Source organism: Epinephelus lanceolatus, chromosome 1 (genome assembly GCF_041903045.1).
Source record: "Epinephelus lanceolatus isolate andai-2023 chromosome 1, ASM4190304v1, whole genome shotgun sequence".
NCBI lineage: Eukaryota > Metazoa > Chordata > Actinopteri > Perciformes > Serranidae > Epinephelus > Epinephelus lanceolatus.
The window spans coordinates 40,478,458-40,737,127 of NC_135734.1; the positions used below are offsets into that span (position 1 = coordinate 40,478,458).

Consider the following 258,670-nt stretch of genomic DNA (forward strand, 5'->3'; position numbering starts at 1 on the left):
ACTATAAAAACAGACGATGGAGGAAACTTTGACCCATGCTTACGAACATTTTGGAGATGGGAAACTGGCGATGAAGATGGCGAGGTTGAATAATATTTTTTGGTGCACGCCATTTTTGGCTTTGTCTGTATGTACACTTTTAATGGATCCTACGCATCGTTTTAGAAATGAGACCCCAGAAATGTACTTCAACTAAGGTGATAAAACCTCCATTAAAATACTCAAAATTATCTTAATTTCGAGGCTAGCTAGCAAACCAAAGTTGTTGTTTTTTCTTTCAATGTTCTAAAAGCTCAAATGTGATACTAAGGTTTTATGTCCATATTTTAACTTGATCTCCTCTATAGATCAATACAATCTGAGTACCTCATTATTTTAACCAAGATAAATCAACTATGGAATTTACACATTCAAAAACTACAACTATGATAATGTTATAATGATAATGAAAATGTGTCTATTGCAAAGTCTCATGGGAGCTGTAGTTTGCTAATGCTAACAAGGTTAACAATATTAAAAGCACATAAAGCGTAAAAACACCAGAAACACACTTCCTCCAGTGTGATAGTTACCATCCATGAAAATACACAGAAAATTATCACTTCTCCAAACCTCTGTGACCTCCATTTGATCGTGTTGTTTAAATTTGAGGGCTAGCCCGCAAACCAAAGTTTTTTCTTTAAATGCTAAACCTAAAGTAACCTATTATCCTCTACTACCATACAGATCAATACAATCTGAGCACCTCATTATTTTAACCAAGATAAATCAATTATTGTACAGGCAATAAAAAAACTACAGCTCTGATAACGTTTTGAGGAGGTGTCTGTGGCAAAGACTCATGGGAGCTGTAGTTGTCTAATGCTAATAAAGTTAAAATGACAAGAAATCAGGACAGTATACACACTTCGCTTAAAATATAGACAGAAAACATCAGAAACATACTTTAGCTAGAGCGATAAAGTAAACTCTCCATGAAAATACACAGAAAATGATCATGTAGCAAACATTTTGTGGTCCTTATCACAACCCTGCTGTGTCATCATGTGTGTTTATATTTGAAGATAGCTCGCAAACCAAAGTTTTTTTTCTCTCAATGGTCTTTCTGAAAAGCTCAAACATAATACGGAGATTTTAGGTACAGATCAATACAATCTTAGCACCTCATTATCTTAATAATGTTTCTGGTAATTTTTTTGAAAAAGTGTCTGTGGGTAAGACGAACGGGAGCTGTGGTTGTTTTATGCTAACAAAGTTAAAATGATGCAACTTTTCTTATTCAAAACACCATGAGACACACATTAAGTGTAAAATTTAAACAGAAAAAAACCCAAACATATTTCAGCAACCTGGAAAGAGTGATACAAAAAACCCTGTGGAAAAACAGCCAGAAAATAATCAGTCATCCAACACTTTGTACTCTGTATCACACCCCTGCTGTATCATTGTGTGGTTTAAATTTGGACTTTTTCACCACTAATTGGGCTCCATTATTAACAATTATGTTAATGTTTCTGTCACTTATTTGGTCTATAGTGACAATTTTCAAATTTGACTTCTTCAAATTGCTTATGTTGTCGAAATAATCCAGTGGGATGTACAATAGAAAAGCTGCAACTCTTCAAAATTAAGAAACTGGAATTTTCTGTCCATCATCTAATTAATTGTGTTGGCTCAGGTGCTTTAAATGCTTTATGACTGATCCAAAAACAAGTGAACAGCTGTAAAGACAAGTCAAAGCATCACACTGGTTAGGTAAGCCACATTTAGTGATCTGATAAGCATGCAACCACACTGACACTGTAATATGAATTCATGCCTGACCACAATGAAACTGGATCTATACACAATCAGACATATGTATATGTGTGGTCAGATAAAATCAACAGATTAAATGCTGCAACATTTTCAAAGCCGAGGCACAAACTGTGAGTTCATTCACACGATTGTTGCTTTAATGGCTCAGCAGACCAAATCAGTGGCTCCCAGTGAGTGAAGCTGCTCCTGACCACATCATGCAGCTGTTTCTCTAAGGATGCTAAGGCGTTGTCCAAAATGGGTTTAACACACACACACACACACACACAGACGCACAAAAATCTGGCAACCCACACCTCCACACAGCACCCATCAAAAGAACAGATCATGACAATCGGCATTTTTTAAATACCTTTTTTGTCTTTAATGTATTTACAAGCTTTAATCTGCTCTGTAGGTCTGAAGTATTACAAGCATTTCATGTTCAGCGACCCGGGCCATTTGCTTTTTAATGTTGCATTTTTTGCTCGTTTCGTTTAAATGTTTCCGTTTTTGTTCGTCTGCGTTTGTTTTGACAGTTCTGTGGACTGACTTGCATCGCTTCTTGACTGCATACCTCTGCCTCTCATGAGGCATATGTACATATCAACGTAGAGCAAGCCGAGGCTGAGGGAAACACTTCCTGGTTATTGGGACATAACCTTTGACCTCAAAACGTCATACACGGACAACGTTAATAGTTTCTGTGCATTCACTCCTTTTTATCTCTGCTTCCCCTTCATCCCAAAATAAATTTTGTTTGACCCTGTTTTAAACCAAACAGCGTGGAATCCAGGGAGGCTATTTATTTCACAATTATTATTTTTGTTATTATAATTAATTATATTGTTATTTCTGTCGTCATGTTCTCATTTGTGAGCATCTGCAAATGTTAAATAACTTTCATATTTGCAGTCCTTAAAAAAATAATAAATTAAAGAGTCCAGAACCTATGTATCTTTTAAGTCTCTTCTTAAAAAGTAACAAAACAAAAGTAAGTTAAAATTTAAAACAAAAATATTTTCTATGTATGATACAGGTATTTAGTGCTTCCGCCGTTGGAATCCAAACTCAAAATGGCGGCATGTTTCAGAACCGTACCGCAGAAAAAAATTCCAGCCGTAAAACATGTCGTCCTGCCCATTCACCCATTTTGAACGTTTGTTTGTTCTGCTGTAAGGATGCAGTTCTACTACGTCGTGTCCCCCGGGTGTCTCCCTCGTCAATTATCTTCCGACTCCTCCTCCGCCTCCCGCAGCCAGGTGAAGAAGGCCGTGACAGACTTGAGGGCCACACCCTTACCCTGCTGCTCGGCAGGGTCTTTGCTCGTCTCCCACTTGTAGAAAGCGTCCTCCGAGATGACGTCCTCGTCATACAGACAGTCAAAGAACATCCGGAGAAGGTCTGGAAGAGAAAGACACGTCAGCCATCTTGTGGATTAAGGATTTTAAAAACACAACTTTCTGTCCTGCTGCAGTAACCCCCAACCCCACCCCCCGCCAGCCATCTGTATTCCAGTTAATTCAAAAGTTGACAGACCCCTGGAAACATTCACAACACAGACTTTGTAGTGGATCTCTTTGTAGTTATTATGCATCTTTTTGTGGTTTTCTGTCTCTTGGTGGTAACTTTGTGTCTTTCTTGGTCATTTTGAGTCTCTTTTTGGTTCCTTTGCATCTCTCTGAGGTAATTTTGTGCGTCTATATCATTATTTTTCCTTTTTATTTGACTTATATTTGTGTCTTTTTGTGTGTCTTTGTAGTTCCTTTGTGTCTCTTTGAAGTCATTTTTTGTCTTTATTTGAGGTATATTTGTGTCTTTTTGGGTCATTTTTTGTTTCTTTAAAGGTCCTTTGCATCTCTTTGTGGTTGCTTTGCCTCTCTTTAATATATTTTTGTCTCTTTGAGGTAAATTTGTGTCTTTTTTAGTAATTTTGCATCTCTTTGTAGTTCTTTTGCGTCTCTCTGGCTGTTTGTGTCTCTCAATGGTCATTTTGTGCCTCTTTAAGGTAAGTTTTTCTCTTAATTTGAGGTATATTTATGTCTTTTTTCTCTTTTGTATCTCTTTGTGGTTGTTTTGCTTCTCTTCCTGATCAGTGTGCGTTAATTTAAGTGACATTTTGCAGGTGAAGGCAAGGAGTGCCCTGGGCCTGGTTGGACTATTAAGTAATCCATCCAGTGAAGATGCTCCCCTCTTTGAGGAAATGCCCTCTGGGAGGAGGTGTGGACAACTGTTTTACATCTGAGAGCATCAAAAGAAGAACATTTCCTGAAGCTATTCAACTAATAACCCTCCTTCAGGTATGTTTTGGTTTTGGTTTGTTGTCCTCTCTGTAATTATTTATGGTATTTTAATATGTTATATGACTGCTAAGTTGCCACCCTGTCAGGTTAAGGCTTGATTGTCTGTCTGCAGTGTGTTTGTGCAGGCACTGTGATGTTTACAAAAACAAACCAACACCAGACGATGAGAGCGACATTAAATATTAAACACTACACTGTACATTTGCGACCACTTTACAGCCTAAATGCTAATTTTTTTCTCCGATCGCTAACAGCTGTCTGCTCTGAGCTCTGGCCACCATTTTTTGTCTTTCTCTCCTAACCACACACACCCCCACACCCACACCCAATGTGGTCAAACAGGTTAAGGTGTTATCCTGGCTTCTGAAAATGTGATATGGTGCATTTACGTGTTCAAACACATTAACAGGATACTCCACAAATCATGAAGTGGTTATACTTGTCCATGTCAACACACACCATGATCAGTATGACCCTCCCTATGAAAAACTGTCGTGTAATGTATTCTGCAGAGTCAGAGAAAATCACTCAAGTGACATCAGTTGGGCTTGGAAGCTACAGATATGGAACAAAAACTCTGCAGTACAAACTTTGAACATTAAGTTTTAAAGACATGGGCGTGTGCTGCTGAAGAACAGCTTGAGTCAATACTGACGTTGACACTTTTTTTCTAGATTCTTTTATGCCGTGTTTACAAAACACAAACATTCCCTGGCTGTCCAAGCCATCATCTCTTAATGTCATAACAATGTTAGTTCAGATTGCTTCACCTATAATCTTGGTCACAGACAATCATTTGCTGGTTGATGCACTCAAGTCCACAAAGTCTGTCACTGAGAAAAGACTTCGTATGGAAACAAGCAGCGTCCAAGAACTTGTTCAAACAGACTTAGAAACTGCTTATAACCACAATTTAATTATGTCTGGTAAGAAATTAAGAAAAGAAAATCTCACAGTTTACTCCTCCTAATGAAACGTAGATGCAGCACTTACTTGGAGGCTGATCGAGGGCGACGATCAGCGCCTGAAGTGCATAAAGTGCTTGCAGCTGTCGCTCAGTGTCTGAGTTAAGGTACTTGAGTAATACAGGCAATCTCCTCTGGATGATGGCCGTGTCCACTCGACAGTTGGTGTTATCATCTGTTCAGTGAAGCAGGAGGCAGAGTGAGTGCACGCTGAGCTGCTGTGCTTAGACTTTGGCAGAGAGTAAATATTGCAATCAGCCGTGTGAGTTTAGCACAATAGGCCGGCTTCTCCTCCAGGTGGTGGAGCGCTTACCTTTCACTGCTGCCTTACACACAGCTGTCATCAAAGCCCTCAGGAAGGGAGACGAGCTCATCTGAGATTCATCTAGGTTTGCCTGAGAACGATGACGAGACACACTATTTGTCAATTTCACATCTCAGAAGCAAAGAACCAAAAAACAATAACTTTAATATTTCTGCTCGTTACAGGCCGGTGTGAAACTGAGTCTGTGCCACAGTTCTAAAAGTCATAAATAACAGACTGTCACTCTGAATTTTAGCCACTAGCCAGCAGAGTCTGATGTGCATACACGCTTCACTTCTCGTACCTCTACCCAGTCAAAAATCTGCTCGTCGCTGGCCATGTCCTCCAGGAGGAGTCTCTCCAGCTGCTGGCTCAGCTCCTCAGGAGACAAGATCCTTTTGGACAGAGCCACCTCAGGACTGGAGCCGTCCGACAGAACAAACTGGAGTTTCTGTGAGGACATCGATGTGATGAGAGAGTGAAGAATCAGGGAAAGGTGATGAAACAGAAGACGCAAAACAATGAAGGAGGGGGCGGGGTTAAAATGTGCTCTTTGTCGTTATGTGATACGGCATAAAAATAACACAAAATTTGCAATTTAAGTAATTTTTCTCCTTTTAAATTGGCAAAAGATAAGTTTCTTTGCTGTAATGTATCATGAGGTAAATGTTGATTGCATAATGTAATGGCAGTGTTACAGTTCTTTTTTTAACGACAGGAGAACTACAGGAGCTCAGGGGAGCAGCGAGGGTTTCATACCATAATAACTAAAGTTAAAGTGAAAATCAATTTCCAGTTTTAAACGTCATCCTAAACCATAAATTTGAGTTAACTGATAAAACAGATTTATCACCCAGCTCTACTTCTTGTGTATCAGTATTAAGAAAGCCGACCCATCACCAACCTGTTGTGAGATAAAAGCCTGGACGTCCTCTCCTTCTGTCAGGAAGTCGGTCCAGTTGAGGCCAGAGTCCCTCCACAAAGAACCCACAGTCCTATGGCTCTGTGGAGACAAGACGAGACAACATCGCACCTCTCTTCTCTCAAATATCTTATTTTGTCTGTCTGGTTTCCAGGAAAAAGGATTTTAACGAGCCCAAACTTGCTACAAATCAAAAGGGCAACATGATAATGTCAATCAAACAATCAAATCCATTGAAGTGCGACAATGAAAGTGCATTTTTATCCTCACTCTGGGCTTCAACATACAAAAGACATTTGACCAAAATGTCACCAAAATAATTTATCCTTAACTCTGATAGACAAATTAAAGCTGGGGTAGGCAGTTTAATTTTGGCATTATTGGGCAACAGTCTCACAATAAAGTTTGAGCATATTGTGATTGAGGTGAACTGAAAGAACACCAGACTTCTGCACTTCCTCTTGTCTCTGTTTTCAGTCTTTAGAAAATCTAGTCTGTGACAGGAGACACAATCACAGGTCATTGCAGAGAGAGGGCGTTCCTATTGGCTGGATGTGCGTGCACGTCCAATTGGTGAATGCCTGATTCAATAGCGGAAAATCCTGTAGAGAAAGTTTCTATTCGAGCATCAGGAACAACTACCTACACTGCAAAGCAACCCTAAAGAGGAAGACGGACTTCTCAAAAAAGAGCCTGACAATGAACAAACAAAATGGCGAAGGGTTTCAGAGATGGTGAGAAAAGGTTGCTAATACTTTAGCCTTCTACTTACGGCTGCGCCTTCAAGTTCACGTCTATATGGCTAAAATTAAAGCCTCAAATCACAGTGTGTGCTCCGCCTCACACCCCACCGCTACAGAAGACCTCATTGGGAAAAGAACGGGTGGCAGCTTTGGAGACAGACCCGCAGTCAGTGGCTGCAGCTAAACAAGTAACAGCCAGCGTAAACCCCAGTTCCAGGGGACCAGACACCTGGATCCCCGCTGGATCAACAAACTTTCTGTTGCTGCCATTACACAGGTTAGACCTGGTGCTGCCACGGTGACACCTGGCACTGGGGAGTTTACACTGGCTGTGGCACGCTCTCCTCTTTAGGAAGCAGTCCACAGTGGTGGGGAACAAGGTGGAGGGACAGTGGGTGGCTAACATTAGCAAGCTAATTCTTGTCTCATTTGTGGTCTGATAAATAGAGACAGAGAGAGTGGGGCAAGGAGGAGCTGAGTGAATGTGCTGCAGGCAAATCTACAATACAATATGATTAAATAAATCAATGTGTGGGAAACACTGTGTTACTGAAAGAAGCGTGTACATATACTCGTGGTCGTCCGGTGGAAGGTTTAGGACAGAGAGGGTTTGCCTTTTCCAGATTTCTGCCGACCCAAGCTTTAAGTGAAGGAATGTTTGATCATCCATTAACCGTGTACACCCCTAACTTCAACAGATCTACTGATTAAACTCCACAGGTTTCATCATGAGAGCGGGTACCATAATTACACAGCTGAAGATTAAAGTGCTGCTTACCATGTGTTTGCATAGTATGTGCAGTATTTCAGAAATTAAGATCCCAGCTCTTCCCACAGGAAGCAAAGGTTTGCTTAATTCACTGTGAACAAACAGAGACGACAGAAATTAACATGAAAGTTGATCCAACAGTTTTCCTTCATACAGGAGAACGGAGAAGTTAAATAACACAATAAGACACTTAAGACAGTTTCCTGTGTCATCACGGCCTGTACGCTCTTTAAATTTCTCAAAGTATAGCCTGAGATTAATCTTGAAAATAAGTACAGAGAAGAACATGAACTAGAAGAACGTGCTTGTGTAACTTTGCTCAAGGAAAATATTGATCAACATGCTGTATAATGGTGGTAAACATAGCAGAGTGACAATTTCAGCTACTTCTGCAACCTTCGCACACTTAGGTGAATCACAGGGCAGCAATTTTTCTCAGCAAACAAACCCAAATTTTACTTAATCTTTAGTGTATTTTCTCCTCGAGTATCAAGTCAATGACTCTGTTGTAGCCTCCTCGTCCGTACCTAAAGAGCTCTCTCATAGAGAAGCCCCCTTCCCTCAGCACAGGGGTGAGCAGCTCGGCCAGGTACAGCCAGATGTGGGGAATGTCGATGGCCATGTCGTCCGCTTGCTCTAGCGTGTCTGCAAACCTGAGGAAACGTAAAGACACAGTGGTGTTTAGGACACAAAGCTGCTCAAATACAGACGCCACTACATTTAAGGACCAATAAAATATTATTTACACCCAATTTCATTTTAATTGATGTCAATCATGAACCAGAAAATGTCCCAAATATGAGGAAATCCATTTCCTCTTGTATTGTTTTTGTCCAGTTTAATTGTTTTCCTGAATTTTGATTAACTGGCCGTCCTGTCCAAGACCCTGGAAATGTGATGAGGTCTAAACCAGGGATGTGCGCAATTAGTCGACTGGATGATTAAATGATGCTACCTTTGCTATTCAGTTAAACTTATTAAGATATCCAGAGTTAAGGCCTTTGCTCACTGAGTAGTCATTGTCACACGTCTAAAAATAAAAATATGACCTCACACTGTGTCGATGACATTTGCACACTGAGTACGAAACTTTCGTCCATCATTAAAATTTTTGTTCTATTTTGTGTTTTTCACATCTGCCGGAGGCCTTTAGAGACGTTTGACCAAGAATCAGTGAAAAAAATATGACAACAGGACACATCCATGACAAGACAGAGGAACAGGACGCACAGAATCATTTCGCAACTCGAAGAGGAGGAGGAAGTGCAGCGCACACAGAATGTTGAGGACAGCTCCGGCCCGTCAAGCAGCTGCGGTACCAAATAGACAGGGAGGGAGTGATGACAGGCAGCCAAGAAAGGCAAAGGGGGAAATGTGTCTTTTCATTTTGTCACGTATTCGAATAGAATACAAATAGAACAATAAAACACATCAGCATCAGTCAACGATTCTTTTCGGATGATAAATTAAAAAGTGCATCTGAAAAAACAAACAAACAAAAAAAAAAACTCAGTGTGCAACGGCCTTAAAATGAGAAAAGTTTCAATCAGCGCCAAAGACGAACCAGCGGCTCTGATAATCTCCGTCTCTTTTACAAACACACACGTGCACTCAATGGATGGACCCGTACACACGAGCCTAGTACATGACTGCAGCTGTCTGCGAAACTTCAACAAGGAAAGAACATCCGAGCCTCACACACAATCTCAACAGCTGTATGTGTTCTCACTAGGCTTAACTAGAACTAGAGAGGTGCTTTTGTGCTCAGGGGAGATCCTGACAAGTCTGGACATGTGTGTGTGAATTTGCGTGCACACCCATGCGCGAGAGAGTTAACACAGGGAGGTGTGTTTCTGAACTGAGATGAGTCGGGACGTTAAATACTCAGTAATAAATGTTATTTGTTAACGTTAATTTAGTGAGTTGTCATGTTTTGTAGGATAATGTGCAGCGTTCATAATGCATGGTGCAAAGTGGTGCATATTTCAGCAGCATTTAAAATACGATTTGGTTACTGAAAAATGTGATTAACGATTTTAATGTCTCTTGCTGCAATATGTTTTACAGACGATGTTTGACCTCACAGGTGTGTGTGTCAAATTACAGTTTTTAAAAATGTGTTTATGAAGATCAACTTGGCCAAATTAACACATTTGATTGTTCTTTATAGTGACAAATCCATCAGTCCAACAAGATGGATGAACTGCTGCTTCTCGACAGAAGTGACACAGACTTCTGCTGATCTGGCGCTCTGTGTTTCACTGTAACCTGGATTAATGAGCACGTCTCTGACAGTACGCTACAGTACATCTACCAGGCTTCCAACTCCTCTGAGTGGACTGCATCATGGAGCTATTGGGGAAAACAACGGAGGTGAAATCTGCTTCTGAATAAATTAAAGTTGGTAAACAGAAGCCACAGTTTTAATGAATTCATGCAGTCCTCGGTTAGAGATTATTTTCATAGTCTGTAAACCCTTTTATTCACCACAGGAGTCTTCCTCGTTTATTCTGCTCAGTGTTTACGTCCCGCCTCAGGCCTGTGTTGTTGAGGCTGACCAGATAACAAACACAGAGCAAAAACAGACTCCCTGCTCATTGTTGTTGGGAACTTCACCAGAGCAAACCTCAGCCACAAACTTCCAAGATTCAGACAGCATATCATAAAAGACACTGGACCACTGCTGTACAGTACTATCGCTCTGTCCCTGTGCAGCTTTGGGACTCTTTTGCCAAAATCTGCTCAGCCTTTAGAAAAGCTGGAGTCCCAGTCCTGCTTTGACTAAAACTCTCTGCACGTACATCAACAATAAACCCTGGATTACAGCAAAACTGAGGCGGCTTCATCAGGCCACTGCCAACACACCTTCAGTAAGATCATTTTAAAAGTTAAGTTATTACGTGCTGGATCGAATTATGGCAAGTCACATGAGCAACAACAGTACGAACCAGATAAGGAGTTTGTAACAATGGATACATTAAGAGTGATGTTTGAACAGAGTGGTGGCTGATAAGCCTGTATTCACTAGAACATATACAGTGAAAGAAATGAAGGTTATTGGCCAGATGAACAGCGAGTTGTTAATGTTAATTCTAATTCTGTTCTGATTTTGTTTCATTTTTTTCTCTTAAAAAACCCCAGAGGAACCCCTAAGAATACTGTTAAAGTACTGGATCGATAAGCAGTATCGGTAAGAGTAGTAGTATTGTTAAAATCCTAATGATACCTTCCCCTGGCCGTGAGTCATTGATATACATGTTATATCAATAGTGTGCATGGTCATTTTGCAGGTGAAGAATTCTTTAGAACAGGATGAAATTAAGTTTGACAGTAAGAAACCCCAGAGAACTATAAATGATGTGTAGGTAGATCTGTGGATAACAACAACAACTAATGAGGATCCTAATAAACAGTAAACCACAAAATCAACAACAAAAATGTGCTTAAATCAATATTCCCATTTTATGGAAACACAGAAGTCACAATATCAAAAAGACTGACTTTCCAAAATATCCATTATTGCCTCAGGTCCTTATAAACTGCCTGAATTATTAGACTGACTGCATTAAACATTAGGCGGACTGACCCTTTGTAGAACTGGGGTCTGGGCAGGACGCCCTGCTGCACCAGCTGGAAGAAGAGCTGGCCCATGTGGTCCCGTGTTATCTGACTGCGCTCCAGAGTCGACTCCACCCCGACACGCACAAAGATGTGCAGCTGAGAGCCCAAGTCCAGCTCGTCCACACACTGAAGTGCCTCCTGCAGGAAACAGAAATATGATCAAGAAAAGTAGGAAGATTAAAGCGGTTTTTCTGATAAAATCAACCATGTATTCAAAAAGAAATACACAAATCTTCATTAAGTGTATTTAAAAGAACAAATACGTGATGAAGACACAAAGCAAAGCATATAAACTACGTGAAGTCAAATAAATTATTCGAATCAGAAATTAATCCGTCTGAGCTCCTGCTTGTTGATGTACGTTCAAACATTTGTATTTCAACACCTAAACAGATTTCTACGTTTGATCTTTTGTTGAATCTCGGTACCTTGTAGTCATTTATGTGCAGGAACTCGTCGATGATGGACTTGGACTTCCTCTCTGCCTCCTCTTCAGACAGAGCAGGTCTGTCCGGGGTCTGGACCACTGGCTCAGGTTTCACTGTGGACATACAACACAACAATGACGACATCGTCTGTCTGTGGTATGAGCAAGATGGAGATCCATGTCTGGTTGTCTCTAATTGAATCCTCACATGAGCACCGACTTACTCTGTTTTGATTTTAGGGACGCCATTTTTAAGAGTCTAATATTCACTGTCTAGACTAAATAATAAAAAGTATACCCATTATCTATATAAATACCAGTGTATTATCAGTGTGACGCCACTGGAGTCCGTTTATATTCAGATATTATTTTCATGTATGCCCCGTGTCGTGCAGCTCCGAGCGTCTCACCAGGCTCCCTGACTCTGCTGCGCTCCGGCTCTGTTTTCTCCTCGGTGACACTCGGTCTCCGGGGCTCGGCTCCCTCTCGCTCCCGGTCTCTCCGCGGCTCCTCGGGGGTTTGACTCTCCAGCAGCTCCTTTGAACTGCTTCCCCTGATGAAGGATCCGGGCCGTGACGACGGAGGGACAGAGATCAGTGGCTTGTCACTGCGTTCTCTCCCTGCACTGCTACGACTGCTGGGATGAAAGAAAACAAGTCGATCAGGACGATGCTGAATCTGAGAGATAAACTATTAAAGGCACACAGATCTTTAGGAGGGCAGAGAGAACAAGTGAACAGGAGCTTTATGTGACCCTGATGCTGTGCTTTACCTTCCCAGAGTTCTCCTGGAGTCGAAGTCTGGGTTCTGTGGAGGAGCGGTGGAGGCTTGAGGTGAAGGCGTCGACTGCAGGGCAGAGTAACGATTGAGGCCAGCTGTCCGTGACAGTTCTGTTATGAAGGGGAAAGAAACATGAATGTCACCAGAAAATCAAGGAAATGATAGAGGCTTAGCGTTAAGGTGCATTAACTTATTTTATTTAGAAACTAGGGTTGCAAAATGACCCTTCTGTTTTAATTACTTTAAGGGTCATTCTCACTGATAGCATCAGTTCTGTAATACTGTGATACGTGACACCACAATACTTTGAGATAGATATCGTACTGTGAAAATCTCATACCGTTGCAACCCTAAAAACTGTGTGCAAGATGCGAGTTTAGAAAATGGTCAAACTGTTGGTTCTCTTCCTTAATGTCTTAGCACTATAATTAAGGTGGCTAAAAGGCACCAGGTTATTTTGCTGTTGCAAGAGGAGATTTAGTTCAAGCAAAAAAAGGACCAGGCTGTATAAAACTTGTCCTGAGATCCTCGTACTGAATGTCTAACTTATTCTATTTGAGGGTGGTCATCATCTCTCTGGTCCACTGCATAAATAAATAAATAAGGCTTTGTTGATGTCAAGTTGAGCAGAATGATACGGTTGGTTGAGAGAGATGCAAATGCTATGGCATTTTTCTGATGAGCTGATAACAAAAGGGAGGGGGAGAAGAGTCATTCGTCTCTTTTTTCAGCCTTTCCACAACTTTGTCACTTTGATGTGTACAGTCAAAGGCTATACGATGTCCAAAAGTGTGCGCCGTTGTTCTCATATGAGCAATTATTGAGCCTGTGTTACAGCTATCTACATTTTTGTCTTCAGACGCGGTCGGACGAAAGGTCACTCTTTGTTTCAGGCGTGCTGACACCTTAACTGTGTGACAGTTTGGTCAGTTGCAGCCACACTCTGACCACAGAGTTTGGGCTGATCACAGAGCACAGATGATGTAGTGTGTCAGTGTCAAGTAATTTCCCCTCTTGCCATCTAATTTAATTGTTACAACTCAAATTTTGATGGGGAACGTCAGCCAGTGAAATCTGCGCAGAGACAGAGGAGCAGCCAGAGGGATGCAGAATAGTGCTTCACATCTGAGTCACTTTTAGGCCCTGATCAGACAGAGTGCGTTTCAGCAGCCCAGTGGCTTTTTTTGTAATCGTTTTCAATGAGAGCAAAGCGTTTTGATCGCTGCTTTTGTGTTACTCCTTTTTTACCCTTGCCCTGAACGCCTCAAGTTGAAACTCAACTCAGAGCGGTATCTGAACAAACAGTAGCCTCAACTACTTTTTAGTGTTTCTACCAACCGTAATTGGCCTTATATTTATCAGCAGGTTGTCAAACTGTCCCTGACTAATCCTAAAATAAGCCTTGCACCGACCATCATCGAGGGTACTCCCTGTGATTTATCCTCTTTCAGACTCTCATGTACCCACACAGACTCTCTGTGACCAGCGTTCTATTTGGAAACAGCCTCTCACCCACAATTAGAGCCGGAGCAAGTGCCCCTCGCCTGTCCACTTTTTAATGTAGATTTTATGGTATCTGTGAGTTTAGCGGTTAAGCAAAAGACATGATTCGGTGGTTGCCTAGCAACAATAAAAAAAGGAAAAATTATAAAAAGAAGGTTGCCGCAAGTTGCAAAAAGCGCTCTGTCTGATCGGGGCAGGCTTCAACAAAAAAGGGAATGTGGTGCACCTGTTCTGTCTGATGCGGGCCTCAGGTGGTTTCACATCTAACCTGCATGATTTGGTTAAAACACCTCAGGTGCGTGTGTCCAGTTAGTACGCGTCATTTGGACTGGGATGAAAGGTGTCGATCGAACCCTGGTGCAGACCCAACAACCAAACCGAGGTAGATCTTATAATTGATCTGTACCACTGTAACCACTTGTTACCATGGTAACACATATGCATTTCAGCATTGGCACCATTTACTCTGATTAACAGGTCAAAAGCTCTTAAAACTGCTGCACTTAAATCCATCTCTCTGTACTTTGCCAGTTCATTTAGTCCATTATAAAATGTGCTCCCACAGTAAAAAGCCGCTAATCATTACTATACAGGACGCCTCCTTTTCATCCTGCCTCTTACTGTTACTCCTAACATCTGCCGTCTAATAATACTAGTAACGTTTACCATCAGTTATTTCTGTGTGAGCTCTTGATGACATCAAAAAACAAATATTAAATACTGAATCATGTTCTGTCTGTCACCAGAATTTGATTCTCCCACCTGAGTCCTGATGATGCAGGATTACAACTGCCGAAACTGTCCAATCAATAATCACATGTAAGTCTGTATAACTTAATGTTTACTCCTCTTGGTTCATTTGTAAAAAAGTCAGTATTAACAGGAACCAAACCAGAACTGATACACAACATGAATAATTTTTTCCCCCTCGGTCTGGACCAAATAAACTGAGCTACAGGCCTGAGAGCACTCTCAGTGTTTTGCTACGATGAACAGGCCTCTGAGACACAAGATGAAATATGTTTTGCTGTGTGACGGACAGTTATTTCACCGTGTTCTCAGGTTTGTACAATATTGCCAAACTCCCGCTCATGTAATGTTTTGACCCGCTGTGGTCTTGGTTCAGTTAACACATGTTTTCTTACCTGAGTCACTGGCCTTGGCTCCTCCGCTGCTGCCCTTCACCCACGTGACTTGAGCCCGAGGGCCCAGCTGGATCTTCTCATCCATTTGAGGCTGCAGAAAGAGAATAATTTAAGAACAAGCTGCAAGCGCTCACAGAATACTGACAGTAAAAGGCAAATGAGGACATCATTTGAGACGAGATACATGACCCAGACTTAAACCTACAGGTACGTGATTGTTATTTTAATGATCTAATACACATTAATCAGTGTAGATGCTAATACACGTGTGTTTCCTCACCCTAACAATACGCAGACAAACAACTCCCTGATATATTTGCTTTCCTCTGCACAGTATCTATCCATCTTTTACACCAGTTTATTTGCATTCAAGGTCTCAAAGACACACTGGTTATAACACTTTGATTCAAGATATTAATTAAGGATGAGTAACACACAAAACACAATGTATAAGATGTAATAAATTGCATAAATTGTCATAAAGGATCAGTAAAATGAGTGTTCTCCTTGTACAACTAACACTGAGAACATTGCAAAATTCCTCCAGCAGGTGGAGCTCTGAATAGACAGAGCAGTACCTGGTGGATCCAGCAGGGGGCCTGTGCCCCACTGAACATAAACCACAATAATGTGGATCAGATGAGGGCAGGGACAGTGTATGAGTACACATGATGAGCCGCAGGACTCCTCTTGGTACTGTATAAACACTTATCTGCTGTGTACAGAAACTGTCTACTGAAAGAACAACAACCTGCTGTGCAGCTTGTGACTGACGTGGAAAAACACTTCATGAACGTGGGACGAATTTGTCTCGACATGACGGACCACCTAACTGATTTATCTAAGTCAACCTGCACACCTGACGATGTTCAGCCGAGACTGAGTGAACAGAGCAGCCTGTACACTCATCACAGAGTATCAGAAAATATGAAACGCTGCAACAAAGACTTTGAGGCTGTCTTTGGTGAAGTTTGGATCCTTGATTAGTTTCTAATCAGTTGTCAGTGTCTGGTGTCACCACAACACTGAGTTCATCTTCTGTGAGTTTAATGTTTTATCAAAGTCCTCTGTCTTTTTATCTGTCATCTGTAAGGCACTTTGAACTGCACTTACTTGTATGAAAGGTGTTAATACTACAACTATTTCTACTAAACTTTATTCATAGAACAGCTTTAATTGAAATCTCATTTAGTATTTCGTGTTATGCGAAAGTTTGATGACTGAGGTAAATTTGTGATGAAACTGAGTTGTAAAATAAAACTGAAAGTAAGCAGCCTTTCAATTTTGCAGTAGGGTTGGGCGATATGTTAAAAATTTCCAAACAGCCACCGTCAGCCCATCAACCGGCGGTTGCCGATATATTGGGCAGCTGTGTGTGTGGCGGAGAAAAAAAAAAGGGGGGGGTGTTGCATTCATGTGATGTCGGAAAGAATCGAAAAATGACTTTCAGAATGGGATAATTCACATGAACGCCACCTCATGTCAGAAAAATAACTCGGCAACTCGGATCTCCCGACACCACATGAACGCAGCAAAAAAAATGCAGCGTGCTTTGCGAGCCCACTCATGTCCAACATGGCACGGAAATAACTGTGCATACCGGCAACAAGCACGCCATCATAGAGGGTGTTTAGCACGGCTGGTAACATTGTTAACCATATGCGCACTTTGCTTAAGCCAGATAAGGTTAACATGCTCGTTTTCCTCTCCAAAAACATGTAAAACACTGTGTTTTTGAGTTAAAGACAGCAGTTATCTACAAGTTTACTGTACTGTTTGTCATCTACTCGCTTTCAAATGTCCGCCACGGACATTTACACAATGTCACGGATAAACATGGGTAAATGCATGAAACAAAATCATCACATATCACCTCTGATAATGGTTTATTCATTTAAAAACACATTGTGCTCGTTTAGCACACTATTTCATGTAGTTTTTATCTGCTGGAGGGTCGCGTAGGGGAGCGTAGCGCGACAAAAATAGAAGAGCATCCTAAAATAGAGAGTTGTCGCGCGGCAGACGGGGGTTGTCGCGCCGCTCCCGTGTGACAGTGTGAAGCTGCCAGTTCCAATACGCACACACTTTGAATTGTGCTCTACATAGTAATTATGGACTAATATATGTACCGAGTTGAATTCTGTGGAGACAGACCATTAATTTAGCAAAATAAAATGACAAAAATCGCCAAAAAAATCGCCAAAAATTAAACCAACTGTGATGGACTCAGCCGATGGGCGATTGGCGATATATTCGTCCAATCGCCCAAGCCTATTTTGCAGCATACGACATCCTCTATCCTCTAGGCTTTGGGTAAACCACGAGAGTCTTGAATCACAGTATGAAACCTCAGAGGGTTTCAGGGGTACGGACCATCAGTCAGCAGCTGTAGCAACTTGAATTCAGCCAGCGGACCACTCTGACTTCCTGCCGGATCAAGAAACTTTCTGTTGCTGCTGTTACACAGGTTAGTCTCTGGCTGTTATGACTCTCAGCGCTGGGGTTTGTCCTGGCTGAATCTGAGTTGCTACAGTTGCTGACCAAGAGGCCGTACACATGCCGTGTTTTTTGCGCCCTCAAATTCATTGTTTTCAATGAAGACGCGTGGCAGGCGGGCTCAAACGCCAAACCAACAAGAAGTGGATCATTTTGATGCAGGACTCCCAGAGCTTTATGTCTGTCCCACGGATGACAGGCCCATACAAAAACAGCACCTGGAAGAAGATCAGCTCTGCACTCAGGATTTCAGGCAAATAGGCTATGATACGGTGCTTGTTAAGATTGCTTAGCAACCTCAGACGCAACCTGCCGCCGCACTCTTGAAAGTGGTTGCAAAAAAGGCACAAAAATTAGCACCCAGTGCCTGACCTTGCGGTGTCCAGGCGGTTTAAGACGTGGCATGTGTACAGCCCCTCAAAGTACGTCTCTGAATCTGCTGCCCACTCTTCTTGGAGTGATGTAGTCCACGGCAGTGGGGAGTGAGACAGAGCGACCATGGGGTGGCTAGGTAGCTATTTTTTCTCATTTCTGGTCTGATGATCAGAGAAAGAGCTCTACAGTGAAATAAGATCAAATAAGTAAATGTATAGGAAACACTGAGTTACTGTATGAAGTGCGTACATATGCCCATGATTGTCTGGTGGGAGGGGCTTAGGACAGAGAGGAGGGTAGAGCTGCAGGAGGAGGGTGTATTTTAAAATCCTGCCCTTTCTTTTGCTTTTTCCAGAAAACACCCTACTCCAGCTTTATCTTAGTATGAAATCTATCCAGTGAGTATGAACCATTAAGGAAGTGATCTTACAAGCAATCTGTGTGAGTGATGTATGCAACTTATTTGGCAACCATGGTAACACATAGGCGCATCAGCATGTGGGTGCTGGGAATTTCTCTCATATATCAAAGTGAAAAGAGTTAAGTTGTAAGTTGTAAGTAAGTTGTAAAAAGACTTAGCGTGTCTCACCTTAGAGATCTTTGGGATCTTGGTGGGGTCGATGGTTCTGCTGTTCTTTGTCATGGGCACAGTGTTCCAGGTCTCTTCTCTCTGCACGCGTTGATCTCTCTGATCTCTCTGATCTCTTTGATCTGCGAGGCCAAGGAGACACACACACACACACAAAATACAGTTTCAAATTGAGTTCTGTGGAAATGTAATGGAGTTTTCATTCATTGAATCGACAGTGAAAGCTGTCAAGAGTTGTCAGAGTGATGTTTTTGACCATTTCATGCTATTCATGATGAAATATTATAGGTCAGCTGGCAGATTGGAGGGAGTGGGGGGCTTCCTGTCTGCTGTTGGGCACAATAGCATCTCTGCAGGCTATAGGGACAGGAAGTCTGTCTCTATGCTCGCAGGCTTCCTGAGTCACTGTAGCTGTGCTGATGTGAGTCTAAGCCTTAAAGAGGATTTAGACTGCGGGCCTGACCTGGCCGTCTCTTGCTGTCCTTGGAGAGCAGTTGCTGGTGCACTTTTCTCTGCTCCTCCTGCTCTTCAATCTTGGCCTCCTTGTGGATCTGCTCGATGGTTTTTGGGCCCTGGTCGGCTCTCCTGGACACCCAGTTGTGCTGAAAGAACAATGAGAACCACAATGACCTCAGAGCTGAATCATGCAGGAGTGTCAGATTCAGTAATTTCAAACAGATTTCTTTTCCTTGATGGGAGCTGTTTCAAAAGTCGGCCCAGATCGTTTCCTTAAACATCTTAAGAGCACTGGTTGGTTTTATCACAGCAGATACATCAGTTCAGATACGAGAAGCTGCCAAGCACAGAGGAACATCCTTAATTCAAAGGCTGATAATAACTTAATGATCATAATTGACAGATGCATGCGTTAACTCAGTTTCAACTTGCATTTCAACCCTTCATCTTGTTTCATTCCACGATGCCGAACATTTTTGTTTTTAAACAAATTGGATCCACCACACCGACTGAGTAGCCTCGCTGATTTTAATTTTAAATTTGACAAGAGCGCAGCACAGCAGGGCTCGAATCTGTGTTTCTAGCGTCTTGCAGGAGACAGTGACACTGATTCAAGCAGCTCGTTAAGTAAGAGTTACTGTGGGAGACAATCACAGTGCAGCAGAGACACATGAAGACATTTGCTCCTCGTTTGTTTCTCTTCCTTTAAGTCCTCGTGTTTGTTTCTGTTGTTACATAAAGAGATGTAATGTATACAGGACGTCTAGCTGAAGGTAAAATTCAGAGCTCTGTCTCTGGTTAGGCTTTTAGATTCAGGCTGAACGAACTAAACAAACTGCAGCAACAAATTAAAGGTGTAAACAACAGAACAGATACGTTGTGTGGATGCATCTAATGTACAGGAAAATATTTTAATCTGTCTGAACTTATGCTGGGTGATAAATCAAATTCATTTACATATTTTGCTTTTGCAGCATTTATAAAGATGTCGACAATGTGGAAATTGATTACAACATAAACTGAAACACTTATTTTAAAGCACAAGGCTTACATAAGAGGAGAGGAGTGTAAAACAACTGTACACACTGATCTGAGCTTGCTGTGTTTGTTTGAAATTGAGTAGACTCTCAAGAGGTGAAGCCATGAGAGACGACCGATTGGCGTGTTCATTCTACCTTTTTGTTTGGTCCCAAACCACAGTCTGGTAGCAAAAGTTAGCTCACTGACTAAAACTGATGTTAAGAAGCAAAGACAGCTTTCTTCTTCTAGCGTGTGTCCTTAGGCCTTCAGCTCTGTTGAGGCAAGCCATTCGGTGGGCGGTGTTTGGGGCAGCTGGTTATTGTGTGTTCCAGAGTTTGTGGTAAGGCTGTGCAATTAATCGTCTGGTGATCGCGATTACGATTTTGACGTCAAATGATTTCAAAATTAATGAAATCCAGGGTAAACGATTTTTGGTCATGGATGCCTGGAGATGTTATTTTGTCTTCTATGAAAGCCGTGCATGTGCAATACCGCCCCCTCCCCTCCTCTATTCAGTAGGTAGTAGGTGAACTACGAATAATGCGAGGCACAGGCGATCGCAGAAGATTTCAAAAACAGCGTGCGGAAAATGGCAGAGGGAGAGCGAGAGAGGTTGGTATGTGTGTGTGTGCGGGCACGTGTCTGTATGTGCGCATCGGGGCCGACCTCCCCCGTGCCCGATACAGAGAGCAGGAGAATTGTAAACGTGCGACCATGTGGAGATAGAAAGGACATGCCGTCGTGTAAACAATATAAGTCATCATGTGCGCCGCATAATCGTTTGCATAATGGTGATTTCAATTTTAACCAAAATAATCATGATTATGATTTTTTCCATGATTGAGCAGCCCTAGTTTGTAGTGGACCCTGCATTTGCAGTGGGCACTGTCCACGAGACCCCATTTTTGCATTGCTGCCCCAAAGCGTCCTACAGGGGAGCTGAAGTAAGGGTTCAGACTTGCAGGTATGCACTCTACCTGGTGAGCTAATGGGTACCTGAACGCAACACAACCTTATATGGTAGAATAAATGGCAGCTTATAATGTTTTAGGTGCACTGACTTGTTGATTTTAACACTATAAGAGAAACCTAATCAGTGTCTGAAGACACAAACCTGTCAGTGTGTTTTTGTCTATTAATACACCATTAATATGTTAATAAACATTCTGATGATTTACACAGAATATTCATTCTTGTTTACAAAGGTGTACACTGAAGGTAGAATTAATATTATAGAAGACCAATATAGCAAAGTTGTATTCTTCTAACGCAAAGCAATCTGCTGTTAACATATCTTAATTGCCTTGGCTACAGCTTTTCCTAAAAAGACTTATCATGTGCTATCAGCAGTATGAAGTTCCACGGTGTATTTTCCAGCGTTTTTTTCCCCCATCACTCTTTCTGAAAGGTGTTAAAATTCAATAACAAGAGCCGTAGTAGATCCATTTAGCAGAATATGACCAGAATACCTGATATCATGTTCCAGGAGGTCGGAGAGATCAATGAAACAAACCTCTGTGGGAAAATTCATCGTGAACCAGAGCTGGTCTGAACATGAGGCGTGCCTCTGGACAAAACAAACATCAAACCCTCCCCCCCCACACACACACACACACACACACACACACACACACACACACACACACTCACCAATCTCAGGTCTATAACGTCCTGTAACATAAACCGTATCCGAGATGACGTCTTCCTCTCCTTGACAATTTTTTCCATCTGATTGAAATACTGATCCATGCGAGGCTGAGGAACGAGACACAGAGAGAGAGAGAGACAGAGGAGGTTAATACGAGACATGAAGGTTATAGTCTATATTACTCTCCAATTTACTAGACAGCAGATTTCAGGGATTTCCACATAATTACACTGAACTGACAGATTGGTCAGAGTGTGACTCGGAGCAGAGGCTGTCCTGACCGCTCAGAGCTACATCGGAACAATTTGGTAGACGGCAGAGCTAAAACTGTAATTGGCCAGAAAGCACAGCTCCAATTCACTGTAATGGCCCGACATTAAAACGGCCATGTTCAGAAAATTACCACATTAAACGTGATGAAACTCAACTGAAGGACAAGATGATTTATGAATGCACTCTGTGGGGATTTATGTCCAAAAATTATGCTTCTATGAGTAAAAATTTGAGTGTAAAAATCCTGAAAAAAAAAAAGAGAGAAAACAGCAGAGTTATAATGCCGAGTTCATAGCAGGCTCCCTGCTGGTCAGAGGGCTTTCCTTTCACAGGGTGACTGGTAGAAGACGAGGATCAAATCACACATCACAGTACAGCAGAGACAGAGCAGAAAGGCTCTGGGGTCAGCTGTGTATCTCAGAGCATCTGAGGACTCTCGCTGGTGTTAACAGGAGAGCCGGTCAGACAGAACAAAGCAGAGCATCCACTGTGGGGACACGGAGGGGATATTCCTGTTTCCTCATAACCTACATAAACAGTTTCTCCTCTGCTTCTGGAACTGAATGTAGCCCAGCTGGTGTGGGATTGAATCCCACCAGAACTTTCTCTTTTATGTCTCACAAAACTGTGTTGCTGGGATCAGAATCACCTCCACAGTCACCTCATTTTCCAAGTAACCAACAGAGTACAGAGGGATTTATCCTGGTGGCGTGTTGGCAGAGGCATACTGACACACTGCGCTGATGTGAAAGGGCTGCTGATAAACTGCTCACCTTATGGGAAGCCCTGTTCAAGGTCTGACCCTGGTGCCAGTGAGCCTCGAAATATGTCACGCATCCACACTTACTTTTAATAGACGACTTCTACTACTGTGATGAGGAATCTATCATATGATTAGTCGTCCATATTTAAATCAATCACCAGCGCGGAGTTTGCATGTTCTCCCTGTGTCAGTGTGGGTTTTCTCCAGGTACTCCAGTTTCCTCCCACAGTCCAAAGACATGCAGGTTAACTGGTGACTCTAAATTGTCCGTAGGTGTGAATGTGAGCGCGAATGGTTGTCTGTCTCTATGTGTCAGCCCTGTGATAGTCTGGTGACCTGTCCAGGGTGTACCCTGCCCTTCGCCCAATGTCAGCTGGGATAGACTCCAGCCCCCCGTGACCCCTAACAGGGTAAGCGGTTACGGAAATGAATGAATGAATGAATGAATGAATGAATGAATGGGTTTGAGTAATTTTTAAAAGAAATCTTTGGATTGTGGACAAAACAGGACATATGAGGACGTCCTCTGACATTTTAAGGCAGGGTTTTTCTGCATAGAGAATTTTGAGGCGACCACCTCTGTCAATTTTTGTCCTGCCTCCAGGTCTCGACAAAACTTTGACAGGTGTCTTTAATGGAAACACTCTTCTAACAAGCATTGCACTTGGTAGATTTTTTGTCATTTGTAACTGCAATTGCAGCATTACGTCAATGTGGTGGTGCTGTATCATAATCAGTACAGGGTACCGGTAGAGGCGCAGCCAAAACTGCCGAAGAGGAAGAAAAGAGCTGTCTGTTTTTTGCCAGACCACAGGAAAGCGGATACCAGACCTATGAGCGCAAAAGAAAGCCGACAAGCTCATCACAATTAGTCTCCTTTTTCCTGCTGTTAAATGTTTTAATATAGTTTCATATCGCCAGTGCACAAACGGTGTCACAAATGGTCGTCTGCATTTGTGAACACAGCTCTGTGGAGTCTGGTAAAGTTGCAAAGATATTCACAGATTCAAACTTCCCGAATTACTAACCCAAACAAAAAGTTGTTTATACGACACCTCCTCCTACCAGTAGTAAGGTGGACAATGAGCTACAACTTCGAGCTGGACAAGTAACGTTGCTCCCTATTTGCAGCCTGCTGTTAGACGAGTGTGCAGGCAGGGACCGTCTACAAAGTGCAACACTGAAAAGAAATAGTCTACTACAAAAATCACACATATATAATTATGAGAACTCCTGAAATATGTTGTTGATGTTCCTTGAGCCAGGTGAAACCACAGTGCACATGCACGTGTCTCTATATGATGAGGATGGTACCACTTATACGTCATTCTGAGCTAGAAAAAAGCCTGTGCAGACCAAATAACTAATCAGTTAATTGAGAAAATAATCACGAGTTACAACCCTGTTTAATACCACTACTACTACTTATGACAGTAGGACAGAGCCAGACCAGCTGTTTGCCCTGTTTCCAGTCTTTATGCTAAGCTAACTGTCTGGAGCTTAAATTTAACTGTAAAGACATGACAGTGGTTTCAATCTTCTCATCTAACTCTCTGCTTGAAAACAAATAAGTGGATTTCCCAAAATAATGAGCTAGTATTAACCAGACTGGCTCACTTTATGAAACCAAATTCCTTCTCCGTCTCACCTTGGCCTTCTCGAAGTCGAGGTCCTTGCCGATGGTGGTGAGCAGCCTGCACAGGCACTCTAAAGACTCCTCATCGTGGTTCTTGAGCAGCTTCACCACACAGTCATGCATGATGGCCTCCGTCAACATCTTGAGCTTGAAGAGCTCGCCGATGAACCTGATGTTGCCGATGGAACGCCGCCGAGCTTTGTCCTTGGCTTCCTCCAGCTCTTCCTGAAGCCGCTCGCGCTCCGTCGTCTGAGGGAACCAAGGGAATATTTAACAAATATGTACACCTTTGTCAGAGTTTCAAATCACGTGTCAAACTTGAGTGATGCATACCGATGCAGCAGAGTCCAGCTCTTTCTGCTTCCTCTCGAACACCACGTCGTCCACCTTGTCTTTCTCAAACTCCTTCTGGCAGCGGTTTAGCAGCAGCTTGCGAAAGTTCACTGTGGTGTTGGGTTTGTCTGTCATGGGCACTTTGAGCTGAGCAGGAACAGTAGATACAGGTGAAAAACAGAAGTGTTAAGACAACGTAAACCTTTAAAAACGTTTAACAGTGACTCTAGTGTTGGGCAGACAAGGCAGTTAGACCCATTTAAAATGATCATTAAGACTTATTTCATATTTTACTACCAACAAATTCAATCCAATCAATGCAGCAGCAGCATCTTTTCCCCTCCTACTACTGTGGACAGTGGGTGTAACACATTGTACGGTTTCTTCTCTCGAGTCATCAAAAAGTGATAATGTTCACACTACATCATCACATTGTATCAAACTGAGTTGTATTGCACGGCATTATGTTGCACGGAAGCAGAGATGAATTTAAATCCATCGATCTGTTTGCAGCTGAAACATTTAGCGAGTTGTTGACTGAACATTGGGATGCAAATTGGTTTTGTTTCATTTGGGACACACACACTTACAGTAAACTGCACCGTCTGTGGAATTCACAAAAGTTTATTTGTTGTACTAGAATCCCCCGTGAACGAACCACAGTTTGAGGTAATATTTATTCATAAAGTCCAAATATTGACCGATTTAACTGTGGAAAAGAAAAGCGGACATAATCAAAAATAAATAAATGACTGACTCAAAAAATAAATCAGTGTGCTATTAAATGCACCAAAAATAATATTAAAAAAATAAATGAAGGAATAATTATTTGATTAAAAAATTGGTATTTCTTAATTTGCCTCTTTATTTTCTTACCTTTGTACTAACTCTCCAAATTATTTAATTTTCTATTAAATTCTGACTTTAATTTGTTTATAATCATTTTTAAGATATGTATTTTGCATTTATTTATTTAACATTATTTTTTAATTAATGAATTTATTTTATTTTTTATTTATTGATCTTAAATTCAATTTTTAATTAATTAATCTATTTTACTTTTTTTATTTATATTCAATTTATTAATGTGTATATATTTTTTATTTTTTTGTGTCTGTATGTATTTGTGTGTTTTTTAAAAATTTGTATCTTATTCACTTTATCTCATTGCCTTTTATCTATATTTTCTCATTTTATTAATGTAAAGCACGGGGTACACTTGCTATATGAACTGTGCTTTATAAATAAAGTTATTATTATTACCATTATTATTTTCCCTTTGCAATTTTCCCCCTATTTATTTCTACAAAAAAAAATTCTGTGTATGTGACATGTATTAATTTATGTCACATGTTATCAATTAATTCATTTATTTTCATTATGATTTTTGGTTAATTTGATGGAAAATTAATTAATGAGCCATTTATGCTGTGTTCACATGGAATCAGGCAGACGGTAAACAACAGGCTGAAACACCTGAACAGCACGGGAAAACCAAACAGACAGGCAGGACAGTAAAATAAAACACACATGAAGAATGGAATAAAATACATTCAATTATAATTATCTTGTGTTTATAATTTTTCATATAATCAATATAATTTTTATTATTATAACTTTTCTAGTCATGTCCAGTAATTGTCTGATCGCCCATGTTTTCGCCTGTTGTGTAGGAGCGACGTAACATTCGGTTGTAAAGTCCGTCGCGGAGGATAGCACAAAGTCTGAATGGAAATACTGTCTCCTTACCATTACTCTCTGTAAGATCCTCTTAATTTTACTGTCCTGCTCTCGTCTACTGAAATGCTGTCTACCCTCTCCATGATTCCATGTGAACACAGCAATTTCTATTTAATTTTGGCAGCTTGTGTTCTCCACACTTACCGTGGCAAGGCAGCGACACATGTTTCCATAGGCCACGGAGAAGCTGGGCTCGTCGATGGCCTTCTCAAATACCAGGTCGATGACGCCTTTGAGCCTCTCTTCTGTGTCAATGGTCAGGTCCGCCACCTGCTTCATCAGCTGGTTGAACTTCTGAGGCGTCAGCTTGTTCAGGATGCTGCGTACCTTCTTGAAAAGCTCCTGAGGGGAATCAGTCACGATAAAAAACACCAATCAATCATTTTATATGACGATTATTGTGTAAAGTTGTTTCAGTCTGTAGTAATACGACTCAACTCTTTTCTTTTTCCATTTTTGCCCCCAGAATTAAACCAAACAGCTGATTCTGTAATAAGTTTTAATAAGTCAAAGCTCTTCAACCAAGTAGATTTTATGTTTAATAAATATAACAAACAGCTGACATCTGCAAAGACCCTCTTCTGTGTTTTGTTTCTGCGTTCGTGTTACATGCATGTGTGTATATTCAGCCCTACCTGTGTGTTTTGCGCCTCAGGATCATCTGCAGCAACGTCGGCCCTCTTCATGCCAGGTTTCCAGGCGTTCTCTGATTTTTTTAGCTGAACGTCGTCATTAACCGACACGTTCATGATGATCTTCCTGGGTGGAGGCCGACGTGTCCCGATGTTCATAAGCTGTAAATGCAGACAAAGAGAACACCAGGTCAATATTTCTCGTCGCAACAAGTTGATGAACTGAAACATGATTTGTCTTTTAACCAGTCACAATAACACATCGTCTGTCAACATAACATGAAACCAAGCATCGTGACTTTAAAAGGTAGCTGACAGTGCCTTGTGCGGACAACAATCCTCTGCCAAAAAGAGTCTCCTCATTATCTTGTGAAATATAAAATCTGCTCTACTTGAACTGGCCCTGCATCGTCCAGAAGACCAGATACTCTCTAACGTGCTGAAGCACTCGAGCAGGTTTATTCTAATCAGACAAATCTTGACTCTCACGCTGGTGAAACAGTGTTTGGAGTGATATAATGGAGGTTTTCTGTGTTGAATCAGCCACTAGACATTAATGAATGTCGGCTGAAACCAACTGGAGCTGAAATTGTATCCCATTATCCGCCAACTATCAGGAAAAAGTTTGAAAGATGTGTTGTATCTGTTCCATTCTTTCCTCCACTTAAAATCAGCAAAGTTATCTATTAAACATGAGGACAAACTGTGGAGAGAGGAGACGGAAAGCAGGAATTGGCGCGTGTGCGTGTGACTTTATGAATGACTGTGTCAGCTTCTGTGTGTGTGTGTGTGTGTGTGTGTGTTTGTGACTCACCGCTGCGCCTCGTCCTCCGGTCATCTGCCTGCCAAAATCGGCAAAGGCAGGTGTGAAATCAGGTCCTCTGGAAATCACCCTGGAGTCCACCACTCGAGATGGCAACTTGTTTTGGTTCATCTGTGTGACACATAACATACACAATACATCATCACACACAGACACACAAACACACACAAGCATATAATGAGCTGAACAGCAGGGGGAGCAGTGATCCCCTAATAATAGTGGTAACAGGGTGAAGGGAGTCAGCCTAGTGTGTGTGTGTGTGTGTGTGTGTGTGTGTGTGTATGTGTGTGTGTGTATGTGTGTGCATGTCTAACCCTGTGGTCCTTTAAAGGTGACCTGTTGTAAATGACAGAGATTCTACATTGGCACTTTTTAATTTTATGTATTGCACCGGTGATAAATTGTGCTCGACAGGATCAGCGGACCGTACAGTGAGAAAAGTCAGAACCAGATGTGGAGGGGAAGGAGGGGAGGAAGGAACGCAGGACAGAGAGAGGGAGAGCGAAAGAGAGAGACAGTTGTGGGGGAGGAGAGAAGAACAAATCCAGCTCTTTGTCTTTCAGCTGTCCTTGACTTCCTCTCCACTCTTTCCCAGCGAGATTTCACTTTCTCCCTCAGAGAAAATGAGACTTTGGGATCGTACATTGCCGGGCTGCTTGTTCTTTTTGGAGAACTGGAGGGGGGGAGGGGCTGGTGCTCTTAACACTGCCAAGTGTGACATAATAGCAATGTGATTTTAATCAAAACAGCATTTTCAGCAGGGCCATATGTTCCACCCATACGTACGTGTGTGTGGATCAGAGGAAAGAACCGAACTCTGTGTGCTGTAGCTTTGATTCAGAGCACATATTTTAACAAAATAACGTCTCAAACGCCGCCTGTTGCTTTCAGCTAATGGAGAGGGACTTTTATGAAGAGCTTTATTCAACTAGGGCTTCAACTAATGACTGTTTTCATTATTGATTAATATAATCTATCATTTAACAGCTTAATGGCTTAGTCTTTAAAACCTCACAAAATTATGAATTCTTTCCCAGAGCCTGAGGTGAGATTTTCCAAACTGCTTGTTTTGTCCGACTAACAAACAAACCTAACGACTTTTAATTTGCATTGTTATAAACAGAAGAAACGCAACAAATCTTTAATTAATTAATCTGGTTGGGGCCGGGCAATTTTAGGCAATTCTGAGCAACAAGAGGCAGAATACGAAGACAACAAAAACGTCTGCATTAAAATGTACATTTTACATCAGTTGAGGCTTGAACTCATGACCTTTGACATCAAGGAGCATCTTCTATCTCTCTGAATTGCAGCCCCCAACCTGTAGCCATTTCTCTCTCTCTCTCTCTCTCTCTCTCTCTCTCTCTCTTTCTGTGTGTGTGTGTGTGTGTGTGTTTTCATCTCTCTCGTGTCTAGACCAAACTGAACAAATATTTATAGACGGACAAGCAACATCATAATTAAACAGGCTTTTATTTTTAAAATTTATTTTATTTTGAAAATTGGCCAGATTCTCTCATCTTTTCTGTGTCTGACTTCCTGTTTGGTACGATCCACTCTATCCAGTTTAACAGAAGCACTCGCAGCTCGCGTGAAAAATAGACCAGACGCCGAACTGAAGCACTGCAGTACGCGAGCCTCCCTGGGCGCTCCGCTTTGCTCAGCGGCCTGTGTGGACAGTCAGTCAGATAGGTTAACATGGGCGCCGACTGAAAACTGCCTCCGCTGCTGGGCGCTGCGCTTCAAATATTCCTGCGCCGGAAATCCAGCACCGTGCCAGAGAACTTCAAGCCCTGTGCGCCTGACATCATGGCCATAACGGTAAAAAGACATCTTTACTGCCGATATTCCATTTTTTAAAACTACATTTAGATAAAGACCTCCTGAAGAAGACAGACTGTACAGATACACATCTGTGTTTTCTATTTTGTGTTCTTATTTGTGTGTATGTATCTTTGTGGATGGGTTTGTGCTATTTGTGGATGTTCTCTCTAGGCTGCTGCCAGTCCAATTAGATTTGGCTGTTCAACACAAATACTCAACCATTTATTCCTTTTTTTCCATAATGAGTTTTAGAGTTGGGCAGGATGTTCAGGGTCACGGCAACATTAAGAATTATAGTAAACAAGCTAAGTTAGTTCTCTGAGCTACTGCGTACTAACTGCGCAAACAACGATTTTGTGAAGACACCAGACATTAAATAAAAGTTAGACTGTCTGAAATTAAGCTGTTGTGAGATGTAAATTAACCACTTCTACGGAGAAGATAACGTTATCTAGTAGCCTGACTCCCAAGCAGCTGCCTCCGTCTCACTCACACCAACCCTGGGTCTGGGTCTGCAGCTGCCTGTACAGGAGAGCAGCTTGAAAGTAGCTCTCACTCTACAGCTAAATCTGGGAACTGAAATGTATCATATTAAGCCCAGTTCAGACCAAAGATCTGCAACGAGACTAAACCGTTACAGAATGTTGCAGAGCAAAGTTGCAGCGGTGTGCACTGGCTGGTCTGAGCTCGACTCAAGCCACTCAAGCGACTGGTTTTAGAACATGAGACACGTCACCTGTTTCTACAGCCAATCGACTTGTAGCAGGTAGCTGCCTCTGTGTGTGCAGCTGCCTGTTCAGGAGAGCAACTTGACAGTGGAGAGCACTCACTCTGCAGCTAAATTTTGGGAATGAAGCTGAGCCGATACGTTTCAGTTCTAGTCAATGTGTGTGCTTCCACCGGCTGCGGCTGTGCTGTGTTCCGTCTCAGCTGCGGCACTACGGAGCCCTCCACAACAGATACGCAGGACTTCTATTTTTGCCAGACGCTGGAGCACAATGCAGCAATTCCGCACAGAGCACAGAAACAAAATAAAACATCCGGTTAATTTCCAAAATAAAATACACAGTGTTCACGGCGGATCATATTTCCCTGCACTACACCTTGAAAACATCATAATGGGCGGAGGCAGGCCTGAAGTCAACAGGTCAGAGGTTTTCAGATGTCATTTCACCCCGTTGACACCATGGACGAGGCGATGTTAATCATGGAGGTGCACTGAGATGTCTTCCTACTACTCCTCTGGTTTTGTGGTTCTGTTTATAGAAACTACATCTTGTTATATCGCACCATTATGCGTGAATTTGCGAGATCTCATGGGTCCTCGTGACTCCCGCTGTCCGGTGGAGCTGCAGCGCTCCTCCGGACACGCATCCAGTGGAATTCCGGCCTAAGAATCCCAGTCAACTAAGGGATCTCTGACTGATGTTTCAAATCTTTGACTTTCAGGAGGCGGCCCTAGTACTTTAATTTTTCCTATTTAAATTTAAAAAACAATTCTAATACAATATATTACATTTCTAATTCTACTGTAATGTCCCTAACGAATAAAAAAACAAGCCAACATTTTGTTTTAAATGTTACATGTTTGTTATCAAGCAGTTTCAGGTGTTCACAAAGAGCTGATCATTTGATCAGCTGTGTTTGAACATGGAGAGATCTAAGACGTGGAAGAGATGGAAAATTTACTGGTGGCTTCTCATTTTTAAAGCTACATTAAGACAAGGACCTCCTGAAGGAAACAGACTGCACAGATAACTTCTACACAAACAACATTTGGCACTCAGATGATAAATTAATCTGGGGTTAAAGTATTTTTGCTGGGTTATCTGCAACAACTGGCCTACTCACCTTGTCAAGCACCACATCACTGATGGGTGGGAGACCCTCAGGCTTCTGTATGCAGGCAGGCATGAACTGGAAGCCCAACAGGAAGTCCCTGTCATACTGACGCTTCCCACTGGGATCAGCCAGGTCTGGACCACCAAGCAGAGTTTGAGAGGAAAGGAAAGAGGAAAAGAGCGAATAAATATAAAACTAACACTGGAAATACTTAGAAACTTTATAAACTGGGAGCTTCTAAAGGCAGAATTATTGCAGCTATCAATAAAACTGCTGCATTTTTAGATAAAAGTTTTGCCCATAGTGGCTTTAAGCATTTGCCCAAAGGGCCCATCTCACCTTCCATGTCCTGTGTGGCCCCTGTCGAGTTCTCCTTGTCTCCGGGCGTGGCTCCACTATCGCTGCTCTCCGTCTCTGAAGTGTGACCTGCCCCGTTCCTTATGGGCTCCATCTCTGCCTCACCGTTCTCCTCAGGAGCGACAGGTTTTCCATCAGCCTCGGGGCTGCTGGCGGGCGCCGGGGCAGGTGAGGTGGAGGTGAATACTGACGTTAGGGGCACCGGGCTGCTGCTCAGAGGAGCTGACTGCAGGGCCTGGTCTGCAGTAGGCTGATCTGCTGGCCTGGGCTCGTCCTGAGTGGAGGCAAGGTTCAGTTTTTAGATCCCCATTTATTGTCCGGTAAGAATTATGTCATGCTTAATTATCACTTAGCAGGGTAATAAATTCCTAACAGCTTTAATGGCTGCTGTCGTCTTGTCGGGCACTTTGACACAAAATATTACGTGACAGTGAATCACATTTAAAAACTAGTGGCATCACCATTTCTCCACATTACATTGCCTATAATTATCAGTTACAGAGCTGTAATGAGGTCATCTGCAGACAGGGTGAAATGATTGGACACGTAAAGACAGGGTAAAAATGCAGGAGTGAAGAATGAGGGATGAATAAATAAAAACAGAGTGAGGGGCAGGGGATGAATGAGAGACAATGAAATGCAGAGAGGTCAGGATGGGTCTGGTACAAGCAATATATATAAAGGCAAAAATAGGAGCACAATAGGCTTGTTGCAGTCAGCAGTGGTGACTGGTGACAAAGACTGGACGTGCCTATGCTTGTGTGATTTTCCATCTGTCATATCTGAAATATTCAGCCCCTTCAGGATGTTGTGATGGCAACAATTAACGCCAATTAAACCAATCCCTGTGAGTTCTGTGCAATAGCCAATCTTAACAGCCGACTGCATACACTCACGTTCTTGTGGTTGAGAAGATGCCGGCATGTGCGACACAAACATCTCAAATTTACCAAGAAAAAATACTGTGCGAGGCAATTCCCTGATGTTCTGCATGAAAGCGAGGGTAAACTGTTTTGCCCTGTGTTAGAGCAAAATGACATCAACTGACAAAGACTTTTTAACTGCAAAACACAGCCCCAATAATGGCTGAAACACAATGTCAATAAAATAATTAGAATTAAATATGCATGGTTAGTGGTACCTGCAGTGTATTATAAATCACAGACACGGAGCAGTGTGGTTTTATTCTCACTGAAACAAGTTGCCTTCAATTCTTAACTCTTAGGGCTGCTGTAAAACTGCACCGTTTTAGGGCAACAAAAATGTTTATCTTGGGTGGGTCGGTACAATGGACAACCAAGAAAGGACGGCAGAGGAGATACCCGCACACCAATACAACTGGGCTGAACAGCCACCAAAAAAAAGTTCACAGGCTGAGATCAATGCAAAAAAGGTCAGTTTATTTGGAACATCAGTGCACAAAAAGAAAGGCACTCAAAGTGCAAAAAAAAAAAAAAAGAAAAACAGCGGCAAACGTTTCAGTCCTTAACTATCATCAGTGCTCTGAAACATTTGTCGCTGCTGTTAATCACTTTTTATTATTTTTTGCACTTTGAGCACTTTTCTTTTTGTGCACGGATGTTCCTAATAAATTGACATTTGAACCTTTTTTTGTGACTGTCCAGCCCAGTTGTATTGGTGTGCGGGCATCTCCTCTGCCATCCCCTCAATTTTTAATAAATTAAACATATATCAAAAATCAGCAACTATCTTTTTTTGAATTTTCACTTGATCCTGCAATTTAATTGCAAAAAAACACCTAAAAGCATGGCAACATGCATTGCAATTTTTTTTTAGAAAAGGATTGCATTGTAGGCTGCAACAAATCCCCCAAAAAAGCCTGTAAAATCCTGGAGGGACTGAATATTTATCTGTATATGCAACACAATTTATGCACAGCAAAAAATACTTTATATTCTATGTTAAATGTTCTGTACTATCCTGACCAGGACACTCCTGTAAGTGATTTTCAATCTCAGTGAGACACTTTACATCTTTTATCCTCAAAAATAAATAGCAGCTTCCAGTGGGGGCGCTGAAGTTGGTCTCCAAGTGAAACAACTGAGGTAACACTCAGTCCAGTGTTGAGCCAGCTTCATCAAACAGCCAAAATTTGTTCATTATAAAGTAAAATTGTGAGACATATTAACTTTTTAGACACACTGAGTCTGAATTCAGAAGATAGAGTGAAGTAAACTTCTTTATGCTCCAAGATGACTAAATGTGGGCGGCAATGTTTATCTTCTGTGATTTGTGTGTTTCTGTACAGACTAACATTTCTCCTTCGCTCATCGTGTTTGTTCATTATAGCCTAAAAGAAGCCATTTAAAAGTCTGTGACACCAGTTTATGTGCTGGTGTGAAAACTCTCCCACAGCGACAGGCCTGGAACAAAACAATAAAGGAGAGGAAACGAGAGCGGGAAAGAGCTGATTTTACATACAGTGGGCTGGCTGAGCAATGAAGATGATGGATAACTACTCGCTGTCGCTCTCGAACGATAACAACACCCCAAAGTCATTTATGTCTGCTTCCCCTACCACACATGTGGAAACATTTTCCACATGAACTATTGCCCACATTGTGCCTTTCCTTTTCTCTCTCGCCCGCTCTGTCCCGACCCTCAGATTCTTCGAAGGCATTTTAAAAAAAGCGAGAACATTTCACAAAATCGTTGAAAAGGAGGTAAATTATTTGTCAGCATTTGAGGGGGAAAATATGTTTACTTTAAGATCATTTAAACTCCACTAATGTATAGCACTTTGAATACGTGCCACAGTTTGATCTGTTTGGGCCTCTTTTCTTACCTCATCCTCCTTTTGAGGTGCTTCTCCAGCAGAGATCCCTTCATTTGGTTTCCTCCAGGTCTTTGGTATAGCAGAAGCAGTCTGATTTACTGCAGGGAAATACAAAATGCAGGAACATGCAATCAGCCACAGCCAGTCATCAAACTACACAATAGATTTAAAGGGGAAATTTGTGTTTGAATGCAATGATATGCAACAGAAACATCTTTTGGCCTGTAAAACAACAAAATTACATAAAGTGCTATAAATTACGTGAATATACTTAACTGTGATGTCTACATAGTCCTACAATGTTAAACCTGACCCATCTCTGGCCAAACTAAAGCAATCAGTATATGCAAATACTATTTGACAGAGCAGGAAAAAGGGGTAAACTGAAAAAAGTATGTTTCCCAAGACCATGAAGTCATATTTTAAGGCGATACAATTTTTAATTTTTGGGCTATTTTGCTTCCATAACATGTCTTCTTTCAGACTAGTGGAAAGAAAACATCCAAAAACACATTTAGTTGTTTATTTAGTCCAGATTTCTGTTCTGGAAATGTATGCCTAACAGCATGTATCTAATTAGATAATGGCTAATTTGCATTTTTAAACATATAATTTCAGAAAACCTGTTATGCAAAAAATAACTGTCTTAATGTAAGTAATCAATTAGGGAAGTTTCATGGCAGTATCTATATGGTTAGAATTTTACCCTATTTAACTCTGAGAGATTTCCAGGACATCTAAACAGCATAAAGACACACCGCTCACCCTCGACTCCTTCCATTCAAAAGTCCACTGTAACGTACGTGCTATTCCTGTTTCTTAAGTTAAGATTTTAAAGGGCGAGAAGAAGTGGCATTTCTCATGTTTTTGACCAACAGGTGAAAGGGTTATGACATCGCTCTCTCATTATGTAAAGAGCTTGACCACATTAGCTAAAAGCTGAATCTGACACTGAGTGGAGAAGGAAACTGCCTCAATAAAGTTGAACACTCTTTAAGTCAATAAGGACACATCCATTTTGTCCCACTTTCATTATATAGTGCAGAGACCTGTTTGTCTGGTGTTGCTCTGCAGCAGACTCTATTTAACTACTCACTGTGACACGCATGTGACCAGAGTGTGTTCAGTCACTCACAACTTAGTGGAGCACTTATACAAAACAAACAAATGTTGTCCAATGAAAAACTCCCACTGTTCAGCCTGTATGTGCTTCTGTCTCAAAATTTCCAGGTTTAACTGAAAGCATGACAACTAACCTAAAGGCCATTAGAGTCATTAAGTCTTTGATACAGAACCAAATGATCAAGGCGACAACACATTTCACAGTAGCTGAGGTGCACCAGATACCGACCTGTAGTGGGACTCTTCCTGGTGAGTGCTTGATGCTGGGACTCTGTTTTGCTCTCAGTAATGCCTCCATGTGCCTCCGTCCTGACTCTGGGGACGAGGTCTTTAGTGTCTAAGGACTTGCTCGGCTCGTCAGCCTCTGTTGTGGCCTGCACTAGAGGCGGAAGGCCAAGGGGGAGCGGCACTGGCAAAGCCGGGGCGGGGCTTGAGGTCAGGGTCACTGGCACCACAGCCACAGGTGCCATAGGGGCGAGTGCAGCAGCAACGGGCAACTCTGGCCTCACGTCAGAGGGCAAAGTTTCAGAGGATGAGACCTCTCTGTAAGCAGGAGCAGAGGCCTGGGGCTGGAGTGCAGCTGAAGACAGAGGAGAAGGCTCGTGAACCGGGGTGTCCAGCTCAGTCCCAGAGTCCGCAAGGCCGTTCAAAGCCTTGGGAGCTGGTGCCGGAGAAGCAGCCAGAGTCCGTGGGGCGTCTGAGAGGGGCTTGTCTGTGTTGGGAGTCTGGGGCGGGGCCAAAGAGGGCTTATGCTCCCCGGCTGAAGAGGAGGGAGGAGAAGCTGAAGCAGTGGATTCCCTGGCTGAGGGACGTTCACTGTTGTTGGCCACTGAAAATGGAAGAGTGATGGGAGCGGTCATCGAGGCGGGGAAGGGAAGCTCAGGTTCGACAGTAGAAGAGGGCTCAGTTACAGGAGCTTTGGCCTCAAGTCTCTCTACGGGGGCTTCAGGCTGCACAAGCCCAGGTGAGGAAGACTTCTGGACTACTGGCTCCAGTTTTGGCGTATTATCTGGGGGAAGATGAGTTCAGATAAACACATATTAAATCATCATGTACTGTAACACGTTCTTTAAATACTGTAGGTAATAACGGTGCTCTGATCGGGATTTTTGGGGCCAACCACCAATTGCTGAAAGCCATAACGGCCAATACCGATCATGTGGTCTATTTAAAGCCTTCCATTTATCATATAGCTCGCTAGGAGAAAATCAAATATCACGATATTTTTACCTAGATATCAATCAAGATTTTTGATGAGTAATCATCAGTAATGGGATATAATGACTAGGTAGAAAAAAGGCAAATATTAGAGCAGCTACGACAGCCTGTTAAGTTCAGAAAAATGACATCACTTACTGTAATGTAGTCTTTAAAACCAGGAAAGGACAACACGTATGACATGATATCCAAAATCTAAGACTATACCTGGCATCATATCATGACGTCCATATAAAATCGATACATTGCCAGGCCTATGTGTAGCATTCTTAATTCATTTAACTATTCCTAGAAGAATTGTACATTAAAGGAAACTTCAGTGTTTTTAAACTTGGACCTTATTTCCCCATGTTTCTGTGTCTTTGTGACTGATGGAGACAATTTTTGAAAATTATTGGTCCAGTTTTGAGAGAGATCGCTGCGGCCGAAACAGGCTGCAGTGTAACCAGTTGGTGCATTTGAGCATGATTAATTTACGTCCATTAAAGGTGCTTGTTTTAGCCACTGACAGGCTCAGATTGTTATTAGAAGTGTCTGACAACAAGGACTGTACAGAGAAATGACTTTTTCTTTCTTAGGGCTGTACCTGACTCAGAATTATGTCTGTCAAATCAGATTTGGCTGTCCAATACGAATATTCAACTATTCCATCCTTTGTTTCCATATAGAGTTTGAGAGTTTAAACAGAGATCAGCAGGACGTTCAGTGTGACAGCAACATTCACAAAATATAGTTAACAAGCTAACTACACTAACAACGGATCGAAATGCGTAACATTTTTTTGGTGCCACTAGATATCAAACAAAAGCCAAAGACTGTGTTGTATTCAGCTGCTGTGACCACTTACATGCAGAAGACAGAAAATAACTGCCTTTTGCAAAGAAGATGATAGCTGCCTGTACCAGAGAGCAGCATGAAAGTGAGGAGCACTCACTCTGCAGCTAAATCTAGGGATCAAAATGTCCCCAGAAGTACACTGTACACTGACAAGACACGACCACTCGACTTGATGGAATCTCAGACAACTGAGCAGTCTCTGACTCATGATCAGAATCTGAGACTTTCAGGGGGAAGCTGTAGTTCTTCCCTTAAGTTACTGAACTTTACCTTTCCTTGCTTACCTATTATTCATTACTTAGGTCTGACATTCGAGAGGTGAAGGAACCACTGAAGGCACTGGTGTGGCTGGAAGTTATGTCTATGAGAATAGGTGGGAGTGAGCTGGAGTGGAGTTGCAAATGTTAACACTACTGCAAACTGTGTATGTTATTCATTTCTGTGCAAAAACCAACAGAGATATGGGGGAAAATGCTAAGATTTAACATTAAATTCATGACGCAACAGCTCCAGGCTCAATAAACCAGACAGACAAAATTTTTCCAAGGGTCGTAGTTTAAGCTGCAGTCTGCAAACTTCTACACAAACACAGAGCTGGTTCAAAAACTTATGTGAAGAAATGCTGGTTAATATGTTCCAGCTAATTACTGGAAAACCACGGAGCCCTGCTGACGCGACACTTTGCTTTGTGAGTGAAATGAAAGTGAAAGAATTTGATGTGCAGCATGTTCTGGGAAAAACAAAACAAAACATACGAGAGTTAGAGAGAGGAGAGTTACTGAGGCTGCAGCTGCACAAGTGGGATGATAAAAAAAAAAAATGTGACATTGCCTGACATAGGAGGCAATGACACAGCAGACAGACACCTTTTTGTTGAGGGTCGAGGTTATATTTTCACAATTTTAAAATAAAAATCTGGTTATAACAGCTCTGGTTAGACTTGTTAGGAGTTGTGGATGTATTTAAAAGAACAAGGGGGGATGCTGGTGCAGACCTGGCCCTGGTTTGGTGTCTGAGGCCCCAGTGGTCGCTGGCTGCTGTAGCTGTTGGGGCTGCGGTGGCTGTGGGGGCTCCAGCGTGTAGCCTCCAGGATGGGCCTGCTGTGGCTGAGGAGGCTGCGACTGCTGCTGCTGCTGCTGCTGCTGCTGCTGCTGTTGCTGCTGCTGCTGTGGCGGCGGCTGCTGCTCTGGAGTCTGGCTGCTGCTCAGCTGCTGCTGCGATTTGAGGTAGAAAATGTGAGGATAATGAGGGTGCGGCCATAAAAACTAGCAACACAGAAAACCAGAGAGACAGGCACAGAGATGTAGGCAAGCACGCACATAAACAAATAAACAAACAAGCCCAAATGCAGAATTAAGCAAGAAAATAAGGAGTCCGATGGGGTGTGGTTAGATTGAGAGAACGGCAATGGAGGACAAGACAGAAAATGGAGATCAATGTGGGAGGAATGGCAGGAGGAGGGGATCGGCTCGGAACAATGCAGAGGAAAAGGACAGAGGAAAAGATACAGAGAGAAATAAATCAAAAGGGGCACAAAGAGACAGAGAAAGAGAGGAAAGACTGTTAACATCCACAGAAGGACACAGGGAGGAAGAAATCACAATGTCCTTCTTCAGAATCCAGGAAAGCTGTTTTATTTGGGCTTCATTTATTAAAATGAATACTTTAACATGCCAGTGACGTTAGCTCAATGTTTTTCTGACCCAGAGCCCTGCTGGTTTTCATGCTACACATAATTAGGGGCTGCTATGCAAATTCTTAAAAGAGCAGGATGGACAGATAAAAGGATCTGAGTGGATTCTGTAGAAGGAGCGGGAGAATACACAGTACATGTGCAATCTACTGTAAAAGATAGTGAGTGGAAATAGAAACAGTGATAGAGAAGAACCAAGTGTAAGATTAAAACAGCTGTTAACAAGATTACAGTGAATTCATTTGGAGAAAAATATTGTGTGAAGTGGTTTTAATAAGTCACGGCCCCACCTGCATGTCTGAACACAAGTTGTATGTGATATAAGGCTCCACGATACATTGTTTAAGCATTAACATTGTGATGTGTGCGTGTACAACAGTCACATCGCAGGACGTGCAGTGTCAAGTAAGGGAAATTAACTCAAACACGTCATGCTACAACTTTTTTTGCTGCTTGATACAAAAGAAAACTCTCAGTTCCCATTTTCCATGACTAATGATACCAGCCAAGCATTTCCCTTTAATACCGGTTACGTGTGTATGTGACGTAGTCTGATGACGTTTGTCATGAGATGTAAGACTCTCCTGTGTGTGTGTGTGTGTGTGTGTGTGTGTGTGTGTGTGTGTGTGTGAATAAGCACCGTAACCGGGCTGGTGTTATATCTAAATGTGTTCCCCCATTGAATGGTGCCTTCCTCCTGTTAATTCGTAGTGTTTCCCTCGGTGGTTAGGGCTAGGGTTAACAGTTGGGTTCAGGTTTATGTGAGGGAAAACATGTAATGACAGAGAAAATGTCTTTGACATAACACCAGCAAGTGCTTTTCTAAAGCATCAATAGTCAGCACAGTATCTAGTTAAGCTCAGGTTCCAGTATAGCGACTGTAAAAAGGGCTGTGTTTGTGTTTGCTGCACAGAAGAAATAAAGCACCTGTTTAATGCAATGTTATCACAATGTCTTGTGACCCTTCCTCACCACAGAGTTGCTGGACTGTAAAAGCCAGTGACCAGCTACTAGCCAGTACCTTGAGAATTTCGCAGGCTCCTTTTGGGATTGTTGAGGCCTGAACGCCTGATTTCATGGCAGCTTTTCAAAATACTGCGATGCATGTTGCAATGTTTTAAGGCGTTGTTTTTGTCATGGACTTGTAGCCTATTATTATGAGCATTCAGTGTCTCCCACACAACTTGAATATATTTGTGATGGTGGGGGACTGGGGGTATTACCAGCTGATTGGCTGCAATGCCTTTTGACGCAGCGCTGTAGGATCATCCTCCAGCTGCTCTCCTCCTGCTCTCTCTGCCTGGTTAGGACAAACTAACAGAGCAAAACCTGATCTCATCCTCAACGTTACTCATTATATTTAGTTGCTTAGAAAGAAGTCTTGCAGAAGAAGCGGTTGACATCTGTCACCAAACTGATAATCTCCCACCGACACTGAAACAGCGAGATGGCTCATGTCATTAAACCAATTACGAAGAATTGGGTAACATTTGCCTTGGATGCTAATGTTAGCCCTGTCACTGTGTGTGTTTGAGTCTGTCACTGGCACAGAGCTCTGGTCCTGCAGCAGCAGTCTCGTGTTAAACACAGAGAAAGAGAGAGGGGCTGAGCGAACCAATACACCGCACACAGCTCTACAATTAAATAGGATTTTACCCGTTTTACAAAGCCAAATATGTGGTGGTTGTACAAAATTGCAAGGTCTTGCAGAATTCATGGGGATTGGCTGAATTTATGTTAATTGTTGCGACAACAACATCCTAATGGAGTTAGCGTACAATTACTGTTCGGAACTGTGAGGCTAGAAAGGCGTTAATCTATGAGAAGTTTGTCTGATAGTGATAGTGGTAGACAGTGGTTCCCAACTAGTGGGTCTCAGGTCCACTCTGAGTGTCAAGTTTGTAAAAACATACTTTATGTTACTTTAAGTGCGATGAATTTCTGGCACATAGCTTTTATTTTGACGTGCTGTTTCCTGCTGAGGAGTGAATGACTAATGGACAACTACTTGACAGAGACAGCAAAGTAGCTTGACGACATGGCCACACGCAAGTATGATGCTGATTATATTAAACTGTGTTGACCTTGAACTAATGACTGAGGAGAAATCTGGACCCTGCGGCTGGACCAGTTGGGAACCACTGTGATAAACAACCAAAGCATTTCCGCTAGTAGCCGACCACAAGTTGTAAATGAGCGAGGAACAGGAGGGGAGCAAAGTAAGGGAGCCCCCTTATTTTAGGGTCAGCAACATTAATTATTAATATGACATGTTGGATCACTGACTTAAGCCTGGATTGATAGAAGAGTATTATATGAACGCAAAGGTGTCATGGTAACTCATCCAGTGTATTTAACAACCTAATTTCCCCCTCTTCAGGGTAAAAGGTCATTTCTCAGCATCAACATTATTTCCAAAAAGCTACTTAAGTCATCTGGTGAAAATTCCTGTGTATTTCCATATCTTGATATCTATCACTATGTCAGTTTTTCCAGTATCATGCAGCCCTGTTCTGGCATGAATAAAATGACTCTTTTTCATTGTTATTCTTTAGACCTTGTGACATGAATAGTCCCAGGACTATATGACTGGGAAAACCCAGGACTGCTTGTGTAGCTGAAAACATGGACGTTCTACCACATGTGTAAGGTTAATAACAAAAATGCTTTTTTGATGCTGTGTCCTGAGGCATGTTCTGGACAGAAAGCCCTCATAAATTACTTATAAGAGGACAAGATGGCCAAATAAATTACCAAAGACACAGAGGCCGCATCCTGTCCGTCGCACACATGGCGAGGAGCAGACAATATTAGAGCGCGGAGCTTACGCTGCAACATGAGACGTCTCTCCTCTCCTCAGCCTAAGCTCCGCTGTATAATCAGCTGCTCTTAATGCCACCAAAACTGTAACTACTGTAGGTGAGTGTGTCAGAGAGGCTTACCTGTGGGGGTGTAGGGGTAGAGGAGGGGCGGCCGACAGGAGGCGTTGAATTCCTGCTCCCTGAACCCCCTGCCATGATCTCCTCTGTGATATCCCTGCCACCCTGATTGGGGTCACGGATACGGATCTGGGAGGACAATGGCACAAAAAAACAGACCTCACTAAAGCGCACCGGTCTCAGAGCAACCCTCAGTGATAATTCATTCATGTATTGTTTTCATCAGCAGCGTTATGTGGGTCTAAATTAAGAAAAGATAGTCAGTACACAAAATGTCACATCCTTTTACACCAAGAGGGGAAACAAAGCATTTCCCACCATGCTGAAGAGTTGTGCGGCTTCATTAAAGTCAAATAAACTTAAAAATCTAGAGTTAAAGGGTTTTTTTTCTAACCTGGGTTCTTTTTCCTATGTTTTTGTGTCTAAAAGACTAATGGGGAAAAACTTGTTGAAACTGGCCCAGTATTTAGCGAGAGCGCTGCAGCCGTCAGTGGCTTAATAGGGCTACAATGTCAACTCTCAGTGCACGGTCACATCGTCAATCTACGTCCACTTTAAGGGCTTGTTTTTCCACTGACAGACTCAGATTATTATCATAAGTGTCTGACAGCTTATGCAAAGGATCCCTACAGAGATAAACTTTTTCGTTATGAAGAGCAATATCCTTTTTGTTTAACCAGAAACAGCCCCAAAATCACCATCACCAAACCCACCAGAGTCCATTTAAATAAACAGTAATTTTAATATAGTAAAACACTTCATTTTAAAGTCGAAAGAAACTAAATATAAATCACAGAAACCATCTTGGTTTGTCTTTCCACTGTTCCAACAATCACTAACTCTGATTTGGTTGACATAAAACCTTAATTCACCCAGTTAGATGTTAAAATATGGTGGCTTTGTGCACGCTAAAATTACTGTTATTTACATGGGGTCTGGTGGGTTTGGTGATGGCGATTTCAGGGCTGTTTCTGGTAAACCAATAAGGATCTAGTGCTTTATCCAAACAGTTGTTTAGCCACTGGTAAGAAAGTTGTGAGTCATCAAGGACCTGCAATTCTTGAGGTTACAAAATCTTGCTTAATAACGCTAATGGCATTGAGTAACATTAATGCTGCTATACTGTCTCAAAACATGCATGGAATTCACTAAAATGTGTTAGTCTATTACATCATAGCATTTACAGCTGTAGGATACTGATTTTATTTTAAGTATAATTAATCGTACCTATTGTAAATGTAATAGTATTTCTTATGTAAGTTTAAAAACCGAGCTTTCCCAGCAGTTACAGGCTGGGAGAAAGGACTACTTTCCACGCCGACTCCGCCCTCACCACGTCCCCTAACTACAACTAGACACTGACTGTATCGATAAAACATATTTTGTGATAGAGAGGAGTGTCCTGAAGTGAGCATCATACTGCAAATGATATTACAAGCAAAATGAAAGCACCACATCAAGCTGCAAATGAAGTGTCAGCGCAAAGAGGTCTCCCAACTACTGTATTTTTCAGTTGTGCATTTTTGCTTACTTCAGCTTTTACGAAAGGTTTGAGTCATGTTCTGTCTTCTCTCATGAATCTTATATTCACATGCCAAATTCAATTTAGTCTGGAGTATAATGTCAGTCTTAAATTTTTGTGCTAAGGGGAAAAAATTACTCTCAAATCAAGTATCTCACCAGAGATCACAGTGACAGCAGATTACAATATCTCCACCATTTCTAATTGAACACAAACAGAATACTTCTAGATACACTCACAGGGTCTGTACATTTTATCAAGCAACAACAACGAGCCTGTTTACACCTGGTATGAACACTTCCTGGGGGATCCCATCACATGCTAATAGTACTACACGAGTACTAAGGGCAAACCACCACCAAGACGCACCGTTATTTGATCACTCAAACCACTTTCTGACATTTTCTAAGATGCATTTGACCACATGTCTTTTGTAGTGTTAGCACAAATGCGTCCTGATGTGTCCCCAACAAGAACTAGTATATCATAAAATCAGGATGTGGTGGTTGTTTTGGTGACAGCGTGCTAAGGCTTAATAACATGCCCATTTTTTTTGTTTTGCTCTAAGGGAGGAGGTGTGTTGAATTCTGTAGACACGGGACATACAGCTGTACTGACACAACCGCTTGTGGATATTCTAACTGTGCACCAGGCCCGTCGACCTTCTAGCATAAGGGACATATATAGTAACGAAATCTAAACAAGAGCGGTCAGCTGGAGACACATGATAGATAAAGGTGTGGACAGCGACGTGTCTTGTCTGTCCAGCTGCGTTCAGATCACTGAATCACACGTTAATACAATGTGTAAACAGGCTCATGACATGTACATCTTTTCAAATGTTATCTTCATTGACTTTATTAGAAGATTTGAAATTATACTCTGATAGTGGCAGCCTGTTATTTCACAAGCTCAATATAGCCTCCTTGTAAGTTACAGAAACAAGACAGATTGTACATAAGTGAAGTCACAGCGAGATGTCAAAGTCTTGAAATGACGTGCCATATTTTTATTAGTGGTAGAAAATAGATCTTGTGCAAGATTCAAAAACATCTGAAGGCTGTAAATGATCAAGTGTATTCTCCATGTCTTTCAGGGCTGTGTGAAAATATGTGTGAATGATTATATTCATTATACACTCATTCAGGTAGCTTAAATTCTTACCTTTCTATCAAATTTGCAAAATAATTTCACATTTAATGCTTATTTCCAAAAAGGGGAAACAGAATCTGTAACTGGAATAACTTAATTTGCTGATGAAGATTAGACTGTATGATCTGATCAAAAGCTCTAGAACTGCGACCAAATGGGCGCTGAGGTGAGACTGTTTTATCAACAAAATCTTAAATATTATTTTTCAGGCTTCTGTGAAAGCAAAAGATTCCAAATTTGGAAAACATTTGGAAAAAGGCTACATTTTCTGGAGGAGAATCGAGACAAAGGAACTACTAAGATACTCACTGTTTTCTTCTCACGCTTGGCTGGTGGAGGTTGCTGTGGTGTAGGCACTATGATGGGGGGTGAGGGGGGATACACAGTCTGTCCTGGGTAGTAGGGTGGACCAGCTGTGGGGACGGGAGCCGGAACAGAGGGTGAGACAGGCGGATGGTACCTGAGGGGATCTGAATGCATTTGACAGAAAAGGAGAAAAACAAAAGAGAAGAAAACAGATATCAGCACAACATCGCTGTGGGGCACATAGGGCCGACAGGCTGTGTGTATTTGTGGTGAATTCAGATTGTAAATGTGATACAAGAGCAGTGCTTGATGTGTGTCTGTGTTGGATTAATGACTCACGATATGGGGCAGGGTACTCCCCTGGCCCTGGACCAGGATAGAAGGTGCCAGACCCTGGAGGCTGTACTGAATACTGCTGAGGAGGTCCCACGTAGGGTGTACTGTGGCGATACTGCGAGTAAAGAGGAAAGTGAGAGACGGCTTAACACATTATCACATACTGCAGCAACTTCATTTTAAAAACTGCACAATGAAGTCTTTTTTTGAACCTTCAGATTTCAGTCACATCTTTTAAATTTTGCCTCAACTAGCATTATAAACAGTTTTATCTAACCAGCACCAGCTGCAATCAGCGAGTATTTTCTGTAATCATTCGGCACAAAAACAAAATAACTGCAGGTGATCTACGGGAGCAAATGTGAAATGTGTTTCTGATGTGCAGACATAAAGCGATAACTGAGGTACAGACAGGTGTGGAGCCACTGTTAAAGGGACACTTCAACCCAAAAGCAAAAACACATTTGCCTGCTTACCTGTAGTGCTATTTATCAGTCTGGATTGTTTTGGTGTGGGTTGCTAGGTGTTGGACATATCTGCCACAGAGGTGTCTGCCTTCTTCTGAATATAATGGAACTAGATGGCACTCAGCTTGTGCGCCAAAATAATACATTTAAAAAACTTAACAGCAAAGTCTCTGTCACAACAGGAGATGTCATGGATGTCAATCCAATTTGAAGAGTGTTTTATATTTCAATATTGACACATCTGTATGCATTTAGTTCTTTTTAAACAGACCTTTGTTCTATAGACACATCTAATAATCGTTTTGTGACTCTGCCTGAAACTTAATAAATTAATCTTGATCGCCATCATGTCCCTTTAGTCTTCCTCTGTCTAGGTGGACATCATTGACCCAACATTTAGAAATCTATACATGTATAGATCTGGATCACAATACCTGGTGATTCAATCAAATATGTAGATTTGATTAAATCACCAGGTATTGTTAGTCTAAGTGTTCTCTATAAATAACCAACCTGTTAAAAGCCACCTCTTTGATCAAGGCTGATGTTTACTTGGAGACCTTCTGATGCTGCTTTACTGTATGCCTGTACTGCAGCAGCCTCCCACTCACGCTAACGTTAGCTATCCATTTGTAGCAACTGTCACCAGCATCATTTAGCGATTTATCACACTGACAGTTTCTTTCCCCCAAAAGGTGGTGCTGCCCTTGGCCATGACGTGATGCCTTCATGGTCTATGTTTACCACATGATACTAGTGATGTGTTAATGGTCACATTACCAATGGTAACATTAGACATGTTTTGGGAATTTTAGGAACGTAAACTAAAGCCTAAACAATGTGTATTCAAAACTTTTCCAAAGCACTCTTAATTTCAAACCATTTCCCAGCCTGGAAAACAGATAATTTCAGTTTATCTAATTTTATAACTTTTCCAGGAATTTCATGACTGTGGGAACCTGAACCAGGTCATGATTTGTGGTAAGAGACACTGCAGTGAGTTTTTCAAGTTTTTTTTTTTTTTTTTTTTGGCACTTTGAGCACCAAAAGCAGAGTTCCATCTACTTTCATTATACTGGCCGTAAGTCGGACATCTCTACGGCTGATATCTCCATCACTTTGCAACTCACACCAAAACAATCTAGATAAACAGCACTAAGGGTAAGAGGAAAAATATATTCGTTATTATTAATTAGCAGGTGAACTGTCCCTTTCAAATTATTGAAAATGTGACATCTTGGGAAATCTGCAGATGCTTTATACTTTGTTCTTTTCTACTGATGTTTTCTGTTTGCACTGTCCCTTTGCTGCTGTGATGGTGCAAATGTCCCCACTGTGGGACAAATAAAGGATTATCTCATTTTAAGTTGACCAGCGAAGTTGCAGCTTCATATTAATCAACAGACAGAGTGCTACCAATCTTCTCATCTAACTCTCAAAAAAAGAAATAAGTGCATTTCCCAAAATGTTGAACTATAGCTTTAAATAGTTAAATCTAACCAGTGCCAGCTGCAGCCAAAGAACATTTTCTCAGTGTTCATTCACACAAGAAACATGATCACAACTGCTGAATATTTTCTTAAAGTTGAATCTGAATGTTCAGAATCTGTGTTTGTTATAATAAATCAAAATAAGAAAAATGCTTCTAGAGATCTTATGTGCAGACCTAACTATAGTTGGAACTGAGGTACAGCCCAAATGTCATGTAAAGACTCATTTTAGTGCATCTGTGTCACCTGTGGGATGTAGTACTGTGCAGCCTGTGGGGAGGGGAAAGGCATGGGTGCCATGGTCATCATGATTGGTTGGTTAGTAGGGTAGACAGCCGCTGTGGGAGTCTGTGAGCCAGGCCGTATGGAGGGTGTGTTCGTAGGGATGTTGGGCCTCGCAGTCTGCATCTGAGTCCTCTGGAAAAACTGCAGGCAACATGTGAGAGAGACACAGAGAAACAATAAAACACATCAAGTACCATCCCAGAGAGAGCAGTCTCATCTCCACAAGCTGCCATGCTTCATCTAAAATAGTACAGTAATAAGCACGGTTCTTCAAGACGTCTCCACCATTTGGCCTACACATTTCTCTCAGTGAGATAGTCCTGGTTTTTATCAACAGCTTTAAAAAAAGACGAAAAAAAGAGGCCCAGCACCACGACTTTCTATGAACTCTCATTCAGACTGAGGAATGAAAGGCAGACATGCACTTTTATACTCCTATTTGATGCCTCTATAATCAACCCCTAATCACCTACATGAATTAATTCATTAAATATCTCTAAAGTTTGAATTTTATATCGTAACTGACAACCAATATTACCAATCAGATTAATGACATCTGCAAAGTCGGGAGCACCACTCTCTGTTTAGACACTTTGGTCCTAAATAGTTCCTCTTACAATCATCTAATCAGCTAAACAGAAGCCTTAAAAGCACAGTTTATTCATACTGAGATAAAAATTTAGCTAAAGGAAGCCAGAGTACATAACTGTAATCAGTGCACTGCAGAGTGAACTGGCTTAATTCCTCTAGACGTTCACAAAAGGCCCTGTGTTCATCATGACGGTTTTTTTAATGTTTGGTGATGAAGGTGGGAGGATGGAGACAGACGTACAAATGACTGAAGTATTGGATTGTTTATGTTTGGAAAAGTTTTACTAACTGAACAGAGTCTGGCTGCAGAACTTCTGTTTTGCCATCAAGGGTCCTTTATGATATCTTAACCCAATTATTTTCTTAAAGACTGAGATGTGTCTTTTAATCCTGTGTCTCAGTGTTAACTCATCATTTATCTCATTATTTGCCAAATATCTGTAAACAAAAATCTGTATCAGAGTCTTTTCTCTTTCCGTAAAACCAGGTAAAACGGTTTAAATATTTGATGACTCATCCTTCACTCATTTACAAAAGGTTATCCAATCAACTGAGACTTGGGGCGACTAGCTAGCCACACCAATAATATTAAACCAGGCTTCACAATTTGTGGGTTTTCGTAGCTAAGAAGGCAATATGGAGAGAGAAAAGTTTTGGGATTTGTTTTCATTTCCAAAATAATGCAGCTGAGTTCTAACGCTGTGTTCACATGACACCGGGCAGATGGTGGATGGCGGACAGAAAACATCTTCTGGGAGGCACAGGAGGAACAAATAGTCTGTCCGAGTACAGTGCCCCAAGGAATGAGTCCTTAACCCAGAAATGAGTGTTCCCACGTCTTGGCGACAATGGGTTTTTTGTCATGCCCGAAAATATTTTCTGGTTAATACTAGCTTAAGAGACTTTCGTGTTTTGTTCTTCAGTGTTAAATATGTCAGGAAATAACCCACTTGTAAATTCTGAAGCTTTTATGAGTTTTAAAAAATGCAGTTGCTAACAAGTGGCTTTAAAGCAAGGGGATTTACAGCCTCGTTGTGGCGGGGATGTTAAGTCATGCGACCGTGGTGTAGTTGGTTTATGACCTAACCTTAGCTTTTTGCTTCCAGTGATTGCATTGAGGCTTCAAAAATCATGGAAGTGGTGCTCACATGTGAAGATTATCTTACTGAACAAAACGATTAAGTATCATAAACTCATGTTTGCCACACAATTTATTTCCTGCAATAATCCAAAATCCAACTGAAAAAATCCCACAGGTGTTTTTTGATGAGTGAACCAGGAGCACTCTGTGGTCAGACGGACAAACGAAACATGCATGATGACATGTTGCTACGGTCATGCCATAATGTTTACAAAGAAAGGAAAAATATACTTCATAAAATTATTTGTGTTTATAATTTTATGTAATTTTTCCAGTGACTGTCCTGATCAACATTTGTTTTCACCTTATGTGATGGAGCTACGCATCATCCAGGTATAAATTTCATTGCAGAGGACAGCAATAAGCTAAAATACTGGTTGCGAATCATTTCCTTTTACTTACATTTGCTACAAATATACCTGAATGGAGATAAAGTAAAACAATTTAAAGGTCTAGCGTGAAGGATTTAGTGGCATCTAGTGGTGAGGCTGCAGAGTGCAACCAACTGAAACTCCTCTCATGCCCCAAGTATGTAGGACAACTACGGTGACCAATGTGAAAACAAGAATGGCCCTATCTAGAGCCAGTGTTTGGTCTGTCCGTTCTGGGCTACTGTAGAACCAACATGGCGGACTCCATAAAAGAGGACAGGTGCCGTATGTAGATATAAACAGCTGATTTTAAGGTAATAAAAAACAGGATTCTCAGTTTCAGGTGATTATAAATATTAGATGACATGCCCTAAATCCTACACACTGGGCCTTTAAAGTTTCTCCCCAGGATATCCCACAGCCATACACACACACATACTGGTGGTTTAGTGTTTTGGGGTCACTGGGTTCTTAAATGTCTGTCTTCCTATAGCTGGCTAAGAAACAAAGGACTTTGGAACATTTTTTCAAAGCCAAGCAGTCCAGAGCTTACTGGCAGAGACAAGCCTGATTACTGTTTCCTGAGGAAAACTTAAAGACGAATAGCCAAAGTGTAAATTTCATTGGTTCTTGTTTTTAATATTTTCCTATTTTTAAACTCTCTTTGGCCGGTCCGTCTGCACTGTGTACAAGCTGCACCAGACTTCACAGCTGTAGAAAATAAAAACTCTTAGACGGCTGAATGGCTTCAAATACCTCTTTTTGTGCCTGAGCAGCTTGGCCAACCTTGCAGTTGTACTAAATGTGTGACACACGGCATGGCTCTCTTCATCAGGTAACAATATGGCCCTTTTTTTTGTGCGTCACACGGCACAGAAAACTATCCTCGTAGTGACTGCGGCTACAATGACTTCTATACAGCACATGTCACGATCAGTTCAAGATTTAATATTGGATGGGCTTTTGTGTTTGGATGGGTCTGAAGAAAGACCACTACCAACAGCTGTGACTGACTTCCAAACAACGGGGGCTCATGCTGGGAATACCCGACCACAGTCACACTGTGCTCCAGTGAAGGAGAGCAGAATAAACAATGCTGTAAAACCGTCTAAAAATACACAGGAGGGAAATCACCTTTAACATAATAAATCAGGTTCGATGGCTTTATTGTAAATAGCCCTGTGGAAATCTGGGAAAGGACCAGGAAACTGTTCATTAGCAGCTACCCGAAGACAGTCTCAGTAAAATCGCTAGCAAAGCAAGAAATATGAGTCGACAGACAAAACAACTTTTCAACACTGTCAACAAAAAAAGTGCTTTGCAAGGCTTAAAGCAATCACTGAAACAATAAGTGTGCTCTCTAGTAATGCTGAGACCAAAACGTCCAATGGGCATCTGCAAAGTAATATCAAACATGACATATTTCCAACAGGTTTCTCATGGATATAAAAGGAAATACACTATAAAAGGACACACACGTATCTTAGGGAGCAATATACACAGTCTTTTTCATTCCGCATGCTGTTTGTTAAATTGTGCAAGCTAATCAAAGACGAGTAATGAATGGAAAAAAAACTACAAAATGGGGATAAAATGGAGCTCTCTACTGAGCATACACTGTGGTGAAGATGAGGGGGTACACATGGGTTAAAAGTTAGGGGGGGATGGGATCATTTGAGGATGATCCTCATCATGCCATGCAGGTCTGCAGAGAGACTTAACAGAGGTTAATGTTACCTGGATGGGCCTGAATCCTCCCTTGAGTATTGAAAGCAGGAAAGAGAGAAAAGCCAATGGGAGACTGTACTGGTGAGACTCAATACAAAAACAAGCAGGCAATCATTCACCCACACCCATCAAGGCAGGGAAGTGCCCAATTATTTCCATCTACCTGACACAGTAACTGGTCCTGAGCTGCTCTGATTGGAAAAAAACAAACTTAAAAGTCACAGGGAAAATGTCACGTCAGCGTTTGACTTGTGTGCCACCCTGACACGGCTGCACAGATATGCACAAAAGCCTCTCTCACCCAAACACACACTTAACTTCCAAGGGGTATTTCCTTTCTCAAACAGTGCGGCCTGAGTCTGTGTGCCAGTCTCCTGCAGTCTACTTTGCCAATTTGGCGGTTTCAGCCCCCGACGGACCTGGCTGTCACCTGCGACAGTGACTTGGCAACTTGGAGTGATGTTGAGGGCTGCACCAGGGGCGGGTTGCAGACACCCTTCTATCTAATGGAGCTGAAAGGTGTCACTTTACTGCTCTGGTGTTCCAGCTGCCTCAATAACTCTTGGTTTTTGGTGAAAACCTTTAGTGTCCTTGGGAGATGTGGGCTGATGATTTCACTTTATTGCAGAAAGGTTATTCAGTAACACGCTGAACTCTGAAGCTCTGACCCTGACGTGAACCATTTCACCCTGTTGGAACACGTCTTCATCTTTTATTTCTAGCATCACAGTTCAAAATACTGTCAGAATAAAGGATTGTTTTGAAGTAGTCAGAGTTCGACGCCAAATTTACTATGCTCTACCCACTTAAAACAATGCCCCCTTGTCGGTATTCCTTAAGGTGGAATACCGACAAGAATGTACAGAATGTTGAGGTCCAGTGTTTACTGGGTTAGTGTACAGGGAACCGAGCCAAAAAAAAAAAAAATCTTTTCAATGCCAAAAATAACCCAAAAAAATCCATTCCATTGTTTACCCTATATTCATTCTGCAGCAGTGCACCACAGTGAGCCCATGAACGAGGCAAATGTCTGTGGTTAGTTCACGTCTGTTATAACAGCAGGACAGTCAAGTGTCTGTTACCTAAACTGCTTAAATCAATTTGCCAGTTAGAAACTGTTTTGGTGGTGAACTCCACGCTAATGTGCTGACAGATTCTGTGTTTTTGTGTTTTTAGCCGAGTTAGACCAGAGAATATTAAGTTAAAATCAGATTAGTGATGCTGTTATGACCTCATTGTTAATGAAAACTTAACTCCTGGTATTTGCTCCTGGTGTTCTTCACCACTGTTTTGGAAGATGGAAAGAACCGAGGTAACAGATAAACCAGCTTTAAGTGACAGATGTTCTTTTTATAAATAAGTGCTGTGCAGTGTTCCAATTTATGCCGACGTGAGAAATGGTTCATGTGGATTTCAAAAAGTAAAATTGGTGTTAAATTTGAAAACTTGACAAGCAAGGAGGTGGCAAGCTACTGCCACAACCTCTATGTTCATCTTTTTACTTTTCTTTTAATGGGAGTGCCACATATTTACACTCTGCTACAAACGCCAGCTTGACAAGACGCTGACCACCTATTACCATCTTCAACTTTGGGTAAAATGCTGCAGTCGCTCGTCACTGTCATTTTTATACCCAGTGCTCCAGTCAAAGTGGAGGTAGGGTAAGACAAATACCACAAAGACCAAACGTCACATCACTGAACAACAATAATAGGGGAGAAATTAATACTGAACCCACACAGACTTATGGGTCCGTCCTCTCTTCGTACGTGCTTCAGCCTTCCCTTCACCTAAAACTGCTGACAGTTTAGCTCCCGCAGATATTCTGTATCTGTATCATAAAAAAACACTACACCCCCTAGTGCAACTCATTGTCTTTTTGTGTTCTGCATTTAGCAAACAAAAAGTATTTAATTTGTTTTAAAACTGTTATCTTTGTCATTTAAAAAGCACCAATATACCAAATAATAGCCTAAAGCTTATTAACAAAGCACTAAAATCAGGATAAATTAATAAAATTGCAAAAACAGCAAAAAATGGCGGTAATACATCATATCGTGCTGCTGAGCCACCCTAAATCACCAAAAGGGAAATTCCTTCACTGTGACGGCCTTAGTGGCAGTACTGAGGTCTCACCATTATGTGATGCTTCCACTACTTGAGGACACACTGAAGGGAAAATCCCAGATTAATAGAGTTATTTACACTCTGAACAGCTTGACTGCAACAACAGTTGTTTGTTTTAGTGTAATTTCCACTTGCTTTGAATTATTTTCTTATTCACACACACACAAAAGCTGTGTTTGAAATCCACAGAAGCCAGTTACACCGATAAGTAGAGGGAAAAAAAATAAAATAATGACGATCTTTGTTTGAAGACAGACTTATGTTTTGGCCAAATGATTTAATTTTCTGATCTCTATGTAGCCTTTACTGTGCATTGAGTGTGTTTCAGAGGGGACAATGGCTGTTTTCTCCATTGGTATAAAAGGCCACTGTTCGGCTTCATCTGCTTTCCGACTCCACTTCCGTGGTGGCACAAGAGATCCCAGCGCCAGTTTGTGACAGCCAGAGCATGCACTTGTGTGTGTGTGTGTGTGTGTGTGTGTGTGTGTGTATGTTTGTAGAGTAACGCAGGCAAACACACACCCGACACACTTTGACACCATACTATTAATAGTCTGTTAAAAATTTGTCCACACAGAAGGATCCAGAAGGTGAAGATGTTAGACAACAAGTCACACAGGGTGCATCTTGGGGTGTGAATAACACATCAATCTTACAGCCAGGCAGCTGCATTAATCATTACAGCATGAATCAACAAACACAAAAGATAACAGGAAGTCACATGGACTCAATGTCAGCACTCAGACATGTCTAAGACCCTTAGTATCCACAAGGTAATACACAAACAGCGCCATAAATACTACACTGCCAGACATGAACACATTAACATGCCCTTCATAATCTAATGACATTGGTTCATGAAGTGTCAACTGCCTCACAGGAGCCAGAGTATAATTCACACAAAGTGTCAGACGTGAACACAGACGAAGCCTCCAGGAACAGTGCCAGGCTTTAAAGCTAATTTGACATAGTGGCCAAACCGTGGAATTACAACTTCTGGATCTGTCAAGACTTTCACCACAGACTTATATTGTAAAAGACGCATCTTAAAATCAGCGTATATATATATATTTTTTAAGATACATTAGCTTCCCAGTATGAGCACATAATACCTCATTATTAAATCATTTTGTCCTTAAAGTCATAAAATAACCAGCCAAATAAATAAATAGCCAAATCCCCGAGTTGTGAATAAGTCCAAGACTGAGCAGTTGGGAGGTGTGGTAAAAGATAACAGCGGTGCACTAGCTCTATGGGCTCACGGATCTGGAAGATACCGGTAACTTTATATCCGGAAATCCAACTTCTTTGACTTTGTGCACCACTTAGCAACTTTCACAGAAGTGAAACAAGTGGCAACCTCCGGGGCTGAAAAATGAAGCCAACACCCAAGTGCCAAAAACTGCAGTTCCTCAAATGGCCACTTGAGGCTGGCTCCAAAAGCAAGTCAATCCCCACAAACACAAATGTCAACTTGCTAACTTTACAGCAGAAATGAAATGTTTAGGGTCTTGTAAATCACCTGTCTACCCTCCTCATTCTTCCACAGCTCCACCATCTTGTGCAAGTTTGGTCACCAAAAATCCAAGATGGAGACGGCCAAAATGGCAAACTTGAGGCTTCTTAACATCAGTCTATGAATAAACGGGTGACTTCATGGTAGGGCTGCCACGATTAGTCAACTAATCGATGACTAATCGACTATTAATATAATCGGTGACTATTTTAGTAGTCGACTAATCGGTTTGAGTCATTTTTCATAGAAAAGTACTATAAAAGTACCCCAAAATACTCTTATTGCAGCTTCTTACGTTCAGATATTGGCAGCTTTACTCCCGAGACAGTGAACTAAAACCTTTTGGCCTGAGTATGAAACAAGACATTAGTTGACGTAATTTTGGGGTTTGGGCGGGACAGAGCGACATTTTTAAACATTTCAACACATTTTTCGATGAAATGATTAGTCGACTAATCGAAGAAATAATCGACAAATTAGTCGACAATGAAAATAATCGTTAGTGGCAGCCCTACTTCACGGTGGCTATGTCCATTATTTTCATACAGTCTATGAAATGGACAGTGCCCTGCCTCCAACACTGTATCCAGTTTTCTTTATACATCCATGTAACAGACACACAAACACACTGGGACGGGTCCACACAGCTGCTCCTGACTCTTTCCTTGACTACAGTCGAGCTGACCACTGGATACAATCCTTCATTACTTTGTCTTGTTTCACCCCTTGATTATGTATGACGTGAAATAATCAGCATCTTAAGAACAATTCTTGTAGACAATTGCGTCCATCTGGAATTTGGCTTGTAGATGTGAAGAAATCAAGACCACAAAATCATCACCTGAACAATAAAACAGCCGATTTAATCGCAGTACCTTGGTGTAATTACTACAAAAAAAATGAGACAATGGTGCTATGAGGCTGTTATCACTGAAAAAGTCTGACAGGTTCAGCTACACAAGCGCAGTAATAACAATGTCTCTGTTTTTGTCATCTGGCATAAAGCAATCTGTGCTACAGCCAAATATCCATAAACACTAGTCTGATTGCAAATAATGTCTCTACTACATTTTCCACAATCAAAATGGTTATCATTTATGACAACTTGATGTCAGCCACTCAGGAGGAACAAATATTTGCCCCCATCATCCTGTTTGATGAGCAAACATCCAAATAAACAAGTAAACTGTGTTCACGTCATTTCACTGGACAGTGAAGATTCTACATCACTTTAAAGGGCCACTATGCCCAAAAATCATGCATGTTATTCCTATGGTCTGAGACAGTCCAAATATGTAAGTTAACATGAACAACTCTCTCCCAAATCCAAAAGCCAGAGTGCTAAAACTCAAATTTGTGATGTTATTATAAAGTCTGGAGCTGCTCCATAGACAATGAATTGGGGAAGATGCTCTAGATCAGTAGTTCCAACTGGTGGGTCGCAGTCTAAAAGTGGATTACAGGTCCATTCTGAATGGACCACAAATGGCTCGTGAACATTTCAAGTTTGTGAAAAACACACTTTATTTTGAAGTACAGTAAACTTCCTGCAGACAGCTTTTGTTTTGACGTGTCATTTCCTGCTGTAAAATGAGTGACTCACATGCAGCTATTAGACAGAGAAAACAAACTGGCTTGACGACATAGCCAAATGCAAGTATGACGCTCAATGTAATAGACTGTGTGGACACTGAACTAACTACTAAGGAGAAATCTGGACTCCATGGATGAACCAGTTGTGAACTACTGTTCTAGATGACACTAAGAACACCCGGGGGAATGTTCTGAGAATATGGGTATATTTTTGGTTTCAGTACTGAGAACGCTACAACAGAATAAAGCTCATTAGTTGCCTGGGTCCAGACCTTGGAATCTGCCCTCTACATCTGAATTGGGACGTGAAACAGCGGTTTCTCAGTTGAAATAAAAACATGACCATTGAGCACCACGGAGGGGACTAAGGACTGGCCAATCAACGCCATGAGCGCGACTAACGCCACTGTCAAGCAGTGTGCTGAGACACACACTTGCAAGATAAATGCGACACTTTCTAATGTCACAGTGGAGGGACAACTGCGCAGGTTGATTTTAGCGCTGCTCATCGTGGACTATATTGCTGTCATTGTTCGTTTTAGTCAAACCATACAGTTTGAAAACGAGCCGCGGCTCCAACTAGAAAACAATGTTTTGATGCATTGGATGTGCTGAATGTGCATATTAAGGCAGTACAGGAGGAGGTGCACATTAATAATCCTCCAGGACTGTAACATGCTCATGTTTAACCCAAACAATGTGTCATGTGACTGCAGTTGGTTCAGATCCAGGTCGGAACACATTTTCAGCACAAAGTTCGTTTCTTCCACCTCTTCAAGAAGGTCTTGGTCCGGTTGTTTTGGTGCACACCCAAGTGCGATTGCTGTGTTCACACATGCCCAAATGAGTCGCACTTAGGGGGCAAACAAACTTGAGTTTGATTGAACCAAACAGGGCAGGTGTGAAAGCACCCTTACTTCTATGGTTTCTAGCTTTGAGAGAGAGAAGCTCCTGTTCACTAACACTAATTTGACTTTCCTTGACCAGTGAAATAACATATTGCAATTCTTAGTTTAGGTGGCATTCTCCTTTAATGAAAACTGCATACAGTATTACTGATGCATGGCAGTGCCCTGTAGTGTGTCCAGCGCCACTGACACATGCTAGCCATTATCGACGGCTCATTGAATTGTGATAGATGCAACTGAAAGCACTCTCTGACTGGCTGTTAATCCTGGTAAATGACTTATTTCATCCTGTAATGTGGCATCCCCATATTTTTCACCTTCTCTTTTTCTAAGCAAAACACCACAGACTCACATCACCAGTGCAAAGTTCAAACACATTATCAGAGACTGATGAGTCATTTCCTTTTTAGTTAAATGTAATGGATATCAAGATTCTATCATGTCAATGCCTTTTAATTACTGATCAGAAAAATATTAAAATTGTAAGGAAGTGTGGGTGATTCATAACATCCTGTGCAAAAAAAGGGTTACTTGTTCCATTCAGAGCTCAAGGACACCCACAAGCTTCATTACATCTAAACCTGATAAAGACTATTAAATACCAATTGAATTCTTGGAATGAACTCACCATAAAAATAAACATGAATGATGCAAGAACACACCCATCAGGAAACTGCTCTGTGCACCTGGCTGGATATGTTGATTAAATAGCAGTGCGCTCGAGAAAAATCCCATGATAATTAAAACCCCTTTAACTGTATCCAAGAAACGTGAAGGCGTTCAAATCTTAGACTTTTTTTTTTTTTTTTTTTTTTAAGGAACAGCAGACGCCCCACAAACAGCCCTTTGCCAGCAGGTACCAGCAAATACTGCTTTGATGATGATGATGCAAGAGAGGGAGCAGGAGGGGCGTTCAGCGGGGGTAAATTACCTGATGGTGGGTTGGTCGAGGGCCCGTAGCAAACTGGTGGGGGAGGGAGGAGAGGTCCAGCAAGGAGATTGAAGCAGTGATGGCAAAGCGGGGAGAAGAAAGAGCATAAGAGAGACACAGAGATAAGATGAGCGATGGGGGCAGATGCTTGAAAATACAGTACAAAACCACAGAGCAACAAAGCTTTAAAGACACATGGCACGAGATGCAGCTCTCAGACCCAAGTCAAGATGTGTACTTGCAAATAATAGCCTGATTTAAATGCCAGATATGTTAAATGTTACGATGCCAAATTGTTAAACACAGACACGTGTATCATTTATATGTGGCAAACCTTAAACTGTAACCACACAGTTTAAGACACGACCTACATATGTGTATACATACTGACCAAGGTCTGGTTAGCCTTGCTCTACTGATGGGGGCTGGGCAGGAGCCAGGCAGGATTAATAAATAATGCTTACTAGGTGTGTGTGTGTGTGTGTGTGTGTGTGTGTGTACAGAGAATGCTGGCAGAGTAAATATAATATTTGGAAATTCTTCACTAGGCTTGTTGTGGTGGGAGGTTTTTCTCCAAAGGTGGTCTCCATCTTTACATGGTTGTTCTTAGGTTACACGTTACAACATCGAGCAGCTTCACTTTACACAGATATAGATATTTTAAACTAACATCGACAAAGGGATCAATCTTTTAACTTTTATGTTGCCCTACTATCCGTCTGGATGGGGGCGTAACAAAAGGAAAAAATGACACCAGTGTTGAGTTGTGTCCCCTACGCCACCCGTGATAAAGAACCACCGACCACAACAAGCTTATAAAGGGCCTTTAAGGAGACAATGAAGAAGACCTCATTAAAAAAAATACAGCCTATGTTAAAGTGTCTCGCTACTATGAGTGGTCTGAGGTCGGTCTACATTTCTGGCGTTCTTTGTGGCTTCTACACACCAGGACCCTCCATCACTGACTCCATGAAACTCCAACTTTCAATAACAGTGGCAGTAAACCACAAACTGTTTGTACTTGGAGGCAGGCGTGCCGTAAATCTAAGACCGGAGGGACACTCACCGGGCGACTTTGTGGCTGTGCATTCATTGGCTGCGTCTGGGGAGAATACACTAGAGGGGCGGAGCCAGCATTTTGTCCAGGGTTGTATGGAGACTGTCGAAAGAAGAAAAGGACAGACAGACAGAGAAGGAGAGGGTTCATTATATCAGGGCTCTGAATGAAGTGTGTCCCGCCGTCCTTGGGGGGGGGGGGGCCTGTATTTTCTCATTTCTTTTGTATTTTCTGTTTTTGGGACGTTTATGAGTATGTAACCTCACAGCGCATGGGTGAGGTTGGGGTTTTATAAAGGTAGCAACCAGTTTCCAGGCCGTAAGCTGGAGGCATCCAAGAGATACAGCATTGGGGAAAACCCCCCGCAAATGTAGAGGCGTATTGCTAAATTAGAGTGAATCCAAGGTTTTCTTTCACTTTCCCTGGCGAGCAGTAACCGACAATTCTGCACAGTATACCTTTGATCACTTGCAAAGTTGTCAATGTAGAATTGCATGACAGTACACAATTCAGGAGTGTACAAGCACTCGTCACACACCTTGACACTCATATACAGCGAGAAGATTAACGGCATGTTTACACTAGATGCAGAAGTGCCGTTATATCAACTGTCGCGCGAACAGTTGTCTGGACACTAGAAGCGCATTTCTTTGCGACAGTCAGGAAGCGATTCTGCTTCTCTGTGCTTTCGAATCACACGTAGAGCTCTGTCTGCTTATATGTGTCTGTTTGTCTCTCTTGATCCCCATTTAGACACAACTGAGGTGTGAGGTATGTAAGCATAGGATGCATATTCTATATTTTCTAAGAATCCTTTATATCGTTCATAATAGATTATCAGTGTGTTTTCTTGCCAAATTTGTTCGCAAAGATCAGACACTATCGCTGCAGAGCTTGGTGTCGTGGCACCCGCTGCGGCGCATTCAGTGTGAAAAGCCCAACTGGTTAACAAGGGTGTTGAAAGGAAGCAGGCAGGGCTTCACAGAAAATCGGCGCACTATGCGTTGCTTCTGCATCGAGTGAGAACCCAGCAAAAGCCGTCAGGAAGTTACAATGGCACACCAATGTGGTGGTACGATTTTACGCTTTCAGGTGTCACCGGCGGCCTAAACAGCAAAACATACTAAAGAAGAAACAAAAATACAGATAGGGACAAACTGCAACCACAGTCTTCGTCTCTCTATGAGGACACCAGAGAGGCGGCCCTCTCATGTGTGCACACATGCGCATGCCCAGTGTTTACAGATACAAGAAAAAAAAAAAAAAAAAAAAAAGGAATCACAAAGTTTACAGATATTACAATTTAAAACAACTGTTCATTTATAAATTGAACGCGTGTGACATGAATAAATTAATGAATATGTAACAAATGGTTTAATAAAACATGAGCTAATCTATAATTTAATCATTCCCAGGGATTTTTTTTATTATGCCACACATCACTTTAATTATGTTAATAATTTCATTGTAGAAAAACACTCATTTAATAATTAGAAGGGCGAGCATTTACTTTGGGATGGTTTAAAATGTATATCGTGGCGGCGGTGAAAATAGTTAAAGCCCTGTTTACATGCACAGACCTGGAGCTGTGCAGCAATCACTGAATTCATTAGGACATTTCAACCTTAACAAATACACCAGCAACACTACCGTTGATGATGCTGGGGGAAAATGTTTTCGATTGGGGTTTATGTGCTGCGCAAAGATAATTGGTGCCCTCAAGAACTGCAAATCCTGTGTTGCTTTATTCCTCATCTAGTGTGCAGTGGAGCCAGGTGGAGGTAGGTTTAAGCAGATCTGCTTACTGGTCTCCGAGCTGCTGCTGCCGGTATGGCGGTGATAATTTAAGTTTGTGCTGGCTGACAGGACTATCTATAGAAGGCTGGTGAGAGCTTTAGGGTGAGGCAGTGGGCCATTAGGCTATAACGGTAAAGTGGAACAACTAGATTCCTCGCGAGCATTGTCACATACTTGCAGAGACGCTGAGTTACCGAGTCGACATGCTTGTGAGCGAGAGCAGCGAGGCAGTCAGAGATGCAAGCATCACGGCAGCAGCGTTGCTAACTGACAGAGTAATTAAACTTTCACATAGAGTGACCTGTTTGACTGTATTTATTGAATTTTCTTCCCAACTAAAAGTGTAAACAGATGATGTGATGCTGCTTTCTTTCTTCCCATCATGTTCAGCCCTGACTTACGTCATTGCCCTATCCTATCTCCTATCCTATCCTATGTCAAAGTAGCTATAGACAGAGAAATAAACTAACTTCCCACCATATATTTAACCCTCACCAAACCTCAACCATCTCCGCTCCTAATTAATTAAATAATCTTACCTAAATCCGAGCTAATCACTGTGCATCTGCCCTTATCCCTGGTAGTATACGAGATTTAACACCCACATCCCCTTTTAACATTCTCTCAATCCTGATTAATTATTCCCCACTTTGACTTCTGACAGAGCTTCTACCCAAAGAGCCGAGGTCTTAACACGACTGGCTCCAAAATATTTAACTGATAAGGACCTCTTTCAGCCTCAGGGGCATAGCTCTGGAAACAGACCTACACATTTTGAAGTTAGGTTGAGCCAATGATAATATATCATAAAATCATGGGGAAATAGCCGACGTGACTGACAGGGAGTTCCTGTGGTTTGGAAACAATGTACTATTCTTCCCACAGTGACAAAACCTTTTGCAACTGACAAACCCGTCGACGATTACTGACAGTTCGTTAAAACGTTACTTAATCCTGGTGCTGGGTTCAAAGCCACATCCTCTAATTGTTCATGTGGGCTCCATCCAGATGTAATTTTGCTACATGTATGCTGAGCTCGCCCCCTCCAGACCCTTAATAGGGTTTAACAGGCACTGTATAGACAATACAGTCGATGCATGTTTGTCTACAGGCACAGTGGTGTCATTATCTATCTGTCAATATATTGATTCAATGATCAACGATCTAATATCATCTATGCCAAGTGTTAACATCAATCCACATCATCATCTTAAAGATTCGCCTTCATTTTGAAGTTCCCATGGCACGTCTCTGTCACCATCAAACAGCGCTACGCAGATAATGGCAAGCGGAGGCAAGATGATGAGGATATTTACAGCCCTCTCAGGAATAAATTAGCTGGGCATGTCACTCCGCTGTCTTGCTGCTCTCTCTACGACAACATTGGTTGCTCTGTTTCAACTATATTGGGCTGAAAAAACATGCATGCAGGAATACATTAAGCCATGCTGACAGGAAACGCCTGCTAACCACTAAGCTACTTTATGCTTTTGTCAAATGTTCTTGTTAAGTTGTGTTTTATGTTTGTTAGTAGAGTCAATTCAAAGTAAACTTTACTGCAGTTATTTACAATTATTTATGTGTTCTCTTAGGGCCAAAAGCAAAAAGAAAGGTGTGGCAGCCTCTTCTGTAACTGACTGTGTTAATGTGCATATGATATCACTTCATGTCGATCGCAGGCACCTGAATTGAATCAAATCAAAATCATATTGAGGCAGATTTTGTGATATCAGCAAATATCGTATCATGATGAAACATCTGAACTTAACTGAAGCAATACAATCATGCAAACATGGCTTACTGCTGTATTAGGAAAGTAGTGGAAAAGAAAAGGGACAAACAGGAAAATAAAACGTGTAAAAAGCTGATGTAAGAAAAGACAAAACAGGTCAGGGGTCGACGTCGTGGGCAGAATTATCTGCATATTGCATATATTTTTACAGCAAATGAACTGATTTTTTTGTATTTTTCTCAAACAAAGGTCTAAAAATTGTGTTTGCAATCTTACAATGTGACAAATTTCATTCATTGAGACAACAAAACATCTTGTCATAGCATAATCATATCAGTTCTAGTGCTGAATTGTCGCCCAGCCCAAAAACAAGTCATAAAAAGCAAGCAGACAAATGGACAGATCAAACATGAAAATGCAGAGAGGATGACGGCGGACACAGTGACAAACTCACCCCTCCGCCTGCCTCCCAGCCCTTAGGGTAGCGATATGGGGAAGCTGTGGGTACTGATACCTGAGAGAGCGCCGGGGAGTGGGCATGACCGGGCGGGGTGCCCGCCAAGTTAGGGTGTCCCTTTGTGATGTCGTGAGCAGTGTAAGGAGGGCCAGCATGCCTGGGTACCTGTATCACATGAAACAGAAAGATTAGGCACATACACAAAAGGAGATATTATGTCAGATTGATGCACACACACACACACACACACAAAAAGGGATGTAGAGGAGGAACAGTGGAGGCAGGACTCCACAGGTCATTAGTCCTCCCTTCTGCGGAGGATTGTAAATTAAGCTAAAGCCCTAGGATTAGCCCCTGTATGTGTGCAGAGGTGAAGACCTGTGCTGTGGGATGGGTGTTGAAGCTTGCAGGGGTTGGCCGAGACTGGCTTGGCCTCTTCTGCAGCCTGCTGTGCCCAACTATGCTGTGCAAAGATGTCTGGGGCCTCACATGGCAAAACTGGGTCAAGTAATCATATTACAATCCCACTCATCTGCGCTAAATAGAGTGCACCTGATACAATAGATACAACTGAGTCATGCTAAACAAGCTCCGTTGATACGGGCCGACGATGGGCTCGGGTTAGTCGCACCAGCCGAGCGAGCAGTATCGGCAAGAGAGGAGCTTTGACTCAGCTCTCAGGCTGTGGTGTGGCAGGATGGGCCTTGGCTGCTGCAGCTGTGGGCGCCTGGCACCACTGCAGGTGCTGCTTGTTGCTGCAGCAAGCCTGACACACCAGGGAATGAGACAGGATACTGCAGGAAGAAAACAGGAGGCACTGAGACTGAGACAGACTGGAGAGCTGGGCAACCCACCTTTCACTCCAGGGCCTTTATTTTTTAATCTTTACACACTGTAGCTGTTAAAGCTTTTACAGCAAAACTAACATTTGAAAACCAACATCTCAAAATTATATCATATTTAAATCTCAGGCATTTTTCGGCACAGCTTCTATAGTACCAATCCCCTCTGCATCTCTCCATCTTCTATGTGTGGCCCACTTCCCTCAGATGACCTGGGATAAAGCAACTAATCTAGCCGCTGTTGCCAGGGGAGGAGCCTGCTCTGCTCCAGGCGAGTGACTGATTCTGAGGACATACAGAGTGATGGTATGGGGGAGGGGAGGCAAGCGACTGTATAGGCGCTGTACATGAGGGTAGGGGAAAAAGAGTGCACAAGCCCCGCATCCACTGCAGAGAACAACTGCTTCATGCCATGGGCACGGTTTATTTCCACCAGTGTCATCATTGCTGCAGCCTCGCAGCTTAAAGCGAACTTTCAACAAGCTACAACATCTCATAAAACCTGTGGTGTATCCAGTGCCGTTGTGCCGTAGTGGATAAATAATCTCATAGCTGAATAACTATCTGCGTTTCTTTCACAAACTGCAGCTGCCTACTGTACATCACCACTGACAACATCCTCTTTGTGGTGTCAAATAATCAAAGTGGCATTTCTATGGTGAACCACAATGCTCGTAAAAGCCAGTCAGAGATTACAAAATGGGCTAACAAACACACACAAGCTAATATTTTCCCACAAAATATCACTATAATGTTAAAGGAAGTCTCAGCGAGCGCTACAACTGTTTTCATTATGTCAGCTCAGTTCATTTTGAGTGAGGAAAAAAATCAATAAAATGTGAAGCAAAAAGGGAAATCAATACTCCTATCCTCTAATTTCTGCAGTATACATTTATTTACAAGATGTCCAACAGTGAACATGGAAGTATCTGTACCTTTAATGGTAGGGCTGCCACTAATCTGTATCTCATAAAGCCCTCCAACAAATCACTGCCCTCCAGGTAAATGCACATTTGGCTTATCAGAGGAGAAACCCAGAGTGGCGCAGCAGAGCACTGAGGGTCTGCGAACGGCCGCGCTCAACACTGCTGTACAGCATGATGCCCGCTTGCAGATGGTGCCTGTCATGTCCTCAGAGGAAGGGAGGATGCCATTTCGGGTTTGTTTGTATTTAGGGAGCTACAGTAGGTGTGGCCAGTCACAGACGAGACAACAAATGGCTCCCAAAGTTCAGCCAGGGACAACATATTAAAGTGCATTTTTTTCCTGTGACCAAATCTAATAGTTTTCCTAAAGCCCCTGGCTCTTTCACACAGACGCCCGAAGTAGGTTCAAATAAATACAAGAGTTATGTGAATATTATGACGACAAAGATCAGATACGGCAAATGTTAATTAACTCCTAAAGGAGACAATGAATGGCAAAGGTCCCCTGAGGTGACACATTTCCACAGCAGTCACATCACAGCATTACATCTTTACAAGCACACCTTCCTCTCTGCATAATAAAATAAACACAAATGCAATGCAAATGTTTACAGCGCCTTTAAAAGCTATTTAACCCCTTGTCATTTGTTTACACTTTAAAAATACAGTATTTGACACAATGTTAGAAAAAAAAACCCTCTAAAGGAGGGGTGAGTGATCTGAGGCACTGCCATGTTGCGTGGTACCAAACCGCTCTAACATATTTAAACTCCACACACATTCAATTGCCAGTTTATTAGGTACACATGAAGGGGATTTACACCTGAAAACGAATGCAATGAATCCCATCTTCATAGACGTTACAGTTTTCTTTAGCAGGATTTATACTTGTGCGGCAGACCCTACGCCATAGCCTAGGCTGTTGTGAGCATTTAAACTTGTGCGGTGGTGAGTCTGTGTCGCTCTGCAGTTACACCTCCAAAACACTAGTCACCAGCGGAGGTTTCTGTGAAGTTAAGTTGATTCATAACACACATTAAACATTGCTTAATAGAGACAGTTTCAAACACAAGTACACAAATCAGCTTCACTTTAACTCACAGAATTCACAGACAAACACTTGTCTTTATCTGGACACATTTTCCCCACAAATACAACATGCTAACATTATTAGCAAAAGCCTGTGGCAATTATCCTAGAAGAAATTATCCTAGCTGCTAGCAGACTTCTCTCTACCCATATGAAGCCAGGGACAACAGCAACGTTTAAAAAAATGTAATGTCACAAAATTCGACTCCATTACAACTCACAAGGTTCACTGACAAAACAACTGTCTTACACTGGACGCATTTTCCAAACACATACAACATGCTAATGTTATTAGCACAAGCCTTTGGCATTTTACATTGTCTAAATTAGCCTAGCGACTAGCGGAGATTTCCTCTGCTCATATGAAGCCAGGATAAATCACACACAAGACTTAAAAGGCCAATTCTGAGGGGGCTGTATTGCCGTTATGATTTATTTTTTCTTATCTGAAAAATAAAAGTAAATAAAAGCCTTGTTTCCACTGAGGGAAATGGTTTCAGCTTACAGAAATAGACAGGTCTGTGTTACTGTCTGCTGTCAGATACATTTCTGGGGAGGTGCACGTCAGGCTACGGAGTATGTACGGCATTGATTCGACGCAGAAGTATACATTCCGCCTTAGGAGGAAACAGGTGCGTTTCACCTGCACTGAACTTCAGTTTGGCGCTCTGCCTCAAAAATACGGCCATGTCTGTGTCACTCTGCCGTCAGGTCAGAAACAGCAAAAGAATCTTATGTTGTTTTTGATGTGGTGTGAAGCCAACATCAGAGCATGATTACAATGGTTGTAATGTTCAGTGGGAGGAGATTCTCATATTTTGTCCACGCAACTTACATCAGTGAAGGTAGACTAAACATTGGACACACCTCTCTGTAAGATGCAATGTGGCTTAACAGCTCCAAAATAAATAACAGCCTACAAAAAGCACCATAAAGTTAAATCAACACCTCTATTAAAAATTTTAAAGAAAAACACTCCAACCTTTCTGAAGGTAGTGTTGCATAAGACTGCAACAGTTTTAGACAGGTGTACCTAATAATGTGGCAACCATGTTTTGGCACAGTTTTTGTCACAGTGGCTGCAACTACATAAACCGTACTTTAGTTATGAGTCGTAAGTGTGTATTTCCAGTACATACCCTGCAGAATACAGGTGGATGTGTGTGTGTGCGTGTGCGTGCGTGTGTGTGAGAGAGAGAGAGAGGGGCAAATGACTCACGCTGTAGACTGCAGCGACTCCAGGCTGTGTGGGGAAGATTCGGTCGTCCAGTGATGGCTGAACCCGTGGGATTCTGGAGAGAGGTGCTTAAGGACAAACTCTACTGGAGACCAAGAACCAGTTTGATGCTAGATAAAAGTTGGGCCGCTCATCAGGTAAGATTCCTGTCATATTTTATGTATTCATGTCAGAGATGAGGTTAAGTATTGCTGACTAAACCACATGAGGAGACTTGATTTAATGCGTGTGGAAGTTTCCCGTTTAGCAGACACTCCTCTGTGACTGCTTCCTTCAACACTTCTGTGTTTTTATGCAACACATTCAGCTGATTCAGATCCAAAGGGCTTTCCTCGAGCCCCAATGGCTCTGTAGATTGATTTCAAGGATCCCCCCCAACCGCCCCCACCCCGCCCAAAATGCCCCATCTCTGAGAGAACACAGTGTACCTTCACCGTTTTGCAAGTGTTAAAGGGAAAATCTGAAATGGATTCCTGGACCACTTCAGGCGAGGGGGGACACACAGAGCAGGAGATTAGATAACTGCAGAGGAGCAGCAAAACTTTAGTCAGTATCAATTCTCTTTGTCTTAAGCTAAAAGTAAAATAATAGGTCAAAGAAAAACCTCATGTTACGACACTTGTAAAAGCGTGTAACACTCTAGGCTTTATCAGCACTGTGGGCTCTGTTTGAACAGAAGATAGCTTCCAAAACATGTAATAATGAGACTCGCTCTGGAGACATCACTCAGATGTTGGAGGAGACAAAAGAGGGAATGTGTAACAGACACATAGAAGAGGGAAGCCCTGTGGTTAGTAACCTGCTCAGGCAGTTGTCTGTGACAGTAAGTCTCTGTCTCTCTCACACACACACACACACACACACACACACGGTCACATGGTTTAGGGGAAACCGAATGTCTAGGTTTCTTCCCTTCACGCAAATCACGCCTTCCTCTCCCCTCAGGGCCAGGTAATGCTGGAAAAGAAGTATGACATGTCCAGCCACTACGTACATCAAAAGTGTTTGGAGTCGTTCAAATACCAGCTATCACGAAGAAAGGGGGTGAATGCAGTATCGTTTAAAAGTTGGGATATCAGCGCAGATGTTCTGACAGTCACTCCAGCATGAAACTCATTGTGTTGCACTCGGCTGTACGCATGAAAAGAGGCACAAACAGTTGTGTAACTAATGAGAAGTTCAAACCGGGCATACTCTCTAACCTCTGCACAGCTGGCCAATCAGGCCACTAAGTGGGCGTCAATGTCAGATTGTAAACTTTGGAAAGTTACAGGAATGGCCGCCCGCTAATCCGACGTCGGAAAAGGTGCGTGTGGGGAGGGGCGGGAAAGCTTTCCCAAAGCTATCATACCATCCGACAAGCTGTTCTGACGGAATAAACTGGCCCCTTTAAGCCAGTTTACTCTGCTCTTGCCTGCAGGGGCCGTCATCTCTCTTGGCCCCCTGCCAGCACAGCTACTCGCACCCGAAAACACAAGAGGGGGAGAGGGAGATAAGGAGAGGGAAGAATCGTTTTAAAAAGAGGGCTGAGATTCAAAAAGCAGAAGCACAGCAGGAAGCATTATCTGTTTCATTGCCGGGGAATTTGGAAAAACAACACACCCACCCTCCAACACACACAGTCAGTACACACACACACACACACACACACACACACACACACACACACACACAGAAATTAGGAGTAATTAGAGGCTCAGTCTCTTCACACTGACATGACAGTTTAGGTGAGGAGGAGCACAAAATAATACTGAGCTGTGGGCAACACAGTGTTTGGATTTTTTATCTTTTGTTTTGATGTGCCAAAAGCATCAGACACAAGACATCTTAGCAAACAGTGCAATTACCAGAAAGACTGAAAAAAAAAAAAAAAAGGACAGATCACCTGTCATGATCTGAAAATGCGGTACATCTCTTGTCACAAAGCAAGTGAGAAATGAAAAGTCTTAATCTCAAATGCTTCTTGACCCAGGTCTGGTGGGGGACAGAAACAGCACGACACAGGAAGCAGGGAGCTCTCAACAGTGAGGCAACCTGATCGGTCTGAGCTCCATGACCGCTGTTTGGCAACTGTGTCGGGGACTGTAAACAGAGGGAAGGCAGCGAGATGATGTGCGCCGGTGAAGCCAGGGTTCAACCTGCTAAAGCAACAGGAACAAACCCACCTGGAGGTCAGGGGGCTGTTGTCAACAGCGGCAAGGGCGGGAAAAGCAAAAAAGATCGAGTAAGATGAGAATTCTTGCAGGGATTCTGGCAGACCTCATCGTCTTATAACTGCAGCCAAATAGCTCAAAGAAGAGAATATTTAAATGGCTCAAAGCCAGTATGCAGATTTCTGTTATCTCAGGAGGTAAACACCTGTAGTCACTGCAGAATGTTGTCACGCCACAAAGTAGGAGAGAAAATGGTGATTGTTGTTAGTTGCCATGGTGACAACACACACTCTATAAGAGCTGTGCGACAAATAATTTCATCCCATTCAAGTAAGCAGAGGCAGGGTTTCGACAGCTAAAGGTAAGTTAAATTTAAGACTTTTTTAATGCCAACTGGAAGGAAACTTCGGACCAAATTCACGATAATCAAAACTGAAGAAAAAAAATGAACAGACTCCAATTACTTAGGGTTTCGGACAATTTGCCCAAATGCTGTAACATACAACACAACTCGCCTTTTGGCAGAAGTGAGGGTTGAACTGAACTGGGAAATACCTGACGTTTGTTGGCGGGATTTCTTGAGGATTTTATGTTTCTAAATCTCCATGTGAGAATTCACTGCCTTGATTCCCATCGTGCTGACTTTGAAAACTTGCAACATAAAGTTACAATGAGCCTTTAACGTACTGCCTTGTAATGGTTTCAGCAATGCTATAAAGTCAATCAAACAACTGTCTACAAAATGGCTGAATGACATGGTTTCTTGTCTACATCTTGAGGAAATTTGGTACACTCTGTCTTACTCATCAAGTTTTCTAAAATTTGGGGACCTTTTATTGAACACATAAAAAGGATGAGGAGTCAAGCCGACAAACCACATTGGACTACTCCCTTACATTGGGCTGTACACTGTGCTTCAATCTACCAGAACACTATGTCTCCATTAGACCTTTCCTGACCACTTATTGTCTTTATCCAATGGATGCCATCTCTCTGCCTCAACCTTCCTATGGACACATTAGGAACTGGAGTGTAATTGTACCGTTTTTTCTTTAGCTGGCAGTGTGTGTTTTTGTTTTTTTGTTTTGTTTTTGTATTATCAGGGTTAAAAACTGAAACATCAATTCCCTGTTGTCCAGGGTACAGTGATAGCTAGCTAGCAGACAGTAGATCCTCTGCTCTGAGCATCTAACCCAGAAACAAAACATGAGTGTGATAATAATGTAAGAGGTATCCAGTAAATAATTTTTAAAAAATATGTTGCCATTTATTTTGAGATTTTGCCATGCGAAGTAAAAAAAGAGGCAGAAAATCTTACTTCATGTCATTGCATTTTTTAAGACTTTTGACAGATTGATTTAAGACATTTCATATTATTTAGAGATAAATGAATTTACTTCCTTTAAAGACATTTTAAGGATCTGCAGGAACCCTGGGAGGGCCAAACTGGAAGTAGCTGGCTTGGCCGTCAGGTCTTTTCTTCATTTTTTTTAACCCAATGATGCAGAAATCCAGGTAATTCAACACCTACCAAGACGAACTGTTTTGGCTCCATGGACCACTGAGCAACTTTCATAGGAATGAAGAGACCTTGTCTCTAACACTGTATCCATTTCTCTCTAAACATCCATGTTTAGTGACTTGCCGTGCGTTGGTTTATACAGAAGTTATCCTGCTATAAAAGGTCACGGTTCTTTGCAATGGCAATGATACCAACAAAAATGGCCACCGCTCTGATGATCCTGCTATTAGAGTTGAGTGGAAGTGTCCATTCTACTCTCATTCCACTGTATCTCTACGATGGTGCCTTCAGCTCAAACAATCTTTCATATCATGTTTTGAGTGAAATTTAAAAAGCAATAATGAGCATAAAATCTATTCCAAAGCAAAATGACGTTTAAGCAACACAGCAAGAAATGTGTTTAATTGAACAACTGATCCAGTTTTGTTTTCCCTCTGGACATCTTCGGTTTCTGTGCCTCAATGCTTGTTTGTTTCACAATCTGTAACAACATTCCACTTTGATAGTAAAAGCATTTCCAGTTTGTTGGCTACTAATCCCCATATGGGTTCATCACTAAATCTAGGTTTCTGTATATATTCTTGCAGAGTAAAGATCGACTGCTGGAGCTGAAGATATTCCAGTGTTCTGATATTCATGCTCAGTCACATCCAGGCGATCCCGCTGAGAAAAACAAAATGTCCCGAGGTAAAACATCACTTATGTCAAGCCCTCCATGTGGGTGGCCAGGTAACCAGATGGAAGCAGACTCTTCTCAGTCAAGCTCTTCTGCATGTATCAGGCACGAGCATGAAAGTGGCTGTCCGCACTAATTAGATATTAGTCATTAGTTCGATCTCCATTAATTTTCTGCTTGAGGAGAGAGGGTGAGCACAATGTCAACTTACAGACTTGCAACAGTGATACTGCCCCGGGGAACGAGAGTGGCTGAAAAATTACCTGCAACATCCGAAACTACACCAATGGTGAGATTCACATTTGACTCTCGCTGGAATGAGAAGAAATGCAGCGTTCAGATGACGGAGGATTGAGAGTACGTCAGACCAAGACCAAAGATTTCTTTTGACACTGACTGTACGCACATATCCATGGAAAATCCGCTCACATTTCAACCAGGGTTCCTCCCTCCCACACAAGGATAAGCTGCCATGTATCTTACTGTTGACAAGGTGAAAATTAGGTCTAAAACATGTCTGCCGCCGCAGCCTAAATCGAGTCCATGCTGCCCCTTCTTATCTGAGAAGATCATAAAGTAGTTTGAGCCGCTCCTCCTTGTCCCTTGACCATACAGTGACCTGTAAGCCTCATTTAGGAGGGAAAAGCTTCTGTGGCTCCTGCTCCATCATTAGCTTACTGTAAAGCCACTAATGTGCTGAGTATGTGTGTGTGTGTGTGTGTGTGTGTGTGTGTGTGTGTGTGTGTGAGGTGGAGAGAAAGGGAAAGACAGGAGGAAATACAGCCTTGGAAAATAGCAGGGGTGTGATCAGGACGATGATGCAGCTCAATAAACTGTAATCTGCTAGTACCGATTAAACTAATAAATCACAGCTGTGTATTTAAAGGGACAGTTCACCCCAAAATAATAAAGAAGACCTATTTTTCCTCTTACCTGTAGTGCTATTCATCAATCTAGACTCTTTTGGTGTGAGTTGCAGAGTGTTGGAGATATCAGCTGTAGAGATGTCTATCTTTTCTTGTTCTTTATTGATCACATAAATATGTGGGTAACTATGTGTCCATGTTTGGGTACACACACATTCATGGGTGGCATGTATGATTAGGCATGTGGGTACCACGTGTGTTGATATCTGCGTGTACCTATGGTATACCTAGATGTTGGTGCCAAAAAATACATTTGAAAAACTTAACAGCAATGTCTCTGCAGAAATCAGGACATGGTTACTCAACATAATCCAGAGACCTTGTTGTTTGTGCAGAAGGAAGTGTGCATCTACTGCTAGCTCACCTAGCACCACTGAGCTAGCTAACATTAGCCCTCAGCCGAGGAGGACGCCATCAATTATTACATCTTGTGCTGTCATGAGCACAGAAGGAAACATGCATCTACTCATGTATAACCATGAGTAGATGCATGCTTCCTTCTGTGCTTAGCATGCATCTACTCATGTATAACCATGAGTAGATGCATGCTTCCTTCTGTGCGGTGATTGGGTGTGGCAGGTGTAATTTGGTAGAAAGAAAACAGTCCCTATGTGAAACTGCTCACAACAAGGTTTGTGCTTGAGTAACTGGGTCATGATTTCTGGAAAGAGACACTGCTGTTAAGTTTTTCAAATGTAATTTTTTGGAACGTTCAGCACCACACGCCAAGTGACATCTACTTCCATTATATTCATCCCTACGGCCATATCTCCAACACTCAGAAACTCACACCAAAGCTGTCTAGACTGATAAAGAGCACTACAGGTGAGAGGAAAAAAAATATGTATTTCTGATTTTGGGGTGAACTGTCCCTTTACCAGCCTCACCCCTGAATGAATCACATGAAATATCCCAAGCAGAAGAGGCCACAGAGATTCTGTCAGAGTGAGAGGTGAGCTCTGTTTTTGCTGACTTAGCCGCTCTGTAGACAAATATCACCTAAATCAAACAGTGATGTTTGGATTGCCACATAATAACACATAAGCAATTTCATTGCCGCAGCAGGAAAAAAAGAGTCTTGTGTCACATAAATATGGCACACATTTAAAAATACCACACTTCCTTTGAATGACACAGGCTACCTGGAAGTCTCAGTGCAGCGGGTTCAGCGTGGAGGCACAGGAAGTGAGCGGAGACGGCCCAGATGGTGCAGACACAAACCCTCCTTCTCCCTGCTGGCCCACTGGCCACTCTTGCTTGCACGTACACACACACACACATACACACACACCTCTCACTGCCTGCCTGCTGTTGCTGAGATTGCTCTTTCACTAGAGTATGAACGATAGGTGGTGTGTTAGTGGATTCAACTCTAATACGCCAAATCTTGAGAAGCAATGGTTCTAAATATCTGCAGCTCAGACCATGTTTGGTTTTAAAATTAGGGAGAGAGACCATCCGTCTGCACTTTAAAGTAGGTAAATGCAGAAAATATGTAAATAAATACCAAAAATTCCAGTTTCCCTCAGGATAAATAAAGTTGTAATGGATGTTTTTTCACTACTTAATGTCTAAATCCACACACAAGTTGCCACTTATTTTGGATTTCAATTACTTGAGGCACTTTGAGTGTAATAAAGAAGTATCTTTAAAGCCAGTCTGCTGGTGTCATTTCTCCAAGTGATAGTCTTAAGACAACCATGAGGCTGAACAGTCTGTTGTACATCTCTGACACTCTGCCAAGGTGCATTAAAAAATGTGAAAATACTTCCTGTTATTCAGACAGTGGACGCCAACGTGACCTTATTTTTGCAGTGACAGCTTTTTTCTGTGAAACAACTTGAGAAAGTATGAAAAAAACAAAGTTTGATGACTTTGTATGAGTCAGACATAGGTGATAAATTATATAAGCCATATCATGAAGAACAAGAAGTGAACAGTTTGCAAAGAGACCCTGCAGTGGAAGCAGAAACACAGGCCAGTTGTCAGGAACAGCAGCCAGAATTACATTATCACCCCGTTATAGGTTTATGTTTAAAACAGAAGCAGTGCTGGACTTAGCCAGGGCTGAGTACTAGTAATATCGATACCAGTGGAGCAGTGGTTCCCAACTGGTCTAGCCACAGGATCAAGGTTTCTCCTTAGTCATTCATTCAAAGTCAACACAGTTCAATACATTCAGTGTCATACTTGTGTTTGGCCATGTCGTTGAGCCAGTTTGCTGCCTCTGTCAAGTAGCTGTCCATTATTCACTCGCACTACAGCAGGAAACAGCACTTCAAAGTAAAAGCTCTGTGCCGGAAATTCACTGTACCTAAAAATAAAGTCTGTTTTTGTACAAACTTGACATGTTTGTGAGTCACTTGTGGTTCATTCAGAATGGACCCACGACCCACCAGTTGGGAACCACTGCAATAGAGTTCTTCATTTGATGCCTTTTTTCCCCACTTCATCTGATAACCATCATGTGAATAGAAGCATTCAGTTGCATAAAATCCCACCAGACGCCACAATAGTGTAGCATAGCCATACTTTCAAAAGTGTAGGTGGCCTTTCGGCACGCTGATCTACCAACTCTGTTAAATACCTAATGCTTGGGCTGGAAATTAGCACCAGCTGCTAGCCAAATGCTGGTTAAATACGCAAGTGGCTGCCAGATTTGCTTCACTCACCAGCCAAAAAAAAAAATAATTGTGATCTGTGGCCGGTGGATTTTGGGATCCATCAGCCAAAGTAGATGGTGGACAAAAAAGATAATTTCCAACCCTGAATACACCACAGACTGCATGGGTTGTAGCTGCTGCAGGAGTGGGCCAATCACAGGTTGCTAGAATGCTTGCAGTAACTGGCTGCGAGCTAAACCACACAAATAGTCCATTTTTTTTCTAGATTCGGGTACAAAAAGGATTGAAAGCAGGTATCATTTGACTGGAGTAACAATACACTGTCTTAAGTACCAACAGCCTCAACAATGAGGATGGACCCAGCTGACAAAAACACTTGCCATGATGATTTCGGCAAACAGAACCTGGTTCTGGTTTCCAAAGGTGAGTTTTATCGTGAAATATGTATTTTTCAGATTCTGTTTTGCAGAAAAAAACTTCTGAAATGTGCAACAACAGAGAACTGAAATAAATAACAATAACAAGGGAACAGGGACAAAATGGTCGCTAAACTTGCACTGACGCGAGTCCAGTTGCCTGTGACAACGCACTTAAGTTTGCTCGCACTGCTCCGCTGTGTACTGTGCTGCACTTACTAACCTCGTTCACCTGCACACAGATTACGCAGCTGTTTGGCTGAGGTGTCTTCTCACAGTACATGCAATATTTCATTTGTACATTTATGAGGCGAAGCATAAAACCTTGTTCCGACACAAATATTAGCACCGTATTGGCAACTGATGTAGCACTACTTGCTGACATGAGGATGTGAACGTTCTCAACTCCACCATTGACCTTACAGCATCACAGTGTGGGTGGAAAGGATCTCCAAACACAGAGTTCACTGTACATACTAAATATTGTAAGAACAGTTGAAGGCAAAGTGAGTGTGATCAGAAAAATGTCTGTTTTTCAACAATTACTGGTTGTATCTGCAAAGATTTTTCCAGAGTGAATTCAGGTGTTGATTGAAAGATTGAGTAGAACAACAAAACATCCTTAATAATGTGGAAGTGTCATATCAGATGAAAACACTGGGAGAGCTCTGACAGTGTGCAGAATGTCTTCCTCAACAGGCCACTCCCTCTCTGGAAAGAACAGTCCTGCATGCTGGCTCATAACAACTCAGCAGTTTATTTATAACATCCCACAGTGAGTATGCTCATGAGGATATCTTGTCATGCAGGCTGCACACACCTGTCGTAAAATACAGGACTACGGTGCTGTGTGACCAATCAGCTGGGTACATACATGACGTAGTCGTATCTCAAACTGGCTGTGACTGCATGTCTGGCTCACAGGTTACCCTAAACTTCACTGCTTCTTATTGGCACATGCTGTCATCATTTTGTCCAAACCATGAGGACGAAGAGTTGGAAAAAAAAAAAAAAGCTGTGTGAAAAAGGAGCGAGATGAAAGTGCTGTACCATGAAAGCTGAGGGGCTGGAGGGGGTGCCCGGGGAGACGTGCACGGGGGGAATGGGGAGAAGCCCTCAGTTTTCTCAGCTGGGCCAGCAGTGGGGTGAGGTGAGCCGTGGGGGGATGGAAGGAAATGAGGGAGGGCTGAGGCAGGCTGGGTGACCTGGGCCTTTGTTGGCAGATGGTGGGAAGCGCCACCTTGGCCTCTCGCTCTGAATGCTAAGCAGCGCTGCCATTGTCTGGCAAGTGCAGCAGCAGACGCATGCGCTGGGTGTTTCTCTGGCAACCAGGAACAGAAACAAACTGCCCCACCACCCCCGGCACTGCACACATACGCGCCTCCCCACCCTGCTTCTCTGAACCCCCCTGTGCAGCTCAGGACACGCACAAACACACACAGCAACATCCTCCCGAGTGGGAATTCCCACACATCAGGCGACCAGGCCAGACGAGGCATAACATGCTCCCACACTGCTGACCTTAGAGGTCTGGAGAGAGTGAGAGGTCAGACAAGTGGCGACACTCAAGAGGGTCAGTTTTCATGTAGACATGAAAATCAAATGCAGTGCTGTCTAAAACAGGGTCCAGGGACCATCAGAGGGACCTTGGAAATTACAGAGAGGTACCAGGACAAAGCTTCCTGCGAATTCATTCTCTTTTGATGACGGAACAATTTATCCTTTCTGTTAACTCCCACCTACTGCACAGATGGTTATGTAATACAAGAAAAAAGTCATACTTTTTTTATTATAGTGAAAGACATTGAATATTTAATATAATCCCATTAAATTCAACAGAAACTACAAACTCTAAAATGACCACATAGTTGAAACAATATCTCTTCAACTACAAACCTAATATGCTTAAATACATGAAAGTAGCATTTACTGCATGGCTGTTGCATTGGATTGAATTAAATGTACATTAGCTAAGTGAACCTTACAAACTGGCATGAGATCAGTGTACTCACAAGTGCATTTGCCTGCAACCCCCATGTGGATTCAGGTGGGGACAGAATGTCTTATAAACCTTACGTTGGATCTTTTGGATTCAGTTTAACTGTACTAAACATATTATCTCCAACCCCTGAACACATTCTGTAAAACTGTAGTTAAAAAACCAGACTGACTGATGTCTTAATGCCATTAAAAACAACTATAGCGAGGAGAACTGAGTTAATCAGCTATTGTGCGATATGTCCTGTCTGATGGCTGTCTGCCACAGGTTTGTCCCTGTGTGTGCTGGGTCACAGGTACTCATAGATCAGTTGATCGATGGCGACAACTTTTACAAGAGGAGTCAGAAATTCCACAACAAAATCAGACTGATCAATTTAGTCTGTGCTGAAGCTAAGATAAGAAAGAATGAACAAACTGAAAATCTAAACAGATCAATTATGCCCGAGATGTATTTCCCATGATTCTAGTCATTTTTATGTATCCCTCCACCTTAAACAAGACATCAGTCAAGTAAATGGAGAGGGTATGTCTGTATTCAACTGGTAGGAACTTCACATCATACAGCTGAAAGTAGGTTAAGCAAATTTCAAGAGCCTGGAGAGTCAAAAGAGGGCACAGCACAACAAATAAAGACACCATTATCCTCTGCGTTGTGCTCGCAACAACTGCAAAACATCACAACGCACTGTAAGCAAGACGGGGGTTTCACACTGCCACCTGCCACAACCAGCGACTTACTGCCCTTTACAGATGTCAGAAACACGGGGAGGCTGTGATCGTGGGTGGCAGGAAATCAGGTTGAGACATCACACCCCAAAGCCAAGCCACAACAGAAGCCTGTCAGATCACAAAAGACACATCTCTCTGCCACTAGCAGGCAGGGGATGTCAACCTAATCCTCTGTCTCACACTACTGCCACCATGCTGTAAATAAAACAGGAGGTGACATAACCACAGTGACTTCACTCCACCTAAAGTAGGGTAGAGTAGTGCTGGTGGATCACTGTGTAAACTCAAAGATAAAGGTGTATTCTGGGGCAATGACAGTGCAAACCTAGACATTAAAGCCTGAACTACACACTGCATTTTTATAGCTGTGGAGCTAAAATGTGAGGGGAGGATTATTGTACTGTAATGTCAATTTCAACGATTTTATCTGCCTAAGATGGTTTAAAACAAACCCCTAATGCAAAGCAATGGCATGCACAGTCCATAAACAAGCAGGCTACTTTCTCACAGCTAATTTATACATGCTGTCATGCTGGGAGCTCACCGGCCCAGGCACTGACAGGCCTGTCAAGGTGCACAGCAGCACCTCCTTAAAAGCTAACCTACTGTCATGTGAAAACGGAAATGAAGTGCAATTCCCACAAACAGGGCCTTGTGCAGGCTAATATCGGCCCCATTATGGAGCTACAGGTCGTCACCCCAAAAAATGGGTGAAGCTTTACTGCTCTGCGACGTCGCATTCACTGACTTGTGCACTTGCTAGCCACAGAGGCTACCCTCCGGTTAGCTGGCTGGCACAGTAACTAAGCTAATGCACCTTGCTAGCCAGCAACGGCAACTGAACAAAGCCGGTAACCGGTGAGGAAAGCCTGATAGCCTGCCGGTGATGGCGCTTTCATACACCGAATAATGTCACCTCATTTATCTTTAAGTGTACCCACTATGCTCAAATGACAGTTGTATTCAATTACAACCGTAGCTGGAATCAGTGTTGTAGCTCCCGAAAATCTAACTGACATTTCCGTTAGCTTTGGCAACCGGCTTGATAAGCTAACGTTAGCATAGTTAGCTAGCTAATTGTCCCCTCCCCTCCCAGCTCCCTCCAAACGAAACCATCATCCCCGCATCAAACCCCTGCTACATACCGCTAATAAAACAACAATGTGTGCTGCTGTCACAATGGGGGGGTGAAATGCATAACATCACAAGCAAATTCCACGTTACCCAAGTCAAAGGATACTGAGGTGGCGGCACCGCGCCGGGCTGAGGAGCTGTTGGAGCTCCCGGCGGCAGAGACACGGAGGTCAGGGTAGCCCGCAGTTGGCTCGACGGAGAGGGGCCACTTCCAGGTCCGCTAACTGCGACAGCGGCGGGTTTGGGGACCACTTTCGGTGGCAAACTCATTGCAAAAAAATCAACAAATAAAAACAATACCTTAATAAATACTGATACAAACAACGCCTAGCTTGCATGCATTGAGCAAGCGTAGCAGATTCTTGAAGCAGGCCCCAAATCCCTTTAACGAACCGGGATAACGAAGCTCGAATAGCAACACAAACGTCTTTTTTTCATGGAAAGTCGCTGTTCGGATCAGCGGTGCTATTCATGGGGACGGTGGGAGGTTTAGCCTCCCTCGCCCGTCCGGAACCTCTGCGGATCCGGCTCGGTTTCGTTTCTTTCAATACAAATAATCGCCGCGATCTTCAACCTCCCTCGGCGATCTACCTTTTCTTCTCGACACGTATGTTTTCTATCATTTTTTTCTCACAGAGATGAGAGACTTCGCCAACATGGCGTTGCGGCCGCTTCCAGCAGTCCGGGCAGGACAGATGATTCGGCAATTCTCGGCCAGTTACGGATTCGCTCGGCTAATCAACTAACCTACAATCAGATACAGATACTGTGCGAGGTTCACGTGTCCACAGTGTGTCTGAAATACTGAATTTTGTCTCTTTTCTTTTTTTAAATTTGTCATTTTAAAATCCTAAATTAAGTTAACGACATTAAAACTTAAAACTTAACATTTCATTGACAATTGCTTTAACATGACAAGCAAAATAATTAAAAAATAAAATATTTTCGTGTTTGATTTTTTTCCCCAATAATTTGTGTGCATGCATGGCCAAAAATATTTCACATCCAGTATTCAGATATTTCCACATTATAGCTCATGGCCTGTACTCTGCACCAGCAGCAGCACTCTAACATGGATTCATGTGTTATTAGCGCCATCTATCGTCCACGTGGCTGCCTCGCATCTGCGAGCCTGCAAGACAGTTTCTGTGAGTCACTGTGATTTCACAGTGATTGGTTAATTAATGTAATCTGAGGCAGAGAGTACTGTATGAATGTAGTCACGCATTTCTGTACAACTAAAAGGCAGGGATGGATTACTGAAAGGACGTAGGCACAGGCCCAGGGGCCAAAAGTGTCAGGGGGGCCCTGGACCTGCACCTGCAAAATGTCTCTTAAATCGACATGTACCAACCAGGGAGAGACTCAAAATGACCACAAAGAGGCGCAAAAGATCATAAAGATGCACAAAGGAATTGGAAAGAGACACAAAATAACTACAAAAATAGGCAAAACAACCGCATTGGGACATAAACGTCTGTGGGGCCACTGTGGCTCAGACGTTCAGGGGGTCCTCCACTAATCGGAAGATCAGCAATTCCAACCCCGACTCCTCCAGTCTGCATTTTGAAGTATCCTTGGGCAAGATATTGAACCCTATGTTGCTCCCAATGGCTGTTCCATCAGTGTGAGTGTGTGTGAATGGTTACTGTGTAGCAGGCAGCCCCTTGTCTGGTAGCCTCGGCCACCTGTGTGTGATAGTGCATGTGAATGGGTGCATGTGACGTAGTGTAAAAGCGCTTTGAGTGGTCAGTCAATGAGAAAGGTACTCTACAAGTGCAGTTAATTTACATAAAATGACCACAAAGACACAAAAAGACTATTAAGGGACACAAAATGACAACTAAGACACAAAACAACCACAAAAGGACACTAAATGACTATGGAGACACAAAACAACCACAAAAGGACACTAAATGACTACAAAGACACACAAAACAACCACAAAGGGACACTAAATGACTATGGAGACACAAAATGACTACAAAGAGACTCAGATCAACTACAAGGGACACAAAATGACAACAGAGAGACACAAAACAACTATGAAGGGACTCAAAATGACTATAGAGACACAAATCAACCACAAGGACACACAAAACAACCACAAAGGGATACGAAATGAATACAGAGACACAAAATAACCACGATGAGACACAAAATGACTACAAAGAGACACAAAACAACCACAAAGGGACTCAAAATGACTACAAAGAGACACAAATCAACCACAAGGACACACAAAACAACCACAAAGGGATACGAAATGAATACAGAGACACAAAATAACCACAAAGGGACACAAAATGACGACAAATAGACACAAAACAACTATGAAGGGACTCAAAATGACAACAGAGACACAAAACTACGAAGGGACTCAAAATGTCAACAGAGAGACACAAAACAACTATGAAGGGACTCAAAATGACAACAGAGAGACACAAAACAACTACGAAGGGACTCAAAATGACTACAAAGAGACACAAAATAACTATGAAGGGACTCAAAATGACAACAGAGACACACAAAACCACAAAATGAATACAGAGACACAAAACAACCTCAAAACGACAAAATGACCACAGAGACAAAAAACCACAAAGGGATACAAAATGACTACAAATAGACACAAAACAATCACAAAGGGACACAAAATGACCAGACACATGAAGCAACCACAAAGGGACACTAAGGGACTACAAAGAGACAAAACAACTACAAAGGGACACAAAACGACCAAAAAAAAAACCCCAAATAACCTGAGAGCAACAAAAAATTATCTCAGAGACCCAAAAATGACAACACAAAGGCATAAAACCACAAGGAGACACAAAATTACTACAAAGTCTTTGTGTTTTGCTCCTATGTAGAAGACATTGTTGGGGCCTTTGCATAACTGTGCCCAGGGGCCCACTTACTCATAATCCGCCCATTTTAAAAGGTGTGTGTGTGTGTGTGTGTGTGAGTGAGAGAGAGAGAGGGAGAGGGAGGGAGCCACTAAACAAACTGTACACATGAGACAAACGTGTTTTACGATTGGTTTTACTATACAAAATAATTTGTGACAAACTCTCATAAAAACAGTTTATGGCACATCATAGCTCAGTCTCATGACAAAGGTCTGAATGAAAAAATAGTCGATTCATTTCAATTTATTGCCGTAAATTTCTCTGTTCCTTCATTCTGTTTCTAATTTGCGTTGGTCTTCCATCACAGATATGAAGTGCCAAATATCAAGTCTATATCTCTATAAATGTAACAGTTTGTGGGGTTTGACAAACTGTTGCTGTTGTATTAAAATATATTTCAAAAACAAATTCTTAATAAAACTGTCCATATGGGTCGCATTTTAATTTTCCATCTTACATCTTGCAGGTCCCTGGTTCACTGTCATATAAAAATCTGTGACCATAAATAAACTAGAATAAAAGTAAACTGGAGCAGATCGTGAGCACAGTGAAGAGGGTCAGAAAAAAAGAAACAGCACTTTGCTTGTTCATCACTATACGTGATAAACAGTTCACAAAGTCTGAGAGTGGTTCCCCCATTGTCCGTAGTAACCATCTGTCGGGTTTCCAGTGTTCGAAAAGCGCATTTATAGCAACATTTTACTTCAGAAGTCAGGGAAAGCTGTTTGCTACACCAGCAGTTCTTGTGGAGAAGCTCTGCAGATAGCGATCCTCCACACGGAGCAGGCACATTCTGTCCTGATGAGGAGCCCGATAAGCGTTAAGTGGCAAGGCAGTTGGATTCTCAGTGGTTCTTGCGTTCCCCGTCCATAGAGACTTTGTCAATCTTCTCTCCCAAATGTCCATTTTACTCCTGGCTGATAAGCAGCGCAGAGCAACGACGCATCACCAGAGCTCACACTTGTGTTTAGGGTTCATGGGAGCATCTGCTTTGCAGCCAAAGTGCTTTGAGAATTCCTGTGAATTGGAGATGGTGCCGATGACTCTGAATCTTGACGGACTGTGAGGGTCTGTGATGACGCCCTCGTGTGAGCTTTCAGGTGTCCTGACAGAGCACCATACCTGCGGGAATAATGAAGAAAGAGACGCAACATGAGGGATTAATTCTGTGTGGGCCTTTAAAATTATTAGTTGATTTCAATAAAGAATTGAATAAAGAGATTTCAGAGACTGGCATGAACTGATTATATTGCTCATTATGATTTTTCATCAGCAATCATTTCTTGTCATTACAGCTCTTTGAGTGTTTCTTTTAAGGTTATTAATTAAAAATCTCTGTTTCTTTGACTGTTTTAGCTTCACTGCAGAACGACGGCACGATAAGCATTGTCGCCTCACAGCAAGAGAGTTCCTAATTCGAACCCTGAGCTTCTGTGTGAAGTTTGGGTTTTCTCCGGGTACTCCAGCTTCCTCCCACAGTCCAATCACATGCAGGTTAATTGCTGACTCTAAATTGTCCGTAGGTGTGAATGTGAGTGTGAATGGTTGTCTGTTCCTACGTGCAAGCCCTGTGATAGTCTGGTGACCTGTCCAGGGTGAACCCTGCCTCTCACCCAATGTCAGCTGGGATAGGCTCCAGCCCCCCCGCGACCCCTAAGTGGTTACGGAATGAATGAATGAATGAATGAGCAGAACGATGTTTGTGCAGAGTAAAAACAGAATGCAATGATTCACAGGTCCTTTCTGACCTATATTCAATTTACACTTTAAAGACAATATATTTAATGTTCAAACTTTATCATTATTTGTTAAGATATACTCAAGACAAGACACTCATGGACTTTTATCTTACATATTTTTTAACTTCTCTTAACCAATATTCATTAAAATACAGAGGACTATCACTTTGGAACAACCTTCTTCCATCTCTACAGTCATCATCTACATTACTGTTATTCAAAAAACATCTGAAAAGGACTCCAATTTGCAAAGTCTCTAAACACTTCATTGATTTATTTGTAATTTGTGTTGGTTTTTTTTGTTGTAAATTGTACATCTTAAATAATTTTGTAGTAATTCTTAGTCTGGATCTCTTATTCAATTTTCCCTGTATTGTCTATATGCAGTCAGGTCCATAATTATTTGGACAATGAGACAGTTGTCGTCATCTTGGCTCTGTACACCACCACAATGGGTTTTAAATGAAACAATGAATACGTGCTTAAAGTGCAGACTTTCAGCTTTCATTTAAGGCTTTTTTCAAAAATGTAGTATGAACCGTGTAGGAATTACAACCATTTCTTCACACAGTCCCCCAACGTTAAGGGCTCATAAGTATTTGGACAAACTAACATAATCATCAATTAAACAGTCAGTTTTAATACTTGGTTGCAAATCCTTTACAGTCAATGACTGCCTGAAGTGACTGCTTGTGTTTTGGGTGTTTTGCCCTCAGTTTTGGCTTCAGCAAGAGAAACGCATGCTCAATTGGATTCAGGTCAGATAATATGACTTGGCCATTGCAGAACATTCCACTTCTTTGCCTTAAAAATGTCTTTGGTTGCTTTTGCAGTATGCTTCAGGTCAATGTCCATCTGCACTGTGAAGCATCGTCTAATGAGTTTTGAAGCATTTAGTTGAATCTGAGTAGGTAATGGTGCCCCAAACACTTCAGCTTTCATCCTGCTGCTCTTGTAAGCAAGACAAGACTTCACTAGAATAAATACAGAGGGTTTATCACAAGATGCAAACCATTGGTTAGCCTTAAAAATGGAAGGCCAGATTAGAGTTTGTCAAAAACCATCTAAAAAGCCTGTACAGTTGTGGAACAGCATACTATGGACAGATAAAACAAAGATCAACTACCAGAATGATGGGAAGACAAGAGAAGGAAGAAGGGAAGGAACTGCTCATGATCCAAAGCACACCACCTCATCAGTGAAGCATGGTGGAGGTACTGTTATGTCATGGCCATGTATGGCTGACAGTGGAACTGGTTCTCTTGTATTTATTGATGATGTGGCTGCTGAGAAGAGCAGCAGGATGAAAGCTGAAGTGTTTGGGGCTACATTATCTGCTCAGATTCAACCAAATACTTCAAAACTCATTGGACGATGCTTCACAGTGCAGATGGACATTGACCTGAAGCATATTGCAAAAGCAACCAAAGACATTTTTAAGGCAAAGAAGTGGAATGTTCTGCAATGGCCAAGTCATATCATCTGACCTGAATCCAACTGAGCATGCGTTTCTCTTGCTGAAGCCAAAACTGAGGGCAAAACACCCAAAACACAAGCAGGAAGTGCAGACGGCTGCAGTAAAGGGCTGGCAGAGCATCACCAGGGAAGAAGCCCAGCATCTGATGATGCCTATGTGTCCAACACTTCAGGCAGTCATTGACTGTAAAGGATTTGCAACCAAGTATTAAAACTGACTGTTTAATTGATGATTATGTTAGTTTGTCCAAATACTTATGAGCCCTTAAAGTCGGGGGACTGTGTGAAGAAATGGTTGTAATTCCTACACGGTTCATACTACATTTTTGAAAAAAGCCTTAAATGAAAGCTGAGAGTCTGCACTTTAAGCAGGTATTCATTGTTTCATTTAAAACCCATTGTGGTGGTGTACAGAGCCAAAATGATGACAACTGTCTCATTGTCCAAATAATTATGGACCTGACTGTATGTATGTGCAAATAAACTAAACTAATTTGAATTTGATGCCTGCAGCACATTGCAAAAAAGTTGAGACAGGGGAGTGTTTACCTCTGTGTTACATCACTTTTTCCTTTAACAACACTCAGTAAGCATTTGGTAACTGAGGACACTAATTGTTAAAGTTTTGAAGGTGAAATATCTCAAGATTCACAAGTGGGCCTCACAAAATCTTCGAGATTTAACTCAACCAAAGTGCTGTGCAGAAGGAATAAGACGCTAAAAACACAGACATTAGAGGTAACATAACTGTGAGGTGCACAGTTCATACATTCAGACACAGCACACACAGGCATGTATCAGAGAAGGCCACATCAGGGGGACTCAACCGCTAACAAATAAAAGTAGGTAGTAGAAGATTTAAAGAATGTCTGTGTGAAGGACTGGACCAAAATCTCATCTGAACACTGTGAGACACTTGTTTCTTCACACAGGAAGCATTTTGAAGTTGGCATTGTAAACAAAGGCTTCATCAAGTACTTAATACATCTCAGTTAGTGCATTTAATTCCTTTTTTCTTGTGTCATTTCATTTTATTGCACGTTATCTTTAAGGATTTAAATGTTATAGAAGTTGTAGATAAGACTCTCGCACACTGTCTAATTTGCAAAAATAATGATTTTAATGCTGCAACGTTTCAGTGACCAGACCTTCATCAGGCAAACAGTCTAGCAACCGAAACGTTGCAGCATTAAAATCATTATTTTTTTAAGTTTAACAGTCTGCAGGAGTCTTTTCTACAAGTTTTATTCCTCTCGTCCCTCTCCTACGCACCTGTTTGAAAGTAGTTGTGCAAAGTATTCCTTCACTTTAAGGATTGAAATGTTACGATTTCTTCATCAGTGTAATTTGACTGAGTTAAAACCAATGGCTCGAGAAAAAAAAAAAAAGATGTGTTTAATACTTATTTCCGTCACTGTATGTCAAAAAAACGTATGTCATTGCTGTTCTTATGTACATGTTACACAGCGTCCCAACTTTTCTAGCAATCTGGGTTGTGGAAAGATGTTCCTGCATTCATCTTCTTTCTGGTTTCTCTGTGCTCACCTTGACTCTGAGTCTGACACGTGTACGTCTGAGCAGGATTTTCAACTAGTCTGGAACCAATCACAGTCCGGTATGCAACTTATACAACTGTGATGTGGAAACTTGAAGCCTCCAGGGCACAAACACTGAGAGCTGACTCCTCAATGAAGCAGGAGGCATCTTGTGCCCAGCAGTTGAACTTGGGAAATGAACAATATTTGCATATTCATAGATTATGGATTTTTTTCAAAGAGGGCAAGGGCGCAGACGTGTAAAAATCCATATGAGGGTATTTTCATGTGGAGGCTTTAAGAAATACAGTGAGAAGTAGGTGGACAGGATCATGGAGTCAGAGGAGGTAATGTGAGGGATACAAACCTGGGCAAACCCGACAAAAAACAGCTGATGGTTTGTCAATCCCAGTGCAGGCAGCGTGGCCTCGTTGCCGTTCTTTTCAATCCAGTTCACGTAAGCCTTCAAAGCAACAAACGATCATGTTACACACATGCATTTATAGATCTGCTCATGTAAAAGTGTATAATCACACAGACAGAGGAAAAAAAAGAAGATCCACAGTGTTATTTCCCTCTGGTTCACGTACCACAAGCTGCTTTTACCTCCGTATGATTTGCTCCTCTGCTTCAGAGCTTGTGACCTTTCATTACATGGAAAGAATGTGTGCATGTGAAGAAGTAACCAGAGGCTGACAAGGCCACTCATAACCACCTGTTGCATTTCCAGGCTTCGCTGTAAACCACACAACCTGCTTTTTCCAATACAGATGAATGGATGTGACCCGCAGTGGCCTCGGAGAATAAGCTAATGCCGGGGATTAATGTCAGATCTGCGTGATCGTTTTCCGACCTTCTGAACGTGCTATCTGACATCGTTGCCATAGGAAACATAACAGCAGCAGCCTGAACTTCCTCTCTCTCTCTCACAGCAGCGTTTAATCGTTCGTCTACATCAGTGACAGAAAGTCATTTTGTGCCCATGATTTAATCACATAAAGAAAACATCCACTCATGCTTTCTATCTGACATCAGACCTTGTAGGCGGCCTTGAGTCCACCGTTGTCAGCGATGTTTTCTCCCAGGGTGTGTCGTCCATTCAGAGGCTCCTTGTTGATGCTGTAATTTCCATACTGCTCCACCATGCACTGCGTCTGCTTCTTGAACGCCTCCACAGAAGAGTTCTTCCACCAGGGACGCAGATTTCCATCCTTGTCGTATTCTCTTCCTTTGAATAAAAGGGTGAAATATTCAACAAATCTTTTAGTATCACGAGAATGATGAGATTTAGCATCTTTGTTTAAAATGGAAAACTTTTCTACCAACCTTGGTCGTCAAAAGCATGAGTCAGTTCGTGTCCCATGACGACTCCGATCCCACCGAAGTTAAGAGCTCTGAAAAGAATTCAAGTCACACATTTTAAAAATGTACATGAAGCACAACTTTATAACCCTTGACAACAACTTTTCAATATTTGTGTGCATGATGTGTTTTTCCATTGACGCTCTTGGCCGCGCAGAGTAAAGCCATGCTGCGACGATTTTTGTTTCCATTGTCAGGTTAGACATGCTGAGCCACACCAAGACATGCTAGAGATGGACCTTCTCTGAAGTGGGTCTAAAAATTTAAAAGCCCGTCCTAAAGCAGGTAGCGGTGACGTCAAATGAGCGATGTCACGTTTCTGCGCTGAGTTTTGGTGATGTTTCTGCTGCAAATGCCAGCAGATACTTTGTCGATTTCTACTGTTTAAAGAAGAGAAAAAAATGCAATGGCAAGCACCTGGTCCGCTTCAGAAACGCAAGCCCTGTTCGCTCTGTAGACTGAGAAGACCCCTCAAAAGGGCCTGGCTGGCGCAACCAGAAATGAGAGGGCCTATCAATCTGTTGCCTGCAAGCTGTAGGAGGTGGAAATCCAGGGTTCCTACGTGAAGTGCCGCGAGAAAATTTAAAAGGGAATAATTGACCACAATTACACCAGCGGGCGGACACAAAGACTGAAAGGTGGTTTGACTTGTAGGTGTTGCAAGGAGCCTAAAAGTCCTACACTGAATATGTGGATGGTTCAAATGATGGAAACTACTGCATGGGAAAAGATGCTGGGAAGATTCAGTTGGAAAAATGATATGGTTAATGAACAATGGCACAGCTTCAGTGGATATATGTCTGGAGGGAGAAATCTGATCGTGTAATAGCACACTTGTAAGAGACACGTTGCACTAAAGACTGGCTCACTACCATGACTGAATAGCTGCCTATCCTGTATTAATGTCTGTCTATGTTCGCTAGACTTCCTGCCTGTTTGTTTGTTTGTTTTTGACTGTCATGGTATTTTATGCAATAATATAATAAAATCATATTTTAATTACAAAAAACAAACTTTTTACCGTACTTGCTGATACTGTCACTGTGTCCACACAGTAGTTCATGTGACAGATAATCTGTGGAATAAATCATGCACCTCTGTACTGCAGACATGTCCAAAGTCTGGCTGAGGGGCCAATTGTGGCCCACAGACCAATTTTAAACTGCATGTGGATTGTTTCTCATTTATACAGGATATTTTTTAGTAACTTAAATGGTGCGAGAAGCAGCTGGCCCACATTCAAAAAGGTTCGGACACCCCTGCTGTAGAGCTTCCAATGACATTTGCAAGAATCTACTGCACATGAATGAAAACAACCAATCAGAGCCGAGGAGTCTCTAAAGCCCTTTTTCCACCGAGCAGTACGGTTCGGTACGCTTTTTTTCTGTTTCCACTGTGAAAAATTGTGGATGGTACCAATGGAACCATTCCTACAGTCCCCATTTTTAGTCCCCCCTCTGTTGGGGTACCTAGCACACAGATCTGGTACTAAAAGGTGGAGCTGTGAACACTGCAGTCTGTTGATTGGTCAATAGAGGACGGTCACTCTGCTCAGGGCTGAGTTGTGGCTGGTTTTGAGGCTCATGTAACCACTGTTAATACCATGGAGAGTCTAATTATTAAACTGTGACTATAAAATGAGAGGATGTTTTGCTGCCTCTGCCTCAAATGTTTCCAGAAACTGAAAATAAGAAAGTTTGTGAACCGGCCACCATGTTGCAAACAGTGGATCGAAAACCAAGAGCCAGCTGAAGCAAACTTTCTCATTTTACAGCTAAACAGTACACTAAAATATGTTTCTGTAAACATCTGAGGTGAGAAATATGCAATGCAGTTACAGAATCTTGATTCATATTTGATCAGCGCTGCCTAGTTTGACACTTTGATCCCAATTCTCGAGCAGATTGACAGCTGCGTTAGAGACTCCTCTGCTGTTGTTTTCCTTCAGTGGCCACAGATTCTTGCAAATGCCATTAGAAGCACTACGAGAAGGAGGAACACAACTTTTTCACATATTATCTGTCTTATTATCAGTTTCAAAAAATATTACAAAAAGTTACTGTCATAAAAGTTACCAACTGTTTCTTTAGAAGCAACAGTTTGCAAGGGAAAAAAATGGGAAAAACTCTTCTTCACTTTTTCGGCAAGATTTAGATGAGATTGATACCACTCTCATGCCTGTCTGTGCTAAACTAAGCTAACTGGCTTCTGGCTCCTGCTTCAGACTGAACAAAGACTGGAAACAGATGGCAGCAACTAGCCTGGCTCTGTCCAAAGGTAACAAAATCCACCTGCCTACCAGCACATTTAAATTTCACTATCTTGTTTGTTTAATCTAAATAAAACAAAGTGTAAGTGACAATTTGTGGTCTTACTGGAGGTTATGTGCTTTCTTGTTATGTGTGAGTTCCCACATCTCAGATTTGTTCAGCAATTCAAATCGAATCAAATCAAATTGAATATTCAAATAAAAATAAAAGCTAATGAAGTGAGACAAAATGGCAATTCAGTCTGATTATCAGGTTAAATCTGCAGCACACCGCGGGGCTCTCACGTGTAGTTAAAAAACAGCTGTTCAATTTCTTCATCTGGTGCTGCTTGGCTGTGTTTTTTTATTACCAGTGCTGTTTTATACTTCACTGGTGTTTTTATCTTTGCGCTGCTTTGATGGTTTTGTGAACTAAAGACAATTTTCCACTCTGGTTGACAATAAACCTTTTTTATATTTTAATAAAATCCAGATTCGTCGTGCAGGAGACCTACTTAGGCCACGAGCGGCTGTAAAACGGAGCCTGGAGAATTCCTGCAGGCAGCACCATCTCGTTCTTGGTCGGGTTGTAGTATGCATTCACGGTCGGAGGGGTCATGCTCCACCTGAAAAAACAAGGAACACAGGACCACCATAAAAGGCTGACATCAAGGGTCACAGCAGATTCAGAGTATCTATAGCGCCTGCTTGGTCGTGCCAGGCTGACTGCAGATGGGTTTGAAAAGCATGGGAACCCTCATCTGCCCCCTCCTCCCCCCTCTCGTCTAATTAGAGACAAGGATCAGTTCAGCGGGGAGAAGTTGGTTGCCTGGGAACATTTGTGGATGGCAGCCGTATTCTGCTGAGTCAGTATGATGGGAATGTGTCCTCGTCGGAGAGTGTAGCCTCCTCTCTGGCAGGCGGGGCAGTGGAAGGGAAGAGGGAGCAACTCACTGGTTTCTGTTGGGAGTTTTCCTTAGCTGGTCGGCAGTCACTCTAGCTGAGAAGTTGTAGTACTGCATGACATTTTGGAAGTAGAGCTCCGACACCACCTCGAACTAAAAGAGAAGAATCACAAGTGATGAGTTTTGTGTTGTGGGGAGACATTTCTGTGACACATAAAAGTGACAGGATGGTCAGGACATGTGACGCAGCTCCACATTTACCTACATCATTGAACACTTTGTCCAGCTTTGTGGCGTTCATGATGAACTCTGGGTATCCAACCATGTTGTATATTGCATCCGCCTGTCACCAAATAAAAAAAAAGACTGTGAAAGACGCATTTTCACACCAGGTGGCAGTGCTGTATTTCTCAGCACACAAAACAGAGCTCATTCAGATGTTAATGTCTCTCTAAAGCTTCAGTAGGAAACTTCCTGGGAAAGAAACACACATCTTCCTCCTACCTTTTCTTTTGCTGCTTTTTTTGTCTCCCAGTCCATCCACCTCACATACTTCAGGCTGTCCTCAAACGCCCGTTTAATCTCTGCAACCATATCCTCAGCCTGGAGCACAGAAGACACAGAGGAAAGTCATAAAAGCACATCATCTCGCACAGCAGGAGCGGCAGTTTGTGAAGGAAAGGACTTTCAGAGGGCTTACAATGGCCTTGCTGTCCTCGGCAAAGGTGGCTTTGACAAACATGGCTCCCAGAGCGAAGCCCAGGGCGCTGTCTGTGTCGCTGACGCACACCTTCCAGCGTGGAGTGCAGCTCTGCAACACCAGATCAACACATCAAGACATGTTGGTAAAATGCATCATCACTGTTAGATAACATCCGACTATCTGGAATGTGATTTCTCTGTCAGTGTGCCATATTTCGTTCAGCCTGTTTCGTCACTTCTTGTATTTCCCAGAATAAACGTGACAAATCTCCCAGGACGTGGGTAGACTTGTACCATTCAGCCCTGGGCAACGTGTGTAGGTGGAGAAAATTGTGGTGATGGCGAAACAGTAGCAGAGTGAAAGTCAGACCGTGAAAGTGCTTCTGTGAAGACAATGCAGTCTAGTAACAGACTGCTGTTTCTCCTGCAAAGCAGTGTGACAGTTTGGCCAATCCGTTCCAACTTCTCACCTAATGCGTGCTGGGATAGAGGCCTCCTACCACTCTGAACAGGATAAACATGAATGTAAGATCGATGTTTTTCTCCCTATATGTGAAGAAGGGGCCTACATTTTCTATTGGCTGTGGAGCTGCAACATAAATGTCTTTACAAGTCCAAAATTACGACCCACAACCCTAACCGACCCGAGCATTAGTTAAATATATGTATGCTCTACTGTTCTTGTACAAGATATTACAGACCCGATCCAGAGAGTGTCCGAGAGGAGAGGGACCCGAGACGTGGGACAGGTAACCTACCTGACAAACCTGCTACTTAAAACTGCCACTAAAAACGCCACTCTACTGCAAAGAACATTTATCATGTCAGATACAACAGACTGTTCTCACACATCTTAATGTACATAATGTTTAATAATGTTTGAGAAGTCTATTTTTATTTTATTCTATTGTCACCTATTTTGCTGTTGTGATGTGAGCTGCTTTAATGATTTGATTTCCCCAGCTTACTATCCATCTTTCCCCAGCTTAGCCTCCAACTCCCTGGTGCTGCAGCTCAACATGCTTTCACCTTACTTCTGCGTTTGTGATCTGACCATATGTCAGCACAGTCAGTCATCACACAAGTTACACACTCAGCACTTTTGTGTGTGTTGGATCTCGGATCCCAGATACCAGTTAGACTAATGAAGACTTCTACCGCAACAAATAATGATTGATTAACTGATGAGTTGTCAGCTATTAAATTCATTGGCAACCAACGTGATAATTGATAAGTCAGTTTGAGTAGTTTTTGAAGGGAAAAAAGTCATAATTGTCTGATTCCAGCTTCTTCAATCTGAATATTTTCTGGTTTCTTTACTCCTACTTTAACAGTAAACTGAATATCTTTAGGTTTTGGTCGAAACAAGACATTTGAGAACGTCGTTTTAGGCTTTGGGGAACAGTGATCAACATTTGTCACCATTTTCTAACATTTTATGACCGAACAAATAATCGATTAATCGAGGAAAAAAGACCGATTAAAGGTCTAGTGTGTAGGATTTTGGGGGGGGGGGGGGGTATAGGCAGAAATGGAATATGATATAATAAGTATGTTTTCTTTAGTGTGTAATCACCTGAAAATAAGAGTTGTCATGTTTTTGTAACCTTAGAATGAGCTGTTTATGTCTACATTGGGAACAGGTCCTCATCCACGGAGATCTCAATGTTGCATCGCCATGTTTCTACAGTAACCCAGAATGGACAAAACAAACGCTGGCTCTCGATAGGGCCATTCACCAACACTGATTTATTCAGTGTTTTAACCGGTTTTAATCACCAGGTCCATCTGTTTTGAAGAGAGATCTCAGCGGTAAAAACCTCCTGAACAATAAACACTAAAGGAATTCTAACCAGGAGAAGTACAGCTAGATGCCAATAAAACCCCCTAAATCTGACACACTGGACTTTAAATTGACAATGAAAATAATTATTAGTTGCAGCCCTAATTGGTTGTATTCCTACCAGCGGAAGAAATAAAAAGACGTCAATGCTAAAATTAATCAGCATAGTTTTGATGCTTTTTGGATATGTACAGAACACAAAACACAAACTATAGCTGCCACTGTTAAAAAAATCTTGAATATTTCTTATTCTTTTCTAAAATAGACAGAAAATCCACACAAATGAGGGAAAGGGTTATGATCATGAGAAATGTGTGACCTCTGTGCTCAGTGTTCTTGAGGCAGAGCTGAGCTGTTATCTCTCTGTGGGCTGAGACACAGTGTTCTCTCTAAAGGACAAAGTGGCTTTTTTGTTTGGACAAAACACCCAGGACACCACACATGGTATTTACAGTCAAAGCTGAAGCAATGCAAGCGAAATGCAAAATATCCTGTTTTTGCCCTCATTCAGAAAAATACAATATTCCTGCTGATCTGTTTACATGACTAATGAAAAGGAATATTCCACTAATACCACTGTTTACATGCAGCTGTGCAAACTCACATTAACATTGACATTGTTTATCACTTCAAGATATTGAAAAGTTGGAGTCGTTTTTGCGATTTTGCTTCTTTGCTTGTTTTCCACCAGTGGCCATGTATCTCTACTCCACAGCCTTGCGACCTGTTGGCTTGTGAACAACCAATGCAAGAGGCCGAGTGTCGCAATAAAAACCCTAGACGCATATTCTGAATGTGCTGTATACATGTCCAAACACTATTAAAACCCAACTAATAGGTAGGTAAGGAGGTAGACAAGTAGGTAGGTAGGTAGGCAAGTAGGTAGGTAGGTACATAGGGAGGTAGATAGGTAGATGGGTAGGTAGATAGGTACTGTAGGTAGGTAGATAGATAGGTAGGTACATAGGGAGGTAAATTGGTAGGTAGGTAGGTAGGTAGGTAGGTACATAGGTAGGTAGGTAGGTAGGTAGGTACATAGGTAGGTAGGTAGGTAGGTAGGTACATAGGCAGATAGATAGGTACATAGGCAGATAGGTAGGTAGATAGGTACACAGGTATGTATGTAGGTAGGTAGGTACATAGGGAGGGAGGGAGGTAGAGGGAGGTAGATGGATAGGTACATAGGTAGGTAGGTAGGTAAGGAGGTACATAAGTAGGTAGGTAGGTAGGTAGGTACATAGGGAGGTAGGTAGGTACATAGGGAGGTAGATAGGTAGGTAGGTACATAGGGAGGGAGGGAGGGAGGGAGGTAGGTAGATAGGTAGGTACATAGGGAGGTAAGAAGGTAGGTCAGTAGGTAGATAGGTACATAGGGAGGTAGGTAGGTAGGTAGGTAGGTAAGGAGGTAGGGAGGTACATAAGTAGGTAGATAGGTAGGTAGGTAGGTACATAGGGAGGTAGGTAGGTAGGTAGGTACATAGGGAGGGAGGGAGGGAGGTCAGTAGGTAGATAGGTACATAAGGAAGTAGGTAGGTAGGTACGTAAGTAGGTAGGTACATAGGGAGGGAGGGAGGGAGGGAGGTAGGTAGATAGGTACATAGGTAGGTAGATAGGTACATAGGGAGGGAGGGAAGGAGGTCGGGAGGGAGGGAGGGAGGGGAGTAGGTAGGTAGGTAGGTAGGTAGGTAGGTAGGTACATAGGGAGGTAGGTAGGTAGGTAAGGAGGTAGGGAGGTACATAAGTAGGTAGGTAGGTAGGTAGGTAGGTACATAGGTGGTAGGTAGATAGGTACACAGGTATGTGTATAGGGAGGTAGGTAGGTACATAGGGAGGTAGGTAGGTACATAGGTGGTAGGTAGATAGGTACACAGGTATGTGTATAGGGAGGTAGGTAGGTACATAGGGAGGTAGGTAGGTACATAGGTAGGTAGGTACATAGGTAGGTAGGTAGATACATACATAGGGAGGGAGGTAGGGAGGTAGGGAGGAAGGTAGATAGGTACACAGGTATGTGTATAGGGAGGTAGGTAGGTGCATAGGGAGGGAGGTAGGTAGGTAGGTAGGTACATAGGGAGGTAGGTAGGTAGGTACATAGGGAGGGAGGTAGGTAGGTAGGTACATAGGGAGGTAGGTAGGTAGATAGGTACATAGGGAGGGAGGGAGGTACATAGGGAGGGAGGGAGGGAGGGAGGTAGGTAGGTAGGTAGATAGGTACACAGGTATGTGTATAGGGAGGTAGGTAGGTAGATAGGTACATAGGGAGGGAGGTAGGTACATAGGGAGGGAGGGAGGTACATAGGGAGGGAGGTAGGTAGGTAGGTTGATAGGTAGGTACATAGGGAGGTAAGTAGGTAGGTCAGTAGGCAGATAGGTACATAAGGAAGTAGGTAGGTAGGTAAGTAGGTAGGTAGGTACATAGGGAGGGAGGGAGGGAGGGAGGTAGGTAGGTACATAGGGAGGTAAATAGGTACGTCAGTAGGTAGATAGGTACAAAAGGAAGTAGGTAGGTAGGTAGGTACATACATAGGGAGGTAGTTACATAGGGAGGTAAGTAGGTAGGTCAGTAGGTAGATAGGTACATAAGGAAGTAGGTAGGTACATAGCGAGGGAGGTAGGTAGGTAAGTAGGCAGGTAAGTACATAGGTAGGTAAGTAGGTAGGTCAGTAGGTAGATAGGTACATAAGGAAGTAGGTAGGTAGGTAAGTAGGTATGTCGGTATGTCGGTATAGGTCGTTGGTTGGAGATGGATGGATGGATGGATAACTATTGCGCACAGCAGTGGAAACTTGAAAAGGTCTCACTTGGAATATCCAAACAGAATATTCTGTTTACATGAACTGTATCAAATTTAGAATATTGTCAGAATAATACTGGGATATTAGTGAGCATGTAAACACAGTCAATTTTTGAACCTACATAAACTTTAAAGCGACATACTCCAGTCGTGTGTACTGAACTTTGATTTACCTCGCAAACAGAAAAGTTTCCTTTAGTGACAGTAAATGTGCTTTTATGTGTTTAATTTTTATTTTGTAGTCACAATTTCAGGCATTACGCTGAAAATCTGGCATTTTGTTTATCCCTGTTTTTACTCATATTTACAAAACACAAACACACACAAACACACAAATGCACATATCTATTTCAACAACTGTGTCTCCATCTATCTTAAAACAATGATTTTACATCTAAACTTAATAAACACAATCTCACTCTAAACCAGCCACTTCGCTGACTGTCAAACATTCCTTATATGCCAAAGTTATTATCAGGTGAAAGGAAGGACAAGGACAAATGGGGATGCATGTAAACACAGATAAAGAGGACACAAGGTCGGACGGCGGAAATGAGGAGTGTTCTGAGCAAGCAAACAGCAAGTTGTAAACGCGTGCACGGAGGCACGGATGGAAAAAAAGAGACTCGGCCGCACTGTCACATAAAACAGATACTCAAAGAGACACACAGAAAGTTTTGGGTTTGTTGTTACAGCTTGACCCCAGTTGAAAAGAAGGCAGAGGGAACAGGATCCTGCTGAGATAAGGGCTGAGGCCACCGGAGCCTTCACAGTCAAACTGTTACTCACTGAGGAGAAAACAAACTGCTGCTAAGTTCATATAATGTAGATTTAGACAGGATACGTGTTTAAGTTTTAATATCTTTGACTACGTGTGCGATTAAAGTCTCAGTTCACCCAATTTCCGAAAACAATTTTCCCATTTATCTGCAGTGTAGTGGCATCAAGTAACACAGATTATTTTGGTTTAATTAACCTTGGATTTAGGATGAATTTTTGCTTTCGACCCCAAAGGATAAAACAATGTCCCAGTCGCTCTGGATAATCCACAAACATCAAACAGTTTTCAGTGGAACAGCTTCTTTGGTCGAAAGCGGTTCCAGTAAAAAACTAATCCAGAGCGAGGTCTGTGGATTATCTAGAGGAACCAGGTCCCTGGAAAGACACGTCACTGTCAAACGTTTTACATGGAAAATTTCAATCTTATTTGCAGCTGAACTTATCCTTTAGCCTCGCCACTAACCATCTGACTGTGTCCAGATATACATGAAAAACAAGTTAGTGAGAGAAATCACGTTACGGCAGGAAATCCTTGTAAATCCTCAACATGCATTCAGAATACATCTACCCAAAATAACAATTTTCAATCAAGACTGTGACACGTGCAATGATGCCATTTTAGTGTTTTCTGATTTGTATGTTTTGTTTGGAGTATTTTAAGCCCAGTTCAGACCACCGATTTACGAAGAGACGAGTTGAAACAGGCAGCTACTTGCAATGTGCCGTTCTGCAACGTTCTAAAAACCTGCCGGTTCACACCAATGCAACTAGATGAGATGGTGTATCATCTCGATGCTACAACTATCCATACTTCCGTTCTGTTTTTCAGCTTTTCAGGCTGATTTTGTGGCTGAATATAATTTGTAGCTTCTTAGAATATGAATGAGTATAGTGATAGTGAGATACTGGCTACAGCTGCATTTGTAGTAGTGGTGAAACGGCGAAAACCTAAAGAAAACGAGCATCAGATGGACTGTATTCATAATAAATACACCACAATAATATAAGTAAGCAGCGCCAATTAGTTAGTCTATGAGAATGTGTGTGTGTGTGAGGGGGCGTAAGCACATACAGCGAGCAGCAGCAGTGACTCACCACCCGACACTGGCACACCGTGAGGACAGAAACAGAGGGTTTGGCGGAGACGGAGCATCTGCCACAGTAGGCGAACACGCTGTCCGTGGTCATTTTGACTTGACCACAAGCTTCACTACATGCCGATTGGCCGTTGAAACCAGTGACCAGCCTTACGTTCTAAGACCAGCTGTCAGCAATTTGACCAGCTGAATTGCAGGTGACACCATCAGCCAGCTTGAGTTTGAGATATCTAACTTTTTTTTATTTCATTTTATTTTTTTTAGCAGATTTATCTTTTAAATCTCTTATCCTAACTATTAAAACCAGGTTTCTCCTTTAATTTTCCTCCTTTAATTGTTATTATTCAAATACTTTTATTGATTTTTCCTGCAGTGTAACTGTTATTCTTGTATTGTATACCCATCTTGGTGTAATTTAACTATTTATTTATCTTTATTCTCTAGTTCTTTAAATGAATTGCTTGTAAATGACCTTTTATAATGTGTTTCTTTTGCACCTTGTGTAGATGCTTTTGATGTTTTATGTAGAGCACTGCTGAAATGTGCTGTATAAATAAACTTGCCTTAAAGTTTAAGAACTCAGGTTGCTACATTAAAGCCAATTCCCCTCAGGGGAATTAATAATGTATATAAACATTAAAAAAATAAAATAAAAAATTAATTAAACATGAAGCACCGACGAGTCATTATAATTCTTTTACTAAAGTCTTGTCATACTGAAGGGAAAATCCTGCTCCTCTGTCGTTGCCAATTTCCATTTTTCTGCATTCAGTGAAAACAGAGCCGAGTGTCACACACAAGAACAAGAGGTCAAGTGAGCGCTCTCTAAATCAAACTGTTTGGCTAAGAGCCATTTCCTCTGCCGCACACACTGGCCTTCTAAACAGCCAGATACATGCAGAAGGACAATGACAAAACAGTCAGATACTTGTATGCAGTTCACAAATGTGTTAAAACACATTATCAGGACTTTTTATCTGCTTAATCCCAACTCTGTGTTTAAATCTCTGTGTGTCATGCTGGATTATAGAGTGTACATTTTATCTCTCACCTTCTTGGTCCCATACATGACCTCAAGGAACCGCTGCTCTGCGTCCTGGAACCTCTCGTCCAAAATGGACACCATCTTCCTCACCACTTTCATTATCATGTAGTTGTTAAGGAGGCTGAAAAAAGGAAATATCACATTCATTGTTTTGCTGCTCTCTTCAGTAGCTGCCTGAATGTTCACCACTGTGCCTGTCAGCAGGAGGATTTATGCATGTATCTACTGTGTAAACATGAACAGACATAGTAATGTTCAACCTGTAATCAATGTTTAAATGGGAAAACTATTAAGGCCTGCAAAGTGTCTGACCTTTTATTTGTTTTAGTTATGAGGTCAGAAACTTGCTGGAGGTATTCTTTGGCATAAACAACCACCGGCTCTGACTCGTTGAGCTGCACAGGAGCAAACACTTCTGTGAGGTATGGCATCCAGTCCACTGCAGGAACCAGAGTCTGCGGACACACAGATAAAACACACATAACCAAACACTGACAAATGCTGTTGGGAAACATTTGATACACAAATATGTAGAATTCCATTTATATTTTAACACTAATATAGCTTTTCACTTTCTTTGGTAAAATCTACTGCTAGCTAACCTAGCACCACTGAGCTAGCTAATGTTACAGCTCCACAAAGCATTTCCCCCCAGTTGAAAACACCAGGCACTCCTCAGGAAAAGCAAAGCTGTCAGCGCTTTGAAAGTGCAGCATGTTTTCAGCTGCAACGCTTTAGTTGCGTCTAATTGCTATGACATGGAATATGCACAGAAATAAAAATGTTGGTGCAAGGTAAAATTCTTGCTCCGGATGAAGGGAAGGCTGAAGGGTATAGGGAGGACAGACCATCTGGTCTGTGTGGATTCATGAGAGGAAACATATATAAATATATATACACTGTATTAACATATTTCTCTTCTGTTATTGTTGTTCAGCACTTGTACATGGAAGATGTGACGGCTGGTCTTTGTGGTATTTGTCCCTCCTCCACTGTGACTGAACAGCTGGGTAAAAAGTGACAGTAAAGAGCACAGCGTCTTTCCCATAGATTAACATTTATCACTTGGTGCTCAAAAAAATGCTGCACTCCCATTGCAAAGAATTGAAAAGAGCCACGCTTCCTTCTGTGCAGTGATACAGTTGGCGGGTGTAATTCAGTAGAAAGAAAATAGTTCCCACTTAAAACTGCTCACAACAAATTCTGTGGATTATCTTGAGTAGCTGGGTTGTGATTTCTGCAAAGAGACACTGCTGTTGAGTTTTGGAAATGTATTTTTTTGGTGTTTTGAGCACCACAAGCTGAGTGCCATCTAGTTCCATTGTACTGGAGAGAAGGCAGACATCTCAATGGCCGATATCTCCAACACTCTGCAACTCACACCAAAACAATCTAGATTAATAAATAGCACTACAGGTAAGAGGAAAAATATGTATTTTTGATTTTGAGGTGAACTGTCCCTTTAAGTGCTGTTTACTGTTGCTGTACTTACTGTCAGATCTTTGGCCTTCATCTTATGGTAGATGAGCTCCTCATCTCTCCTCTCTTCCTGAGGGACTGTGATGTTAGCAAGGGTGGTTTCAAAGTCCACGATCTCCTGCATCAGCGCCCGAGACGTTTCCTCGGAGCCGCCCAGGAGAACCCCTAACTCCGTCAGGAAGTTTAGGTATGCCGTCAAATACTGCAAAGTCCAAAACAGGCAGCAGAGTGAGGTGGAGGTGGGGGTGGAGGGGGGTCGGGGAGACAAAGGGTGTGTGTATTTGAGAAGAATTCAATTAGGAAAGTAATCCTGAGCTATGCAAACACAAGCTACTCTGCAGAGTTTCTACCCTGAAGGTGAAATATTTTCTTTAATATTTGCTGACTTTCTTTGCAAACATCCGCAATGAGCCTGTGGGTATTTTCAGAGTTAAATTACAGGTGATTTCTTTTGTTATTTCTCATTACAGAAAATTACAGATCTTGATTTAATGGCCTGACTTAAGCTTCAATTTATTTTAAAGGTTGGCTCCATCATTATCATTATTATTATCATTGATGTTTTTATATCATTCTGTCGCTTTACATTAGTGTAACTTATGTATTCAGATCCTAAAATTCAGATTTTGATCAAAATATGTGTATTTCAGCCTCAAAATGTAATTTTCTCAGGCCCCTCTAAACACTTTTTCCCACATGATGTGATGTAGATTTCTGACAATGTTGTTGTTATCCCACATCCTGCTCTGGACGCCACATTAGTTCGATTTCGAAAGTCAGACATAAACAACCAAACTAAACTACTCAGTTGGCGGTAGACCCGCAACTCCCTCTGAGCCATGAGGTAAAATTACTGTTTCTGTCAATGGACTCTGGTGGCTTTGATGAGAGCACAGATAACAGCTTCAGTTCCCTGACAGAAAGGGCTGTCTGACTGCAAGGGAAACTGGTAAAATAATCTTAATAATGGGTACATTTAAACTGACACTGACTTGTTTTCAGGTGGTCCTTTTTAAGGGGGCTAGAATACGTTTCGCTGCTGCACCCACCCACAGTCCCGTTTTCACCAAACACTTTCTGTATGGTATCTTTAGAACCAAAAGTAACCCTTCAGACCTGATACCTAGACCCTAGGTCCATTTAGTGTTTCCACTGCAAACAACACTCCTAAATGTGGGCGGGGTTGTTGTCACTCACTGCTCCGTCCAGCACTCACTGTATTTCCTCATTACCGGTGACACAGATGGAAGTCTGCACCTTGTTTATCGTCCACAGAACGAAACTGCACGCCAGCATTTTCAGACCAAAACAGAACAGGCTGCAGTGAGAGTCTCTCTCCATGGGATATTTAAAAACAGTGGGTTGTACTTTTAGTCCTTCTCAGGCAAGCTCAGGGGTTTAGTGTTGCTGGAGCCCACAGGAACAACGCTCCACGACGCTTTTGAGTTCACATAATCCGACCGGAATTAATATATATTTTTAAACGCTTGAAGATCCCCTCATTACTAAAAGTGTGTGTAATTTAAAAGCTAAAGTGATGGTCAAAGTTGTTGTAGTTACATTTAAGGTGTGTTGATGGATTCACATCATCAGCTCATGCATTGAGTAACATTACAAGTTAATGTTCCACCTTAAAAGTCGCCGGCATTCGGCCCAGTGAGTAACCTTTGTTCTCAGTCTCCAGCTGCTGTGAGAGGCACAAAAACATCCTTTGATTTTTATAGTTACAGTCTACTAATTAATGTAGAACATATTTTAGTCTACTGTTTAGCTGTAAAATGGGAAAGTTTGCTTCAGCCGGTGCTTGGTTTTTGATCCAATGTTTCCAACCTGGTGGTCAGTTCACAAACTTTTTTATTTTCAGTTTCTGGAAACATCTGAGGCAGAGGCAGCAAATCATCCTTTCATTTTATAGTTACAGTTTACTAATAAAACTGTCTACAGTATGAACAGTGGTTACATGAGCCTCAAAACCAGCCACAACTCAACCCTGAGCAGAGTGACTGTCCTCTACTGACCAATCAACAGACTGCAGTGTTCACAGCTCCACCTTTTAGTACCAGATCTGTGTGCTAGGTACCCCAACAGAGGGGGGACCAAAAATGGGGATTTTATGGAACTGTTCCATTGGTACCATCCACAACTTTTCACAGTGGAAACATTAAAAAGCGTATGGAACTGAACTATACTATACAGCTTGGTGGAAAAAGGGCTTTACTATTGCAACCCTACTCCTGTCTGCTTCTCCACACTGGGAGTGTGTCAACTGGCATCTACTGTAGGTAATACACTGACTGTGGATTAATTCATGTGTTTATACAGTACAAATGCAGTATTATATTAAATATTCACCTTGTTTAATAAAACTCTCTCATTTTCCATGCCCACACTGTCAGTGAACAGTGTGTGTGGGGGAGGGGGTGGGGGTATAACCGCTGTAACCTACATCACTGCTTTTTGATAACAGCTGTGTGGGAGTTTCCGTTTTAAAAACAGGGAAATGATCTCAGATTGACCTGACCTTTAACTTTCACAGTTTAACTTTGTACACGCTCAACCACTGTAAAACCAAGAATTCGCCCATGGTACCTTTTCATTTGCTGTTTTGTTGAGGTAGTAATCCCGTGACGGTAGCCCCAGGCTGGACTGATCCACCTAGAGTCAAGAGAAACATCCTATGATTTCCAGTTCAGCCTCCATTTCAACAATCACAAACAACCTTTTGTTTTCATTCCTGCGTTGCCAGCATGTGGGCTAAAAGTAGAAGCCCGCCAAAGATCATATCTGTCCTATTTGTAATGGTCTCATGATACCCTGCAATGGAATGAACTCTTGTGTCAAGCTGTCAGTGTGAAACCAAGAACACTGTGATAATGAGTCGATTGTCCCCAGAATATAAGCAGAGATAAAATCTGAAGGAGGCCTTTAAGAGCTGCTGGAGAACATTTGATTTAACAATTTAAAGTTGATTTAAGATAAATAGATGCCTGATTCTCTCACCTGGATGATGTTACTGCTGGAGTTTTTGGAATCGGTGCTGACAAACACTGTGAAGAAAGGCGAGGTGCGATAGTTGGCCGACACCATACGCAAAACTTCCTGGAAGTTGTCCTTGTTCCAGGGTTCAGTCAGGGCCCATCCTCCTATCTGAAACAGGCAGCATTTAGGCAGACAGTCAGAGACCGCTGGACATGAGGAAATGAAGACGGACTGAAATGATGAATGCGTTTGATGTTTGACCGCTTTAGGAAATAATCATACCTGTCTGATAAGCTCTTGTAGGGGCTTAGCTCCTAATTCTTCAATCTTGGCCTCATTCATACAGGCATGATAATATCGCTGGGCTTTTTCCTCGGCCTTACTCAGACCTTTCATCGTTGTGTTTTCTGCCAAATAAAGATATAAGATTAATTACGTGAATGAAAAGCAAACTGTTTTACCCAGCTCAGGAAATTGAGCCGGAGAAAAACAATTTACACCTTTGCCTGGGGTGAAGGCAGCTGAGGACACTGCATCGCAGTCACACAAGGACACTTACCTAATAAATGCTTCATTACAAGCATGTTGTGCTCCCAGAGGTTGCTGAAAGGTCCCCAGCGGGACTTGCCTTCAGGGAGGGGGTTGTTCTTCATCCAGCCTCCACAGGAAAAATTGTAGAAGTCATGGCAGGGGTCGACAGATCGGTCCAGGGCTCCCATGACCGCACTGGCCACAGTAATGCACGGCTCTGTTAGACACAGGCCCGGGTGAGCTGCAGAAGAAAAGAGTGTTTGAAAAGAACATGATTAGTTCATAATTCACAATCCATATGGTCTAGTGGTTAGGATTCCTGGGTTTAATCCTGATATGGAATTCACTCTTCAGGTCATAACACTGTTGAACTCTTGAGCTTATCACTTGACGCTTTACTATTTTATTTCACTCTACCTATATTACATGTTTCCGTCCTATTTTACAACTGTATACACCTCTGTATATGCTGTATATACACTCACTGGCCACTTTATTAAGTACATCAGTTAAACTGCTCGTTAACACAAATAGCTAATCAGCCAATCACGTGGCAGCAACTCAGTGCATTTAGGCATGTAGACATGGTAAAGAAGACCTGCTGAAGTTCAAACTGGGCGTCAGAATGGGGAAGAAAGGTGATTTAAATGTCTTTGAACGTGGCATGGTTGTTGGTGCCAGATGCACAACCATCTCTAGGGTTTACAGAGGATGGTCTGACAAAGAGAAACTATCCAGTGAGCAGCAGTTCTCTGGGTGAAAATGCCTTGTTGACGCCAGAGGTCAGAGGAGAATGGTCAGACTGGTTCAAGATGATAGAAAGGCAACAGTAACTCAAATAACCACTGGTTACAACCAAGGTCTGCAGAAGACCATCTCTGAACCAACAACACGTCCAACCTTGAAGCAGATGGGCTACAGCAGCAGAAGACCACACCAGGTGCCACTCCTGTCAGCTAACAACAGGAAACTGAGGCTACAGTTCACACAGGCTCACCAAAACTGGACAACAGAAGATTGGAAAAACGTTGCCTGGTCTGATGAGTCTGGATTTCTGCTGCGACATTCAGATGGTAGGGTCAGAATGTGGTGTAAACAACATGAAAGCATGGATCCATCCTGCCTTGTATCAACAGTTCAGGCTGCTGGTGGTGGTGTAATGGTGTGGGGAATATTTTCTTGGCACACTTTGGGCCCCTTAGTACCAACTGAGCATGGTTTAAACACCACAGCCTACCTGTGTATTGTTGCTGACCGTGTCCATCCCTTTATGACCACAGTGTACCCATCTTCTGATGGATACTTCCAGCAGGATAAACAGCCAACAGATCTGCAGCAACTGTGTGATGCTATCATGTCAATATGGACCAAAATCTCTGAGGAATGTTTCCAGCACCTTGTTGAATCTATGCCACGAAGAATTAAGGCAGTTCTGAAGGCAAAAGGGGTCCAACCTGGTACTAGCATGGTGCACATAATAAAGTGGTTGTTGAGTGCATATGTACACATTAGGATGCCAGGCTGATGGGAACCCCTGCCAGGCCAAATCATCTTTGCTTTCATTGCCAAAAATAACTCAAAATATTTGTTTATTTGGAAAGCAATGGTAGGGGAGAGTCCTCTTTACTGTGTTGCTGTCATTTAAGGTCACACTCATTTCTAATTTCTCTTCGCAAAAAACGCTCCTCTGTGGGCAGAAGGTCAGAGCAACTCCAGGAACTCCATATCTCCTTACTTCACATCCTACAGAGCCTCCGCTGCCTTTTTTTCCTCTCTCTGTCCTCGTCCACTCTTCAATGCATATACTCTGGCTCACATAAATACAGTTTCTGTGTTTACAATAATTAATTGTAAACCTAGGAGGAAAGCTGAATACACATTTACTACATCCCTGATCACATTCATTCACAGCTTCCTTTTCTTTTTTTCATACATATTTAATCAGCATTGTTGGAGGGAGCCTGGGACTTACGATTTTCATTTCACCAACGACTGCTTCTTTAACTGCTGTGCATATGATAAACACAGAACTTGAACCCGGGATAGTTCACGTATAAGCCCTATGCTTTTGAGGACCACGGTGGGAAATCTGAAAGTATTTCCCGGTAGGACATTCAAATATATGTATGCACTTTAGTTTTCAGACCATCTGGAAACTGTTATTTTAGAGAAGAAGCTGCAACAGCCAAGATGAACAACCTGGGTGGAATTTCTCCTCTTGTAAAAATCCTTTGTAAATAATTAGAGCAACAGTGAGGCTTGATGATCTTGTCTTTGTAGGAGGAAATGTCACACATCGACTGTTGCCAACTGATTATGCAATTGTCTGACTAATTAGTAGACTGGATAGATAGCGAGATGAACATTCAGAGTTCTGCCTGAGTTAATCTAACTGTTTAAAAAGTAAGGTTTGCCTTGCTTTTAAATGACATTTAACTGTCTTGTAAACCATACATGCCATTGTTCTTTTGTGTGTTGTGCAGAATACTGTTTAGTGAAAGTGATAAAGGGGCAGCGAGAGGCTTTTAGCTGCTCTGTCTTACTCTTAAAAGTCTAAACACACAAGATGTTTTACAGGAAGAGCTTTAGAAAACTAAAGAAAGTGTTTAGAGAAGTGCAAGTGCGAGAACAATTCCAGGGTAGGACTCACCTCTAACACTCGACTTACTGTAAAGACTTCCACCGTCTGTCCATATAAGGTATGAAACAGAGACGGAGACAAAGTTATGAGCGGCGATGAGGTTAGTACCCCGAGGAGAATTCATCCCTGTTCCTTTTATTATTTCAAAGTGTGATCTGACATGCGGTTCTGAATGGGAGGAAGTGGCATTAGGGTTTCCCATGGTAAATTTGAGGAAACCGGCACAGATGAGACGCCGCCTGGATGTAATGGCAAATCCACAAGCCCTTTTTCCATAATGAACAAGCTCAAGGGAGAGATTTAGAGTTGTTTTTAGGCAGCTTAGCTGAAGGTGAGGCTTCGGTTTAAAATAATAAACCACATAAACTGTATTAAAAAAGCACAGCTCTGTAGTTTTTAGGCTGGAGAGACAGAGGAGAGAAATCCAGGGCACCTCTGGAATGAATGTGGGTTGACTTTTGTTTGTCTTATACCTCTTTTGCATTCAGTAGCTTTACAGATACAACCTCATTTTTATCATTACAAACAAAGGGTAGTGACCGTTTAAGGAATAGTTTGATGTTTTGAAAAAGTTTTTGTTTTCTTCCTGAGAGTTAGATGATACCAAAACTGATACCACTCTTACGTCTGTACGAGAGGTGTCATGAGATACTGGTATTAACGATTATTTAAAAGTGAAATATTTATAGCATGGTAACAATACACATATGGTAATATTGTGTAAGTGCTCCAGCACCTCTTAAAGGTATACTATGCAGGATTGTCAGTTATTGTTTGTAAGCACGCTTGCCAACCCCAGATTCACTCCTGTTTGGCGTTTCCCCTTTGTGGGGAAAAAACAAAAAAACCTACTTTGTGTTTTTTTTTGGCGCTGTGTCTCTTGGATGCCTGTTCCTTATGGTCTGGTATCTGGTCACTATTTCATAAAGCCCTGACCTCACCTGAGCGCTGTGGGGGTAAACGCCCGTCAATGTCCTGAACAAAGAAAAGAAGAGGGGAGAATCTGGGGTTGGCTTTCAAGGTCCTGACCCACCGAGCCAACGGTCGACTGTTGGTCAATGTTGGGCCATCGATGAGCATCCATGGTCCTCATGGTGCTGATTGTCTTTTTTTCCACCATTCACCATTTCAGCATGTTGAATCTGCGACAGTGAAGCTCATCGGTGAATGAAATCACTCTGATTGGTAGTTCAGCTCAGCGCATGGGAAGAGAAATGGAAGTGAGGAACGTAAACAAACAGCTAAAGTCAAGAGGGAGTGAGACCAAAACAAACTCACAGCAAGAGGGTTCCGGTTCAAAACCTGACTGTGGGGAGTTTGCGTGTTCTCCCTGTGTCAATGTGGGTTTTCTCCAGGTACTCCGGCTTCCTCCCACAGTCCAAAGACATGCAGGTTAAGTGGTGACTCTAAATTGTCCGTAGGAGTGAATGTGAGTGTGAATGGTTGTCTGTCTCTATGTGTCAGCCCTGTGATAGTCTGGTGACATGTCCAGGGTGTACCCTGCCTCTCACCCAGTGTCAGCTGGGATAGGCTCCAGCCGCCCCGCGACCCCCAAGAGGATAAGAAGTTACGGAAAATAAAAAAAAAAAAAATTCCATTGAGATCTTTAGCAGAAATGTTTCGTGATGGTTTGTGTTACTGTTCACTGTCGCACAATAAGTATACTCTGTTCTTTCAACACTGGATTGTGCTGTTAATATGCTAACTGGCCAACTAGCATCAGGACAGTCTTCAAGTTTCCCTTTTTGAATGACATATACAGACGACCGTTGTTTGGTGGTGTGGGGAGTTATTCCTCCACATGTGCTGGTTAGTCATCGGTTGAAGTCTTTGCGATGTGTTCAGGCTCCCCCACGCAGCAGGGGGCTTTTTTCACCGCTAGTTCTCTGAAGTCACGCTGGCGTAACTGGGCCTTTACTTTCACTTTAGCTGGCAACTGTGTTTCCAAACAGTAAGTGACAACCCTGCATAGTATAACTAGCATTTCCCCTTTTGTATGTGCATATTTATTTCATTCTTCTTTTTGGAAAAGGTTGCTCTGTTGTCGCTTTTTAATTTTATGATATATTTAAAACCTTCAGAATAAAACTGAGTTTACATCGGAGGTCCCCAGGCCGGGCTATTTCAGGGAGACCACAGGTGTTTCTTGTCAGCGTATGTCACCACAGCGTTGAGTTTAAAAAGCACTTCAGACTCACTCTGTTTGTAGAAGACCCCAGTCGTGATGAGAGATATGAACAGGCCCACAGACACAACACACAACAAAAACAGCAGCCTCTTCTCTCTCTGCGTCCTGTCTGGCCAACATGTGGGACCACGGCCGTGCAGTAGAGTCACCTGTGCACAAACACACACAAACACATTAACCCTAAAGAGTTTAATTTAATCCCTTCAGTCATATACAACCATTCTGAGGAGGTTAGCGTGGTTAAAGACATGTTATGACTTTTAAATCAGCTTTAAACCACACAAACACCCACTCTGACTGGTGTTACTTTGTTGAACTAATGCAGTGTGGAAAATATTGTGTACAGTCAAACAGTGTCTCTGGGATTTGATGACAGGTTTGGTTTTCAAAGCACAATGGCTTTTCTATCGCAGGGCTTTCAACCCTCCTACACAGAAAAGGTTAAGCATTCTTCTATTGTTCCCTCGCTTCTAGTCTAACATGCACTCATAAAAGATATTTTCCTCCTGCCCTACATTGGGATAAGACATAATAATCCTGTTGAACCACATCTGCTTTGTTGTGATTCACCTGTGAACAATACAAGAGTCAAGTAGGGACAACTGTGACCTGTTTACTGATATTCAGCTGCAAAGCTTCTCAGAAAATCAACACAAAGGAATTTATAAGTCAGAGGAGTCCTTACTTTGTGGTCGGTGACTGAGCATTTTAAATCAACGATTGGTGCAGTGGATCATAAACCAGCACGTCCTGCTCCTGCTCTTTTTCTCCTGAATGTTGCTTTAGTAAAGGCTGCCAAGGGAGTTTATTTCCTACAGGAATGATTCCAAGGGCCACTCGCAAATCTCTCACAGGTCACATTTAGCACTCTTCCCGGTCTTTGAGTATCACCGGTGTAAATAAATGCCAGATCTTGGACCTCACATACATCCTGTAGAAGTCAATTACCGCTCAAGTGTATATATAAAGATCCGATTTACTGCTATTAGCTCAGATGTGAGTTCAACAGTCAAACTTAATGTGAGTAAATCAAATGCCAAAGCCACAGTGGCTTCTTAATCCCTGGAGCTCAGCATGTTGGGTTGTTTTGGACTTTAACTGTGTTTCTAAATGCAAGTGAGAAAATCCCACTGCCAAGCCTCACCACTTTCCATGTGTAGTTTAGTGGAAACCACATTTATTGCCCTGAAATCCATGGCAAAATTATGCTGGCACAATTATGTCGTGAAAATTTAAGACTTTTGTTTTTTTAAACTCTTCAGATCAAATTAAGTGTGGGGAATGACTGCACCGTAGGATCTCAGCTGCTTGTTCTGAGGTTCAGAAGAAGTAGAAACTGTCTATAAAATAGTGCTTGAACCATTAAAAATTGTCCAAAACAAACCATTTTGCAATTCTACTTTTAAAAACCATAAATAAAGTTATGAAGTTTATAAAGTATGGCAACAGAAAAAGATGTGAAACAATTTGGCAATGACAAGTAATATGCTAAGTGACTTCAACATGCACAGGATCATGCAAAAAATTGGCTGTACCTATGAACTGTGAACAAAAACACCTACTACGTGAGGTCTGTGTTTGTAGATGTGTCCAGCACACGGACTAAGGAGAAAATGCTCTTAATCTGTTTTGGAAAACATCTACAATCTCAGGTTTAACAGCCAATATTTCTGACTATATTCACATAAACACTAAGATTACAAAGGATTTAATTAATTAAATTGTACGATGAATGTTGAACGGCCCCAATGAGAGTGCAAAATTAGTTGATGTCCATCTCCAAGTCTTTTTTTCCGTTTACATTTTTCTGAAAAGGTCAGATTTTTCCATGACAGCAGTGTTATTTTCCACAAGGCATGATACAGGACCTTGACATGTTTCCTGTGTAGGGGAGACAGGGATTGGTTGGCCAAGTTTTCACTCTCTTACACCCAGAACACACTGCCTGTGTGAACAGCACGTGACAGCAACCTCGCTGAACTGCTGCGAACTGTTTGCAGGGTTCACACTGCTGCTTAAACTACTGTATTTCCACTATTAAAAACCAACACTCTAGCCACTACATTGTCAACAACACTGTCCTGCAAATATTTCACAATAAAAAGCCTTGTGTTGACAAATTAAGGGATTCTGTCCAAAGAAACGCTGCCAAAGGGCGTTTATTTTTAAACGGAGGCAGGAAGTGTTAAAAGTGACTTTAAAAAATATTAAAACTGTCATGAAAGGTGGTATAATGTTATTATGATCATTAAAACCACTTTCACAGTCTATTTTTGTGGAAAAACGCGTGCGTCACACGGAAAAAATCAGCGAGCCTTCTATTCTCTAGATGTTCTGCAGCTAAGCACCTGAGCAACGCAGCTTACACGGGCAGTGTGGCTGCTCTAACCTGTTAACACGGGCGCAGTAAAACACAAAGAGGTTCGCAACTCACAAGTGCTGCTCCCCAAGGCAGTGCGTTCCGGGCGTTACATATTTCACTGGCATGAATTATGTTAGAATATTCCAACCAGCAGCCAATCAAAGGTTAATGTCTAAGCTATAAATAAATGTTTTAATGTGCACAAACGTTTTCTAAAATTAGGTGATTTGTGACTGAAGTCACGCTGTGGTTTGTGCCAAACAGCTCCATCACAGAGTGGCTGGCACATTGTTAAAATTCTGCAGTTTCAAAAAAACAAACAAAAAAATTTGAATATTTAATTTAAAAAAAAAAAAACAGTAAACATGAACATTTTATATCAAAACAAAAAAAATTTAAGCAATTCATCAGTAGAAATGTCTAAATAACTTTGCCACTGACCAAAATAATAATAATTAAATAACAATACAAATATTGTTTTAAATCTTCTTAAATAGTTTTAATCCCTAAAAATAGAGTTGTAGTTGCAACCCGCTCACATTTGACCTACTTTGTGATGAAATTATGTTATTATGCCAGCTACCGTCACTCAAAGACTTTCAAATCTCATATCAGAATGTAGCTGTTTCATTTGTCTCTTAACAAGAAGTACCACATTTCCAATATGTCTGTCTGACAGTTTTGTAATAGGTTTGGTTAGTTAGTTAGTTAGTTAGTGATTTTCAGATGATTTAACATGACAGGTGAGTGCAGGTGAAGAAAACAAACATTTTGATGTTACATATTTGTTTCTGTGACCTTCAAAAGACCAGAAAATACCCGTGTCCTAACCAACCCCAGTACCCAACCAACTGCGGTCTCCCCTACTGTATGATAATCCCGCACTGACAGAAGGTGTATGCGTATTTACCTGCATGGGCGATGATGGGTAGATGTCGTCACCGGTGGAGTCCACCAGGTCCTCCTCATCCAGCGTGGCTCTCTTATACGTTGACATCTGAAAAGTCAAATGCAGAAAAGACTCCCTCAGTGCTTCCATGTTCCCTGCAGCCCCTCTCCTCTCCCACTGATGTGTGTGTGTCTGTGTGACGTCTATTCCTCAGCAGTGTCTGAGGCTTCAGGTTAGGGTTTCCCTCTAAAATCCATCAGGAGGTATGTGGTCTGTCTGGTTGGAGCGAGTATGTCAGTCCTCTCCTTCTAAAAGCACTTCTCTGCTCTCTTCAACCCCAACAACACCTCTTGCAGCCCCCATGGCGCCCGGCAGATACCCCCCGGTGTCAAACGTCACAACACGTCCTCACGAAAGTCCTTGTAAGATCTCCCTGTCCTCTCCTCCTCTGTCACCGTTTTGTGGCTCTTCCTGGGCAAACTTTTTTCTACACTTCCTGCTCAGCCCAGTCTGTGCAAACACGGCACGAGAGAAGACAGAACTAAGGAAAAACAGGAAGGAGCACTGACTTGAGCGACTTACATGACTGAGAATGTGTGGAAGTGCTTGTGTGTGTATGTGTGTGTGTGTGTGTGTGTGTGTGTGTGTGCGTGTGTGTGAGAGTGCATTCCCCAATGTGGTTTCACTTAGATTTGGGGAGGGAACCTCGCAGTTGTAGTTCACACCCAGTGTCTTCTCTATAGGACATGATACAGTCAGGGGAGGAGCCCGGAGAAAACACCCTCCTCCCACTACATGCTTGGAGTCGCTGCCCATGGCAACCGTTACCTGATAGGCAGTTCGTCTCCAGTTTAACCCCTCACCCACAGAGCCTCCACTACATGACATAAACACTGCATTTTAAATAGTTTACTTATTTACTACAAATGGAGTCAGTACACCAAACAGGTATTTAAAAAAAAGCAAACAAGATGTTTCAACTAGGCTGCAAACATACTGTTCATACAAACAGTTAGCAAACTCTACTAAATATGGCGTCCACACAGGACTAAATCCATCTGTGATGAAAAATTCTAACAAATAATACATAAAATTACTGTAAAAAATTCTGATCTTGAAGCATAACATCACAAATGCAGACAGAGATGAATGTTTTACTCCTAATACCCAATCTATCAGTAGATTAGAGCAGTGGGCGACGAAGGGTATAACAGCACTAAGCACAATATCTGACAAGGGTCAAATCCCTTCAAAAACTGAAGAGAGAATTTGACCTGGAGAATCAAGATCTGTTTCGGTACCTGCAGGTCAGGGATTTCTCTGTGAAAGAAATAAAGCTAGGTTTTCCTCATGAGCCAAACAGAGCGATAGAGACACTGTGCAGTGCAACATACAGCAAACTACAACCGGCTTCAGGATGTGGACAGAATTTTGTTGGGCGAACATAATCAGATTTTTGTATATTGTATATTTGTTCTGTGATAACAAATTGGAAAAAAAAGCAATAAAAGTTTAAATTAAAAAAAAAATATATCCAATATATCATGCATGTTGTAAAATATTTTTCAAATCAAACCTATATTCTACATATTTACTGTATATAATACATCATAAATCTTGAATGTAAATATTTAAACCAAGTATTACATCATATCTGTTCACTATACTTTGTCCTGGTTATTCTTAAAAAGCCAAAATGGAATCCATTTGAAGCTAATGTGCAACTTGAACAGGCATTTAAGAAGTGGAACAAAATCAGTTTTAAGCACGGGACTTAACAGGAATACTAAAAGCTTGGAACTTGCTATTTAAATACACTTCTTTTAATACAGAACTAAAATGAGACAAGAAGTTTTGCTGGAAAAAGATCTTTTCATAAAACTAAGTTGTCTATGTGGTAGAAAGATGCAAATACTTTTAAATTTGGTGCTATACGACCGGAGAAAACAGAGGAAAACAACTGTGCCATTTGCTTTTGCTCAAAGGGTCATATTTGGACAACAGGGTGGAGCTGTGGATGAACAAGGTCTAAGCCCACAGTGTGTATTCAACCTCTGTTTATTATTTGTTTAGACTACACACCCTAATTCACCCTCCTTACATTTGTCATAAATGTTGAATTTAGCCACAGAGACCACACAGTTTTTGTACCAGGCTGTAAACATGTTTATTTCTGCTGTAAAGTTGGGCATTTTAACATGGGTGTTGAAGGGGTCTGACTGGTTTCTGGAGCCAGTCTCAGTTTTTAACACTTCCGTGTTGGCTTCATTTTTCAGCCCCTGAGGTTGCTGCTTGGATGTAATGTAAGCTTGTCTGTTTTTCCCACAGGAAACAATATGGTGGCCGGCTGGTAACAATCGATCATGAATTACAGTTAAATGGTAGGCTAAAAATGCCTCTGAAAATCTGAAATCTGAAATCGGCAACGCAGTAACAGAATTATGGCTTATATTTGATCAGCATTGCGTGTTCTGCATTTGAGGGAGAAAGGGGTGGATCTGTCTCTTGATCTGTTTCTATACTCTTTGTGTCCGAGGTGGCAGGTATATGAAAATGCGGAAGTACAAACTGTAGTTCGAGCAACAGTCCTAGAGCCTGTGAAATTATGCTGGATGACACAATATACGTCAGATTTGGATTGGATGATGAGGAAGTAGGAATGTGGGGCCGTATTCACAAACATTCTAGGAACTCTCAGAGAGCTTCTAACTTTGCCTAAAAATTTTAATGAGTCCTAGCTTAGTCAGATTTAGGAAAGTTCTCAGAGCAACTTTTACTTTAGTGAGGAGGTATGGCTGACTTCGTTGCTAGGTATGATGCATTCTTTTAACAGATGTGATTGGCTGTCAGAGACAAGCCCTTTTGTGAGCCAGGAAGGTGTGGACACCCAGTGGACATGAAATGAACTGCATCACAATATGTGTGATCACTGCTGATGGAAGGTTGAGACAGACCTAAGCCGCGTTGCATAGTTCCAGATTTCCAAATATCTTGGTGTTGTGATCATTTTTATTTCTGGCTTTTCAGCGTTGGGTTGGAAATGTTGTGCATATCCCTAATGACATCAACTGCACATATTATCCCTGCAGGATCTAATCTGTAGCATTTCATTTCCTCACATTTTCCTCACATTTAATTTCCTCGTCATCCAGCGTTTGGAGAATATTTCTTCGACCTCTCTGTCTTTCTGCCATTTCTTCGCTGCTTAAGAAAGTCTTAACCCTCTTCAAAGTCCTCCTCCCTACTCCTAACAGTGTTTCACCTCATGAGCTCTTTTAAGGTCTAAGATGCTCTGTAAATAACTTTTATCTTTATAAGGAACTAGTCTTGACTAGGGGAAATTCTAGGAAAACATTACAATGCTAAGAATTTTCTTAGAACTGCATCACTGGGATAAACTCTCTGTACGAGGAGGCTTTATGAATACGGCCCCTAGGCGCTGATAAAATGGAAGTAAGTTTACCACAGTTTATTTACACATACTGCCAATATGATACAGAGCTGGTTGAAAATCAGCAAAGTATTTCTTTGATCTGAGAGGTTAATAATGTTACCTGGTGCTGTTAAAGGTTTGGTCACATCAGTAGTGTTTTTAAAGGTAAACCCGATCTGTATTTTGACTGTGATCAGCTCATGACAGCAAAAATCTTACAACAAGATCACATACCTGTCATTTATTTGGTCAAATGTTAATGTAACGCTTGTACACAGAGGTCCTGCAGCAGAAACAGGAGGAACTACAGAAGCTTATTTACATCTGATTTTCCTACACTACAGTACGCACACTGTAAAGAGGGCAATGATTAACCTCAGCTGTCTGACAGCCTGACAGAGACACAGCTCACTCCAGAGTGGTTGCTCAACACAACGTGACACACTGCAGACTCTATCAGCACAATCAGTCTCTGTCCTTCTGGACGTTCACCTTCATGCTCTGGCTTCCAGCTTTTCATGTTAACATCCACCCACTGAGCACAAGACAAACCAGCAGCTAAATATAAATGTTTACTTGATGAAGCCAGATAAGATATTCTTGTAAACACAACCAGAAGGCGCTCCAGTGGTGGATCCATGCTTTATTTTATTTCCCGCTTGATTCGCATAAACATGTCACAACAGAAAACTCATGTTCCCACCGCAAGCATTCCAGGGAATTGCAGCCAAACCAGATTCCTGTTAACTAGCGAACAATATGCCACAAATCAGCCCGAGTAGTCCCCAGAGGAGGGAGCTGAGGTCGGCCTTCCCTTCACTCTAAAACAAATAAAATCATACAAACTCTCCCTGTGTTGTTAGTGTGCTTTTAAAATCCTGTTAAACCCAGCACCCGCTCAGCCAAGTCACATTATCGGCTTATAAAAGGACTGTTGGGACAAAAGATGGAGGACGCAAAGTGATGAGAGATGCAGCGAGACAGACAGGGAGGGGGGAGGGGGAGATGTAAGAGGACACCCATTGTTTTTAGGACACTTTCAATTACATAAATGGCTTCAAATGACCTATAGCTGCAAGCAAAAGAGCCTAATGGGGGTATCGATGTTTTCCTCTCTGCAGACACACACACACTGCATTTGATTTCCATCAATATTTAACCTGCAACTCATGAGAGGATTACAGCTGTTCCACTGAACTGATTTTTACCTCGCAGAAGTACATCAAAAACATCCCTGATTGAATCATGTGGTCTGCTTCAGGGTCTACACGACGCAGAGCAACAAGTGTCGGTATCCACTGGCACACTCCAGTGTTGTTGTCGCACACACACATTCCTCGGCATACAATCATTGTTGTTGAACACTTTCCTGGCATTGGGGTCTGTGCAGATTGTTGCCACACAGATTGACCCCCCCCCCCCCGAATCAAATCTCTGCGTTAGGGATAAAAAACAGCCTTCCCTTTCCTGTTACTGATATTTGGTGACTAATATCAGCCATTCCTTTTGTGGAGTTTGTACCTGAGTCATGATTTCCTCCTCTTTATCCTGATCCACATCATCCTGAAACTAGGAATTACATATAAACACTTAAAAATCTGACATCATCGGCATGCTGTAACCTGCTGTAATGGAAGCTGTGTCAGATAACATCTGTAAAAACGACTGAGGAGACCCTGCTGATGTCCTCACGCTGTGGAAGTCACGCTAAGTGGCAACTGGGAGCCATTTGGAAGTACAAATGATGCAAGTCTCATAATAATAGTCTTTGGTCAAGGTCAGTTTGCTTGCAAGTCTCCCATTGTGCCCATAGGGCGCGAAGATGTCTTCCCAAAGACAAGCCGCCAGCACGAGGGGTCACAATCCCACGATTCCTGGAAATGACGCGAGGCCGTGGCCTTTGAGCGAGGCCGTAAACCACAATCATGCGTCAGTAATTCGTCACTGATCCTGCAAACCAGACGATTATTTGTAGTGCAGGGGCATTCCTCCAAGAATAACTGGAGCGTGTTTGTGTGTGGGATTGGGTGCTGCACGTACTGCAGTGTACAGTGGTTGACAAGTTTGTTCTGAACAGAAGAATGAGAACCGGACAAGGATTTAAAGAGAAAAAAAAAAAAAACAGTCTAAAGTCATGACGCTGATGAGATGGAAGTGGAAGGAAGGAGGTTACAGGTGATTTACAGGCATGTTTGACGTAAGCTGGCAGTAAACACATTTTTGCATCTGAGGAAAGGCGGCTCAGTTAACCACCATGGTAAGCCCGTCAGATGCAGGGGCTAGATGTGGTTTCAGACCACAGAGGCACAGTAATTAAAGACCACATGCCAAAAACAATCTAAGTGACAATCTAAGCCTTATACTCTGCGTGACAACTTAGTTAACCTCTGTGATTGAAGCAATGTTTCCGCTGAAATACAACTTCTGCTATTCAGTGTTGTAACTTCTCTTTCACACGGACGTGACACGGACATCAACTACAGCAAAACTAAGCTTCCTCTATGGGGCTTAAAGCTGGAGTAGGCAGTTTGATTTTGACATTAATGAGCAAAAATCTCACAATAAATTTTGAGTATATTATAATTTAAGTGGCCTGAGAGGACACTAGACTTGTGCACCTCTGCTTGGCTCTGTTTTCAGGGTTTAGAAAATCTAGCTCGTGACAAGAGACTTTGGCCAATCACAGGTCATTTTCAGAGAAATAACAAATAATGTCGCTTGATGCCTTTGGTGCTGGAGTTATGTGCAGTCCTGTTTTGTGTAGTATGTGTTTTTATGTTTTAATGGTGTACGCTTCATTCCATCTGGACTGTTATTGTAAGGCAGCAAATTTGTGCAGCTCCTGAGTCCAAGATGATTTTCCCTAAGGGGACAATAAAGTACACTGCCTGGCCAAAAAAAAAGTCACCACCAAAAAAAAAGGTCATACACTCTAATATTTCGTTGGACCGCCTTTAGCTTTGATTACGGCACGCATTCACTGTGGCATTGTTTCGATAAGCTTCTGCAATGTCACAAGATTTATTTCCATCCAGTGTTGCATTAATTTTTCACCAAGATCTTGCATTAATGATGGTAGAGTCTGACCGCTGCGCAAAGCCTTCTCCAGCACATCCCAAAGATTCTCAATGGGGTTAAGGTCTGGACTCTGTGGTGGCCAATCCATGTGTGAAAATGATGTCTCATGCTCCCTGAACCAGTCTTTCACAATTTGAGCCCGATGAATCCTGGCATTGTCATCTTGGTATATGCCCGTGCCATCAGGGAAGAAAAAATCCATTGATGGAATAACCTGGTCATTCAGTATATTCAGGTAGTCAGCTGACCTCATTCTTTGAGCACATACTGTTGCTGAACCTAGACCTGACCAACTGCAGCAACCCCAGATCATAACACTGCCCCCACAGGCTTGTACAGTAGGCACTAGGCATGATGGGTGCATCACTTCGTCTGCCTCTCTTCTAACCCTGATGCGCCCATCACTCTGGAACAGGGTAAATCTGGACTCATCAGACCACATGACCTTGTTCCATTGCTCCAGAGTCCAATCTTTATGCTCCCTAGCAAATTGAAGCCTTTTTTTCCGGTTAGCCTCACTGATTAGTGGTTTTCTTAAGGCTACACAGCTGTTCAGTCCCAATCCCTTGAGTTCCCTTCGCATTGTGCGTGTGGAAATGCTCTTACTTTCACTATTAAACATAGCCCTGAGTTCTACTGTTGTTTTTCTTCGATTTGATCTCACCAAACGTTTAAGTGATCGCCGATCACGATCATTGAGGATTTTTTTCCGGCCACATTTCTTCCTCGAAGACGATGGGTCCCCACTATCCTTCCAGTTTTTAATAATGTGCTGGACAGTTCTTAACCCAATTTTAGTAGTTCCTGCAATCTGCTTAGATGTTTTCTCTGCTTGATGCATGCCAATGATTTGACTCTTCTCAAACAGACTAACATCTTTTCCACGACCACGGGATGTGTCATTCAACATGGTTGTTTAGGAAATGAGAAGCAACTCATTGCACCAGTTGGGGTTAAATAACTTGTTGCCAGCTGAAAGATAATCGCCCATGCAGTAATTATCCAATAGGAGGCTCGTACCTATTTGCTTAGTTAAATCCAGGTGGCGACTTTTTTTTTGGCCAGGCAGTGTATATCATATTGTATCGCATCGTATCGTATGTCATTGAAATCAACTGTTACTAATGTCAATCGCTGCTCATAAACTGCGGTCAAACTGTCAAACTAGGCAGTAGGCCTGCACACTATCAAGATATGATTTTGAATATTGTCAAAAACAAGATGCTGATATTTCAATCAAACTGATACAGAGATGCTGTACTGAGGCAATGTATTGTAGTGCACAGCATACGCCACCAGAGGTCAGTCTCTAACGGAGGAACAGGCAGCTGAACTAAGAAAGATGGCGACTGCGAGTGGTGGGAGACGTTACAGGACTAGGAAAAAAGGAATATGCCTCTGCCCCCGTTTTAGATATAACTAATTTTATATTTAAGTTAGTTTATATTTAAGTTATATTACTTTAGAAATTCTCCTTAAAACAAAAGCAGTTTCTTAGCTACATGATTTTATTCGAAACATCAACTCCGTTCAGCCCACTAATTACTTGGTTTCCACCAGGAAAACATGCGTCATCAGGTTCTCCGGTGAGAGTTGAGTTTGTTTCCTATCTATGCAATATTCTGTGGGCCATACATATTTAAACACAACAATACTTGTTAAAGATGATGAACCAGCTGCTGCGTTAAAACAGTCAAGCAAAAACGACCCTCTGCATTGCCTATTTTTCCCCTAAAATGTTTTTTTGCACACACTTTAGTGTACTGTTAAGCTGCAAATAAGAAAGTTTGCTCAGGCCGGTGAGCGGTGCTTCATTTGGCTTGACTGTTTTCAACATGGAAGGCCCATTCGTTAATACACCCATGCTGTGTCACAAATTCTCTCGATTTACAGCTAAACAGTACACTAAAATATGTTTCTGAAAACATCTGAGGCGAGACATAGGCAATGCAGTAAGAGAATCTTGATTCATATTTGATCAGCGCTGCCTAGTTTGACAGTTTGATCGCAGTTCACAAGCTGTGACTGACAGCTGCATTAGAGACTCCTCGTCCCTGATTGGCTGGTTTCGTCAGTCTTGTAAACGCCATTAGAAGCACTAGGAGGAGGCAGAGCTACATGATTTTTTTAATCCACGGATTATCTGCCTCGTATACTACTGTCACGATATAGTGACAGCTATAAAAATAAGTTGCCTACTGTAGCTTTAAAGCAGTCACTTAACCCTTTTTGTGGATCTTAAAGGAGAAGAGTGAGGTTGGGAAAACATTCCAGAAATACCACGCTGCCGAATGTAAACATGACCACACTTTGTACTACAACAAGATCAAGCAGGCACGGTTCAAACAGTTTCATCTGATCCGACACAATCTCACCTGAAGGTAAACTGGCTGCACACACTGCAGCTGTGTTATAAGGTTGTTTACTGCAGTGGCACGAGCTGCCGTGCAGTATCCTTGACCTGCATGTGAGGTCTTGACCCTGTGCAATGTCCAGTATGTGCCTGTGTGTGTAAGTTAACTGAACATTCACATATCAGATGCAGCAGACAAACAAATAAGGATGATGACTCAACATTAAGACATTCATAAACACAGCAGCTTCAGCTCTTTATCTTTGGTGTTTAGTCCTCGTTGTGTTTCTGCCTGAAGGCCACAGATAAGACAAAGTTGTCTCAGGCTCTAGCTCCTGACCTCTGACGTCAGGACAGCAGTGGAAATGTCTTTCTTTTCACAGCACAGAGACGTTTCCTCTGCTAAAAACACCCTGATAATGAAGTGTTAACCAAAAAAAGCTACTTTCCTAGGTAATCAGCTTTTCCACGCTCTGCTGTGGGATTGTTTGACTAAGCGGAGGGACTTTTAGCAGAATCATAACACATTAGGTTTATTTTTAGTCGTGCATGTGCAGCGTTGCTCTGAAAAAAAATAAATAAAGAGCTTGCATTTTTTCTCGCATGGTTATTAACATGCCGGCTGCAGCCCTGAAATTCTTCAGATTCCTGGTTGACGAAGGAGTCATTCTTCTGTGCACGTTTCAGGTATTCTGACGTATGTGTGATGATCAAATATCACCAAGTCGGGTCTTGTGTCACCATCGTGCACTGTCTGCTGCAAGTAGCTCAAGTCTTATATTCAATCTGCTCCAGTAGGTGCTCCAGTAAATAAATGTGGATTTTAAAAGCTCTGTCTTCTGACTTTTTTACACATAAGGTCAGGATTAAAGGAGTGGCACATGGAAGCTTGCTCACAATTGAGATTTTGAGCCAAGGCACGGACAGATAACAAGAGATTACCTGTTCCTGCTGTTGTTATGACGCCCTGCAGCCCTCTCACGATCACACCTAGGTAATGAGTAACTGCAGAGTAAACCAAGGTCCCCTGGTGCAACACATCCAGGGCTGTTTAATATTATTAAATCTATCGATCACTCAGGCGTTAGCTTGTACAATTAATGATCCGTGCCCCTCATATTTTATGCCTGTGCAGTAAAATAAGGTCCCCTAAAGCAACGGAATAATACTCAGCCTACAGGTTTGAATTTGTAGCACCATATTTTGTCATATTTTATTGCCTCATGAATGAGAACAGCACATAAAAAAGCAGAACTAGTCCTTGATTAAAAGGGAGAAGCAATGATACACTTTTTAAGCTTTAAAAAGTAAGGTTTCAGTGAAAATGTATGTTTGAGAAGCACTGAACATACGACTGGACAAATGAGACTTGGATTACACTAGTCACATACAGGTGTTTTTGGCATACTTTAGGCGCATTGTGTTAATTCCATCTTGTGAAGGGTTCATTGCATGACTCTAAAGACCTGTGAGTCACAACACGTTGGTCTTTTTAATCTGTACTGCCATGTAAAATGAAGAAATTTTCATTTTTGCACAATCTCTACAGTGTGCCTTGGATTGTTTTTGAAGGAGACTTGAATTGTAATTGTTTTGGCTGAGAATATACGTTAAGTTTTCAGTCGATACCAGTCAATATGTTCGCCATTTTCTGTGGACGCATGCAAGAAAAACAAACTTTTCTTCATAAATTCAGGGCAACATGAGTAATTAAAATACAAATGGTCATTTTGCAGGTGAATTATTCCTTTAGTAAGCTGCAGCATCTTTGCCTGTATTTCAAAGTCTGTTTTCTAATTTAACTGCATTTATTTCCTCTTCCTGTAAAACACTCAGCAACTTCTGATTTTAAACTGCCACACAAATCATGTTTTTTCTCTCTTGGTACCATATTTTTCCCGCCCTTACATCTGATCATCTGATTAACAAGATGATCCCTCATTATTGGTTTTGTGTCACCAAGCGTGACACTTAACTTAAGCAGAACACTGAAAATTTACATCTGCCATTTATTTTCCAAGTGTCTGTTTAAATACAGTTTTAACTGATGATCTCTTTCATGTTGTTGCTTAACAGCCTGCTCTCCAAGACCCCAGATGATGAACGAGCTCGTGAGAATCCAAGCTAACATTTAGACAGTGAATGTAAATATTACTTTTATACCACTGCGGCCATTAAATCATGCAAAACAAACATGCGACTGCATTGTGGCTGCACACTAATTTTGGTGTGTTGGATGTGGTTTTGGTTGCAGCTGGTGGATTTATTCGGCATAGAGGCTAAACTGTGATACAGGCCACTGAAAAATATTTAAATATTAGTGTGTCAGGGGTCATTTTAAGTTTTGACTCAGTTAAAGTGTGCTGAGTGTATGAGAAGCTCAGATGAGGAACTTGATGAGTGTAAAAATCAGTTGCAGTGAAAGTGGAAAGGATTGTGAAACAGGGATGTGAGGAAAAAGTTAGAGGATGCTTGAGAAAGAGTAGTAACAAGTCTTATAATTACAACTCAATATACTGCAGCAAAACCTTTAGGTCCCTGTGGGAATATTAAACTGATTTCAGAGTAGATTTAAATACACTAAAGCTGTGGTTAAGTCACTAAACTTCACGGAAGGTCCCATAAACAGCAAACGACACACACTCTGTGGTTAAATAATACATATAATATCAGAAATACATTTGTTTACTCCTAAGTTTCTTTAGGAAAACATTTACTGTCATGTCAACAACCGCACACAAGCCTGCAGTGAACAGCTCCAGCGTTCAACTGAGCGCGTGTGATGTTGTGTCACGCCTCAGAAAGATGAAATCATCTATTTAACCTTTTAATTTTTGTACTTTAATGTGTGTGTGGGGGGGGGGGTGAGCAGAGGACATGTTCTTACCCTGCTGTCGGATGGTCCGCCGCCACTCTCCGTGACTCCGGTGTGCTGTCTGACCGGGGACAGTGAGGGAGCCTCAGCTGCAACGACCAAAGACACTGAGCCTCTCTGTCAAGATAGTTCACATCCCTCTGAAAGTTTGTCCGCAGCTCCGCTACCCCGGAAATCAGCGCGCACCCGCCTGAGGGTTTCTAAGAAGAAGAGAAAACAGTGTAAATGACAGGCTGTGTTTACGAGCTAAGGTTTCAGAGAGGATATCCTGTGGTTTAAGTGTGATAAACATATCAAGTGTGACAGCACGAGTCTTATTAACTTGAAGCTGCCTGACTCTAAGGTCAGATACCTACATTTATGATGGTCTATTTTAAGGCTGTAGCACCTAAGTGAGAATGCTCTGCCTGCAGCTTTATGATCTGCTGACTCTGTGGTTACTTTAGAATTAGAAGACAGCTACAGACACACACCGGTTTACCGGAAATGGAGGAAAAATCGATACATATTTTTGCGTGTCATTTGTGTCTTTTCATGTGTCATTTTTTGTTGTATGAATTATTAATATTGCAAACACAAATTAAACTTCAGGACAGCACATAACACAGCAGAACTAGTCCTTGACTAAAAGGTAAAAGCGATGATACAGAGAAATAAGACAAAATGTCTGCCTGTGATAACAACAGACTTCTTGCCCAGCTGATTTTGAGGTGAGGCAATGTATAGTTTGGCGATAAATTGGTTTTAAAGGAATACTTGACCCACAAAATGACCATTTGTATAGGCCTATCAGCTAGTCATGTCATGTTACCTTGAATTCCTTAAGAAAACATTTTCACATTAAAAAAGCATTTTCACAAAGAAAAAGCAGAGAGCATACATAAATTGCACTGAGCGCACTTTGAGCAAATTAAACTTTAGGTAGCCTAACTTACTAGAATAATATAATCGCTTGCTTTTTCAGTCTACTACATACATTTTGCTGCTGCAAAAAAATGGCTGAAGTGAGATGAAGAGACTGAAAACGTTATCCCATTAGATAGAACAGATGTTGACAAGGTTTCTTTGGGGGACATAATTTACAGTTGAAAAAAAGGTGATAAATCACAATATATTTTATCGCAATACTCAGCATATCACAAAATATTTGTTGGAGCTATAATAAAGTTTTTGTTTGTTTATTTTATCCTTATCTAAATAAGGAATGGAATCCAGGAATGAACCCTAAAACCTGGAAATGACCCTTGCAGCCTTATTGTGGTGGCAATGTTAAAGTAATGCAACCGTATAAAGGCCGTTAAACACTAGCTAGCTAACAGTTGTCTAGCTAACAGTAGGCTACATAAAGACTGTTAACCACTAGCTAGCTAACAGTTGTTTAGCTAACAGTAGGCTACATAAAGACCGTTAACCACTAACTAGCTAACAGTTAGCTAGCTAACAGTAGGCTACATAAAGACCGTAAACCACTAGCTAGCTAACAGTTAGCTAGCTAACAGTAGGCTACATAAAGACAGTTAACCACTAGCTAGCTAACAGTTAGCTAGCTAACAATAGGCTACATAAAGACCATTAACCACAAGTTAGCTAACAGTTGTCTAGCTAACAGTAGGCTACATAAAGACCGTCAACCACTAGCTAGCTAACAGTTGTCTAGCTAACAGTAGGCTACATAAAGACCATTAACCACTAGCTAGTTAACAGTTGTCTGGCTAACAGTAGGCTACATAAAGACCGTTACCACTAGCAAGCTAACAGTTAGCTAGCTAACAGTAGGCTACATAAAGACCGTTAACCACTAGCTCGCTAACAGTTGTCTAGCTAACAGTAGTCTACATAAAGACCGTTAACCACTAGCTAGCTAACAGTTGTCTAGCTAACAGTAGGCTATATAAAGACATTAACCACTAGCTAGCTAACAGATGTCTAGCTAACAGTAGGCTACTTAAAGACCATTAACCACTAGCTAGCTAACAGTTAGCTAGCTAACAGTAGGCTACATAAAGACCGTTAACCACTTGCTAGCTAACAGTTAGCTAGCTGACAGTTAGCTAGCTAGGTCAGGGTTACCACAGGTCCTTGAGATCCTGATAAGTTTGTGAATTTGAGGGAGAAACATTTTAGACCTTGGACATTTTTGAAAATAGACGACATGGCAAAGGTCATTTCAAGTACTTAGATTTGTAAAAAAAATTTTTTACAAGAATAGATATCGCTCAGCTTACACAATATATTTTATACAATATACAATATATATTGCTGAGCAGCGTCAATTACTTGAGCTTCTGTAAAGCCTGCCAGTTCTCATTATAAAAATTCTCAGTGTTGCAACAGTAGTTAACCTTGATCTGTTTCTCAAACTATGCCAGGTTGGGTTCTTGAATTTGAGGGAATTTGGCCTGGTAAGCCATTGAAAACTCCTTGAATTTTAAGTTTAAGAAGGTGTGAGAACCCTGCTAAATTTCATCTTCCATCAAGCAGTAATGTGTCTGTATTTTTACAGCACCTCACCATGTTATCAGCAATTAATGTCATTATAATCTTAAAACAAACCGAACCTCCCAGCAGAATATATGGTCTATATGGTCTGTACAGGGGGGGAAGCAGAAGCTCCACTGTGCTTAGTGAAAGCTCCCTCCAGGCTTTACTGGATCTGCTTCTGCCAGCTGTAAATATTGATTTTCCAGGCAGGAAGACCATTAAATACTCTGAAAGAACATAGGATGAGTCGGGTCTAAATGTGGGGTTTACACATTAAAAAATCAATCCTGTTGGATCTTAAAAGGACGAGGCTACAGTGGGTTAAATGTTCCATTACTGGCCAGACCAACAGAAATGCTACGCTATGCTATATATTAATGGTTGTTTGGTGAATTCCAAGCTAATTATGGTCAGCTATGGGGTTTGAAATATGTGGAGGAAAAAATCAATTAAATAAAGAAAAAAGGGAAGTTGTAATCCATATTATGAATGAGGCTGGCTCACATACAGTATAAGCCTGCTGAGCTGCCACAGTGACATCCACAGGAGGCCATAGGAAACAGCAAGGAGCCTACAATGTATAATCAGTTTAACAGTCAGTCCATAATTTAAAGGCTATACCTGTTGAATATAGGATTTAACAAAAAATTAGCTGGTAGAATTATTATTCTACCATTAACTACAGGCTTATTAGGTCTAATACTTAAAACAAAACTGACCACAGTTTATTTGGAGGCTTTATCTATTTGTTTTTGTTTGTTTTAGGTGCTAGTTGTTTCAATAGTTAGCAGGGGTGGAAAGTATCTAAGTAGGCTAAAGGCCGGTGATATTCAACTTGTGGCTCTTGGGCCAAATCTGGCCCGCAATTGCTTTATACCGGGATTTTTTTTGTTCTTTGAATGTATATAATGTGACAGAGTGCATAAAAAAGCAATAAACAGAGCTTTTTTTTCCTACCCTCCCTCCCACCAAAAAGAAAAGTCCTAGGGAGGATTTCCCTTGATCCCCCAAGCCCTGAATGTCCTCACATCCTAGCAACACCCCGGCATACACCTGACCTGTGCAGGGCTGCTGCGACTGGACTTGCCTCTTGACAAAGATGAGCAAGGACAGTAGACATCAGAAGGTTGAAAAACAGGTAATACCCTTTTTATATATACTGATAAATATTATTTGTTGTTTATCACCTGAGTTTTGAGAATTTTAAACCAGTGATTCCCAACTGGTCCAGCCACGGGGTCCAGATTACTCCTGAGTCATTAGTTCAAGGTCCACACAGTTTAATACATTCAGTGTCATACTTGTGCTTGGCCATGTTATCGAGCTAGTTTGCTGTCTCTGTTAACTAGCTGTCAGTTAGTCACTCACTCTACAGCAGGAAACAACAACTCTAAATAAAAGGTCTTGGCTGGAAATTTAATGTACATTAAAATAAAATGAGGGGTTTTTTTTTTACAAACTTGACATGATTGCAAGTCACTTGTGGTCCATTCACCATGGGCCCGTGACCCACTTTTGGACTGTAACCCACCAGTTGGGAACCACTATTTTAAAGGGCCATATTGTGACAAGCACTGCAAACAACATTTGGCCATAAATGCCGTGGTTTGTGTCATTGGTTTATGATATATAGCCTAATAATTGTCTGTAAAAAAAAAAAAAAAAACAAAAAAAAAAACTTTATTAATTCCTGAGGGGAAATTGTGATTCGTTATAGTCGTTCGGATGTAAAGAAAGAAACAAATTATAAGACATAAGAATAAGAGTATGAAATAAAAGTATGTAAATATAAAGCAATAAAATAAAACAAAATAAAATAAAAATGTACATTAAAAAAATAGAATATGCATTATGCTGCAATGTTTAAAAGTAATATTTAAAATATAAAAATAGAAAATATCATCACTGTGAGGCTGTAAGTGTGAATTTTAACTACAATATATACATCAATAGAATAAACAAGAATAGAATAAAGTAAACATAAGAAATATGTAGTTATGTGCATGATAAAGACCTATACTGAAATATATTGCACAACTGAATAATTTCGTTTTCAGTGTCTTTTTTAAAATGACAAAAAACATTTAATGAATAAATAATTTCCCTGCATATAATGCAGTTAAAATTCATTAAATCTCTGTATACAAAATACATGAGTGACAATAATCTAATATTGTCGTATATAATATTATAACACTGACAGGGCCATTCTCCTGCATAAATACTTTTATTTTTAACATGCATGTTTCTGATTACACCTCTTTACTTTAACTACAGTTTTGAACGCAGAGCTTGTTTTTATGACGGAGTATTTTTAAATTGTGGTATTTCCACTGTCATTTCCCACAGTTATAATTATGGAGCTCTGTCCTTGAAGCGATGCCTCGGTCGTCCGACAGGCGGCGCTCTCGGTCCATGTCCCCTTCAGCAGCAGCAGCATGGCAGCGTTATTTCTAAGCTTTTCCTTTTTTCTGTTTTTTTCCTCCCTCGTGGGATACAGACCGCTATTCTCAGACCCCCAGAGCCGGAGCCGAACAACTGTGGCCTTATAAAACGGACTGAAAGCACCGACAAGGACACACATTTCAAGGTGAAACACTGAATGAACTGCACGCACATTTTGGATGTAGATTTCTGCTCCGGTCACTTACAGTAAGTAAAACATTGGAACTTTTTTGGGGCGTTTTTACGCATATAACAGGTTGATTTTGGAGGAAACGCGCGGTCGAAGTGTGGGCTGAAATTTTGCTTACAGGTTGTTATTTGTGCAGCTTTCCTCTCTGTGTCTGCTCCAGATGTTGCTGCCAGTCCATCCCTGATCCGGAGCAATGTCAAATAATCCACTCTGGGCTTTAAAGGGAGTTTTTGATGAACTGTTGCACCGAGTCTGGCTCTGTTTATATCCGTTTCCACTTGGATTAAGTGGTGCCACTCGACAGGCTGCACTAGTACAGCTTTAATTAATTCATTTATTCATTCAAGTCATGCAGGATTTCGTGTTGTGTAATTTTTATAGCAACCTGATCAGTTATTTGGACAGTTAGGGATTGTGTAAGAGCTTGCAATGGAGTCATGGGATTCCCTGCACATACTCCTGATCCCTTTTCCTGTGGGATATGTGTAGGAGGGTGCAGTAAAATTCAATTCAGATTATTTTCTGAGGACGTCATCTGTGCTGTTGACAGCTGAGACAGATTAAATATGTAAAATACACATAAATTAGATACAAAGCTAAGGTTAAAACACACAAGTAAAAGCCAGGGGCAGTAACAGTGCCATTATTTTAAATTTATCTTATTTTGGGGGGTTTAATGACAGAATCGTAGATGTGACATGGATTTATGCACACATATTTTAGTAGTTTGTTGGCCATGAATAAGTTTGGGACGCCTTTTTTCAACCTATGAAGTTTTGCCACTAATAAAAATCAGTTTTATTAATTGTATTTAGCCAAATAATCACACATGACAAATGAAATCTTTACTCACGCTGGGGGGGGGGGGGGGGGGGGGGGGGGTAAGGAGATAAATAAGTTAGATGTCCTCCCTTTTTGTGTGAAAATCACTAATAAAAATCTGTTTTATTATCTTTTTTTGGCCAAATAATCACATATGACGAATTAAATCTCTATTCAAGTAGGCTAGGAGGAAGAATAAATAAGATAAATGAGTCAGGTGTCCTTCCTTTTTGTGTGAAAATCACCAATAAAAACCAGTTTTATCATCTTTATTTAGTCAAATAATCACACAGGACAAATGAAATCTTCACTCAAATAGGCTAAGGGGGAGAGACAAGGAGATACAAAAGTCGGATGCCCCCCACCCTCTCTGTGTGAAATCAGGTTTAAATGTTAGTTATTCTGTTTGCACACAAGAGGTTGGATTAGGCAGCCTGGTGTGAGAAGCAAACCAAGTTGCCCATTTAAAATTTGGCAACCATGTTTAGTGTCCTAGCCAGTCAGGGTGAACAGAGGAGATAACACAATCTTGTCTGAGGAGCAGGGACAACACGTCTAAGTGCAGACTTTTGATAAAATATTTGGAGGCGAGCCTCTTATCTATCAGCCCCTCCACTCCTGAGCATAATTAGCAGCCTAATCCCCGCTGTAGAGCCGCTACCTGCTGGAGTGACATGTTTTAGTGCCGGCTCGACTTGCCTCGGGCTCAGGAGGGAGCTCAGCTGAACTTAATAGGTGTTGGGAAATTTCGCCCGTTTGACACCGGCTGGGTAAATTGGAGTGGCCGATAAAGGCTCGGTGACATCATGATTGAAGTGGGACTTCACGTGATACTGACCACCGTCCTGTCTGGCATCCTGCTGGTGGCCGTGGTGGCGGTGCTTTGCTTCTTTTGCTGCAGACTGGCTGGTTCAATGCCGCTGGGCGGACCTGGCAAATTCTAATGGCAGGTGACGACTACCTGTGGCCTGATGCATTCGAGGAACTGTCAAAGCAACTGGCTTGGAGTACGTCATTCTGTATGAATACTCTGCCTTTTGATTTCATCCACTGACTCCTGCAGGGTCGGTGCTGTTGGTTCAGACTTGTCTGTTTCTCAGAAAACCAGTTGCAGCTGGCACAATTACCAGTCAGAGCAAGCTTTTGGAGGTGTTGACAAGATGATCTTTGCAAGCTAAATGTTATAACAGTAAATAAAGAAAGGTGGAGTCCATGGTGTGTGAACAGGACATGATGACAGGCCAAAGCTTGTTGGGAAATACAACTAACAAAACAGAGGGAAGGATGTATTGGCCTACTTATTTCACAATTTTGAGGGACGGTATTGGAGATGTTTGCACGCAGCCTTGTCCAAACAGAACAAAGAAGTTCAGATTTATTTACTCAAGACCACAAGTCATGATGTGGAGTTCAAACATGGAACAAGACAGCAATACAAAGGTAAACAACCACAACAGATCAGTAACACAAACTGAGTCATAAAAAGAGGGCCTGAATGTTACTCTATCGGCAAACACAAATTTAAACATAGACAGGTGGGTTACAAAGTTTTCTGGCAGGTACGTCTTCCTATTCACCACAGTGTTTTTACATTCAAACAAAACATACTCAGAAGCCCTTTATTAGATTTGCACAGGTAAGATTTTTGTAGTAGAAGTATCTTTTTCTTCTCATGGGTGAATGTATCCAGTCAATCAGTCGCTGTTAATCGGCTTTGTTATGGCCCTTAAACCTCTCAGTGCTATGGAGCTCAATCCCATTAAAATGACCTTGACTATAAGCACAGAGAAGAAAGGAGGAGCGTGTGAATAATTACAGATGAAAGGCTGACTTGCCAGGACCCATAAGGGCCCCTGTTGTGACTACTTACATTCACAGCGAGGCCTCCAGCTTAACTTCACCGAGCTTTCCTTTTGTTTCTGCTGCAAAGCCCGATGGGCTTGATACTTTTTTTTTTTTTTTAATACAAGGTCCAGGTTCAACAACACACAAAATCATCTTTCATCAACACAGCTTTGATGGCATGAAAACAGACTGACCATTGTTTGCAGTCTCCTGCCTTGTTTGATCTGTAGAGAAGGGAGCAAGAAATAGTAGCACTTCTCTTCGTAATTTCTGTTAGGGTCCCACTAAGCAAAGAAGTAGGGATAGTAGGGTCGGTGTTGGCTGATATTCACCTTGTTGACTGCCATCGGCCTATCAGCAAACAAGATGACATTGACTGATGGCAGTGGCCGAGGTTTTTTTGTTGTGTCACTTCAATTCTGTGCAGGTTAAAAAGCAGGGCTCCCGACTTAAGTCCCCGGGACACAAATTTGTGTCTCATAGGATAGGAAAAGCATGACTTGCCCCCCTCCCCCTCTGATTGGCTAGTACTCAGTGCCTCTGTTGGTTGGGTTGGTTAAAGGTGCTTCTCAAAGTCAAGAAGGATCCTCAGGAGCTGCACACATGCTGCATTTTTGCGCCCTCAAATTCATTGTTTTCAATGTAGACATGTTGCAGGCACGCTCAAACTCCAGAGTAACAACATCACTGCGTGCACATGTTCCCAAGCACCTGTTTTTTAGGATGCGATGGATGCGCCCCAAGATAAACAGAGTTCAACTTTTTGAACCCAGCAGCGCGCACGGCATGTCATGTGTTGAGGAACAACCAATCACAACCGCCAAACATCTTTCCCTTCTTCCGTAAATATCAGTCTGTGGTAAATATGGAGAAGTTGATCATGTTAGTGCAGGGCTACCCAGAGCTTTATCATCTGTCCCACAGACGATAGGCCTACACACTTATGAACAGCGCCCATTCTCGGAACCCATCGGCTGTATTCGGCGTCCGACTTCCAGCAGACGGCGATACAGCCTCTGGGGGCAGACCCCCGATTTTTTGGCATTCCGGTTCGATTTGGGGGACGAGGCGAATTTCCGTTTCCGACTTCCGTTTATATATAAGTAAATATGCTGAACCATTGCGGTGGATTCAGAGTTTGCAGTGACGCCAGTTATGTTCCGCCTCGTTAGTTCACCACACGGACCGTTTAACCTGGCAACAGCTGCAGCCGGCTCAAACGTGGTTGGTCAATATCATGCGGACTACAAACAGCCTACAACCGGAAACCAGGGCTCTTTCGCTCTTCTTCTGGAGGCAAGATCTCCGGGGTTTGCCTGCAGACTCTACGTTCACTGAATGTAGAGTCTGTATATAGAGACTAAACAGCGCCTGGAAGAAGATCAGCTCTGCACTCAGGATTTTAGGTAAATAAGCTTTGATACAGTGCTTGTTAAGATTGCTTAGCAACCTCAGACGCAACCTGCCACCGCACTCTTGAAAGCTGGCACAGAAAGGATACAAAAGTAGCGCCCAGCACCCGACCTCTCGTTTTCCATGTGGTTAAAGAGGCGTGTGTACGGCCCCTTAAATGGCTGAAAATCGAGGCTACGTCATCAAATTCCGCCGAAGGACTGTTCCAGTGTCAAGGATCCTTCGAATTCTACTGAGGACCGAGTCCCTCCTTTAGAGAATACTCAAGCATGCATGTGTGTATCCTCAGCAGGTACCCACAATTCTTTGAGCATGATTTGCCGGAATTGAAGGTGGGGCCTGTTGAATAAGGCACACCCAGGCACTTGCTGGTCTGTTCCAATGTGTGTTCACTCAATGCTAGGAAGGAGTCATGCCTAGGCACTGTAGGACTCGTCCTATCAAGGAAGCATCCTTGACTTTGAGAAGCAAAGGATTAAGCAAGACGAGTGAGATTGGTTCAAGCCCTCAGGAACAATGTCGAGCTTTGGAGACAATTTTTACAATGTGGCCAAACCTGGATTACAACTTCCTGGTCAGTCACGTGATGTCAAGGGGTCAAGAAAGACTCTCTCCCATAGACTTACATTCGGAAAGAGAGGTCCGTAATTTAGTGGATTCATTTTTATTTCTAGTGTTTCAACCCCTGCGAATTGACTTGTTTCACTATCATCACTATATATTTAATTCGCAGGGTCCGATAACATTTTGAAAGTCTAAAAGAGCCATTTAATTTAATCTTTTCATCCACATTCAAGTTAGCAGAGTGCTAAACTGGAAGTTAGCTGCTCAGCTATTGTAAAGTCTCTAGTGGACGCTCTCTTTGAGCCCCATAATGTGGTATAGATCCAGGTAATTTCAAACTGCAGAAATTGAGTTTTTTCGGCTTCATGCACCACAGAATAATTTTCATAGGAATCAGTGGGAGCCCACCTCCAACGCTGTATCCTGTTCTTTTCATACATCCATGGATGAGTTAGGTTTAGGGTAAGAATGTCGGGGTAAACCAGTCAGAGGCATATAACGGAAGAGCAGGGTGGGCCATGCCTTTGCATATTAACGTCCTGGGGATGTGAATTTGTTCTTTGGGCTGATCTTACCTGGGGTGCCTTTGTGATGAAAGGGCACAGTAAACTCACTATCGACACTTCAGGGGACACACCCTATTGTTTGCCTGATAATGCCACATTGTGAACAATGAATCTTGGTTGACATCTGTAAGAAAAGAGCTAGTAAACGTTAGCCTTTAGCCACCTGTGGCCACAACTAACTGCAAACAGAGGTTGCATTGAGTTACATTATGATGAGTTCAAGCTCTATTCAGTAAAAATGAGCATTGGGTTTTTTGTTGGGAAACTTTAATAAATACAATGGAAGGACACATTTGTTGATGTTCTCACAGCAATATACAGTACACATTAGGGAGGAAACTATGGTATATTATACAAAGTAATAAGGCTTTTTAGGCAGTTATTTTTTTAAAACTGTGAAAGAAGGTTATTTTTAGGCAGGGATGCTCAGATTGCTTTGCTTGGGGGCCACTCCTGCAAAAGGAAGCCAGGGGTCAATCGCAGCAGCCCCAAAAATGAACGTAGGGGCGTTCCTAGGTTTTTAGGACACTGGGAGCTTAGCCAAGACCTCTGTCAGGGGGTGCAGGGATCCTCCACTGGCACTTTTTTTGTCTTTTTTTTACACACTCTGGCACCTTATGTACAATAAAAGTACAAAAACAGTTACCAATTTATTGTAATTCTGAATTTAAAAAAGGGTTTGGGGGGCCACCCAGCACCCTGTTGGGGGCTAGATTCTGCCCATGGGTCGTATATTTAGTATCACTCTTATAGCAGCTAAGTCTAAACTTAAAGCCACTGAGGGGCTGCACCGTGACTGACCACTGCTCTTCAGTGAAAACAAAGAGTCTATTTCTTCTCCTTCTTTGATGCATAATTTATTCATCACCACTGTAGTCTTGAATGAAACTTGTAAACATTCATCGAATCTGTGTCCATAAACCAAGTTTCACCAACACATAGAGCACCACACACCTGTTTCAGAAATTTGTAGGACTGAATTCATTCAAAGATAGTGTAACAAAGGACTACATAACTTTAAAACTGTTATTTTCTTACAATGAAGATTTCTTTGTTTCCCTGCCACAAAAAAGGAAATACATAACAACAAAAACAAGATAAACAACAACAATAAAACCCATCAGTATCGGCTATTGGCCAAATTGTTATGTTAAACACTGGTGTCTGCATCAGCCCAGAATTTCACAATCAGTGCATCCCTACAATGAACCAATACTCTGGTGGAGCTGACTGTTTTGGTCACTTCCAGTTCAAAGAGTGGATATTTTAAGGAGTACAGCATGAGCAAGAAGTGAGTAAACACACATTAAGCCAGTGTGTCACAGTCTGTGTGTGACAAGATGACACACATTTAATTTCTACTGTGTGTGCTCCTCTGCTCTCTCTAGCTGTGAGGCGACAGCAGACAGGCTTCCTCAGCTTCTCAAAGTGGCATGTTAAGGCTGTCTGGAGTTACGCATCAGCCGCACTGAGACGACAACATGAAGGTGACAGCCCTGCTCATCGTTTGCTCCTGTCTGATGTCGGGGAGTTTGGGGAAGCCACTATTCCCTGGTAAGTTACCGTGTTGTTAGTCAGTCACTCAAAAAAAAAAAAAAAAAAAAAAAAGCATCAGGAGATGTTCAGCACACACTGGATGGGTTCCAGGGTTGTAGGGGAATGTTTGAACCTTTTAAGGAAGTTTGTATATCAAATAGATTTCCTGTTCTTTTATAAAGAAAAAAAACCCACTGGATATTTTTCCGCGGTAGAAGTTTCGGTGGTGCCAAGAAGATTACAGGAATATATTGTTTATTTTTTGTTGAAGACCACCCTGCTGCTCCCTAGGAAATAGATGTGTGTTTGTCCTGTAACTCCTGCTGTCACATTTTATATGAAGAGGTAAACCTAGACATCAGACATGTAATACAAGTTCTCAAAATGTGAAATTGTTTGTTGCTTTTAGATGATCTGAGTGATTTGGTGACAGTTAGCTGCAATGATTTGTCCATTAACTGACTGACAGAAAAGGTATATGCAATTATTTTGATGTTTGAAATATTTGTCATTTTTAAGCAGAAATACCAAAACATTTGGCTAATCTGACCCTTTTCTATTAATATCTTTTGGTTTTGGACTGTTATGTTTACTATACATTAAAGGACTTTGAAAAGACTAAAGTCTGATACTCTCTCACATCTGAAATCAATGTAAGTCTTTAGTCACAGACTAAAGCCCCGTTTCCACCAAACACTTTCGGTATGGTACCTTTGGAACCGAAAGTAACCCTTCAGACATGGTACCTAGACCCTAGCGTTTCCACCACAAACAGTACTCTTAAATGTGGGCGGGGTTGTTGTCACTCACTGCTCTGTTCAGCACTCACTGTATTTCCTCATTACCGGTGACACAGATGGAAGTCTGAACCTTGTTTATCGTCCACAGAACGAGGCTGCACGCCGATATTTTCAGAGCAAAATAGAACAGGCTGCAGTGAGAGTCTCTCTCCATGGGATATTTTAAAATAGCATGTTTGTGCATTTAGTCCTTCTCAGGCAAGCTCAGGGGTTTAATGTTGCTGGAGCCCACAGGAACGATGCTCTGCGACACTTTTTTTTTCTCCAAATGAAGAGTGGGTTAAATGCCATCCTGGTTGAAATTAATATGTATTAAAGCTTGAAGATCAACTCATTACTAAAAGTGTCTGTCATATAATAACTAAAGTAATGGTCAAAGTTGTCACAGTTGAAATTTAAGGTGTGTTGATAGAATCATGTTGTCACCTCATGCAGTAACATTACAAGTTAATGTTCCACCTTAAAAGTCACCGACAGTCGGCCCTGTAAATTAAGTTATTTTTTCTCCGACTCCAGCTGCTGTGAGAGGCAGCAAAACATCCTTTCATTTTATAGTTACAGTTTACTAATAAAACTCTCCACAGTATGAGCAGTGGTTACATGAGCCTCAAAACCAGCCACAACTCAGCCCTGAGCAGAGTAACCGTCCTCTATTGACCAATCAACAGACTGCAGTGTTCACAGCTCCACCTTTTAGTACCAGGGGCCTCATTTATAAAGCTTGCTTACACACAAAACGGGGCTTGAAAGTGGCATACGCCACTTACCACGCAAAGGTTGTGATTTATAAAAATAAACTTGGCGGGAGAATGTGCGCACCTGTAAGCAAACTCTGAGTCATGCGTGCGCACAAATCCAGCAGCCTTATTTTGTGCTTGGAGTGAGTGATAATTGTTTCATAAAAACATTGTAAAATCCAACTCAAATCCTGAATTGAAATTCTTTCTAAATACGTATTTAATCCGCACTGCCTCTAACGTCTCATTGTCCACTCTGTCAGCGCAGGAGGGGGAGAGGATGGCGCGACTGCATGGAATATATTTATTTATTTAGCTAAATATTTCCAGTGCATTTATCATGTCTCGAAATACAGCCATTAAGCACAACCGTTACACTTATTTCATCAGCGCTACTTAGACATGTGCTGTTCATGACAAAACCGGCATGAAGAAATGTGTTCGCCTATTACACTTTCATCTTTGAATTGTATTTCAAATTACACGTTGTGTTTTGGGACCGGGATACCACTGGTTCATGCTGTAATTCAGGCCGGTGTCTGATCAGACTAATTGCCATAAACATATAAATACTGCGGTGACCCTCGTGCGTAATTGCGCAAGATGGCACTGGCACATAATCCTTTTTGCCTCCACCTTTAATAAATGTGATTCTTTATGTCGCACATCAATGTCAAACATCCTCAAATTTAAAAGCAACACATTAACTACATGTTGGTAAAGGAGTAGAAATATTTGGTCTACCTTTAGATCAGACCACTTTTTTTTTCTGTCACTGTCCGTGCAGTCCCACAGACACAGCTGACAGCATCAGCAGCGCTGATGTGTTGCCACTTTTTTTCTCTTTCTTTTATTAGTGATCCTGCTGCTGTGGCCGCCAAATAAAATCTTTCTTCAGTCCTCCACCTCCCGTTAAAGGGTCTCTAGCTCAGTCTCGGAGAAATTCCGTTTTTTGGTTCGTTTCTCACCCGTCGCCTTGACTCACACAACACTCGCATGCCGGCTTATTTATATGCAGATCGCATTCATGAGGTGATTTGCATGACCATTTATGCTTGAACTAGGGCTTGTAGAGGGCGGAATATGAGGCGGATCTGGGTGCGCACAACTCCAGGAGGTCTGTGATTTATAAAGAGAACATTGCGTGTAAGTGTGCGTGCGCACGGTTTTATAAATCAGATTATTTTTTGGCGCATGCCATTTTCAGCTTTTGGGCGCACGTCAACTTTTAGTATGAATCCTAAGCACTCTTTTATAAATGAGGCCCCAGATCTGTGTGCTAGGTACCCCAACAGAGGGGGGACCAAAAATGGGGACAGTACGGAACGGTTCCATTGGTACCATCCACAACTTTTCGGGTCCATGTCATTGGTCCGACAGCCCATTGGTCCGACATCCCATTAGTCCGACGTCCCGTTGTTCTGATATGTGATTATACTAGGCTATACTGTATTTGTGTACCATAGAGGATCAGCAAACGCAACAAAAGTAGGCTACTGGTCGAGATACAAGTGCCATAGAGAGAAGAGAGTGAAACACCATAACCTCCTGTTATTAACTCTGGGGTTGGGGTTGTGTGGGGAGCTCTCCGCGGTGCTGAACGGCTCCCGGCGGACGTATTTCTGCCTTGATGGTGTGCTGCAACGAGCTCTGGGTCAGCTGGGAAAGGCTTGAGCTTATATGTTTGCCACTTTCTTTTTCATTTTAACCCACACCATGATCTTTTCCTGACCCTAACCAAGTGGTTTTTGTGCCTAAACATAACCAGACCTTAACCACAGGGCATCATGATGATTTCGGAACAACGGGACTTCGGAACAATGGGTTCAATATGGTCGGAACAATGGGATGTCGGACCAATGGGCAGTTCCCCAACTTTTCACAGTGGAAATGGAAAAAAGTGTACCGAACTGAACCATACCATACCGTAACTTACTCCTCGTTGGCTTAAAAGATTTTGCAAAGACTGAGGATCTTGCAGGGTCACTATTTGCAAGAATATGAATGAACCATGAGAGGTGAACCATTTCAAAGATTTCTCACTAAAGTAAGTGCTGCCAGGTGGATCAGATACATGAACAGAAACATTCCACAATAACAAGCACTCCACCAGTTTCTCCTCATTTTTCACGGTCCAAGAGACCTGAGACTTGTTCACATTCTTGCGCCTCCCCAGAGTCCCTTTGTGTTTACAGTGTACCCTGTTTGCTGCTTCCTGTTTGGTGCCAGAGAGAACGCAGCTATTGGTTCCCAACAATGTTAACATCATGGGACTTCACTATTTGCATGAGTCAACACTAAAAACTTTTATCGGTACATCAAGACAAAAAAAGACAGCTCAGACTGAGTTTTATGACCACCTTACACCATATGATCAAGAAAACTATCGAGCTCATGGGAGCGTGCACCAACTGAGGTCAATGTGTAAATGTGCCTCTGAGAGTGAAATGGATTGAAAAGTTGTTTGGTGTTAAGCCAGCGTCAGTCGCATGAAACAAGACATAAAAAGACACAACTTTTGGCTGTCAAGAATTTTTCATTTTCTGATTTCCTATCCAAAGCTAACAAGACTTGTTTATTTCTACACACAGAACAAGAGAAGGATCCCAAATTTTGGAATGTGTGGGCACAGCAGACCCTGAAGAACGCTCTCACGCTCCAAGCTCTCAACACCAACAAAGCAAAGAATATCATCCTCTTCCTTGGAGATGGTGAGCCACAAAGTCGTTCTTTTGTTTCATCACTGCAATCCAAACTTTGCACTGGTTCAATTCTTTAGGGAAGTGGCAGACTTCCATTTCTGACATCAAGATTGTACCTTGTCAAAGGGAACAACTTACCATTAAACAGGAGAGTCCTAAAGCCAATGTCGCCATTTGGGAATGAAAATGACAAGTCAGACACACAGCACACACAAATACCAACACTCCCCTCTCTCCCTCTGTAGACTGTTGGCTAGCGATCATAAGCTTAAACAAGCTAATGATGTTGGCAATAAGGGCTACAGACCCTGGAGTTTCCCGATGGCATCCAGTTCTTCAGTCTGACCGCTGCGATCCACGCTTTGCGCTAATTTGTTTCTTTTGAGAAACGGTAGACATTTATTTCAGACATCAAGTTTGTACCTTGTTGAAGTTAAGAACCTACTATTAAGAGGCAAAGTCCTAAAACTAATTTCGTAATTTTCTACAGTGTGTATTTCAGGTCAGGGGGAATAAAGTTTAGCGTTTCATAGCTATTATGTTTTCTCGCAGTAGTGGCTGGACCAGAAGTCTCACAAGTGGAACAACGATGTTGTTTCTTAGCAACCAAAAGACGCCATGAAAGGGTCCATAGTAGAAATTATGTTGGGTCATCAGTGCTAGTTCTGTTAGCTTAAATAGGCGATTTCAGTGCATAGATGGGCAGTTTAATGTAGAGGTGAGATGAAAAAGCCAACAAAAAAGTGCTGTAACGTTGAGGAGAAAAGGAGGTTTCCGAAAAATTTGATTTACTCTTACTTTATCGGACCTCGGGGGACAGACAAAGTGATCTGCAAACAGGTGAATTCAATGCTCAATAATGTTAAATAACATGATGAGATCAAACACAAATCCGACGACAAGTACATGGATAAAGAGTTAAAACAGAAGGTTGAACAGTTTCAATAAGGCTTTTCAAACCGACGGTTGGGTTTTGCAAATCTTGTGAAAACTCTTGCAGGTGTAGGCAAGCTATGTGGTAACTCAGGATATTATTAAACATAGTGAGCAGTTACGTGATGGAGAGTTTGGTGAAACTGGCCAACATCGCCTGTCCTGAGTCGGCCCTCAGTGATATGCTGGCTCCTTAACTTGGCACTCACTCATCAAAACTTTGCCTGCTATAGAGGATCCAGTAATCCAGCTGATAATGAATGAGATTTTTCAAATGTTTTCTAACACGCGAGGTGAATGAACAGTACAGTAGCAAACAAAACACCCATGCTGGCACCAGATCACTGGGATTCTGTCTGTGCTGGGCCGCTCATTGGTCACACAATAACTTTTATCCTCCATCTGGCCTCTGCTCTCTCTGTTTGGACTATAGGCATTCTTGCGTCCTGCTGCAAGCACAGTCATGTTTGCGCAATTAGAGAATAACAGGCACCATCTTGCAACACTGGTAAGACGCAACAGGATGTGATTGTCCAACTGGAAAAAACGTTTCCCAGACGTTGTTCACCTTTTACCAGGAAAAATCACAGGACTCAGCTTAAGAAACAAGACTCAGCTGCACAATGACCTGTTTCCTGTGTGTACCTCTGAGCAGACTTTGATTATGCGGGGGGGCTTCAACCTTATTGTAAATCATCCAACTGGACCTGAGGCACATGCAATTTGTTTTTCATCCTGTGTCTAATACAAGGAAGGTGAGGAAAGATAAGAATAGCAGTTACAGAAGACTATATTTAACATTTTCTGATATTTTCCTGTGAATAATTTCAGGCAAACAACAAAAAGTCTTGGGAATTTAACATTCTCCGTGATACAGATTAACTAGAGTTGAGTCTCACTGTGAGCTCGAAAGTATCTGTTTTGTTTATCTTTGTTTTTCCATCATTTTTGAAAGAGGTATCTGCTATTTAAGTAATTTATATCTTAAAAAAATGTTTTGCCTAACAGCAGCCATCGTGTTCTGAAATGTCAAAGAAAGCAACAACCTTTCATGTACTGCATGCTGAGCGCAGCAGGGGGATGAAGTGTTAATGTCTCTCATGTGCACTCGCTCTCTTTCCCGCCCTGAAGGAAAGTCTAATGCAATCTAACGGTCGACCTGCTTTTGGTGTTTAGGGATGGGCGTTCCCACGGTGACAGCTGCTCGAATACTGAAGGGTCAGCTGAACGGACAGAGCGGTGAGGAGACGCAGCTGGAGATGGACAAGTTCCCTTTTGTGTCTTTGGCCAAGGTCTGACTCGGTTATTATGTACATTATGTGTATTGATCTTGCTGTTGCCAGTAATGGCTTCCTGACAAGGCCTCTGACCGTAAACAAGGTCATTTAGTGTGTCACGTCACATAGGCTGTGTTATGTTACAGATTTGATTTAAAAAAAGATGGCCAGAAATCATAAAGTAGTTTGATTTTTTTATGAGTCCTCAGCAGCTATGGCCTCATATGAACCTGCAAAACTGTAAATCTGGTGATATTCTATATTTTTCTTATAGCCAAGGAATCCAATGAAAAGACCAAAACCATCAATTAAAGGTCCAGTGTGTAGGATTTAGGGGGATACATTGGGAGAAATGGAATATAATATATTAAGTATGTTTTCTTTAGTGTATAATCACCTAAAAATAAGAATTATAGTGTTTTGGTTACCTTAGAATGAAGCTTATCGGCATCGGGAGCAGGTCCTCGTTTACAGAGACAGCCATGTTGCACCACCATGTTACTACAGTAGACCAGAAAGGACAAACCAGACACTCGCTTTAGATAGGGTCATTTGCGTTCTCGCATCTGCCAACGTAGTAGCAGCGCCTCTGCAAAGAAAGCATAGAAGAAAACACCAATTTCTTTATGCTAGTCAGTGTTTCCACTGGTTTAAGGGTGCTTTGATGCTCAAATCTCTGGATCTGCTTGTTGTGGAGAGAAAGACACCTCTGCTGATTATTCGTCTCCTGGTAAAAACCTCCTGAACAATGAACACTGAAGGAATTCTAACGGGTTTCAGTTGGTTGCAATCTGCAGTCCTCACTGCCAGATGCCACTGCATGCTTCTATATCTTGCACACTGGACCTTTAACTGCTGCTATAGACCTCCATTGTTGTCCAAAAACTATTAAAAACACATTAATGACCTATTACTACTACAACTATTGCACTTTACTTTAGCATATGTGGTGTCCTTGAAGAGATCTAAAATTAAAAAAAACAATTCCTTATTTCTGTTAACTACAGACTACATGTATTTATTAATTAAAAAGGTAGCATTCAATTAGTCATTTCAGGTTACAATTACAAGTGCAGAGTAATGCTTCCTCTGTTAATACTCTGGTAAACCAATCTGGCCTCTTACATAAACTGACAACTTTCTAGAATACTACGGTTGACAAATCAAATCTAATTGTATTATCCAGAGAAAGACAGGGGTTTGGAGATTTGCATAAAGAGAAAAAGTTGGACAACCTACAAATGATCTCACTGTACGAACACTGTGCGGAACAGCTCATACAAAAGCAAGTGTTGAAAGATGTGAAAAGGCCTAATTAATGAAGGTACCTGCTGTGTGAAAAATTACGCACTGTGCATCTAAAACTGGAGACTGCAGATACACATACAGTACAGCCCACAGGGTTCTGCTGCTGATGACTAACGGTATTTAATTGGAAAATAATTTTTACACATTCTACGAATAGCCTGAAAATGCAGTGTTAATAGGAATCAGTCAAATTCCACTTTTTTCTGATTTTGAGGTCCTTTGTATAAGTCTGATTCTGCGCCTCAGCCAACAGTCTGAACAGTCAGAAAGGCAAGTAAACAGAATCCCGAGACAACGTAACTGTCCTGCTGTCTGCAACTAATGATTAGTTTTAATAAGTGACTGATAGTTTAGTCTGTAAAACAGAAGAAGATAGTAGAAATGCCATTTCAGTTTCCCATAGCCTAAGGGGACGTCCATAAAATGCTTGTTTTGTCTGACAAATCGTCTAAAAATAGTCCCCAAAAAATTCATGTTTCCTCCTGTTTGAGTAATCGTAGCTTTAAACTAGTGGAGGAAAAATGTCAAGCCGTAGTTGGAAACTTGTATGACAAAACTTTTTACTTTATTTACTTTAATTTCAGAGATAAGAAACAAACTGTGAAGACAATAAACCCCCCACAAAATAGCATTTTAAGTTGTGTGTGTAATGTATCCATGCTTCATATGAGCAGAGGAAATCTACGCTTGTTGCTAGTTTATACTATGTAAAATGTCATAGGCTTGTGCTAATAACGTTAGCATGTTGTATCTGTGGGGAAAATGTGTCCAGACAAAGACAAGTGTTTGTCTGTGAATGCTGCGAGTTATTTTGAAGCTGATTTGTGTACTTGTGTTTGAAATTGTCTCTGTTGAACCATGTTTAATGCGTGTTTAATATGTGTTTTGAATCAACTCAACTTTGGAGCACTTCACAGAAACCCCACTGCTGACTAGTGTTTTTGAGGTGTAACTGTAGAATGACACACTACGCACAAGTACAAATGCTCACAACGGCGTAAGCTCTGCATAGAGCTGATGCACAAGTATAAGTTTAAGTACATAGACTGTATATAAATGTTTTTTCTGTCCGTTTTTTGAGGATTTACATCTTCAATAGGAAATATTGGGCCTGAGGCTGAGAGCCAGAAGTAGAGAGATGAAAGGATATGAAATCATCTTTACACTAGCACACTGATGATTTGGTCTTTAATGGGATTTGTTGGTAATTAGAATAACTCTGTATCCTTTAAGTCAGCATTTTGACGTACTGCTGGTGCAGGAAAAGCACCCATGTCCAAACAAATTGCATCACACAAACACCCGATCACAAGGATATCAGAAAGTCAACAAACAATCCTGTTTGATGTTTAGATTCTGACCACATGTCACTGACCTGTCACTCTGCAGACATACAACACCAACGCTCAGGTGCCAGACAGTGCCGGCACTGCCACAGCATACCTCTGCGGGGTCAAGGCCAACGAGGGCACGGTGGGTGTGAGTGCAGCTGCTGTCCGATCCCAGTGTAACACCACAATGGGCAATGAGGTCACCTCCATCCTCAGATGGGCTAAAGACGCAGGTAGAGTGACATTAATTTAACACAGGGTCATTGTTCACGTTTTGCTGTCGATTAATATGCGTTTCATGTGCGAGGAAAGCTAACTGTGGTTGTGGTTGATTGCTGTGTTAATGGGTGGTGGGAATACTCGCTGGGGCGACTTGGTAGCTCAAAGCAATGACTTTGAAGTGCTCTCAAAAGTGATGCTCTTAATGCATGTTTTTCCACACTGCTCGTTCCCTCTTTTCAGCTGTTCATCCTTTGAACCAAAGTTATCCTTCAAGCAGTTTGTAAGTGACATTAACTTAGCCCAAAGAGTTTTCTTTAATGTATTCTGCTTTAAAATGACAAGAGACATATTTTTAAATAACAGAGTTTTGGAAAAGCTCTATCAGGCCACCCTAACTATGAAGTTTCATCTTCTTTTTTAACTTTCCAAACCCTGATGTGTCTGGATCCTTTATTATGAAGTTATGTGTGGAGTTGTTAGAACCAGTAGGCAATGTATTTTTTAACAGGGGGGACGAGCTTGTTTTCCAACATGTCGATTTTGGGTCATTTTAGAGTTTATGTTTGATTTTAAACTAACTCTTGGGTTTCAGAACATTTCAGATGATAAATATAATTCTGAAATTTAGAACTATAACTTCTGAAACTAAGTCTGAAAGTACTGTATGTCTCCCTGAACTTATGAATGAAAGGCTTATAGTAACAAAGCAGGGTCAGGACAGTGGGGTTTCATCTGGTTTCAAATAAACAAAGTCTTGGCTTTTAGAACATTCAAACCTCTTGAAACCATAGCTAGGTCTAAGCTTAGCATTGCGCATCAAAATTATAATGTTAAATGTTTAAAGTTTTGTTAATATGGACATGTTGCACATCGATAGCTGAGTTGGAATCTTCACAATTCAATTGTTAAGTTCACTTTAGAGAGACACAAAAAATGCTGGTTCAGAATTGAGCGCAGAATCAAAAGGTTTTTTCATAAAAAGTTGTGAATATTGTCATGTGAAGTCCATCGCTAACGATGTATGCTAACATATTTTCTCATCTACCTGTGCCATGTTGTTTAGAAGTGTGTCGTATCATATTGTTCACAATAATACCAGTATAATTTTTAATGTGATAGGAAAAATTGAAATTGGGATATTTCAACTTGTTGACATATTGACGGCAACAACAAGCATGGCTGAAAGCAAAATTATTACAGACTCTGTGATGGTTCTAAAAAGAGGAGCAGCTTCAGTAGTGTGGAATAAACTGTGGTGTCCTGTTTTATGAACAGCCCTGGACTTCTCAGACTCTTTTAGCGAGTTACCGCTCAGGGGGAACTCATTCAGCGGCTCCTCTGGCAGCAGCACAGCATCTCTCCCTCTCCTCTCTTGCTGTGTGCACACAGGAGTCGGTGTCGTCAAGTGATTTTGTCATAAACCTTTGGTCATGTGAACCCACGTGATGCTCGCGGCTCGACAAAAAACAGGTTACAGTGTGATGAAACTGTCAGGTTGACATGTAAAACTATTTCACGCATTTAGTTGCAATTCTATGTTCTGAAATTAAGGAATATTATAATTAATAAAATATTTTTCGTACTAATGTGTTCATATTGTCAAGAATATCGTTATCCCAAAAATACCCTGAAATATTGTGATATTATTTTAGGGCCATATCGCCCACCCCTAGTGTCACTGAGTATGTTTACATACATCCCAGTTTAGAACGCCAATAGGCTCTGTCATGTATATTTGTGGCCACCTTACTGCAAATTCTGAAGGCCTTCTTTTTGAAGTCATGGCTCGGTGACAGTGATTATATAATCTAAGGTATGTTAGTTACTATTTGGAGTACAAAAACAACACTGGTATCATAACAATATCCCCCCTTGCCTGCCCTAAAATTGCCTGCTGGTTAGTACTTACGAGACTCTTTACACATGGGCTTCAATCTCAATAATCAGTTTGATGCTGCATCAGTAAAGACAAAACACAACACAGAGTAAAATCCCATGTAAACAGTTTTGATCAGAAGCCTGAAAGATTTCCATCTTTGCAAAATACACTAAGGAATGACGTGATAATTTTAAGCCTTCAAGGAGACATCACGGCGTAATGCAATCTGCTTTAAAACCTTGCACCATAAAGAAGGAAAGGACTGAGCACCAGGGATTCTCAGAGGGCGGTGGTGGGAATAAGTTAGGAGTGGGTGGGTGAGGGTCAGGGTCTGTGTGGGTTCAGGGGTCACAGATAATAAGAAATCCAATAATTCCTGAGGGAACACGGCGGGCAGCTGCCGACCTCCTGCACGGAGCAAATAGAAATGTGAGACATGTTTATCATCAGGTCGTTTTACAGGACTGTGCTCTGCTGGGTTTTCCTTTAACGCTTCACTTTTAAGATCCAGAAGATTTATTAGCAGGAAGTACTGGTCCATCCATTAATCACTGCTGGACACTGCTGCTAAAAATTGCTGTTCAGACTAGGTTTGAGCAGTATCAACATTTTCTTGTGGGGACCTTGACAACACGATAAAGCTGCAATGTGCAATTTAATTTATGTTGATATTTGATGATAAAATATTTCTGTGACAGAACATTTGTACAATCCAGTGCACTTTAATTTTAACAGATTTACAGTTCTTTTCACATGATTAAAGGAAAGGTTTGGACCATTATACACATTCACACAGCGATGTGTACATTTAAACAGATGTTGGTTGCTGCAACATGAGCTGAGGTGATTTCCTTCTGTAAGAGATGCAGCACAAAAACTGCACTCCTTGTTCGATGCAACAATGCATTTCAACCCCAGCTAATGAAGCTCCAGCACTCTGCGTACTTTCCAAAGTTACAGTCATTTAAGTCGAAAATTCTGCCTGCCTTACTATCCTTCCACTGCAGCTCAACAAGTAGACACTGTCCAGGGAGACACAATGAGGGAATTCATCTAGGTCTGAACATGTTCTTCAGAAAATTACTCAGACCGTTGCCTGTGTGTGTATGTGTGTGTATGTGTGTGTCCACTGCAGGCAAGTCAGTGGGAATAGTGACGACGACCCGTGTTAACCATGCAACTCCCAGTGCTGCTTATGCCCACAGCGTGGACAGAGACTGGTACTCCGATAATGAGATGCCAGCTGAGGCTCTGAGGGACGGCTGCAAGGATATCGCCAGACAGCTCTTTGAAAACATTCCCAACATTGATGTGAGTCACAACAAGAAATAATTCTGATACACAACGTATTATAAAGTGTCACTAAAAAACCTCAAGAGTAGTATGTGATTTTAGATAATGTGGGGTGTTCTGAAAACGAGGCAACAGACACTTTGTTGAACATTTTGTTCACTTCAGAGTGCCAACACTGGACTAATTGAATGGTGTAACTTGTTTTTGGAATTAAACATTGCATTAAAAAACAAACATTCAAATCTGGCTAATTCACTGTGCAGTAACAGTTACTTCTGCACTGTGTGAGAGCTGGTCCTCTGGCAAAGTTTACATTCTAGCATCCTCAGCCAAACTCGTGTTATCTGAGTTAGTATTTAAAATATCAACAATAAAGCATGACTCTGACCAAGTATGTAAGCATTTTCCTTATTATACGAAAAGGAACAGTTCATCCCTATATCAAAAGTACCTATTTTTCCTCTTACCCGTAGTGCTATTTTTCAGTCTAGATTGTTTTGGTGTGAGTTGCCGAGTGTTGGAGATATCGGCCGTAGAGATGTCTGCCTTCTCTCCAATATAATGGAACTAGATGTCACTCAGCTTGTGGTGCTCAGAGCACCAAAAACTACATTTGAAAAACTCAACAGCAATGTCTCTCTCCAGAAATCATGACCTGGTAACTCAAGAAAATCCACAGACCTTGTTGTGAGCAGTTTCATGTAGGAACTATTTTCTTTCTTATGAACCACCTGCGGCCAAATTGCTGCGCAGAGGATAGCGTGCAACTACTGCTAGCTCACCTAGCACCACTAAGCTAGCTAACGTTACAGCTCAGCTGAGGAAGACAACATTAATGTTCACATCTCATGCTATCACAAGCACGAACCTCTCATCCATGAGTAGATGCACACTTCCTTCTGTGCTGTTATTCGGTTGGCGGGTGTAGTTTACGAGAAAGAAAATAGTTCCTAAATGAAACTGCTCACAACAAAGTCTGTGGATTATCTTGAGTAACCAGGTCATGATTTAAAAAGAGACACTGATGTTGAGTTTCTAAATGTTATTTTTTGGTACTTTGAGCACCACAAGCTGAGACCCATCTGGTTCCACTATATTTGAGAGAAGGCAGACATCTTTACGGCTGATATCTCCAACATTCTGCAACTCACACCAAAATAATCTAGACTGATGAATAGCACTACAGATAAGAGGAAAAATATGTATTTTTAATTTTTAGGAGAACGATCCCTTTAAAATACTCGAACTAACAAGCTGCAACACAGGAACAATTCCGCTTCTTTATTTTCATGTCTTCTCCTGATCATTAGCTGCAGAGGATGCTGACCTTTTTCCTGGGATACGTAGCTTTAGCTTCAGGCTTTTAGCATAATATTATGTATGTCACCATCAAGCGTATATTTAAGACTCATTTTATAGAGTTCTTGCTTTTAAACAAATCAGCTAGAAACTTTAAAATTTTAGCCGATAACCTGTTTTCAACCAACTCGTTAACCTTACTTAAGCTTAGCTAGCTACAGCTGATGAAATCTGCTAGTTACTGTTGTCATTTCAACCAAAAGAATCGTCCGCCTCTGGCTGGAAATTAGAAGTCTGCTTTTGTCTAACAGTGTCTGAAATTGAAGACCCATTGTTTCGGAAAAAACTTTGAGTTGAACACATGATATTATTGTACACTACATATGTGCACTTTACAGGGGTAGCAACAGTAACTAAAGGAAATGGGGCTTTGCTAACGGTCAGTTGTTTCTTTGTCAATTCCCAGCCATTTGGTCCTAAAACAGTTATAACTAAGATTGTTTGTATTCTGTTTGTGCAACTTTCCAGGTGATCCTTGGCGGAGGGAGGAAATATATGTTCCCCAAAAACACGTCGGATGTAGAGTACCCCAGCATCGCGAAGCACAGCGGCACAAGAAAAGACGGGAGAAACCTGGTGCAGGAGTGGACTGACAAAATGAAGGATAAAGTAAATTTCTCCTCCTCTTCCCGCTCTTTGCTCCCTCTCATTTCTCTGCTCTCTCTTTTATCTTCCCAATTACATTTCCATATTTAGGAGTTCAAAGTGACTGCAGTGTTAACCACTCACACTGTTGTGGCTGTACATTTGTGTCTTTGTGCAGAAAGGCCATTATGTATGGAACAAGAAGCAGCTCTTATCACTGAACCCTAACAACGTGGATTACGTATTGGGTGAGTTTCCAGTCTCGGCGTCATTATAAAACTTGGAAGTTTTCCATTGAAGTGTAAATGAAGAGCCACATGTGTATGCATTTGCTGTAGGCTTATTTTCTTGCGTGTAATAACCTATTTCTCCTTGAACCGGGCCTTCTGTTATTCCAGGTCTGTTTGAACCTGCTGACCTGACATATGACTTGGAGAGGAACACTGAGACTGATCCCTCGCTGACAGAGATGGTGGATGTGGCCATCAAGATCCTACAGAAGAACCCCAGTGGATTTTACCTGCTTGTAGAGGGTGAGTTTGTGGTGAAATTGGACTGTCAACTTTAGTTTAACTTTAAGATCTGGCTGGCTGGTCTACCGACTTAGTTAAGTTGTAGTGTCTGTCTGAGACATTGCAGATTTCAATAGTGAATGTCCCTTGAGTCAAGGAGGCCTTATATTGCCTCATTTCCACTACATGGTACGGCTAGACTCAAGTCAACTCACTTTTGGGACCAGGTCCTTTTCTCTATTTTGTTTTCCACGGCTGATTGTACCCCCTCAGTGTAGGTGGGATTCTTAGCAGAACACCATATCGGTGCAACATGAAACTACTGTGACATCAACTTCAATGCGACACTCACTGAATCTTTTCATCGGCAACCAAACAGAGGAATATCTGCACTTTGGCATACATAGTGTACCGCATAGTTTTGCTTGCTGCCATTTTTAAAAAATCTGGGTCAAGTGAATGAAAAAATTGTGGCTGCTATTGACATCAGCTTGGCTTTAAAGGAGTAGTGTGGAGCATCTTGCGGAGAGGACTGCAGATTGCAGCCAGCCTCAACTTCTCCCAGTTAGAATTCCTTCAGTTTTCATTGTTCAGGAGCATTTTACTGGGAGCCAAATTATCCACAGAGGTCAGAACTTCTCCAAAATAAAAGGAGCCGGTGATTTAAACCAGTGGTTCCCAACTGGTCCAGCCCTGGGGTCCAGATTTCGCCTTAGTCATTAGTTCAAGGTCCACACAGTTTAACATATTCAGCGTCAAATTTGCATTTGGCCATGTCGTTGAGCTACTTTGCTGTCTCTGTCAAGTAGCTGCTCGTTAGTCAGTCATTCTACAGCAGGAAACAGCACTTCAAATTAAAAGCTCTGTGCTAGAGATTCACTATACTTAAAAACAAAGTGTGTTTCTTACAAACTTGACACGTTCACGAGTCAGATTCAGAATGGACCCCGACCCACCAGTTGGGAACCACTGATTGAAACTGGTAACACCCAATAAGGTAGTTTCACTTTAAAAAGTCAGTGTTTTTCTGATGCTGTCATCACAGAGGGGCTGGGAACTACGGTGGCGGATACAAAGACACAACCGGCCCTATCTTGAACCGGCTTGACCATTCCTCAGCTATTGTAGAAACATGACAGTGCAACATGATGAACTCCATGGTCGAGGACATGCTCCCTATGTAGATACAAGCAGCTCTTTCTAAGCTAACAAAAACATGATTTTCAGGTGATTATACACTAAAGAAAACATAATATTCCATTTCTGCCCCATAATCCTTCACACCAAACCTTTAATAATGGCAGGTTTATACAGGATGTCTTGCATCGCGTAATGCCGATGACTCTCTGCCCTGGGCGCCTCATGTTAGAAATGTTTCAGGCATGTCCAACTGATAGGAGGACCCAGGGCAGACCCAGGACACGCTGGAGGGATTACATAACTCATCTGGCCTGGGAACGCTTTAGGGTCATCTAGGGGGAGCAGGAAAGTGTTGCTGGTGAGAGGGACATCTGGGGGCTTTGCTTGGTCTGCTGCCCCAGCGACCCGACCCCGGATAAGCAGATGAAAATGGATGGATAGATGGATAGTGTTTTAACTCCAACTTCTAGTATGGTTTCAGCTTGCTTGGAACCTTGAGTGAGGTGGTAACAAAAAAACCTAGTAGGCTTTGTGCACAACCGATAATACATAAAAAGAGCGAGCTGATATGAGCAGAGCTGTGCCATACCATGTACTGGAAATGCAGCATAACACAGTTGCTACCCAACTTTGTTATCAGGATTATTAAAGAAATAGTTAAACATTTTGGAAGAGACACTTGTTTGCTTTCTTTTTGAAGCTGAGATGAAAAGATGGAGACAAACTGCATGTATGTGTGTGAGAAGAGGATGTTAATTAGCGAGCTTTAGAGGTGTTAGTGGGGTTTTTTTTATCTGCTTTTCACTTTTGTTCCACACAAATAATTCAATCAATGACATTTGCTGACTCACAAGAATGTTGAAGGAAAGCAAAATGTTGTGGATCATGAAAAACAGAGACAAGGTAAAGTGTTTTAAGAGACAGTATGAGCCCTTTGTGGTTCACTTATCATTAAATTTTCCTAATGAAACGTCCTTTAAAACCTTCAAATAACTTTAACAACAGGCAAGTTTTCAGCTGAACATGCACTCCTTCAAAACATGCACCACATGTTTTACTAGTTTTATATGTTGGCATCATGTTTGAAAAAGGACCTGCAATCTTATTTTTTCCTCCATAAAAGTTACTCTAGCAGCCAACTTACTTGGGATCTAGTCATGTTTTTAAGATAATTATCCAACTTCTCTAAAAGATGTATACGTTTCTTATTTTTATAGATTTCTGAAAAGGGGGTTAAACAGCTTAAGTCTGTTTGTGAAATCCAAGTCAAAGTCTTCCACTGTGAAACTGTATTCAGTTCTTGTGCACAATTTGCCTCAGAGGGCTTAACAGCTTACGACATTCCTTATGACATCCCTCTGTCCTTGGACCCTCACAGCAGATAAGGAAAAACTCCCCCCAAAAAACCCATCAATGGAAAAAAGAAATGGTAGAAACCTAATGAAGAGTGACTGAGGGGGATCACACATTAACAGTATTAACATGTATAAGTGACACTGGGTAGAAGCAGCAGGGTGGCGTATGGTTATTAAGATTGTCCCTCAGCCAGAGGGCCTGGCTCTCTCTTACACTGGCTAACAGACTGTTATGAGTGACAGATTCTAATATTTAATTTTAATAAAACATTAGTGATAACAGTTCATTTAAAAGCTGTTTTTTCCAATCTTCTACCTTGCTGCCAGTTTCACTTAATTCAAGGGACTTCAGGGGAAACATAGCAACATATTGTGCAGCAGTTAATAAAATACAACCAGAAACATATCCAGTAATGTTCAGTGACATTTATATGGAATAGGTACAGATAAAGCAGTCAAGGACTAGTGGTGGAAGATGTATTCAGATTGTATAATTAAAGGTAAAGTGTGTAGGATTTAAAGGCATCTGTTGGCAGTAATTGTACATGATATTCATAACTATGTGTTCTTCGGTTTATAATCGCCTGAAAAAAAAGAACTGTTGTGTTTTTGGCAGCACGGTAGTGCAGTGGTTAGCATTGCTGTTAACCACTATTGGTCGTATGCTAATGGTGTGAATGTGAGCGTAAATGGCTGTCTGTCTCTGAAGCCCCGTTTCCAACAACATTTTCAGTCTGGTACCTCTGGAACCAAAAGTAACCCCTCAGACATGGTACCTAGACCCTAGGTCTGTTAGCGTTTCCACTACAAACAGTACTCTTAAATGTGGGTGGGGTTGATGTCACTCACTGCTCCGTCCAGCACTCACTGTATTTCCTCATTACCGGTGACACAGATTGAAGTCTGCACCCAAATTGCGTATTTTTTCTCAGACTATAGCTGCTACAAGAGGCAGCAAAACATCCTTTATATTTAAAATTACAGTTTACTAATAATATATGTAAAACTCTCCACAGTATGTACAGTGGTTATATGAGCCTTAAAACCAGCCACAACTCTGGAGAATGGAGAATGGTGCCATTGGTACCATCCACACATCTTTTAGGAAGGATTCAGAGGCAGGGACATCAGTGATATATAAAACAGCATTTATCAACCATGAAAACTGAGAAATGTTTATTATTCAAAGGAATGTGTTGCTGAGATTCAAGGCAGCTTATGTCAGAGAAGAGAAACCCTGAGCCGTTCACACAGACATCCTGTATTGGTCTGGTCTTATCATCATCACTGACATTGGAACAAGTACTGAGAATTCTGTGAATGCCCAATGTCAACACAATATTAGATAAAGTGAGGCACATGAAGGTTGTGGTGTTGATAACTCGGTGTCCTTGTTAAAACACCCGCAAGTATGACAGTGATTGTTCAGCCAGACTGAGCGAGAATGAAAGGGGTCAGTAAGTTTCAAACAGAGTGTTTGTCGGATCATTGAACACTGTCTGACAGAAGGTGAAAGAAGGCTCCCGTCCGCATTTTTGACGGCAGAATTGTGGGGCCTCTCTCCAACAATCTGACAAGCATGCCCCGTTCAGGTAGCCACCAGTCAGATTTATGGTTGGCAGGGTTTGATCTTTCCTCTCAAGCTGTCTTTTTCGTCTTCGCACAAATATTTGGGCACTTTTCATGTGTACAACAAGCGCAACACCATTATGACCTTTACGGAAAGACTGAGTGTGGTCGAAAAAGCTTCAGACATAACAAGAAATACATGAAGGGTTAACGCAGAAACACAGGATTAGAAATGTCACTGTCTTACAGAGTCTAACAGCTAACTGTAAATATCCGCCCCTCTTTCAGGAGGACGTATTGATCACGGACACCATGAAGGCAAGGCCAAGCAGGCTCTGCATGAAGCTGTCGAAATGGACAGAGCCATCGGCCGGGCAGGTCTTCTGACCAGCGCCCACGATACAATGACTGTAGTCACTGCTGATCATTCTCACGTGTTCAACTTCGGAGGCTACACAGGCAGAGGAAACACAATATTTGGTATGTAATTGGTATGATAATAATGCACATCCGTTAATGATGCTGTATATATTGTTGTTGTAAGCTAATTTTTCAGTCTGGTTCTGCTGTGATGACGGGGTTAAATGCATCCACAGGTCTGGCTCCAATGCTGAGTGATGTTGACCAGAAACCTTTCACCTCCATCATATATGGGAACGGACCAGGTTACAAAGTCATTAACGGCGAGAGAGAGAATATCACCACTGTTAACTACCGTAAGTAAAATTAATAAAGAAAGATGAACTTCTTCGACTTCTTAAACAAGAAGCATCTGCATGTTTTCACTGTAAATTGTGTATTTTTATTATTTCCAAAAATAAACCTCAGACACTGTGATATCACAAGCTATTGTAGTCATACAAGGATAAAACTGTTGGAGACGTGGAGTCATTTCTCCACCTAAAGGCCCTGCTACAGACAATAACACAGTTTTATTAAAGAGCATGATTTAGTACAGGACATTGCTCTGCCTCGACACAAAATGATTTGCAGGAGTAACTAAGTAATCTCAGATTATCAGATTAATGCTGCCGAACTAAAATCAGAGCTCCAAAAACAGTGCCCTGTGGAGTTTTCTTGTAATAAATCCAAATTCTTGTAATAAATCCAATTGTCTACATCCGAGCAAGCCGTAGCCATAGAGAGTCAACACTGGGGAGCATCTTCTGGGGGGGGTCTGTCTACTGTACAAATGTGCAATAAATGAAGGCTGCTAATGTCTACTTATATTACACATGCAGCGCAACATAAATGATCGAAACTTAACTCAGACTTCATATAACATAATAAAGACATTAAAGTCCGAGTATACAGTATCCCTAAACGCAGAACACGTGCTGTGCGTAGGGCCTCATCTTCCATGGGGGGCCACACTTTGCGCGAGGGGATGCATTTGCCCTTTTGCGCAATGGATGCGCACATGCGCTACCGTGAGGCGCGCGTAGAATCAGCTCGAGGAAGGAGAGAAGAGACCTGACCGCCCATGCGTCGCTGCAATGATTGACAGCACTCGACATCTGAACAATCAGAGGTGTGCGCCGGCAGGCACTTGCAGAGCTGCAGCAGGTGAAGAGTTGTCAACATGTCGTCCAAAAGAGCCTCAGGAGTATGCGTGGGGACGGGAGGGCAGGCGGGCTCCACGGAGGGGGAGACCCGTGCGGGGCCGGAAGGTCGGACGCTCCCAGAGAGGGGAGAGGGAGAAATATAGCTAAATAAGATGAAAATAGAAAAGAATGTCTGTATTTTATTTCTGTTTTCAGTGTTTAATTAAGGTGGGAGAGGCGGAGGGCTGAGGGAGAACGGACGCTCCCAGAGAGGGGAGAGGGAGAAATATAGCTAAATAAGATGAAAATAGAAAAGAATGTCTCTGTATTTTATTTCTGTTTTCAGTGTTTAATTAAGGTGGGAGAGGCGGAGGGCTGAGGGAGATTGGACGCCTCCAGAGAGGGGAGAGGGAGAAATATAACAAAATAAGATTAAATAGGAAAAACCTGTCTCCCTCTTTTATTTTATTTTCAGTGTTTAATCAAGGGTGGGGGATTGAAGTGGTGGAAGTTACTTTCTTTTGATGAGTAATTGATGGCTATTTGTGACTCAGATTTGTTTATTTATTTTTTTCAGTTTGAATTTTTTATTTTATTTGACTCATACAGCCAATAAAGGTTGTCAAGTTAAATGGCTTAAAAGTTGTTGTACGGTCATTTTGTACCTATGATACATTTGGGATGGGGACCTCCAAATAAAATTTCGCTTAGGGCCCCAATTTGGTCAGGGGCAGCCCTGCGAGTATAGGACAATCAGTAATGTCAGAAAATGCCAAAAGACTGTGAACTATGTAGCACTGCATGGTGGAGTTAGACCGCCGAACTCTTCTTCATCATTTTTGTGTCCTGGATTTTTTGGGTGGGCCTGAAATCATGGCTTGATATATGCTAACATTAACTGCTGAATTAGAGGCTGTCACTGCATAGCACTCTCTCGTTCTATGGTTCAAGGGTGTGTGCTGTGCTATTAAAAACTGTGTATGGACACAGCCACTAATAAGATTCTGTCACTGTGTAGCCACTTGTTCTTCAGCTCTGGGGTCTGGGTTAGCTGCTAACAAGAGTCTTAGATGCACTGTGGCTCATTCTTCTGCTGGGGGTGTGTGTGTGCATTGTGCTACTGTGTTAGCTGCTAAAGAGAGGCTGTTGCTTTGCAGCAGTGCTTTCTTCAGCTCGAGGGGTTGTATGTTTTGTGCTACTGCTGATGGGATTCTTTAGCTGCGTGGTGGCTTGTTTTCTGGCTCTGGGTCGTGTGTGTTACCGTGCTACTGGGTTAGCTTCTAACAAGAGTCATTAGATGCGCTGCAGCTTGTTCTTCGGCTGCAGATGTGCAAGCTTTTTGCTACCAAGTTAGCTGCTAAAGAGAGGTTGTTGCTTCACAGCATCACTGTCTTTTGTGCTATTGGTTTAGTTGCTGACAAGAGTGTGTAGCTGCACGGTGGCTTGTTCCTTGGCGTGGGGCTTGTGTACGTCAACATGCTACTGGATTAGCTGCCAACAACAGTCTAGGTTGGGTGGCGGCTTGTTCTTTGGCTTGGGGGAGGTGAGTTTGCCTAGTGCTACCGGGTTAACTACTAACGAGAGCCTTTAGGTCAAGGCAGGTTATTCTTCAGCTGGGGGTTGTGTGCTTTGTGCTACTGCGTTAGCTGCTAACAAGAGTCTGTAGCTGCGCAGCGGCTTGTTCTTCGGCTTGGGGGGAGGTGTGTGTGCTTTGACCAGAGAGAGACCAGAGAATACTGCTTTTTTTTTTTTTTTTACAAATTTGAAATCTAATTTTCTATACTTAGAATTTTTTTTAATCATATAATTTGGCTGGGCAGTTCGTACCACATTTTTCTGTGGTGTGACAAACACGTTACACATATTTATTTTTGCTTTACCTGGACTTAAACTATACCTGGCATTTTGAGCATATTTGGATATTAGGGGGATGTGTCTCCCCTGCAAATGTATATTATAATTACTACCTTGCATCTATGCTTACCAGCTACCAGTCTTTTCCTCCCTGCCTTTGTTGGCACATTGCTGCATATCCAAAAGGAAAAACAGCTTCAAAGTGCTACCAGAGGGCAAAACCTCCACAGGGAACATTTAACTTTGTGTTTACTTTTTCCCTTCATGCCACAGGAGTTGAACACAACAAAATCTTAACATTTTTTCTCTGTTTCCCTGTTCTCTAGAGGAAAACAACTACCAGGCCCAGTCAGCTGTACCTCTGACCATGGAGACTCATGGAGGAGAGGATGTGGCTGTGTTTGCTAAAGGTCCCCTGGCTCACCTGCTACACGGGGTCCATGAGCAGAACTATATCCCCCATGTGATGGCGTATGCGGCCTGCATCGGCCAGAACAGAGAACACTGTAGGACACGCAGCGGGTCCACCGACTTGCGTCCCGTCCTCTCAAGCATCGCAGCCCTTTTCACAGTCACTCAGCTCCTGTGCTGACCTTCCCCCGATATTCCTCCTCCTGTCAATAACACCGTTTTAACCACTCACACATTTTAAGAGTTCAATTTTTTGTTGTTTTTTAAATTTTCTAATTTTATGTTTTTGATCATGGGACCACTATTGGGGCATTTTTTGTGTTACAATGATTAATTGACAAAAGCACAAGGATATCAGTTTTAATCTGTTCAGGCAAATATGTAAAACACTACAGAATAATCGCCCCCGATGCTCTGAAATGAAAAGTGGTGGTGCAGAGATCACCACAAAGTCCGAGATCTCACAGTTGTAATTTGTCTATTGAGTAGTTAGTTTTCATTCAGGGTTTAAAGACCCACTGAGCCTCTTTGTTAAATGTAAACCCTTTAGGTTTGAATAGATAGATTGGATTTAGAAATGTTGGAATACGTTTAATTGTGCAGTTAACGGAATCTACCTCATAAACCTGCAAAGATTTCTCATGTAATCATGGGCACATTTTGATGGACAAAACTTATGCCAAGATCAGAAGGAACTGAATGTATAATTGACAAAGAAGTAAAAGTTAAATAATTCTTGTTATACACCTTGTGCAAATGTGCAAAAAACCACTGAAAAAGCCCACCTACCATTGTTGTGTCTAATAACATAAGTTGTAAAACCTCTTAACCAATAAAAGAAATGTGTTCTGATCATTGTTTGGCAGTTTTGTTGCAACATTGAAGGGTTAAGCTTCTTCTGGATGTTCTTTATATCAGACATCTTAAAACAGTGAGTTGAGTGTTTCTATAAAACATTACCAAAATCAAATTTATTGACGTTTGACATTTTTTCAAGGACCGACAGGAGGTTATAGGGCAACCTTTGTAAAGAAAGAAAAAAGACCACTTACTGACATTTTCTTGACCAATTAAAGGCTGGTTGTTAAAAAGAAGTGCCATTTTGTACAGACAATCGGTGTGTTCCAGTACCCATGCAACCATATGATTTAGTATGCCAGAAAAAGGTTTAGGGTGCTTTCAGACCTGGAGTTGTCTTATTTTGGTCTGAATCAGGGACTAATTTCGTTACAAAGTTGTATAATTGCCTAGAGTTGGTTCATGTTCTCACGGCAGCATTTACAAGCAATCCAGATAAAATGCCTTGCAGGAGAAAGCTGCTCTTGATTGGTCAGAATTTCCATGTGGGAAAAATCCATGAAGTAAACAAAATGTTGAAGAAGAGTACACTTGCAAGATAAATGTGACACTTTCTAATGTCACAAAGGAGGGACAACTACGCAGGTTGATTTTAGCGCTGCTCATCGTGGACTATATTGCTGTCATTGTTCATTTTAGTCAAACCATACAGTTTGAAAACGAGGCGCGGCTCCAACTAGAAAACAATGTTTTGATGCATTGGATGTGCTGAATGTGCATATTAAGGCAGTACAGGAGGAGGTGCACATTAATAATCCTCTAGGACTGTAACATGCTCATGTTTAACCCAAACAATGTGTCATGTGACTGCAATTTTTTCAGATCGAGGTCGGAACACGTTCTCACCACAAACGGACCGCACAAGAGCTCTTTTTTGTAATCCGACTGAGTGTTATTGCTGTGTTCACGCCTGCTCAAATGAACCACAATTAAGGGGCAAATGAACTTGAGTTTGATTGAACCAAACCAAACAGGGCAGGTGTGAAAGCACCCTTGATTTGTCCCAATCCCAGCACAAGGACATCCTACTGCATCCGGTTGCATTTTGCAGTACGTAAGCCAGCATGCTTTTCTCGCTATTCTGACCAACAATCCTTTGAGAAGTGGAGGACATTTCACATCAACTGAACTGCAGATGGATAATGATAATGATAAACTTAGTACAAAAGAAATGCAGCACAAAGTGCTTTACAATAAGGACGCTGCATGCTCTAAGTGCTTCACATGAAAAAGGACACAGAATGAGCATAAAACAGGACAATTGAATATAAAAAGACCAATGTTTCTTACTTTACGTTTTCACTTTAAATTGTGAAATCAGTGACTGTAAATAACCATGGCTTGTCACTGCTCACACACTCTACTCTCCTTTGTTCAGTCTCTCTGTCAGACTGGGCTTCCGAGTTACTCGTCGGTAACGTACAGAGACGGTGCTCCAAACAATGATGACAGATGACAGCTTTTTGACTGTGTTGTGGAATAACAAGACTCAAAACACACAGGATTGGACATCTGAGGGTGTACTCGCAAGAAAGCAAAAGAATTGGTACATCATGACAATTTCTAGTGTCTGACAAACAAGCAGTATCAGTTGACACACCCTACAAGCTTTTCAAAACACATTAAAGGGTGTTTCCTGTCACTTAAACAGCTATTTCCTGTTATCTACATAATGTAAACATACATGTCAGGTCATTTGGCTGAAGTCATCTACACTAAAGGAGTTTATGTCAGGTCATCTACACTATAACAGCTAATTGACAGATGACAGAAGCTGCAATGACTACAATCAATCACAAATAATCTACAATGTATGCAATTATAACTTTAAAGTTAAAACTACATACACTGCAAAGTAGTAATAGCAGAGGTCTCCGGGTTGACCTGTCTCTGGCAAGTTTGGCTGATAGCATACTGTTGTACTGAAAATAGGGATGTCAATGGACAACCATTAATTGCTGACCACTGAGAATATTTTTGACTGCATACACGTCGATCTATTATCTGGTAATTTTGCTACTCTTCAATTTGCTGCACTGCATATCACCACGTTCTGGTAGGAGAAAGCTAGTAGTGGTGCTCATTTGGCAATTACTGCTAGTAATGCTGTCCCAAGTCAACAGTGTTGCTATGGAAACAATGTGCCCCCCTCTGACCTCCTCACGGGTGGTCCTGGTGAATAAGGGCCTTCATTTTGAACCGCATATCCCTTTAGCATTGTTAACCATGTCATCACTGCCAGCCCTGTTAGTACCATTAGCAGTGCCAGCATGGCTAGTGGTGCTAACACAATTAACAATGCTAAAGGGGTTTGTGGTTAATTGGGGTGCTTGCTTGCCGGGCCTACATGGGGGAAACTGAAGTGGGACAGCATTACCAGTAGTAATCACTGAATGTGCAGCATTGCTAGCTAGCTCCTACCTGACCTGGGTGGTGCTCAGTGAAGACCGGCTAGCTAACTAGGGGAGACCAGAGGGTGGACAGTGTTTCCCATTGTAAATGCAGCTAGCCAGCTGTTTGTTAGCAAAGCCAACAGAAAATAAAAGAAAGGCAAGACATTTACCTTATAAAACATTAAAATTACACCATTACAATAGATAGTGCTTTAAAATGTCACGCTAAGGCTCAGTGAGTAAATGGAGCACTGGACTTATAGGATTTCACCTCATTTTGCGTTTTTGTCTCAGTTACCAGTTAATGGGTGTGGGGCTATCGAAAGCAAAATTAACCGAAACTAGTATCACCTCATGTCCAAAGTCACATTAAGTGACTTCTTTTTAACAGCCTGACTGATTTCTATCAAAGCAACAATATGTAGCCTTTTTGCCAATTCATGTTTCTTGCTATGTATGTTATTTTATGCTCTGTACAATGACCTTGGGTGTTTTGAAAGGTGCCTTTTAAATAAAATGTATTATTATTATCATTACTATTAAGGGCCCGTCCCAATGCCCCCCCTTAGCCCTACCCCTTGGCCCTACCCCTAGATTTGCGCATTCCTGCGAGGGGTAGCAGTGTCCCAATTCCTTTTTGTGTGTAGGGGTAGGGGGCATAACGAGGGGTAGTGGGTGTGAAACTAGCCCATTCGGAGTGAGGGATTTCAGATGCTGACTTGACAGTGAGGGGTAGACGTCGCCATGGCTACCACCGTGCAAGAGATGGGGAAAAAGTTTTTATTGCTATCCACGATGTCTAGGTTGGAGGTGACAGAAAGCTAGCCAGCTAGCTAACATTACCGTCGTCAGGTTGCTTGTTAGCTAGCTAGCTAGCTCGCACTATCTGGCGTCCGTCATCTGTCCTGTTCTGCAAAATTGTCGGATTTTTCACATTACGATAACACACCAGCTAGCATAACTATGCTGCCTCACAATGTTAGCTGGTTAGCTAGCTAGCTAGCTAGCAGAAGTCCCCTGTCGTACATATCATTTCGTCGTCTGTTGTTCATCAAACGAAGCATGATGAATTCAGCAAACGTGATCGGTAGGATGAACTCAACTGGAGACTCCATTGTAGATGCCAGTTGGAAATGTAGATGGCTCACAGCTTCCTGTTTAAAATAGTTACGGATGTGTGAACGTAACCAATGCAGTGACGTAGTGAGTGGTGTCCCAATTCCTAGGGAAAGATTTCAACCCCTACCCCTCGTTGCTTCATTTTGAGGGTCACGGGGTAGCGGGCAATGGCTAGGGGTAGGGCCAAGGGCTAAGGGGTAGTGGGAGGGGGGGGGGGGGGGTGTTTGGGATTGGTTTGGGAGGGTCAAAGTTCAAGGTGCAATGTGATGAAAAAATAGTACTTCCCACTTGTTTGCATCCTCCATGCAACAGTATGTACTCTGTAAGGGCAGCTGCAGTACATACTCTGAGTAAAGGAAAAAGTATGCCATTCAGAAAGCAGCAATGACTTCAACGCAAGGTCAGAAACAGTTCATGTAAAACATCACACAAATTTGTTATTGTCACACAGCAGAAAAACCTGTTCGTGAACATCCTTTTTAATCGGTGTCACATATGTTGTATGTTGTACTTTTCCATCTGCTCTGTCGTGGCGTGTGTGGAATGTGAATGGACCGAAGCCACTCATTCTTTTGCATCGTGGCCACTGCGAAAACAGAGGACTCATGTTGGCTGAAGCATGAAAAGGGGACGTTTATCTTAAAACGGGTACAAAGGACAGTCCTCGTGCTGTCATTTGTGCATTCTCAGTATCGGCGCGCATAACGGAATCTAGTGAGGCCCTCGGGGGCCCACTTCATGCTTTTATGTAGTCTTGCTTTGCTGATTAGGATTTTTCTTCTGTTCCTCTTGGCAGCTGAAAATCGTTGTCCTGTAATCCTGTTTTATCTTTTGTATTCTATAAATAGATAGATGACGATGGGTATCAGATTGTATGGCATGAATATTCAAGTGGGCTTTCAACCCCCAACCTCCTCTCACTTTTCAGATATATTTGTACATGACTCACAGTGCTTCTTATGTTTCCTGAATAATGGAACCTTTTATTCTCTAAAAGCGGGTGATGAAACCAGGATAAGGCTCTGTATGTACAGTACATTAAAGTGGCTGTCAATGACAACACGGCTAAGATGAAGAACAATAGCTGAGGTCTTCCTCTTTCATGACATTTCTCAGCTGGAAGCGACTATAGAAAGCTCTATAGAGATGCCTGAGGTGTGCCTCCCCAGACGTACAATTTTCCCGTGCAAGCCATAATGTCTGGTGAGTTCACATCACAGAGCCATGCGTAAGGCTGCAAACTCGAAACACTGTAATTTCCTACATCTCAAGAGTCTTACCATAATGGGATCTTGCCTTTTTATCCAGCCAGTATGTACACAATGTCCACAATTATTGTGCAGTAGTTGCAGCATTTGCCTGCTTGTACAGTATGTAGTAAGTAGAAATGTGCTTTGTACAAGCCCTGCTGCTGTGTTTTATAAGTTAGAGAGGACTTTTTCTACCATTCCAGGCCGTCATTATCCTGGTTACAGACATCTGACTCCCCACCCACAAGTCTGACTTCTACAGTGATTCAATAGATGTGCCAAATGATGATTTAATTCAACTTGAGAAACAATTAAACAATTAACTCCATCCAACAAAAACATATCTACAGCCTGGATGAGATCAAGGCAGCTGTATGAGTTGTATAAGAAATGTCAACTGCACTCCCACACAGGTGTTTTCAGTTATGTTGGCTGATTAGACATCTGCTGAGGTTGAAGGCCGGACGTCATCGCACTCCATGTACTAATAAAAACAATAAAGGTGTAATTTGTCTCGCCTAACAGGTGCAGGAAAACAGAGAGGAGGGAGAGTGAAACGTCAGTCAAGTATAGACTCACTGTACGTGCCTACACAGTCCTGAGAAGAAGTCTAATCAGCTAAAGGAATTAAAATCACTCTTAGTTCAGGTATATCTTTTTGATCCATGTGAAAATCATTTAGCAACTTCTATGTTGACTTAAAAGTACATTTTCAGGACAGTCACATCACTCACTACTGATTGGTTGAGTCAAAACAAAACACACGACATCCACAGCATTACTATAGCAGCAAACTTTTAGCTATGTAAAAATATGATGGAGTGATGGCATCCTGGGCAGAGAATAAAGCCATGCTTCCTTTGTGTGTGTTGTAATTCAAGTTTCTTTGTTTATTGTTGTTGTTGATGGTCCGGGCCGCACTTGAATGTGAGTCTCATATTTGTGTCCCACTTTGCTAGCAAATCACCGCCATTCTGCCCTCTGCTGATATCGGGACAGCGTCATTGCATAAGTGTAGGTTTGTGTATCACTGTTGGCACTGTTAGCACCATTAGCTGCTAGTCACCAGCCCAGCCTCCTCCATGTTGAGAACCCTGTGCAGACAACAGGAATCAGACGCTGAAATATAAGCCGTTTTTGGACTGGAGGAACTTTGACATAGTTTGAGGAGTTGTTTTTAGCTCCTGTTTCAGAGCAGGTACCCTCCCAGAACAAGAGGAACTTTGAGTGACGTAAGTGTACTTGGATTGGTGTAACACATGAGTAGGGTTGGGACTCATTAGGATTTTAACGTTTCCGATTCCTTACCGATTCCTTCTTAACGGTCCGATTCCTTACCGATTCCTCTTACCGATTCCTCTTACCGATTCCTACATTATATTCATTATACTTGCTATACTTAAACAAGTATATAATAAACACAAATGCAATCATACAAATACAAAAACTTTATTCTAACTGTTGCACAGTACAATTAGATGAAAATACACATTTGTGTGTGGTGTGTATTTCAGATTTAGCCTAGAGCTTGTATCATCTCCGTGAGAATATAGAACAACAAAAAGTGATTCTCTGATTTCTACAGTAACACTATTACCTCAAATTAACCACAGCAATGTAATAAAAAATACTTATATGCATTCATGCTTGGGCACTGTTATTTACGTGACAACACCTGAACAGAACACACACACACATTGGCTGTTTGTTTCTACCGCTCTCCTCGCTGGAAGCCTCGGACCTCCCGCCACCCGCCTCCGCCTTGATTAAACGCTGAAAATAAAATAAAAGAGGGAGACAGGTTTTTCCTATTTTATCTTATTTTGTTATATTTCTCCCTCTCCCCTCGCTGGAAGCATCGGACCTCCCTCCGCCCGCTCCCGTCTCAAACACGGAGGTCTCCCTCCCTAACAACTGTGTGACACAAACTCAGTGCTTTAGTAATTAAATAATGTCGGGCCCGTGCCGCACTCTAATGGAAATGCACGTGACGTTTTTTTTTTTTTTTACAATCTAGGAACCGTTTGCAGGAACCGTTACTCCAAATGTGATGGAACCGGTTCTGGAACCGGCACTTTGGACCCGGTTCCAAAAAAGAACCGGATCCGGATCCCAACCCTACACATGAGCCAATGTGGCAGCAGCAACTGTCATACCTATTTGTGACACCTGACTAAAATCTGAAATAACTGCAGGTGGACTTCAAGAACAAAGCCAACAGTCGCTGTGTGGGGTCAATGTGCCATACCAGCCTGGTTTATTACATTCAGGGTCACTAACAGCGATTTTATAAGAGCAGTTAAAGTTGAAACGGCTTGTTGGCAGAAAGCTGATGCACTGGAAATATACTATCGGTAGATTACCAAAAATACAAACAAAATAAACCCCTTTTCTCCAACAGAAAAACACCCCAACTGCTACCAGTGCCACAGCAAACCTTAAATTATATCACCACAGGTAACAGCTACTGGTAACAGGCACCAGCTACTCCTGTGACCGTGGGCCAATAGCAGCTGCAGCACTTTAAAAAGATTAAAATCTATAAATATGTTCAATCTACTAAAACATAAGTAAATAAATGTCAAATGAACAATGTAAAGTAAGTGGCAACCAGCACTTTGCCTTGTCACTGCCACCATTCCTGGACTGTTACGACCCAAGGAAGCATGTGCACAAGGGTAATCACGGTGCAGGACTGTGCTTCATGAGGCTCATAACAGTTCAGGTGCTTTCACCTTGACTGGGGAAACTGTACCTGGGTCCTTGTGTCCCCTGACTGCATACAAAAGCCCCTGAAGATATGTAGTTCTCGAGGGAGCTTCCCAGTGTGCACTTCCTAAAGCTGTCAGGCAGAACTGAAAAAGGGAAAAGAAATAACAATTCAGAATCTGCAGTCGTTAGTTTTCATTCATTCCATTATAATACAAAAATAAATTGGTTGTAAAATCTGCTTGAGTTTTGTAACTCATCACAGACAGCGTAAATCTGCATTAAAAGTTCCATCATTGTTGAGCATTATTGCCAAGTTTTCAAATCAGTCTGGACTTAAACTGCAATATCAAACAGGCAGTGGTGTAATATGTTGACAAAATGTAACATTGCCTAAAAATAAGTTTCATACCACATATAAATACATGTAAATGGAGCCCAGTGGCTTTTTGGAGCTGTGTCAAAAACAAACCCAAACTCTTTGACGTACAGAATGCATCTGAAATAGTCAGCAAAAATGTTAAGTGTCCACAATCTATAGTTAAAGGGCTAAAATTAGCAAACAGTGGCCAGTGGCCCCGTCAGTACAAACTCATGCTGTCCATGCAGCCAAACTGTGCCGAGACCTACAGAACTTTATTTTTAATTCCAAGGGAGTTCCCAAAGTTTGTAAAGATAACATATATGTCCGGCTAAAATTTGGGGGAAATGTCAAGAGTTTATAAGTATAGCTTTAATGACAAACTTTTGTTATACAGGATTACAGTACTTAAAGGCGCAGTATGTAAGATTTAGGGAGATTGCACCCAGCTGAAACTTCAAGCAGTTAGGATTCCTTCAGTGTTCATTGTTCAAGAGGTTTTTAACAGGAGCTGAATTACCCACAGAAGTCTCCTAGTCTCCATAACAAACGGACCTGGGGTCTCATTTATAACCACTACGTTTGCACAAAATGAGGCCTGAGAGAGGCGTATATGCCACTTCCCCTGCAAAAGTTGTGATTCATAAAAACAAACTTCACAGGAGAATGTGCAAACTTATGTGTACGAACATTTTGGAAGCAGGGGAAATGGGCGATGCAGATGGTGAGGTGATGAATTGAAGCCAGATTGTAGAAATTAAATGTGAAAGGAATCATTATGTGATAATTCCTCTCACACTTTAAATTTCACCTCAGCAAACATTACTAATAGATCATTACTAATATCACAAACATTCAGTCCAGTCATTTCATTTATGCTTGTGCTTGTGAGTCATAACTCACATAAGCACCTTTCAGTTCTAAACATTATAAGCCAATTTATTACTCAAATCTCACATTGAATTCCGCTCCTTCATCAGTGCTGTCTCACCCTCACATTCACACCTCTGGAGCACAGAGGAGAGGGTCGGACTATGCTGCTGACACTCTTGCTCGAGCTGTGGAGCTCACATCAAGTAGCATAAAATGACTGCAAAACAGAACATCAACAGTTTTCAGTATCTTCCAAATCTGCAAATATACATCACCTAGTAAGTTTTCATGTAGTTTTTGTGTGTAAAGTCACTGCAGTGAACACAACTGTGCTGTCACTGGAGACGCCACAGTGGCTGCTACACACACTCTGCCTTCTCTAGTCACCTGATGTTCATCTTCACCACCTGCACATATGGATTATGTAATAAACTGTTGTGAAGAAAAGCCAGTGGCAGTTCTTGATCAACTATTACACTTCATATCCTTAATATGAGTCCTAATCATGATGCATTCCAAGATCGCCATAGCAAATTTGATTGTCATCAGACTTTAATTTTCAAACGATATCCTTTCCAAATCATTTTGACAAGGTGTTAGGCAATCAGTCTGATTGCTGTAAACATATAAACACTGTTGACACTCTGCTGTTGCCATGAGTCGTCCGCAAAGACTCATTCATTAGCAGGCTAATGTCCGTGCATTGACGTTCAAGAGCCGCTTTGCACTGACCATTAACGGCTGAATTTGGGCTTGTTAAGGGCGGGATGACACTGATTTATGTGCAGACAATTCCAAGTTGATTTGGGATTCATGACAGGAAAATGAGCACTGTCAAGCATAGACATGGTTTTATAAATAAGAATATTTTTGGTGCACGCCTTTTTCAGCTTTTGTTGGCATGTACACTTTTAGTTTGTATTCACTGTTTTATAAATGAGACCCTGTTGTGATTTAAACTGAATAAAGCAGTCTATGTTACAAAACAAGTGTTTTTCCTACGCTGTTTGGCATGTCGGAGACGGGCGGCTAGCCCAGTGCCTGCCAATATGTGCTCACTACTTTTTTTCTGACAGCTAAAGATCTACATGTTCAGGAGGTTGTTGCACTGCAGAGGGGCTCTAACTATGGTGGCCAATGCAAAAACACAAATGTCCCTATCTTGAGCCAGTGTTTGGTTTGTCCATTCTAGGCTACTGCAGAAAAATGCTGGTGAACATTAGGATTTCCATAGATGAGGACCTGCTCCCTGTGTAGATAACGGCTCATTCTAAGGTAATGAAAACACAATAATTCTTATTTTCAGGTGATTATACACTAAAGAAAACATACTTAATATATTATATTCCATTTCTTCAAATTCATTCCCCTAAATCCTTCACACTGGACTTTTAAGACAGATAGCGGGGGAAAGCTAATGTACTATTTTGTATTTAAATTTAACAAGTTTTAGGGCCGGATCTACTAAAGGTTTGCGTGTATAAAAATGTGTGCAAACTGATAACAGTGCGCACAAAGGGTTGCGTCTTTCAAAGGTGCAAAATAGCGCGTCTGCATCCAGTTAGTATGTTTGCTGCAATAAATATGCAATATGGGGCATTTAGACGCAATTGTGCGTGTGCTGGGAGGAGAAAATGTAAATATATTAATTTAGCACACGCAAAGTGATTTATCAAACCTGAAAGCAATTTTGCTCATAGAAATGGCGTCTATATTTAACACGTGCCAAAGGGAGGTGCAAACGGTTTGAATGCGTAATTGCGCACACATGGCTGCGGTTATTGTTGCAAGAAGGAGACATCGAAACGATGAAAGAAGATGCAGAGAACGCATTTTTCACCCTGGTATTAACATTTTTTGGAATGAATGAGGAAACAATCACTCTGACGGGCGGTCTGACAGACTGTTGGGTTTTTATAATGCAAATAACTCTGTTTAGATAAAACCTACAAGCTTCTCTTCCTGTGTCTTTTCCTAAAAATGTGTCTTGTATGTTTTCTGAAGCCATAAGTTACAAAAATGAAACACACTAGACTTCTGAGCGTTTATACCTCTGACCGCGGCACTGAAAATTATACATTTTGATACATACAGGTAGGCTATACATATTGCAAAACTCTGTAAAAGTACACCAAAGCATACCGTTTCGTTTCCAAATATTTATTTGAAAACAAAACCATTCATACGGTCAATAAAAAAACATTTTGTTAATAATAAAAAACAAATGTTATCTCAACAGTGACCACGCCGGCCGGCAGGACTGCAGCTGAACGCTCCCAATGTTCATTGATTCATTCATTCAATCGCGTGTTCAATGTGTGTGTGTGTGTGTCAGTATGTCAGAGAGGAGGAGTAACAATAAAAAAAAATTTCCACTAATTATTTCGTGTTTATTTATTTTATTCTTAAGTTTTTTTTATTAAAATGCATAATATAGCCAACAATATTATAGACCAAACGTTAATTTAATTTATTATTGTGGAATGTATTTAGCAAAGCCACTTACAACTGGAGACAGCTCAGCAGCAGCACAGCAGCAAAAAAAATAAAAAATAAAAATTAACAATGAAGTGTTTGTGAGACAGTCAGGTTTTTTTGCTGTAGCTCATTTAAGTGTTTATTGGCCTCATCTACCAACACCTCTAATTCCATAGGGTCGAATTTCACTTTGAGCTTTCTCTCCAAACTCGCCATGCTGCAAACCATAAAACACGCAAAACCCTCATTTAAATAGAGTGTCTCCAACATGTTTGCACCTCGTCATTTACGCAATGACTCTTAGTAAATCACCTGCAAACCGTGGTTGAGCCCCACACGCAAAATTCTAGACTGTGCAGGCAATATACTACACGCAAATTGGGATCTTAGTAGATCCGGCCCTTAGTCTGTTAAACAGATTTGTTTATGAATATGAAAATAATCTGAAATGCTAGTACTATCTCTGTTCTTGCAAACGTTCTCATTAATCAAGATGTAGAAATTGTTTGCATATAGTATATGTAGCCCTGTCTATAAAAGTTCTTCCTTGTCAGATGTTCATCAGAGCCTCAGTCACTGTCAGCCTGATGTAATGGAAAAAACACAGCAGCTGTCCTGCTGTAGATATAGATCTTGATCGACCCTGAAAAGTTCTGAATGTGCCATCAAAGCGTCACTCGCCCTGACACTGCCGACATCAAGTCACTCATCAAACACATCACCTCAACCTCTGTGAGCAGCGTGCTGTGACAGCTCCGTGCTTTCCATTTCATCCCTCCCTCTTGTTCCCCGGCTCACTCCCTCCCTTTGATTTGGCCACTTTTACTTTGAGTGATGATGTTTCGTATCAATCAATCTCTCTGTTTCTACATCAGGCACTCTCTCTTCAATCTGTGTCATGATCTCTAGCTCTTTGATTCGCTGTGGGCATGGTTGACAAATTGGGGAAAAGAGAGAGAGAGAGAGAGAGAGAGAGAGAGAGAGAGAGAGAGAGAGAGAAGCGTGTTGGAATTCAGAGCCTCAGACAGATCAAACTAAGAAAGCAAGGCGAGGCTGACAGCTACGGGGCTGCTGTATAAAAGGAGCAGTGAGGCTGCAAGAAGATGCTAATTCTCCCCTTTTCAAAGCAGAGATCCTTCTCTGGGCAAAAATGGAGTCGATGACCCTCCTCCTTTGGGTGATCTAGTTCAGCTGAGTGCATTTAATAAAACATAAAATGATCCACGTGATTCACCATGCAAAATACTTACTTATAAATGGACAGAGTTATTAATTATGTGACAGGGTATAAACCTCATTCCTGATTTTGATGAATTTGGATCAAATGTTTAGTTTTAATAAGGATTTTTACCACCAGCTATCACACTTGTCATTCCCTCTGCACATTTCTAGACCTGCTCACAATCTCATAGTCTCTTATCGTTTCCTACTGGGGAGAGGTGAACATGTCCTAATCGCCTTTCTCTATACGCCCCCCAGCTCACATCATCCCTCTGAGGGCAGCCAGCATGAGGGCTAATCCCTCTGCAGCTAATGAGGGCAGAAAGAATCAGGTCCAGGCCCTGACTTCTGCACATATTTCCATTAGGTTTCTCCGATTCTCCTACGCACAGCCTCGCAGTCATGAATATAATAGCCTAAAATGCCCCCCAAAAATGTGCAGGGACTGACGACTGCAGGAAATGAGTAAACTTGAGAGTGAGACCAGCCATAGTGGACAATTTTATGGGCGGAAAAATTTGCAATAAAGTCTGGGTGGGATGTGCCCAGCAAATTTGCATGCTAATTAGAAGCACATGAAAACAAGCTTTTGAATTTACGCAAAAAGATCCCACATTATCCACAAAAACTGTTTGAATCCTGTCAAAGTAATGACATAACCCCTAATTACTATAATTACAAATTAGAGACACACGAGTGTTTTAGGTTGATGGCGAGTTGCTCTGTTGTTGCAGCATTTAGAGACAAAAAAGCCTCAATTATTTGGCTTGTGGGGAAATAAGTAATCAAGCAGGTCGACATGTGGATTTTCACTCTGTAAACGTTAAGAGTGACTTCTGCCTGAGATTCGCCCTTTGTTTTGTCTGTGTGTCAGCCAAACTCATTTCACTCGCTGCGTTCACCAACTGTGAGCCAATGATAAGCTAACACTTTTATTTTCCACTCTGCCATCTCTTATCGTACTGTCACAGGATGCGCATAGTACGTCTCCTGTTCACTGTCAATGGAGCACCTTCAGAGAGAGTTTTTCGATGGCATCACACATTACTGTCCGAAAACAGTTTCCAATTCTGGGACACACTTCTGCTTGTATATTTTCCTTGACCCGTGAACACAGCTGCAGATATCAGGGAGTCTGGGTTTTTGATCTGACTGGGTGTGTGTAGTCGTCTCTTTCAAAACAGTCTGCCAGACGAAGTACACAAAAATACACAAAATAAAATACCTGATAGTAGGGCAGGGACTGTGCATTACTTAAAGAATGTCTATCCCACTACAACTTCTGCCAGGAGGTCATTAAGCATGATCGGAAGTACACAGAGAACAAAATATGGTAACACTTTACTTGAAAGTGTCTACATAAGAATGACATGACACTGTCATAACTATGACATGACACTGTCATGAACTTGTCATAAACATTATGTACATAATGTTTATGAACTTGTCATAAACATTATGTACATAATGTTTATGAACTTGTCATAAACATTCATGACTGCTGTCATTAAGTGTCATTCGGTTTTTGTAATGACAAGTTGACACTGTTTGGGTTGTCTTGATTATGACAACTTGACATTAATTAAAGTGACATTACCAGAAGTTGTCTTTGTCATGACAAGTTCACATCAAATTTGTTTGGGATGTCCTTATAATGACAACTTGACATTAACCAGGATGACATTACCAGAAGATGTCTTTGTATCAATCATTATGTCAACTTGTCATAAACACAAAAAGAGGTGAATTTCTTGTTAAAGGGCCAGTGTGTAATATTTGGCATGGTTTATTGTCAAATCTGAATCTGAATCTGAATATTCTACCCATTAATATGTTTATTTAAGTGTATAATCGCTATAAAATAAAATTTGTTTGGTTTTCGTAGCCTTATAATTATGTTGTTATATATATATATAGCAAGGGCCTTGCTTTAGAGAGGTCGACATCTTGTGCCACCATGTATGTACGGCAGCCCGAGCGGACAATCCAGCCAGTCAGAGAACGCGTTTCACGTATATAAATAAACCAACGAATACAGCGGAAGGAAGGAAGAAGGAGGAGGAAACAGCAGAGAGTGTTAGTAGTTCGTCGATAGAGAGTAGTGAAAAGTTTTTTAGTTATAAAGTTTGCGAATGGACCACACTTACCACGCAACAGGAGAGAATGAACCCGAACCGTCATCTGCGAGGAAAAGAAGACGCAGCTTCACTCCTTGTGATGCACTCTCTGCGGCGCTTTTCCTCCTGATGATATCTCCCCAACGATGGCAGCACCGAATCCCATTCTGTGCAGCAAAATGGGAGCGGAGGATTCAGCCTCTCTTCTCGCCCGCTCAGCATCAAACACATGGAGTTCTTCATCTGCTCCGGCTCAAACAGGTATGGCTCTGGGTCTGTGTCCGCTACAAGAAACTCTTCAAAATCGCATTCAAAGTCGTCCATTGCTGCTACTATAGTCCGGAGATATTGCTAGGCTAAATAAACAGCTGAGTTTTGTTTACAAGCTACGTCTGTGCCTGCTCACTGGTGTATCCCTCTGCAGATCACAGCGCAGGACATACTGAAAATTTTAGTCTTATGTCAATAACAGACAATAGGATAGCAGTAACATTACTCCTATGTACCCTGCTGATTGGATTCAGTACAGCTAAAACCACTGTATATTACTGAACAGTACGGGTTACTGTTGGCCGTAACTACGCCAAAACAACCAACAAACAAAAACTTAGCTGTAACTCCAACTGTGCACTCCTGCTCTCTCCTCCAGCTCACTCATACACACACCAGCAAGCGCACTCACACAGCTCTCGTCCCCGTCACACTCGCACACCGCCCCCCTACCTATACTCATTCAATCCCAAACATGTCATTAACTCATGTTAATCATTGACATTATAACAGAACATTTACTGCAGTGGTGAGTGTGGTAAGCTGTCAGTCAGTGTGCAGGCTGGAGATTGGTGGAGCAGAGAGGGGAGGGCTGCCCCGCAGGGTACTGTAAGTCAGTATGTGTGTATGAAGTGTGTGTGTGTTACGCTAGAAGAGTCAGAGTTTGGGACGCAGTCTTTTACGTGCTTTTTTGGAGTGCTCAAATAAACGGGCCTTTTTCCGGAACGCTACTCTGGTCTCCTGCTCGTGAGTGATTCATTACAATATCGTAACATGGTTTAGATTTCTAAATAAATATTCACCTCGTCGCTAGATAGACCTACTCCTGAAAAACTGAAAAACTCATTTACCCAACGGGAGGGGTGAGCGAGTGAGCCCTGCAATCTAGAATTTGACCACTGATGTCACTGTTTTCAACACATTTTACACACTGGCCCTTTAATATCAAGTTGTTATGACAAAGACATCTTTTGATGTCATCCTGGTTAATGTCAAGTTGTCATTATAAGGACAGCCCAAACAAATTGAATGTCAACTTGTCAAGACAAAGACAACTTCTGGTAATGTCACTTTGATTAATATCAAGTTGTCATAATCAAGACAACCCAAACAATGTCAACTTGTCATTACAAAAACCGAATGACACTTAATAACAGCAGTCATAAATGTTTATGACATGTACATAATGTTCATGACAGTGTCATGTCATAGTTATGACAGTGTCACGTCCCCCTTGTATAAATACCTTCAAGTAAAGTGTTACCCAAAATACTTAACAGCAGGGCATCATCTGTGCACTACAGTGAGGGGAAAGAAGGAATATTCACCAGGAGTGTAACTTGACTCACGATTTACGAACTTACGAACTGGTAACTGTAGTAACTCAATTTTTGACATGAATAAACATGTTGCATTCTGGTCTACTGATGCTGCTGGTGTACAAACTGCTATCTCTGCTTTTTCAACAATGAATTTCCAACCTTGATGCAAAATGTTGAGTGTAGAAATCAGGTTCCTTACTGTGTGACAGTTAATGTTGACTAAGCCAAAAATTTTGAAAGAAATGAGGTCTGACTTCCACTTTAAGGCACAGTGCAGTCGAGGACATTCTAGGTCACAACTGACTGTTTAGTATGACAAATACAACACCAAGGCAACAAAAAACCCCAGTAGAAGTAAAGGTTACTGTCCTAGAGAAGTCTGTAAAATCTGGTAAAGTCTGTTAAATCATTTGACCCGACATTCTTTCAAGAGACTGGACTGCCCTCTGGGACATGGATTACCATGGCCTTAAATGTCTCTTAGGGAATGTGTCAGTTGGCCTAAACCAACTTTTTCGATAAGACAGTGTACGGTTGAAGGTCTTTAAATCTTTAATTTTTGTATATGAGTTGTAGGAATCATGATTTGATGTAGGAAAAGGCAGAAGCAGCACGACATTATTATATGGTCAAAAAACAAGGATGCTTGGCAGTGGAAATTAAGGTTTGCATCCTGTTTTTCAATTTATATTACCTTTGTATTAGTTGCTTGACTTCAAACATGATCTAAAGGGAGCACTTAAAAATACTCATATGAGGCATTTTGGGTCATTTTAGATCTTTAGGCCTTGTGTGTTTTTAGCTTGCATTACAGTAGACGACACTTGATGGTAAACAGCAGAAGCACTGGATCAAGAGTGGCTGCCCTCTAACCATTACAGACAGAAACCTTGTGGCTCCATTGTGTAGTCAGCCCACGTGTGGGAGTGTTTGTCGGCTGAATCTTGAATGCCACAAATTGCAATGATCTGAACATGATGATATAAAAGCATGTGCGACCTTCTCAAGACCAAGAAAGAAAATACTTTTGAAATGCTACTTATTTGGTGGGAACATAATTATTACTTTTACTGTCACTTGTCTGCCAAATAAAAGGTCATCATCATTTTAACACATTTTTGGCGACAGGTTTGATATCTGCACACAGTGTATCAAAACTGTTGTAAATTGGGCACAGATGTTGGAGGACCAAATACAAATTTCTGATTTATCATTTAGCTAGAGAAAATTCTGAGACATTCAGCACTTGATTTCTTAGAAACAAAATAGTAAGTTACACAGGCTTTCCTCTTCTTTGATAAGGTTTTTAATGGGACATAAATCTGTGTGTCATCTGTATATCAATGAAAGTGAATGTGTTTGATTATATTGCCTTATTGAAGCATGTACATGGAGAAAAAAAGGAGGGCTGAGGAAAGAGCCTTGAGGAACACCACACGTCAAACCGTTCATGTCTTAGGGAGTACCTATAATACCATCCCAACCTTTTTTAAGGTCACAGAGTAAAACTTGAACTATTTTTTTCTGTCTTGGGTTTTTAGGATCACCAGTATGCTCAAGGATGCTGTATGGGGCCTGTCTCATTTCTAGAATAGTTAATCCATTTGATTGAGCTTCAGTGTGACAGCTTTAACTAACTCCTTCACTGGTGAATGTAGTGGTGGTGGTGGAGGGGGGATGGGGGAAATTAATCCCAAAAGATGATTTCTGACATTTTAGGTCGTTGGTATCACACCGATGTAAGTTCAAGTGTTCATTTTCCTGATACGTTTGGTTTTTATTAGTTAATTTGATGCTATAAAAAGGGGGTATGAATCATGATGGACAACTGTGTGTGTCAATCAGTGTGTTCGTGATCAACGGTGCTGCTCGTAATTGGTCGGACGGGTGTGTAGGCTGGAATTTGATTATGTGGAGATTGCTGCTGCGCTGACTCTGGCTCCAAATTACGTCACCAATGCAAAACGTCAGCTGCCATATTCGGGATGTTTTGGCATCATTTTTGTACAGCGGGAGGAAATGGAAACACAGTCACTGCTCCTGTTTCATCAAGTGTCTCTTTTGATTCGCTGTCCTACAACTTCTTTAAGACAGATGAGACTATTAATGCCTCCGTCATAGCAAAGACGTAGTGGATTCTACAGATTTACTGGACAGAGGCCTGACTAGTAGGAGTGTAAATCACCAGTTTAATCACGATACGTTATTGTATCGATTCTTCAGACAGCGATATGATATTTGCCGGTAATACAAAATCTGCCACAACACGATTTCGATTCGATGTGATTTAGGGGCCTGCGATCAATATGAAACAATATTATCTGCCCATTTAACACAACCTGTTACAGAAGAAGTATTTTCTCCAAAATCCCAAATATATTTTAACACTACTGATTTATTCCCAAGTAAATAATGTAATCTTATTCTTCCTCTGGGCTGCTTGCCATCTGCCTGCCGCTGTTTGACAGTAATACAGACTTTCAAAACAAAAGCGTATCCTAAAGTTGGTGATATGGGTCTATGTTTTCACTTTGCATCGATAACATTGGATATTTGATAATTTAATTGATATATCTATCCAGAGCAATGGATTGTTACATCCCTACTGACTAGGGATGCAAATTTCTGGGAATATACAAACTAGAAGCTTTCCATGGGAAATAAACAAAAGGGAATTACCAGGGCATTTGGGAATACGATAGAACTGTAGGGATTATTTGCTCAGGCTGCCTTTCAGATTTGGACAGAAACTCACCTTTAACCATATCATAAGCAACATAATTTAAAACGTCTCTAATATAAATGAAAGAGTCTACAATTTGTGAAAAAAAACCCAACATACTCCAAAAAGAGATCTTTCTGCAAAAATCAATTTTCCTCTGAGGACTCCATCTACTCTCCATGGACCTCCTCAAGGTCTGACCCATCTTATCTGCCTCATGTTGACTGTCAAAGCTTGTTGAAGTTGGCTCAGTGTCAGGTGTAACAAGCCTTGAGTTTGCTCGAATGACCATCAGTTTTTCGAACTCGAGCTTTGATCAGCCGGATGCATGCCTTGGTGTCAGTGTTCCAAAACAAGGAACAGTTTTAATAATAAACTGTGTACTCTGCTTTAGACTCCTATCTGCTGTTTAACTGAAATATCATAAAAAATATAAAATATATTCCAGTAATCTAATCAAAGCTGTGCTCCTTTGGCTCAGACAGTGTTTGTTGGCAGTAGTTGGATTCCTTTTTAATGGGATGCTGGCAAATTATCTGTAGGCCCACATGGGACAGGAGAGTACACTTCGGAATGCTGTGCATACTTACAATTCCATGGGCATACTTCTAACCAAAACATGCCATAAGACCTATTACTTTGAAAAGAAAAATACTGATTATTATTTTGAAATTGTGCTAAACTTCCCCAAATTCCCAAGCTTAGAGTAATGTATTGTACAGTTAGAACAATACTCTCTTCCCAGAGAAACTTTTGTAACCAAATTTACTACTCAGGCAACCAACACACAGGTCACCACTGTTCCAGCACTTTTGTTTAGACAGCCACAACCTTATGGTGTGACAAAGACAGGCAGACGAGGCTGCACAGCGACAGTGACGGTGGACAGACAGACAAGTGAGAAACAGAAAGATAGAGTAAAGCCCTATTCGGACGGGATTAGTTTTACATAGGGACGTGGGGAAAAGTAATAATTACCAGAGATTTTAGTCCCGTCCGAATGTGCCATGTCAGTAATCATTACCGCACGATGTCAGTAAAGATTACCGCGACTTTTACCTTCTGTAAAAGGGTCCAGGACAATTACCTCAGGTAATACTAATCCCGTGCGAATAGACCAGCAGTAAACGTGTGTTAGGGCTGTCAAAAAAAAATCGAAGTTGGAAATATATTCAAATATATTTATTTTTTTATAAGTTCAAACCTAAATTTGATCATTCGAATATCATTAATAATTAATTAATACTATCAATAATGTTGTATATCACGGCAAATCCCGTTCGGGCGGAGATGGCTCGCGCACAAGCTGGGCCAGAGAGGGACGCAGCGGGAGGGAGAGGCGCCGACGGAGGAGCCCGCTTCACCAACAGCACCCACTGCGCTGTCCGCGATGTGTGACCTGTTCGGGGAGACATACAGGGGGAGTGTTGTACCTGTTGCCTCCCTGCCTACCCTTTTTGAAGAAGAGATGAAACGTTACCAGAATGAGACACCACTATGAGCCGGCCAGGATCCACTGTTGTGGTGGAAAACTACGCACTGAAGTATCCAAACATTGCTCAGATAGAGAGACAGAAGTTGATCATACCTGGCACTATAGTGAGGTCAGAACGGGTGTTTTCATCCGAGTGTCACGTTCATATTGCGTCAGCAATAAGCATCTTATTTTGTGTGTGTTTTTTTTTTGTAAAAATAAATAAATAATAATAATAATAATAATAATAAATTCTAATATTATTCGAACTCTACTAAATTAATTCGAAAATATTCTAACTTAATTTCACGGTGCTTTTGACAGTCCTATCATACGCTCATGATGGCAGGAGGGCACGGCTGTGCGTAAATGGATTTACCCCTCCCACTTGTGGTAGTTTTATTGATATTTCTTATCCCATGCGAATCGGCCATTAATATTACTGACGTCCTGTGGTAAAGTGACATTACCCCACGTGCCCATGTAAAACTAATCCCGTCCGAATAGTGCTTAAGAGAGACTGTGACTTTAGGGTACAGTAAATCTTCACTATCAACAAAGTGCAATGTGTTGTGCAGCTGTGAGTGGCGCTTTCATTTTTCTGGGTTTAATAAGTTTCCTGTTGACAAAGATGGACATCCTGACAAAGATGGACACTGCCCAAAAAAAGTAAGGGAACACTTTAATCACACATCAGATGTTGATGAATGAATTATTCAAGTTGAAAATCTTTACAGATGTACACTGTATAATTTAACCCATTGAAGGCTGGATTCGAAATAACATCGAAAACAATGTAAAAATCTTATCACATCCCCTCCGAACGTATGTATGTGTGGCCATCCTGGAGGTGCTGGACCACCTGTGCAACCTGTTTGGGCTGCAGGTACAGCCTCATGCTACAAGGACACTAGCAGAACACAAAACTAGAGAAGAATCAGTCAGGAAGGATAAGGAGAGAGCAACTGTCTGTGGCCACCACGTGTAAAACCATTCCCTTTTTGGGGGGTGTCTTGCTTTTGCCTCTCCGTTGCACCTGTTGTCACTTTGATTTGCATCTAAGCAGGTAAAACTGATCCACAATCACTGGTGCTTCCTAAATGGACAGACTGATATCCCTGAAGTTTAACTGACTTGGTGTTATACTGTGACGATTAAGTGTTGCCTTAATATTTTTGAGCAGAGGCAGGCATGTAACAGAGAGCAGGAAAAATCAAAAACTAAACCGGGAATACTAAATACTGGGGAAACACAAAACAGGATGGCGCAATATTCGCAGGGAGAGACGCAGACAACAAACTAACAAAGAAGGAAAAGAAGTTGGCGGGTTTATGTAGTGAGTAACTGATTGGGAAGTGAAAACAGCTGAGCAGCAGGTGAGGCGACTGCAAACTAGTGAGGGACAGGTGAAACTAATCAGGGCAGGGCAGACAATAATGGGTTCATCCTAATATCCCTCCTCGACTCCTCTATCCATGATCACTTGACCTGGAAATCAATTGAAACTCGCCATCTTGTAGGACCTCTCAATTCGTTAAATGCACTCTGAGGAGCAGAGGAGACTTTCAGAGGTGAAGGAGGCGCAGATACACGAGTGCAGCCTTCACAGAAGTCTTTTACCAACCAACACCGCTCCTGATTGGATATCAGTTATTGATTGGATTGATCTGATACTTAAGTGTATCACTCCCAAGTTTTATTTTTTATTTGTTTTCTAAATCACCATCTAGTTAAAAATCCAAACAAGAAAATGATCATAAACTACTTTCTTCATTTATTATAAAGATTGTTCTCTTCACGATCTGTTATTTCCCTCATCAACTTTTATTATGGATACAATTAAAGTCAGAGAGTCTGTCTGTCACCATTCAGTCACACTGAGGCTGATCATCCCTGAGCGTCGGGTTGATGAGTTTTAATTTTCCCTGAGACATTTGACCTAATAAATCATTTCCAGTGTTCAAAGACACTATGATCATATTCTGGGTTATTAAATAATGAACACACAATCAGAATATCAATAAATACAGATGCAAATAATGAATAAATCATATAAACACATTATGTGACTACGAACAGGAACCAGTACATATTATAAATATAAAACGCAGGTTGTTGTTCATGTGCAGATGATTGTTAGACAGAGAGAAACACTGCTGCTCTGTTACTGAGAACTGTATCTGTATCTTTATCATTATATATGTATAAATAACATTATGTGTGTGCAGCAAAGTTTCTGCAGCTGTTAATAAAGCCTTCTGACAGCTGATCCAGCTGTAATCAGCTGCCGCCGTCATTGGAAACGGATGTCGCTTCACATGACTTTAAAGGAAAAAACGTCTCATTTCTCTAAAGATATATTTCCTCGTTTCTTCTCATCTCGCGTCTCAACCTCACATCTCTCCCCTGTGTCCTACGAGGGCGGAGCTGAGACGCGGGGAAGAGATGCTAGTGAGGGAAACTTGGATGTGAGATCAGGTATTGGGATGAACCCCTGATTTGACGTCGACATTTCCCTCACTTGCGTCTTTTCTTCCCAACTTAGCTCCACCCTCATAAGACACATGGGAGAGATGCAAGGGTAAGATGCGAGGAGGGAAAAACAAGGACATATGCATTAAGAGAAATGAGACGTCTTTTCCTTCGAAGCATCACATGCAGCAATGTCCGTTTCTGATGTTGGCAGTAAGTGATAACAGGTGGATCAGCTCTCAGAAGGCTTTATTAACAGCTATAGAAACTTTAAATGAACCGGCATTCTATATTTATTCTGTGTACTGTGTCTTGCACAGACGTTCAAAATGCATATACAGTACAGGCCAAAAGTTTGGACACACCTTCTCATTCAATGCGTTTTCTTTATTTTCATGACTATTTACATTGTAGATTCTCACTGAAGGCATCAAAACTATGAATAAACACATGTGGAGTTATGTACTTAACAAAAAAAGGTGAAATAACTGAAAACATGTTTTATATTCTAGTTTCTTCAAAATAGCCACCCTTTGCTCTGATTACTGCTTTGCACACTCTTGGCATTCTCTCCATGAGCTTCAAGAGGTAGTCACCTGAAATGGTTTCCACTTCACAGGTGTGCCTTATCAGGGTTAATTAGTGGAATTTCTTGCTTTATCAATGGGGTTGGGACCATCAGTTGTGTTGTGCAGAAGTCAGGTTAATACACAGCCGACAGCCCTATTGGACAACTGTTAAAATTCATATTATGGCAAGAACCAATCAGCTAACTAAAGAAAAACGAGTGGCCATCATTACTTTAAGAAATGAAGGTCAGTCAGTCCGGAAAATTGCAAAAACTTTAAATGTGTCCCCAAGTGGAGTCGCAAAAACCATCAAGCGCTACAACGAAACTGGCACACATGAGGACCGACCCAGGAAAGGAAGACCAAGAGTCACCTCTGCTTCTGAGGATAAGTTCATCCGAGTCACCAGCCTCAGAAATCGCAAGTTAACAGCAGCTCAGATCAGAGACCAGATGAATGCCACACAGAGTTCTAGCAGCAGACCCATCTCTAGAACAACTGTTAAGAGGAGACTGCGCCAATCAGGCCTTCATGGTCAAATAGCTGCTAGGAAACCACTGCTAAGGAGAGGCAACAAGCAGAAGAGATTTGTTTGGGCCAAGAAACACAAGGAATGGACATTAGACCAGTGGAAATCTGTGCTTTGGTCTGATGAGTCCAAATTTGAGATCTTTGGTTCCAACCGCCGTGTCTTTGTGAGACGCAGAAAAGGTGAACGGATGGATTCCACATGCCTGGTTCCCACTGTGAAGCATGGAGGAGGAGGTGTGATGGTGTGGGGGTGTTTTGCTGGTGACACTGTTGGGGATTTATTCAAAATTGAAGGCACACTGAACCAGCATGGCTACCACAGCATCCTGCAGCGACATGCCATCCCATCTGGTTTGCGTTTAGTTGGACGATCATTTATTTTTCAACAGGACAATGACCCCAAACACACCTCCAGGCTGTATAAGGGCTATTTGACCAAGAAGGAGAGTGATGGAGTGCTGCGGCAGATGACCTGGCCTCCACAGTCACCGGACCTGAACCCAATCGAGATGGTTTGGGGTGAGCTAGACCGCAGAGTGAAGGCAAAGGGGCCAACAAGTGCTAAACACCTCTGGGAACTCCTTCAAGACTGTTGGAAAAACATTTCAGGTGACTACCTCTTGAAGCTCATGGAGAGAATGCCAAGAGTGTGCAAAGCAGTAATCAGAGCAAAGGGTGGCTATTTTGAAGAAACTAGAATATAAAACATGTTTTCAGTTATTTCACCTTTTTTTGTTAAGTACATAACTCCACATGTGTTCATTCATAGTTTTGATGCCTTCAGTGAGAATCTACAATGTAAATAGTCATGAAAATAAAGAAAACGCATTGAATGAGAAGGTGTGTCCAAACTTTTGGCCTGTACTGTATGTGATGTTCATTAATAACCCAGAATATGACTATGGTGTCTTTGAAGACTGGGAATAATTTATTCGGCCAAATGTTTCCAGGAAAGTTGAAGTTCTGTAACTCATCAACCCGACCTGATTGAATGGAAATGATGACAATTTATTTCAGTGTTTCTTGCAGACAGACTCTCTGATTTCAATTGTATCCATAATAAAAGTTGATGAGGGAAATAACAGATCGTGAAGAGAAAAATCTGTCTAATAAATGAAGAAAGTTGTTCATGATCCTTTTCTTGTTCGAATTTTTAACTAGATGGTGATTTAGAAAACAAATGAACAACATAAAACGTGGCAGTGATACAAGTTTACTCTGTTATCTGTCTTCACTCTGTATGAAACTCCAGTAATGTTGTGATGTATCAGATCAGTCCGATCAGCTGCAGCGCTGCCCTGTCCAATCAATAACTGATATCCAGTCAGGGGTGTGTGTCTGTCCTTAAAAGACTTCCGCAAAGGCTGCACTCCTATATCCTCCCTTCCCTCTCCTCTGAAAGCCTCCTCTCTCCTCAGTTTTCAGGCTGTCTGACCATTCCATTCTCATTGACGGGATATCTCAGGGAATTTCTTCTAATTTGGCATAAACATCCACATGGACATAACGTTGAACTGACTACATTTTGGTGATCGTAGGTCAAATGTCAAGGTCACTGTGACCTTGTCTTTTCTTTGTTGTGAACCTGAGTAAATTTTTTTGAATGTGGCATTAACGTCCACGTGGACTCAAGGAAGAATTGATAAGAATTTGGTGGTCAAAGGTCAAGGTCACTGTGACCTCAACAATGGCATTCTCGTGAACACAATATCTCAAGAAGGTCATGAGGGTATTTCTTTTAAATTCAACAAAGGTCTGCTAGGCCTCAACCAGGAACTGATTAGAATTGGGTGGTCAACGATCAAGGTGGGACCTTGCCTCTATCTCATTCTTGTCAAAGCGATATCTCAAAAACACCTTAAGGTTATTTCCTTGAATTTGGCACAAACGTCCACTTAGACTTAAGATTGAACTGGTTGGAATTTGGTCACTGTGACCATAATTTTAAAAATCCATAACCTTCTGAGACTTGAACGTTTGTTTGGTATGCATTTTTAATTTCTCCTAACTATTTGGGATCAGTAGGACCTGATTAGTATAAAAAAAAAGCTAATCACTGTCAGCAATAATAACGTCCCAGTGTCCTCAAATAAGATGACAATAAAGTCCCAATGTCTTCAAAGGAGTACTGTCTAATTAACAGTGTCTCAGCTTGTTACTGTTGCTAAAATTGGTCAAATTTGTTCATAACAAACTAAAAACATTATTAATCACATATAAACAAGTTTCAGCCTTAAAATGTGATCAGGTTTTGGATCTTGTCCACTTTTGTTTTGGGATCAGCTGCAGCCCAACCCAAAATGTGATTCATATGTGAATGCAAGGTCTCAGGAGGATATGGCAATTATGACAAAATTTCAAACAAATGTCGAAATGATGATGTAATGGCATTTTATATCCAAAAGGTCAACACTGTGACATCATAATGGTCTGCAAAAGCACTTTTCTGGCCATCAGTCAATGTTAAAACTCAGGAACAGAAGGAGAGACATTTAGTCAGATACTGAATTGGTGACACTAATCTTGGGTATCTACCTTAAAACTGTGCTTATTGTGTAGATCATGTGTGCTATCAGCGAAAAGATGTGTATGAAGCATCCATGTTTCCACAGACATGGATGTAAACTGTAACTGCAACTTGACAAGTTGGAGCAGGCAACAATCACAAACCGGTAATTGTAGTTTGACTACTAAAGTTCTTTCTTCATTAATGTCCTAATAAAAACCTTAAATACAAGTATGAACCTGACAATGAGCGTAATAGGTTCTCTTTAACATAGTGCACTGATATCTAAACAAAAAATTTTTTTGGAAAGAAGTCCTGAAGTTTTGTAGAGCTTTTTTTTTCCAAATTCAAATGTCTGGTTTGTATTCTTCATCTTCTTGCTGATCTTTACTGTATAAACTATAATAATGGAAAAACAAAACTAAAACTCCATGTCTTCACTGTTTAGGTGGACTGCCATGTTTTTCCACTACACCTCTTCTACATGACAGGACAGGGTGTAGTTAAGTCAGTGCGTACTGGCAATAAAACACTGCCACATTTCTTCTCCAGCTCTTGTATGACTGAAAAACAATCGAGTGAACATAATGTAGGTTGTGGCTTAGTGGTATTATCCGGTGTAGATGAAGTGACCTTTTGGTCTCATCCAGCTTACGACTGTAACAATCCTTTGGGGGTTTCGAGAGAAGATGAACTAAAACAGGACAGCATCTTTTTTTTAATCTTGCACATGACATTTTCTGGGTGTTTTGTCAGCTGGGGCTGTTGAATCTGGCTTTAACCCCAGGGCCAAAGTAGAATGAAGTGTTGGTCATCATGACTCAACACTGATTTGTCCTACCAACTGATACAAGACAGCAATTCCTGGCAGACTTGCAGGGGCTAGCAACACCTCTGTTTTCCTCTCAAACAATCACACATGTCACAATCTGGATCACTAGCTTTTAAATGTACTCCTGCAGAGCTGGCTTCAGCGGCGCATCATACTTTGGCCAGTGTCCAATAACTGCCACATTCATCTGATGATCACAGAAGAGATTTACTTGCCGAGTACAGTTAATATCCAATTAACCTGATTGCTGAACCCAAATCCCTTCTCCCACAGGCTGCTACTGTTGATAATGCCCCAAATTAAAACACAATATTTGGGCCTTTGCCTCGTTACATGGCAATTAACAGGAGGTCCAGTTAGTTTTCGTCAGAGCAGATAGCTCTTTTACGTTTGTTCATGATGGCAGCAGATGAATGGCTGCTTGAAATTCTGCTGAAACAGAGGACTCTTTGATGTGTGGTAATGAGTGGCTGTTTTCATCCAATTATTCCTAAACAAACCTCGAGGATATATCATTATGTATACATTCTTCCCTTCAACTAACTGGCTCCATCAATGAAAACAAACTCACATTTTTCTGTAGCATAAACTCTGGCAGACATCCGTTTGCATTTAACCAATTGGTGCCTCCAAACTCCAAGAAAAAAGCTGTCAAGCTGGGGTCAGACTCCAATAGTTTCAAAATCCTAACCAATTTTGAAGGCTGCATCACACACATAAGGAAACACTTCACAGATGTTCTTCTCTCTAATCTCACGCATCTACACAAGATCTGAAAAGGATGGAGCATCACACACAGCAGGATATTACGATTATTGTGACAGTGAGCATGAATGCAGCACCACATGCGTTCTTAGGGAAGCAGATGTTAACCAAAACCGAGACTGATGTGGTGTAAAAACCTACTGTAATGTTAACAATGCTTTGCACTGAGAGAAACAAAAGCAGAAGGCTAAATGAGTATGGATGAGAAAATTGTCCAGATCAGATGTCTATACTCCAAAGAGAACTGGAGGTAAGATTTCAACAGTTAGTTTTAATAATCTGTCAACAGTTGTATGCTAGCTAACATTAGCTTCATTAGCACGGAGCACCTGCCGCAGCGAGTGAACCCGCCGTCTGCCATCATTTTGACTTGACCATCGCACTTTGCTACAAGCCGATCAACTGTAGAAACAGGTGACGAGCTTGACGTTCTAAAACAAGCTGCCAGCGATTGACCAGCGGCGTTGCAGGTGACACCATCAGCCGGCTTGAGTCGAGCTCAGAAAGCCAGTTCACACCGCTTCAACTTATCTCTGCAACACTCTAAACTGGTTTCGTCTCTTCACGAATCTTTGGTCTGATCTGGGCTTCAAAATCAAACACGTTTGAAATGATCAGGGTGGCTTTGATGAGCCTGCGTGCGGTTCAGAAGGGTTAAGACTGGATCTGTAAACCTCTCACATTACCAGATAATCTGGGTGAGACATCAGTACAGACCAAGGTCCCTGAGAGATTTCTCCTCCAGTAAGAGTGAATCAGGGATCAATCAGCCCAAAACAACTGTAGTCTGAGCCTGGCTTGAGAAAAGAACCACGGTTAGGTGACAAAACCAAAGTTGTACTTAAAAGTCTTAATTTGTATCAAATATCTGCAAATGACAATCATGTGACAAAACCAAAGCTCCATTGCTGCGTTCAAATGCTACTTATGACCTTAGGTTTACCACGTGGGAAGTGGTGTACACAAAGTTGTCAACTTGGAGCTGTCAGAAGATTTCCACTTACAAGAACAGGAGGGGTGTTCATACAGACTCTTCCCATGAACCCCGTAAACACGACCCCATTTGAATGCAGCATAACATCACAGGGGACGGTGGGGAATGAAATATTCACTGAACACATCAGTTAGGGACAGCCTTCAACCATCCAGAAATGACAGGATATTAGTGTGCAACAGACGTGGACACTCCACAGGATAAGACCACAAAGACATAAAGCATATTGATATCTTCAGTGTGACTTACACATCCCAAGGATATCATTAACTCAGCTTCAGAACCTGCCTGAGAGTAATTGCATTTTTAAGTTTCCTTCAGAGTCAAAGTCATTTAGTGATAGCTGTCTGTGCCTGCGTGGACATAAATGCCAACAGCAGCTGCTAATCGCTCATTCAGCACAAGTTTAATGGTGCCAATTTTCCAAAATTGAAACAAATATGGGCTAAAAAACAGGGCTCAAAAGAGAATACTACAAACTACCAGCGTTACAACAGCCTATATGAGGTCTTGCCAAATTACTGGTTCTTGCATATACAGGCAAGGCAAGGCAAGGCAAGGCAAGGCAAGTTTATTTGTATAGCACAATTCAACACAAGGTAATTCAAAGTGCTTTACAGAGACATTAAAAGAAGACAACAACAAGACACAATTTAAAACAATAAAAACAGTCAATTAAAAAGGGAAATAGAAATTGAGAATAAAATACAGTAACATAACATAACATATACAGTATAGATATATGCACATTGTTCTGTAACTCTGGGTTTTTTAATAATGAAAAGGACATCTTTGGTTTTAGAGACTGATGATACTGACGATATATGGACAAAACCAACACTGACTGCTGAAACTAGACGGTATGTTAATCTAGAAAAAGAAAAGTGGATCTGTTGAATGTGCTGTCTCAGGCCCTGATCACACAGAAAGTGTTTTAGCAGCTGGAGACGCCTTTTTGTAATTGTTTTTGAATGAGAACTAAGCTTTTCGTTTCTGCCCTCTCTGCGCTTTGTGTATTTGCCAGAGCGCTCTGAACTCCTCAAGTTGAAAACTCCCATTGTCCATTTGAATGATTTGAGGGGCGGGCCTTCTGTGGTGGTCATGGCAACAACTTTATAGTTGGCAAACAATGGAGGAGAAACCGGTGGTAGTGGTTGCTGGATACTCAGAGCTATATGGCCTGGAAATGGCCATCATGGAGGCAAAACACCTGGACCAACTGGTGGTACTCCCCATGATCCACCCTCTTTTTTAGGGTCTCATGTACCCACACAGATCTCTGTTTCCCTGTGCCCAACAAACTATTTGCTGACAGCCTCTCACCCTCAACCGGAGCTACAGCAAGTACCCTCTGCCTCAACGTTTTAAACTAGATAAATAAAAAAAATGTTAGATTGATTACATGGGAGGGTTAGAATAAGGAGGTGAGTCGCAAGCATTTTTTTTTCACAAGTGGCATTCAATTAAAGAAAAAGGTAGTGTGGCGCGCTCACGTTTCGCAACCACGCTGCCTTTTTTTAAATTGAGTGTGTGATCGGGGCCTAAATGAAACAGAAAATGAGTTCCATTTTGTTTTGTTTTCTGTCCTTTTTATTGTGAGCTGCATGATGCTTTGCTTAGTGACATAACAATAGATATTCATTTTGCAAATATGAAAGATACACAAAGACTTGAGATATCTATTCACATTTGAAACCCACAGACTAACCAGTTATCTGGAGAAAGCCTGGGAGAAGAAAGAAGGCTCTTTATCAAGATCGTCTATAGATAGGTAGTAGTTTCTCATGTGAACAGTTCATTTTGGGATATTTTTGTCTTTTTTTTGTTCTTGGCTTGTTCATGTTTCTTTTCTTTTTCCACATGCATGCCCTGCAAATGTTTGTAACTGTGTCTTGAAACCTCATGTGGGATGGTTATGACTCTAACTAAAAACAAATGAATTAACGGGTGAAGAATGACCAGGCCTGGCTAGCACACATTAATCAAACCAGCCCACCATGCTAACATTGCTACAAAAATAATGAAAGAAAGAAAACAGAGAGATGGAAAGAAAGTCTCACCTTAGTTTCACTTATTTATCTGACTCGTGGGTTCACCTCAGTTTAAACACAAAAGAGCTCTCTCTGTCTCACTTCTTTGTCTCTCTGGGAAGAAAGACTTTTCTTATTGACAACTCTGCAGGAAAGCAGATAACTGTTTGCTCTGGGAGAATTTGGGTGGTACAGCTTCCAGCATTCAGCTGCTTTTGTTTCATTTTACTGTGTTATGGCTGTGAAATCTATGTAGCAGGACGTCTCAGCCGGCCAAACGAAACAAAGGTTTAAAGGTCGCTCATGCCAAACATCGACAGGGCGAGGCTTGTTTGTCAGTCATGCCCGTTGACCTGACACATTATTTAAAAATATTTGGATTTGGGTTCAGTTTCTAACTTCAACAAAATTAAATGTAGTGTCTCCAAACAAGGAGCATAGGTATACATCTTTTTATTTTACTGGGAACATTAAAAAGTGCGGGTGGCACTGTGGTGTGCAGTGGTTAGCATTGTTGCCTCACAGCAAGAGGGTTCCTGGTTTGAACACAGGGTGAAGGAGCCCTTCTGTGAGGAGTTTGCATGTTCTCCCCATGACAGTGTGGGCTTTCTCTGGGTACTCCGGCTTCCCCCAACAGTCCAAAGACATGCAGGTTAATAGGTGACTCTAAATTGGCCGTAAGTGTAAATGTGAGTGTGGATGGTTGGTTGTTTGTTTCTTTCTTTCTTTTGAAATACTGAAATTTCCTGTTCTTCAGGCCTCTAGAAAATATTCAACCGATATGAGAAAGAAAAATCACTTCTTGGTTGAGGTGTTTAACACTCAGGGTGCCATGGTAGGGTAAACACCCAGACACACCAAACTGACATTGAAGAAGTAGTGGCGACAAAAGCCGACTGTTGCATCACCCATGTCACATCCAGAAAGTTACACTTAAACACACCACAAAGACTGCAGCCCACAGCCAACCAGCACTTAAGTTCTGCACCTGTGAGAGAAGAAATAATTTACCATACAAGCAGACGGTGGTAGTTTGTATTCATCATTCAAAAAGGGAAACCATAAGACTGGCGGGACAGATTCAGGAGCTAGTTAGCCAGTTAGCACATTAGCAACACAACCTGATGTTAAAAGAACAAATGATATTTACCGTGCTTTTGCAAACAATAACACAAAGAGTTACGAACTGTGTCTACTAAAGAGCTCAATAGGTAATGGGTGCAGTGTTAAGCATTGTCACCTCACAGCAAGAGGGTTCCTGGTTCAAACCCAGGGTGGGGGAGCCCTTCAGTGCTGAGTTTGCATGCTTTCCCCGTGTCAGCGTGGGTTTCCTCCAGGTACTCCAGCTTCCTCCCACAGTCCAAAGACATGCAGTTTAATTGGTGACTCTAAATTGTCCGTAGGTGTGAATGTGAGTGTGAATGGTTGTCTGTCTCTATGTGTCAGCCCTGTGATAGTCTGGCGACATGTCCAGGGTGTACCCTGCCTCTCGCCCAATGTCAGCTGGGATAGGCTCCGGCCCCCCCGCAACCCCAACAGAATAAGCGATTACAGAAAATGAATGAATGAATTAAAAAGTGCAGTAAGATTTCTACAGGTCCCGTTTATACGACAACGATTTCAATTTAAAACGGTAAACTTTAGTTGCGTTTTGGCCGATCGTTGACATGACAGTGGCGTTTAAGGTGCCTGAAAATGCAACGTTTTGAAAACGGGTTCCAGAGTTCAATTTTTCTTCCGTTGTCATGTAAACTTGCAATATGCAGTTCTTCTGAAAACGGAGACTTTTCGCACATGTGCATTACGCTTCCAGTCACTAGGCATGCACAAGAAAGTCGACCATCACAACAACAATGGTGCAATTGTGCTGCTCACCCTATTGAATTTATCAACACTTCCCCATTATAGTGTAGATTTACTGTAGCAACTCCACCTCGTCATCCGTCCAGACAAACGTTCGTGCGGTTGCCATTTTGTTTGTTTATACGTTGCCGCTCTGTAGAAGGAAGCGTAAGCGTCACACCGCCAACTACTGGCCTGGCATGTATACTGAAGCGTTTTTGGTCATTTTTGCGGATCCATGTGCACGGCGATTGTTATCAAAAGTTGTCGTCTTAACACGGAACTTTTTTCAAAACGAAAATGAGAAACGATTCTGTTTTCAGTGGATCGTTTTCATGTAAACATGGCCTCAGTCTCCACTGTCATGTAAAATTTTATAATTACTATTATTAATTCACAGAAACATCCCTCCAAACAAGTTTTATTGCAGGCTAAACAGTTAATTTGGTTAAAAAAATAAGCCTAATTTTGTGTGAGTTTAAGTAATTTTTTTTAGCCTTAGTTGCATCATATCAAACAGTCTCTTTCTCACCTTTACAGCTTTTATTCACAACTTAATATTCAGAGTCCCAGTACATCAAGGAGAGACTGCAGACAAGTCTGTGTTGGGTGTTGTTATACCTTGGGAAGAGGTGGGCCCACCTTTTAAAAACAAATGTCTTTTTGAGGATTTGCTGCTGCTCTCGCAATAAACAACCTTTATGTCTGTTAACATTTCCAACACGACTAAACATGTCAGACAGACCTGATAGCAGAATCTGTCAGACAGCTCTGATTATTATTCAGGACACAAACATCCTCCTCCAGACTGGGCTGCAAAACTTTCCTTTGGATAAATCTTTAAAGAGGGAGGTACTCGCCTAGAGAACAAAGGTGGCTCTGAGTTACTATGTAGTTGAGGTTTGCAAGTTCAGTGTTAAATCCAGATTTGATCAGTGTCTAACCTTTTTACTTCCCAGTTTAATTTGAACTCACAGTTGGATAAAGATTAAATGAAAGGGATTCTGTAACTTTTTACAGCCTCAAAATTATTTAATTGTCTAACAAGTTAATGATAGATAAGAGATGGCTAACCTGCATTCCAGACTGGTTTTGTCAGTTAAGCCATTTTGAATCTTTAACAGGCAGTTTAGCTGGGTTTGTGGTTATCCTACAAGTTTCCCGTTAAATCTAAAAAGCAAAAAAAACAAGAATTACCACCTTGCGGTTGTATGCCTCTATGCACCAGTCAAGTTGCAATTATATTTTGCATCCATGTCTGTGAAAACTTGGATACTTCACACACATCTTCCCCCCGGCAGCACCGAAGATCTATACTATCAGTTTTAAGATTTGTGTCACCAATCCAGTATCTGACCAAATGTCTCCTCTTCTGTTCCTGAGTTATGACGTTGAATTGTGGCCAGAAAAGTGTTTATGCAGAACATTATGATGTCACAGTGAAATTGACCTTTGACGTTTTGATTATAAAATGTCATCACTTCATCCATTTATCCTATTAGACTTTTTATGTGAAATTAGGTCATAATTAGCATATGAATTATTATCTATTTGGCCAAAACCACTTTTTGTGAGGTCACAGTGACCTTGAGCATTGACCAACAAATTCTACTCAGGTAATTCTTGAGTCCAAGTGGATGTTTGTTCCAAATTTGAGGAAATTCCCTCAAGGCCTTCTTGAAATATCACTTTCACGAGAATGAGACGTAGACAAGGTCACAGTGACCTTGCCCTACGACCACCAAAATCTATACAGTTCATCCTTGAGTCCAAGGGGACAGTTGTGCCAAATTTGAAAAGAATCCGTCAATGCATTTTTGAGATGTCGCGTTTATCAGAATGGGACATACGTACGTTCGGATAACCCGAAAACATAATGCTTCAGGTATTGCCAGCTCAGCGGCATTAAAAAAAGCTGCTTCAGGCACCTCAAAGAAATTTGACTGTTGACTTGGTTCAAGTAAAATTCTGCCATTTTGTAGCCTGGGCTGTCGGGATCTTTATTTTAAAATATCAGAATTTTTGTTGTTGGTGAATTAACTTGGGTGCCACAACAATTAGCTGATTAATCAGTTAGTTATTTTGATAATCAATTTATCTTTTAACTAATTTTTCATGCTAAAACTACGAAATATTTGAGTGTTCTAGCCTCTGAAATGGGAGCACTGGCTGCTTTTCCTGGGCTTGCATTTTAGTAAACTGAAAATATTTGGGTCCTTGACTGTTCGGAACAAGACATGGTGCTTATGGTAAATGGACTTACACTTGTATAGCACGTTTCTAGTCTTCCCACCACTCAAAGCGGTTTCACACTATGTCTCTACAGGTCACATTTATCCATGAATGGACGACCTGCTCTACCTCCCAATGACATCATATTGAGCTCTACAAAGTTTTCATCAGCATGCACATGCATTCTGAACCATTTATTGATTCTGTAAAGTACAGTCAGAAAAAAACATGTTGGCATTGTATGTTTCCGAGAACCTCGAATACGTTACATTTGCACATTTCATACGTATCATAGTGCTTCTAAAGTGACGTACTATATCAGCTGACTTTATCACTGGGAGTTGAAGGGGGTGGTGGATACCGTGACAGGCGACATACCCTCTAAGCTGCAGGCCACTGCAGACTACCGTTTGGGGCCAACAAACAAAAACAGGTGTTCTTTAGCACATCATTGCTGTGTTTCCATTGGCTCCAAACGTGGGTGTCTTGTAGCAACCTGCTGTTTTCCCAGCGGGGACAGTAGCAGGAAAAGTGGTTGTTTTTTACAGAGACCACTGTTTTTCTGGTTGGAATTATGCCTCCAAAACAGGTATTTTAAGCCTAACAATAACCAGGTGGTTTTGCGCCTATGACTAACCAAACGTTATCCCCAGGGTTGTTAAAATATAAAGTTTAAATGTATCTACTGCATGATAACATGAAAATGTAACGGTAGGTTAATCAATAATGAAAATAATTATTAGTTGCAGTCCAATAAAAAAAAACATCAGACTGGAGCTGAAGGTGTAAGACTGAAGGACAATGATTTCACATGGATTTAGAGGTTGCACATTGTCAAGACATGTTAACATGTTATGTATTGCGTCATTACAGAATTTCCTGTAAAGTATGTGGTGAGTACGTTTGACTCACTTTCTCTTAAGAACGCTGAAGGTAGGACTGACAATATTATCTCAGGGTGTGCCTGAGATTACCTCAAACAACAAAACTCTCTATAAGATAAACATTTAATATCAAGAAAAACAAAAATACATTTATAAATAAAACCTTCAAAATATCCCAAAATGTGGCAGTTCTGCAAAAGCAGACCTGAAACACTAACAGACTAGATTCTTTGGTTACTTGATATACAGAAATTGAAATTAGAGTGCTTGGCCTATTGGCAATAATCACCAGAGTAAACTTGTATATTGTAATTACGTTTAGAATGTCATGTAGAGCCAAAGGTCACACTAAGAAGTCCGTAGCCATGCTCAGTCAGACTCTAGATGATTCAGACAGCTTTCAAGCCAGACTAACAAAAGGTATAACCTCCCACAGCCAGACAGACTATGTATTTTATGTGCTATTTTTTTTGTACAAAGGTTTTAAACTGGAAAACATCCCCTGGGTAATAAATGTAGTTTATTCAGAAACATGCTCTATGTGTCTCACTGCCTCTTAAAACTTGTTAAGCTTGTTAACAAGCTAAAACTAGGTGTTGAAGATAGAAAGTAATGGATCATTTAGCAATTCCATGACTCATATGATTCACACACTGAATCTGACATTTCCAGAACATCCTGCGGGTTTGTAATTCAGAATCTGACACCCATGAGAGCTCAGTGAGCAGAGCAGTCATCCAATCAGGTTTTGGGTTATTTTGATATCTGAGTGAGGGAAGGAGAGAACTTTCTGTCATCTATTGAACAACGGACTTGAAATTAAGCCTGTCAAGAGAATTCACCCATGACCACAATGAGTGAGATGAAATGGGTTTGCCGAGATAGGAAAGACACTGACCAGGCATGTCACTTTGGATTTCTAACTACCGTGAAGCAGTGTTTCAGGTGCAAAGAGTGTAGACGGCGGTGTCTTTATTTTGTCTTTGCAAAGCCAAAAACTCCAGAGCAAAGGTGAAAGGAACATATTAAATGGTGAGTTTATCTGCTCTGCTATCATTAGCATGTCTGCTAACATTACATTACTTCCAAGGGCAAGGTACATTATTTCCCCTCTATACTGGATCTGTGGAACGTTACACTCCAGCAACACCTACCAACATTGTCCAAGACTGCGTTACATAAAAAAACATATTGGTTAGTCGTCATCCTGACAGTCTTTTCTCTTGTTAAGTAAGATTATGCATAGTAAAACCTAAAGTCTGATCCTACATTTTTCTTCGCCATGCTTGCTAATGTAGGACACACCACATGGGTGAGGATGCTGAGTTTTTGCTTGTGACATGCAGCTTTAGCCTCAGTCTTAGTCTTTTAGCACAATATATAATGTGTTAGTATCCGTTCAGTTTAACTCTATTAGTCATGTGTTGTTTAACACAAGGTCAGCGGTACAATGAAATGTTTTATAGTCTATTATATAGTCTTGCGTAGCTGGACCTATCCCCACAGCGCTGTGTCAGTGCATGAGAAAGGTCTGGAATCACTATATTACCATGAAAGGAAAAATGCTCTGGCTTGTTTTTATTTCTCTAAACCAATCACAATTGTCCTGGGCAGTGCCAAGGATGCAGCAAAGGTGCTCTCGCAAAATAGTGTCAGGGGGGAACAAACACAGTGACAAGGCTAACTGTTAGCATCACAAAGCTAATGTTACCTAATGATTATTCACAGGTTTAATGTTTGTTGCAACTGTTTATCAGCTCAGTGTTATGTTTTAGTGCTGTTGGTGTGTTAGCTCGTGCTAACAGGGCAAACTTGCCAGGAGGAGAGCAGCTCTGGAGACAGCAGCAACAAAAACTTGGCTTATCTAGTGAGGAGTCGGGAACGTCTAGGGATCAGACTCCTGGCACAAAAAGGATCATATTCAGGTATCATTTGACTTGAGAAGTTTCAAAAGATGAGGCGAATTAACTTCAAGTGGCCATGTCAGAAAAAAAAATCAATATTGGGCATAAGAGTCTTGTGGAGTTTGGGCTTTTCTGAGGTGCATTCACAAGTTGTTTTATTTGTTGTAAATCTTTACAACAATTCACAGAAGAAGGGATGCTTTATTGCACAATCCAAATCTTCATCAAAACTTGCCATTTTCAGCGTGTAAGTTGTTTGCTCGGATGATGTTGTTGTTTACCATAGCGAAGGTAATGTTGAAAACAGTTACCCCCAGAAAGCAGAGAGGAGTGAGAATGCCGAGCTAAATAACCAGGCATAAAAGTACTACTTGCAATAAAGACCAAAGAGATAAGGTGACAATAAGATGTAAGACAGGATGGGATACCATAAATAAAAAGTGAAGGCAGATGCTATTAGGACCCAGGTGTCCGTAGCCAACAATGATATAACTATGATAACGTTAACAGCTAATGTGGCTGTATACGTACATGAAAAAGAGGATTTGTGTGTAGCCATCAAAAGCATGTTTAAGAGCCTTTTTAAATGATTTTTATTTTAAAATAAGTCTGAATTTGCTTGCTAGTGACCTGATTAAATCTACCAGAGACAGATGGCAAAATCAGTGGTTCCTGGAAGAACTACATCACTGTCAATTATTCATCTCATCATCAACTATTTTGAAAATAGATTAATATATTAGATAAACAGATTAGATTAACATTTGATAGTTACACCTTCTTCAATTTGAGCTCTTTGCTACTTTTCCTTAAAAGGTCCAGTGTCAGGGGCATCTGGTCGTGAGCCTGCAGAACTGAAACTTCTCCTACGTACAAAGCATGTAGGGAAACTACGGTTGTTGACAGGAAAAGGTGACTGGTCCTGTGTTTGATTTGTCTGCTCTAGGTTACTATAGAAACAACAAGGCAGACTCTGTGAGGATCTGCTCCTATGGAGACATAAATGGCTCACTCTGCAGTAACGAAAGCACAACAATTCTTATTTTTAGGTGTTTATAAATCAATGAAAACAAACTTATGAATATTACAAATCATTTAGGTGCCCCAAAAACCTACACACTGGAATTTTAAGTTGGGGTAATAAGCACATTAATCGATAGTGACAAGTTGCTGAAATCAAAATCAAGGACCCTTCGTTTCAAATATAAATATTAAAACATGCATAGTGTGAAAAAGAGCTTGCTCAACAGGTGTAACAGTACCTAAGAGAGGAGAGGTTCAGCAAACAGCCAATCGGCACATCTTCTGGTATTTCTGTAATCTGTTGAAATGTATGACGATGGAAATTCTGTGGAAAGATTGGGGGAAGTGTTTAGAGGCTTACTCAACTGATGTCATCAACCCAACATGTTGAAATAAAGACTTTCACGTTTGTAGTGGTGGATATGGTGCCAGTGAGGGAAATCAGTTTATGACTTAAGTCTGGGAAAGACACACGCACAAAACCAAAAACAATCTCCATCAAGGGACGTACGTCTGGCAAAGGCCATGACCGTGGGTAAGGGAAGTTATTGTTCAGAGCTGTGTAAACCCCAAGGACTTCAAATTCAAAACACATGTGGTTTTCTTTCACCGCCTTGGGAGAAGAAGTCTGTGGGTTTTAAGTTAAGAAACAAACTGAAGAGAAATGATATTCGACTGTTTGCCAAGGTCTTTCGATTGTTTTGGTTGTTATGGTGCCAATAAATGTCAGTGGGGCCATAAAGTATGTCGCACTCACAACAGAAAACACAGCTGTGCACCAATCCAAGCTTCTCTCTTGCACTAACCTCAGCTTGATTACTGTGTTAACTCATCATAGAACACATAAACGTTCAAACTGAAAAAAATAAAATAAAACCCACCAAACCAGTAACATTGTTAACACTGTGCTACATTACAGAGAAATACAAAACCGTACTAATGATCCTTCATTAATATAGGCCTATATTTTATCTACAAGTGCACGTCACACACTGAGCGAGCCGCCTGTTAATGACGCTGTGGACTAATGGGCATGTAGCTACTTCCATGTTTCAGATGATACGTCACGTTTGTAGTCGACCAATGAAGATGAGTTTACATATCACCTTGGGTTCGTCCTTCACCTTCTCAAAATGATCCCACACTTTGGATTTCCTGCCTGACATGTTATTAACTAGCCTGTGGAATAACCGCAGGTACCAGCCCTGGAAATTAGGGGCCGTACACATGCCGCGTCTTTAACCGCATGGAAAATGCAAGGTTGGGTGCTGGGGGCTACTTTGTGCCTTTTTGTGCCAGCTTTCAAGAGCGCGGCGGCAGGTTGCGTCTGAGGTTGCTAACCAATCTAAACAAGTACTGTATCGTAGCCAATCTACCTGAAACCCTGAGAGCAGAGCTGATCTTCTTCCAGGCACTGTTTATAAGTGTGTAGGCCAGTCATTCGTGGGACAGATGTAAAGCTCTGGGTAGCCCTGCACTAACATGATCAACTTTTCAATATTTACAGAAAAAGGGAAAGGTATATGTCAGCTGTGATTGGTTTGTAACGTGACTCCTGTCTGACTGCTAAGCGTGGCCACTTCCTGTGTCTGTCCTTCCAAATTAAATTCCCACATGGTCCAGTCATATAGGTTTGGATTTATTTTGACAAGGCGCAGCTCCTGATAGAGTTTCACCTTTTTTTTTCCTGCAACTTATCGACCAATGAAATCTTGCCAACTAATGACCTTTCCGGTCAACAAATATTTGGTTGAATATTAGGAGGCAGCTCTAACTACAGTTTTCAGTTAGCGTTTCAATGTAGGTGAACCTCGCCTCAGTGAGTTTGCGAATTTCCATTTTTATTTTTGCCAATTTATTTTTTTTACTTTATTAATCCCAGGAGGTGAACTAATGCCTCTGCAGCCACCAGTCCACACGCCATTTTTTGGTCCGGACGGGTACTTGAGCAGGCGACCCCCTGGTTCCCAACCCAAGTCCCTATGGACTGAGCTACTGCCACCCCAGAAGTTGGCTATATAGTTATACAGAAGTTAGCCCGCTACAACTGTCGCAATGGTAACTGTACACATAAAAATGTCCGCCGCTCTGACCATCCTGCTACGTTTATTTGAAAAGGGATCCTACAGTTTAAGGCAAGTTAGGTTTAAGACTTTTTAATCTGAATGAAATTTAAGACAAACTTTGCAATAACCAAAACTGAAGAAAAAAAAACAGGAACTGACATCAATTACTTGGGTTAGGGAGAGTTTTGCCCAAATGTTTAATGATCCCCATTGTGCGAAGTTTGGAAAAACTTTTTGCATGAAATAAACCAAGCCTCGTATGCTTGGCCCTGTACTGGTATCAGCCATGCTGCAAATCTTGGTTAAACAGCCAGTTTTTTGTCAAATTTGCACTTGCCCATGCTGTCTTAGAGTGACAGTGGATCCTTTGCATCCTGGCCAGTAAAAAAAGAGACAGTTGTTGGTTCCACTATCCTGATCTGTGTGACATTTATGTGAGAAACATTTGAGAAATTGTTAGAAAAATGTGATGTTACCTCTTATTTTGAGATTACACAATGCAACCTCGGAAGAAGAATGATTCATGAAATCCTCTTTCCCATGTCACAGTGTTTTTAATACTTCTGAAAGATTGATTTAAGACAATGTAATATCAATTAAGGCTTTATATTCATGAATTCAATGCCTTTTGGGTTTCTTCTCGTGAGAACCTTGTTTGAATGGGAACGTCCGTTCTACCCTCATTCCTTTTTTATGGTTTCAACCTAACCCGCTGGGATTTCCTATGAGGTATCTGCACGTTCTCTCATAGCACATTAGGTGACAAGGAGACTCTAAATCTTCTGACTACATGATTGTTGACCCTAAAAGAGGCTGTCAACATGCTTCTCTCAAAGAGCGTGCACTGGGATGAACTCCAACAGCTCAACCCTGAACAGGATAAGTTGTAAAACCAGATGGGGGATGGAGGGATGGTTTCCCATATCCATATAGGATACAATGGAAAATAAAACACTCCTCTTTCAGGGAAGATTCAGGGAAGGTTACCCAGAAATCTCAAACTTTCTCTTGAATAAAGGGACAGGACAGGATTTCTCATGAACTTTGCAAATGCGCAGTGTCAAGCTGGACGGCATCACTTCTTTCCAATGAAATGGAGCCAGGACAGAGTCAGGACATAGGATGGTTATTACAGGGAACAAAATTGACAGATTATTACTGTAATGCATATTTTTAAGTCGATATATTTTTGAACACTTTGATATATTGTTGAACACTTCCCATAATGTGTTGTTGTTGAGGGGACTCCGTGCCACTGGGCTTTTTCTAATTTTATTCTCATGGCAGCATCAAGTCTTTTTTTAAGTGAATACATAAATAAAATCTTACCAGAACTGCATGAGAATAACAGATTTATCACGAGTGTGTATTCATATGCAGCCAGCATGCTATGAAGTTGTGAAACAGACAGACAGTAAAATAAAAATAGTTGTATTGCGCCCTCTGGTGGGTACTGAGAGGAATGAGCACACTGAACAGAGGTGAACAACCAGCAAAATGTACCAAGGCATCAAAAGCACTAATTTTCAAAGAATATTCCTTCCAACAGTGTTATATAATTAGATTTTTACTCAGGGTTTAAGGAGATTTAAATGTTGTAGCAGGTAAAGGTGGGGCTAATTTTAACTCCTTTATACAACCTAGTGCTGGTGAATACAAAGTCTGATAATGCGTCTCATTTTAAATGCTTGCTTAGAAAATCTTAATCCGCAAAGCATCTATAGCTGTCAAATAAATGTATAAAAAGAACAAAACTCTCTGAAAGGTATGAAAATACTTCAGTAAAGTACAGGTGGCCTAATGCAAAACTGTAGTAAAGTAACTTACTTGAGTAGTCAAATGATACAACAGCATTTAGGGCTGTGACGGACAATTATTGATTAACTTCTTCACCATTTAATCAATTAAACGTCAGAAAATAGTGAAAATCGTCACATGTAAGAAGCTGGAAACAGAGGATGGTTTGCATTTTGGCCAAATAAACGAATTAATGTATTATCAGATTTGTTATTGATTGAATAATCTATTGACTAATCATTTCAGAACCAAATTAATTTGCCTATTGTATTGTTTGTGCTTATGTACTAACCAACGTCCTATTTTAAGTATCTTATTAAATATATTTTAAAGTTTTAACTGTTGTTTCATTTGCCTGTTCTGTCTTTTTCTTTAATTTACAATCCTTCGTCTTGGTGTAAGGTCGTTTGAGCTGCATTTTGTGTATGAAATGAGTTATACAATGTCAATGTATTGTTATTGTTATTATTTTAAACATGTACTTAATATGTCAGGCAGGGTTAAAAGGTTAATGGGTGGGTGAGTCGAACCTGCCGCCGTTTATTTTTCCCTAAATAATAGAAAATGATTAATTTCGTGCACTTCGTCCACTTTTTGTAATGTCTGATGTGATTCGTTTGTGCTATAATTTTTTTTGTATTTATGCATTTATATGTATTTATGTGAAACAGTTGACGTCCTGGAACAAAAGACAAATTTTAGATTTTTTTTTGACAATAAAGCAAATTCAAATCAAATCCATTTTTTCTATAGGAGATAATAACATTATTAAATCTGTCCGAATGCCTGAGTCTGACTGGGGAGATGTGTGTACAATGATTGTTAAGACAATACCCAATATTTCATTTGATGGAATAGCGCATATCTTGGGTCTGAAGATCTGAATATCTTGCTCAGTGTAAATGTCAAAGCGACAGTGAAGAGCTGGAACAAACAGCTACACAATAAACATGTGATATCACCTACAGCATGCTTTTCGTAAAGTTAACGCGACGTACAGTTTCTCTTGATTGCTTGGACCGGCTTCATGAAACTGGGACCCACTTGATCTTCATCATCACCCTCTAACACTGCAGCAGTCTTCTCTAGAAAATTAATGAACAGATTTTCATTGGTTTGACACATTTTTCCACACAAAACACAGATCGCATAAAAAGACCCAGAAATTCATTGGATTTACTGTGCTAAACAAAAGAAAAACATCTCTTCACAGCTGACAGAAATAACCTGCTTAAAAATGAATCTTTTCTGCACCTGTGGGAAACTATTTAATCAGCAAACAGTCTTTTCCATCTATAAAAGATGTCACTCTGTGTTGCTATTTGCAAGCATGGATCAAAAAGGCAAATGAATAATGATATGTTTTTTATGTATTTCAACAGAGCATCTTAAATGAGCATATAAAGTGCTGGTGCAAAGTGCAGCAGGGTTTGTTATGTCTGGCACAGTTATCTTTGGAGAACAGAATACAACTGGTGCTGTGATATGCTCGCTTGCCTTTTTTGGCACGTTATAACCATGTAAAGTATTTGCATATGACACAGGCATATAGTACAAATTAAGGTTGAACGAGGTCATATTTATAGCTTTATTTTGGATTTTGTGCATTGTGCAATGATTGATGTAAAGAATGCATTCACTTGACCACAAGGTGTGTTGTCTGATGAGAATATTTGCTTTTGTTGCATGTTTTCAATGTTTTTGTTTTTATTTTTTCGACAGCAGTCCACAAAGCAAAACATAAAGTATGAATAGTATAAAGTATTCTTCTGCCGTTCAAATTTTCTCACAATCTAAGAACTTTGTAAAACATTATGGGAGAGATTGCATGTACATATAAGCGGCATATGTCGGGGAGACTTGAGGAGGGATTAAAGGAAAAAAAAATTAGACTAACAGTCACTGAGGTTAGCTTGACTAAACATCACAGGGTCTTTTGTACGATACCTACACAAAATCAGGTCGAAAGGGTCTCACGTATATGACACCCAAGATGAAGAGAAAAAGTAATCTTTTCCATAACATAAATATAATTTACAATATCTATCCACTCCTCTAATGAGGGGGGTTCAGGAAGCAACCAGCACCTTGTGAGAGCTTCTTTACAAGCAGATATCAAAATACCAAACATATATTTGTGAGAAAGCTTTGCCTTAAAATCCATATATCCCTAAAACAGAAAACTGCAAAGGGTGATCAGTGTCAAGACTCTTTTTAAGTGCTTTATGAAATTCTGTCCAGAAGGGCCTGACCACTGGGCACTCCCATAATACATGCCAGTGATTGGTTTCCTGAAATCCACACTGTCTCCAACACTTGGTGTCCCCTCCAGCGAAATGTGCTTTCTGCTTCAGTGTGATGAAAAAACGAATAAAACATTTCCACCCAAACTCTCACCACATAAGAGAGCATGCTATATTGAAAAATGACCTTCTCTTTCCCATTTTTTAAAATATATTCTGTAGTGTGGGGTTTCACTGTTGTATGGCCTTTATAGAGTTATGTTTTCAGTGTTTTCTGAGCATTTCGCAAACAAATGTGTCATTTTCAGCGACTTTCAGTTGAGGTCTGTGTGTGGACTGTTTGGAAAATGTAACGTCTGAGTGGACAATTGTGTTCAAGCAAATGAGAAAACTGTCAAGTGAAATAAAAGGGGAAATCTGTTATGGGATTAATAATTGTTTTTCTCTATATTTAGGTTAAGAGTTTATGTCAATCTGCACAAAATCTTGTATAAGAACCTAACTTGAAAAAGCTTTATTCTGATTGAAAAAGCACCGAGGGCTCGTCCGGGATTTGAACCCGGGACCTCTCGCACCCTAAGCGAGAATCATACCCCTAGACCAACGAGCCACGTGACATGAACTCATACATCTAGAAACTTGCCCACACAAGCAAAACTTGACTAAACAAGTGATATTAACAAGATATTATTTATAAAAACACAGAGGACACGTTATGTTTGTGTCCAACTAACATTTTCTCAATTATTTCCGGTAAAGTTCTGGCGGTACCGTGAGGCTAATTAAAAACTAACCATGAGTTTGTCCCAACCGTCAGTTCATTACATATTAAATGGACACTGCTAAATTTCAACAGTTTGAAAACTTTGTGAAAGACAGAAACAGTCTCACACTCTAACACAGCAATTAAGATGAAGACATGTCTTTGCAAACTCCCCGTTTAATGCCACAACTCAATTAATTAGTTATTTCTGCGTCTACTTACCAACCGTCAGGTTAACTCACATCGTCGTCAAAGCTCAGTGGGTAAAGTTTTTTGTTGCCCCCCCATAAAACAGAGAACAAAGTGACATATTTGACACTAATTGTGTCTTTAACTTTGCCATTAATTCGTGTTTTGAGGCGAAGTTTGAAGCTCAAGCGTAAATATTCACCGTAAATATGTCTTCTTCGACGGAAGCCTGTGAGTTTACCGGTAATTAACGTCGGGACCTGTCTCTGTGAAAAGTTTGATGGAGGCGGAGGAATCCATTATTATAATGGAGACGTTGACAGATTGTTGTTACGTCACTCATCAACCGCCAGAGGTCGTCATACGCTCTCAAGAGGACTTTGAACAGAGGATCCAAACAACGCGAGAAGCTTCACTCCCGGCTACTTCCGGGTTCGTTTCAATCTTTCCGGGCAGACTGTTTCTGTTTAGAATAATTATTTTAAATAGAAGTGTTTCGCCATTTTGTTTTTTGTATTGTGTTTTGTTCAAGGATTGTTTTGACTAGGCAATTTGTAATAATAAAGATATATGATGGTTTAAAGTGTAATGTGCAGTGCCCTCTCCATTGACTCCATTAGAACTGACACCAAAATCTGGCCCCTCAACACTGTCTCTGTGATCATGACCTTTCCTTCCTTATAGCTTCCTTGGTCTATGTAAAAAAAAATACACTTGACAAACTAAGTGGATTTGCTACTTAAAATAAAACTTGCTTTGATAGATGAAAAGAGTGTAATCACCCAGGGGTCAGTATGGACATTATGGAGGACTTCCTGGGAGTGTTCATAGGCATTGAACTCCACTGAGCTAAGGGACTGTCCATTACTTATGAGAGGGGAGGGGGTGGTGCAAACAGAGGAGAGGCATGTCAAATATTTTTTTAAGCTCTGGGGAGGGACTCATGTTTTTATTTTGGCCTAGGGGAGAGGCATACAACTTTAAATGGCTGTATTTTATATTTATCAAACTGCCCACTTTTTTTCACCTTTATTACAGGAAAGCTGGAGAGAGAACGGGGATGACATGCAGCAAAGGGCCGCAGGCTGGAGTCAAACCTGTGCTGCTGCAAAGGGCTCAGCCTACGTGGGGTGCATGCTCCACTCACTGAGCTACAGGTCACCCCTTGCTGCTGATTTTTAAAACAACAACAAAATAAGAATCAGAAATATTTTATTGATCCCTGAAGGGAACACAGTGATTTGTTACAGTCACTCAGATGTAAAGAACAGAAAATAAAGGAGTAGGAATAAGAGTATGAAATAGTGTAATAATAATATTAATAATAATAATAATAATAATAATAATAATAATGTAAATATAAAGCAATAAAATAAAATCTAAATTAAAATGTACATCAAAATAAAAAAAATGAAAAATAAAATGTGCATTATGCTACAGTGTTTAACACTAGTACTTAAGATATATATTAATTAAAAAATAAAATATATATCATCACTATGCTGAGGCTGTATGTGTGAAATTTAACTACATTATATACAATGATAGAATAAACAGGATGAGAATAAAAGTAAACATAAGAAATATGTACAGTTACATGCATGATAAAGTCCTATACTGAAAAATATTGCACAATTGATTAAAATTCTGACAGTCCTTGGACACATCATATTCACTGACTAACCAGCATGAATGACAAAAGTGAAAAACCAAGGCTTTTTTTCCCCAGGATTTCATCTTCAACTTTCACCTTTCAAACATCCAAAAAAAAAAAGTTTTAAAAATCTAATAACTAACTTATGGTGAAGGGAGGATCATGCATTTTTTGCCAGTCACTCAGGTACGCTCAAGGACAAATATTTGTAGCTTCGGGGATGGTCAAAATAAATTAAAAAAGAAGTCACACCCCGCTACCCTCCCTACACTGATAAGTCAAGAACAGTCCCTTAGAAAACTGAAGCCCTCGACAAGAAGGGCCGGAACTGCCTCTCTTTTCTAAGGACGCTGAGGTCCTTCAACATCAATGAACAACAATACTGAGGATCCTTTATGAGCCGGTGGCGTACAGTGCTTTCCTGTTTGCTGTTGTGTGCCGGGAGGCGGCTGAAGGTAATGGACATCAACAAACTGATCCGCAAGGCCACTGACATTGTGAGGTTGGAGCTGGATTCTCTGGTGGCTGTGTCAGAGAAGAGGATGCTGTCAATGTTATGTGTCCATGACGTGCTGGTCAAACACAGTTTGTCAAGTACTATATCAAGTACACACAGAGCAAGACTCATTCTCTACGGTGCATCACAGGAAGTCATTGCTGCCTGTGGCCTTCAAACATCTCAGCTCCTCCAGAGTGTCAGATGCTCTAAGCGTGTTTAGACCTGGTATTGACATGTGTCTTAAGTGATCCAATAGCAAGTGGACGGCTAAATACAGGTGGAAACAGCTACTAGGACACATCTTGATTCGATGACTCAAACAATTTGCTGGGGTGGTCTGGAATGCATTTTACCACATGGTGACAGCTCTGTAACTTAGCCATTTTATGTGAAGTTGGACAAAGTGTTGCATGGCCATCCCTGAATCTGATTCTGAATCTGAACACAAGTGGTCAGCAGGAGACACATGATAGCCACAGGTGTGAACACTGATGTAGCTCCGCTTGTGTTCAGATCACCGAAACGCTTCTGAGTGAACAGGCCTTTAGACGTACTTTACCCATCAGCAGCAGCTGTAACCCATAATATATGTAATATATATTTTTTAATACTCTTCTGTTTCAACTGCAAAACTGCAATAGCAATACTGACTTGAAGCGCTCTCAAGCCTCAAGTGAGGGAGTTCAAGTGTCTCGGGTCTTGTTCACGAGTGAGGGTAGAATGGAGCGTGAGATGGATCAGCGCTTTGGTGCAGCTTCTGCAGCGATGCAGGCACTACACCGGTCCGTCGTGGTGAAGAGGATGCTGAGCCAGAAGGCAAAGCTTTTGGTTTACTGATCCATCTACATCCCAGCCCTCACCTGTGGTCATGAACTCTGGGTAGTGACTGAAAGAATGAGATTGCGGATACAAGTGGCTGAAATGAGTTTATATGTGGGGTAAGAGATAGGGTAAGGAAGTCGGACATCCGGACGGAGCTCGGAGTAGATCCGCTGCTCCCTAACGTCGAAAGGGGTCAGTTGAGGTGGTTTGGGCATCTGATCAGGATGCCTCTTGGGCCATGCATATGTGGTATTTTTGCCGTAATTGCCGTCAGTGAAGAGGGAGCTGAGCTGGAAGGCAAAGCTTTTGATTTACTGGTCCATCTACATCCCAACCCTCACCTATGGTCATGAGCTCTGGGTAGTGACCGAAAGAATGAGATTGCAGATACAAGCGGCTGAAGTGAGTTTCCTCTGTAAGTGTTTGAGCTCAGCCTTAGAGATAGGGTAAGGACCTCGGACATCCTGAGGAAGTAGAGTAGAGCTGCTGCTCCACATCGAAAGAGGTCAGTTGAGGTGATTCGGGCATCTGATCAGGATCCTCCAGGGTGCCTCCCGTTAGAGGTGTTTCAGGCACATCCCACTAGTAGGAGGCCCCGGGGCAGACCCAGAACACGCTGGAGGGATTAGATATCTCATCTGGCCTGGGAACGCCTTGGGGTCCAGGAGGAGCTGGAAAGAGTTGCTGGGGAGAGGGACGTCTGGGTGCTTTGCTCAGCCTGCTGCCCCCACGACCTGGCCCCTGATAAGCAGATGAAAATGGATGAATGGATATGTTTCTTTTTTTTGTATTTTGATATGTAAATATTGTTTTTCTTGCATACTTCTTATTCTATTTTCTTATAATTTCTCTATATCTATGTAGCAGTGGTTTTCAAACTTTTTGCGCCCAAGGCACACCAAAGGGCAAGCCAAAAATTTCAAGGCACACCACAACAGCTTCTATCGTGTACTATCACTCTTATCACAACATAAGACAATAAAAATAAGAAAAAATAAGACAGGTAGCTTTTGTGATACTGTCTAATTTTCTTTTGGTGGTAGGTCGTCTTCACTGGTGCTTTGTTGTAATTTGCTCTATACAGTGAAGCAATCCATTGTCCCAGTTCCCAACCTCTTAAAATTCCCACCTGCGAAAGGCGACAAATAGGTTCCCTGTGAAGGTATTTTAAATTAAATTGCACTAAATTACATTTTTAGCCAGAGTTTGCCTCTTTATTAGGAAATGGATGGGAACAACATACTGATACAGTCAGTTAAAAATTCATTCATAAAGTTTTGCAAAGGCCCAGTTAAAATATTGCAATAATAATGTGTGGTTATCACAAAATCCCATGGCACACCATTTGAAAACCACTGCCATATAGTATAGGAGCAACTGTACCAACCAATGTCCCCTGTTGATCAATAAAAAATTCTGAATCTGAATGTGAATATACTTCTACACATTTTTTTCTTTCCCCAAATCAATGTAGGATACAAAGATGGAAATAAGAACTGGCTTGAAACAAAATTGTTTGTCTGCATCAATACCCCAGTGAAAAACAGAAACTGTGTCTGCTTTATTTCGAACTGTTTTATTTCACACTGTGGAGGGCTGCACACATCAGCCCAAGGATTTGTTGAGGCTGATCACTTACATTAGACTAGCCCATTAACTGATCCATTAAACACACATTTAGGAAATATAGACGCCGATAAACACAATGCAGGCAGCAGAACAGCTTTAAATGGCTGTAAACAGGGGTTACTTTAATGACTGATGACTGTGTGTGTCACCTGATCGCTGCGAAGCACAGCGGGCAGGAAAACAGGTCACTGACATCATGAATATTGATGCCTGATTTCAGTGATGCACATTCCTGATTGCTGTTACATAAATCAGCCGTTCTAGTTGGCTGTCCTGCCAAATTACATTTTAATGGAATTTAAGATGCATGTTCACATGTGAGGGAAGATTTCCTACCTGTCATATCTGAGCCATGTGATAATGAGGAAATCCATCGGCTCTGGCAACACGAACAGCAAGTGTCCACCTGCTCCACTGCAGATCAGATCTGGTTTATTTGGACTGTTATAATGAATTTAAAGTGGTGCTAATATCTGGAGAAGCACATTTTATTTTTGTAATAGTAGTAGGTGTAAGACGAAAAGATGAAGACACACACAGCCCACAGTAAGGGAGTGTACACAAATGAGTTTCACAGTCAGGTGTGCGAACCTTTTCTTTCCATGAATGAGTGACAGACAATTTCTGATTTGAATAGAGGAACCAGTTTTCATTCTTACTTACTCTACATTACTGTTGCCATGTGCTTTTGACTTTAAACTCAACTTTAGTGTGTAAGATTTAGGGGCATTCAGAGCCATCTAGAGGTGAGGATTGCAGATTGCAACCAGCTGGAGAGGTCTCTTCCTCTCCAGAACAAATGAACCAGGGGTCTCATTTATGAACACTGCATACGCACAAAACGAGGCCAGGCGTACGACACTTCCCACGCAAAACCTGTGATCTATAAAAACAGACTTAATAGGAGAAACTTTGACCCATGCTTACGAGCATTTTGGAGACAGGAAATTGGCGATGCAGATGGTGAGGTGGAGGCCTGATTGCAGAAACTGTTGACTATTTTTTGGCACACACTTCTTTGGCTTTTGTCCGTACGTACATTTTAAGTATGGATCCTAAGCATTGTTTAATAAATGAGACGCCAGGTGATTAAAACTGTAAAAACCCTGAATAAAGCAGCTTCACGTTACAAATCAGTGGTTCTCCTCCTGTGTCGTTGTGGTAGTCAATGAGGTGGGTGTACAACTGGGCCTTAGGTTGATGGGTAAGTTACCAAGGAGGAAGTGAATATACTCTCCTATATATCCCAATGGCTATTTGGCTGATGACCAGGTTTACGGTGAATGGCCAGAAAAGGAGGAAAGTTTACCCTGTATACCTGCGTATATCCTCTACTACACCACTGCTGGTGATTTGTACCAGTAAAAACACTGAATAAGTAAGTGTCACATTACAAATCAGTGTTTTTTTCAGGTGCTGTTTTGCATGTAGGACATAGGCTGCTAACCTATCACCTGCTAGTGTGTGCTCACCCTATTTCTCTGATAACTTAACGTGTTCTTGCCTTATGTCTGATCAAGATGTTCAGGGTTTTTTTTTTACTGGGAGCTGAATTATCCCCAGATGTCTCTTCCTCTCTACAACAAACATACCAGGTAAGTCAAACTGGTAAAAACATTGAATAAAGCAGTTTCACGTCACAAATCTGTGTTTCCTCTATGCCATTTATTACATTGCAGATGGGCCGCAACCCAGCACCTGCTTTAGTGTGCTCATCTTTTCTTCTGATAACTTAAGATGCAGATTATCAGGAGGTTTTTACAAGGAGCCAAATTATCCACAGGGGTCTTTTCCTTTCCAAAACAAATGGACCAAGTGATTAAAACCATAAAAACACTGAATAAAGCAGCTTCACATAAAAATATTGTGTTTTTCTGACACTGCTTATTATGGAGGGGCTGCTTACTATGCTGACCACCTCAGAACATGAATAGCTATATCTAGAGCCAGTGTTTGGTTTGTCCATTCTGAGCTACTGTAGAAACATGGCGGGACAACATGGTGATCTCTGTAGACGAGGTCCCGCTCACAGTGGAGATATGAACGGTTCATTCTAACTGTGCGTTCACACCAAACGCGATGAACGCCACAAGTTTCCATTCAAAATCAATGTAAATGACACGATGACACGCGATGTCACTTCGGGCGACGCGTTTCAGGCAATAAGAGCGACATGATGAAGCGATGACGCGTCCATCGCCTCATCGCGTGTGTTGCTTGAAGTTGAAAAATTTGAACTTTTCAAGCGACAGGGTCAGGGACAGGGTCTCCGATCCAAATCAGATGTCCACAACAGATAAAGAGCAGCTACTGTAGTTAACTCAGCCATGGTTGACAAGAAAATAGCGGGAGGTGAAGAAAATTGCGGGAGGAGGGTTGCATCATCGCGATTGAAGCGATGAAGCAATGATCAAAAAGGTGGCATTTGTGATCAAGCGACGCGATACTCGCGTTACAGGCAATGACATTGCGTCCATCGCGTTTGGTGTGAATGCGTAGTAAGGTAAGGAAAACACAACAATTCTTATTTTCAGATGGTTATACATTAAAGACTACAGAGAATATTCCATTTCTGCCAGTGTATCCCCCTAAAGGTGCTGACACACCAAACCGACATCAAAGAACTAGCGGGGACGAAAGCCAACGGTTGCGTCGTCTCACTTCACCTCACGTCACCTCACGTCGCCCTCTGTCAGTTGCATTTGAACACGCTACAAAGACTACATCCGACGGCCAACTAGCACGTACGTTATGTGCCTGCATGAGAGGAAATAACTCAAAAAGGGAAACTGGAAGTCTGAGGAATGCGTGAGATAAACAAAGTAGCGGTTGCCTAGCAGTTAGCCTCCGCTAGCTGGGAGGCTAGCAGAGGCCAACTGGCTGTGCTTCCCTCCAGTCATGCTGTGGCTAATGCTCCGCTAGCCTCACAGCTAGCCCCGGTTTGTTATTCAGGTTAAAGTGGGAAGAAGCAGCAGGTCTGTCGGACAGCTGAGTCAGGTGGAGCCTGAGGAGGAAGCACCGGTTAGCCCCGGTTTCACTACAGGCAGATTCACTCGCTACAGGGGCGAGGAAATAAAACCTGAACATCAGAGTGATCTGTCACCGACAAGCTCCACCGCCGATTCAACATGCTCAATCAGCTGAAAAGCTGTCTAAAGGGGTCAGACTGGTACCAACGGTGCAGGACACACCGTAAAAACTAGGGCGACAGACGCTTACTGACGGCCCGACATTGGCCGACGGTCTGGTGTGTCAGCACCTTAAATCCTACACACTGGACCCCTTTCAGGCATGAATTATGACTGCTTCGGACAAGATTTTTTCCTTACTGTTTATATTCCTCAAAAATTTGAGGTTCATTTTTTAAAAGTTTAGTTTTCAATTGAAGAAATATAAACCAATGAAATATGATGGTGTTGAACTAGAGTGTTCACATATTTTAACACACTCCAGTACTGTTCAATGCCATGCAAAGGCATTAAACCTTGCTTCTGAGTCCTCAGCCTCTCTCCTCTCTGTCTACACCTCCCTCTTGTACCTCTCCTCCCTCATTCAGCTATTTAATTCTATTCAATTATAGTTGAAATATAGCCAGTGCTACATTATGTCTACTTTAGTGGACAGATGATTAATTGTAATTTCTTCCCAAAATACAATCAATACTTTTAAATTTTAACAACTTTATTACTTCTTAGATGTTACTTGATGTTAACAAATTGTATATACCTGCAAGGTTCTCCTGTTATTGTAGGATTGGTGATAAATTCCTGCGCTGCACAACCAACATTTCTTGCTTTCCGTCGGCCATCTTGGTTTTCAGAGAGTTGTGTTGCACTTACAACACTTGGCCAGTGGGTGGCAGTGTATGGCAAGACGCACTAGAGTCCATAGTAGTGGTTTTTATGCAACTACAGCATCAAAACTCATGCATACACAAGAAAATGGCTTTTAAATAGCTTCCCCCTATAGTGACCACTATGTATGAAAGGGTTTTAATGTCCCTTTTTCTTCTCCATTCATTAGAGTTGAAACAGCACACTCCCTGTGCTTGTGTGTGTATGTATGCGTGTGTAGAAGTCAGACACTGAGTATCATTTTGCTCTTAAAACTACCAATGAAAACCGCTTTTAGGGAAGCAAAGAATACATATTTTTTATTATCAAGAAGCTGCATTACACTCAATACATTAAAAGTTCAATATGAAAGCAAATTGAAGACAAAAAACTGATTTTCAAACACTGCAGAACGTCTGCTTCAACATTCCACTGACAGGGAAGTAAATATGTACGAACAGCATCCACCAAAACTTATAAAAATGGTGTCAAACTGAGTTTTATTATGTATCTATTAAATTTGAGTACATTGACCACTGAGCTCTGAGACCCGTTGGGCTTCATTGCTAGGTGACAGAATGTGTTTTGCCGATGTCCATGGATGCCTTATACATATAAATGTGCAGGAACTATAGAGGGCGACAGCCCCGGAGGCTCTTGGTCGATGTGTTTGTGTGTTGAGCAGATGGCAGCCTCAGTACCGACACCCAGAGCAGGAGGGGTTGGCACATATTTCACAAGCATCTGAAGGCGTGATGATAAACACTGGAAAGAGCAAGAAAAAATAGAAACATAAATATTCATCTGACCCAAAATGTGTATTTGTACATCCCAAGGGCGATTTTTTAAATTCTATGAAATGCTGCTAATATTGATAATGGGATCCGTATCCGTATCCGTCTCAATGCAGCAACAAGGGTGCCGTCTGTGTCTAATGAGCTTTAATGGCCCCCAAAGACTATTTGAACAGCCTTTCATAGGCCTCTTGTCTGGCATTATCATTCTAGAGCCACTTTATGGTGCAGCAGTGGCAGGATGTGCATAATACAATGTGTAAACAGGGAATTCAAGGAATCCATTTGAGCAAACTAACTGAAGCCTGCGCCTATTGTCAGTGGCTTTAATCTTGAGTCTGAGGGTGAGCCCCAGCCTGAGTAATAGAACTGTTGATTTAAAGGGCAGCTCTGAGAGCCTGTGTGAGATTGTTTCTTGTATGCATTTGACAAAAGCCAAACGTTAACACTGATGCTCACTAAACAGATAGTTCAGTAAGCTGTAGAGCAGGTTGGCTATTAAAGGAACAGTTTGGGAAGTCTGCTCATTCGCTTTCTTGCAGAGAATTAGATGAGAACATTGATCTGAGAGAACATAAGGACACGCACATCCTAGAAAAGACTTAGCCTAGGTGCTGGACCACAAAGAGGCATCGATGTAGAAAAAGTTGAGTCCGCACACTAGATATAGCTCCCAAGATTTAATCTGGATATCACCACATGTGACGTTTCGGGTACAGGCCCTTCATCAGACAATGCCCTGTCTGTAAATAGTTGGTATTGAACGAAATGTGTGTTAATCTACAGATGAGAATAGGCCCAAACAAATGCAGAATTTCCTCCAGTTTGAGTAATGTTTCCCAAAAACAACAGCTGCCTTAAGAAATGAGCTGTTTGTAAAGATTTATGTTGTCATTAGGAACCAATGGCTCCAGGGCTGAGTGCTGTCGTTGTTGTTGTTGGTCTTTTTGACACAACAGAACGAGATCTGAGAGGATCATATTGTAATATAATGCCAAACTGTGTCCTACATACGTCTTACAATATTTTCATATTTGTAATTTGTTTACTTCTCCTTTGCTCAGTCTTACCAAGCTGGGAGAAAACCATGCCTGCTGCCTTCTCTTGACACACTGGCTGAAAGACCTGTGGCAGGATGGGGTTGGCACATACAGCAGCGATGCTTGTCTCAGAAAGGTGAGGGCTGACATTGTTGTCTAAATCCAACAGCTCCTTCAGCTGCTTGACTGCCTCAAAGGGGAAGCTCTTGTCTCCAACCTGGGACGGAGGAACAACAATGAGGGATGTGAGAAATCCTCCAAATGCATTTGCTTTGAAGTGAGAAAGAGAGCATGCTGTACTGGTCTTGTAATGAAAAATGATAAGCGGTGCGATGTATTTTAAAAACTGTTTAGTTGTAGCTTCAGAGCAGAGAGGGCAGGCCTGGAGTGAACAATTGTTGATGAAATGCATTTTTTAAAAGGAAAATTTGAATTTTTTGAAGTTGGGCTGTTTCAGGCGCTTATCTATAGTCAGTAAATGACATACAGTAGATGTCTGTCAGCACACCCCCAGTTTGGAGAAGCAGGCTGTACCGACACGAAAGCTAAGAAATTTACTGCTTTGAACACAGGCTGCAACAAAATGTACATCAGCCACCTAAAAAGATCAATAACAGTTTAAGTGTACACCATATACAGAATGTTTTAACTGCTTTCCCTTACCATCAGACAACAATTTCCAGCAGGGAAATTAAGCTATTGTATCGCCAGAATCCATTAAGAAAAACAGCAGTTTAACATAGTTGAAAACAGGAGCTGCTGGTCTGCTGCTGCCTTGATCAGTTAAGCGGGATCTATACTTGTGTGGCAGACCCTTCGCCATAGCCTATGCACTTCACCTACACCGTTGTGAGCATTTATATTTGTGTGGTGGTGTGTCTTTGTTACTCTGCAGTTATGACTCCAAAACACTAGTTAGCAGCAGAGGTTTCTGTGAAGTGCTGTAAAGTTTAGTTGATTCAAAACACACATTATACACACATTAAACATGGCTTCACAGAGACAGTTTCAAACACAAGTACACAAATTAGCTTCACTATAACTCGCAGCATTCACAGACAAACACTTGTCTTTATCTGGACACATTTTCCCCACAAATACAACATGCTAACGTTAGTATCACAAGTCTATGGCATTTTACATTGTATAAATTAGCCTAGCAGCTAGTGAGCTTTTCCTCTTCTCATATAAAACAGAGGGCAACAGCAACATTTAACAAAGGTAACGGTACATAATTTGGCTCCATTTCAACTCACAAGATTCACTGACAAAACAGTTGTCTTATACTAAACATTTTCCAAACAAATATATCATGCTAACGTTATTAGCACAAGCCTACAGCATTTTACATTGTATGAATTAGCTTAGCGGCCGGTGATCTTTTCCTCTTCTCATATAAAACAGAGGGCAACAGCAACATTTAACAAAGGTAACGGTACATAATTTGGCTCCATTTCAACTCACAAGGTTCACTGACAAAACAACTGTCTTGAAACATTTTCCAAACAAATATATCATGCTATCGTTATTAGCAGAAGCCTACAGCATTTTACATTGTATGAATTAGCCTAGTGGCCGGTGATCTTTTCCTCTTCCCATATAAAACAGAGGGCAACAGCAACATTTAACAAAGGTAACGGTACATAATTTGGCTCCATTAGAACTCACAAGGTTCACTGAAAAAACAGCTGTCTTATACTAAATGTTTTCCAAACAAATATAACATGCTAACGTTAGTACTGTAGCGCAAGCCTATAGAATTTTACATTGTATAAATTAGCCTAGCGATGAGCAGAGATTTCCTCGCTCATATGAAGCCAGGATAAATCACATAGAAGACTTAAAATTATATTTTTGTTTAGGCTTTACTGTCTTCACAATTTTTTGTTTCTGTGTCGACATGGAGCCTACACCGTAGCCTGACGTGCTCCTCCCCAGAAATGGAATGACACGCTGCAGTGACACAGACTTCCTGTCTATTTTTGTAAGCTGAAACCATTTCCCTCAGTGGAAACAAAGCTTTTATTTACTTTGATTTCAGAGATAAGAAACAATAAATTGTGAAGACAATAAAGCCTCCACAAAAACAGCATTTTAAGTCTTCTATGTGATTTATCCTGGCTTCATATGAGCAGAGGAAATCTCTGTGCATTGCTAGGCTAATTTATACAATGTTAAATGCCATCGGCTTGTAAGGTTACTAATAACGTTAGCATGTTATATTTGTTTGGGAAAACATGTTCAAGAAGAGGAGGAAAAGATCGCTAGTTGCTAGGCTAATGTATACAATGTAAAATGTCATAGGCTTGTGCTAAAAACATTAGCATGTTGTATTTGTGGGAAAATGTGTCCAGATAAAGACAAATGTTTGTCTGTAAATCCTGCGAGTTATAGTGAAGCTGATTTGTGTACTTGTGTGTGAAAGAGTCGCAATTAATCATGTTTAATGTGTGTTTTGAATCAACTAAACTTTACAGCACCGAAACCTTCGCTGCCGACAAGTGTTTTGGAGGTGGCGTGTTACTGCAGAGTGACACAGACACACCACTGTACAAGTATAAATGCTCACAACAGCGTAGGCGACGTGCGTAGGGTCTGCCGCACGAGTATATGTCCTGCTTAAATTAGAGAAGGTGAAACACTTCCTCAGATTAATCTGACATCTTGATTTTCAAAAATTAAAAAAAGGAAAAAAATCACCCCTTGGTGTCAATTACAGCTATTTCTAAGATTCAAATAGATAATACAAAACAAGAGCAAAGAAAGAGTGAAAAGAAATAAACACTCTGTCTGATAATATAAGAAGTGACACTCACCTTAACCTGCACACCTAGAGCTCCTCTGCACACACACACCACCAAAACCAGGAAAACACTGATCACTCTCATTTTCAGATGATGCAAGATGTGTCTCAATTTCAAGGAGAGTTTCTTCTGTGGTCGCTGTGTGTGTGCTCTGCCTCTTATAAGGCTTCTGGACAGATTAGTGAGTGATTTATTAACAGATATAGCGGGCAGGGGGGGGGGGGGGGGGGGTAAAGGTATGGGAACACTGACCGGTCAAAGATAACCAAAGGCTTGAGCACTTTAGGTGCTTTGGATCCTCTTTTTTGGTTTATAGCCACTGACATCTAAATTTGTTTATAACCTCTATCTCTGTTGTTCCCTCTGTCAGCAGGGTATTCCATTATTGACTTTGGCTTTCACAGTAACGTATACAATGCCTCAGTGCCACCTAATAAATCTCACCTCTCGTCTCTCTCCCACAGATATTCGTCACAGAGCTGTCCGATAAGAGAGCGGCCATAAATGAACAGAGCTGATCCATATAGGTCACTTGTTTGCATAGTGGTGATATTTGCAAATTATGACATTTTGCAGATGCAAATGGCTTTTTTTTTTGTTTGGTTTGGTTACACGGTCAGGAGAATGTACCCTTTAACTTGAAATGTGGAAACAGTGAAGTATCACTTCAATTCAAAATTGACATTAACTCTTTATATTTCAAAATGTAATATTTTAAATCAGTGAAAAAAGAAGTTGGATGCTCAAGTCAACTTTGGTGAGAATTAAGGAGCTGCTCTTTCCCAAAGTCTGACAACAGATAAGAGTCTAACGTGTGACGTCACCGTGCGTCACAGTCTGGAGCTCCTCCATCAACGATGAATTGTAGCCTGACTGTGTGAACTCAGAAACTTTGTTTCAGAAGTCACATCAAAGTAACAATGTTGACCTATTTTAGCAGGTTTTATTCTGCGGAGTAAAAAGAGAAACTCAAGGCTTCAACTTTCTTGTTTATTTCTGTTTTGAGGAAGACTCCCTATTTTGGGCCAAAATGCCTACAACCGCTTGAGGAGACAGGAAATAGTTGTAGCTGATTTTTAATAGATTTGGACATCACAGTGGCATTAAACTGTACACGTGCACAAGAACCAGATGCACTGTGATTAGTGTTTGTAGTGAAATTCTGATTTGCAACATCTGCCTGCAGGCTTTGTAAACTTTAAAATAGTAAAAAGAAAAGAAAATACATCTACAAGCATGGGCGGATTAGGAGAGACTGAGCCTCTGGGCACAGACATGTAAAACTCCTTTCCTTTCCTTTTCGTTTCCTCTACACAGAAGAAAAACCCAAACTTTAGGGTGATTTTGCCTCTTTTCTTTCTTTTTTTTTATTTTATTGTTTTGCGTGTCTCTGTAATCATTATGCATCTTTTTGTGGTTTTGTGTCCTGTGTGTGGTCATTTTTGTGTCTCCTAGTGGCAGTTTTGCATCTCTTCGTAGTTGTTATGTCTCTTTAACCCTTTGTATTTTTTGCTTATTGTTACGTCATCAGGTTTTACAAAATAAACACACAAAACATCCATCCATCCGTTTTCATCTGCTTATTCCGGGCCGGGTTGCAGAGGCAGCAGGCCGAGCAAAGCACCCCTGACGTCCCTCTCCCCAGCAATGCTGGGGGTCCCCAAGGCGTTCCCAGGCCAGATGAGATATGTAGTCCCTCCAGCATGTTCTGTTCTGGGTCTACCCTCCTACCAGTGGGACGTGCCTGAAACACCTCTAACAGGAGGCGCCCAGGAGGCATCTTGATCAAATGCCCTAACCACCTCAACTGACCACTTTCAACATGAAGGAGCAGCAGCTCTACTAAGAGTTCCCTCTGGATGTCTGAGCTCCTCACCTTATCCCAAGCACAGGACCCAAGCACAGGACAAAATATGGGGATGAAAAGGTTTATTGTCACAAGAAAATGGAATGACTGGGGTCAGTGGGAAGGAGTGGAGGAGGCTAAGATGAAGCTGGCGTGGGCAGACAGTGAAAGAAGTGTGGTGTGCAGGTGAGGCTGGTTGGCAGGTGAGTGATGATCCTGTGCACAGAAAAAACATGTTATAAACATAAAAAAACACACGCGGAAAATAGTTACTAAGAGTGCTTTCACACCTGCCGTCTGGTTCGGTTCAGTCGAGCTCAAGTTTGTTTGCCCCCTAAGTGCAGTTCATTTGGGCAGGTGTGAACACAGCAATCGCACTCGGGTGCACACCAACATAACCTGACTGAAAACACAAGGAAACACCAGGAAAAACATGTTACAGCAGTGCTTGCTGCAACAATCTCTACTAGTAGATAAACCCAGAAATGTAAACGATAAATGACCATTAACTTTCAAGTACATATTACAACATGGGACTTGCTGCATCACAGTATTCTGAAATGTCCCTCACTGTCACTATCACTCTCACACACAAAGACACACGTACAATAGCTGTTAATGATTAACTAGTAAGTAACTAGACAAGTATTGTTGGAAATCAACAAAGGGTAGAAGATTTTCATTGACTTTCACTGAATCTGCATTACATAACTCTTAACTCTTACGACTGTCCAGGAGGATATTTAAACATAATCATAGTGAAGCAATGCCAGAGCAAACTATTACTCAGCTTTAATAGAAAAAAATAAGAATAACCCCAGGTTTCTTTTCAGCACTGTAGCCAGGCTGACTGAGAGTCACAGCTCTATTGAGCCTTGTATTCCTTTAGCCCTTAGCAGTAATAATTTTATGAGCTTTTTTAATGACAAAATTCTAACTATTAGAGGCAAAATTCATGACCTCCTGTCCTCAGATAGTACATGTCTGCCCTCAAACACAGCTGTAAGACCTTATATATATTTAGACTGCTTCTCCCCAATTTCTCATCAACAATTTACCGCAATGATTTCTTCATCTAAATCATCGTGTCTCTTAGACCCCATCCCAACTTTACTTAACACTCACCTATTAGACATGATCAATATATCTTTATTAACAGGCTATGTACCACAGTCTTTTAAGGTAGCTGTAATTAAACCTCTCCTAAAAAAGCCCACCCTGGATCCAGAGGTGTTAGCCAACTATAGACCAATATCTAATCTTCCCTTTCTTTCAAAGATCCTTGAGAAAGTAATCACAGACCAGCTGCGTGATTTTCTCCATGATAATAATTTATTTGAGGAATTTCAGTCAGTATTGAGAGTGCATCATAGCACTGAGACAGCACTAGTTAAAATTACAAATGACCTTCTGATTGCTTCAGACAAAGGACTTGTCTCTGTACTTGTTTTATTATCTTACTGCGGCGTTTGACACAATTGACCATCAAATTCTGCTACAGAGACTGGAACACTTAATTGGCCTAAAAGGTTCTGCACTAAGCTGGTTTAAATCTTATTTATCTGATCGTTTTTAGCTTCTTCACGTTCATGATGAATCATCCTTACGTACTAAAGTTTGTTTTGGAGTTCCGCAAGGTTCTGTGCTCGGACCAATCCTATTTACTCTATATATGCTTCCTTTAGGTAACATCATTAGAAATCACTCTGTAAATTTCCATTGTTATGCAGATGATACACATTTGTATTTATCAGTGAAGCAGGATGAAACTAATGAATTAACTAAACTTCATAACTGCCTTAAAGATATAAAAACTTGGATGAGCATCAATTTCCTGATGTTAAATTCAGACAAAACTGAAGTTATTGTTCTTGGCCCCAAACAACTCAGAGACTCTTTATCTGATGACATAGTTTCTCTAGATGGCATTGCTCTGGCCTCTAGCACTACCGTAACAAACCTCGGAGTGACATTTGATCAAGATCTGTCTTTTAATTCTCATTTAAAACAAACCTAACGGACTGCATTTTTTCATCTGCGTAATATTGCAAAAATTAGGCCTATCCTGACCCGAAGAGATGCAGAAAAATTGGTCCACGCTTTTGTTACCTCAAGGCTGGATTACTGTAACTCTCTATTATCAGGTAGCTCTAGTAAGTCCTTAAAAACTCTCCAGCTAATTCAGAATGCAGCGGCACATGTACTAACAGGAACTAAGAAACGAGATCATATTTCTCCTGTTTTAGCTTCTCTGCACTGGCTCCCTGTAAAATCCAGAATTGAATTTAAAATCCTACTGTTAACTTATAAAGCTCTAAATGGTCAAGCTCCGTCATATCTTAGAGAGCTCATACTGCCATATTATCCCACCAGAACTCTGTGCTCTCTCATGACCTGTTACTGCATCTTGCTAATTCGGCCATTCTGGATGTCACTAACTCGGCTTCTTCTCCGGAGCCTTTGTGCTCCACTGTCTCTCAGATTAACTCATATCGCAGCGGTGCCTGGACAGCGTGACGTGTGTGGTTGTGCTGCTGCCGTGGTCCTGCCAGATGCCTCCTGATGCTGCTGCTGTTATCATTAGTCATTAGTCATACTTCTACTGTTATTATACACATATGATTATTGTCACACATGTATACTATCAGATATTAATATATACTTTCAACATGTTGTACCACAACAGCCAGAATTATTACTTTCATTAATGTTGTTGTAAGCTACTGTCATTACCGTCTGTCCTGCATCTCTCTCTGTCTCTGTCTCTGTCTCTCTCTGTGTCTCATTGTGTCATACGGATTACTGTTAATTTATCATGTTGATCTGTTCTGTACGACATCTATTGCACATCTGTCCGTCCTGGAAGAGGGATCCCTCCTCAGTTGCTCTTCTGAGGTTTCTACCATTTTTTCCCCCGTTAAAGGGGGTTTTCCAAGTTTTTCCTTATCCGCTGTAAGGGTCATTAGGACAGAGGGATGTCATATGCTGTAAAGCCCTGTGAGGCAAATTGTGATTTGTGATATTGGGCTTTATAAATAAAATTGAATTGAAATTGAAGCTTTAAGTTCTGTCTACTCCCTGTCTAAGGGAAAAAAATCAGGTTTAAAAACATCCATGATACAAAAGAAATGTCTGTTCTAGGTTTCCCAGGCGATACAACGTGGACTTTCAAATATACCAAGCTAGTGAAATACTGGAAAATTAATGTTGAAATATTTAAATGGGAAGTGTTAAAAATGAGATCGAGAGCACTTTTTCAACCATTACAAGTCCCAAACTAGATATTTAAAGGATAAATCCAATTTTCATTCGTTAATGGAAAGGTCCAGTGTGACTTCTGGCACACAAAGCTGTAAAAGAATCCCCTTACAGTCAGAAATAAAATTCAGCACACGGACTTATAATCCACAGATTTGTGTGGGTAGAGATATTTGTTTCTGATGTAAGAAAGTGAAAGACAATGTGTGAAGGATCTTCAGCAAGATGAATTGTGTCTTTGTTACACTGGGATGTGTGTGGAATATAATTTGAAGCTTGCTGATGGGGCATCCTGTGGGGAGTGCTCCGGGAGTATGGGGTTGGTGGCCCTCTGCTAAGGGTCATCCAGTCCCTGTACCGAAGGAGCACGAGTCTGGTTTGTGTGGCCGGCAGTAAGTCGGACCTGTTCCCGGTGAGGGTTGGACTCCGCCAGGGCTGCCCTTTGTCACCGGTTCTGTTCATAACTTTCATGGACAGAATTTCTAGGCGCAGCCGAGTGGTGGAGGGTGTCAGGTTCGGTGACGGGAGGATCTCGTGCCTCAGGGCCGCCCCTCCCTAAACGCAGAACACGCGCTGTGCGTAGGGCCTTATCTTTCACGGGGGGCCACATTTTGCACGAGGGGACGCATTTGCGCATATGCGCAATGGATGCGCACATGCGCTACCGTGAGGCGCGCGTAGAATCAGCTCGAGGAAGGAGAGAAGAGACCTGACCGCCCATCCGTCGCTGCAATGATTGACAGCACTCGACATCTGAACAATCAGAGGTGTGCGCCGGCAGGCACTTGCAGAGCTGCAGCAGGTGAAGAGTTGTCGACATGTCGTCCAAAAGAGCCTCAGGAGTATGTGTGGGGACGGGAGGGCGGGCGGGCTCCACGGAGGGGGAGACCCGAGCCTTGGGGGTATGTGCGGGGCGGGAGATCGGACGCTCCCAGAGAGGGGAGAGGGAGAAATATAGCTAAATAAGATGAAAATAGAAAAGAATGTCTCTGTATTTTATTTCTGTTTTCAGTGTTTAATTAAGGTGGGAGAGGCAGAGGGCTGAGGGAGATCGGACGCCTCCAGAGAGGGGAGAGGGAGAAATATAACAAAATAAGATTAAATAGGAAAAACCTGTCTCCCTCTTTTATTTTATTTTCAGTGTTTAATCAAGGGTAGGGGATTGAGGTGGTGGAAGTTACTTTCTTTTGATGAGTAATTGATGGCTATTTGTGACTCAGATTTGTTTATTTATTTATTTCAGTTTGAAGTTATTTTTATTTAATATTTATTTATTTATTTATTTCAGTTTGAATTTTTTATTTTATTTGACTCATACAGCCAAACTACTGTATCTACAGTACATTTGTTATTGCCAATAAAGGTTGTCAAGTTGTTGTGCGGTCATTTTGTACCTATGATACATTTGAGATGGGGGCCTCCAAATAAAATTTCGCTTAGGGCCCCAATTTGGTCAGGGGCAGCCCTGCCGTGCCTGCTCTTTGCAAATGATGTGGTCCTCCTAGCCCCATCAAACAGTGACCTCCAGCTCTCGCTGGGACGGTTCGCAGCCGAGTGTGAAGCGGCTGGGATGAGAATCAGAACCTCCAAGTCTGAGGCCATGGTCCTTAGCTGGAAAAGGGTGGATTGCCCACTGCAGGTCGGGGGGGAGGTCCTGCCTCAGGTGGAGGAGTTTAAGTATCTCGGGATCTTGTTCACGAGTGAGGGTAGGATGGAGCGGGAGATTGACAGGTGGATTGGGGTGGCGTCAGCAGTGATGCAGGCGCTTAACCGGTCCGTTGTGGTGAAGAGGGAGCTTAGCCAGAAAGCGAAGCTCTCGATTTACCGGTCGATCTACGTTACAACCCTCACCTATGGTCACGAGCTCTGGGTAGTGACCAAAAGAACAAGATCACGAGTACAAGCGGCCGAAATGAGTTTCCTCCGCAGGGTGGCTGGGCTCAGCCTTAGAGATAGGGTGAGGAGCTCGGACATCCGGGAGGGACTCAGAGTAGAGCCGCTGCTCCTCCACATCGAGAGGAGCCAGTTGAGGTGGTTCGGGCATCTGGTAAGGATGCCTCCCGGACGCCTCCCTTGGGAGGTGTTTCGGGCATATCCAACCGGGAGGAGACCTCGGGGCCGCCCCAGAACACGCTGGAGGGACTACATCGCCCGGCTGGCCTGGGAACGTCTTGTAGTATGCAGCAAACGGGGGGTAGTGAGTGAGTCTGTAAAGTGATAAGTCTCAAGTAAAAAAACTGAATGAAAACAAGAATGGTTTCAATGTATCTGGGGCCCATTTATAAGATACCTTAGGGGCAAAGATTTATCTTGTTTGTTGGACATCATGGAGGAAGCATAATCACAGTCTGCATTAAAACTTACTTAAACTTGTTGTATACAAAGTAAAAGCAGTGAAGGACTTGTATCGGTGTCTGTCATCTCGAACCCCCAAAATAAAAAAATAAATGAATAAAAATCAGATATATGATGAATCAGAGATAATATTTTTTTATGGGAGGTGTTGCAATTCTCTGAAACAGTTTAAACGACATTCGCTCACCAAATATCTCCTGTTCAATAATAGGTGTTAAAAGACAGGAAAGTAGATGTTATATCTGTTCGGTGTACTTTCTTTTGTCAAACATGAGTATGAACATAAAACGTGGGTGTGTGTATGAGTAACAATGTTTATTTTAAAATGCATGTGAGTGGTGTAACAATTCTCCAAACTCATGGTTCAGTTCAGGCCCTGATTTTTTGTCCAGGTTGCACCTGGAGCAGCCATATGGCATTCAATTAGTCTCAAAACCCACACACATTATAAAACAGCCTGTGCACATAATATGAGTCCACAGAATGAAATCTGTGAGGAGGAAAACGCTGTGCACAAATGCAGTCTTGCGAGCACAAGTGGAAGTTTGTATCACAGTTTTGGTCTCAGTTTAAAACCCTAATCCATACTTCTTCTCATGTTTGTTGTAGGTTTTATTTTATTTTATTTTATTCATTCATCCATCCATCCATCCATCCATTTTCATCCGCTTATCTGGGGCCTAGTCAGGGGGCAGTAGGCCAAGCAAAGCGCCCCAGACGTCCCTCTCCCCAGCAACTTTTTCAAGCTCCTCCTGGGGGACCCCAAGGCATTCCCAGGCCAGATGAGATATATAATCCCTCCAGCGTGTTCTGGGTCTGCCCCGGGGCCTACCAGTGGGACGTGCCCAGAACCTCTAACAGGAGGCGCCCAGGAGTCATCCTGACCGGACGCCCGAACCACCTCAACTGACCCGTTTCAACGTGAGGGAGCAGCGGCTCTACTCCGAGCTCTCTCCGGATGTCTGTGCTCCTTACCCTATCTCTAAGGCTGAGCCCAGACACCCCACAGAGGAAACTCATTTCAGCCAACTTGTATCTCATTCTTTTGGTCACTACCCAGAGCTCATGACCATAGTGAGGTTTGGGACATAGATGGACTAATAAACGGAAAGCAGCAGATGCCAGAACAAACCGCCGATCCATCTCACGCTCCATTCTACCCTCACTCGTGATGACTTAATTTACTTATTATTATTATGTATTTATTTTCTTTATTTATTCATCTAACCTTTATCTACACAGGGTAAAATGACTGAGCACAGATACTCTGTTATAGTAATGTCCTCTAAACAGTTTACCAGAAAAATACAACCAAAATAACCGCAGCAGATGGAGTCAGGTAATAAAATCAGAAAACTGTCAGTACAGGCTCGGAGCTCCTGGAGCATCAGTGACTTGCTGGTTATTAAGGGCCACAGCATGACATATACGGTCATTTACCAACAAGGGCTTTGCAGATAAGTAGTAGCAGGGGTTATTATGTCGCTCACACAGCAGAGGCTGGCCAACTTATCATACAGAATGATGTACTGAGTGTTGTAATTATCACCTGTAATGAGCCTGGATGTGGAGTGTAAATGGTGTCTATAGGAGCTTTGGAGTGGAGGCAGCAGCATGTCGATAATATGACATCCATGTCACTCAAACTGAGAGAATAACAGTCCTCTTTCTGTACAGCTCTGGGGAGCTACTCCTGTATGTAACCCTACAAAGACATTTTTAACAAGCTACCACTAAAGGTCTGTCTTTTTTTTCTTGATCTTATCAGGTCATTTACTTGTTCAAATATATATACAGGTGAAGTGAATAACTTTGATTATTTTGTTCCAGTGCATTGTTCTGCTGGGAAACCTTTTGCTCTGGCATTCGTGTGGATACCACCTGGCATGTTCCACCCACTCAAACACCGTTGCAGACCAAGTGCCCTGCCTCATGGCAACAGTACTACCCAATGGACTACATGGATCTGCTACAAACTGGTGCCAGACACCGCAGGTCACTCCCAGAGATCCTGTGTCCATGCCTCGACAGGTCAGAGCCAAGTCCGATCCAAGGAGGCCCCACCTTGGATTAGGGGTACATCTGGGGTACCGGCACATCACAAGAATCCTTGAGCAGATTGGGACCTGGGAAATTTAGAAGCCAGGTCGACACCTTGAGCTTTTTGTCACGCTCCACAGGCCATTTCTAAACAGTGTTTGTGGTGTGTTGTGCTGCTTTTTTCTGCTGGGGCGGGGGGGCACTGCCACTGGGGAGTACTGTTGCCATGAGGGGGGGTACTTGGTTTGCAACGGTGTTTGAGTGGAACATGTCTGGTGGTATCCACATGAATGCCAGAACCAAAGGTTTCTCAGCAGAACAATGCATTGGAACAAAATAATCAAAGTTATTCACTTCACCTGAGCAATAGTCCATTTATTAAAGGTCAGTTTAACTTAATATACCTGGGAGTTTAAGGGTTCTGCGCAGTATCTTAGCTGTTCCTAGGACTACACTCTTCTGGACGGACACTTCGGATGTACCTGGAATCTGCTGGAGCCGATCTCCCAGTTCGGGGGTCACAGCCCTTTGGCAAGGTCCTTAATGCTGCTAGCTTACCTCAGGATGAGTGAAACTGCAAAAACAAGACTCATACTGGCTTGTACGTTGCCTGGGTCAACAAGGTCCGTGTCAGGTGTTGGGGATCAGGGCAACCTGATGAGAAATGGGCTACTGGAACAAAACACAAGATGGACTAGAGCAGTGGATATGGAGGATGTATGGATGCTTCAAAACCCAACATCAAGGCTGACGAAGAAACAACTCCTAGCCCAGTGTTCCAACATCCACAAATGGGAACTGCTATACATATATACATATAGGCCTAAAACTAGTCAAATGTAGATATATTGTAAGTGCACATGGTTTAGAAATATATTTATTTGTTAACACATTGAAAAGATAAATATAAAGCTACATCAACAACAGGTGGCTGCCTGAGCTGATTGCAGCGCCACTCTTGTAATTCCAGTAGACGAAGCATCAGAAGCATCCCAGAAGCTAATTTTTAAAGGGGTCATGGCACGCTGCAAAGAGCAGATCAATTTCTTCTGCTAACAGGCTCCGTGTGTGAAATGTAGATGCAGTGTAATTATGAGGATAAATTTATTTTTAATGCCTGAAACACAGCCAGAGATTTTTGATCCATGTATTTATAACTGGACTTTGAACAATATTCACTTTGTGGGCTACAGCACAATGATGTCAGAAATAACAACAATAAACACAATAAAAACAGACTAAAAATAAACAAACATTCAACAACATAGCCTGCTTACTGGCTATGTATGGTAGAAGCACAAATGTCAAAGAAAAATGACCAAATCTAAAAAATCAAACTGGCAAAACGCTCTGCTTGTGAAACTCTCTATTAAACTATAACGGCAACTGGCTGCATGTTATGCTGATGTTAAAGGATGCCTTTTTTCGTTGGTTTCTGACATTGCAAGTTACTGCCTAAGTGCCGGATTTCAACGACTTCAGAGTGAGACCGGGCTCACAAAGCCTAAAATCTGTCCCGCAACAGACGGTAAGACTTGTTTTTAGCCAAGATGATTTCCAGAAAACTTTTTCAACAATCATGAATCACTGCAACCAAGAGAGATGCTTGAGCATACATCCATACATGTACAGACAAAATATTAGGCTGAATGGTCAGAAACGCTCAAACATGTGCACTCATGCACACACACAAACACATGAATAATAAACAGTACCACAATCTACCTTGTTGGCATTACTGCTAACACACTCAGCACAGCATGTATGTATATTCATCTACACATGTATCACATCAAGTACATGCACTCATCATGACATTAATTATCTGCCCTCAGGCCTCAAGGCTGTGAGATTATTGCAGTTGTCGGAGTAGATACACAGAGAATCCACTGGTGCCCTGGAACTGACAGTATATCTGTATAATGAGGAAGATTTGCTGATTCAGATAAGATGCATAGAATTTATTATTCACCACACTGAACATGGGCATATAGTCGAGGCTGAAATGAAGGCGAAGGAGGCTCAAATACAAGGTAGTTACAACACTTTTACACAGAATGCAGGATTAATTTGACCACCTGTAATTAAGTCTTTAAATTATCGTATTATACACAAGTCTGGAAGCTGTAGTTTCTTTGCAAACACACAAAATAAACTAAACTATAAGTTAATAGTTTATAACTACTGTACAAAGAGTCCAGTGTGTAGGATTTAGGGGATATATAATATAATAAGTATGTTTTATTTAGTGTATCACTACCTGAAAGACCATAACAGAGTTAAAGACTAGTAAATATAGACTTACATTTGCCAGGTGTCCAAAAACACAACTGCAAATCTATAATGAAGTTGCTCTTTGTTTGCTGGATGTGTGAATATTAAAGTTATGAGCTGGTGATATGGTGGTGGCCTTGTACCTGTCAGCTTTTTCCTTTTGTAAACATATGTTTATTGATTTTAAATATTTAACAAGTTGCACAAGCATATACAAACCCCAAGATAGAACATATGGTGTTACATAGGCTATAAAAAGAAATAAAAGTTATTAAAATAATAATAATAGTAATAATGATAATAATAAAATCTTGCAAAAAGAAAAAGACTACATGTAAAAAAAAAAAAAAATAGAATATAATGAAATAATTATTATATTAAAAAAATAATAAAACTAATAATAAAATATTTTTAAAAGAAAAAAAAATTGCGTAAAAATAAATAAATACATTATTATTATTTTTTTTATAATAATGACAATAATAATAATGACAACAACAACAACAATAATAATAATGATGATAATGCGATAAAACTAAAAATATATAGTTTATCCATACATTTAGGAGTGGGTACTGCACACTGTCCTTAAATTAGTTTGCATCCTTTATCTAAGCATTACATTTTCAAGGCATCTTCAATGTCAACATTTTTTTTTTCAAATTCCAATATTGATATTTCCCAAATATCAATAACCCCAGAAGCCCTATAGCACCCACTATATAGGTGAGTTTTTTCAAGAACCAAACGGCCAAGAGAGGGGCAACACACATTCTTCCAGCAGAGCGTAAGTAAGCGCCTCATCTGTAGCAGCCTGTCAGCTTTTAAATATCTGCAGCCCCAAAATCATCCAAAAATCAATTCAGCTTTACTGTAAGTGTGTTTTTTTAAAAACTGTTTTTTCCCCGTAACTTCGAATAAACTGCAAATAGTAGTAGATACAGTCGTAGTAATAGAGTGTTTGACTTTGCAGAAAGGAGCACAATAAACACATGATCTGTCAATGAAAGCTTTTTATTCAAAATAATATCAATAAAAAAGAAGATACAGGATGGAAACTTCTCTTTTAAATACGTATACATCTTAGTAAGATAGAAATGTAACAAACAAAGTCAAATTCAAAAAAATAAACCGTCAGCAAAAAAATAAAGTGGTAAATATGCACCAACAGTAACAGTTTGCAAAACAAAACAAAAACATACCTCAGTTTGATTATTTTTCTTTTGGGGCCTTTTTTTGTCAAACAGTGACTTCAAAATGCATAAAATGCCCAGTGGGACAGAGTCAGAGCTTCTGCGCTCACTGAGCATAAAGTCATCGTCTCATCATTGCAGGAGATTTTAGAAATTCCCTGAAACTGTTTAGAGAGGGAGAAAAACAAATCACAAGTCTTAAGCTGGGCAAGATGTTTCTGGGCATGCTGGGTTTGTTTAGCAGCCGGTGCAGGCAGCAAAGGCACAGATCTCACAGACGTCCAGGGGAACCATAGCTGGAATACAGACAAAGACACACTGTTAGATCACCTCTGTCTCATTATACGTGACCCGAAACATTTAGAATTCCATAGCAAAGAGTGGCTGTTGAATGTGTAATGGACTCACATAGTCTGGCGAGGGATGCAGATGCTCCTCTCTGCTTGCACAGGGGCAGGAACTCCTGTGGCAGCATGGGGTCGGCGCAGAGGGACATGGTGCCCGCCCGCAGTCGTGGGCTATGCTGTACTGCTGCAGCACTGCTCTCTGTCAGCTCCTGCAGCCTCTTGACGGCCTCCAAAGAGAAAGACAGTCCATTCTCCTGAAAAGAAAAGGCAGATGTTGCGTTAAAGAACTGCAGTTAAACTAAAGGTCCAGTTTGCTAAGGCAGCATCAGGTCAAATACTGTGACGACACAAACACATGTGGGTGAGGTTTGTTAAGTTTTAGCATGGTTTGTAGTAACCTGTGAGCAATGCTACTCTCCAGGCCATATCATTAAGACATCAAATAAGTGATGCACTTACTTCAACCAGCACAGCTTCAGAGGTCCAGCCAAGAGCCAGGACGAGGACAGCGATGGTGGCGAGTACAGCCTTCATGTTGACAGCTGACAGTGTTTGTCTTGCGGTGTCTTTGTCTCTTGATGTGCTCAGCAGGTGCTTAGCTCAGTGTCTGCCTTCCCTCCGTCCACAGGCCTCCTTTTAAACAGTTTGGCCCTGCAGCCCGGCGGTCATGTGACCACAGGTGCTGCAAATGGGAGCAAAGTTTTTCTCACGGGTTAATGAGTAGTGATGTGGTTTTACAGGGTCGTAAAGGGGGAATTCATAAATCCTTCTCTGGCCTCATCACCTGTCTGATTATTTTTATGGAGCCCGGCTCTCTTGGCAGCTCTGTCTTGCAGAATCGATCACACCTCAGGTGGGTTAAACAGTTACCATTTGCTTCTCTGATGACGATACAGCCACACCAGAGTATTGTTAGAAAGCCCTGCTCACACCTATGCAAATAATTGAACTTTGTTTTATGTGCTGACATTCTGATTCACCTGAATCACATCATATCGAAAAGAATCTTTTATATGAGGGAGTGGGTTTTATATAAGGGCGTGGGGGGGTTCAAATCCCAGGGTGGGGGATCCTCTCTGTGCGGAGTCTGCATGTGGATTTTCCCTGGGTACTCCAGCTTCCTCCCACAGTCCAAAGACATGCAGGTTAATTGGTGACTCTAAATTGTCTGTAGGTGTGAATGTGAGTGTGAATGGTTGTCTGTCTCTATGTGTCAGCCCTGTGATAGTCTGGTGACCTGTCCAGGGTGAACCCTGCCTCTCACCCAATGTCAGCTGGGATAGGCTCCAGCCCCCTCGTGACCCCTAACAGGATAAGTTATAGCAAATGAATAAATAAATAAATAAATAAATGAATGAATTGCAGGGGGGTTTGGTAGTCCTCCTCCAGGGAACTTTAAGCATCAAACACATTTTCTCTCTACTGGTAAATTAGTCTGGACCAGTTTGTGCCTTTTCATGGTGGAAATATGATTAATTTCAACAAATAAAACTGTGCTTTCATATTTGTATTAGAGAGGGACAAATACATATGTTCTACATACTGAGGAGGACACGTCCCCGGAATCTACACCTATGGTTTCATATCATATCAATGCCAGAATAATTATAATAATAAAATGTATTTGATATAGCACCTTTCACAGAAATGAAAATCACTGCGCCTACTTAGGGCAACAAGTTTATCTTGGGGGCGTTGGTACAATGGACAACCAAGAAAGGACGGCAGAGGAGATACCTGCACATTAATACAACTGAGCCAGCCACTAAAAAGGTTCACAGGCTGAGATCAATGCAAAAAAAAGTCAATTTATTTAAGACATCCATGCACAAAAAGAAGTGCAAAAAATAATATAAAGTGAATAAAACAGCAGCAAACTTTTCAGTCCTTGAGTATCATCAGTGCTACTGACATGAGTGCATCACCATACAGATATAGACACAGACAGATTAATACCAGGTGTGATCAATCAGTCAGTTGGTGCCACTGATTAGAGGAGATCAAATCTGAGGAGCAGAGACCTGACTACTAAATCACAATGTCTGATGAGTATTGTCCTAATCACAACATCCTCAACACCAGTGCATGATAGCAGAACATACACAAATGTACAAAAAACATACACTATACACAGAATAAAGAAATAAAAAAAGAGAAAATACAAAATATGACAAAGAATATCCAAAGAATATTTTTTATTTTCATTTTATCTCCTCAGCAGTCCAAAATACAATCAAGATATCAAACAATAAAACATGCAGTCAATAAAAACGAAGGTCATTTAACAAATAAAACAACAAAAGGAAAGTAAAACATAGAGCAAAATCAGGCTACTGAGGCCCCAAACAGAAACACACCAATGAACAAGCACTAGAACAGGGTGGGACAAAGGCCATGTTGAAAAGATGGGTCTTCAGTTGTTTTTTAAAAGTTTCTAAGGAGACTGCAGACAGTAAACCTGATGGAAGAGGATTCCATAGTGTTGGAGCCTTTCGTTTTGAGTCTGGAGCTGGGGACAACCAGTAGGTCCTGTTCTGAGGACCTAAGAGACGTACTGATGATATATGGATGGAGGAGATCACTGATGTATTCAGATGCCTGACCATGGAGGGCTCTATACGTTAGAACAAGTATCTTAAAATGAATCCTGAACCTGATGGGAAGCCAGTGTAAAGAAACTAAAATGGGAGTGATGTGCGTTGACCTGTTGGACCTGGTTATCAGCCTAGCAGCAGCGCTCTGGATCATTTGAAGACGGTTCAGAGAAGATTTGTTCAGACAAGTGAAATCATCTCTAGCTGAGGTCGAGACACCACAGACCTGAGCTTTACAATATTTCTTAGCTGAAGTAGGGGTCAGTGATTTAACATGATGATCAAAATGCATGGCCTGATCACAAATAGCATCAAGATTCTGACAATTGGGATTCAATACTCTGGCCAACCTTTGAAGCTATACTATCTGAAGCAATCATCAGAACCTCCGTCTTGTCTGTGTTTAATTCTAAGTTGTCATACCTCTGTTCAAGACCAAGAAACAACAAAACTGATTTTTTAAGTGAGTCATCGCTGCATTTCCATCACCTTTTAAGCCACCAAATCTGGGTGTATTTTTGCGACCTGTTGCTGTGTTTCCTGCTGGGATAGTGTCATGAAGAACTGTTGGGTTTTGCTGAGATACCGTTTCTTTTCCAGCAGAGATTGTGCCACCAAAACCAGGCAGCCAAAACATAATTGATCTTTTGCTAAACCTCACCACATTTTAACCACAGGGTTGTTGAAATATAAAGAAAGTAAAGTGTCAATGGATCTTCTACAAAATAAACAACTCTATGATGTACAGAAACATTTTTTTCTGCTGACTGGGTTTGGAACATATTACTGGGTTGATTGATGTGTTTTCAGCAGTCTTTGGACAGCCATAATATTATCAGGCTTTAGCTACACCGACAATACTACTCCCCTGCTTCCTCCCCCAAATGTGTCTCTGTGTTTTTATACGTATTGATTTCTGACCACAGAAAAACAAATATCACAGAAAAATAAATGCTATGGATTTCATGCCAAAAACTTTTTTGTTTTTGCGTCTCTTAACTTATCATACGAGGGGAAGAGCTCCCAGCTGCATCTAACTAGGCTACAACAAACCATTAAATCTATGCAAATATTACTTTATCCCATGTGAGCTGCCTGCAGAGCTCTCATTAGCTCCTTGTGTGGAATAATCAGATGGTATTTACTGAGAACTGGTGGATGAGTTGATGGCTTTTTCTGCTTCTGCTGCAGAGAACATAAAATTCAGTTTATTTATTTATCAGCCCTTGAGTCTGTCCAGATCTGAATTCATTATTAGGAACAAATATAAGATATGGGTATAATTCCTAATAGGCTTTTAGGCCCAATGAGACACAGGCTGCTTTGTAAGCAGGAGTCAGAGGAGAAGTTTGTAGATCATTTAGTTGCTGTAAACAACATAAATACGTATGGATGCATTTTCCCCGATGTTAAAGAGTTGTCCTTTTCATGGGTTCAGCTTAGTAATGAGTCCAATACCACTGCAGGACTCAAACCTGTGACCTTCTAGGAATGGCATGACTATCTATTCATTACGCCTCTCAAGAACAGCAGGCGGCTGCGAATAAAAATCAATTGACCATGCTTATGAGATGCACTCAGCGCACCCACATGCACAGGAGTGAAAGGGTGTGGCAGGCCAGTGAGGCTTTAATGAGCTCATTAAACACAATTCTTCACGCAGAGCATGAAGGGTCTATCTGTCTACATAACAGGACCCGCAGTGGCACATCACATCTCAACAGTCATCAATCTTTAATTTCTGTCAGATGGAGCTGGAAATTGAAACGGAAACATCTAATTCTCATTTATTTAATAAGTAATAAGTGTGTGTGATTCATGAGGTGATTTCAGCCTGTAAAAACGAAGATGGTGTTATTTGATGTTTTTAATTATCAACAGTTGCATGCACCTTAAAATCCCTCCTGCATTAACATTTAATCTTGACACCCCATCCTGTGGAGGGGCCTCGAGTAAAATATCTTGTGTTGAGCCCTTTCTTGTTTCATCATGTATTTGCTTACAAAAACTGTGCTACTTTACTTCCTGTCTGCAAACTGCAGTAACCCAGCCAAGTCACCAGAAGAAAATATCGTCATTGTACATTACTGCAAATCATGGATATGGAAGTGATGTTGCAAAATGCAGACCATTGTTTGAGACAAACAGTATTTCCACCAGCATCTGAGCCACTGAACTTCAATGTTGTTCAATAGGCTCGTTCGAGATGGACTGCGCCTCACCTGGAAAGTAGATGAGATCAGGCGGCTGCAGCAGGGGGCGGTGACAAAATGCTGCAGTGAAGTCGGACAGTCTCCAGCAGCCTTCAGTCTGTACAGGAAGTCACAGACACACTTACATCCTGTCCTGTCATTATCACACCCATATATCAGTTTGTTCTGTCTCCAGTTGTTTTAAATTATGAAATTCAATAAAAATGAAAAGTTTATATAAAACGTCGACATCTGAACCAATCCGCTGTTAGATCAGGTGAGAGACAGGCATTTCCCATCATGCTCTGGGTCTTGCAGTCGGTGGAGAGCAGCTGCGGCACCTGGCTCTAAAAATAGCGGCCGCCACGCTGTCGTGAGATTGTCGCTGTCCACTTCTGCATGACGTCAGAGCAAGTCGAGATGAAGTCGGACAGAAAACTAACTGGCATGCATTGTGCGCCAATCGCCGGTGATCGAATCCGTGCAGGCCTGGATCATCTCGAAGGAGCCTACTGACACATAGAGGCGTATCCCAGCTGCGTTTGAGTTCCTGAACCTGGGTGTGTTTCACTGACACCTAGTGGAGTTTCCCAGCGACATTTGAGCTACTGAACCTGGGTGTTTGTCACTGACACATAGCGACGTTTCCAAGCATCGTTTGAACCACTGAACCGCTGCATGTTCCACTGACACATAGTGGCGTTTAAGCCACTGAACCTGGATGTTTTTCACTAACACATGGCAGCATTTCCCAGCGGCGTTTGAGCCACTGAACCTGGGTTTGTTTCCATTTCCATTTGCATTTCCATTACAGTTTTGCGCAAAATAAATGCGATATTTCTAAAGTTTCGACAAAGAACAATTAAGACTTGCAGGTGTTTCCATTAAAAGGTGTTTTGCGTATGAGCCGTAATTCTTGTAAAATCTCGTCCCGCGAGACTCGCAGAAGTAAGATGGACATTCCAAATCTCTTGCGAGCTGGAACAATCATCTCGGTTGCCACTGCTGCTTTTGCAGTAGTCTACAACCAAAGACGAAGAGAGTGAGTGGTATTCCAAAGGCAAAGTCCTTATGTGTGGCAGCAACCACGGATAAAGGATTTCTGGGAGAGGATCCATACATATCCATTACAATTTTGCGATATACCTCTATATCGACACGTCTGAAAAACCACCTCATGAGAGCGTAAAAACTTCTTCTCGATATTTGAGAGTTTGTTCGAAATGTAGCTGTTTCCACTACCATTTTTTTTAATTGCGATATTTAGGTTTTGCGCATTTCTAGGGTTAATGGAAACGCAGTTACTGACACATAGCAGCTGCATTTGTGGAGCTGAACCTGGACGATTTTCACCAACCCATCCCTGCTTTTCCAGCAGCTTTTGTGCCACTAAATGTGGGTGTTTTTAGCCAAAACATGATTTTCTCCTAACCATGGTATCTGGTATGAAATAATGTACAAATGTAACATCTGCAAAACATGCAAAGCGAACATTTTGTCTAGTGATTGGGCTGGGTAAACACAAATTGATCAATAATTTGATTTTTTTCCCTGGGGGCCTCCAGTTGGTTTGATCCTGCTGTGGTTTCCGCCCACAGTCCAAAGATGACATGCATGGTGGGTGTGTAAATGGTAATCTGTCTATATTTTGCCTCTCTGCCCTGGTGTATGATGGGATAGGCTCCAGCCCCTGGTGACCCCACACAGGATAAGCATGTAGAGATAAAACCTAAAACAACAGCAGCGTTGTCTGCATTAGTCACCGTAAGTTGCACTGTATTCATCACGCAGTCCACGCAGACAGGTGGGAGTGGTGCTGAGATTGCATTGTTAATCACTAAGCTTTACTTCAGACAGGTACGGCTTTACCCAATCAACTCTTTTGAAATCAGGCCAACAGCATGTCATTAAAGCACGGAGGCGGAAATGTGCGGGTGGTGCAGTGTGACGTAAAAGAAATCAGGGTGAGGTGATCTGCTTTAAAAACTTAAGTTTAGTGAAATATTTAATATTTTTATGCTCCACTGTGATGTAATGTGAAGAAATGTTTGTGTGAAGGTTTCAAATGATGGATTTAACTCTGACATTTCTCTGCACTCAGTAACTCCTGTTCACCTCAGCGTAAACTGTTTGAGCTGCTCTGAGAAGCTGCTTATGTTTTTGTGATTAAAAAAAAGTGACACTAATTGACGTCATAATTCACCCGAGGTATTGATTCCAAGTTACCGTCACCGTCTGTTCTTGTCTCTGTTGAAGCAAGAAGTGAAAAATAGTCTCCAAGTCATGGGAAAGGGCAATTGTTCAGACAGGTAAGACTGATGACGACCGTTCAGGCTGGAGGGCAGTAAATCATCAGCCTGAGGGTGAATAGAATATCTCTGAGTATTTATCTGACCTCCTCTCATCACAGACATCTTACAGTCACGTGGGTCACGGGGCATTGTTTCTCACTCAGACCGACTCTTTGTAGGCCCTCTTGTGTTTTTAGCTGAGCGTGAACCTGTGACCCTGTGAAGCCTTTAAACCTGCTCTAATTGATGTTTTGTGCCATTTGGAGGCAACAAAACAACCTGCAGACAAATCATTTACATACTGACACCTTTAAAAGCTGTAGTGGTAAAAGTGTTAGCAAACTGTTGCAACATAAGCATTAATTTTAAAGAAATACTTCACCCCCAAAATGACAATTTGTATATCAGTTACTCACCCCATGTTACGTTGAATTTGTGAAGACAGCTTGCATGCATGTAAAGGATGAATCCAAAAATGGTGAAAATTTTTGATAAACTAAAGTCATAGGGGTCCATGTTTAATAACAGCAACATTACAGTTGTCCTGTCCTCTTCATACGTCTTGCATAAATTCACAGGCAGATAAACTCCATCCCCAATTACCACGCAGACAGTGATGTATCAAGTTGACTGTCTTTAATGAGGTAACTGGCAGTAGGGTAAAACTGACAAAGAAAAGGGATACAATTAACAAAGTGTCCAAATTCCTACTACAATATATGTAAGAGAAGCATTAAGTACCTTAACCTAAAAAAAATACAGTGCATTAAACAATACAACTAATTTCCAATTATACCATAAGTTGACAACTGGAAGCATAATGTTGCTAGATACAATATATCTTATGCACATTTCCTTACTGAGAGCTAGTCAGAACATGTGGCTGACATGAATACACTATCAACATTTTTATCTTTATATAAACCTTACAAACATCTCAAATCTATTAAAATATACAAATAAATGAATAAATAATAAACCCAAGGTTTATTTTTAGATACCAACGATGCTTTCAAACGCCCGAACACCAGAATGATGTCCGATAAAAAAGGGCATGAGCTCTCCCCTGGCTCTGACATGGAGAACTGATCAGTCGCCTACTGATGATGTCATCAGCCAGAGACACACACTATGTGATTTAAATGACTGCTATAAAAATCCACCAGCAGGGGGTGCTAAGTGACAACTAAACATACTGACTAATAAAATAACCCTGGTAAGGCAGAACAACAGTCTCTCACACAACTTGTGCAGTATAGTTCAAGTCTCATTTATCCTGTCGTATGCCCAGCACTTCCCAAACAGACAGACCTTTCCGACTATGAACTAAAATAAAGTTAAACTTATCTATGCTCTCTTCAAAGCCAGACTCCACTGACAAAACCAATCATTTTACCTTGGTAAACACAGAAGCTGCTGGTCTACTGCTGCCTTAATCATTTAGTTTGTTTGTGTTATTATGTGACTTTGGCGAATCCAAACTAACCCTTTAAAACAAAGTCACACCATAACACGAACAAACTAACTGATCAAGGCAGCAGTAGACCAGCAGCTCCTGTGTTCAGTGAGGTAAAATGACTGTTTTTGTCAGTGGAGTCCGGCTTTGCCGGAAGTATAAATAAGTTTCACATTAATTCAGCTCCCTGTTGGAACAACACATTCTCACCCCGACCTCGTCACATATCGACGTTTGGTCATGGGCTCTTCACGTCAGGATATGATGTGCAAGGTACCCTGGGTGCATTGGTTGTTGATGTTCTGGGACACCGTGTCAAGTTCTGCCTGGTACATGCATTGTCTGGTTTCAAAATACACTTGTGTCTTCACAGGAAATGGACAGTTTACATACAGTCTCTTTCAAACTAAAAGCACTACGTCAGTACAACACTGCAAATTCACATTTTTTTTTCCTTCAACAACTAAAGCACAAGGTTGGGTTTAGAAAAAAAGACCAGGGTTTGGCTTTACAATCATACAGAAAGTGAACACTGACCTCCCAGGTGAAAGTTAGTGGTTTTTGGACCCATCCAACACCCTTCCCACTGACCCTACTTGGACTACCGCTGCCTGAACTTTAGTTGTTGTCTGGCCGCGTTCCCCCCTTGACACCCATGCCACTGTGAAAGGACAGCCTTTTTTGTCTCTGTGTGACGCTGGAAGTCACAGACCAAGCGTCAGTATTCGACGTCTTTGGAGTGAGACCAGGTTGGTTGGAGAGGGCTGTCTATGACTGAATAAATGACACTTGGATTATTCTGCAGGAGTTGATGTTTTGATGAAGTATTGCTGTTGTTAAACATGGACCCCTATGAGTTTTATTCATAAAGAATTTTCACAGTTTTTGGATTCTTCATTCACCTTTGAGGCATGCGAGAAAAGTTTTCTTCACAAATTCAATGTAACATGGGCTGAGTAATTAATACATAAATGGTCATTTAGGGGGTGAAGTGCTCCTTTAAAACATGTCTGTGGCTGCTGCGTTCACCACTTAGTTGCTAAATTTGTTTGCCTACCATTTGCTACTGTGCAGGGAGCAAAAGATCAAAGCTTTCTCACTGAAAATGTTTGCGTCTGGAAACTGATGAGATCAGTAAGACTGAGTCAGAACTGTAAAGTTATGGGCTGTAAAACCAAATCAATAAGCTGAAAAACCTTTTATAGAGTTGAGCAGACCTGCAGAGACAGGTGATGACTCTGACCTTTCACATTCACTTTGTGACCTGACCCACTGCTTCACATAAAGATACTAATTAGTGGAGCATTGAGTCACATAGATGTGTCTGGCTACTTCAGTAATCTTGTGTTTAAATGTAAGAGTTGGAGTTAATTTTCAAGATAAATGTTAGACAGCAGCAATAGTCTGATATTTATCTGCATATTTAAAACTTCATCCTGATTTATGTTCTTAATCTTAACCTGTAGATCATTCTGACAAATAGATGATCACTGAGAAAATTACATTTCACAGAGAAATACAAGCACATGTAAAACTCATCATGTGACTGTTTTATGAGTTTTTATCACATGTGAAATGTCTGAAAGCATGTGTCACTGGAATGAATTTGAATTTGAAATCAATCCTAAACCTGTAAAGCAGTGCTCAAACTTGATATCAGATGCAACTCCTCACTTAAACACCTTTGTCCCTCGTCATCAGCGACTCCAACCCTGTGAGTCACATCCCGTAATGATGAAACCAGTAATGAGCAGCCTTATTCCCAGCAGGATAGAAGTAGATACAGACATCAATCAATGCGGGAGTGACTGAAGCAGAAACATCACTAATTTGAAACATAATAAACCATTGTTCCTGAAAAGGCTTGACTGCCTCATTGTTTTCATTCTGCCCCTACAAGTTTATTACTATTTTTCAAACAGCTGTAACGCACAAAGGCCACGGACGTCTGCAGTAATTACCTGCTCTCTGTGATCAAGTAAATCATGTAAAAGCTGATAAGATACAAATGGCAGGAGTGTAAACTTTCTGATTAGTTTCAGTTTCCTCGGTGTGCTCGGCTTCTCTGTCGTGCACTGTTTAAACATGTTTCCATACTGTGAGAATATGGCTATGACCTCACAGTTTACATACTGTATGTACTTATTTGCATTTAATACATTGTTTATTGGGGCGGCACGGTGGTATAGTGGTTAGCACTGTCGCCTCACAGCAAGAGGGTTCCTGGTTCAGTCCCAGGAGGCAGCCCTTCTGTGTGGAGTTTGCATGTTCTCCCCTTGTCAGCGTGGATTTTCCCTGGGTACTCCGGCTTCCTCCCACAGTCCAAAGACATGCAGGTTAAATGGTGACTCTAAATTGCCCATCGGTGTGATTGATGATTGTGAATGGTTGTCTGTCTATGTGTCAGCCCTGTGATAGTCTGGTGACCTGTCCAGGGTGTACCTTGTCACTTGCCCACTGTCAGCTGGGATAGGCTCCATTCTCCCTGTGACCCTCAAGAGGATAAGCAGTTTCGCTGGTGCCAAAAACTGTCAGATCCACCCATCACTCCTCAATAGCACCAGCCTTTCGCCCAAATATGGTCACTTCTAAGCCCCATTAAGGCCCTGCATGGCACCGGGCCCTCATTGTGGATATGTGAAAATCATGTAGATCCATTTGTTACATCGTGTGCAACTGTACTTAAACCACAAGATAACACCAAAACAGAATGATGACTAAAGGAACTGCTTGACATTTTGGGAAATGTGCTTTTTCACTTTCTTCTCAAGAGCAAGATGAAAAGATAAATGTCACTCTCATGTCTGTTGGGTATAAAGGAAGGTGTAGCCAGCAGCTAGTTAGCTTAGCTAGGCTGACCAAACGTCCTCTTTTGCTCGGACATGTCCACTTTTCACGTCCCGTCCGGGGCGTCCGGGGCGTCCGGGGGGTGTTTATAAACTGATGATAATGTCCGGTTTTCCATGTGTTTGTGTGTGTGTTAGAGTACGGCATGGGCAGCATATTTCTGTCCGAACCGAGCCCGACATTATTTAATGACCAAAGAACTGAGTTTGCGTCACACAGTGGTTACAAGCTATTTAACAGGTCGGGCGTGCGCCGTGGGTGCTCAGCTGCGAAGAGGGAGACCTCCGTGTTTGAGACGGGAGGCGGGAGGCAGGAGGTCCGACGCTTCTAGCGAGAGGAGAGGGAGAAATAAAACAAGATAAAATAGGAAAAACCTGTCTTACTTTTTTATTTTATTTTCAGCGTTTAATCAAGGCAGAGGCGGGCGGCTGGAGGGCTGAGACTTCCAGCGAGGGGAGCGGTAGAAACAAACAGCCAGTGTGTGTCTGTGTGTGTTATGTTCAGGTGTTGTCACGTAAATAACAGAGCCCAAGCAATAAACAGGACAGACAATAGGATTTTATTTATTTTTACACTACATTTTCACTGAAAGCTGACCGAATCCGACCCGAGCCTGAATACAATTTATAGCTACATTTTTGACCAAACCCAGCCAACCCGTCGGGTACCGTTGGGCTCGGATCACCACACTCTAGTGTGTGTATGTGTCCCCTATCTATAGGGGCCTATCTGAATTTCTGTCTTTGAGAGATATTATTTTGTAATATAACTGAATTTTCTATCCATACATATAAACTTTAAATATATTAAAATTATAAGGCATCTTTGAGTAAACTGCGAGTATCGTTTAAATTGGCTAAGTCGTGGCCGGGCTGAGTGTCCTCTTTTTTGGAAATCAAAATATGGTCATCCTAGCTTAGCATAAAGGCTGGGAACTAGAAAACGTGAAAACAACGCTTTTAAAAAAACAGCTTAAAACGTGTTAATAATGAGCTTTGAGGTTCGGCCAGGATTCTTTTACCCTTGGACCAAGCAGCAACCTCTAGGGCTGAAAAAATGAAGCCAACACAGAAGTGCAATTAACTGCAGTTCCTTGAATGGCCACTTGAGGCTGGCTCCAGAAGACAGTCAGTACCCATAGACCCCCATGTTAAAATTCTCAACTTTACAGCAGAAATAAACATGTTTAAAGGCTGGTACAAAAAACTGTTTTGGTCTCTATAGCTAATTTCAACATTCATGCCAACTGTATGTGGGGCCAATTTTTTTTATAATTCACCCATTTATGTTTTATTAAGGCCCAAAGTTACGCATATTTAAGGGCAGGGCCGCTTTGAGTGACAGGCTGTCCGTGAGACTTTGCAACTGTCTGTGAGTCAGATCCATCCCTCCATTTTCTCGTCCAAAAAACCAAGATGCCAAACTTCAAAACGGGAGTCCACAAACCAGTGGGTGATGTCACGGTGGCTACAAACATTATTTTATACAGTCTATGGTTTGGACAGAGTCAGATTATTCATTTTCCCATTTCCAGCCTTTATGCTCAGCTAATCAGCTGTGAAAGTGGTATTTATCTTTCCATCCAACTCTCGAGAAGAGGTGAATAAAGCATATATTCCAATTTGTGGAACTATTCCTTTAAACTGACATTTAGGAGATATAAAATGTAATATCTGAGTTATTACATGATCTTTTAAATCTGTGGGTTTGATGCTTGAACTCAGTGAATGTCAGGCACATAAAAAGTGAGTGACATGAAATTATCCAGGTCTCACCGTTTATCGTGGCCTTTCGTTATCTGAGGCTTTGGGTTTGTAAAACAAGACAGTTAACTGTTACATCTAAAGCTGTAAACTGAGCAAATCATCCCTGTCAAACATGTTATGTCACAGCATGGCCAATAAAGAGATAATGAAGTGTCCTCAAACAACAACTCCACGCTGAAATGCCAAAACACTTGAAAGACATATGAAGTGCATTTTATCCTTTGTCGTGATTATAGAAACGCAGAAATGTCAAGTGAGCACAGGTTGCGTTCGTGACCAGTCTGAGAAGAAAAGACCTCGTCATATAATCAATGAACTTTGAATAAATGAGTGAAACATTAACATGATTTTAAATATTAATGAGTGTCGAGTATCTTTCTGTTATTGTGAGCTGCTTTATCATCACGTTGTAAATTAATGTGGTGTTTCCTTCTATTTATGACTGTTATTAGTTTATTAGCCACGTGCATTTGCAGATTCGATATGAGGGACATGACTTGGTCAGCACAACACTCAAAGGGACAGAGTGTACGATTTAAAGGGATTTAGTGGCGTGTAGCATTGAGGACTGCAGATTGCAACCATCAACTTCTGATTAGAATTCCCTCAGTGTTCATTGTTCAGGAGGTTTTATCAGGAGCCTAATTATCCGCAAAGATCTTCTCCTCTCCAAAACAATCAGACCAGGTAATTTAAACCAGTAAAAACGCTGAGTAAAGCAGTTTCACTTTAAAAATCAATGTTTTTCCAATGCTCTGGGCGGTTGTGGCTCATCGGAAGATCAGCATTCGATCTCTGGCTCCTCCAGTCTGCATGTCAAAGTATCCTTGAGCAAGATACTGAACCCCATATTGCTCCTGATGGCTGTTCTATCAGTGTGTGAGCATATTAAAAAACTGACTAGCAGGTGGCACCTTGTATGGTAGCCTTGGCCACCAGTGTATGAATGTGTGTGTGAATGGGTGAATGTGTTGTGTAAAAAGTGTTTTGAGTGGTCGGAAGACTAGAGAGGCACTGTGCAAGTGCAAATCCATTTACCACTTACCATTTACTTGTTGTGGAGAGACTGCTTCCTACAACGGCCAATGTGAAAGTGCTAATGGCCAACACATTCTCACTCAGACCTCGTCACATATCAACGTGCAAGGTACCCTGGGTGCATTGGTTGTTAACGTTCTGGGACACCATGTAAAGCTCTGCCTGTCACATGCATTGTCTTCTTTCAAAATACACTTCAGTTTTCACCAGTAGTGTACCCTTTGCATACAGTCTCTTTCAAAATAAAGGCACTACGGCAGTACAGCACTGTGAATTGACATTTTTTTAGGGCTATCCAAATAATGCATTTATTTTAATTGATTAATCACAGAAAAAATAACATGTTCAAAAAAATTAACACCTTTTAATCCGGTGCAACATAGAAGGCCACAGTAGATTTGTCACGTGATAGAGGCAGACGAGATGACACTGCTCGGCCCGGTGAGTGGAACATCTACATTTAAAAAACGCCCACATGGAACTGTTGGTTGAAGCACTGTTCTCTGCAGTTTCTGCAGTAAGGAATTTTCGTACCATCAGAGCACCTCAAGTCTGAAATATCACCTCAATGCAAAGCATTTAGCAGCGAGCCCTGAGGTCCGAGCTAGCACAGCCTCGTCAAGCCACACTCGACCAGGCGTTCAGACGCAGTCTACCTGCGACCGACTAACTCCCTTGCAAAATGGACTGCAGTCCAGTTTCGGTGGTCCAGGACAGGGGGACAATTGTGTCCAAAAGCCAGCAGCTTTACAATGACACATCTGACAAAAATCATTTGAAGTGAAACTTAATACTTTCACAGCAAAAACTGATGTATGTGATTGATTTAGATTAATTAATCACAGAGCGTGTAATTGATCAGATTAATTCTTAAATCGCTTGACCGCCCTATTTTTTTTCCTTCCAACAACAAACGCACATGGTTACATTTTCCCAACACATACATGGTTGGGTTTAGGACACAAGAACAGGATTTTGTTTTACAGTCATACGGAAAGCAAACAACAGCCTCCTGGGTGAAAGTTGGTGGTTGTCAGACCCATCCAGCACCCCACCTGCCCGATGTACTCAGCTTTCCACCACCTTAACCTTCATTGTTGTCCCGCCATGTTTCCCTCTGATTCTGCTGGGTGCCGTTAAACAACATCGGCGACCAGCAGCGTATCATGCTGACTTGAAAGGACGTCTTTCTTTGTCAGTGTCTGACACCAGAAGTCAGTGACCAAGCACCTGATTTCGACAACTTCAGAGTGAGACTGGGTTGTCATGGCCTGGTCTTGAGCCAGTGTTTGCTTTGTCTGTTCTGGACTACTGTAGAAACATGGCAGACTCTGTAGACAGGACCTGCTCCCTGTGGAGATATAAACAGCTCATTCTCAGGTAATGAAATGAAATGAATGGTAATGAAATCCTGGAGACAAAATACTTGTTATGCTATACTCCATTTTTGCCAGTATATCCTCCTGAATCCTTTAAGGACCTTTAAGGTGAGTGTACAGTGTAAACTTTGGGATTAAACACACCAAAGCACTATTGTTATTACTGCAAAAATTCAGCTCAACAAAATACTGATTTTTCTCTATCCACAATACTTTAAAGTCTGGTCACAGTATAAAACAATTGATTGTGTTATGGAGAGTCTCATCACTACTCATTAGTCTCACACTTCATGTTTACACCTTTTATTAGATTAGGGACAACAGAGGCAACTCTACTACAAAGTCATAAATTGAACCAGATGGCTCATTCAGTTCCTGCAGACTCAGGTTGTGGAGATTTATCAGCAGTGTCAGATTTATGCTCAGCTGATTTAACCCTTACCAATAAATCAGAGTTGTTTATTTTACCTGCAGACTGGGATGTCATACTGGTTAGTGTTCTATCTGTGGCCACTGTTCCCATCATTTTGCTGTCCCCTTCCATCTTCCGAGAAACGTCACCAGCGGATCAGCAGAGAGAGACTGACATCTGCTTATTGTTCTTTCTTCTTGGAAGAATATCTCTCATAATGTGACTTATTTTGAGGATTCATAACAGTCAATATATTTGATATGAATGCTGCCTCCAAAATCAACCGTCTAATAAAAATAAAAAGCTATTGTTGGTTTCAATTTAAAGGGACAGTTCTCCCCAAAATTAAAAATGTCAAACTCATATTTCAATCAGGAGAGACGGAGGAATGAAGTAAAGATAATATTTAATACAGAATATGAGTGTACAGATTAACAGATGATTTGTGCTGACTAAGATTTAACAGAAGTCTTTGGTGCTTGGACACCAGAGGGAGATATCTTGTCGAGGGACATCTGAGTGGCAGCAGGATAAATCCCCCCATGGAGTCCAGACACTGGTGGTGGCTGATGACTCTGAGGCTGCTGACTGCTGAGGCATATGAGGCTGATGACTCTGAGGCATATGAGGCTGATGAATCTGTGAAGACTGGGTGATGATGTGGAGGTGGAGGGTGCGCACAACTGCCGCAAAAAAGAACTACAGCAGAGAGATGATGACTCAATTGACAGACCCAGACAATGACACATGGGCCTCTAGTTTTGCAGATCGGGCGAGGCGGAGGCGCAGCACACCTGCGCTTCGCCAAGTGGGTGTGGCCAGGTGGATTTTGCAAGTTTGGCACACCGTGTGCGCTGGCGCAGCTACTCCTCTTTCCCACCTCTGTCCCTACTACCTGCGCAAGTCGGAAAGAGGGAGGAGAGAAGGCGTGGAGTGGGTTTTACACGGCTGATTCACTTCACACCAATCAAATGAGCCCCTCTCCCTCTCGCCCCCTTAAATGTGCCACACGAAGGCGTAATGAGAGTTTACTCAATTCGCCATGGCAGAAGAGAGCAGCAGCATCAGACGGCCAAACTTCTCCCAGGAGGCAACTGATGTTTTGGTCCGGGAGGTCCAAGCTCGCAGTGTCCGAATATATGGAACTGCGAGCAGACCTCCACGGGTTTCCATTACGCATGCCAAACGGTGCCAATCCCCTTTGATCTGACATCAGATGTGACGGGTCAGTCGATATAGAGATACATTTATGTGCTGATTGCAGATAGTTGCATTGAATAGTGGTTTTTGTGGCTATTTATTGCATCGTTAATGTGCCTGACATTCTGGAAACCTGCCTGTGAGGTTTTGGTGACGTGTGCGCACTGTCTGCCGGTCAGCCAAACTTCTGCTGGACCGGCTGTGCTCCGCCTGTGCTGACAGTAGACCTTTTGGCACGAAACTGTCACTGTGCCAAGCTGGATCTGTCGACACCTCCCCCTGCTGCGCTGCCACACCCATCTCAGCGCACCTCGGTCTGCCAAACTACCAAAGTGAGTGCGCCTCAGGTCGCGCTGCTAGCTAGCTCTGTGCGGGGTTCGCCACCCTGCGCCACCCTGTGCCACCTGGCGCTGCGCCGGGAAACTAGAGGCCCTGGAGATAGTGAGTGAGCATATGTGCAAAAAGTGAATAGGAAAGGGTGAGAAAGAAACTTGAAGCCTGAGCATGAAAAGTATTCTTGACTGAACTTTCACTGGAGCTTCATTAGTTCAGGGGCCACATACAGCCCAATTTGATCTCAAGTGGGCCAGACCAGTGAAACCACTGCATAATAACCCATAAATAACAACCTCTTCAAATTTTTCCCTTTTTGTTTGTATGAAGATGTTTGTTCTGAAAGCATTCATCCATTTACAAAGCAAATCGGGAACAGCCTGCGATATCCTTAGAAAAACATTCAGCAGTACGTCTCAGTTTTTCCCAATTCAGTCAGTTTTCGACTCACTTTCATTTCATGTGAGTCATCCCCTGCCTTACAAACCCTTTACAATCTGAAGTTTTGTCAGTGCCTCAGCAGCAGGGTTCCACCCACATTGTTTTTAGCATAGAAGCCTGATACAGATTCCTTTGTACTGAAGCTGCTGGTTGATAATATGTTGCACAGTGTTCAGTATCTTTATATGACTACAGAGAGCTGTGTTCTGGTCAGGGTGGAGAAGCCTCAGAGGCAGCAATTTACATGATGTATCTACTCACAGTTTAAAACCTGACACCCCTCAGCCTTCACAGGTGCATCAATGTCAGATGTGCCAAGACATCTAGTGGGCTGGATCATACCCTTTGGCAGGCTGGTTCTCGACTAGATTGCTCTGGTGTTAGTTGCAAAGTGTTGGAGATATTGGCTGTAGAGATGTCTGCCTTCTCTACAATATAATGGAACTAGATGGCATCTACGGCTACCTCATCGAACAGCCGAGGAGGACCCCATTGATGTTGAAATCTCGAGCCGAGTCTCTCGTCCAGTAGATGCATGCTTCCTTCTGAGAGGTGATACAGTTGGTGGGTGTAGTTTGGTAGAAAGAAAATAGTTCTTACATGAAACTGCTCACAGCAAGGTTTGAGTCTTGAGTATCCGGTCATGATTTCTGCAAAGAGACATTGCTGTCGAGTTTTCAGATGTTTTATTTTGTTATTTATTTATTCATTTATATGGCTTTGAACACCACAAGCCAAGTGCCATCTACTTTTACTATATTCAAGTGAGGGCAGACATCTCTATGGTCGATATCTCCAACACTCTAAAACAATCTACTCTTGATTTGGGCGTGAACTGTCCCTGTAATGTGTGATTATTGATCCAAGCCTGGGGTTTCTCACCCATAAATGGCTGTGAGTTAAATCTGAGGGATGACAAAATGATTAATGTGATAGGAATGCAGCTATTTTTTATTTTTTTTTGGAAGACTTTTCTCCAACTGCTGAGTTTTCCTTTGAGTTTTTTCTGATTAGGCCTGTAAAAATATTCCAATTAAACAGAGCGAAATAAAGTAAATTACTCTTTGGCTGAACTGATTACAAGCTGTGTTCAATTGCAAATAAAAAAAAAATGCTTAATTTTCAGATGTTAAGCTAAAAAGTTCTGTTAAAGTCCAACTGTTTAGAATTTAGAAATAACAATTATATAGAAAATATCCAGAATCAGACTGCTTTGTTTCACCTGTGATTAAACACGCAGCTAACGGCACAAGACCAAACTGAGTGGATGGTCTGAAAAAGCTGTTTTTGTTTGTTTGTTTTGTTTTGTTTTATGATTTCTGATTATTTAGGAAACACAATTTTCACACTAACATGGAAATGACAAATCTGGCAGCTTGCAGATCAGGTTGCATTTGATGTGGGCGTTGGTGTCTAATCTGTTGTGGGCATTAAAAACAAGTTGTGCCAGTTTATGCCTTGCACAAAAACAATGAAATCAGTTTATATGACCGAGTGAAGTAACTTATTATCTCGCTGCACTGATTAGAAACCACACTACAGCTGCACATGCTTCACAATGAGGCTTATACTGGGACTGCTGTACATATTTTATTTGTTTATATGCTCTATGCTTTGTTTGTATGCTCTATGTCGATGCTCTGGGCACCCACAATTGAAAGCACGATTTAGGTCTTATGTAAAATAATATGATGATTTACTATTGTTGGATTCCTGGGCAAGATTATACTTTGGGTTCCCCCCTCCACATGTCAAGTACCCAGTCATATTTATAGTTTATTTATTTATTTATTTATTTATTTATTTATTTATTTATCTACCATTTGTTTATTCATTTATTACATTTAGATAAAGTAAATTACTTCCTGGTCATAACCCTCGCTCTCTGTTTTGGTGTGAAGTAGCCTGAGGACAAAAACACTCACCAAATGGAGGAGCAGGAAGCAAAAATTTTTATAGTGTTGCAATCTTGGCTATCATAGCATTTCATAATTATTTCCAAGACTCAACAGCCTATAATTATCAGTCAGTGTGTTGGGTCCAGGAGCCAACCAAAACAAGTTGTAAAACATGGAGAAAGAAAAAAAGATACTGAGCAGTAACAATATGATCATGTATTTGAGCCATATGTGGATTACTGAACGTGCCTACTGGGCCCAGGCACATGGGCCCAAAGTGTCAGGGGGCCTCCTTGACCTTCACCTGCAAAATGCTGTGTGTAATAAATATGTTGTGACCAGAAAGAGACTAAAATGACCACAAAGAGACATGAAAACATCACAAATGACACAAAATGAACAGCAGAGACATAAAACAGCACGATAAGACACAATATGACTACAAAGACACACAAAACAATAATATAAGACACAAAATGACTACAAAAAGACAAAAAACAACCACGAGACACAAACTGACTATAAAGAGACACGCAATGACTTCAAAGACCCATAAAACAACCACAATGAGACACAAAACAAGCATGATGAGACACAAAATGACTACAAAGAGACACAAAATGACTTCTAAGAGACACAAAATGACCACGAGATACAAACTGACTATAAAGAGACACACAATGACTTCAAAGACACATAAAACAACCACGATGAAACATAAAACAAGCATGATGAGACACAAAATGACTACAAAGAGACACAAAATGACTTCTAAGAGACACAAAACGACCACGAGACACAAACTGACTACAAAGACACACAATGACTAAAAAAGAGACACAAAATGACTTCAAAGACACACAAAACAACAACGAGACACAAAACAAGCATGATGAGACACAAAATGACTACAAAGAGAAACAAAACAACCACGAGACACAAAATGACAGCAAAGTGACACAAAATGACCAGAAAAGACAAAAAAATACCCCAAAGAGACCCAAACAACTACGAAAGACATAAAACAACCTTGACAAGACTCAAAACAACAACAAAAGACACAAAATTACTTTTAAGAGACACAAAACAATGACAAAGTGAAACAAAAATGACCAAAAAAAGACCCAAACTGACCTCAATGAGACCCAAATGACTACAAAAAGACTCACAACAACCACAATGAGACATTAAATGTCTTCAAAGCAACAGAAATTGACCCGAAAAAGACACAAAATTACATCAAACACCCAAACACCACAAAAAGAAACAGCCACAGTGAGACAAAAAAATTAACATAAAGTGACACACAAAAAAAAGACAACATCCAAAAAGACACAAGCTTTCTTACTTTAAATAGACACTGTGTGCCCAGGGGTCCATTGTCCTTTAATCTGCCCATGATTATAGCTACAGCTTCCAATGTGAATGGTCATTCCAGGTGGTAAATCATTTGACAGTGAGAAAATAAACTTGATTAATCACCTGAAAAACAGATAATTTCTGTCACGGCCCTGGAACTCCAGGTGAAATGATGCTTGATCTATTTGATGTATTGACATTTCAGCAGACTGCGATGGATCTGACATGAATGGAGGAATCTGAATGTGAAATAAGCGAGAGAGATTTTAAATGTGCCCATCAGTGTTTCAAGAGAAAGTGCTGCAAAAGTAGTTTGAGGTACAGATTACTTAAAGGAACAAAGTGAAGAAGAAGAAGATTAACAAAAACAACAAGGACGAGGAGGTTTTCAGCCCTAAAAGTAAAGAGAGAAACAAAAGCCTTTGCAGCAATTATCCATTTCAACCCATTTTCAGCCATTCAAATAAAGCTTCATTAGTTTCTACTGGTAATTAGATGGTTTCATTAAGCTGTAATTATTTCCTCTTAATCTAACCTCACATTAAAAAGTAAATGACTTTCATTTAACATTATTGTTTTGCCGTTCGTTGTACGTTTCTATTTCTTTGTGGTATTTACAACTATTGTTTAAATTAGCTTCATGATTGGAGTCTGCCGTTATATATATTCATTATTCCAGCACATTTGCTGCTGTGCACAGTTTCTTCTGTCCCCGACTAACATCATCAGCTCTGACATGTTGTTTTCATGCATTACTTTCATATGTGCATTGGTATACACAGGCAGAACAAACTCACAGGAGTCCTCCAACCCGGGATTTGAATGCCCCACCCTGGGTGCGAACCAGGAACCCTCCTACTGTGAGGCAACAATGCTAACCACTGCACCACCGCACAACATGCTGAACTGTCCCAGGAATCAATCAGCCATCTCCAACTGGTCCAAACTACTGCAGCTAGGGTCTTTACAAGAACTCAAAAATATATACTCACTTCTCCTATTCTTGTCTCATTGCACTGGTTACTTGTGGTGTTCAGAATTGATTTTAAAATGTTATTGCTTGTTTTCAAATCTTTAAGTATCCTTGCCCCATTATACATTAATGACCTTCTTACCCCTGCTCACACTCTCAGATTGGCAGACCAGCTGTTGTTGTCAGTCCCTCAGGCAAGACTTAAGACAGAGGGTAGGAGGGTATTTGCTGTAAGGGCTCCACAACTGTGAACAACCTCATTGCACTCCCTCAAAACTCTTGTAAAACTCTTTTAAAAACTATTTTTTATAAAATCAAGCATAGCGTTAGTTCAGACAGGACACGACATCAAGCTCAGCTCACATCCCAGTTACATCAGCTGATCTCAAACAGCCCGATCAACTGATGGAGCAGCTGACTGATGGAAGGGAGTCAGCTGATAGATCACATGATTCTTTTCAATGCAACCAATTGGCAGATCACATTCAGGGCACCCTATTTAAACTGCTCTGGCCTGCCTACTGTTTCTGCTTCCTCTGTAAGCTGCCTTGCAACCCGCCTCCACCCCAGCTCCTCCTTTTCATGCTGTGTCTGACTTATTAATATCATTTCTGTTTGTCATTGATGCTGCTCTGTTCTGTTTCCGGGGGTCTTTACTGCTGCTCTCCGTGCCTTAGGCTTTCCATGGAGTTGCATGGAAGGGCAGGGAGGTTTGCTCTCTCCACCTCAGGCAATTCCTTGTTTGCATGTGGAAGGGCAGAGGGGTTTGCTCTCTGCATCAGGCTTTCCTTGTTTGCACATGGAAGGGCAGGGAGGTGTGCTCTCTACGCCTTTGGCTTTCCTCATTTGCATTTGGAAGGGCAGGGAGGTTTGCTCTCTCTGCCTCAGGCAATTCCTTGTTTGCATGTGGAAGGGCAGGGAGGTTTGGTCTCTGCATCAGACTTTCCTTGTTTGCACATGGAAGGGCAGGGAGGTTTGCTCTCTATGCCTTAGGCTTTCCATGTAGGTGCGTGGAAGGGCAGGAAGGTTTACTCTCTCTGCGTCAGGCTTTCCTTGTTTGCACGTGAAAGGGCAGGGAGGTGTGCTCTCCCTGCCTTTGGCTTTCTGTGTGGGCCCGAGGAAAGGCAGAGAGGCCCCAGTACAGAGCCATATGGCCAAATATAATACTGCAAATAGAAATAAAGTTAAATTGTTCCTGACTGAACTGAGTTTTTTTTCTTTTGTGTGTGTGTGTGTGTGTATTTCCGTTTTCAGCCACATTGAACTATTCTTATCTTCATCAACTGCCACTACTCCACTGCACATATGTTCTCTGTCTGAATGACTGTTCATGTTCTTCTCGGTCAAATGTCTCTAAGAAAATCAATCAGCTCAAACACCCATTTCAAATCTAGGTTAAGTGGATTGAATGGATTTCATATTTCATTTGGTTATTGTGTAAACCCATAAAGAGCCCTGTCAGTTATGGTCAAGCAGTCAGTCCTTCATTGCCTTGGTTACCGACCATACACAAAAAAAACACCAGCTACACAGCATAAATCTCTGATAAAAGTTATCTGATATTGTTGGCTGTATAAAAACGAAATGACACTAAAGGTCTTAAAGCTCTCTGTGTTGCAGACGAGGTATTATGTGAGCTGATGGCTGCACCACTCTGCATAAACCGTGCCCCATTCTCATATAATTCAGTGAGCAGAAGTGTTTTATTGAGGGAACAAAACATGTAGGTCTATGCATACGCCTTATTTGATATTCAGGCAGACAATCCTGGCTGTTTATTCTGTAAATCATCACCTCAAAGCAAAGAGCACAGCCTTCATGATTTATGTGTCTGGAGTTTTCCTTTTCACAGACACCTGTGGAAACGGTCGAGCAATGGAACAGGTTTGTATGATAAAGATAAGCAGAACTGCTGTAAGACGTAGATACAAAGACGAATAGCCCTACTGCCTCTTCAGTGCATCAGCCTGAATGAGGTATTTTAACATTTACTAAACTTTCTGAAGTTAAATTGTAAGTTTAAACTTGAAGAATCGGTGCACTCACTCACATGTTGTACTGCTTTGTCTGCAGCTGTTTCTTCACCAAGCAAAGACCAAGGACAAGGACGTTAACTACGCTTCTTGCAAATGTAGAAAGTAGGCTGCATGCTTGTTTGAGTTGACCTCCTTAGCCTCAGTAGTGGTGGCCTACTGTACGTGAAGCACATGCCAGGTGTCTTGTGCAAAACAAATAGCATTTTATGGCACCAATTACATCACGTGACTGTGATTACAGTACATTTCCTATATTAGCACCTTGGATATTATTAGACAAACTTCAAATACTTTTCTGGAAGTGTGTCAAGCCACATTTTTTTATGCTCAGGTGCATCAATACCAGGACAAACTGCGTATGCTGCACGGCCAAAAAAGTATGTGGACACCAGAACATTGCAGCCATATCACTGAAAATCTCCCAAACCATTGGCACTAAATTGCTGCTTTTTACAGGAGGTTGGAACTTGGCTCTCATTCAGCCACAAGAGCATTAATGAGGTCCAACACTGATGTTGGGCAATAAGCTCACAGTCAGTGTTTCATTTCATCCCAGAGCTGTTGGATGGGGCTGAGGTCACAGCTCAGTGCAGGCAAAACAACTTCCACCACACCAAACTGGGAAAAACTTTTCTTTATGGACATGGCTTTGTGCAGGTGGGCATAGTCATGTTGCAGGGACGTAGGTCTGATTTCAATGAGGGGGGGGACATATGAAACAAGAGGTCTGAGGGTCCTCCACCAGGAAATTTTGAGCATTAAACACTTCAATTCCTGCATTCTGGGGAATTAATTCTGTTGTATAGTATAGAGAAAACTGGACCCAAAAGCATGACTCAAACAGTTGTTCAGTTTTAAGTGTTTT

General features: G+C 41.5%; 5 protein-coding genes, 1 long non-coding RNA gene and 1 other non-coding gene across 21 annotated transcripts; 2 read left to right on the forward strand and 5 right to left on the reverse strand.

Moving 5' to 3' along the window:
• Window positions 1-2,158: 2,158 nt before the first annotated feature.
• Window positions 2,159-81,186, reverse strand: eif4g3a (eukaryotic translation initiation factor 4 gamma, 3a). 12 transcript variants are annotated; one of them, XM_078170555.1, is made up of 35 exons: window positions 80,581-81,170; window positions 68,276-68,348; window positions 64,197-64,364; window positions 60,223-60,315; window positions 59,157-59,189; window positions 52,091-52,111; window positions 48,212-48,391; window positions 46,012-46,123; window positions 45,676-45,836; window positions 42,696-42,821; window positions 39,055-39,271; window positions 36,235-37,014; window positions 34,893-34,981; window positions 32,069-32,360; window positions 31,739-31,863; window positions 28,055-28,174; window positions 27,244-27,402; window positions 26,753-26,950; window positions 24,869-25,015; window positions 24,548-24,784; window positions 21,866-21,970; window positions 19,203-19,341; window positions 18,740-18,861; window positions 15,280-15,370; window positions 12,624-12,741; window positions 12,262-12,488; window positions 11,853-11,965; window positions 11,390-11,562; window positions 8,331-8,456; window positions 7,813-7,894; window positions 6,274-6,372; window positions 5,674-5,820; window positions 5,379-5,460; window positions 5,094-5,240; window positions 2,159-3,201 (listed from the first exon to the last, which is right to left on the reverse strand). In XM_078170555.1, the coding sequence occupies exons 1-35, from the start codon at window positions 80,742-80,744 to the stop codon at window positions 3,020-3,022; spliced, it is 5,448 nt and encodes a 1,815-aa protein (XP_078026681.1). In that variant the 5' UTR covers window positions 80,745-81,170; the 3' UTR covers window positions 2,159-3,019. The 12 variants fall into 12 exon arrangements, with proteins under 12 accessions (XP_078026681.1, XP_078026676.1, XP_033482212.1 ...); XM_078170550.1 differs by having other exon boundaries at window positions 39,055-39,274; XM_033626321.2 differs by having other exon boundaries at window positions 12,262-12,485; window positions 39,055-39,325.
• Window positions 68,313-73,234, forward strand: LOC144464254 (uncharacterized). Its single transcript, XR_013492005.1, has 2 exons — window positions 68,313-68,430; window positions 72,556-73,234. It is a non-coding gene; the product is annotated as an uncharacterized LOC144464254 (long non-coding RNA).
• A 2,317-nt stretch (window positions 81,187-83,503) lies between the features above and the next one.
• Window positions 83,504-125,892, reverse strand: ece1 (endothelin converting enzyme 1). 2 transcript variants are annotated; one of them, XM_033626409.2, is made up of 19 exons: window positions 125,733-125,892; window positions 114,003-114,089; window positions 110,741-110,879; window positions 105,930-106,142; window positions 105,653-105,777; window positions 105,392-105,538; window positions 104,981-105,046; window positions 102,405-102,593; window positions 101,225-101,367; window positions 100,919-101,033; window positions 93,352-93,462; window positions 93,156-93,254; window positions 92,917-92,994; window positions 92,701-92,804; window positions 92,262-92,372; window positions 89,463-89,530; window positions 89,174-89,364; window positions 88,504-88,599; window positions 83,504-84,508 (listed from the first exon to the last, which is right to left on the reverse strand). In XM_033626409.2, the coding sequence occupies exons 2-19, from the start codon at window positions 114,087-114,089 to the stop codon at window positions 84,332-84,334; spliced, it is 2,259 nt and encodes a 752-aa protein (XP_033482300.1). In that variant the 5' UTR covers window positions 125,733-125,892; the 3' UTR covers window positions 83,504-84,331. The 2 variants fall into 2 exon arrangements, with proteins under 2 accessions (XP_033482300.1, XP_033482299.1); XM_033626408.2 differs by lacking the exon at window positions 125,733-125,892 and having other exon boundaries at window positions 114,003-114,575.
• A 4,778-nt stretch (window positions 125,893-130,670) lies between these two features.
• alpl (alkaline phosphatase, biomineralization associated) lies at window positions 130,671-161,248 on the forward strand. 3 transcript variants are annotated; one of them, XM_078170582.1, is made up of 12 exons: window positions 130,671-130,791; window positions 137,435-137,600; window positions 141,711-141,830; window positions 143,931-144,046; window positions 146,729-146,903; window positions 149,907-150,082; window positions 151,892-152,032; window positions 152,187-152,256; window positions 152,407-152,541; window positions 156,873-157,064; window positions 157,181-157,300; window positions 160,309-161,248. In XM_078170582.1, the coding sequence occupies exons 2-12, from the start codon at window positions 137,528-137,530 to the stop codon at window positions 160,572-160,574; spliced, it is 1,584 nt and encodes a 527-aa protein (XP_078026708.1). In that variant the 5' UTR covers window positions 130,671-130,791; window positions 137,435-137,527; the 3' UTR covers window positions 160,575-161,248. The 3 variants fall into 3 exon arrangements, with proteins under 3 accessions (XP_078026708.1, XP_033483675.2, XP_078026710.1); XM_033627784.2 differs by having other exon boundaries at window positions 130,695-130,853; XM_078170584.1 differs by lacking the exon at window positions 130,671-130,791 and adding an exon at window positions 132,973-133,098.
• A 45,540-nt stretch (window positions 161,249-206,788) lies between these two features.
• Window positions 206,789-206,860, reverse strand: trnap-agg (transfer RNA proline (anticodon AGG)). Its single transcript has one exon. It is a non-coding gene; the product is annotated as a tRNA-Pro (tRNA).
• Window positions 206,861-215,931: 9,071 nt separating this feature from the next.
• On the reverse strand, window positions 215,932-220,446 carry LOC117256702 (guanylin-like). The gene is made up of 3 exons (XM_033626268.2): window positions 220,290-220,446; window positions 217,504-217,690; window positions 215,932-216,404 (listed from the first exon to the last, which is right to left on the reverse strand). Exons 1-3 carry the CDS (start codon window positions 220,359-220,361, stop codon window positions 216,334-216,336), a joined length of 330 nt encoding a protein of 109 aa, XP_033482159.1. The 5' UTR covers window positions 220,362-220,446; the 3' UTR covers window positions 215,932-216,333.
• A 12,602-nt stretch (window positions 220,447-233,048) lies between these two features.
• On the reverse strand, window positions 233,049-234,207 carry LOC117257332 (guanylin). The gene is made up of 3 exons (XM_033627480.2): window positions 234,050-234,207; window positions 233,652-233,844; window positions 233,049-233,539 (listed from the first exon to the last, which is right to left on the reverse strand). The coding sequence occupies exons 1-3, from the start codon at window positions 234,122-234,124 to the stop codon at window positions 233,481-233,483; spliced, it is 327 nt and encodes a 108-aa protein (XP_033483371.1). The 5' UTR covers window positions 234,125-234,207; the 3' UTR covers window positions 233,049-233,480.
• Between the last annotated feature and the right edge of the window lie 24,463 nt (window positions 234,208-258,670).

What these genes read in the sequence shown, in the direction of transcription:
- eif4g3a (XM_033626308.2), bottom strand. Translation starts at nt 80,744, where the DNA reads ATGAGTTTGCCACCGAAAGTGGTCCCCAAACCCGCCGCTGTCGCAGTT. An exon ending in CACAGTACTACATCCCACAG is followed by an intron (nt 46,124 to 48,211) that starts GTGACACAGATG and finishes CTTTACTCGCAG; the next exon opens with TATCGCCACAGTACACCCTA. An exon ending in AGATCCCAAAGATCTCTAAG is followed by an intron (nt 15,371 to 18,739) that starts GTGAGACACGCT and finishes CTCTTTCTGCAG; the next exon opens with CCTCAAATGGATGAGAAGAT.
- ece1 (XM_033626408.2), bottom strand. Translation starts at nt 114,131, where the DNA reads ATGGAAGCACTGAGGGAGTCTTTTCTGCATTTGACTTTTCAGATGTCA. An exon ending in TCATGTATGGGACCAAGAAG is followed by an intron (nt 93,463 to 100,918) that starts GTGAGAGATAAA and finishes CTGGTGTTGCAG; the next exon opens with AGCTGCACTCCACGCTGGAA. An exon ending in TTTTTGTCGGGTTTGCCCAG is followed by an intron (nt 84,509 to 88,503) that starts GTTTGTATCCCT and finishes TTATTCCCGCAG; the next exon opens with GTATGGTGCTCTGTCAGGAC.
- alpl (XM_078170582.1), top strand. Translation starts at nt 137,528, where the DNA reads ATGAAGGTGACAGCCCTGCTCATCGTTTGCTCCTGTCTGATGTCGGGG. An exon ending in CAGAGGAAACACAATATTTG is followed by an intron (nt 157,065 to 157,180) that starts GTATGTAATTGG and finishes ATGCATCCACAG; the next exon opens with GTCTGGCTCCAATGCTGAGT. An exon ending in TATCACCACTGTTAACTACC is followed by an intron (nt 157,301 to 160,308) that starts GTAAGTAAAATT and finishes CCTGTTCTCTAG; the next exon opens with AGGAAAACAACTACCAGGCC.
- LOC117256702 (XM_033626268.2), bottom strand. Translation starts at nt 220,361, where the DNA reads ATGAGAGTGATCAGTGTTTTCCTGGTTTTGGTGGTGTGTGTGTGCAGA. An exon ending in CTCTAGGTGTGCAGGTTAAG is followed by an intron (nt 217,691 to 220,289) that starts GTGAGTGTCACT and finishes CCTCCGTCCCAG; the next exon opens with GTTGGAGACAAGAGCTTCCC. An exon ending in CATGGTTTTCTCCCAGCTTG is followed by an intron (nt 216,405 to 217,503) that starts GTAAGACTGAGC and finishes TGCTCTTTCCAG; the next exon opens with TGTTTATCATCACGCCTTCA.
- LOC117257332 (XM_033627480.2), bottom strand. Translation starts at nt 234,124, where the DNA reads ATGAAGGCTGTACTCGCCACCATCGCTGTCCTCGTCCTGGCTCTTGGC. An exon ending in CTGAAGCTGTGCTGGTTGAA is followed by an intron (nt 233,845 to 234,049) that starts GTAAGTGCATCA and finishes TTTTCTTTTCAG; the next exon opens with GAGAATGGACTGTCTTTCTC. An exon ending in TGCATCCCTCGCCAGACTAT is followed by an intron (nt 233,540 to 233,651) that starts GTGAGTCCATTA and finishes TCTGTATTCCAG; the next exon opens with CTATGGTTCCCCTGGACGTC.